This window comes from Phascolarctos cinereus, unplaced genomic scaffold (genome assembly GCF_003287225.1).
Source record: "Phascolarctos cinereus isolate Bilbo 61053 unplaced genomic scaffold, phaCin_HiC Scaffold_4;HRSCAF=312, whole genome shotgun sequence".
Taxonomy (NCBI): domain Eukaryota; kingdom Metazoa; phylum Chordata; class Mammalia; order Diprotodontia; family Phascolarctidae; genus Phascolarctos; species Phascolarctos cinereus.
Window position 1 is genome coordinate 723,574,123 of NW_027555847.1, and position 285,861 is coordinate 723,859,983.

Consider the following 285,861-nt stretch of genomic DNA (forward strand, 5'->3'; position numbering starts at 1 on the left):
ATACCTATGCAATCATATTAAACATATTTTCATATTAGTCATGTTGTGACAGAAGAATCGGAACAAAAGGGAAAAACCATGAGAAAGGGAAAAAAAAGAGAAAACAGTATGCTTCCATTTGCATTCAGACTCCATAGTTCTTTCTCTGGATATGGATCTTTTGGAATTGTCTTTGATCACTGTATCGCTAAAAAGAGCCAAATCTGTCAAAGTCAGTTATCGCACATGGTTGCTGTTACTGTGTACAACGTTCTGGTTCTGCTCATTTCACTCAGCATCAGACATATAAGTTTTCCAGGTTTTTCTGAAGTCTGCCCGCTCATCATTTCTTACAGCACAACAGTATTCCATTACATTCATGTACCACAGCTTGTTCAGCCATTCTCCTATTGATAGGCATCCTCTCAATTTCCAACTCTTGGCCACCACAAAAAGAGCTGCTATAAATATTTTTGTACATGTAGGTCCTTTTCCCTTTTTTATGATCTCTTTGGGGATACAGACCTAGTAGTGGTATTGCTGGATCAAAAGGTATACATAGTTTTATAGCCCTTTGGGCATAGTTCCAAATTGCTCTCCAGAACAGTTGGATCATTTCACAACTCCACCAACAGTGCATTAGTATTCCAATTTTCCCACATCTTCAACATTTATCATTTTTCTGTTTTGTCATGGTGGCCAGTCTGATAGGTGTGATGTGGTACCTCAGAGTAGTTTTGATTTGCATTTCTCTAATCATGATTTAGAGCATTTTTTCATATGACTATAGATGGCTTTAATTTCTTCATCTGAGAACTGTCTGTTCATATCCTTTGACCATTTATCAATTGGGGAATGGCTTGTGTTCTTATACATTTGTCATAATTCTCTATATATTTTAGAAATGAGGCCCTTATCAGAGAGACTGGTTGTACAAATTCTTTCCCAATTTTCTACCTTCCTCCTAATCTTAGTTGCATTGGCTTTGTTTGTGCAAAAACTTTTCAATTTAATGTAATCAAAATGATCCATTTTGCTTTTTAATGTTCTCTATCTCTTGTTTGGTCATAAATTCTTTCCTTCTCTGGAGAGCTGACAGGTAAACTATCACTTGCTCTCCTAATTTGCTTATAGTATCAGCCTTTATGTGTAAATTGTGTATGGATTTTGACTTTATCTTGGTATACGGTATAAGATGTTGGTCTATGCCTAGTTTCTGTCATACTATTTGCCAGTTTTCCCAGAAGTTTTTGCCAAATAGTGAGTTTTTACCCCAGAAACTGGAGCCTTTGAGTTTACCAAACAGTAGATTACTATAGTCATTGATTACTGTGTCTTGTGTACTTAACCTATTCCACTGATCCACCACATTAGCCAGCATTCAATAGTTTTGATGATTGCTGCTTTATAATTTTATATCTGATAGAGCTAGGCTACCTTTCTTTGCAAGTTTTTCATTAATTCCTTTGATATTCTAGACCTTTTGTTCTTCCAGGTTAATTTTATTATTATTTCTAGCTCTATAAAATATTTTTGGTAGTTTGATTGGTATGGTCCTGAATAAGTAAATTAATTTAGGTAGAATTGTCATTTTTATTACATTAGCCAATCCCACCCATGAGCAATTGATATTTTCCCCAATTATTCAGATGTGACTTTATTTGTGTGAAGTGTTTTATGATTGTGTTCATAGAGTTCCTGGGCTTGTTTTGGCAGGTAGACTCCCAAATATTTTATATAGTGTATAGTTATTCTAAATGGAATTTCTCTTTCTATCTCTTGCTGCTGGACTTTGTTGGCAATAGATAGAAATGCTGATTTATGTGAGTTTGTTAGGGAAAGCTGTTCATTATTTCAAGTAGTTTTTTAGTTGATTTTCTAGGATTCTCCAAGTGTACCATCATATCATCTGCAGAGAGTTACTGTGCTTCCTCACTGCCTATTCTAACTCCTTCAATTTTTTTCTTCTCTTATTGCTAAAGCTAATATTTCTAGTACAATATTAAATAATAACGGTGATAATAAGCATTCTTGTTCCACCCCTGATCTTATTGGGAAAGCTTCTAGGTTATCCCCATTGCATATAATGCTTGCTGATAAAGACCACTTATTTTAAGGAAAATTCCATCTGTTCCTGTGCTCTGTAGTGTTTGTTTTGTTTTGTTTTCTTCTCTTTGGTGAGGCATTCAGGGTTAAGTGACTTGCCCAGGGTCACACAGCTAGTAAGTGTCAAGTTTCTGAAACTGAATTTGAACTCAGGTCCTCCTAATTCCAAGGCCAGTGCTCTATCCATTGTGCCACCTAGCTGCCCCCCATCTCTCATGTTTTTTAAATAGGAATGGGTTCTGTATTTTGTCAAAAGCTTTTTCTGCATCTATTGAGATAATCATATATATATATATATATATATATATATATGTATACATATATATATACATATATATATGTATGTATATACATATATATATGTATGTATGTATATACATATATGGCTAATTATGCTGATAGTTTTCCTAGCATTGAACCAGCCCTGCATTCCTGGTACAAATCCCACCTGGTCATAGTGTATTATCCTCATGATAAATTGCTGTAATCTCTTTGCTAATATTTTCTTTGAAATTTTTGCATCAATATTTATTAAGGAAATTGGTCTGTAATTTTCTTTCTCTGTTTTGGCTCTTCCTGGTTTAGGTATCAGCACTATATAGCTGTCAGAAAAGGAATTTAGTAGAACTCTGCCTATTTTTCCAAATATTTTATATAATATTGTAATTAATTGTTCTATAAGTGTTTGGTAGATTTGACTTGTAAATTCATCTGGCCCTGGAGATTCTTTTCTTAGGGAGTTCAATTTCTTTTTCTAAAATGGGTATATTTAAGTATTTTATTTCCTCTTCTGTTAATCTGGGAAATTTACATTTTTGTAAATATTCATCCACTTCACTTAGATTGTCAGATTTACTGGCATACAGTTGGGCAAAATAGCTAATTATTGCTTGAATTTGCTCTTCATTGGTGGTGAATTCACCCTTTTCATTTTTGATAGTGGTAAATTAGCTTTCTTTTTTTGTTTTATTCTATTCTCTTTTGTTATTAATTTGTTTATTTTTAGTTTTCAACATCCACTTCCATAAGATTTTGAGCTTTAAATTTTCTTCCCTTCTGACTTCTTCCCCCACCCCCCCAAGACTGCATACAATCTGATATAGGCTCTACATATACATTTATGTTAAGCATATTTTCCCATTAGTCATGATATAAAGAACAATTAGAACTAATGGGAGAATCTTCTTTCTTTTTAAAAATCAAATTAACCAAAGGTTTACTTATTTGTTTTTCTCCCCATAAAACATCTCTTAGTTTTATTTATTAGTTCAATAGTTTTCTTACTTTCAATTTTATTAATCTCTCCACTGATTTTCAGAATTTCTATTTTGGCATTTAATTAGGGATTTTTAATTTGTTCTTTTTCTAGCTTTTTTTAGTTGCATGCCCAATTCATCAATCTGCTCTTTCTCTATTTTATTTATATAAGCATTCAGACATATAAAATTTCCCCTAAGAACTGCTTTGGCTGCATCCCATAAATTTTGGTATGTTGTCTCATTATTGTCATTCTCTTTGATGAAATTGATTGTTTCTACGATTTGTTGTTTGACCCACTGGCTGAGGAACTCTGTGCCTCCCCTATAACTGTGGGGTGAGTTTTGATATCAAAGGAAGAGGCCAAGGAGCTCTAGACTGATTATAGGAGCTTAATCAATCATTACAATTCTTTACAAAGCAGGGGCAATCTGGGGCGGCTGCCAGATATTTCAGTGGATTCTCACAGAAGAACCCCCCAAATCCCCATGGTAATTATAGAAAACAGACAAAAACAAGAGGAGCGGGAGTGCCTCACTACTGATGGTGGGTGTCTTTAGTTTTCCACTTAGTAATGAGCTTGGGTGTTAAGCCAACATTCTGCCCCAACATAAGTACAGGTCACATATGGGTCATGATATTCTTGTTATGGCTTTCATAGCCATAGTATCTAAATTATGATTCATTATCTAAGTTATGATTTTTAACAGGTCATCCTGTTTGGGCTTCCACCTTTCACAGTGTTTAAGTTTTTATGGCTTTTCCCCAACTGGGACCCCTACACCTACTCATTCTCTACGATATTATTTAGTTTCCAATGAATTTTTAATTTACCTTTCCATGTCCCCTTATTACACATACCTTTTTTTATTGCATCATGATCTGAAAAGAATGTATTTAACATTTCTGCCTTTCTGCATTTGATTGTGAGGTTTTTATGCCTTAATGCATGGTCAATTTTTTTTGTATATGCCATGTACTGCTGAAAAAAAGGTATACTCCTTTTTATCCCTATTCAATTTTCTCTAGGTCTGTATCTAACCTTTCTAAAATTCTATTCACTTCCTTAACTTCTTTATTTTGTGGTTAGACTTGTCTAGTTCTGAAAGAGGGGAGGCTGACACCCCCCCCAGTATAGTTTTACTATTTCTTCCCGTAACTCACTTAACTTCTCCTCTAAGAATCCAGATGCTATACCACTTGGTGCATGTTTAGTATTGATATTACTTCATTATCTATGGTATCTTTTAGCAAGATGTAGTTTCCTTGCTTGTTTCTTATAATTAGATCTATTTTTGCTTTTACTTTGTCTGAGATCAATAGCCCTGCTTTTTTTTTTTTTACTTCAGCTGAAAAGAAATATATTCTGCTCCAGCCTTTTCTCTTTACTCTGTGGTATCTTTTTGCTTCATGTGTGTTATAGGATTATGGTTTTCAATCCACTTCAGTTTTATGGGAGAGTTCAGATCACTATGTATTTCTCGCCATCCTATTTTTCCCCATTTATACTTTTCTCTCCTTTCGCCTTGTTTCTCTTCACCAGTGTTCTGCTTCTGACCACCACTTCTCTCAATCTGCCCTCCCTTCTACCAGCCACCCTCCTCCCTTTTCTTTCTCCTCCAACTTCCCCATAGGGTAAGATTTGTATACCCAACTGAGTGTGTATGTTATTCCCTCTTTGAGCCAAATCTGATGAGAGTAAGGTTCAATGTTCACCCCATCCCTTCTTTCCCTCTACTGTAATGGGTCTTTTGTGCCTCTTCACGTGATATGATTTACTCCATTCTGCCTCCTTCTTTGTTCTTCTCCCAGTACAATCCTTTTTTTTCACAACCCTTTCACCCCTTTGTATCATCACATCAAAGTCAACTTTTACCCTCACCCTCTGTCTACGTACATGCCTTCTAATGCCCTAATAGAGTTACAGTTCTCAAGAGTTACAAGTATCATCCCCCCATGTAGGGATGAAAACAGTTTAACCTTATTGAATAACATGGTTTTTCTTTTCCCTGTTTACCTTTTTATGCTTCTCTTGAGTCTTGTATTTGAAGATCAAATTTTCTATTCAGCTCTGGTCTTTTCATCAGTTAAATTTGAAATTCCTCTATTTCATTGAATGTCCATCTTTTCCCCTGAAAGATTATACTCAGTTTTGCTGGATAGTTGATTCTTGGTTGTAATTCAAGCTGTTTTGCCTTCCAGAATATTATATTCCAAATCCTCTGATCCTTCAATGTAGAAGCTGTATATAATCCTGACTGTGGCTCCTTGATATTTGGATTGTTTCCTTCTGGCTGTTTGCAGTATTTTCTCCTTGACCTGATTATCCTGGAATTTGGCTACAATATTCTTAGGAGTTTTTATTTTGGGATCTCTTTCAGGAGGTGATAGGGGGATTCTTTCAATGACTATTTTACCCTCTGGTTCTAGGCTGCCAGGGCAGTTTTCCTTCATAATTTCTTGAAAGATGCTGTCCAGAATCTTTTTTTTTTGATCATGGCTTTCAGGTAGTCCAATAATTCTTAAATTATCTCTCCAGGATCTATTTTCCAGGTCAGTTTTTCCAGTGAGATTTTACATTTTCTTCTAATTTTTCATTTTTAAAAAAATTTCGTTTGACTGATTCTTGACGTCTCAGTCATTAGCTTCCACTTGCCCAATTCCAATTTTTAAGGAATTATTTTCTTCAGTTAGCTTTTGTATCTCCTTTTCAATTTGGCCAATTCTACTTTTAAAGTTGTTTTCTTCAGTGGATTTTTTACCCCCCATTTGGCCAATTGTATTTTTCCAGGAATTGTTTTCTTCAATCAATTTTTGTTCTTCCTTTTCCAAGCTGTTGACTCTCTCTTGCATACCTCTCATTCATTCCCCCGATTTTTCTTTCACCTTGCTTTTTTGATTTTTAAAATCCTTTTCGAACTCTCCTAAGACTTTTTGGTCGAGACCAATTCATATTCCCCTTTGACACTTCACATGTAGGCATTTTGACATTGTCCTCTTCTGAGTTCGTGTTTGGATCTTCCCTGTTGTTATAGTAGCTTTCTATAATCAGGGCTCTTTTCTGGTTTTTTTTCTTTTATGCTCATTTTTTAGGCTATTTTGCAACTTTTAAAGTTGACCTCTGTTCCTTGGGCGCAGGGGCCACTGTCCCAAGCCTCTTGTGCTGAGGGCCAGGGGCCAGGTCATTGGTTTTCCGTGCTGGGGTCTCTGGGGACTGACAGTTTACCCACTGTGCTGGGGTATCCCAGCGTAGCCACACCTGTTGTGCTCTGGGTTCCAGGGCTGGCAGCTTGCCTGCTGTGCTGGGGCTGGAGGCCTCACAGCTGGCCTGTTGAGGCAGGACCGAAAAGGGCCCCAGTTGCTCATCTGTGCTGTGGCTAAGAGCCTCCCACTGGCTTGCCCAGACACTGCCTGCGCTGGGCTGGGCTCCCCTTTGACCCAAGTGAGACACATCTTTCCTGAAGTCCTTCTAAGTTATCTTGGGCTGGAAAATTGTTTCACTCCCATCTTTTTGTAGTTTCTGTCATTCCAGAATCTGTTCAGATTTAATGTTGTCTCTGAAGGAAACTGGGGAGAGCTGAGGTTATTTCCAGGCTTTTCTCCACCATCTTGGCTCTGCCTTATTAAAATAGAGACTTTCAATGAATCATAATTAAATGTCTTCTCGTGAACAAAACCAGGAAGTTAGTGACACAGTGGATAGAGTGATAGGTCTGGAATCAGGAAGACCTGTATTGAAGTCCAGCCTCAGACACTCACTGTGAGACCACGGGCAAATCATTTAACCTCTCCCTGCTTCCACTTCCTCAATTATAAAGGGATAATTAAAGGAGCTACCTTCTAGGGTTGTCATGGGGATCAAATGAGACATTTGGAAAGGGCTTAGCACAGTGCTGGCACATAGTAGGAGCTTCATAATTGCTTATATCCTTCCTCTTTTACCACCCTCCCCTTCAATGTTGCTAGGATAAGGGAATTATCGATTGGAAAAAAATTTTTCCCAGTAAACATCCTTAAGAAGGGAATTGATCTAGCCATACCAAATCTCAAACTATATTATAAAGTGGTAATTATGAAAACAATCTAGTACTGGCTAAGAAGTAGTGTAGCGAATCAGTAGATTAGGTACATGTTACTTTAGAGTAAAATGACCACAGTAATCTAAAGTGTGATAAATGCAAAGAGTGACAAATGCTTTTGGAATAAAAACTCGTTATTTGACAAAACTGTTAGGAAACGGAAAATCAGTATGGCAGAAACTAGGTATAGACCAACATCTCACACCCTACAACAAGATAAGATCAAAATAGGTACATGATTTACACATAAAGAGTGTGAGCATAAGCAAATTAGGAGACCACAGAGTTATCAGATGTATGAATAAGGAAAGAACTTAGGCCCAAGGAAAATATAGAAAGTATTGCAAAATATAGAACAAAATTTTGATTATATAAAATTAAAGTTTTTGCACAAACAAAACCAATGCAACCAAAATTAAAAGCAGAAAACTGAGGGGAAAAAATTGCAAATTGATAAAGGCCTCATTTCTCAACTGTATTTCTCAAACTTTAGTCAAATTTATAAAAACACAAGTCATTCTCCAATTGATAAATGGTCAAAGAATGTTTTCAGCCAAAGAAATCAAAGCTATCTATAGTCATACAAAAAAATGTTCTAAATCACTGATTTAAAAATGCAAATTAAAATAACTCTGAGCTACCACCTCACCTATCAAATTGGCTAATATGACAGAAAAGGAAAATGATAAATGTGGGAAAACTGGGACACTAATGCACTGTTGGTGGGGTTGTGAACTAATCCAACTATTCTAGAGAGCAATTTGGAATTAAGCCCAAAGAGCCGGTAGGCCTGTATGCCAAAGACTTAAAAAAAAAAAAGGTTGGTGGGGGAAAGGACTTATTTGTATAAAAATAATGATAGCAGCTCTTTTTGTGGGTGGCTAAGAACTGGAAATTGAGGGGATGCCCATTGACTGGGGAATGGCTGGACAAGCTGTGGTGTATGGTTGTGATGGAATATGATTGTGCTATCAGATATGACAGAGGATGACTTCAGAAAAACCTGCAAAGTCTTACATGAACTGATGCAAAATGAAGTGAGCAGAACCAGAACGCTGTACGTATCAACAGCAATATTGTATGATGATCAAATGTGAATGACTTAGCTGCTATTCTCAGCAGTCCAAGGATCCAAGAAAATCCCAAAGAATGAACAATAATGCATACTATCCACCTTCAGAGAAAGAACCGATAGTGTCTGAATACAAACGGAGGCAGGCTGTTTTTCACTTTTTTCTTTCTTTTTTAAAATTTGTCTTCTTGTAAATGTTTTACATGCTTACACACGTATAACCTATATCTGACTGCTTACTGTTTCAGGGAAGGGGGAAGAGAGGGATAGGAATTTGGAACTCAAAACTTTAAAAAATATAAATGTTAAAATTGTTTTAACATATAATTGGGAGGAAATAATATACATCTGCCTATATATATGTGTGTGTGTGTGTGTGTGTGTGTGTGTGTGTGTGTGTGTGTGTGTGTGTGTGTGTAAGTAGGAATGCATGCATGCATTTATATATGTACATATGTGGGAACTGATAAGTCTAGGTAAGAATAAGAGCCTTTCCCTAAAGTTGATCAAAAGAAATGAACAGGTAGTTTTCAAAATCACCGAGAAAAAAATGCAACCTGAAACACCCCTGAGGTTTTATCTCCTGCCCATGAGAAGACAAAAAAGTCAAAGGATGAAAGCAGTAACAGCTGCGGGAGGGAGTGCTTCTGGGAACATAAGCTCACAGGTGCAGGTCTGGGGGGGCTAGGAATTTTTCCAGCTGTTGTAGAAAATGATCTGGAATCACACCAGAAAAGGCAAAATTAAGCTGTTCACACCCTCTGCCCCAGAAGGGTCCCCAGCGTGCCCACCCTTGCCATGTCCCGTGTTCCTGCAGCCCTTGGAGGGCCCCGGGATCCCTAACCCTTTAGCTGTCTGGTGGGGCTTCCAGGCTTCATGGAGGTCCCTTGGCTCCAGGCACCCTCGTCCTGAATTAGCCCACTCTCAGTACCCTGGACCAGCGAGCTCTGTGACCCTCGGTAGATGGAGCATTAACTCCTTAAGGGTATCCCCAGGGAAGCCGAGGCCCCATGATGAAAGACCAGCTCAGTCCTGAGGAACAGAGGAAAGGGGGTGGCTGTGGAATGGTAAAGTGCAGGACAGGGAGGGGCCCTGGAAATGCCATGCAGGAGGAGCCAGGCAGCCAGAAACAAAAGGCAGAGCCACAGAGGCCCCCTCTTTGACCAGCAGCCCGGGGGCCAGCCTCCATGCAGAATTAGTGCTGCTGGCATCAGTCAAAGAGAGGACCGGGGAGACTGGCTGAGCAAGCAAAGAACCTGACTGGACCTCTGGACGATGGAGCTGGCGAAGGCAGAGGGGAGGCCCCACGAGCGCCCAATGCATCACCCTGCTGGCCTGAGGGCGAAGACTGGGAGCAACTCCAGAAGCCGACAGGCCAAGGCTCCCAATTAAAAAAGCCATCTCAATCAAGCAACAGAACGAGTATTCTGCGACAAAGGAAACAGTCAATCAAGCCGGCCAGGTGATATAGCGGATAGACCTTTGGAACTGCAGTCAGGCACACCTGAATTCAAATCCTGCCACAGGCACTTTTTAGGGGGTCACTCCTCTGTTTCCTCATCTGTAAAATGGGCGTGAGCACCAGCTCTCTCCCACAGCTGTGAGGATCCAGGGAGGTCTTGGCACCGCATGAGAGGGCACGTAAGGTATGAGTACTAGCAGTCATCCTTCTACCCCGAGGAAGGCAGCCTGACAGCAGGGCAGCGGGCTCCGCCCCCCCGGGCTCCAGCCGCAGTTTCTGAGAAGGAGCGCCACAACCCTGCAAGGCATTAACTCCCAAACCATTTATTTCAGCTGCTTTGTGGGGTGACTGCCCAGCCCCCACCCAGGACTGCCGCTTCCCTCCCCCCCACCCCCCGCCATGGCCATGGAGTCTGCCGGGTCCTGCTGCTCTCCTGTCCCACCAGCTCTGGGCTCTGGCCCCGTGTGATGGCTCCGCGGCCTTTCCTGGTCCGGGTGGGGGTGTGGGGGAGGGGTCCCCAATGGAGTTTGCTATGAATCAGAGGCTGCTGCAGGGAGGGGGCCTGGGCTTCCACGCTGGTCACTGGGAGAAGCCTCAGTGGTGTCTGGACAGTCCTTTGCCTGGGCCCCCCCAGCAACAGGGGGATGGGGGAGGGGAGGGGAGCTCTCTGGGGAAGAGCCCCCCATGGCAGCGGCTGAAGGGCCATTGGGATGATCCACCCTCTCGAACAAAATCAGCATCTCACAGTGCAGGGTCTGTGGGAACAGGTCCACGGCCACGGCCCGCACTGGGCGGAAGGGAGAGCCCTTCACCCTGTTGGAGGGAGCTCGACAAAGGCTAGGGGGGAGAAGAGGGGCATCAGTGTCCAGCTAGGCTTCCTCCCCTCCCTGCAACTGGCCCTGCTGCCCAGTGCAATGGCTCTGGAGGGGGCAGCCTCAGGACAAAGGGCCTAAGCACGTGGAATGGGCAGAGCGGCCAGGTAGGCTCCGGGAATCCAGCGGCCCTCAGCCCCCTTCTCACCAGACTCAGAGGCACTCCTACAGCCCCTCGCTTGACCGAGGAGGAGACGGAGACCCAGAGAGGACCCTGGCTGGTAAGAGGCTGGGTGGGGCTGCCTCCATCAGGCAGCTTGAATCATGGGACCCCAGCCTGTGAGTGCGAAGGGCTGAGCTTTAGCAAACTCCAAACCTGCTTTCGGTCACAAATTCTTGAGTCCTGGAGATCTTCCTGATCCGAGCCCCTTATGCAGAGGGGACGGAATGGCCAAAGTGCGGGGGACCGGAGGATTGCCCAGGCCCTGCTTCCCCATCCCTGAAGGCTCCACACTTTCCTCCCCACACCCAAGAGGGGCCCAAGCAGAACTCACTCCACAAAGTTTGTCATGGCTGCCCGGGGATTGCAGGAGACATAGAGTAGTTTTTTCAGGTGCTCAGCTCTCCGGATAGCCAGGATGACTTTGGAGTCTGAACGGAGGGGAGAGAGGTCAGTGAGGAGGAAGGGCAGCAGCAGGCCAGGTCGGGCCAGAGGCCACACTGCATTCCCAGGGTGGCCCTCCTTTCCGTCTCTGCCCCTCAGGCCCTCTCTGCTGGGCCCTGCCCAGTCTATGTGCCCACCCCAAGTCCTTGTCACTCACGCAGCCCTGCTCGGGGTGGATCCACAATGGCAGTCAGCTTCTGTGAGGCCAAGGAGCTCATCAGGGAGGGGACCAGGTTCTCAGCCTTGCCACAGTGAAACTCGATGTTGTCCAGGGCTGCATGGGGGAGAAAAACCCAAGAGCTAGGCCCCAGCATCCCCGGCTATGTGGGCAGCTCCAACAGCCGACCCCAGAACTGCTGGACCCCGAGGACAGCAAGGTCCCCTGAGTCACAGGCCACTCAAGGGGTCTCTTTTTCTTTCCCAGAAGCTTAGCCTAACCTGCCCTGTCCCCAGAGCTCCTGCTCCTGCTCTCCCAGGCCACCCCATGGTCTGATCTTGTTCCATATGACTAGAAGGGCACTTTGTTTCCCCTGCATATGTGTAGAGACAGACAGACACAGACAGACATAGACACACACACACACACACACACACACAGAGGAATGGCTGCTCCTCCAGCCCCATGCCCCTTCCCTCCCAGGCCAGGCTGTAAGACCAACCAACCATTAATCTTGGCATTCACTCGGGCATCTTCCACGGCTTCCTGGCACAGCTCGATGCCAATTACTTTCTTCACTTTCTAGAAAGGAGGAGAAATGGACTCAGGATCCACCTGTGAGCCTACTTGGGGACCTGAGATTCCGTTGGTGCGAGGACCCCTCCACTGAGGGAAGCCAGCCCCTCCTCTGTCACTCAAGGAAGGCCCTAAGATGAGCACAGACTGGCCTAGGGCCACACAGCCAGCAGGGGTCAGGAAGGGGCCCTCCTGCCTCTGAGGCTGCCAGGGCCAGTGCTCCTCCCATTTTGTAGGTGGGGAACATGAGGCTCAAGGCAGTGGAGGTGTCTGCCTCGGGTCCCAGAGCTCACGACTATCGGTCAGACATTCCCTGGCTCTTCACTCTCCGACAAGGGACGTCCCCCCTCTCCCGCTGTCGCAGCCCAGGCCCCGCCTCCTCAGGTCACCCAGGACCATCGAAGCCAGTCGAGCAGGGCCCTGAAAGAGGTGCCTTTCGGGATCCCCGAGGAGAGAGGCTCAAGCTCACCTGGGCCAGGGACAGGCTGATGGTGCCGGTCCCGCAGCAGACGTCCAGCACGGTGCTCTCCCCGTCCAGCTGCGCCCAATCCTGAATGGTTGTGTAGAGGACCTCAGCGGCCGGTGTGTTCACCTGGTGAACCACAGCTGGGATGACAGCCAGAACCCGAGCGCCCCCATTTCCTTCTCCTGCTGCCTCCACAGGCCCACCCGGAGAGCTGACAAGGACTCACTCAGGCTCACATCCACTCACAGAGACCCCAGGAACAAGCTGGGCAAAAACCACCCAGAACCAATGTGTCTGGGTGAGCCCCAGGACACCGAGATCTGGAGCTGCTCAGAAACGACCCCAACTGTCCACATCCAAAGAAAGAACTATGGAAGTCAAATCGCTATCACTTATTTTTACCTTCTGTTGAGTTTCGTTTCATCTTTCTGATGGTTCCTCCTATTGGTTTTAATTTGTACTTACAACTTCACTAATGTGAAAATATGTTTAACGGGTATGTAAATGTAAAGCCTATATCAGATTGTGTGCCGTCTTGGGGAGGGTAGGGGGGAGGAAGGGGGAGAAAAATTTTCAACTCAAAAGCGTATGAAAAAAAAAAAGACCCCAGTCCGTGGCCCCTCCTTACCCAGCAGAGGCAGAATCAAGACACTGACGAAGTGCCTACCATACACCAGGCACTCTGCTAAGCACTGCATGTACAAAGCAGGGCAGAGGTGGCCCGTCCCCAAGAAGCTCCTGCTCTAGTGGGGCAGACATGGGGAGATGAGCTGAAGGGGTGTGGCTGACTGATGAGCTTCTACAGGCAGTGCCATCTTAGACTCAACATGTGCACACTGGAGCAACCTCCCCTCCCCCACCTTCCCTTTCACTGTCTAGGGCAATCCCTCAGCCCCTAACCCAGGAGTCATCCTGGACTGCTCACTCTCATCCCCCACCCCCACATTCAATATGGCGCCAGGGCCTGTCGATTCCCCCTCTTGTGCAGACCCTCATCACCTCACCATGGACCCCTGCCACGGCCTGGGCGGGGAGGGGTCTGCTGCCTCCAGATCATCTGACCATGTCATCCCCCTTCTCCATAAACTGCTGTGACTCCCTAGCACAGCCTCCAGGCTTCATACAAAATGCTCTCGTTGGCCTTCCAAGCTGTCCACAAGCTGCCCCTCCTCCTTTTCCTGCCTCCGTACACCACTCCGTAAAACACACTCCGATCCAGCGACCCCGGCCTCCCGGCCAGTTCCATCTCTGTGCCTGTGTGGTCAGCTGACCCTCCTGACCAGAACACCCTTCCTCACATCCCACTCTTGGAGTTCCCTGGCTTTCTTCACAGCAGCCTCCCCCTGTAAGGTCCCTTTCCATTTACTCCATTTTAAAAACTAACTCTCCCCACCCCACCATCAGTAAGCACAGCCCCAGTCTCCCTCCCCAGGGGAAAGAAAGGAAATAAAACGATGCCACAACAAACAGCCTCCTCCAAAGCTGCCCGCCTGGAGCGTCCCCGCTCCACCTGCTTGCCACGCTTCTGAGAGGCCACCACAGTGCTCTCTCAAGATTCCTTGAAATGGCTAACCTGGCTCTTGGGCAGTCTGCTGATTCTCAGGTTCCCTCCTGGCTCTCTGCTCCAGGTGGGGCGCTTCTGATCGGCACGTGACAGGTTCTTTTGACTTTGTATTTTTGGTTTTTTATTTTCTCAGGGAGTCATTCATTTCTATTTGATCTATTTTAGTTTGGAGGGACGCAGTTTTTTGCCTGTTGCGTTAAACTCTTAATTAATTCTCTTTTTGAGTTTCTCCTCCACAGCTCACATCTTTCCCAGTGCTTTCCTTTAATATGCTCAATTCACTCAGGCCATTTAAAACTTCTTCCATGACTTTTCTAGGAATTCTACTGGATCTAGTGGGAAATCTGTCTTTTTTTTGAGGCTCTGCTCTGAAGTGTCGGAATTATTTTCCTCTTCTGAACTGGAGTCCCGGGCACCCCTGGCCTCGTGATAGCTAGGTGGTGCAGTGGGTACAGTACTGGGCATGAAGTCAGGACTCGAGTTCCTGTACAGCCCCAGACACTCACTAGCTGTGTGGGCTAGTGTGTCACTTGGGCAAGTCACTTAACCCTTATTTGCCTCAGTTTCCTCAACTGTAAAATGGGGATAATAACAGCATCTACATCTCCAGGTGGTTGTAAGGATGAAATGGGAAGATATTTGTAAAGCACTGGGACCAGCACCTGGCACACAGCAGGCGCTATCTATGCATTCCCTTCTCTTCCCTGTGCCCTCAGGCTCTTCTTTCTTCCTAAATTCTGCCCGTGCTCTTCTCCTCCATCTTAAAAATCCTCATTTAAACAGCAAACAAAACAAGGACTTCCACAGATGCAGCGGATGCAGCCCTCCCTGCTTTTCACAGTTGCCTCTCCTTCCGAGGACAGCTTAGCTCTGCCGCCTCTGGTGGGCAGCCAGCTCAGGCCCCTCCTTGGGTGAGGCCAAACGCTTCCCCTTAAACCTCCCGGAAAGCCCTGACGACTCCGGGTGAGCGTGCGAGAGCCGGCAGGGGCCTCGGTGGCTCCCTAGTCCAACCTGACAGAAGAGCCTCCTTTCCTACGTCCCCCCAAAGGCCCAGCCTGGCCTCCATCCTTGCCTCTCCCCCAGCTCTGCAGTACAAGGCCTTCACAAACCCTCCCATTTTCTTACCCAGCCCTTGCCATCCAGTCACATCTGGTGGACGTCAGGGGGAATGGTCAGCCCTGTCCCCAAACTCTCCTCCAAGGACAGCAGAGAGAGGGGGCAGGAGGCCTGGGCTCTGCTCCCAGCTCAGATGCTTCCCAGCTGAGCGGTTCCCTGCCAGTCCCTGCCACTCTCAAAGCTACACTTCCCTTACCCTAAAACCAGGAATAACACCACATGCACGACCTACCTCGCAGGTCTGTCATGAGGAAAGTGCTAAGGAATCAAGAGTCATTATTTTGGGGGTTCCAACCTGTGACAGCAGTGATGTTAAACTCAAACAGAAACGGGGACCGTGGGTGCTACGGACCCAGAAAACCACAGCCTGACAGGATCTACGTTGTGTGGCACCTTTGTCTCTCAGAGTGACTACACGACCATCACTGCTGCTCTAGTGACCGGCCCCGGGAGCGAGGCGCTTCGTGAAGCCGGCCTCAAGCCGGGGGCCTTAGACAAGCAGCACCTTCCTGTCTTCTGAACTGATTTCAAACTGAGGCAGAATGAGTGCAGGAAGGGCCTTGCCTCGGGTCACACTGCGATTAAGGCCTTTGATCTAATGTCTCTACGGAGTGGACACCTAATACAGACAGGGAAACCGAGGTACACTGCTTGGCCACGGGGACGCTGATGGATTTGCTCCCAGAGGACCAGGTGTGAAAGCCTGCAGCAGCTAAGGCTCAGCCTTGTCATTCTTGGGCCTGACCTTGTGGGACTCTGGCCACCAGCTGCAAGGTGGCTTTTGACACGTCCCTTCCCCTCTCAGGGCCTCAGTCCCTCACCAGGGACCCCAAAGCCTCACACACAACCCACCCCTCCCTCTGGAAGGGGGTGTCGACAAGCTGCCCTGTGGGCTCCCTCCCCCTCCTGAGGAGTCCCCAGAACTGCTCCACAGGTCTCTCTACAAGGCTCTCCAGGGTCCTTTCAGCTTGAAATATTCTGTGCCTTCTCACAGAAACCCTCATTCCACCTCCGACCCACCCACATTTGGTCCCTCTGGGTCCCTTCCGATCCAAAGACCTGGATCCCTGCCCCCCATGCCTGGAGTGTAGCCCTCTCCTCCTCTCCTGGCTTCAGACCTCCACAAGTCCTTCCCACTGGTTCACACTCCTGATGCCTTCCCTCTGCTGATTTCCTCCCATCGTACACACTTGTCTCTGTGCCCCCTCCCCCCTTATACAGGAAACTCCTTCTGGGCAGGGGCTTAGCACAGTGCCTGGGGCACAACACAGCAGGCATTAATAAATGCTAGCTGCCATACCTGGAAAAATGCATGAGGGGAAATCCGGAACTTGAGCCCCAGAAGCTCCTCATGTATATATTTCTCTCCCGCAATGTGCTCCAAGGGCAGGTCCTCTCTGTTGGGAGACTTTCTGAGGACAGAACACAGGAAGACGCCTCCAGCATGGGGCAAGACAGAGCGGACACACAGGGGTCCCTCTCTTCAGACTCTAAGTCACAGAACAGCCACCAATCGGCTCACGGAGGGACCCTGGGTCTGGGCCTCACCTTCTTCCCCAAGCCCTCTCCTGTTCTAACACCAGCGACTGTGCCACCCACTCAGCCAGGCCCCGCGGCTGCCCTCTTCCTCCTCCCCAGACCGTGGCCAGGCCAGGCGCGCCCAGGGATGCCTCACCTCTGCCCCTCCTCCACGAAGTAGAGAGAGGTCACCCCACTGAGCCGGCCGGGCTCCTCCATGAAGTGCTGACTGAGGGAGGCTTTCAGTCCCACCAGTTCTTCTTTACTGAGTTTCTGAAAGGCCAAGAGGAAAGGCCACACTCAGATGTGCTGGCCTGACTGACGGGGGAGCCTTCGGCCCAGGCTGGTGAGGTCAGTTAGCCTGGGACAGCACTCAGGGGGTCACTGCCCCAGGCAGAATCAGACAGGTGCTGAGCCAAGAGTGCAGCGTCCTGGCTGCTGGAGCAGCTCAGAGGCGTCAGGGAGACTAGGAATGCCACCTGGGCAGCAAGTTGCTTCCTTCGAGCCTGTTTCCTCATCTGTAAGTTCTCCTTGACTCCCCCCTCCCCCCGACCCTGGCTCCTTCTGCCTCCTTGGCTGGATCGTCCTCCAGGTCACGCCCTCTCACCATCTGTGACTCTCGGGGCTCAGTCCTGGGCCCTCTGCTCTGCTCCCATCTCTGTGCTGATGACTCTTAGACCTGCCTGTCCTGCCCCTGCCTCTCTGCTGACCTCCCAGCTCACATCTCCTATTGCCTCTCAGACATCTCCCCTGGAAGCCCAGGAGACACCTTACACTCAACACGTCCTTCTCTTTGCCCCTCCTCCCTTTCCTATTACTGTCGAGGGTACCGCCTTCCTCCCAGTCCTCCAGGCCCCAACCCAGGACTCCTCAACATCTCACTCCCCATAACCAAGCTGGTGCCAAGGCCCGTCGATGTCACCTCTGCAGCATCTCTTGAATTCACTCCCCACTCTCCTGGGATGCCACCTCCACCCTGGTGCAGGCCCTCATCCCCTCACACCTGGACCATCAGAATCACCTGTAGGTGGCTCTGCCTGGCTCCAGCCTCTCCCCACTCCAGACCACCCTCCATTCAGCCACCAAAGGGCAGGTAAGACTGAGTCACCCCGTCCTCAGTAAACCCCCGTGGCTCCCTATGGCCTCCGGGACGAAACATGAAACACTCTGGTTGGCCTTCAGAGCCCTCCATAACCTGCCCCACAGGCTCCTGGCTGGTCCACAAAATTGACCTTCGATCTCTCAGCTTCGGGCTGCCCCTCCCCTGTGCCTGGACAGCTCTCCCTCCTCCACTCTGACCTCTGACCTCCCTTCAAGTTCCACCTAAAACCCCGCCTTCTTCAGGAAGCCTTTCCCCAGCCCTCTTTGTTCTGTCCATTATTTCCTAGTTATCCCGCAGGCACAGGGCTTGCTTTGAACATATTTGTTTGCTGGTCACCCCTGTCGGACTGTAAGCTCCCTGAGGGGAGGGCCTGGCTTTGGCCTCCTTTTGTATCCCCAGGATCCCCAGGGCCTGGCACACAGTAGGAGCTTAATAAATGTTTATGGATTGATGGACAATCTCTGAAGCCCCAACTTCATGGGAGGTTTGAGAGATCACATCTGCAAAGCAACAATATTATTATTGACATAATAACAATAACGATAGCTAACATTTACATCCACTCCTACTATGTGCTAAGCGCTTTACCACCATTATCTCATTTGATCCTCACAACAACTCTAGGAGGGAGGGGATGTTATCATTCCCACTTTACAGATGAAGAAAAAGAGGCAGGCTGAGGCAAAGTGACTTGCTCAGTGTCACACAGCTATTAGCGTCTCAGGATGGATTTGAACCCAGGTCTTCTGGCCTCCACGCCCAGTGCCACCAAGCTGTGACTTCCACTGGTCTCTTAGCACCCTAAGGCCTTCCTGACTTGCCTCCAGAGCACCCCTGACCTTCTTGAGGGCCCCTGATTACTGCAGGGCCTCCCCAAAGCCTCTCCAGAGCCCCAGCCCGAGCCTCAGGTTTCCCGGCGGCAACGCGGCCAGTGCCTGAGGGGCACGAGCCAGACGCACAGGAGGGACATCCTGCACAGGACACGGAGTCCGGCTCAGCGAGGAGGGAAACCCTTCATGCTCCTTTCCAAGGCTTTGATTTTCAGTGATTCACCAAGGGTCCCTCCTTCTCCCAGGGGCTGAGAACCACTGCCAGGGATCTCCCCACTCCCAGCTTGGGCCTGGCCAAAAGCTTGTCTGGCCTGCAATAAAAGTGACCAATCTGAACCCTTTGTCCTCTGTCTCAACAGTACCACGAGGAGATGGGCCCCTTCTTTCTGTGCCTCAGTTTCCTCATCTGTAAAATGAGGGGCTTTGCCTCAGTCCTCCATGGTCTTCCTCCAGGCCCAGATCCAGAATCCTAGCCATGGTCCTGGCTCAGGTGACTTTATACCTTGTTGGACCTCTGCTCTTCCATCTGTAGGTGGAAGGGGGCACAGCAGGGGGCCTGAGCAGCCCCTTCCAGCTCTCTCTAGGACCTTCCTCCTCCTCCTCCTCCTCCTCTCCCACAGTAACAAGGACAGCTCCCTTTAAGGGTCACTCAGAACCCTGTGAGAAGGGCAGTCCAAAGACTGCCCCCATTTTATAGATTAAACAGGCACAGAGGGGGCACATGGCCGGGTCAGAGATGGGACGTGGGGGCCCATGCACCTGTAAACGAGAGCTGAACCCTCCTTTTCAAAGAGAGAGAACAAAACAGCCCATGGAGCTGCCAGGCCCAAGGAAGAACCAGGAACACAAGACCTGGGGCAGGTTCTCATGCTGGAGGACTCTGGGCATGTCCCTGTCTGTCTGAGCCTCTGTTTTTTCATCTGTAAAATGTGGCCAAGAATCTCAAAATGTGTCTTCTGGGCCTTCAAGTGCAGCAGGCCCAGAACCGTCGTTATCCCTCTTCTCTCCGAGGCCTCCGGGACGTTCCCGGGGAAGCGTTCCGAGGCCAAAAAAGGCCTCGCAGGCAGAGGCTCAAGAGCAAGTACCTGGGGGTGGAAGTAGACGATTGCCATGATCTCCCCACTGCGGCTGGTGCGCACCGTGAGCTGCCGCCAGTGCCCCTCGTATGTCTCCGGGCTGTACACAGAGTAGGGGGTCGACCTGCAAAGAGCCGCCCCCAACATCAGGGACAGCACAGACCCACCCAGCCCCCAGGGCTCCAGAGAGCACTCCTCTGATTTCACTCTGGGTGAAGCTGGCCAGCTCCTGGTAAAAGCGATCCAGCTAGGGACAGAGAGACCCAAGACACAGGGATGCCAAACGTCAGTATCCAGCCACAGGCTCTGGGAAAAGTCCGAGGGGTGGCAGCAAATCTGGACATGTCCAACTGTCCTCACCTGGCCTCAAAAGGACACCTTTCCGCTCGCTAAGCCTGGGGCTGGCTGCAAAGTGCCTCCCCATCTTCTCTCTGTGGGAGCCGCCAAGAGCTCTTCTTGTCCAGCCCCTCCCCCTCCCTCCTCAGCCACATCTACCACCCTAGGCTGTGAGCACGAGGCCACAGTCCAGGGCTGGCCTCCTCTCTCCAAGGGCCCCGTTCTGCTAACTGGGGGGAGAGGGGACAGGAAAGGCTCAGCTCCCACAGGCCTCACACACCGAATGTACTCCTGGAAAGCCCGGACCACACGCTTGGTGCCTGCGGGATGTGGACGGTGTCAAAGGGCTCCACCACCGCACACGTACCGCCCTTGTACTTGCCCAGGCGGCAGCCCACCGTCTTATCTGCCTGGTCCACGCCCATGCCAATCAGGAACTCACACTTGTTGCGGTATTCGGTCTGAGGAAAGAAAACGGACACGTTGGCCAAGCTCTGTTTCCCTTCACAAGAACGCACTGAAATCCTGGCTTGAGTCCAAAGCACCCAGTCCCAAGGGTCTGGTTCAGCGGGATCTTCACCCGAGCACGAGGACAGAGAGATGGCCTGGCACCCCTCTGTCAAGGTGCTGCAAGAAGCTCCAATTGTTAGCTTTTTGGTTTTAAGGACCCCCCCCCCCATGCTCATGTACATGTACCAACCCCCCCGAGAATCAGCCCTTGTAATGAAGGGTTAAAAAAAAGGGCACCTCAGTACAAGTGGACAGCCAATGTATGCAGGGCTCCACACCCACAGGCCCACATCTCCAAGGGGAAGGGTCTATTTTCTCCCTTTTCGTGACGTGGTTTAAAGTACAGATTCAGTACTCAGGAGGGAGGGAGGGGAAGTCAGGGTCTGCAGGCCAGCATCCTCCACAGCCTGGAATGATGAAGGCCATCAACAAGCCATCAAGGACATGAAGAGTGGAATGGACACCTTCTAGTCGAGGGGGCCCTGGACCGCCCTCTCTTCATGAGAAGAGTCCAAGCGAGGAGCAGGAAGGAGTGCAGGCCTCTGCCCTGGCTGGTCCTGGAAGTACATGGATCAGCAGAACGCCCAGGGTAGGTGCCGAGAACGGGGAAGGGCCAGAGCCAGGCCCCACAGAAGACTAATGGTGGCTGTCCTCAAGCCCTCTGAAGGGCTCCCAGGCAGACTGACCACTTGTCAGGGACACTCTGAAGGGGATTCCAGGTCTGCCCGCTGACACTCACTGGACCACAGATGATGAGGCAGAAGGGAGCCTGGAGCTCGGCCCCTCATTTTAGAGATGAGGACACTGGGGCCCAGAGAGAAGACGAGGACTCGCCTGCCCAGTCCAGCCTGTCCCGGGCTGCCTCTCCTAAATCACAGACTTCAAAATCCCCTTATGCCCTCTCCCCTTTACAGAGGAGTCCACGGGCTGAGGCAGGCCCTCACTGCTACTGCGTGATCGGCAGAACCAGGGTTCGGTCCTTCTGGAGATCTGTCGCTAGTTTTCATTTTTTTATCGCCAGCTCCCCTGCCCCCCAGGAGAAGCCAAGCAGAAGCCCCCTTCCCCACCTGCCCTGGCAGGTCTGTCCAGAAGGCAAATCTCAGTCCGCTTGACACCCCCTCCTCCCCGCCCCTGCCCCAAAGGCGGTAGCTAGCTCTCTGAGCCCTGGGGACACTCCGGCTCCAGGAAGGTGGGGCAGGAGACCTGGTCACCTCTGTGGGGGTCTCTGAAGGCTGACTCCAGTCCACAAAGATTCACCGGGTGCCCAGAGGTACTAGGACATAGCCAGGCTTGGTGGGGAGATCCCCGTGCCCTGATGAGGAGGGGCTCCACTGGGCACACAAGAGGGGACAGAGAAGCAGGGCTAATCTCACTGCTGGATCCACCTCTTGCTCCCCCAAGCCAGGAGTTGGGCGAGGACCTCACCCCTCCGCGGCCCACTGACTCTGCAAGACGCTGCTTAAACCCGGCCCCTCCCCACGCCCATCCAGCCGAAGGCATCACAGGCACTCTGGGCTTCGTGCCACCAGGGGGCTGGAGCACGGATCCCAGCTCTGTCGTGACAGCCACCTGCGTAGCCCTGGGCAAGGTCCTGCCTCTCTTTGGGTCTCAGTTTCTCACCCCCATAATTCAGGGGCAGCCATGGAAAGGAGGCAATGGCTTAGAGAGGCTACAGTGCCATGGTGGTTCACCTTGTCACAAGGGGAGACAAGGGAAAGTCACAGTGACGTTAACAAAGGAAACAGGAAAACACAGAGATGGCTCCAACCACAGAGCCGGCCCCGGCCACGGCTCTGGCCAGCGTGCGTGGTCGTAGGGAAGGCCGGGCAGGAGGCAGTGAGGACACCTATCAGTCCTGACAGACACAGATGTGGGGAACGAGAAAGTGGGCGGAGATGAATTTGTGAGTCACAAACAGACTGATGTGCAAAAGTGTCATATTTCACTGTCTAATCACTGCCGAGCTCATGCCATTTCTTTTGCAAAAAAGTGGGGTGTGAGCATTATGTGAAGTTTTTTAAAAAAACTTGTTTCAATATTAATTAAAAATCACTCCCTGCTAAACTGTATCGTTGGCAGGCAAACTGGACAATTTAGCCAGCGTGGGGAGATGCGAGTCTGACCACATCACATGACATATTCGTGGCAGCTCTTCACTGGGGTGAGTGACAATACTGTTAGCACAGCAGCACTCGGCTTTGGAAAGATGCTTGCAACGTGCCAGAGAGAAATGCACATCCACGTGCCTCAGGGAATACGCTGCTGCTCTGTTTACCTTTTGAGCAGCGTGGGGACAGAATGACAGCACAGCACTTCGTCATTACATGATGAAAAGAGAGACAAAAAACCAAAACCAGGATGCAACAATTAGGCCGTGGCGAAGATGCTGTGGTGAAATAAGGTAAGTTTCCAATAACACACTTAATTAAAAATCAAACAAAATGATAACACAGGGCTCCCGTTTGCTCTGAGGCCCCTCCTAAACCTACCACTCCAGGAGGCAAGGCAGGACCTGTGAGGAGGGAGGGAAGAGGTCAGTACTGGACAGCACCTCCTGGCAGACGTAGCACCATCAGAACACGCCAACCGGAGCCTCCGTGGACACAGACCAGGGAGCAGCAGAAGGCCCAGCCTGGAGAGGGCAGTGCCCTCACTTCCCAAGCCAGGAGCGGCCCCCGTGACCTCACCTGAAGTGGGGACGCCTTGACACCTTCCAGGGGGCAGCAGATCCCGTTGAATTTCTGTTTTTGCATAAACAGCCAGGGCAGCAGGGCACGGTTGTTGTTCCCAATCTCCCTGGAAGACAGCAGACGAGGGGATGCTCAGCCTGGTCGATACCGGACAGCTGCCTCCTGGCCTCCCACCCCAGGCCGCAGGGCAGCAAGTCGCAGTTCCTCCGCGCCAGGGTCTCCCGGGTGGACCAGCCCTACCTGAGGGAGCTAAGAGAGGGCCAGACCTGCCAAGGGTCCTGCGCTGTGCTGGTCACAGAAGGGTCCAGAGACCCCAGGGCAACGGGAGGGGCTGGTCCCCAAACTCAGGCCCTGGCAAGATCCTGATAAGGCAATATGGCACACCAGAGCTGCTAAGAACTGGGTTCAAATCCTGCTCCTGAAAGACACTGGCTCCACAACCACATGCCAGTCACTGGACCTCTCTGAGCCTCAGCGTCCTCATCTATAAAACAACACTAAGATTAGTCACGTGACCTCAAATGAGATCACATGTGTAAAATGGTTTATAAACCCCAAAGTGCTGCATGAGCGGGTCCTTTATCTGACAATTCATGGCCAGACTCCCTCACCTCCAATGAGCCAATCAGACCGGCGGGCAGGAGCGACCTCCCACAGAGCCTGTCCCTTTGGGGCACAGCTCAGACGCTCCATCCTGATCCCCAAAGCTGTTACAGCTCTCCCATCCTCCAACCAGGAAATAACTTAACAGACACTGAGAATGTCCTGCAGGTGGCTGTGGGGAGCTAACCACCTCTGGCCATTCCCAGGGCCTTCTTTTCTCTGGCAGTTGGCCTCAGATGAGGGACTAGGGTGGGGGCCCTGGAGCCTCCTCCTTCCAGTTACAGATACCACCAACTTGCTTTATTGATGGAGAAACTGAAGCTTAAAGAACGGCAGTGATCTCACACTCTCAGAGCTGTCTGACTATGAACGGGGCCCTGTGAATGGGCTGGACACACACACACACACACACACACACACACACACACACACACACACACACAGAGGATATGACCCGCAGGACTCCCTCCAGCCAAGGATGGGCGCAGAGCTGCAGCCATACCCCACAACAGGGCAGGCGGCCAACAGATGTTAGCTGAATGAATGCATGACTGTGAGTACGTGGGAGCAGAGGTAGTCCTCCAGCTTAGCAAGGAGTTAAGTGCTTAGCATCACAATAACAGAGGACACTTAGCTAGTGCTTGAAAGGTTGCAGACTTCTTTCCATCCAGTCTCCAGACTCCTTCCAACCCGAGGAGAACAACTCCCTACACTATTACACCCCCATTTTACAGATAAGAAAACTGAGGCTCAGATGAAGCAATCTGTCCAGGGTCCCAATCAGCCGGTGTCCCAGGCAGGTGGGTCCCCAGACCGCCCCTTCCAGTGTCACAGAATGGCCAAATCCAAGGGAGGCGGGGCTGACCAGGCTGCTCCTGGCCGTTCCCTATTCCCTGGGCCGGCTGCTCTGTGGGGGACAGGCACCACCTCTGCACCCTCCCACACACTGGGGGCGCTTCAGAAATCTGCTGCCTGAACATGGGGAGCAGCCAGGGCAGCTCATCGGGTCAAGGTGAGAAAGAACCAACTTTCCAAGACAGAACGGGCTGCTCTGGTAGATAGTGAGCCAGCCATCACCAGAGCTCTCCTAGCCTCTTGCGGAGGGAGGGCTCCGCCCGGGCAGCTGCCCCTTCCCCTTTCAGGGGCCAAGGGAGCACCCTCGTCCGGGGGCCCTCAGCCCACTCATTTCACGGAGGGGGAATCCGGCAGGGGGAGCTCACTGGTTCTCAGCCCTGGACATGAGGCCGCACACCCCCTCCCCGCCCAGGACTTACTTGGTCAGCTTCTGCAGGACCTGCTCACACTCCTGCTGCTTCTTTTCCAGCTGCTCCTCATAGGGGAGGGTCCAGAGGGGGGTGACCACGTCGGCGATCTGCTTGGCCACGGGCTCCTCGGCTGAGGAGGCCGCTGCAGCCACCGCGGCCCCCTGGACTGGCCGCTTGGCCTCGCCCTGCCCCCCATCCTCTCCCTCCCTCTTCCTCTTCTTGGCCATGGGGTCGGCTTTGGGCTTGGCCAGCCTGATGCTCAGGCAGCGGCCCTTCCACAGCGCCCCGTGGAGCACCTTCATGGCCTTGTCCCGCTCCTCCTCACTCTTGAAAGTCACGAAGGCGAAAGTCTGCTTCCCGAAGAGCTTGGTCTTGTGCGGGTGCAGGCCATACTTGGCCAGAAACTTCTTCACGTCATTGAAACCCACGTAGCGGGGCACGTTCTGGATCTCCACCTTGTAGATCTCGGAGGTGAACAGGTCATCCTTGATGTAGCGGTACATGCCTGGGCCGCCGGGGCCTCCTCGCAGTTCTCGGCACCGTCCGGGGGGTCCTCTGTCTCCCGCATCTCCTCCCTCACCTTCACAGGCTCGCGGGAGGGTCTCCCCTAGCTGCCCCCTCTTCCTCTGCCATCGTCCCCACCTCTGCAGGGAAAAAAGAAGAGGCATCAGCCCACTCTCCCAACCAGGGGCGGCCAACCCGCATCTGTGGCACTCCGGGCTGCTTCTGCTCCGACTGGGCTTCCATCGGGGGAAGAGTCACGGGATGGCAAAGCCTGTCAAACCCCAGGTGGCCATCTGTGGAACCACAGGCACTGAGCCCTCAGGCAAGGACCAGCCAAGATGCCCCGTTCTGGGAAGAGGTGACCAGGTGGACGTCTTGGGGGCCCTTGGAGAAATGGGTACAAGACGAGCCCCAGATCGGAGGCAGAGGACCCGGCTTCAAGACCCAGCTCTGCTCCTCCACACCTTTGGGCAAGTCCTCCTGAATCCCGGGGGCCTCCTCTTTGGAGGGACCCACCCTGCCACCCCCACTCACCCCTAGCGCACAAAGCAGGCTGGGCAGGAAGGCGGAGGGGACCACCGCAGTACCCAGACTAAGTCCCCCTAGTCTGCACGGCCTCTGCCAGTCCCAGACCTATGACCCCACAAGAAGCAGCTGGGGGCGGGGAGCACTGGAAGCCCCCCACCCTGGGGAGGAGCAGCTGTTGTGGGGAGGGGGCTGGAGGAATGGTCCTCAGTACTAGGGGTGTCAGAGACCCCGGAGGGGACCTGGGCCACCAAGAGATGCCTCGGCCCAGGGAAAGACTGGGGGCTTCTTGTGGATGGGGGGCGGGACGGACCCCTCCCCTTGGGTGGGATATGGGAAGCTCAGACCACGCACCCGCGCTGGCCTCGGGGGCGCCGACCTGCTCTGGACACCCGAGTGGGGCTCGAATCCGTGGCCCCAGGAAGGCTGCTCTCGACCCTCACCCTGAGATCGAGGACACGCAGACCCCGGTGCGTTCCGGCTACATCCCCACCGCGCAGGCGCACCACTGCCACTATCGCGCAGGCGCACCACGCCTCCACGCAGTCGCACCTCCCCGGCCTCCACCCCCCCACCCCGTCTGTGTCAGCCCGCCAGCCTCTCAAAGCCATCCCTTCCTCTGAGGCGGAGCCGCGCCATATACGTCATCACGTCCCGCCCTGAGGCACCAACCACCTCCCTCGGTGTTGGCCTCTTCCCGTCTCCTAGTGATTCTCCTCGAAAACCCGCCCCCTTCATTGGCCCTGCTCCCGCCCCCGCCGCTCTCAACCCATTAAAGCCTCCGGACTTGAAAACGGAAGTAGGCGGTCGCTTTCGGCGGGGCCGGAAGTGGACGAGGCCGTCGCAGTGGCCGTCGGGAAGGCGGGAGCTGCGGCCTGGTTGGGGCACAAAGCCCCCGGCGGGGCGGAGTGGGGCGTTTCTTGGAGTCGGGGGCGGCGCGCCCCCGAGGCCCGGCGCGCGGCGCTTTGGGCGGGAAGCCGGAGGGGGCGGAGAGAGCAGGCGGAAGGAGGGGCGGGGCAGGACAATGGCTTGTCCGCTGCCCGCGGCCCCGGCGCCTCAATAAAGTTGCATTGGTTTTGAATGCGCGGGGGCGGGGGCGTGTTTCCCGCCGCCGCCGGGGTCAAGGGGCCGGGGTCGCGCGCGCGCGCGCGGCGGCGGGGCTGAGCTGAGGTAAGCGCGGGGCGAGCAGGCGCCAGCGCCAGAGGAAGTACGGACCGGACCGAGCGCCGCCGCACCGCCGGGACCAACCACCGCCGCCGTCGCATCGCCTCCCGCTCCGATGGCGGCTGCCAAGGTGCGTGCTCGTGCGAGGGGCCCGCCGGGCCGGCACGGGGGGGGGGGGGGGAAGCGGCCCGGCCGCCGCGCTGGGGGCGCCCGGCGGGGCCCAGGCCGGCCGGCCGCGCGTGGCTCCTCCGGGCCTCCGTAGGCCTCGGCCGAGACTGGGGGGGGCCAGGCCGGGCCGGGCCCAGGCTCTCATGGGGGCCGAGCTCGGCGGGAGGCGGGCGGCGCAGCCCGAGGTCTAGGCCGGCTCGGCGGGGCCCCGGCGGCCACGTGGGCCGGGAGGCGGCGGGGCCTCGGCCCGGGCTCGGCCTGCGAGAGGGGCCGGGGCCTGGGGCCCCAAAGGAGCCTCGCGGTCCCTGCTGGGCCCCCTCCCCGCCAGGCCAAGGTCACGCGGGGAGCGGTTCGCCAACCCCCCCCCTTCCCACGTTGGTGCGAGAGGGGTCTGAGCGGGCAGAGCCAGGGCTGCTGCGCGCATTTATTGAGCGCCTATTGCGTGCGGGCGGGTCGTGTCGCTGTAGGCTGCGAGCCCGAGGTGACCCATGAGGCCTTGGTGCTGCAGCAGGAAGCGGGTGGAGGAGGGGGGCCTCTCACCCCCCCCACCCCGGCCCAGATGCACGTGGGCCCGGAGGGTTCCCGGCCCAGCCCTGCTCCTCAGGCCGAGGACTTTGGGCCGCGGTCACTCGTGGCCTCCCGGCCTGAAGCCTCCGCCTAAGGTGAGTCCCGAAGGTCAAGGCGCGCTCCTGAGAACGTTCTTCCTCCGGAACCGAAAATGACTCGGATCCTACTAACTGGAAACGTTGATGCCTTTTGGCAAACTTTAAAGCAACTACTGCAGAGAAGTCTGCTCCACAAAGCGGGACCTGGCCCAGAGCACGCCTGTGCTTATGCTGGACGTGCGGGTTCGATGGCCATTTGAACAAATCGGAGTACAAACCTGCCCGAAAATTCAGCTCTAAACTGAGACTTTCTTCCACACGTACGTCTGGAATTCTGATTCAATCAAGTCTGTCGGTTGCTCCTGTAAAGATATGCTAATCTGCTCCCGTGGCTTCACTTAGCATTCCTGCAACGTGAGGGATGAAGATGCTCTGGCGCCACTCCCTAACATGCTTGTCCGCCTTTATTGATGGAAGCTTCTTGAGGGTGGGGCTGTCTTCTTTATATTTGCATCCCCTACACTTATCCTCCACTCATTCGGTCCTGGGATTTCTTAGATACAATTGGGCGCCTGCTATGTTCAAATCCTTGTGCTGGAGTTTTTAGCAGTCTAGTAACAATCCCTGTTTGCCAGACAGGTGGTCGGGAGAAGGCGGTCTGACCGTGGAACAGAGCAAAGCTTAAACTGGCTTTCTCTTGAGTGATTTGTGGATTATTTATGGTAAATTTTTAATCCTGGGACTATTTTGCTGCCTTCTGTCCTGATTCTTCTACCACCATCACCTCCCCTGCTCAATCTACCTCCCACTTAATGTATGGCTTCTGTGGAAGGAATGCCAGCGATTTTGCGAAGTCTGAAAACTCACCGATTAAGTAAGGAAAGACCACCAGCCTGAATCCCTTAGGAAGGTGGCCATTATAAACAAAGTTCCGACAAGGGGTTTATCTTAAAGCAACCTTGGGAAATGCCAGCAGCATCGTAGAGCGGAGGGGAAGGGACCCACTCTCCTAAGGTCCTGCGGCTGTGCTCCCCACCCCATGCCTTTGAGTGTGGTTGTTTTTTTTTTAATGATGCAGCATCATCCCCCAAACCTCTTCGTAGGCTGCACAAGCTCTATAGAGTCCCAGGCTTGCCGTGTCCAGATCAATTTGGAGCTTACTGCTTCTATAAATTTGTTTTCCTGCAGTTTTTTTTAGTGGGGAATAGCCAGTGTCCGAAATGTTCATCTTTTTCCTTTCCCATCCATGTTATAATTATTGCCAGAAACATGAGTTGTAGATGGACGCTTGTGCCTTTCACGTGTTCATCCTTCTGGTGACAAGGTTGTGTGTATTTCTGAATGAAAAGTAACACATTTTCAGAAGAAATCCCGAGAGAGCCCCAGCACGAATGTTTTCTGCCGACTCCCAAGCTCGTGGCCTTGGCTTTTCTTCTTCCGCAGTCATCCTTTTAGGATGGTAACTCTTGTTCCTTGGCCAAGCGTCCATGGTCTGATGACCTGCTGAGACCAGTGCATGTAACCTGTGCAGGTTTTACAGTGTGTAAAGTGGAAATGGAGTAGAACTTGTTTCCTCCTTAGTACTTGGATCCCCACCGTGCCTGGCACAGAGAGAGCTTAACAAGTGCCCGTTCATTGTGGCTGCCAGGGGGCGCCACAGTGCACGAGTGCTGGGCCTCCAGTCAGGAAGGTCTGAGTTCAGATCTGCGCGTGGGTGCCTACCAGCTCTGTGATGCTGGACCACTCGCTGTACGTTTGTCTGCCTCTGTTTCCTCAGCTGTAAAATGGGGCCGATAACTTACCGTCCTCCCAGAGTTGTTGTGAGGATCAGATGAGATCCCATTTGTAAAGTGTTCTCTCTGAAGGGCAGCTGTGACTATTCTTGTTGGTTTGGGTTGCGTGCTGGGGGCTTGGTGGCGCTCACGTGCATCTGTCTCTGGTCCCTTCCCAGGAAGCTCACGAGGAGCACGACACCTCCACAGAGAACGTGGACGACTCCAACCACGATCCGCAGTTTGAGCCCATAGTGTCTCTTCCTGAGCAGGAGATCAAGACCCTTGAAGAAGATGAAGAAGAGCTCTTTAAGATGTAAGTGAGACGAGGGCGCGGGCTGCGCTCCCACAGCGGGATCTTAGATATTGAGCTAGAAACCTCGTGTACTCCGAGCCTTGTTTTACAGATGAGGAAACTGAGTCTCGAAAAGGAAAAGGGCCTTGCCCGAGTCACATGGGTAGGAATAGAGTCAGGATTTGAATCCGGCGCTCATCCCGTTGCCTGGCTGTGTAGACTCATATTTCGTGGTGGTGCTAGTCAGTTTTACAAGTGATGACGATTCTGGGAGTGCAGAGTTGATGCTTCTTAACCACCCACAGCCACATAGCTAGTATATCACGGAACCAGGATTTGAGCGGCCTCCTGGCCACTCTCTGGGCTGTCCGGAGCTGGGGGGGCCCTGTACGCTTTGCAGCTGGAGCAGGGCCAGAGCTGCTGCCTTTGGGTTGTCATGCTGGAGCCCTCCCTGTATCTGGTGAGCTGGATAGCCTGAATCAGAAAGGATGTGGAAAGGGACTTCACAGAGAGCACGAGATGGGATGGGAGCCGACTATGGGGGGGAGGGCCGTGGTCGACCTTAGGAGAGTTGGGGTGGAGGTGTCCCATCTGGCTGGCCCCGAGGGATGCTTTGAGACTTTTCGGGAGCCACGTGTGATGTATGACAGCCAGAACTGGATAAAGAAACTAGAGGTGAATGAGAAGGATGAGGGGAAAGGAAGTGGAGACTGGATGGGAAATGCCAGGGGTTGAGGGAAGAGAGAGCCTTGAGAGGTGGTGGGGTTCAAAGGGGAAGAAATGGAGCACGGCCGCCAGGGTGCAGGGGCTGGCCCAGGGGATTCTGCCCCGGCTCTCTCCCACCTTGCACTTGTGCCGCCTCTCCAGTGAGAGGGACGGCTCAGAGTCGTCCAGCCCAAACACGTGGCCGGGTGCATTTTGTCTGGAGAGGCGGCAGGTGGCTGTCCTCTCCTCAGCTTCCCTAGGTAGGCGTCTGCCTCTTCAGTCAGAGCCAGGAGCATTCTGTGGCCTGTGGCGTGCACCCAAAGCACGGCTCCTTGGCTCCTCCTCTGCTGCCCAATAGGCAGGACATACCCCACCCTCGGGGTCCTCATTGGTCAGCATCTCACTGCCAGACCGTGTCGTTTCTGCCCCCGCCCCCACCGTCTCACACTGGCCCTCGTCCCCCTGGGGGGGGTCACTTCTCGCCCAGTGATCCTGGTCTGGCCCAGTCATTGTTAGCTGTGGGATGCCCCTGCCCCCGAGCACCAGTGGGTCAGCCCCAAGGTTATTTGAAGTCACCTTTGTGTGTTTGTGTGCTCTGTGTAATGTTTGCTGATGCCTGTGTGTGTCACCTCCTAGCTCCCCTGGAGAATTTGAGTGGGGTGGGGGGCGCTGCTTGGCTCTGTATCTCCACTCCCCGTGCCTGGCACACAGTAGGCGCCTGCATGATTCCTACTGTGTTCTTGTCCCTACCCTTTGTTCTGTTCTCGGCATGCTCGGGATCCTCCCCTCGGTCTCCTGAGTTTGGGCTGCTACCAGCACGGTGTGTGAGACCTGGCTCGGCTCCTCTTCTGATCGCGTGCTGTGCAGCCTGCCCGCTCCTGCCATGCTTCTCTCTGTTGCCTTTTGGGGGTCCCGTGAACTTGGATTCTTAAGTGACTGTGGGATGGTTTCCACCCTTCCCTGATAGGATGAGCCGGAGAAGACCATTGTCCCAGAAAGTTAGGCCCCGGTCTCAGGGAGGAGCGCAGGGTATTCAGAGTGCTGCCTTTTAAGATGGGGTCCAGCCTCTTTCCCTCCCCCCTCTGTCCTGTTCTCTTCTGTGCGTGCTTTGTAGTGGTCATCCATCTGTGGACCGAGGGGCCCTTCCCTCCAGCTGCAGCTTCGTTCTGGACTAGGAGCGAGCACTCTGTGTGCTGGGCTTTTCCTGTGGATCCTCCTTCACTGAAAGGAGACGTCTCTGTCTGTATCTGGAGCATTTTTAACAGCTCGTTGCAGCATTCTGCATTTTCTGATGTCACATTTCATCAGCCTCTCTGATTTCACCCCATTCCTTTGATGCGGGGAGTTGGGGGCTGGGGTAGAAATCTGTGTTGTGGCCCTAGGTCTTCAGCCGCTCAGGGTGACGTGGTGTAGAGCATGGGAGGCTGGGCCTGGGGGCCTGGATGTGGCTGGGGACAGCCTCTCAGACGCGGTACCTCAGTCAGTAGTTGTAAAATGGGGAAACAACACTCACAAGGTTGGCATGAGCGTGACGATAGCCATTTTCCAGATGTATTTGTGTCTTCTGTATTAGCAGGATCGTTGTTGATTAACACAAGTAAATGAGCTGGCTTTGAACATGTTTATTGCCCAGCCACAAGAAATTGGATGTTAGCGAAGCAGAGCCTCTCCTTGGGCGACAAGATGGGAATAGTATCAGGGGTGAAAGCTCGCACCCAGTTCTGTGCACTTGGTAAACACGTTTTCCCATGAGCCCGTTTCTCTTGCCGAAGGAACGAGGCAAGAGCGATATTCGTCTGTCCCAGGAGGAGGGCGCGCGGCTCGTCCTGTCTCGGGTTGTCATGCCACAGTTCTAAGTTGTATCGTGTGGCGGCGTGTCCTGTGCTAACTCAGTGAGTCTCTCCAAAGGCGGGCCAAGCTGTTCCGATTTGCCTCTGAGAATGACCTTCCAGAATGGAAAGAGCGAGGGACAGGCGACGTGAAGCTGCTGAAACACAAGGAGAAAGGGACGATTCGCCTGCTCATGAGAAGGGACAAAACTCTGAAGATCTGTGCAAATCACTATAGTACGTACCCCCTCTTTGTTCTGCTTGTGGTAACGCAAAGGCAGCGCCAGCGGCCTGGTTTGCGTAAGCCTGAGAGTTAATGCCGGGAGTTTAAAATCTAGAGTTAAGATGTATTTTTAAGAACTCTTCTCTGGATTGGGAATGTCTCTGGATGAGTCAGAATTAAAGTGGAGAATGATGCGAGCTGGAATGGCAGGCTAAGGCAAGGAGAAATCCTGTGCCGAGGGGGATGGAGGGCAACAGCGGGGGCCCTATGTGAGCCCCCGGGGTGAAAGCGCTGCCTTCTGGACTTTGTTTTAAAAAAAGAAAGAAATCCGTCTTCCCTGGTAGAGAGAGGGAGACTTGCACAGTAGCTGGTCTGTGCCTTTAGACTAGCGGTGTGCCACAGGCTGGCAGATGGTGGAGTTAAAGGGACCCCAGTGGGGTGGCTTGGGAAGTGCGACTGTCAGCCGAGTACAGAAGCCAGGGCTGTCATAGACGTGTGGGATCGGCCCTCGCTGGACTAGGAGGTGAGGCTGACAGCAAGGGCTGCCCCCTCAAAGAAGTCTCCACTGGGAGCCCTAGTGCTGGTACTCCTTCCCCTTCCCCCTGCCCTTTTTGAAGGAGGAAAAAAATGGGCTCAGAGAGGGGAAGCTAGCTATTGGAGGTCACACAGCAACTTGGGTCTAGGACCCAGTTTGATGACGTGTCTAGCACACTGCCATTTTTAAAAAATCATTTATTTATTTATTTGTTTGTTTATTTCTTTGTTTTGCCTTTGTCCTGCCTAAGACGCCATCTTTATGCTTCTGGGCAAGTCACTTAACCTTCCTGGGTTTCAGTTTCCTCCTGTGAAAGGAAGAGGTTTGGGATTTGTCTCTTTCTAAAGCAAAAATGGAACTCAGTGATCAGGGATCACGGATTTCCTCTGGTCAGTGTAGTAGGTGCTGCTGGAGAGCCCATTCCCAGGGATGGTCAGCTGAGAAGGAATATCCTTTCTGAGGGTATTGATAGGTCTTTTTTTGTTTGTTTGTTTGTTTTGTTTTTAGGCAATTGGGGTTAAGTGACTTGCCCAGGGTCACACAGTAAGTGTGATGGGTATTCTTTAGACACTGCAAATTAATTCCCTAAGTAGTTTACGGACAGCAGGCTGTCTCCAACTTTGACCTCCTGGGAATGGTGTTGACTGGGGTGTGTCATCGTAGTTTAGTTCTGGGCATGCTATTATCAGAGCAGGGGATTCAGTGGGAGAAACGCAGGTATGGCAGTGGGGTTGGGACGCAGCCCTTGCTCTTTCCTGTTTCCTGCTTTAAAAAAATTTTTTTATGCCTTTGAAGTCGGTGTAAATGGTGTTTGGGATGTGCTGTGGGGTTTGTCCATAGTTGTTTTCCTGATCCAGTCTGTTTTAATTTCTGCTTGAAAAACAAACGTCTACTACAATAAAGATACTGTGCCAGGAGGCAGAGATACAGAGACGGACACAATAGTCCCTGCTTCAGACACAACTGAGCTCCCATAGCCCGGCCCAGGTCAGGGGTGGCCTCAGGGCCTTGTCTGCTGGGCCCCACTAGAGCCAGCCTGCTGCCACTGCACACCGAGGCTTTTCCCCAAGTTGAACAAGCTGTGTGTTTCTACTGAGCCTTTTTTTTTTCCAGTATAATTGAGGTGACAGGTAAAAATTGAAGTCTTCCTGTCCTGTCCCTACACTACAGGGTGTAAATAGAGAAGGCAGAATGCAGAGTGCAGGCATAGAAAGCCTGCTGCCTTCTTCAAAGAGCAGGGGAGCAGCCTTAGGGTTTCCATTGACTTTAGCCGGGCGATGGCCACATGAAGGATCGTGGGGGAACCTGTGCCTGGGAACGCTAACCTGTCTTTCCCCCTTTCTTCTCCCAGTAACACCATTGATGGAGCTGAAGCCCAACGCAGGCAGTGACAGGGCCTGGGTCTGGAACACACACGCTGACTTTGCTGATGAAAGTCCCAAGCCTGAACTGCTGGCGATTCGATTCCTAAATGCAGAAAGTAAGTGAGACGGTCCGAAGGAGGCTGAGGTTTGCAGAGACTCCAAAAGCAGCTCTCTCTGCCCCATACTGTGTGACTATCAGCTGATGACCCTGGCTCTCGGAATTGGAAGGGACCTTAGGGCTCATCTGATCCAGCCTTTGCGTTTTACGGCTAAGGAAACTGAGGCTCCGGAAAGGAAATGACTTGCCTGAGGTGTCACAGGTAGACTCCCAATCCAGTGCTTTTTGTCCCTAAGGAATGAGGAGTCTTGCTTGGCTTTAATTCTTCTCAAGTCCTGACTAGGGGCTTTGTGTTCACTCTGCTGATGGTTGGTGAATGAGGAAGACTCGTCCACCCAGTGCTCCTGATTAGGCTCAGGGGAAGGGAGAAGGCAGCCCAGAGAGGCCGTAGTCTGCCCTCACTCAGGGGGTAAGGAGTGAGGGTGGATTTTCCCCAGATTTGACTACCTTTCCTTGCCGCCACTTCCTTCCAGTGAAGGGTGGGCATGTCCCGGGAGCCCTGGGCCACGGGTTTTAGAGCACAGAAGTTTTGTTGGTAAAATGTTGGCATTCTGAGCACGACCTGGGGGCTTGGGAAGCACATTTCCTTATTCTTTGGTACAAACAGCCTTGATGGGCCGGTGAAAGATTCCAGTGTTTTGTGGCCGAGGAAGGCGCTCTGGAGGGGCAGTGTGTTGTGGAGGGCAGACACCCGTTGGAATCCTAGGACCTCAGTCAGACTGCCCATTAGTCGGGGGGCTGGTGCAGTCAAAATCAGGAAGACCTGACTTGAAGCCCTGTGGCCCTGGGTAGGTCACTTAACCTGTCTGCCATTTGTTGAGTGCCTCCTATGCGCCAGGCATGGTGCTAAGCTGAGGTGGAGATAATGATAGCACCTGCCCACCTTGCAGGACTGCTGGGAAGAGCCAATGAGATCACAGCTATGAAAGCACTTGAGCTCTATGCCTGGCACACAGTAGGTGCTCTATAAATGTTTATTCTCCCCACCTGTCGTCTCTGCTCCCTGGGTAACTTTGGGCAAGTTATTTCAGCTCTGGGCCTCAGTTTCCTCTAGGTAGTGTAGATAGTCTCTAAGGCCTCTTCCGACTCTGAGTCTGTGGCCCTAAATCTCAGCGCTAGGGTGTCCTGGGTAGGGTTGTTCTCAAGATTATAGTGGATGGGTCACTCCGCCATTGAGCTTCATTTTCCTCATCAATAAAATGGGCTTGGGTGTGAGAAGCTCCTTTTGAGGATTTAAGCACTGGGAAGCTATCGAGGTGAGCGAAACCCGTGAGGGTCCCGCCTCAGCCCTTCTTCACCTCCAGGCTGCAGGCATGGTGCTTTCATGGTGCCTCCCACTGAAATGGAGGGATGGAGGGGTGAAATCTCTTTTCCTCTTGTAACTAGATGCCCAGAAGTTTAAGGCAAAGTTTGAAGAATGCAGGAATGAGATAGAAGAACGAGAAAAGAGAGGTAAGAGTCCCTGTGTCTGTTTCTCGCTGTCCCCCGCAGACTCACTCTGTACATGACTGCCTTCCTCAGTCTTGCTGCTTTTCCAGTCTGCTAGAGAAGTGACCCATGCTACTGCAAACACCTTTCTCTGGTGAAAGGCCATTGCATCTGCTTGGGAAACATCCCGGAGCCTGGGTGAGGCTGTCAGGAGGGCTCTTTATGAGTCTCCCTGCAGGTTCCATAGACTTGCCATGGCTGCATCCTCTTTTCTTTTCCTTTGTAGATCAATCAGAGAAACGACGGTAATTAGGGAATTGAATGAATGGCCATGATTCTGGGGCTGCCAGGGCTGACTTCTCTGGAACCTCAGGTTTCTGTGCCTTTGGGTAGGGCTGACAAAAGTAGAGTGACGACATAGTAATAACTCCACCTACTTCCTTTTAGTGTGAACAAAAACGGGGGCAAGCTATAGAAGTTGGCTAAACAGCTTGATTTTGCCTCCAAATCTAGTATTTTAAATGATAAAGTCATTTGGAGAACAATTTTAAGCAATAAACATAGGGAATCAAGCTTCTCTGCTGGGCTTCAAGTGAGCCTCAGGGCCAGCCTCAAGTGTCAGGCCCCACTGGGGCACCTAAACTCTTCGGTTGGGCCAGCCTGTGAGTTCTGAGCCCGTTGGGTTCCTGGCGATCCAGGGCGAGGAGTGGCCCCTCTGAGAGGCCCAGCCAAGCTGCAGCTGAGCCAAAGACCCTGCGGCCCGGGGCGAGGTCTGAGTCCAGCTCTGGCGCCTGTGCCCACTGGTCCTTGCCACGTCGAGGCTGCAGCGGCTGCTGCTGACTCCCCCGGTTGGTGTGTTTTAGCAGGAGCAGGCAAAGAAAACACCGATAAAGTGGTGGAGAAGTTGTCGGAGCTGTCGGTGAAGGAGGAGGAGGAGAAGGAGAAAGAGAAGGAGGAGAAGGAGAAGGAAGGCAGCCAAGAGCCTGAGAGCCCCTCGGCGCCCGAGAAGGAGACCAAGGACCAGGACGTGTTACTGCAATAAATCATCTCGCGGGCCTCGCCTTCTTTCCTTTTATTTTCTTTATTTTTGTTTCATTTTGTTTGTTTTTTTTTTTTACAAGGGACTTTATAAAAAGAACTGAATTCCAGCCTCCAGGTTGTTTTCTAAGCTTTTACCCTTTCGAAGATGTCTTCAGCAAACCCATTCCCAGTCACATGTACTGCGCTCGTAACATTCTTTTCCATAGTGGAAACACTTATTTATAGTGCATCCAAAAGAGTGAATAAACCGTTTGAAAGCTGCCTCCCAGGACAGGCCTGAGTCCTATATGTTCACTCAGACACACTGACGGCTGTGACTCCTGGCATCGGTTGTCTTTGTGTCTCTGACTTAGGGTTCTGGGGGTGCATCGTTGAGTCTGACGGTGCCGTTGGGGATGGCCCGCCTGCCCCGGGCAGATGCTGCTTCGTTCGTGGTGTGCCAGTTAACACAGCACGGTTGCAGCAGCATTTCCTGGGGGGTGCAGTCGGCATGGCTTGACTTGTCTTCCCGTGGGCACTTGTCCCTGGGAAGTTGTGGAGGAGGGCGCTGTGTCGTGGCCTTGGCCAGCCTGGGAGTCAAAGGGAAGCTGGTGGAAGCGGCCCTTCTATGGCCTCGGCGTGTGGGTCACGGCTTTGGGCGTTCTCCTGGCAGGCACGTGGGCAGAGGGGTCCCGCTCTCGGTCCTTGTTCTCTGTAAACTGCACCTATGTGTTTCATTCTTCTGGCATAGGGCACTTCCCCCACGGGCATCCTCCCTGCACCTGGGACGCTCGTCCTTGGGCCGTGGAACACTCCTTGTGTGGCGGTTCAGTTCGAGAGTCTAGGTGTCGCAGGCGGCTGGCTGCCTGTCACATAGGGGAGCTCCTCGAGGGGGGGAAGGGCCTTGGTGACAGACGGGCGACACTGAGGCCTCTGGCCAAAGGGAGGATAGTGAAGAGCAGTGAGCGGGGCTGCCCGGGGCGGTTTCGAGTCCGAGTGGAAGGAAGGCATGGTCAGTGTCAGGCTCTGCCTCTCTTCTTGTTGTCTGGAAGGCAGGCAGCCCCTCCCAGAAGGAATTGCAGTCTGTCATTCCCCAGCACCCCCAGAAGTGAAGAATACCTCAGCTGCCTGCGTGCCCTCAGGGAAGTCATCGCTTGGGTGTGGCTGTGTGCTGTGTGTCCCTTCTCTCCATCTCTCTGGCTGCTCACCTGGGGTGCTTGTGTCATGTCTTAAGTTCTGCTCTTGTCCAAGTTTTAAGCCAAGAACTTTCAGCCTGCTTAAAATGAAAGGCCCTCCCATAGGGAGGATGGTTTTACCATTTAATTGCTGAAGGTTTTGGGTTTTTTTTAACATTTTATTCTGCCATAAGCTCGAGGAATGTTGACCAGCCGTGAAGCTCCCCCCAAGGCTGGAGTTTTATTTCCACTATTCACTGTGAGCTTTGGAAAGCAACATAAGCGATTGAAAAGCATATTAGCCTATAGTGTTTCTTAGTAGTAATAGTAAAAGGACTCACTTCAGTCAGATTTTTAATCTTGGCAGGTTCCCTTCAATTGTTTTCCTTCCCACCCACCAAAGGTGCTTTATTTAAAACAAAACAAAGAAAGCATGTCCGTCTCACTTGCTGAAGGTCCTTACTTAGCATCTCTACAAGTTCACCCGTGTTTATAATGTCCCCGCTATAGATGTTAACGTTATGACTTGGTGTTTTCCCTGTTCGGGTCTGTGTTTGTCCATTTAAAAATACCAGCCCCTGATCCCTTCTCAGTGGAGTGCCCTTCCAAAGGAAGAGTGTGATTGTTTTAAAGGGAAAAAAAATGCAAAGTGGCTAACGGAAAGCTTCCTTCTCCAACTGCTAAACTTGTATTCTCGTCCTGTTCGGTTTTGTAAAGCGCAGTGAGTCAAACTGTGCTCGGCCGAGTCGGTGAAGGAGGAGGAAAAAGACCACTTCAGACGTCAGATGTTAGCGCAATAAAGAGTGAAGCGATTGCACATGAAATCAAATGTTCTGTCATGCTCTCTGGCGTTGGTGCATCGGAAACCTGAAATGTACTCCGTGAATGTGCTGTCGGCTTTGATTTCCTCCTGTGCTGACCCTGCTGGAGTGAGTTCTTGGGGAACAGGAGGGTATGTTTTAAATGCTTTCATTGAAGTTATGTGTGTGAAAGGGGCTGTATGTCCCCAAGATGCTCTCCCCGTGACACGGGAAGCCAGGGAGGGGTGTGGGGTATAAGCATATCCCGGGCACTTGCCCTCCCCCTTCCAAAAAGAGATCTTGTCTCACTCTGTAATTGTTTTGTGTTCCAATAAAGTGCCACTTAACGTATTTCTCCAGGGAGCCTCAGCTTGGTTTTGTCAGAGTGGATCGAAACTGAGCTGGCTCCCTTGTCCAGCCTGGGGGCTTATAAGAAGCGTGTAGGCAAGGCTTGCGAGTTCTCTGCCACCATCCGTGGCTGTCAAGCCACAAGACAGCCCTGACGCAAGAATTCCCGTGGAATCCTTGGTTTGGAGCCTTGGTGAACAATTCCGAATGGGAGTGTTTGAAAGATACTCTGGCTGTTTTATTACTCCATTAAGGAGAGAGCAAACATAAGAAACCCGAGGCCCAGGGATATTGTAACTTGACCAAGCTCACACAGCCTAGTTAGAACCTGGGTCCCTTGACTCCATGACCCCTCGGTGAGAGACTGTCTGTTTGGAAGTCGGGGATACCTGGACATTTAGCCCTACCCTGACAGTTAACATCCGTATGACCCAAGGCCAGACGCTGAACCTTAGTAACCCTCAAGCAGCCTGTCCCTGTGAATTCTGCCCTCCTTTTGGGCAGCCCACCCAGTGGCTAATGCTTGGTTCTCATTTCTCAAGCACAGTGCAGCTGAGTGTTAACTGTGGCATGAAGGAAAGAGTAGGGACCATGAAGTGGGGAGGCTTGGGTTTGAGTGATTGCCATTTAATCACCACCTAATCTACCTATGTCCTCACCTCTCAGGTCTGAAGAGCACCATAGAAACAGGAGCTGGTGTCCCTGTTGGGGAGCAGAGACTCCCTGATCACGGCATTCCTGCCCCCTGGTTTTATAGGAAGGGAAGATTCTGGGCCAGGTCCCAGCATTGGGAGGGAATAAGAGGAGGGGTAAAATATCAGAAATTTTATAGCTGGGTTCAAAGTCACCCCCCGTTTCAGAATCTGTGAAAGAACCGATGGAAGAGACATTTTGAAAGAAGCAGCCATGAATCCAAGATCTTTCCAGGAAGATGCTGAATATTCTTTGGGAAGCAATTCTTTTGAACTTGACTCCGTAGTACGGAGGCCTGTCTGCTGTCCCCTGGATCTCAAATTACAAACCTGTGGGGTGGTACCCATGTTAGTGAAGCTGTCCGAGTGGAAGATGAAGCCTTCCATGTGTAGCTCTCCTCACCCTGCGCTTTGCCTCCACTGTGCATCGTACATTGATCAAACCCCTACGATGCGCAGGCTCCTGGGCGAGTAGGGATGAAGTGATGAGCAGCCCCTGCCCGGAAGGACTGTGGATGAGCTGGGATCCAGGGCTAGTGTACCCTTAGCTCAAGCAGCTTTAAGGGCAGAAGATCAGGCAGTGCAACATCCCGTGCAAAAAGCTTCCCAGCTTTCCGTTTGTAAGCTGCAGGGTTAAGAGACAGTTGTCTTCCTCCCTTGTGCGTTGGAAGGGATGAGTTCACGGGCTGCTCTCGGCTGCTCTCGGTACCTCGTGGCAGTGCGCCCTTCCCCAGGTCAGTAGGTAGGCACCACGTTCCCTGCAGTAACCCAGGGAGGGCAGACAGGCGCTTCCCCGTTTTCTGAGGAATCTGGGAGTGACTCATCCAGTGTCGTGGAATCAGAGCTGGAGTTTGAGCCCAGGTTATCTGGGCCATGGCTCTGTGATCCTTCCATGGGGATCCGTGGAGCATGCTCCGTGCGGGCAGGAAAGGGCTGCTTCCGCACCTTAGTCAGGCTTTTGGTGTGGCTCTTTACTTTGGTTTGTTGTTGTTGTTGTTGTTGTTGTTTGGGTTGTTTTGGTTTTTTGTTTGTTTTTTGGTTTTAGGCAGTTGGGGTTACATGACTTGCCCAGGGTCACACAGCTAGTAAGTGTCATGTGTCTGAGACTGGATTTGAACTCATGTCCCCCTGACTCCAAGGCCAGAACTCTATCTACTGCACCACCTAGCTGCCCCTTGGCTCTTTACTTTGAAATGGAATATTGCCAGTGGGACATTGGCTGCACACAAGGGTCACAAGGCCGCCTCCCCCCACTGCCTTAGAGAATCCTCAAGAGTTGTGGGGAAAGCTACTATTTGGTGGGCAGCCTGTGCACTGCAAGCCAATGTGGACCCTTACCTTGTCCAGCCTGGCAAGTCCTATGAGAGCTGAGATTTCCATGGCAGAACTTAGGGGAGTCAACCCAGGTCATCACCTCTCCCTGATGAAGCCGTGGACCAGAAGGTTAGTGGAGGCTTAACCTTGCCTATAATGGGCAGGTTCCCTATTATAGGAAGTGAACCAGAGACAGGTAAAATTATGGACATGAGTCAGTTGACCTTGGTTCAAATTCCAGTCCCATCGTTTACCAGGCATGTACATGATCTTGGCAAGGTCATTTCCTAGAGCTGATCCTCAATTTCTTCATTGATCAAATTCAGGATGGAGTAGGTGATTCCCTGAGGTTCTCTTGGAATCCTCTAGATCTGAGATCTGGCATACAGTGAGTGCCAAATAAATGTCCTACTACCCATTCATCCATCTGTTTCCCTCAGATTTGCCTGTCCAAGGACGTAGAGCTGGAATGAAATCTGTCTTTGAGACTGCCATGCCTTGAGGCGCAGTGTGTTGGACTTAGAGGGACTGGGTTCAGATCTCTCTGGCGTCTGGCCTCTGTTCATCTATAAAATGGCGGGATGGGATTGGATGGCTTCCTCAGTCCTCCTCCAGCTCTGAATCTGTGGTCCAGTCTTGTCCTCTCATTTTACCAGAGAGGAAACACGCTCAGAGTCATGTGGATGGTAAAATACTTAGCAGAGCTGGGCTAATCACAGCGTTTGGGTTCAAAGTGCAGTGGTCCATACACAAGGCCTGCTAGCAATGAGAGGATGGCCATTTTATACTGCTTTGTTAGGTCCTCCAGTTATGAACACAATAGCAGTGTTAAGACCGAGCCAAGCAGTTATAATCCTATTGGAAGGACCTCAACACCTAGTCGAACCCTTTCCTGGCCAAGACTCCACTCAAGGTCATGCCCAGTGAGTGGCCATCCAGTCACTGCCGTGGTGAGGCAGAAACTATGCCCTGAGGTAGCCCAGGCCCCTTTCAGATAGCTTCCCTCCTGCCCTTCTGCACCAACATTGTTCCTAGCTTTATTCTCTGGGGAGCCAGGCAGAACGTATCTAATCCTTCCACAAGGAGCTCTTCAAATATAGGAAACTGTTGCCGCCGCCACCACCACCACCACCACCACCAACTCCACCATCAGTAATTTTCTAAGCACTTACTCTGTGCCAGGCACAGTGCTTGGCACTGGAGTTCAGAGACAAAAATAAAAGCCCCTCCCTTCAAGGAGTCCAGATTCAAACCCAGGACCAGTATCCTTAACACTCCATCACCTCTAGGAATGTCTTCAGTAAATACACTTGGGGGTTGGGGGAGCTGTGCCTTCCAAAAGCCAATATCAGGGTCAGTGGAGGGAACCCCCACACTGAGAGCTCTCGGACCATTTTTAATCCAGTGAGCATTTATTAAGCACCTACTACAGGCTGGAGCTCTCTTGTCTTTGCGTGTAGCTATTCCAACAGGGGCTGTGTGAGCAGCCTACCTCTGCAAACCTATTTCGTCCCCTGTAAAAGAGAGATAAATGACCGATGTCCTACTGATCCCCCATGGTGAGGACTGGACCTTGTAAACCATAGAGCAGATGTGGATGATAGCTGACGACAGCAGGGATCCTTTACTTGAGGGGCCACTGAGGGAGGGCAGTTTCTGGACACAAAGCCAGATGACCAATTTTAGGAAGATCTTTGTGAGGTGGAGAGCTCCCAGAGGAGGGCACAAAGGATGATGAAGGGCCTTAAGTCTGGGCCTTGTGACTTTTGGAGCATCTGGCAGGACTGTCGTGTGTGTGTGTGTGTGTGTGTGTGTGTGTGTGTGTGTGTGTGTGTGTGTGTGTGTGTGTGTGTGGTGGGGAGGGTGGTATTAGCCTTTTCCTGCTTTGAAAAAGAATTTGAGTTCATTTGCCTATGGATTCTCCATGACCTCTCCTACTTATCTACCTATGGAGGAAGTCTCTAGGGTTCACCTGAGGCTATAATCCTATCTACTGGCCATTGCCCAATCTCTCAATTCTCCCTTACCCTTTACCTAGCCCAGCCCTCCATTGTTTGTTACCTCCCAGATGGCCCCCTGCTACTTCCCACCATTGAATCCTATCTAGACCCCATTCTCCACCTCCCAGTCACTCCCTTTAAGATCCTCCCCAGACCCTTTCTCCCAGACCCCTCCCACAGTCACCCCAAACCACTTGACCACTCCTAGGTCCCTCTCACAGCCTTTCTGTATGTAAGGTCCATCTGTCCTCCATTAAGATGCTCAGATTCCATAAGAGTCTGGCCAAGTACTCAGATTCTTAAAATCTAGCCAGGGGCTGAGACTTATTCAAGCCGGCTTGCGTCACAAATGTTTAGATTCCTTAAGTCTGGCCAATATGGCAGGTCTTTAATAAACCTCGTCTTTGGCTGGAAAAAAAAAAGTTCAAAGAAAAAAAGACAACCCAAGTGAGAGTGAGTCCCCTCGGGTTCCCACAAAGCTACGTATTTCAGACATAGTCTCAGCTGAGGCCGAACTAAAAAGAGAGGTTTCAGTTGCTCAAAGGGTCTTGATCTGGGTTCCTGAAAGGCAGCAGAAAGTGTTTGGCGCAACAGCATCAGAGAAAAATTGGGTCATGTCAAAAATAAAATGCTGAGGGCTCTGGCTGTAATTAGGTTGAATTCAAACCCATGAAAGGTGACTTGGAACTCACAGTCTCTGAAGGGAAGGTTTCAGGTTGTTGGAATCCTAGATGGCTGGTGCCAGGGAGAGCCCGGCTCAGACAGGCTGTGACTCAGCGCCTGGCATCATGAAAATAACTGCAGGGCATCTCGGCTAATAGGGCTGCAAGGTCGGTCAAGCCTTCCTTGCCACAGCCCTGTGAGCATTAAGTGTCATCCCCATTTTACAGAGGAGGAAACTGAGTCAAGGAGAAGTGAAGTCATTTGCCCAAGATCACCCCACTAATAAATAGCCAAGGCAGGATTTGAACCTAGGTTCCTTTGTCTCCAAGCAGTCTGTCCACTCTGTACTCCAGGGCATCTGGTCCAATTTGTATCAGAAGATTCCCTGGGAATGTCCACACGAGGCCATCTCATGGGGGAGGGATTAGCTTTGTTCTGGCTGGCCCTAGAGGCAGAACCAGGAGTGCCAGGGGAGGCAGACAGTATCTGGAGGCCATCCAGTTGCATTTAACACCCAAAGATTGAGCACTTGCCATCTTCCAAGAGGAAACAGGGCAGTCTCTGATCTCTGGGAGCCAGATCACCAGCAGAGGGACCTTTGCTTCCTCCCTCAGTTTCCTTCTCTGGTCAACAGGGATAATCATACTTAAAGCACACTTGAGATTAAGGCCAAGAGAGATCATGAATGTCGAGAAGGGTTTTCAGGAGCCAGTTCACTGCCTGAGATTGGAACCTTGTCAGGGCTGGTCCTGTGTGGTTGAGTGGAAGAGGTTTCGGGGGGCTGCAGAGAGGAAAGTCTGAGTTTGCGTCCTGCCCAGGCTGTTTACCACCTGGGTGACCTTGAGAAAGCCCCTTTTCCCATGAGCCTAAATTTCCTCCTCTGTGAAATGAGCAAATTCCACTGAGTTATCTCTGAGGACTCCCCAAAGCCCTTCTCTATTCTAAGACCCCTCCCAGCCCTGACATCCTTTGTTCTAAGGCCCTTCCCAGTTCTGACATCCCCTGTTCTAAGGGCCCTCCCAGCCCTGACATCCTTTGTTCTAAGGCTCTTCCCAGTTCTGACATCCCCTGTTCTAAGGGCCCTCCCAGTTCTGACATCCCCTGTTCTAAGGGCCCTCCCAGCTCTCACATTCTCAGTTCTAAGACCCCAGCTCTGACTTCTCCTATTTTAAACTCCCTCCCAGCTTTGACAGTTTATGTTCTAAGGTCTGACTCTATTAACTCACTATTGGTCTCAATCCAGACCCTTTCTTCCTGAGCCTCAGTTCAATTCTCTGTAAAAGAAGGGAGCTGATGGAGATGGCCTCTAGGTTGCCCTCCTATCCCAGGTCCTGTGCACGGAAGGCTCCCAGGGAGGGAAGGCTGTGGCCTCAGTCAGTTCCACCTTAAGCCCTTTGCCAGCCTGTGCTGAGGGGTGGGATTTCCTGCCTAGCTGGTGGGCTCTAGGGCTGATTTCCTCCAGCCCAGTCCCTAACTGCACAGCTGCCTTATAAATGGCCCCAGCAGCCAATGGCAGGCTGGGCCAGGGTCAGCCCAGTCCTTTGCTCCAAGCTAAATTGAGGTTGCTGCTGGTGGAGCCAGAAGTGTCCCCAAAGCTTCCCATCACCAGAGGGAGGGCAGCTCCCCAATTTTGCCTTCTCTGTGCCTCTACCTGGGGCTCAGGCTCACTGAGCTATGAGAGCCCATCTAATCCAACTCATTCATTTTACAGAGAAGGAAACTGAGGCCCAGAGAGAAGAAGAGATTTGCCCAAGGTCACTCAACTAATTAGTGTTAGTGCCAAGACTAGAAGCCAGGTGCCCTGATTTCCACCCAGGTCATTGCTTTTCCATTATTCCGAGCAATGTAGAAAGAGGGAGGGGCCCAGATAGGGTGCTGGAAAATCACTGAAAAGATTTCTCTTAGGCAAAGCAAGTCAGGAGATTAACACATAATTAATGAATATTAATGAATAATTAATTAAATTAGAGGCAGATCTGGTTCTACTCTGACCTCAGTTTCCTCTTCTGTGAAACATGGGCTATGTTCTGCATGGTCTTCAAGGTCCCTTGTTGTAGAAAAAGCCCCCGGCTCAGTCAGGAGAAATGGAACTAGAATCTACCTCCACCATTTACTAGCTGTGTGACCATAGCAAGCCACTCATTTTCAGCCTCAGTTTCTTCACTTGTAAAACAAAAGCAATAATCAGTATGCTCCCCTCCTCACACGGCTGCCGAGAAGAAATCCCTGAGCAAATTGAAAAGCTCCAGAATTATCGCAGGGATATTTTCATTCAACACAGTTCTGCAGCGCTCCTCTCTTCTGGAAGCTCCAGGGGCTCCCTATCATTGCCTCTAGAAGGAACAACAACATTTTCTTCTGACACTTTTGGTTTGTATTTTTTTTATTCACTTTTATTTTCCATTCTGACTCTTCTTCCCCAACCATCAAGCAGGCAAACAAACAAAAAATCCAAGTACACTTAGAAATATGTACAGTCACGGAAAATGACTTCCCCATAAAGGGCGCAATGCTCTGAAGGTCAATCCAGTGTGTAAGCGACAGCAGGGTGTGGAAGTGGAGGGCAGTTATAGAGGCAGAAATTTACTGGCCATAAAGGACATTCATTAGAAGCCATCTAGACCAAGCCCTTTCTGTTACAAATGAAGAAACTGATTTCCCAAGAAATTGTGAGTTGCTCAAGATCACCTGGGCACCAGAGCTAAGTCCTCCAATTCAACCCCAAATCCAAGGAGCGGTCCACTGTGGCATGGTGCCCGGGGCACTCCCTGGGAAAGCACTTGCAGGCTAAAGTGATGGCCCGACAACAGCAACAGTACTTGGAGATGATGAGGTCTACTGCTATTTTCAAAGGTCACCCAGGTTAAAAGGGAGTAGGGCTGAGATCCAACCCCGAGTCCCTGATGTTACATGCAGCTTCTCCCATGGTACCACCGGCTGCCTATTCAGTGGTGCAATGATTCTCAGAGCACTGGGAGCTCTCCTCACTGATGGTAAACCTTGTCGGTCAAAGCTCCATCAATCCCCTCATAGAATCATGGGATGTCAGAGTTTGAAGGTGCCAAGGGGTAGAGGTGGGGGTGAGCAGGTGGGGAAACCTCTGCACTGTGTGTAGAATCTATTAGAATCCAAGACTGATTAAAGCATTCGCTTTCAAGGAGATTTCCCAGGGCTACCTCATGCAGTCAGCGCTCTATGGATCAGACATAATTGGGTGGCTTTATACATTTTCAACACCAATCCGAGCAGCTGTCTCTGGCACAATATCTCTATGCAGAATTATAAATCAAGACGGAATGTGTCTCTTATAGAAATAGGAAAGCGATTCAAAGACCTGTTTGTGGTGCTGAAATACAGGGGCTATCTCATCACCTCTAGGAGTGTTTAACAGTTACAAAATCTCTAACTTTTCTTGTTTACAGGCTCAGGACAAACAACCTTAGGTTCATTTGGTCACCATTTCTACCTTCTGCAAACAAGTGCAATCTGTACTCACATCCAGACAAATAAAGTAGTTAAGTCCAAGTCTCTAGTCCCTGGAGAATTAAATCCAGTCCTTTTGGGAACTTCTGTCCTGGGCTACAGACAGCAGTGTGCTAGTAAATGTTTAACAACCATACCTCCAGAAAACAATGCACACAGGACACACTTTTAAGTTTAATCTGCATTATTGATATTTGGTCTGTCACTTTATTAAGTCTAGACAATTAACAACACAATAAAGCAAGCACTGATTTGTCCATTTCTGAAGTGAAACTGTTGGAGGTATCCCTGGTTCACCCCTGGGGCCAGCCCTTTTAGATGGTAACTGAGTCAGTGGGTGTGAGCTAGTCCACTTAACCCAATGTATTTGCTGGCTGTCTGCAGTCACTGCTTCACCTTCGCATCCTTGCCAGCCTTCCATGCGGGCCATCTTGCCATCTGCCTGCTCCTAGAAGCACGTCCCCTTCAGTAATAAATCAACACTCCCATCGCTTTGGGTACGGTAGTATGCCATGAAGGTGCTAGTGCCCTCTGGTTCCATTCACCGTCCCAGTGACTTCCTAAACCAAAACAGCTCTCCCAGGCCATCACTCCCGTGTATGTATTTCTTTCCCTATTAGAATATAAGCTCTTTGAAGGCAGGAACTGTCTTGCTTTTTGTATTTGTATTCTCGGTGCTTAGCACTGTGCCTGGCATACAGTATGGGCTTAATAAATGCATTTTCTTTTATTAACGACCTCAGGCACTCACATCATCTTAGGCATTTTCTTCTGGACTCTCTCCAGATGATCAGTGTCTTTCCTAAGATGTCGGAGGAGATGGAAATTCATCTTTGGTCCTGGGATGTTGCTCCCAGAAGGGACTCGGCCTTGCAATTCCTGGGTCTTTCTGGAGCCCATCAGGCACTGGGGTAGTGCCGCTGAGTCCCGGCCCTAGTGCTGACCTCACAGCTCTGTGCTCCTGCTAGGAGAATGCAGCAGACTATTTCCAGATGCTGCCAGAGCCTCCTCTGGAGCAGCTGGAGGGGAGTTCCTTGTGGGAGCCACTTTCCTGGGAAGATGCCAATGAACCCAGTGAGTCGGGCATCTGTCCCTCAGGCTCTGCTCCTCCCCTGCGCCTGTGCTGGTGATGGCGAGCACGCAGGGGCCCCTCAAGCAACGGGAGTAACAAAAACAGCCGGTCTTTCCATAGCACTTACATGTTTGTGGGGCTTTACATGTGCTGCTTATAGACCTACCCCCCCAAGTTCTGGCCTTACATGAATCAGGGGCAATCTCAGGGTCTTCTCAAAAATTATTTTCTTTAGCTTGTTTTGCCTGAACACCCAAGTTTCTTCTGCTCGCTGAAAGGAATAGCACATGTCTAGGTCTTCCATTTGAGGCACGAGCCTTCATTCTACAAGCTCCCAGCTCACTAAACAAATATATTTGCGTATAATAACTTATATATAAATATGACTATGAAATGTATAACTATATAAACATAAGGTCAGCCTTCCCTCTTCCTCAAAGTACCCAAACCACAGAAAGAAGTCACAATAAGTTCATACTCGGTTGATATAATTCTCACCTTCCCCTGCTGAGGGCAGGGGGCAGGGGATGGGGTGTCCATATGGTTCTCCAAACTCATAGTGCCACATTGGTAGTTTGGACTTCCCCCTGGGGAGGAGCAAACCCCAGGTCCCTGGGGTTCTAGGTCTATGATGCCATGAAATGCCACCTTCTACAGGAAGCCTTCCCCAACCCTTCATTCCAGTGCCTTTCCTCTTTGAATTGTTTCCTGTTTATTGTGTGTATATAGCTCACTTTGTATAGATTTCTCTGCATGTTGTCTCCCAAATTCAATTGTAAGCTCCTTGAGGGCAGGGACTATCTTTTACTTCTCTTTATATCCCAAGCACTTAGTATAGTGCCCGGTACATACATAGAAGGCACTTAATAAATGTTTGCTGATTGACTGATTGATTGCTTGAATTGGGGATTCAACTACAAAAGTGAGTAGGTGCTGCCCTCAAGAAGCTTACATCCTAATAGAAGACACATGTGTAAGAAGCAGTGGCCAGGGAGGAGAGTTTGCATTCTGGAGATCATAAGTGAAGCTATGTCAGTCAGTTGTCCCATCTTTCCGCTAGCAAAGATAGCAGCAATTAGATTACCATTCCAAGAGAAAGGAAGAAGGTAGGGAAGGCCGATGACAAGATGCCCAGCTTGGGTTGGCCAAGGTCCTCGCTCACCTCTGCTCCAGCTCTCTGTCTTTCTCTGCCACAGTCTGATCAGCCAGCTGCTTCTTTCACAGGTCTGTCTGTCTGTCTGTCCTCTCTTATAGGCCCAGCACCAAGGGATGGCTGAGATCCACCATAGCCTCTCCAACACTGGCACGTAATCACTGCTCCTCGATGAGGCATGCATGGGGGCTGGGGTTGCCTCAGTCTTACTGAATGTGGGGCTGTTCCTTGCACAAGATTCTCCATCTTTTGACTCGGGGCATGTTTAGTGGCTGTCCGCCACACCTGGAATGCTCTTCCTCCTCATCTCTGCCTCCTGACCTTCCCTGAGGCCCCAGATAAAAACCCACCACTTTCCACAAGAAGCCTTTCCTGGTGCCCTCAATGCTCACACCTTCCCTTTCTTAATTAGCTCCACAGTATTCTGTATTTAGCTTGTTTGGCCAGATGTGGTCTCCCTTGTTAGACTGTGAGTCCTAGAGAATTGGGGCTCTCCTGTGCCTTTCTTTGTATCCTCAGAGATTAGCATAATACTAGTCACACAGCATTCACTTAATAAATGTTTGTTTATGACTTGACTTACTCAGGCCTGGGCTGGGCTCTATTGCCTGTGAGGTCCCATCCCACCCTGACATTCTGTGATTCTGGGACTCCCAAGGTATGGTGAAGTCTCAAGATTGGGCTGAGTTCATTGATTCTGAGCCCCAGGATCTGCTGGAGCTATGAAAGCTGAAAGGATTGGGAGGAAGCCACAGACCTACCAAGGAGCCAGCTGGTCAACCATATACACAGCTAGCACGTGGCTGAATCCAGAACTCTTTCCACTTGCCCACACTTCCCTTTGTATGTACTAATGAGTGGCCAAGCAGAGTATAGACAGGCCTACGGACAGACAGTTTGGGGGGGGCAGTGTTGTACCAAGGTTTGAGCCAGAGGCCAGTATCCCCTTCCCCTCCCGTTTCCCCTCATCTGTTTCATGGCTGCAAGTCACTGTCATTTATTTGTTATTAGGATTCTGATAAAGAATACTTCTAAAGGTCCTTGGTTTCCTCAGTGTGGGGCCTCTTTCCACCAGCCACTCCACAGCCTTAATCAAGCCAGCATTTATTAAGTGCCAATACTGGTATGGGCCCAAGCCCAGACCTTGGGCCCTTACCCCAAAAAGAATGAGTCTCATTGCTCTATGGGATTCTCCTTGAATTCTCCCACTTGATCAAGGAATCTCTAGCTTTTGCCTGAGGCTATAACACCATCAACTGGCCTTTCATTATGGCCTATGCCCAATCTCCCAATTTTCTGTTACCCTTAACCTAGCCCAGCCCTCCACTGTCTACCTCTCAAAGGTCCTCCCTCCACTTCCCACCCTTGATCCTATCTAAATCCCATTCTACCTTCCAGTCACTCCCATAAAGATTCTTGAGACCCTTCCTCTAGTCACCCCAGCCTGCTGGCTACTCCTAGATCCTTCCCACAGTCTTTCTGTATATAAGGTCCATCTTGTCTCTACTAAGTGCTCAGATTCTTATAATCTAGCCCATAGCTCACTAATGTTCAGACTCCTTGAGAGTCTGGCCAATATGGCGGATCTTTAATAAACCTTGTCTTTGGCTGAAAGAAGGGTTGGGTTGAATTCATTTGGACAGGGCCCAAGTGTTGTGGTTTTGAGGTCCCAGAACCCTTAAAACTCTAAAGCTCAACAATACTACTGTACTGCCAGGCATGATGCTAAGCCCTGGAGATAAAAAGATAGAAAATGAAATAATAGCTGCCTTCAAGAAGCTCACAGCTTATTTTTTGAACACAATTGTTCATAGAATCATAGATCTAGAATAAAAAGGGACCACAGAGGCCATCTTGTCCAATCCCTTCCTTTTACAGATGAGAAAACTGAGGTCCAAGGAAATTAAGTGACTTTCTCAAGGTTGTGCAGGTAGTAAGCATCAAAGGCTTTTCAAACTGTGATAATTCCCTCCAGTGATACAAGCTGCAGTTCATCCAGGCCTGCCTTCCCTGTGGGGGTCTACCCAGTGTTCTGGGGGTCTAATGAGCATATGGGTTGGCCATTTGGGGAAAAAAAAAACCATTATGGGAGGGAGAAAAGGTAACTAAGTGTTTTCTCCTTGTCTAACAAGTGAGAGAGTGTGGGGTCCTGCTTCACCAAAAGAACTGGAGCTTTTTTATTTTTAGAGCCTTTGGGCTCTAAACTGAAAGCGAGATAACAGAGTCCACTGTTTTTTTTAAGGGGAAGAGGTCTCACCTCAGCTGAAGGTTACAGCTGCAGCCAGGAGCTGTATGCAGAGACGTTCCACAACCTTGTACTTCATGCCGCCATACCTGCTGGGTCTTTAAATGACTCCAAGTTTCTCCCTTACTCAAGGGCATGTCTTCATGCTGCCAATATTTTTCTTGTATTGATTCTATATATTTGAGTCATGGAACATTCTAGCTTCCAAAGGCCTGAGGTTGAGTATCAGCCAGAGGGCAACAGAGAGGCACATGGTGAACACAAACAGACTGCACCACTTTGCAGATGAAGAATTAAACAGGAGAAAGGGCATAAAGGACATCGTCAAAGAAATGTATGAATGAAAAAGAAAATGACCAGCTTTCTCTATAACCTTGAGTGGGATAGGAGTTTCCTCTCTAAAAGGAGATCATCTGGCCCCAGCAATCCAACTTGTTTTTGGAACACTGGACATCACCAAGACCTGAAGTCACTGAGTTTATTTTTGAAGCTCAACCTCCTGCATATCTAAGGCAAGGTCTCTGTTGCAAGACTCTATCTGACTTAGAATTGGAAAGTCTTTGCAACATCCAATTATCAAACTGCAGCCTTCCAGAAACATAGGAGGTGCTTCCTTTTCAACAAACCCCTAGGGGCTCTCTGGGTCTGGGTCTCCTAGGTGTTTTCAACTTCAAGACTCCTTTTGGACTCCTATAAAAATGGATGGGGGTGGGGTGAGTCAAAAGGAACAAACCATCCTAAATGGGGAATCTTTGCCTTAATTCTTTGTTTCACATTCCTGCCTTTATTATGTATATGTGACCACCCACAAACCATAGCACCTAGTTTACTCTTTATCTATTAAAACACTTCTCCAGTTTTTCTGAATTCCTCACATTCCTCATTCTTCCGGTACAATGATCATCAATTACATTCATTCCATGGCATATATAAATACATGTACCATGACACGTTCAGACATTATCCAACTGATGGGTACACCCACCCCCCCCATCTTAGCTGCCTATTTTTTAGTTCCACAAAAGTCCTGCTATGAATATTGCGGTATGATGGCCAATGAGATCCCAGTCCTTGGAGCATGTGCAAATTTACCCTTCCTGGTAGATTATAGAGACAACACACAATATTCTATGTCTGATGCTGACAAAACACATGGGCCAACTGCAAGTGGGTTTGGGCCATAGTGACTCAGAGGTAGTAGTGTATGATGACGAACAGTCTTGCGGTTGGTTGATGAACCAGAAGGACTGACACCCAAAGAGAAAACGGCCCAGAAGGGTGCACGCATACAAAAGGGGTTTCCTCTCTGTTTCTTGGCACTTCAAAAGTGAGGAAGGTTGCTGTGAACTCCTGGCTTGGTGAAGGGCTCTGGTAAGCTGTGTTCCCCAACCTGAGCACCGTGTGTATATGTGTACATGAATGCCATCTCTGTGTCTTTTGTCTCTTTTGTGTTTGTTTCCCGCTGGCTCTTAGATGAAGTTCAGGATTCCCCAAAGGCAGCAGAGTTATGTGGTGGGTGCAGGCAGGCTGCAACATACTACAGTTGAGAAGTTAGACAAGAGAAGGGAGATAAAGAAATGTACAAATGAAAAAGAAGATGAAGTGCCTTCCCTCAGAGCTTTGTGTATAATAAACTTTTCTTCTCTAAAAAAGAGATTCTGCATCCAAGAGCCAAGCTTTTTGGGAACACAGAACACCAGCCAGGTCAGCGTGAGTATTCAGAGAAGGAACTGACCAGTTTAGTGCCTTGTGGGCTTCGAAAGCTCAGAAGAGCCATATGAGGTCTTGTCAGCAACTGAGTCAGTAACAGGAGCCAGGAGCCACTGTAGTCAAGTAAGGTGAGGTGTAGCTGCCGAAAGGCCTGCTTGACTCAGCCCAGATTTACACTGATCCATCCGATGAGACCCATGTCTTCAAAGGATGTGGCCCATCACTGATACCTCACCCTAGTGTCAATTTTGGGGGGACTTTGTGTAGGAAGAAAAGGATTCCTCCAGGTAGGAGTGGTGAAGGATGCCTTGACCCCACATATTCCTCACTACCTCTTGGCTTCAAGTTGGACCCCTCTCCCCAAGGCCTGGGTGTAGGTAGAGGAGAGAATACATCTGCTTTGGAGGGGAGGCTGCTTTGTTAACTCCGGGCTTTTGCTATACCTTTTCAGCAGATACCTTTCTGTAAAAGCTAAACTCTGTCTACCCGCTAATCCACATCAGGGAGCATATCAGTTGAGGGATCATGAGTGATGATATCAGAAACCCTGCAGCCTTCAGAGTTATCAGACGATAGAAGCCTGGGGGAATAATAGTCAGCCATCCTCTGGAGACCCAACACCATAACCAGAGAGTGAGAGGAAGGGGTTTTGGTATTGGTAAATATGGGGCCCTACTTTGTGTGTTTGACCTCCTTGGGGTCTATGGCCAGAAGTGGCATCATTGGGTCAAAGGGTATAACAGTTTAATAACTTTTCTCATATAGTGCCAAGTTGTTTTCCAGAAAGCTGGAACCAATTCATCTCCCCACAGGCAGTTAATACACCTGTCTTCCTGAAGTCTCTCCATAATCGATTACTTCCGTCTTTTGTCATTTTTGCGTTCTTGTAAAGGTCTGGTTTAAGGGGCATGACAGTGTCTGACTGGGGAGTAATTAATCAGTCATTCTCAATTATGGGGTTAAAGGGCCCAGGGGCACCCTGGGTAAGGTGAACTCACACCTGAATTCCAGAACAAAGCCCTTACCTGTGCTAACCTTGTTACCAAGGGGTTAAACTTAACAAGGGAGGCAGTGTCATCATCTCAGGTCCCCAGGGAGGCCCTTGCCACTCTCTCCATGATGCACAATGTCCAAGCTGGAAGGGATCGGTCCCTGCGTGTTTGAAATCATACATGTGCCTGTGTCTGTGCCTAGGACACACACACACAGATACACACACACACACACACACACACACACACACACTCTACAGAATCACAGATTTGCAAGGTAGAGGAAACAGATCTTACTTTAGAGGAGGAAATGGAGGTCCAGGGAAGGGAAAGAACATGTCCAAAGTCACACAAAGAATCAATGGCAGAGACAGAACTCAAACCTGGATTCTTTGGTCTCCAGATCCACCCTCACTGATGACTGTGCTCCTTGCCTCACAGGACATCTAGTCCAACCGCTTCATTTTACAGAAAAGGAAACTGAGGCTCGGGGAAGTGAAGGTATTAGTCCAAGGCCCAATAGCTAGTACCTAGGGAAAGGAGGATCCGAATCCACCGCCTTTGGGGCCAAAGCTCCACTCCGAGGGTCTGGGGATGGACTTTGTGGGGTTGGGGGCGGAGGAAGAGGACCAGTGCAGCCACAGAAATCAAGCCCTAGGCTTTAAGGTCGGCAAGGGGCTTTTATAGACACGTTCTCCTTGGGGTCTCCCACAATCCTGGGAGGTGATCCTCGTCCTTTTACAGAGGAAGAAACTGAGGCTCAAAGAGGCTCTTCCAGCCAGGTGTCAGAGGCAGAATTGGAACCCAGTTCCCCACTGACTGAGCTGTCATTCTTACCACTCGAGTGCCCAGCCTGGGAGGAGGTGGGCTCGGAGGTAAGTGCCAGGGCGCCCAGTGTCCGGCGCCAGGGCACGTGCGGAGGGAGCCGACTGGCAGCGGCAGCCGCTGCCGCCGAGCGCTGGAGCCTCGGTGCTACCTTAAGGGGCGCTGACATCAGCCTGGGCCGGCCCGCCCCCCCGGCCCCCCCCGTGGGTGGGATTTCCTGCGCCGCCGCCGCCGCGGGTCAGCTGGTCCCAGTCCCTCCCCCAGCCCGCCCCCCACCCCTCCCGCCTCCCCCCAGCCGTCCCCTCCCGCTCCCGCTCCGGCTCCCCGAGCAGGTTCCGCGGCCACTCCGCTCTCTTGCATCCCGTCCCGTTCCGTTCCGTCCCGTCCCGGCCGCTCCTGCTCTGCCCTGGCCGGCCCACGTCCAGTCGCCGCCGCCGCCGCCGCCGCCGCCGCCGCCGCCGCCGGGGCCGCTGCCAACCCCACCGGCTCCGACTCCGGGTCCGAGGCCGCGTCTCAGGCCGAGCGGGCGGCCGGAGCGGGGCCGCGGCCCCCGGCCCTCGGCGCCCGGCCCTGCGTGGCCGCCCCTGCCGCCGCCCGCGCCCGCCGGGGCCCGGAGGGATGTGGAAGCCACAGGATGCCCGGCCTCGGCACCGGAAAGAGGTTTAAGCCCACCAAGTACATCCCGGTCTCCACGGCCGCCGCCCTCCTGGTGGGCGCCTCCACGCTCTTCTTCGTCTTCACGTGAGTACGCCCGGGGAGCTGGAGGCTGGGGGGCGCGGGCCGGGGGGGCCGGAGGCTGGGGGACCTGGACTAGGAGGCCGGAGGCGGGGGGCACCCCGGCCAGGGGGCTGGGGAGCTGGGAGCTGGGGCCAGGGACCGCAGCCAGGGGGCCGGAGGCAGGGGGAGACCCCGATCCGGGGGCCCAGGGATCCGGGAGGTGGGGGGGCCAGGGCACTCCGACTAGGGGGCCGGGGACCTGGGGAGCTGGAGGCCGGGGTCTCCTTCCCGCCCGCCTGCATCCCTGCAGCCGCCTGGCAGCCAGCCTCCACCAGTCGGCCCCTCTCGGGGTTTCCCCCATCCCTGGTCCGGCCCGGGTCTGTCTCTGGTGTGGGCTGCGGACGGGGACGGGGCTGTGCTCTGCTCCCTCCCAAAGAAAGGAGGGAAAGGGATACCGGGAGGACCGCGGGATGTAGCTCGGCTGGGCTGGGAGAGCGGGGCCCTGGGGAGTACCCCAGCTGGCCCTAGGCGCGCGGCTACCCGAGAACAGAGCCGGACAGGGCCGGGCTGAGAGCCTCCATCCTCTGCCTTGCCTTGACCCCTTGTTCTCTAGATGCCCCCTCCCCCCCTTCATCCTGCCTTCTCAGTGTGCACACGCTCCCCTCCCCCCTGAGCTTCCTCCTTCTGTGGCCCCCCCGCTGACCTCTTGCACATCACCCCTTTCTCCATACACACCTTCGGGTGCCCTTTCCGCCTTACTTGGGCTGACCACCCAGCTCGGTCTCTCCACCCCTCATTCCCCTTGACTAGTCCAGCCCACCCATCCCCTCTAACCCTGAGTCACCCCGGGTTTCCCCCTCCCCGGTGTCCCACCCCTCATCTCCAGGAGCAGTGCCCCTGCACTGGGTGGGAGTCCTGGGGTGAGGTGCTGCCCACTCCTGCCAGCCCGGGGCATAGTGGGTGGACTCTGCCGGTGGCTGCTGCTGGGAGGGGGCTGTGTCTGTCTGCGGGAGGCTGCGGCTTGTGGGTCTGTCTGCCGGTCTGTGCTGGCCTTGGTCTGGGGGAGGGGGGTTGTGCCCATGGGGGGTTCGGCTGCTGCCGGTTTCAGCTATGGGAAGGAAGGACTTGGGGAGGCTGGCAGGCTGGCAGGCTGAGGCTGACCCTCAGGCCTGCAGAGGGCAGCCCCTAGATTCTGGAGGGTCTGGGCTCCTCGAGTTTCTCCTGCCTGGCTTGCCTCCCCAGCCCCCCACTAGCTGGCCTGTTTGTGTTCCATAGGCAGTGTTTTGATTAAAACAAATTGCAGCGTTCAGATTTCCTGGGCAATACTTTCCCTCTGCCATTGGCTGCTGACGCCCCAAATGGGCTTGTCAGTCATAACTCAGAGTCTGATGAGGCTTGGGAGGCAGGGTTGGGAGATGGGGGCACAGGAGACATGGGAGCCCCAGATTTGGAGTTGAAAGACTTGGGGTTCTGTTCCTGGCTCTGTGACCTTGGGTGAGACGTCTCTTTTCCCAGGAACCTCAGTTAACCTAAAATGAGAGGGCACCACATATCTCTCTGGCCTTCCTAGCTCTGCCATCCTCTGCTCTAAGATTCTTTCCACGCTGTGTGTTCCAGGGCCTCTCCTGGCTCCAGCCCTCTCTGCTCTTTCCTGAGCCTCAGTCAAAGCATGGTCTTCCATTCAGAGCGAGGCCTACTTGAGTCCTGGATCTGGTCAGTTTGGGCCTGGAGCAGGGGGAGGTAGAAGAGAAGGAAGGAGGACAGGGAGAACCTTTCATTCTAGAGAAGGCATCTCCATCTTCCAATGGCTCAGAACAGCCCCTTGGTCACCTCAGACTTACCTGTGTGACTAAGCCTCCTTCTGCCTCCTTTGATGGCGTTGACTAGCCAGGGTTCAAATCTCAGCTCTGCCCCTAAGTGTATGACCTTGGGCAAGTCTGGGCTTCAGTTTCCTCACCTGTAGAATGGACAAGGGTTGGACAAAGGGGCCTCTTCGGGCCTTTCTACCTTAGTGTCTGGGCTCTCAAACATGCTTCCCTAGAGGTGGGGCAGTGCCACCCTGTCACCTGGCCCTGCCCAGCAGAACAAGCGCCAGCAGCATCTGGACGCCCGCTTTAGGAGAGTGCAAGATGTGGCATCAGGAAACCTAGGTTCGCAGACTCATTCTACCACCGACTCACTCTGTGATCCCTGGGCAAGTCACTTCCGTCTCCCTCTCGGCCTCACTTTTCCTTTCTGGAAAATGGCACTAAATAGTCCTCCCACTTCCGACCTCATCAGGCTGCTGTGTGGAAAGAGCTTCCCAACCTTTAGATACTAGAGAAATGGGCACTGTGGAATCCCTGCTCTCCTCGTGACCTTGGGCAAATTCCCCCCGGCCTCAGTTTCCTCATCTGTAACATGAAGGGATGGACTCCAGTTACCTCCAAATCTCATATTCTTTATGTTGTCACCTAGAGCAAGGAGCTTTTAAAGCATCAGTAGTAATTTAGAGATGCTGTTATGGAATATTCGGATTTCCAAAGAGTGAAAGTTGAGGGTCATCCAAAGGACGAGGGAGAGGCGCCTAGTGGGTGTGAGCAGGCTGTAGACCATTGCTATCCAAGAATTATGCAAGAGCAGCATTGCAAAGGCTTGTCAGCAGAAAGATGTGGGACTGGAGAAGGAGGTTGGGGGGGCTGGCCGTCGAACCGGCAGTGAGGATAACAGATACCCAGCTATCCGCCTCATCAGCCTGATGTCAACAGCACATTGGGCAACTGGGGAGATTTATTTGGGGGGGGGTGCAAGAGTTACCCAGGACAGGATGGGCAGGCACCAATTGAGGGAGGGCTTGTCCTCTTCTGGGAAAACCCTGCCTCTAAGAATGGTGCAGGCCATTGATTCCTAACCTTTGAGTCGGAGGACACATTTTTAAAATGTAAACATTTCTTGGCCTTCCCTCTGTGCAGAGTTTTACTATTAAGACCTACTGATTGAACAAATCCACAACCACAAAAAATTACTATGCATTCAAGAATAAATTTTTATCTTCCCAATCATGTCAAAACCTCAGAGCTAGAAGGGGCCTGGGAAGCGTCAGGCCAGCCAGCAGACCCCCAGCTGCTACCTGAAGGCCATCTACATGTATTTTGAAAAGAAAAATCTTTGTGAGTGATGATGATGATGGTGGTGGCTGACATTTATATGGCACCTTCTAGAGCTGGTCTCATCTGATCCTCACAACAGCCCTGGGAGCTAGGTGCCATTATGATCCTCACTTTACAGTTGAGGAAGCTGAGGCAGAGAGCAGTTAGTTGACTTGCCCAGCTAGTATTTGTGTGAAGACAGATTTGAACTCAGGGCTTCCTGACTCCAGGCCCAGTGTTCTACCCACTGCACCACTAACTTGCCTTGGGTACCAGAGGAGCTGGAGTTTAATCATAGCCCTGGCACCGATTTACTGTGTGACCTTAGAAAAGATCTTTCCTCTCCTCCCTCTGAACCTCGCCTTTAAGCTCGGGTCCCAATATCTGTCCTGTCTGTGGGGCCCAGTGGCTAGCAGAGGGTCCAGCCCATAGCTGGTGCTCAATCGCTGTGGGCCGATGGGTTTCTGTAGGGTACAGAGGCCAGACTCGGATGCCACTGGGCTCGGCTTAAAGGCCCGTCTCTAAGACTTCCTAGGTGTGTGTCCTTGGGGAGCTACCATTTCCTTTCCTACAAATTGAAGGGTTTTCTATAGATGGCCTCTGAGGTCCTTTCTAGAACTCGGAGTCGTTGTTTTAAAAGCGTTTAATTAAGCATAAAACTCTCTACAGATGTGAGAGCTATTAAGCCCCTTGGCAGATGACAGACTAAACCCTATTACAGATGTGAGGGGGCGCCAAGCTTCATTGCAGATGGGAGGGCCATTAAGCCTCATTATAATGGGAAATTTTAAACCCTATTATAGCAGGATATGAAGGGCATTAAGTCTCTTTAGTGGCAAGGGTGCCAGGCTGGTAATCAGAAGGCCTGGGCTTTCTGCCGCCCCACCAAAGGACTGTGGTGCCCTGGGCGAGGCCTTTGGGCCTCAGCTTCCCCATCTGTAGAATGAAGAAGGAAGGAGAGGGCAGAGTTTCTCCCAGAGGCGTGCATCTTCAGTTAGGGGCATTTGGGGGTGGGCTCTTTGCAGGTGATTTGGAAGGTGGGCAACTGAGGCTGATTTTGGCCCTCCTTAGATGCATCATCTTCTCTGAGCCTCAGGACAACTCTGTGCAGAAGGGACTGCTAGTGTTCTCATCCACATCTGACAGATTAGGAAACTGAGCCCCAGAGGGGTGTAGTGGAAAGAAAACTGGTTCTGAGTTCAAACCCCGCCTTTGACCTTACTCCTCATGTAACCTTGGGCAAGCCTTAATCTCTCTGGATGGCAGCTTTGGCCTGTGTAAAATGAGGGCATTGAAGTGAACCCCCTCAAAGTTGGCTTCCAAATATATGATCCCCTGGTCCTGCCAGAATCACAAAGCTATTACGCATCAGAGGTGAGATCTGAACCCAGGGCTTCCTCACTCCAGGTTCATGCCTCCATCTGATGACCTTACCTTGTTCCCAGGTCTCCCCATGGGCCTTGTTTCCTAGATGGGTCCTTGGTGGGCAGCCTGGGAGTTCCATTCCTAGCCAGCCAAAGCAGTGGGTGGGCTTGGCCACAAGCTAGGCCCCCCAGTCTAGAGGCAGAATATCTGGCCTAGGACCATATTCTTTGCTTGAGGCTAGCCTGGGAGCCATGGGGCTGGGGACCCTCACCACCTCTGCAATCCAAGGGCATTGGGGTCTTTACAATGGCTCCCTGAAATAGGGAAGCTGGCCAGTTGATGAATAATAATTGCGATAAGGGCGGATCTTTCACAAGGTCACACAGCTAGTAAGCAGTAATAGTAATTATTAGCATTTATGTATTTGCAAAGTGCTCTGTGCGTATTATTGAATCTTCCCCTCAAACCTAGCAGGTGGGGGCAATTCTGCTCCTTTCAAAGTTGAGGAAACTGAGACAGATGTTGTTTCTTGCCCAGGGTCACGTAACTAGTAAGGGACTCAGGCCGCATTTGAACTCAGATCCTCTTAACTCCCCCAGTCCTGGGCTCTGCCCACTGAACTGAGCTACCTTCAGTCCTGAACGTGGTTTCTTGGAGTCTGGGGGATTTCAGCTCCTCACATTTATTCCCTTCTCTTTGCCTCAGTTTCCCTACCTATAGAATTAGGGGGTTGGAGCAGAACCCATATGTCTCAGTCTCTTAGGGCTCTCTCTGATCATTGTTTATCTAATAAACATATGGATGAACTGTGTTTGGTCCCTGAGCTACAAGGTTTGGGTCAGATGTGGCCCTAGCCTTCCAGGAGGCTAGGAGCATATACCTGGCCAGGTCAGTACTTCTGAGTCTGTGAGTTTGGCCATGTGGAAATCTCAGCCCATCTCTAATGGAGCAGATGAGTCTGAAGGGATTCCCTCCCTGGGGCTTGAAGAGGTGAAATGACTGGGCCGGCCGCCTAGCTAAGTGTCTGAGTATATATACACACACTCTGAGTGTATAAGTATATATACTGAGTATATGTACTAAGAAGGTGTATATATACATACACATATACACACACACTAAGAAAGTATATATATATATACTAAGAAAGTGTGTATATATGTGTATGTGTATATAAATATATATATATATATATACATATATATATATATATATACCCACTAAGTGTTTATACTAAGAAAGGCAAAGAACCAGGTTCCCTGCCCTCTGGTGGAGGAGGTAACTTGAAAACATCCTGTGTGCACAAGACACATGCCTGGCACGGAGGCTGGACACCACTCTTAAGCTCTCGTGTCATGAGGTCCTCTTTTTAGACATGTTGTCTTCCTCATTAGAATGTAAGCTTCCAGAGGGCAGGGAGTTTTTTCCTTTTTGGGGGGGGCAGGGAGTTTTCCCCTTCTTTCTTTGTATTGCCAGCTCTTCAGCTCTTAGAGCAGGGGGGCAGTAGTAGGTGCTTAAGATGTGCTGGTTGGGTGGTTAATTGATTGGTGGAACCCAAGACTTGTGAGCTCTGAGTCTTTAACCCTCCTCTACTGCTCCCTGGTGCCCTCCCTGGGAAACTATGATATACAATAATTCAATTCAGCTTGGAAGGTAGAAATGGAAACAGATAACTCTGTGAGGTCCCAGGGAGGCAGGAAACACGTTTTCATTAAATGCCTACTATGTGACAGGCACTATGGGAAGTGCACTTAGGGGTAACGTTGTTACTGTTGAAGGGTGGAATCAGGTTGGGGGTGGGTGCTTCCCGGAGGAGGTGGCTCTCAATCATAACAAATGCACCAGGGAGAGAGGGACAGGGAGATCTGTGCTTTGTTTGAAGGTTGATGAAGTGTAGGGGGAAGGACTCTGCAGTTGGAACCTGGTTCGAATCCCAGCTCAGCCACTTGCTAATAGGATTGTGGGTAAGCCTCTTGCCTGCTCTGCCTCATTTACTCATCCGAGTTGACTGCCAAGGTTCTTTCTGGCTCTCAGTTTCTGGATTCTGGTACCAAGTCAGCTCTTACTTTCAAAGTGCTTCTGGTCAAAATGGGCAAAAAATAGTGGTCACAAGGAAGGTGGTGAGGAAGGGGAGAAAGGCCAAGCAGAAGCCCATGTCCTTTCTGGGCAAAGCCTTTCCCCTCTTGGGGCCTCATTTTCTCCATCTGTAAAATGAGAGGTTGGACTGGAGGCTCTTTGAGGTCCCTCTCACTTCTAAGTTCTATGAACCTCAAGCTGGAAAGCCCTTGCATTCAGGGCCCCTCGGGCCACGTGGATCAGGCTGGAGTTCTCAGTGTCCAGCTGATTTCCAAGTTGTGTGTGTGTGTGTGTGTATCTGTGTCTGTGTGAATCTCTGTGTATGCGCGCATCTGTGTATGTCAGAATCTCTGTATGTGTCTGTGGCTGGGCTTGGGGGGGTGGGATGGCTCCTCCTCATGCACCAGGATGCCGCCTTGGCCATGTCTCCAGGATGTCAAAGCTGAGGCTCACCTGTGCCCTTAGACCCATTTTATTTTTAGCTTCTGATGGAGAGTTGGGCAGGGCTGGGAGCCCCAGCAGGCAGCCTCAGCTTTGCTTCCTCATCAATACACCTTGAGTTAGTAGCACTCAGTTGCCTGCCCCATCCCAGCCCTGGGCCCCTGTGGATTCAGCACGAGGCTAGTGGCAAGAGAGGAAGCAGAACTTGGGTTCAAACCCTTGCCTTGTTACCTGTATGATCTCTGATGAGTCTTCCTCCCTGCAGGCCTCAGTTTCCACATCAGTAAACAGAGGGGGTTGGATTGGTGTTCGGTCATGTCTGACTCTCTGTGACCACATGGACACCAATGCTGTCTGTGGGGTTTTCTTGGAGTGGCTTGCCATTTCTTTTTCCAGTGGATTAAGGTTGTGCCTTGTCTAGAGTCACACAGCTCGTGAGTGTCTGAGTCTGGATCTGAAGTTAGGTCTTCCTAACTTAAGGCCCACCGAACCATCTAGCTGCTTATCCGGGGCTGGATGACCCCTCAGGCCCTCTCCAGCTTTGAAACAGCGATAAAGCATTTGTGAGAAAATAATAACAGCTTCAGCACCGACATCTGTGTTAGAGGAGGCTGTAGAGGTGTGCGAAAAGCTTGATAAGACCTTTTCAATCAACCAACAAATATTTAAGTGCCTACTGTTTGCCAGGCACTGGGGAAAGAAAGAAAGAGAAAGGAAGAAAGGGAGAAAGAGAAAGAGAAAGGAAGAAAAAAAGAAAAGGAGGAAGAAAAGAAAAGAGGAGGGAAGAGAGATAGAAAGAGAAACAAAGAAAGAGAAAGGAAGGAAGGAAAAGAAAGAGAGAGAAAGGAAGGAAGGAAGAAAAGGAAAGAGAGAAGGAGATAGAAAGAGATAGAGGGGGAGAGAGAGAGGAAGAATAGAAAAGGAAGGAAGAGAGAGGAAGAAGAGAAAAGGAGAGAGAAAGATAGAAAGGAAGAGAAAGAAAAAGGAAGAAAGGAAGGAAAAAAGAAAGGAAGGGAGACAGGGAGAAAGAGAAAGAAAGAAAGGAGGAAGAGAAAGAGAGAGAAAAGAAGGAAGAAAGGAAGAAATGGAAAGGGAGAAAAAGAGATAGAAAGAGACAGAGGGGGAGAGAGAAAGAAGGAAAGAAAAAGAAAAGGAAGAGAAAGCGAGAAAGAAAGAAGAAAGGAAGGAGAGGAAAGAGAGAAAGAAAAAGGAAGAGAAAGAGAAAGAAAAAGAAAGGAAGGAAAGAAGAAATAGAAAGAAAGAGAGAGATAGAAAGAGAGACAGGGAGAAGAAAGAGAGAAAGAAAGAAAGAAAGAGAAGCCCTGCCCTCCAAGAGCTTCCACTTTAACCCCTGGCACTTGACAGACCTTTGAGGTGGATATGTAGAGGCTGCTGCTTGATTGTGAGGGATTCTATCTGGAGAAACACATCCGTAGAACACATAATGGCAATACTATACATCACCACAATGCTGGCATTTCAGTAGTGCTTCAAGGTCTCCAAAACACTTTATAAATACTATCTCATTTGATCCTCACAACCACCCTGGGAGTGGGTGCCGTTATTGTCCCCATTTTACAGATGAGGAGATTGCCTTGCCCAAGGTCACATAGTAATGGGCAGAGTCTGGATTTGAACCTAGGTCCAGGACACCTCCAATCTAGGGCTCCATCTACGGTCCTCCAGCACTGCCGTTGTTATTTGATTATTCTCTGAGCTGCTGCTGTTGGGGAGGGATCCTGCTCTGGGAATGGGCCTCTGCCTCAGGAGGGAGGCAGCACAGGGGTAGACCCTTTGAGGATAGGTCTGTCCTGAGGAAACCTAGGACGGCAAAATGTGTTCCAATGATGGGCTCCACCCATCTAGGTCCTTCTCATGTCTTCTGTAGCAAATGACCCTGAAAATGGACTTTTAGGGTCCTCAGTTTCAAGCTGGACAGTAATTTAGAGAACATGTAGTCCAGCCTCCTCCCTTTAGTGATAGGGAAACTAAGGCTGAGGGGGAGAGCGAGTTGCTTAAGGTATTAAGCTAAAAAGCAAAGCCAACTTCGGATTTGGACCCGTATCGCTTGACTCTGCATTGACTACATTTCCCACTACATCCCACTGCCAACCATTCCGTCAGATTTGGAGTCATAGGCCCTGGGTTCGAATCTGTCTCTGTTGCTTGCTGTATGTTTGGTGATGGCCAGATCACTTCCCCTCTCCCAGGCCCTAGTCTCCTCCTTCTGTAAAAAGAGGGTGATGGAATAGAGGACCTCGAAAGTACCTTTTGGTGCTTAACCTGTGGTCCTATAATGGAAGGGTTACCGCCTCCTCCTTGAAGCCTTCCTGTCTGAGCTCAGGACTGGAAGTGAGCTCTTATCTTGAGGGTGCTCCCCCCCCCCAGTATTGTACTTGTCTGCACTTATTAGGCACCGTTAGGTACCAGGTGATGGACATACCAAGACTCAAAGAGACCTCCTTTGCTTAAGGACCTTACTCCAGTCTAGAGATGCCACTCAACCTTCTCTTTCTAACTAGAGTGTGGGTGCTGGTCCTCCTCATGGCACCCAACTGATCAGATGCTTAATAAGTCTTGAAACTGAGCTTTCCTGGGCGGGGCTTGCTGCATCCCTCAGGACTCCCCCTCAGCTTCCTGATCCCCATTTCCTAGGCTCTCTGAGCTGGGAGAGTCCTTTAAGTCCAGTACTCAATAAAGCCTCCTGTCTTGTAGGCTGTCAAGTGGATTCTGGCCAAGTCATTTCACTCTTGTGGGGGTTTTCTTGGCAAAGAGACTGGAAAGGTTTGCTATTTCCTCCTCCAGCTTATTTTACAGATGAGGAAACTGAGGCAAGCAGGGTTAAGTGACTTGCCCAGAGTCACCCAGCTAGGAAGTGTCTGAGGCTGGATTTGAACTCAGATCTCTGGAGTCCAAACCTGGTGCTCTATCCATTGCACCACCTAGCTTCTCAGGCCTGAATTGGACTCAGTAGCCACTGAAGTGCCCTCTGACTGACATTTTGTGGTTTTAAAGTATTCTAGGAATGAAAAACTCTACCCGCAGAGGCAGGTAGCCTCAGTTTCAATTCCATCTCCTGTGGGAAGGAGACTCTTCCTGGTGCTCTCCTTTGGTGACCCCCCACCCCCAACTCCTGCCCTCCCATCAACTCTAGTGCCTTCCTGCTGACATTACCTTTCATCTACTCTCGAGGAATGTACAGAATGAGGAGGCGTTCAAAACAAAGTCCTTACCCTGTAGAGCTGTCCCAAAGTGGAATGGGCTGCCTTTGTAGGGAAGTAGTGAGCTCCCCATCCCTGGGAGGTAGTGAGTTCCCCAGCGCTGAGGTCACCACACAAAGGCCCAATGACCAGTTGTTGGTTCTGAGGTAGCCCCCGTCCAGCTCCAACATTCCAGAATTTTGGGATTTGGTCCCATTGACACTTGAATTCGGAGCCCCACAAATCCCCTGGCACTAAGAACAGTCATGGATATCTTTAGGTAAGAATGCAGGTACTGTGGTGAGTGGACCCCAAACTGGGGAACATTTAAAAACCTGGCACGGTTGTGAATCCCTGGTGGGGCTGGGGAGGGATCAGCCTTACCTGTGAGGACAGATTTCGATTTTCATCGTTTTCTGGGGCCGCAGTCTAGTGAGTAGCAGAAGTGAGACTTTGGACCTCGGTCTCTTGACTGCAAACCCCGGACACTCGGGGTGAGGCCACCTCGGCAGCCGCCCCCCCCCCCTTACAGCCAGATCCCAGGACTCTCCAGGGTTAGCCAGATCTGTTCTCCCACATGGAGCTATGTGAGTATGCATTGGGAATCCCAGCCTGTGGCCTGGAGCAGAGGGAGGGGCACCATAGCGCTCTTCAGGTGTCTGAGGGGCTTCCTTGAAGAGGAAGGTTCAGCCCTAGAGGGCAGGGCCGGATCAGTGGACCAGAACTGGGGGGTGGGGAGAGTTATAGAGAGCAAGATTTAGGCTGGAGGTCGAGGAAAACTTCCTAAATGGAGCTGTCCCAAAATGGAATGGGCCGCCCACAAAGGGGTGTGCTTCCTTGCACCACATCGTGTAATCATGGGCTTACAAGTGGAAAGGACCTTGGAGGCCCGCCTCTTACAGGTGAGGACACTGAGTCCAGAAGGTTTCGGTGACTCGCCCACGTCCTGTACACGGTGCATGAAAGGAGCGGGATTTGAGCTTCACATAGAGGCTGGCTGCCCACTGGTCAGTGACCTCACTCAGATGCAGGCTGGACTAGCTGCCCTCTGAGGTCCCTCCCTAGGACTCTAGCCGCAGTCACTGATCACACAGCTTAGGTCTAGAAGTAGAAAGGACCTCTGGGGTCACCTGGTCCATCGCCCTCTTTCACAGAAGATACTGAGGGTTAGAGAATGAAGAAACTTGCCCAAGGTCACCCGGGTGAGGCAGGATTTGAACCCAGCTCCTCTGACTCCCCAGTCAGAGGTCTTTCCAGCGTGCTGCATGACCTCCCCCATGAGCCTGGAAGGACACAGGAGCTTAGACTCAGAGCTGATGGGGGTCTTAGAGGTCATCCATTCTGATTCCTGAAGTTTGCAGATGAGGAAGCCAAGGCTTGCCCAAGCTTGCATCATAGTGAGTGAGTGGCAGAGCTGGGATTTGAACTGGGGTTCTAGATGAAGTGTTGGCTCTTACCAACCATGTGTACCTTCTCTCCCTCTGTCCCCCCCCCCACCCCCCGCTAGTCTTGCCTGGCACAGAGCTCTTGGGACAGCAGCATCAGTGAGCCCCACTCTGACAGCTAGCTCCCCAGGGGTTTGGAGCCCCAAGATGAGGGAAACCAATGCTTGTTAACTTCTCCAGCCCCCACACAGGAGGGACTAGGTGGGAGAGCTTGTGCATGGTGTGGCTGGAGTCCAGCTTTGGGGAGCCCTCTTAAAGAGTAAGAGTGGGGGTTGAAATCTGCCAAGAAATTTACTCTTTTTTTCCCTTTTTTTTTTAGCTAGGCAATGGGGTTAAGTGACTTGCCCAGGGTCACACAGCTAGTAAGTGTTATGTGTCTAAGGCCGGATTTGAACTCAGGTCCTCCTGAATCCAGGGCTGGTGCTCTATCCACTGCACCACCTAGCTGCCCCAAATTTACTCTTTTTCATCCCACCTCTCTCTGTATGTGTCCTTCTCCCCCAATTCCATGTGCCCTCATCCTGCCCCGTTGTGTTATCACATTCGGGTTTGCCCCTTGGCCAGATACCACTCTGCAGATCTCTTCTCTCTTCCTCCCCCTTCTCTCTGTCTCTGTCTCTCGTCTTCTGCCTCCCACCCCTCCTGTCCCTTCCTCATCTCTCCCTTCTCCTTCCCCCTCAGCATAGGACAGTGTAGTGGAGACTGCCTCTGGAATCAGAGGATCTGGGTTCTCCCTTCCTGTGTGATGTTGGGAAAGTCACTTTGATTCCCTGGCCTCAGTTTCCCCACCTGTAAAATGAGAGGGTGAGACTAGATGGCCTCTGAACGCCTTTCTAGCTCTGTCTACGATCCTCTCCTCCTCCTCCTCCTCCTCCTTTCTTTTCTCCTTCCCCTTTTTTCTCTTCTTCACTCATCCCCCTTTCCTTTCTCTTCTCTTGATCCTCTCTTCTCTTCATTCTCTTTTTTCATTTTCTTCTCATTCTTCCTCTCCCTCTTTTCTCTGTCTCTCTTCCTTTTCCTTTTTTCTCTCCCTCCCTTTCTTTCATCTCTTCTATCTCCTTTCTCTTCTCTTCCTTCCTTTTCTTCTTTCTCCCTTTTTTCTCTTTCTTTCATCTCTTTTTTCTCTTCTCTTCTCTCCCTTCATTCTCTTCTCCTCTTTCTCCCTTTTCTTCTCTCTTCCTTTCTTTCATCTCCTCTTCTGTCTCTTCCTTTCTCTTCTCCTCTCTCTACATTCTCTTCTGCTCTTTGTCCTTTCCTTTCCTTCTCTCTCCCTTTTTCTCTCTCCCTTTCTTTCATCTCTTTTTTCTCTTCTTTTCTCCTCTCCCTTCATTCTCTTCTCTTTCTCCCTCTCCCTCATTGCTTCTTCGCTATCCTAGCCTTCCTTCCTCTTTTCTCTCTTCTTCCACTCCTTCCCCACTGCTCTCTGGAAGATCTCTCTCTCAGGTAACCCTTAGCAATTCCTGCTTGACTATTAGTGATTGAGCATGTTTCCATTTTCTAGACTGCTGGTGCCCTCTCCCCTCCCCCCAGGATAAGGAGGGCCTCATGGGCACTCAGGGCAAGGCGCCTTGATCCAAAGGAATGTGTTTCTAAGGCAGATGGCAGAGAGAAACGACCCACCGGCGCCCCAGGATGCTCCTCTAAGAATTGGAGCACCAGCTCCATAAACAAGTTGGCGAGTTAGCAGGGCATAACCACAAGATAAGCTATCACTTACTGGCTGTGGGCTGGCCCACTTCAAGCTGGGCATCCATCCCGCTGGGCGCGGAAGGTGGTGGAGTGTGAGGACACGGAGAGAAGCCAAGAAGAGGAGAGCCTAGGAATGTGGAAAAGCCGGCAGCCCTGGGAGGAATGAGAGTTGGGGTGTAGGCAAGGGGTCCAGAAGCTTGGGGATGCCCCCCCTCTGCCTTAGCCGGGAAGCCTCTTAGATGCTTCACTTGCTCCTGGGGTAGGACCCAGTCCCAGAGTAGCATCAGCCTAGGCCTCTCAGATGGCAAGCCTTCCTTAGCTAAAGAGTGAGGCACAGGGCAGAGTGAAGGGGAGCTCCTGCCAGGTCCCTAATGTGCTGTATGGACAACTGGTGAATGTAGACACCTTCTTCAATTGCCCCCCATGGCTCCTAGTTCTGCCCTCTCTAAGGCCAGTCAGAACAAGGCTAATAGACCTTGGCAAACACCTCACTCGGAATCCTTCTTTCCCCAATGGGGCCACTGTACTCAGTGGCCTTGGGGCCCTCACAGCTCGTGAGCCAGGATCCGGTACTCCGATGAGCCAGGGAACGTTTGTCCTGGCCGGCAGGGGCAGCAGCAATGCTTTCTACAGGTATTTGAAGGCAGGGGCCTTGGGGAAGAGTGACCAGATTTGTTCTGCAAGGCCCCTGTAGGTAGGAGGAGGGGGCAGGGCTGGGATTCACAAGGAGGCAGATTTGGCCTCCCTTTTTGTTAGGCCTGGCCCGAAGGCTTACAGGCTGCCTTAGAAGGTTGTGGGCTCCTTCCCTCGCTGGAGGTCAGATTGTAGGTTTTTAGGGCTAGAAAGGGCTTTAAAAGTCATTGAGTCTGACCCTCTGCCCTAATTTTACAGATAGGAAACTGAGGCACGTAGGTGGAGTGACTCCCAGAATCACTCAGCACAGAGCTAGCCAGTGTCTGAGGTGGGCTTCAGACCCCGATCTTCTAGGCCAGTGGTTAGAGCACCAGGCCTGGAGCCAGGAAGGTCCAGGTTCAAATCCAGCCTCGGATACCTGCTAGCTGTTTGACCCTGGGCAAGTCAGTTTACCTCTGTCTGCCTCAATTTCCCCAGCCCCAAAGTAGGGGTAATAATGGCGCTTACCTGGCCGGGTCGTTGTGAGGATCAAATGAGCCATTTGTAAAGCACTTAGTGTATGCTGTATTAATGCTGGCTGTTGTTGGTGTTATTATTATTCCTGGCTCTAAGCCTGGTGCTCTATCCCATGCCCCCCTGGGCTGGGCGTCCTTTTCTGCTCTGAGTCGCAGGCTTTATGTGCTGGGGGGGGGGGTGAGGTCCTGAAGGGTGCAGAAGAATAGGCCAAGCAGGGATGGGGGAAGCTGAGAGCCAGCTTTGGGATGGCACAGTGCTGCGGTGTGTGTTTATAAAAAGGCCTGTGTGGACGGGCTTATTTTTGGCGTCGTAGAGACAGAATGTGTCCTTGGCAGCAGCCCTGGTGGGGACTTTGGAGGCACTGAGGCTGGTGTGGGTGGGCTGGGGACTCGGTGGGGACAAGCCTGGGGGGAACTTGGCTCCACTGTCTGGGGACCTGGTCATTGGGAGTCCCTGGTGGTGGCAAAGCCACCTTCCAGGAGTCACCGATGTGATGCCTGATAGGAATTTCATTTATTGATACTCATCCAATGATTTTATCCTGCTGTCTCCCCCCCCCCAAAAAAAAAGTACCCAACCAGGTTTTTTGTTACAAAGAATTGTAGTTAAGCCAACAATTTGTCTGTGGTTAACAAAGTATGTCCCGTTATGTACCCGTGGTCCACCACCTCTCTGTGGAGAGGAGGAAGGTTGCCTTTACCACCCAATCACACTTTGGAGGTTTTCTCTTAATGGCCTGCCCTGAGGTCTTGTGGAAAGAGCTATGGTTTTGAAGTCAAAGGATCTGAATTTGAATCTTTTCCCTGCTGTGAACTTCTCATGTGGCCTGGATAAAGTCAGTTCCTCTTTCTATGCCTCCAATAAATGAGGCACTTGGAGGAGCTCTAAGGGCCCTCCCAGCTCAGACATTCTGTGTTTTAAGGCTCCCCTGGCCCCACTGGAATTCTCTGTTCTAAGGTCCTGTCCATCCCCCCCCCCCCAGTTACAGCTGTGTAACTTTCTGGGTTCTAAGACCCCTCCCAGCTCCGGCATTCTGTATTTCTGTGAAGTCACACTGAGCAGTAATGGGGTCACTCCCCTGCTCCACAGTCCCCAGTGACTCCCCATTGTCCACATGACAAGGTCCAGGCCATGGATAAGCAGGGGGTTTCCACTGATGTCGACTAGCCAGACTTGTTCAGTATCTGGCTGTCTCAGATTGTAACAGGCTCCGCTTTTATGGGCCGTGACACATTTCAGAGGCTGGATTACTGGAAGCTGCCCTCTCCCCCAAACCCCTCATTTTCCAGATTGAGTCTGGAGAGATTGAGTGCCACCAGCAAGGCCCCAGAGCAGGCCCAGAGCCCTTGCGTCTTCTGACTGGTTCTGTGCAGGCCCAGTCACAGCCCCGAGGCCCCTAATGAAGATTTCTGATGGTGGGTGGAGGGTGCGGTTGGGGGCGGGTTGGCCCAGCGTGAGTCATAGCCATGAGACTGGAGAGATGCCTGGCAGGCTCATGTTTAGAGAGTGGAGACAGCCCAGGAGAGGAAGAGGACTCTAGGCCACCAGGCAGTTTTTGGTCCTTACTTCAAGCCAAATCCCTTCCTCTCCCTGGGCCTTGGTTTCCCCATTCATAACATGAAGGGGCTGGGGCCTGGTAGAGCAGGACAGTGAGATAGATGATGGACCAGGCAAGGCATCATGGCAAAGTGTCGTGATATCTTCATGGACTGGGTGACAGAAGGTAATCAATCAGTAAACATTTATTAAGTACCTACTGTGTGCCAGGCCCTGTGCTAAGTGCTGGGCTTACTAGGACAGCTAGTAAGTGACAGAGCTGGGCTTTGGACCCCCCAATCTAGCACCTGCACACACGAGCTTCCTGCCAAGCAGGCTTCCTTCTAGCTCTGAGAGCCAGTGAGTTTGTGAGTCTGTGACGAGGGCAGGGGGGCAGGATGGGAGTTCAGGGATTTGTGCTGAGAAAACTCCATGGAGCTTGGAGAAGGGGCTTTGTCTTCCTTCCGGCAGGAGGGAATGTGGGCCCGGAGACTGACCAAAGACCCAAAACTCCCCATTGTAATAGAATCTGAAAGCTAAAAGGCAGATAAGAGAAGGAGAATCATTTCAGAGAGGAAGAAACGGAGCCCTTCTGGAGGGGGAGGGACTGACCCAGGGCACTCAGCTAATAAACCGTCACACTGGGAAACCCACGTCTGCAACATGCAAAGACAAAGCCTGAGGGAAGGCCGCAGAGGAAGTAGATGGTGTCAGGCACCTGGATGGGGCCGATTCCTACCAGTGGGTGCCAACTTTGGCTCAGAGTTTCCTGGCTCCGAGGACCCAGAGGAATAATATTAAGCTCTGCAGCTTTGCTTGTCAAACAAGAGAAAGTAGACAGACAGACCTACAGAGACAAACTTTTTTTTCCTGGAACTCAGCCCAGGCAGAATTTCTCATGTGGGTCCTCATGTGTGAGACTTTGGGTGCTTGAGAGGACAGGCTGCCCAATGGAGTCTCATGAACTCTGGGGAGAGATGCTGGAGGGCCCAAAGTGGGACATCTGGGCTGGGTTCCCTGACTGGGTTCCCCCCTGGTGTATCTTATCATCTGAAGGCGAGACGGCAGGGAGGAGCTTGGGACATTCTCACAACCCAGAGTAGTTACTTTGGCTTGAGAAGACACTCGGCCTTCTCCGGCTTTCAAAGGGGTCAGGCTCCAGAATCCCATCTTTGAGTGAATTGCTTGGAACTGGGAACTTGGTGTGTTTTCCTGGAGAGACTCTGGTGGGCAGGGCCCAGCCTGGGCTGCGTTAACCCCTGCTGTGCCTGAAATGCTGGTGTGTTTCTGATGAATGGAGCATGCTAGACAGAGAGCCAGCTGGATGGGACCTCACAGGCCATACAGAGAAGAAATCGCCAATTTCTCTGTGATTTAAGTTTGCCAAGGTCTTACTCGTGATCATCCTGGGAGGCAAGGGAGCACAAGTGTTACTATCCCATTGGACAGTTGGGGAAACTGAGGCTCAGAGATGTCAGCCCTAAAGCACATATCTAGTAAGTGGCAAAGTTGAAATTTGAATCCACATCCAACTTGAATCCAACCCATATCTGAACAGGCTTTGTGAGCAAAATAAAAAAAAAATAAAGAATGTTTGATATTGGATAAGGGAACACAGAGGTTGGTCAAGTATAAGGAGAAAGTGGGGGGGAGAGCTAGATTTTAGGCAAGGTAAGACAAAGACGGAAATATATGGGGGTGGACGTCTCTAGTACAGCACCACAGGGATCAGTGCTCCATCGCTTTTTATCAACAACTTGGATGAAGGGACAAATGGCATGTTTATTACTTTTGCCAAGGATGCAGAGCTGGGGGAACTAGGTAATGTGTTGGGTGGAGGCGTCAGAATCTGGGAAGGGCTAGAACACTGGGCGAAATAGAGTAAGATGTAGTTGAATAGGGGTAAAGGAGTCTTATGCTCTGGTTCATCAAAAAAAATTGACTTCATAGATATAGGGGTAGGTGTTCAACTAGTAGTTTGTCTGAAAAAGATCTGGAGGGCTTCGTGTCTCTCAAGTTCAAAGAGTGATGTGGCAGTGAAGAAAGTTAGTGAGCTCTCAGGCTGCATAGAGCAAAGCTTAGTATCCAGGGTGGGGAGGTGAGCATCCTGCCCTGCAGAGACCACCCCTGGAATATGAGGTCCAGGTTGGGGAAAGAGGAGATACCCACATTGTGAGGGGGGTGGCTTAGCTCATGAGGAACCCCCAAACCATATCATAGTTGAACTTGGGGTATTTAGCTTAAAGATGGGGGATAGGGGGTCAGGAGCCCAGGGGATGGCCATGAGAGCTAGCTTCTGATATCTGAAGGCCATCCCCCGGAAGCAGCATCAGAACACCTCCACTTGGTATCTGAGGGTGGCGTGTGGACCAATGGGGGTGGGCCTTGGGGGAGGGGAATTGTACAGTCTGATTTCCATAGGAACAGCTGTTCTCGAGGGAATGGGCTACTCTGGGAGGTGGGGGGTGCCCTCTCCTTGGAGGCCTCCCGACAGAGTCTGGCTGCCCACTCATCAGACATGCTGTCCGAAGGGCTCCCTGATTGTGGCACCGTTGCTCTCTGTGTCTCTGAAATCCCCTTGGGCTCAGAGCGTGTCTGGTTCTCACAGGGTTGGAGATGCTGGTCATTTCAGCAGGCAGATGGGTCTGTTCTGGGTGCTGGAAAACAGTCTTTGTCTTCATGGAGCTTGTGATCTGATGGGCTGGGGGTGGTGGTTACTCGTTGGGAGCTAGAGCCTTGTGCCTGGGCTGGCGCTCTGTGCTGGGTGGGAGGGGCTCCCCATCTCCACCTCCACCAGTGTTTCCATAACAACCCTCTGAGGCCTACAGGGGATGTGGGCACAGGCAGCTGGGTCTCCTCCCTAGCCTGGCGTTCTGGCCCGGTGTTTGCCCGAGGTCTGCCCTAGCTCACTGAAGCTTTGCGCGTCTGTCCTGTGGGAGCCCTGATTCCATGGAAGTGGGCTGGGAGACGGAGTCCCCAAAGCCAGCCAGGTTTGTGCCTGACGAAGACTCTTACCCGTCCTGCCATCGGCTTCAGCCTCTCAAAAATGACAGAGTTAGACCTCAGGCCTCGAGCTGGGGTGTAGGAAGAAAGAATTTTCCAGTTTGCATTGCTCTGAAATGAGGTGGGCCGCTGTTGTGTAGCAAGCTCCCTATCCCTGGTGGTATCCAAGCAGAAGGGGGTTACCTTGACTGCTTCCCACACATCTGTTTACATCCCCATTAGACTGTGAGCTCCTTGAGTGCAGAGACTGTCTTTGCCTTTCTATGTGTCCCCAATCGCTCAGCATAGGTGCTGGTGTTTAATATTGATCAACTGTTGGAGAAGCTGAAGAAGGGTTTATTTTAACAGCATCCAGGAGTCCTGAGAAGACCAGGTGCCATCCAGGGTCCTTTTGGCTCTGAGATTCTCTGGTTCAGTGTGCGTATTGTTTCATCTGATAGAAGACAGCCTCTCATTCATTTTTGTCTTCATATTCCTAGCACCTCCCATAGTAGGCAGTCAGTAAATACTTGGTGATGGATGGGCGGATGGATTGATTGGTGATCAGTCTTGCCTGCCTGCCAGGATACACAGGGACAGGGACAGTTATAAAGGGCAGGGTTAGGGAGTGGATAGGGCAACATTCGCTTGAGTAGTGCAGAGAAGGCCTCATTTTCCCTCTGGGGAGCCATCCATCCATCCAGTGATGGCCTGGCTGTTGTCTCCTGACATCTCCTGGTGCTGGTGAAGAGACTTTGCCCCTTGGACCACGGCTTTATAACTCTCAGCATCTCCTCTTCATTATAAATGATGGGCCTTCGTTTCAGGGCCTTCACGGTCGGAAGGAGCGAGAGAGGGAGGTACAGTAGTATGATTATCCCCATTTTATGAATGAGGACACTGAGGCTCAGAGAAATTCTGTTGACTGGTGCAATAGAAAGAGCAGAGAATTTGGGGAGCTCTTGTGTGACTTTGGGTAACTCCCTTCACTTTCTTCATCTGGAAAAAGTCAGGTCTGGATATGGTCCCTTCCACCTCTAAGCTTAGCGCGGGTGACTTGCTCAGGGTCACACAGCTAGTCAATGTCAGTTGGTCTGTAAGCATTTATTAAGCACCCACTATATGCCAGGCACCTGGCTAAGCACTGAGGGAGGATACAAAGCAAGGTAAAACCAGCCCCTGCCCTCAGGGAGCTCACCTTCTAATGGGGGAGGCAACATTCAAATAACTATGTGCATACAAAATAGAGACAGAGCAGGGAAGGTAGCCTGTGAGGGAAGTCAGGACATGAACCCAGTGCCCTTCCTGTCAGGGACAGACTGTGAGGCAGAATAGAGTGACCCCTGCACTCAGAGTCCAGGTTCAATTCCCTGCTCGGCCACTTGAACAAGTCCCCTCAAAGTGCTCCCCAGCAGAGCCGCCCAAGAGGGAAAGGGGGCTGTCCAGCGCGGAGAAGGGGTTTGCCAGCACGGGAGTCTTCACACAGAGGGGTTCAGCAAAATGGCCTCCAAGGTCCCTTCTACTTCCGAGACCCCACGTTCTATGGTAGGACGTCTTTCTTACTTAAGAGAGATTGGGAGCAGCTTCCTATAGAAGGTGGGATTGTAATCGGGACTTGAAGGTAGCCAGGGAAACCGGGAGGCAGAGGAGATAGCAAAGAACATTCCAGGCATGAGGGACAGCCAGAGAAAATGCAGAGAGCCCAGGTGGAATGTCTTGCACAAGAAACAGCAAGGGCACCATCACTGGGTTCGAGAGGCCAAGAGAAGGTGGAAGGTGGAAGAAGATGGGAAAAGTAGCAGGACTGGATCATCAAGGGCTTCTTGTCTCCTCCATTAGATTGTGAGCTCTGTGAGGGCAGGGACTGTCTTTTGCCTCTTTTTGTATCCCAGACACTTAGCCTGGCACACAGTAGGTACTTAATAATTGCAATTTCTTTTAAATACCCAGCCCTTGTTTGATCTTACCAGGCCCTCCAGCTGTTGTCCCATGCCTCCTCAGTCACCTCGCTTTCAAAGGCTTCCATTTCCTCTCTTCTCCCTCCCCTAAACTCTCTGCAGTCAGGCTCCTGATCTCCTCCCTCTGAAAGTGCTCTTTCCAAAGTCCCGATGACCTCTGCATTGCCCTATCTAACGGCCTTCTCTCAGTCCTCATCCTTCCCAGAGCGCTTACCCATCCCATCTACTCCTCCTCGTCTGACCTCTCCTTTGCTGGCTTCTGGTGCGGGTCCCACCCACTGCCCTCGGGCGTCCCGCACCTCTCTGTCCTTGAGCCCTCGCTGCCTTCCTTTCTGTGCTCCCTCAGTGACCTCATCAGCTCCTCTGGGTTCAGGTATCATCTCGAAGCAGACAGCTCCCAGATGTCTCTGCTGAGCCCGAGGCAGACATCTACAAGTGTTTGCTTATGGGACATCTCAAAGCCCACATCCATAGGCATCTCAGACTCGGGAGTTAATATATGTACACAGATGAGGTAATACTGCAGTGATTGATGGGTAGGAGGCACCTGGTAAGTGCTTGTCCCCGCCTTCCCTCCTCCCCCCAGCATGTCCAGAGCAGAATTCATTTCCTTTTCCCCCAGACCCCAATTCCTACCTTCCCTGCTACTGTCAAGGACACCCTTATCATCTTTGGGCTCATCTGTGACTCCCCTGCATCCATTCAGGTGCCTATCTAGTTTCTTCCCCCTCCATAGCATCTCTGTCTACACCCCCTTCTCTCTGCTGATTCAGCACCACCTTTCCCTGGACCATTGCGATAAGCTCCTAGTTGGGCTTCCTGCCCAATTTCACCCCTCTACTCCAACCCCCACACCCCAATCGCAAAGTGATTTTTCTAAAGCACGTCTGACAGATAAACTACTCAATATACATCAGTAGTTCCCTATTACCTCCAGGATCAAATTCAAACTCTTCTGTTTGTCATCCACAGACCTTCACCACCTGGTCCCTTCCTGCTTTTCTGGTCTTATATATCACTCATAGGATCATGGATTTAGAGCTGGAAGTGGCTTAGAAAGCCACTGAATTCTTTATTTGATGAGGAAAATATGAGGCTGAGAGAGTTTCAATGACTTGCCTGGTAAGAGCCTTAGGTAGAATTTGCACTCAAATCCTCCTGACTCCAAGTCCAGCACCCTGTGGGTTAGACCACCCGGCTCCTCCCCTTCGGGCCAGCTGCCCTGCCCTTCCTGCTGCCCCTCACGCTCTCCCCTCATCTCCTATCTCTTCCATACTTTTCCCCCAGTGGTCCCTCCTCACCTCTGCCTCTCTGAATGCCCAGCTTCCTTCCAGACTCAGTTCCAGCGTCTCCTGACGCAGGAACCCTTTCCTCATTCCTCCCATTTTTGGAGCCCGCCTGGCCAACGTGCTGGTTGCGTTTGTTTTACTTTGTTTTGTCCACATCCACTGGTCTCCCTGGTTTCCTCCATTCAGATGGAAGGCCCTCAGAAGCAGAGCCTGCTTCTTTCTGTCTGTATGCTCAGCATCTAGCAGACACTCAGTAGATGTATGCTGATTGATAGATTAGTTAACTCCTGCTCTGGGCCTTAGCTTCTCCTCTGTAAAATGGGCTCAATGGGACTAGAAAGAACAGCGGTATCAAACTCAAACAGAATTGGGTCCCTGCAGGCCACTTATTGACTTATGAGGCCTCAAATGAACATTACTTACGCTTTATTAAATTTTAGAATTTTTGTTGGCTATTTCCCAGTTATGTCTTAACCTGGTTACAAAGTGTGTTTGACATGTGGATCAGAAGGCTTTTCACTCCCTTCTAGCGCAAACATTCTCTGATCCTACAACTGGGTGAAGTTTCTCCCCCCAGTCCCCCAGCAGGCAGCCCGTTGGGGAGGTGGGGGAGCCCAGCAGGAAGAAGAAGGGGAAGCTGGGAGGCCCCCCTCCCCCATCCTGTCTCTGCTGTGATATTCTCAGTACCCCATGCAGAGCAGAGAGACAACAGTAATTGACACTGAGCACAGGAACACAATACATGCTGAGGATGTCAGAGCTGGGGTGGGGGGCATAGAACAGGGGATGTCAGAGCTGGGAGGGAGTGAGAACAGGGAATGTCAGAACTAGGGGGTAGGGGCTTAGAACCTAGAATGTCAGAGCAGGTGGGCCCTTTTTTGTTGTTCAGTTGTGTCCAACTCTTTGTGACCCTATTTGGGGTTTTCTTAGCAGAGACTCTGGAGTGGTTTGCCATTTTCTTCTTCAGCTAATTTAAAAGTTGAGGAAACTGAGGCAAACAGGGTAAAGTGACTTGCCCAGGGTCACACAGCTAGTAAGTGTCTGAGGCTGGATTGGAACTCAGGTCTTCCTGACTCTATGCACTGCACCACCCAGCTGTCCCAAGGGAGGAGCCTTAGAACATGGAATGACAGAATTGGAAAGCCATAGAACATAGTTTTCTTTTTGTTTTGTTTTTTTAGTTAGATAGAGACTTTGAGGTCATCTAGTCGAATCCCTTCAGTTTGGGGCTGACAGGCAGTGCGTAAGGCTGGCTCTCTTGGGGCTTAGCAGGAGAGCTGGGCCTTGAGCCCAGGCCCAGGCCCTGTCCCGTCACTCCTTAGATTACATCATATGTCCCTCCTTCGATCAGCTTGATCAGGAAGGTTTAAGAAGAGAAAACAAGAAAGCCTCCATCCTGGGCTCTCCCAGGTGCCAAAGTGAAATGCTCAGGCAGGGTCGATTTCGGGAAAAGGCAAAGTTCTCCAGATGTTTCCTCTCCCTGGTCAGCTTTGGGCCTCAAACAGGGCTGGGCTCCTCTTTCCGTACATCTTGGTCTGGGGCAGCTCCCAAACCTGGATCCCCTCCCCAGAACCCCACCCCTGCTCCCCAGCCAATTACTTCTCCCGGGCTCTTCCCCTCAGAGTCTCTCAGTGTAAATGTCAGCTAGCCTGTGGCTTTGGAGGCTGAGGGCCTGCCTTCAAATCCTCCTCCTTCCTTGACTGCCTTTGGGGAGCCTGGGCCAGTCCTTCCCACTTCCCTGCCTCAGTTCTCTCTTTTGTGAGAGGCTGAAGTTGAATTAAATGACATCTAGGGTCCCTTTCAGCTTTGTGTCTCCCCGTAGAATGTAAACTCACTGAGGGTAGGAATTGGCTTATTTTTCATTTTTGTATCTCTGGCATTTAGCAGTCAGTCAAAGTCAGCAAAGCGTTTATTAAGCGCTTAGTATGTGTCAGGCAGGTTGCTAAGCACTGGAGATATGTAGAAAGGCAAAAACAGGGTCCCTGCCCTCAAGGAGCTTCCAATCGAATGGGGGAGACAACTTTTTTTGTACATACGAGATGTAACCAATAGATAGATGTTAGATAGAATGATTGCTAAAGCATCTGCCAGGGGCTTCTTGTGTGCCAGGCATGGTGCTAAGGCTGCAAATACAAGAAAACAAGACAGTCCCTGTCCTCAGGAAGCTTACATTCTAGTGAGGGAAGACAATGCTCCAATTACAAGGAGTGGGAAAGTTGGGGGAAGCTATCCACTCTACTGAATAGTTTGCCTTGGAGAAGCCTGGACAGATAGCTGGAGGCCTGTAGCCAGGTAAGAGAAGGCCGAAACTCACCAGAGCCTAGCCAGGGTCGATCGAGGGCTGGGGTCCAAGTTACGGTGGGCCAAGGTGGGGACCTTGGGGGAGCAGATGGAAGGTGATCTCAGGAGGGAAGGCACTAGCAATTGGAGGAACTGGGAAAGGCTTCCTGCAGAAGGAGGGGTTTTGTTTGGGATGTAAAGGAAGCCGGGGTGGGAGGGGTCAGTGGTGGGAGTGGAGGAGGGAGTGTTCCCACAGCCAGAGACAAAGAGAGATCTTGACAAGAGAGGGTCTTGTTTGTGGACGAGCCAGGAGGCCCATGTCACTGGGTTGGATCGTTGAAGGGAAATGGATGGAGGGTAATATGGAAGAAATGAAGACTGTTGTAGAGAGTGGAAGGTGTAAGAAGACTGGACCGCGTGTACTGAGTGGGAGTGGCTTATGAAGGGCCTTGAATGCCAAACAGAAGGCTTTGGTTTTGATTCTGGAGACAGTAGGAAGCCCCTGGAGGTCAGTGAAGGGGGGAGTGCCTACACTTAGTAGGTGCTTAATAAACGTTTGCTGTTAAATGCGACACAGGCTACTCCCCAAGGAGCCCCAGCCTTCTGTCCCTGGGGTCTGTCGTCTACCTACTTGTCTTTCTACTTTCTTTGGCATTCGCATTCCTGCTCCTGAGAAGCCTGGAACATAGAACTGGCCAGCAAGGTTCCTCGTCACTTTGCGTGTGGCAGCCTCGTCGTGAAGGTGACAGCCTGGCCAAGCTCAGAGAGGCCCGTCTTGGGAAAGGCCTCCCCCACCTCCCTGTGGTTTGTTTTGGGGGCCGCAGCAACTCATGAAGACCATTTAATAAGGGATGAAACGGCTGGCTTCGCATCGGTAGTGGGAGCGTGAAAAGATACAGACGAGAACTTTATAGAACTGTGAAGTGTTGGAGCTGGGAGGGACCTTAGAAGGCGAGACACCTGTTAAAGCTAAAAAGGCTCCTGGATCATAGGTCTAGAGCTGGTCTGGACCTCAGAGGCCACCCCTCCCCTCATTTCAGGAGACTGAGGCCGGGTGAGTGAAGTGACTTGCCCAAGGTTACTCAGGGAGTAAATGGCAGAGCTGGGATTGGAACCCAGGTCCTCAGACTCCCAGCTGGGCACTCTTTTCACTAAAATACTCTGCCAGTCTCAACATGATGTGGTTTGCTAGAGGCAGCTAGGTGGTACAGTGGATAAAACATTGGGCCTGGGGTTCAAATCCAGACTCAGACTAGCTGTGTGACCTGGGGAGAATCATTGAACTTTTGTTTGCCTCAGTCTTCTCAACTGTAAAATAGGGATAATAGCACAACAACTAGCTGGAAGAGACCTCAGTAGCATCTGGTCTAACCCATATACTTCCCCCAAAGAATCCCTTCCACAATATCCCCAAGAGGTAGGCTTGAAGACTGCCAGTAATGGGGAGCTCACTACCTCCTGGCAGTAGCTCTGACTGTTGGCCTCTTTACAGCTTCCTCCATTGCCCTGCATTTACCCTTCAGACACTTACAGACAGTCATGTGTTCCACTGGGATCCTCAAAATCCCCAAGCCTGCTTGGTTTGTTTCAGTGCGTGCACAGGATGATAACAGACAAGAAGCTCAGCTGGCCCTGAGTTCAGGCTCCTGAGCTGCTGGGAGACCCAGGGGACAGAGAAGGCTTTCCTTATGGTCTCAGAAGAGGGGATGTCAGGGCTGAGAGGGGCCTGAGAACAAGGAATATCAGAGTTGGGAGGGGCCTGAGAACAGGGGATGTCAGGGCTGGGAGGGGCCTGAGGACAGGGGATGTCAGGGCTGGGAGGGGCCTGAGGACAGGGGATGTCAGGGCTGGGAGGGGCCTGAGGACAGGGGATGTCAGGGCTGGGAGGGGCCTGAGGACAGGGGATGTCAGGGCTGGGAGGGGCCTGAGGACAGGGGATGTCAGGGCTGGGAGGGCCTGAGGACAGGGGATGTCAGGGCTGGGAGGGGCCTGAGGACAGGGGATGTCAGGGCTGGGAGGGGCCTGAGGACAGGGGATGTCAGGGCTGGGAGGGGCCTGAGGACAGGGGATGTCAGGGCTGGGAGGGGCCTGAGGACAGGGGATGTCAGGGCTGGGAGGGGTCTTAGAATATCATAGCTAGGAAGGATTTAGAAAATAGAATGTAAAACTGAAGGTACCTTAGGGATTATCTCGTCTACTCTCCTCCCTCCTCTTATAGTTGGGAAAACTGAGGCCAGGATGACATGTAGCACTGTACTAAGACGCTGGTGCTGAATGAGAAGTGGGAGACTTCGGTCATCCTGAGCGTGGAGGTGTGCAAGTTATGTGCTGTGCCTCAGTTTCCCTGATAAAATAATGGCTCCCCGAGCTCATCAATGCACGTATTCCCACCAGGAGTGCAGATTTCATCCCGTCCCAGGTCTTCCTAGTTTGTGGGATCCCTATCTGGGTCTTCCCAACGAATGACCGGAGCTGAGCAACAGGGCAGTCTAGCATTGGCCCTGCCCTTCTCAAGGGGTTGTTTGAGGCCCATTCTGGAGGGGGTGGGGGATAGTCAGGCAGCTGATGAGGATGGGATGGGGAGGGCCCTGGGAGGAAGGGGAGCAAGGCTTCCTTTTGGAAATAAAAGCTGGGAGCCCGCCTCCCACCATCTCCAGAGGCTCCCAAAGGCTGGCTGCCCATTAATCTTCTGTTTCTGTCAATGGTCTCTATTCAGCTGCCTAGGAATGGAGTGGACAGTTGACAGAGTGTTAATCACAGAACAGCTGGCATTTTGGGGCTGCCAGAGCCTGGGGACCGAGGGAGTGTTAGGGGCACTGAATGTCTAGGTTTGAGTCCAGCATTTGCTGGCTAAGCTTGGCTAAGTCTTCTAACAGTTCTGGGCCTCAGTTTCCTCAGCTGTCAAATAAAGGGATTGTACTATCAGATCTCTAGGACCCTTCCAGCCTGGGCATCCTCTAATCTCTTGAGGGCTTTGCTTTCTAAGCTGCTCAGACTGACCTAGGAAGGAGAGGCCCTTCCCTTCTCAGTGCCTGGGGGCTGGGAAGGAAGGGCCACCCTCCCTCACCCGTTTTTCTTCACACAGGCCATCATGGGGACGCAAGAACAGGCCTGTTGGAGAAGGTTGCTCATCTCCTCATCCCTTCCTGATGGTGCCCCCTGGGAGAATAGTCACACTACCACAGATAAACTCCATAGGACCAACAGATCTGGAAGGGAACCCCGAGGCCATGTGGTCAAATTCCCCCCCCCCGCCCATTTTATGGAGGAGGAAATGAGGCCTAGACAAGTTAAGTGACTTGGCAAAGTTATACCAGTAATGACAAAGGTGAGATTTGAACCCAGATCCTTGACAGTGTGGCTTCTCCAACATGGCCCAGACAATAGAATGTGGATTCATAGATCCTTAGACTCTCCACTTTTAGATGGCTCAGACTGCAGGGAAGTTCTTCCCCTAGTCTGCCCCTATATGAATCCTTTCTGTTACTGTTGGCTCTGCTCTCTGGGGCTAAACAGAATGTGTCTAATCCTTCTCTATGACAAGCTATCAGAGAGGAAAAGAAGGATCATGGGATTTTCTCTCCTTCCTTCTCCATGTTCTGCTCTTTCGGGCTAAACATCTAGTCTCTCTTGCAGAGATTCTGAAAGTTTCTCGGGTCTGTTTACACGGGTGGTTGTATGCAGAATCCAATTGCTTTGGGGCTTAAATAGAAAACAGAGTGCTGTGAACATCCCTGACCTAGAGCTGTGGGCAAGTGTGGGCTTGCTTCATGGGGAAGGACTGGAGAGAGCCCAGCCTCCAGGCAGCTGGCACTCGGTGCCCCTGCCACTCCTGTACCTGGCACCTCACTCTGTTGCCTGCCAGGAACCTTGGCGCAGCAAGCCGTCCAGGATTCCCCATCTTTGGGGGGGGGAGGATGGGCTTACATCTGCAAGGTTCCAGTCGTTGTTTATTAACTGGACCATTGAAAAGGACCTTAGAGCAGAGAATGTCAGGGCTGGGAGGGGCCTTAGAACAGGGAAGGTCAGGACTGGGAAAGTCCTCAGAACAGGGCATGTCAGAGCTGGGAAGGGCCTTAGAACAGACAGACAGACCTGGGATGGTTCCCTGGAGACACTGATTCTGCCAATACACCTCTACCCACCTTCACCCTCAGACCTAGAAATAAGGGAGAGAAAGCCTACAATTAACTCTGACCTTTTATCACTAAGGTCAGCTGACCTGGAGAAACCAGCAGGACTGAAGTTGGGTGCTATGAAAGACCACGGACATGTAATGGAGGAGTCACTGGGAGGAGAAGAGGCAGGCAGGGTGTGCTAGGAAACATCCTTAAGTTCTAAGGCATCTCGCAGTGTCCCCAGTACAAGTGCCTTCCCTCTAAGGTTACCTTCTGTTCACACTGTACATCTATCTTGTTTATAAGTAATTATGTGCCTATTGTCTCCTCCGTTAGACTGGGAGCTCCTGGAGGGCAGGGGCTGGGTTTTTGCCTTTCTTGGTATCTCCAGTGCTGATAGCGCCTGGTATATAGTAAGTGCTAAATGAATGCTTGCCTGTTGGCTAGCTGATGGAGTATTGGGGTGTCAGTTCCTCCTCTATAGGCCCCCCGACAGCATCTTTGGGGATGACTGGATGTCATTCCCATGAGGTCTGGATTTCTTTGGTTAATTCTCTATGTTTTGAGAGCTTTTCATTGCACCAGTTTTGGAGGTTATGAGGATTTGGGGTGGTGACCTCTATTAGAAATGTTCTTAAATCTAGATGGGTTAGCATTATGTGTGGGCAGTTGTGTTGTTCGTGTTGATTTGTGTTGATTGATTCAGCCAATAACATTGTTCTTCTCCCTAAGAGAAGAGAATATGTACAGTCTTCCATTTGTTGGGTGCATAGGTGTGAGATGTTACACATGCTTTCATGTTCAGTTACTATGTTGCTAAACTGTTGTTCTTTGTTACAAGAGAAGGCTTAGTTTGGAGGTGGGGTGGGCAAGAGTGAGTATATCTGGAAATTAGTGTGATGAAAATAAAATACATTAATTAAACTTAATAAAATAAAATGGACTTGATAATGTGTGCCCGGCCTCTCTCTCAGGGCTGTTGTAAAGACCAAATGAGAAAATGGATGGGAAAGTGCCTTGGAAACAAAATGCTTGAGGGATTATTTTTATTACTCCAAGCCACAGTAGATTCCTTGGGGAGACAGTGTCTGCAGTCCAGACACCGCCAGGGTCCTGGGACCTCTGACCGAGGCATGCTGTGGGGAATAAGGGAGGGCTCACGGAGTCGGGATGCAGAATCATCTCTGCCCTTGGGATGCAGCTATAGCTGCTTTCAGCTACATGAGTGACATTCTCTAGCACCTCACCATTTAGCTAGGTTACTTCTGATTTGAGGGACTTAAGTTAATTATTAATAATAATGATAATAATAATAATAGCAAGCACTTATATATCACTTTAAGGTAAGCAAAGTGCTTTATAAATGTTATTTTATCCTCACAAAAATCCTGGGAGGTGGGTGCTATTATAGCGTCCATTTTACAGATGAGGAAACTGAGGCAGACAAAAATTAAGTACCTTGCCCAGGGTCATACAGCTAATAAGGGTCTGAATCCAGATTTGAACTCAGGTCTTCCTGATTCTGGCTCTAGCTTTTTCTTCACTGTGCCACCTAGTTGCTTTGTAAGCAAGAGATCCCAACTCTGCCACTCTATGACTTTGGGCAGGTCAGTTTGCCTCCACAAGCCTCTGTTTCCTCTTCTGCAAAGTGAGGGGAAGGGAGTAGATGACCTCTGACCAACTTTCTAGCCCTGGACCCCCTGTGTGCTCCTGAGCTAGATACCGGAGTCTTCCCTAGGGAAACACCCACTGCCCTGGGGAACGTAGAGGGGCACAGGAAGACATTCAGAGCAGGGGCATGTCCCCCACGACCTCCCAGAGACAAGTCTCCCTAGAGACTTACGGTGTCTCCTTTCAACAGAAAACATTCTTCAGCTGAACAGACAGCCCCAGAACATGAGAGAAGCTGGAGCCTTCCTGTCCTGTCCTTGCCATGATTACTGTAACACACATAGGATGCTTACCTGCACAAGTCCTGGGCCTTTGCGTAGCTTGAGTTGGGGCCGGGGGTTGGGGGCAGCTGGAAATCGTTCTATTGCCTGGGTCCCCTCACTGTCCACAGTGTGAGCTCCTCTGATGGGCTGAAGGAAGCAAGTGGCCAGTGTGGGCGAGGTTTCCCTTCACTTCCTCAGGACCCTCTCAGCTTTGGCATCTTATGTCTGATATTCTAAGGTTCTTCCCAACTCTGACATTCTATGTCTTACATTCCAAGGTTCTTTCTATCTTTGACATTCTCTGTTCTAAAGTTCCCTCCCAGCTCTGACATCTTATATCTGATGTTCTAAGGTCCCTCTCAGCTCTGATGTTCTATGACTGATGTTCTAAGCTTCCTCCCAGCTCTGACATTCTATGACTGATGTTCTAAGGTTCTTTCTGTCTCTGACATTCTCTGTTCTAGTGTTCTCTCCCAGCCCTGTCATTCTATGTCTTATATTCAAAGGTCCCTCCCAGTTCTTACATCTTACATCTGATGTTCTAAGTTCCTCTCAGCTCTGACATTCTATGACTGATGTTCTACGATCCCTACCAACTCTGACATCTTATATCTGATGTTCTAAGGTCCCTCTCAGCTCTGACGTTCTATGACTGATGTTCTAAGCTTCCTCCCAGCTCTGACGTTCTATGACTGATGTTCTAAGGTTTTTTCTGTCTCTGACATTCTCTGTTCTAGTGTTCTCTCCCAGCCCTGTCATTCTATGTCTTATATTCAAAGGTCCCTCCCAGTTCTGACATCTTACATCTGATGTTCTAAGGTTCCTCCCAGCTCTGACATTATGTGCCTGATGTTCTAAGTTCCCTCCCAGTTCTTTTTTTTTTTGGCTAGGCAGTGGGGTGAAGTGACTTTCCCAGGGTCACACAGCTAGTAAGTGTTATGTGTCTGAGGCCGCATTTGAACTCAGGTCCTCCTGAATCCAGGGCTGGTGCTCTGTCCACTGCACCACCTAGCTGCCCCCCTCCCAGTTCTTACATCTTACGTTGGATGTTCTAAGGTCTCGCCCAGTTCTGATCTTCCATGTCATGTGTTCTCAGGTCCATTCCACCTCAGACTGTGTCCTTCCATAATCCTAGAAAGACTGTGTAGATGCCAACTCCCCACTCTCCATCCCATGGCCAAGACCTCCCAGAACATTCTGTTGCCTGGGGCAGAGGTGGACTAGGAGAGCAGAGTCTGGAGGGCTGGAGCCTGAGCTATGCCAACTTCCCACCTCCCCTTGGCTGAAGTGCTGGGCTCTCCGCAGGGACCATCCCGCATTCCTTTGGCTACACAAACATCTGGAGTGGTGCTGATGGGCTCTGGAAGGGAGCCATTCTGGCTCAGTGGCCAGAAGGGCTGCCAAGAGCTATAAAGGGGAAGGAGGGGACTGAGAAGCAGGTAGGCAGTGGGGCTCAGTGGAAAGAGCACTGCTGTCAAGGTGGAGGACCTGGGTTCAAATCCTGCCTTTGGCCCTTGCTGCCTGTATGACTGTGGGCAAGTCACTTCCCCTCTGTGGGCCTCAGTTTGCTCCTCTGTAAAATGAGAGCCCTTCAATCTTTTTTTTTTTAGGCAGTTGGGGTTAAGTGACTTGCCCAGGGTCACACAGCTAGTAAGTGTCAAGTGTTTAGTCTGAGGCCGGATTTGAACTCAGGTCCTCCTGACTTCAGGGCTCTATCCACTGTGCTACCCAGCTGCCCCGCCCTTCAATCTTTAGATCAGGATTGTCCTCCTTCTTTCAAGATGGATCTGGGTTTGGGGTCAGTCCTTCCATAGTAGTGAGGTCACTGTTGTCTCATTGCCATCCCACAATGGAGGGAGCAGTGGCATGTTAGGACTTCTTGGGGCCACTGGGCAGCGTGCCAGCACTGGCTGCCTCACCCCAGCTGGCTCCCACTGCCCCCGCTCCCAGGCACTATGGGGTGCTTGAAAGAATGCTGGACATCAAGTCAGAAGACATGGGGTCTTGTCCTAACTGCCTTGTTTAACTTTGGGTAAGAACCTTTTCTTTCTTAGGGCCTCAATTTCCCTACTCATAAAGTAAGGGGGTTGGGTTAGGTGCTGTCTGTTTCAGCTCCAACAGTTTACGCTACTGCTTCTATTAAATGAGAGCAGCTGTACTAGGCTTTCTCAGCTCCAAATTCTTTGATCCTGTCCTGGGCGGGGGGGAGGGGTCTTGCCAACCAAGGGAAAATCTGCCACTGGGGAACATTTTCCATCCCACTCCCTAAGGCCTTCTGGAGCCAAGCCAAAGAAGTCCAATCCCTCTTGCAGATGACAGCAGCCCTTCTGATACTTGAAGACAGCCAGCCCGTACTTCCAAAGCCTTTTCTTCTCCAGAAGACAGCCTCAGATCCTTTAAGCTGATCTGAAGCCCCCTCCCCATCTTGGTCACCCTCTTCTGGATGTTCTCCAGTGAGGCCCCCAAGACTCCAAATGTCCCCAGGGTGGAGGACAGCTGGGCCATTTCCTCCTTATACCTCCCCAAATTTACAGTAACTGTGAGGACCTTCTGGCAATAGTTCTGACACCTATTGGCCACGTAGCTTTCTAAGACAATTTGATCTTTTTTCATGTACTTGCACTCACCCTTTTTGTACTTGTAAGGATGATTGTTTGAGCAATAGATGTCCACTCAATGTGTCCAGAACAGAACAAATTCTCTTTCTCCCTAAATTCTCCCCCCTCCTACCCTCCTGTTACTGTGGAGGGCACTGCCTCCACCCAGTAGTACCTCAGGCTCCCAACCCAGGACTCATTCTGGACTCCTCACTGTCTCTCAGCCCACCTTCAAGCTGGTCCCCACACTTGTTGATGTCATCTCTTGTCAATTTCACCTGGGCAGCATCTCTCATCAATTTCACCTCTGTAGCATCTCTCAAACACACCCCCTTCTCTTCTCTGACATTGCCCCCACCCTGTTGCAGACCCTCACCAACTCACACTTGGACTATTGGAGTAGTTGCTGGGAGGTGGGGTGGGTGATCCAGTCTCTCCCCATTCCAAGCCAGCCTCCATTTAGCCACTAAAGTGATTTTCCTAAAGCTCGGGTCTGACCATGTCACTAACCTACTCAGTGGTTTCCTATCCCCGCTAGGATGAAATACAAAATGCTCTGTTTGTCATTGAAAGCCTTTCAAAAACCTGCTCCCCTCCTACCTGTCCAGTTTCCTTACTCCCCATCAAGTACTCTTTGATCCAGTGACACCAGACACTCCATCTCTTGGCTCCAGGCATCCTCTCTGGCTGTCCCCTATGTCTGATGCTCTTCCTCCTCATCTTTACCTCCAGGCTTCCTTTAAGTTCGCACTAAAATCCCAGCTTCTACAGGAAGCCTTCTCCAATCTCTCTTAATTCCAGTGCCTTCCTTCTGTTAATTATTTCCTATTTATCCTGTAGATAGCTTTGTTGTTATTGTTCAATTATGTCTGACTCTTTTCGACCCCACTTGAGGTTTTCTTGGCAAAGATCCTGGAGCAGTTTGCCATTTCCTTCTCCAGCTCATTTCTTGGATGAGGAAACTGAGGCAAACAGGGTTAAATGACTTGCCCAGAGTCACAAAGCTAGTAAGTGTCTGAGTCTGGATTTGAACTTAGGTCTTCATGACTCCAGGCTCTGTACTCTATTCACTGTTCCACCTAGCTGCCCTGTCTATAGCTAGCTTTGTATATATTTGCATGTTGTCTCCCCTGTTAGATTGTAAGTTCCTTGAGGACAGGGTTTATATTTTGCCTCTTGTATCCCCAGCACTTAGCACAGTGCCTGGCATATAGTAGGTGCTTGATAAATGTTTATTGCTTGATGGACTGAAGTACAGATCTTTACATTTATTCCTCTCAAATTCCATTTTCTTAGATTGAGTCTAGCAGTCTAGCCTGTCAAGGTGTTTTTCAATCCTGGCTCATGAGGGTGTAAACCTTGTAAATCTTGGTGCCCTATAGATATAGGATTTGGTGTCATTATTTCCTTTCCCTCAGTATCCCTCTTTCCCTAACCCCTTCCCCAGGTCAAAGTTGGCTCTAACTTTGTCTGCCTCTCTCCAGGACCTCCTGGGTGACTGGCTACATGGTACTCTGGACAGAACTCTGGTGACCTGGTTCTGCAGCTCAGTGGGGAGGTTGGGGTCCTGGACAAGTCCCTTCTACTCTCTGAGCCTGTTTCCTTCTCTGTAAGACAGAGGATAATCTCTATCTTGCATCTTTCATGAGGTTGTTGTGAGAATTAGATGAGATGATGGATGGGAAACTGCTAAGAAGCACTCCTATTGTGAAGGAGAATAAGGAAGCCCATGCTACGCTGTGGGTCATGGCTGACTGTGTACTCTCTCCCTCTCAAGAAATATGCACCCAATGGCATGTGTGCTCCTCCAGTGCCTCAACCCAAAGGAAAAAGTTAGGAGGGAACTGGCATTCCCAAAACGACTTAGGTGTGATACTTGAGCAGGGTGCCTTTCTTCGATGTACACGCATCAGCTAATGTAGATGGCTGCCCATTCTACCAAGTCATAAAGCCAGCTTGCTGAGGAGGTATGTGTGGGTGGATGTGATAGGATTCCTCTGTCACTTTGACATCCTTAGTGCCAGGACAGCTTTTGAACCAGATGATGGTTCTCTGGATAAAAGGGAGAGGCTGGACTCTTAGGGGGACCATCCTCTGAATGCAAGAGAGGGCGAGGAAGCAGGATATATGACTGAGCAACAGGTCATATGGAAACATTTCTGAGGTCTTAGTGGCTTGAGACCTCCATAGGAGTGAACAGAGAGACACGGCAGCCCCAAGTCCCAGTTAGATCTGTGGTTCCATTAAGAGGGGCCTGGTGTTTAGGAATAAAGATGTGCCAGCCCCCTGTACTCTGCCCTGCTCAGATCCCCATCTGGAGTAGGGGGTCCAGAGAAAGGTACCTACCTTCCCAGCACTGAGATGCTGTCTGCCTACAAACAGTCACAGCCAGCGTTTTTATAGCATCATGGTGTTTGCGAGGCATGGCACCTACGAGTTCTCGTGTGGAGGCTGGCTGATGGTCCATGCCTGGGCTTCACTGACACTGTGTCAGTGGACAGCATCCAGATGAGACCAGTCAGAATGGGTGGGATCCCTTCCTTGTAAAGGGATCCATTGTAGGACCTGGAGAGGGGTTAGCCCTTGAAAAGAGACATGAGAGCCGGCTTCAGCTATTTAAAGGGCTGCCATGTGAAGGAAGGGTTGGCTTTGTTCTACTCGGCTCCCAGGCCAGAACCAGGAGTAGTAGTGGGGGGAGGGGCGTAGAGGCTGACTGAGGCTAGATAGTCAGAAAACCTTCCGAGCAATGGCAGCTGTTTCACAAGGGGAACGGGCTGCCCAGGGAGAAGGAGGGAGTTTCCTGTGGCTGCAGATCTTTAAGCAGAGACTGCGTGACCAACTTGGCGAGCTTGTTAGAGACGGCGTTTCTTTTCTGGGTTACCAGATTGTAAACTGCCCTGTCTGAATTCAGTATTCAATATTTTCCCCATCCCTGAGGCCAGTGCCCTGAATCCAGGAGGTACTTCACACCGTATTGGTGGGAGTATAGATCACATCCTTAAAATGCAAGGAGCACTTATTAAACACCTACTGAGTGCAGACTCCTGTGTTGGCATTAGGGAGCCCTGTCGTTCTGGGGGCTTAGGCTCTAGAAGAATAATAACCCCCAAAAGGCCACTAAAATGTAGGATCATGGTCTGGGAGCTGGAGAGGACCTTAAAAGTCACTGAGTCTACCCCCTTCAATTTATGGAGGAGGAAACAGGGGCTCATAAAAGGTGAGGTAACTTTCTAACCGTGTGAGAAAGTAGATGAGGCAGGATTTGAACCCAGGTCTTCCTGACTGCAGGTCTAGTGTTCTAGCCCTGGCACTCCCCTGCCTCTGTTACATTCAGTTCCAATCTTGCCTTCTGTAGAAGCCTTTTCGCAGTCCTCCTAGCTCTCCATGCCTTTCCTCTCTGATTATTACCCATTTACATTGGGGATGTCCTGTATCTACATTGTGGTTTACACATTGTGTCTCCCTGGGGTCAGCTGGAGAGGTAGGGCCTAGCACAGTGCCTAGTACACAGTCGTGGCTTAATAAATGCTTGTTGACTGATGAATTGACTACAGGAGGCCTTTCCTGATCCCTCTAGGTATGAGTGCCCTGCCTCCAAAATTATCTACTGGTCATTTTTATGTGCTGGTCTGCCTATAGCTTGTCTTGAAGAGAAAGTAGACTCCCTAAGGGACTGTCTTGTTTTTATCTCTGTTCTGAGTGCCTAGTAGGATGATTGACTCCTAGGAATGAATGAATGAATGAATGAATGAACAAATGAATGAATGAATGAGTTGGGACTCTGGCTTCCAAAATCTCCACATTGGCTTTCTTTCCAGGATGGCTTCTAGTGCCAGCTGAGGCTTGGAATTTCTGACGCTCTCAGGCCCTGAAAGCTCCTTCTCAGGATATCTGTTCTGCCCCCCACTCCCCACCCCCCCCACACACCCACATCCCATGGCTGGGTCAGAGTCTCCCCTGAACCCTCCCATGATTTCTGGGAGACAGGGAGCATGATGCAGTAGGCCAGGTGGGGGTGGAAGGGTACCTGTACGTGCCCTGCGTATCCACAAGGCCAGGATTCTTAATCCAGTATCGGTGGATCGGTGGAAATGGCAGTCTCTGCTGTCCTGGACTATTTGCAGAATGTTTTCTCCAACAAGTTTGTCAGCTCCAGAAGGCAAAGACTATGTGAGGTGCCTATGTATGGGTTTGTCGGGGTGGGGGGGACCCTGGATGTCTTCTGGTCCAGTGGTTCCATTTTGTGGAGGAAGAAGTCAAGGCCCCTGAGAGGGGGAAGGATTCCCAAGGTCACCCAGCTGCTTAGTAGCAGCATCAGGAATCCAACCCAGGCTTTAAAAAAAAAAATAGGATTCTAGAAGAGAACTCAGAGGCCAATAACCTTCTTATTTTACATCTGGGGAAACTGAGGCTCAGAGAGTTGAGATGGTGTCTTACCCAAGGTCACATAGGTAGTAAATGTCAGAGGTAGGATTTGAACCTAGATTTTCTTGACTCCAAATCCAGACATCTCTCTGCTGTTTTTTTTAAGACCCCTCCCACTTCTGACATTCTATGTTTTAACCCTACTCGCCAACCCTGACATCCCCTGTTCTAAGGCCTCTTAGCTCCAGTGTTGGGCTAGTGTGGGATTCTAGGAATAAGAGCCACCTCCCTGCTTCTGAAGTATGAATGGTCTGCCATTGGCTGAATCTGGAAGCTGGACAGCCGCATCCCCATCTGCAGCACTGGTCCAGGCTTGTCAGGCTCCTGCTGCCTCCTGGGCCCCAGCCAAGGCTCCAGCGTCCAGGCCCATCCTGTCCTTCGTGGGTGGCTTAGCTCGGAGGCCCTCCAGTTCTGCGGGGGCTGAGCTCTTGAGGTACCTGTCCAAGGCTATTGTTAGCTCCTCCAAAGCCTGCCCCCTCCCTGCCTCCCTCCCTCTGGGGCCTACTCCTGTTCCATGAGCAAGAAGGGGAGATTCAGAACTGGTTTTGAGATGCGAGAACGAGCCAGCCAGCCAGTGGTGCCCTCCGTTGGCACCTTAAAATAGCCTCTCACTTCCACCTAAAAATAACCAAATCCCAAAATGATGGAATCTTACTATTAATAGAGACATTCCCTCGCCCAGCCAGACTGGCTGATCCTGAATTCTCCTTTGTACCCGCTTTTCCATTTTGGATGGGCAGGAGGAAGGCTCAGGGAGCCAGAAGGCTTGGGTTGAAATCTAGGCTCTGCCACTGACTCACTGTGACTTTGAGCATCTGAGCCTCAGTTTCCTCATCTGTGAATTAGTCAACTCTTTAAGACTCTAAGAGACTCCAAAAGAGTCTCTGCTGTGTATCAGTGGAAGGAATTTCCACATCAGAAATTCCCTCATTGCAACGACTGCAGGCCCAGACCAAAAGATAATAATACTTATACAATACTTTAAGGTTTTCAAAGTGTTCTGCAAACCTTACTTCATTTAAGCTGCATAGCAACCTTTTGAGGTAAGCATTATCTCCTATTTTCAGAGGAGGAAACTGAGGCAAACTCAGATTTGTGACTTGCTGGGGCTCACCCAGCCAATGGTGCAGGTAGGAGTTGATCCCCAGTCTTCTTTATTTCTAAGAAATTATTTTCTTCAGTAAGCTTTTGGTCTTCCTTTTCCATTTGGCCAGTTCTGCTTTTTAAGGCATTCCCCCTGATTGGCTTTTTGGACCTCTTTTGCCATTTGGGTTAGGCTATTTTTTAAGGTGTTATTTTCTTTGGTATTTTTTGTATCTCCTTCACCAAGCTGTTGACTTTTTCTCATGATTTTCTTGCATCACTCTCATTTCTCTTCCCAATTTTTCCTCTACTTCTTTTACTTGCTTTTCAAAATCCTTTTTGGACTCTTCTATCACCTAGGACTGATTCGTATTTTTCTTGGAGGCTTTGGATGTAGGAGTTTTGACTTTGTTGTCTTCTTCTGGTTGTATGTTTTGATCTTCTTTGTTACCAAAGTAAGATTCTATGGTCTGACTTTTTTTGCGCTGTTTGCTCATGTTCCCAGCCAATTACTTGAATTTTTAACTCTTTGTTAAGGTAGGGCTCTGCTTCCTGTATGGAGAATGTACTGTCCTAAGCTTCAGGGGTTTTATGCAGCTATTTTCAGAGATACTTCTAGAGACCTGTAAGTTTTCAGTTCTTCCAAGGTGGTATGATCAAAGGAGAGGTGTTTACTCCTCTCCTGGCCTGTGCTCTGCTCTTTTGAGTGACCACAAGCACTCTTTTCTGCCTTGGAACTATGAGGAGGAGTCTCTCTGCACTACCACCACAAGCTCCACCATGCCAGCACTCCTTCTCACCCTGGGACCCAGATCCAAGCATGGGCAAAGCAAGAGAATCTTGCCTCAGCACCAGCAAAAGATCCTTGCAATCCCCCTCTGATAAGCAACTCAATTCCCCCTCAGTCTATGGGGCCAAGAGCTCTGGAAGCAACTGCTGTCTCAGGGCCGTGCCAGGATAGGGGCTGAGACTGAGCTTCTCTCTTACCATGGTCACAGACCTTTCCTACTGACCTTCTAAGTTGTCTTTGGTGTTTGTGGATTGAGAAGTTTGGAAACCACCACAGCTGCCCATGATTCAGTCCTCTTTGGCCTGCTCTGGGTTCACTGCGGCCCATTTTTGCTGTCTCAGCCCACACTGAACTGCGCTCCTCTCCCAGCCCTGGGCAACAAACCTTTCCCATCAACCATCCAGGCTGTCTTGGGCTGGAAATTTGTTTCACTCTGTCTTTTTGTGGATTCTGTTGCTCTAGAATTTGTTTAGAGTCATTTTTTACAGGTATTTGGAGGGGTTTGGGGGAGAGTTCAAGCAAGTCACTGCTTTCACTCCACAATCTTGGCTCTGCTCATCTGATCTTCTTTATTTCAAGGGAGGCTGCCTTGCTTGTGGGCTAGGCTGGCTTCCTAATTAGGTGGCCCTCTGTGGCAGACATGCACTGCAAAGAGGGGGCAGATTCTCCAGAACTGGGGCAAATCAGGCAGCTCAGGTCAGGCTCGTCCTATGTGCCAGGTTTGGTCTTAGGTAAAGACAAGCATTGATAGGGTGAGATTTCAGGGCGGCAGCAAAGGCTGTGCTCCCCAAAACCACCTCACCAAGTCACAGCATCTTAGACACAGCGATGCAAACCTTTCAAGGTCCGTTCTCTTCCCACCTTCACGAGGCTACCAACACCTTCTCGTCCTCCCTCTGCCCCCTGCCAGATTCATCTTCCTTCCACACCAAGATCTGATCTGGCCCCTCCTCTTCTTAAGAGCCTTCGATGGCCCCCTAGTGCCTGCCAGGTCCAAAGAGCTTGACCTGACCTTTATGGAATCATAGCATTCCAGAGCTGAAAACCATACCCCCTCCCAGTAACCTGCACAATGACATCCCCAGCCAGTGACCATCATCCAGGCTTAGCTTGGAGACTTTCAGTGATGGCGGAACCCACAGCCTCTATGCTACAATGAAATAGACCTCCCCAGCTAAGACTCTACCTTCCTTGGGAAGCCTGCCCCCATGATCCCCCTCAATGCTATGCTTTCCCTCCGCTGGTCATCCCCATTTATTTATCCCTTGTGCATCCATGGATGTTAGGATATTGTCTCCCCCATTAAACTGTAAGCTCCTCGAGGGCAGGGACTGTCTGTTGCCTTTCTTCGTATCATATTTCCAGTGTTTAGCATAGTGCCGGGCACATAGTAGGCACTCACTAAATGTTTATTGACTGACTGATTGATTTGCCTCTGCTGCTCCCTTTCCCCACCCCCATCCCCAAATAGAACAAAGCGAATCCTTCTTCCAGAAGGAAGAGCGGCTGATTCTAGGAATTGGGCATTGAGAGGGTGGGAAGCAAGAGGCCTATACTTGGAGGGGGAAGATGACTCTGGCAGGGTGGGGAGAATGGACTGGAGAAACTGGAGGCAGGAAGTCCAATTAGGAGTCCGGTCTGGGACGGAGGGATGAGGGGCTGGACAAGAGTGGTGGCCTTGGCTGAATCAGGCTTTGGGGGTGGTTAAGGGCATTGTCATCGGACTCACCCAGAGTTAGTGACTGAGCCCAGGGTAGGCCCCCAGGCCTCCTCCCGATGTCTTCCGAGACCAACTCCATGGCTTTTCCCATTGTCCTGGCTGTCTCCTGTGTTCTCTCTGACTGCTCCCTGGGTTGCCAGGCCTGTTGCTCCAGTTAGCCTGTGAATGAGTCCAGGCTTAGAGCAACTGACTCCTGTCCTCTCCACGGTGTGAGCCAGGGCAGGACCAGGAATTCAGCAAGCTTGGATGACTAAGGGTGCTTTGAGATCCCTGCCTTATAGTCTTCCCTTGGATTGTTTTGACTGTGAGAAATCTATCTGCATTTGGTACTCCAGTCACTGTGATCCTGGCAGGGCTACCATCTTGTGATGGGTGGGCTGGGGGAAAGAGGGAAGGAGAAAGGAATAAGCATTTCTTCTTTTTTTTTTTTGGTGAGAAAATCGGGGTTAAGTGACTTGCCCAGGGTCACACAGCTAGTAAGTATCTGAGGTCAGATTCAAACTCAGGTCCTCCTGGCTCCAGGTCCACTGCTCCCGATGTCTGCATTGATCAGAGTGGTTCTTTCCAATAGACCACAAGAAGGGTGGTTTTGGGGGTTTTAGACAGGATCTATGATTTCCTTGGCATGGAGAGCTCCCAATGGGGATCCTTCCTCTCCTAATGTGGAGTCCCACACTTAGTGCACCTTAGTCTTAGAGAGGTATCCTTGAGGGGAGGTAGCTTGTCAGGGTCACACGGTCAGTGGGCGGTAAAGGGCGGTTCCCAGGGCTTCCCGGCTGAGAACGCCAGCCTTCGATCTGCCAGGCACCTGGCCTCGGTAGTTGGTTTCGGTTTTTCTACATCGCTTTCATCTCCAAATGGATTCTTTTTCTACCCCAACGAACAACCAGTGGTGAGCAGCAAACTCGCCATGTCCTTATGTTTATAGCTGGCATTTCAAAGGGCAGTGGGCACTGACCTGGCTCCTCCAGCTCTCCTTTCTCCCACTGCTAAAGTTTCCCAAAGGAGGGGGGGCTCCTTCACTCAATCCACCACCAACATGTGTTAAGTGCTTACTGTATGCTGGGGATACAAAGACAAAAACACAGTCTAAGTCTTCAAGGACACGACATGTAAATAACTAGGTTCAATTAGTCAACAAGCATTTATTAAGCACTTGCTGTATGCTGGGGATACAAAGACAAAAACACAGTCCAGGTCCTTAAGGATACAACATGTAAATAACTAGGTTCAGTTAGTAAGCATTTATTAAGCAGTTACTGTATGCTGGGGATACAAAGACAAAAACACAGTCCAGGTCCTCAAGGACACAACATGTAAATAACTAGGTTCAGTTAGTCAGTAAGCATTTATTAAGCACTTACTCTGTTCCCAGTACTGTGCTAACTTGGGTACACAAAGAAAGGCCTTGCCCTCAGGGAGCTCATAGCCTAGTTGGGGAGACCACCTGGACATGGATAGGTAAACGTGGGGATGGTACAAAGTGAAAGCAGAGGCTTATGGAGGAAACACCAACAGCTGGGAGGTGGGGATCAAAAGAGCCCTTTTGAAGGAGGTGACCCCGAGCGGAGGATCCAGGCAAGCCAGGTAGGGCACAGACTGCCCCGAGAGGCTGCCCAGAAGTGGACACTAGAGCCAGGCCAGGCCTGTTTCCCCTCTGCGAGGACAGAGTCCAAGTCATGTTCCAGGGGAAACGAGCCTGAGGTTGGAACAGTGTCCCCTCCGAGACCTCCCATGTACGCTGGATAACTGCCCCTGAAACAGTCCCCGGGCTCACCTCCTCCTTTGCTGTGCTGCTCCAGGTGGGACTCCAATTCTAGTGCTTTGTCCACTAGGCCCAGCTGCCCTGGAGGCAACAAAGGCCAGAACACAGAGCGGGGCAGTGTAGGACAGGAGCAGAGCAGACGAGCGGCCCGGGGTTCTCCGTGGGGCAGGAGGCCCGAGCTCCCTGAGTCTACCTTTGCGTGGAGTCTCCCGCCTCCCTCAGTCCAAGGGCTCCCAGGAGCCCTCACCTCATTGTCTGCCCCCTCCTGAGGATCGTACGTGGCTCTTGGGTGCCCTGGGAGGTGACACAGAAGCCCACCAGACCCATTACCATGAGGGTGGCGGGCAGCGCCATCCTCTGTTAAGCCATTTTACTGGGGGCAGTGCAGGGTGATGGGAATCTTGGAAATGCCTTCTTTGATTCTGCTGGCTGACCAGGTGCTTCTAGCATCTAGCGCCTCGGGGGCACACACACACACACACACACACACGCACACACATGCACATGCACACGCATATGTGCGCACACACACGCATGCACGCACACGCATATGTGCGCACACACACGCATGCACGCACACATGCACACGCATACACACATGCACAGAGTGGGCCCTGATCTCCTGCTCTTTCCCATGACCCTCCCCTGTGGTTTAGACCCCAGGGAGAACCTCTGGTAATTATTCTCCTAGCATTCCTGCCTGCCCTGCCCTTCTGTTTGTCCTGGGCCTTTCTCCTCTCTAGGACAGCACCACCTAGTGGGTAGATAGAGTGTTGTATTTGGAGTCAGGAAGTCCTGGGTTCAAATCCCAACTCAAACTGTGGGTGTGTGACCCTGAGAAGAGATACTGGAGTGGTTTGCCATTTCTTCTTCCAGCTCATTTTACAGTTGAGGAAACTGAGGCAAGCAGAGTTAAGTGACTTGCCCAGGATCACCCAGCTAGTAAGTGTCTGAGGCCAGATTTGAACTCAGGTCTAACTGACCCCAGGCCTGGCACTTTATCCACTGTAGTGCCACCTAGCTGCCCCCAAGGGATTTACAAATAACTATTTTATTTCATACTCACAACAAGTGGTCAGGAAGTGCCTTGTAGTGATAGGGCTAGAATTTGAACTCAGGTCCTTTGACTCCCAGCCTAGTGTTTTCCACTGCTTCCTTTCCCATGTGATTCTGATTTCTGTGGCAAGTCTCTATGTTTCAAAGCTTTGTTGTTTCATGTTTTACCATTATCACGATTTCCACCTGGGCTTGGCAGGGTTCCTCAAGGCTGCTTGGTGACCCAGGGACTGGGAGCACCTTCAGCTCGGGGCTAGTGCCCCCACATCTTGGGGCCCAACTCTCTTGGCCAGGCTGGAGTCTTAGGGCCCGACATTTGGTAAAGGTTAATGCTCTTGGCCTCCCTCCCCTTGCCGGGACACAGGGGCCTTTGTGGGAGCCACAGCCTAGCCTGCCTCATTGCAAAGGGCACGGCCCGAGGGGCTGGGGTGGCTGCCTCCCACTCTCTGCCCTTTAGCCAGGGAGCCAGTTAGGAGGGGACGTAGGGGAAGGGACGAGTGGTCAGAGCAAAAGGGAGGCTGGGACAGCAGCGGGAGAGAGCCCAGAGCTGGCACCCTGCTGAGCCCAGGGAAGGAGTGACCACACTGCCAGGCTGGCTAGGAATGCCAACTGGCTGGGAAAGGAGACACAGAAAAAACCCTGTTGGCCAGAGGCAGCGCGGTAGAGTGGATAGCGTGCTGTACGTGGAGTCCAGAAGACCTGGATACAAATCCCTATGTGACCTCTGAGCAAGTCCCTCCCTGGGACTCAGTTTATTCATCTGTAAAATATAAAAATTGTGGCCTCTGAGGCCCCTTCCACCTCCAGACCTAGTGTCCTATGAGCTTCTCTCACCAAGTCTGGGAATTTTAAGGTCTAAGCTGCTTCCCTTCCCCCTCTCCCCCACAGCCAAGTCACCAAGGATTTTAAATTTTGACCTTTTGCTGTTATATCGACTTTATTTCCCAATATAGCCCTCCTTCCTTCAGCCAGCCTTCCCAGGGAGCAAAGAATGAAAAAGAAAGAGAAAAGAGTGACCAGTATATTAACCAAGTGTGGCAATATGGAATCATTATTCCACCGTCGAAGGCTGGGAATGGGAAGGAGGCCCATTGACTTATCTACTGATAAATGATTCGAGGTAGCCAGCAGTCAGGCCTCACACACTTCGCTGTGTGACCTTGGGCAAGTCACTTAACCTTTATCTGCCTCAGTTTCCTCAGCTGTAAAATGCAATAATAACACCAACCAGTGTTGTCATGAATATCAGCTGAGACCGTATTTGTAAAGTACTCTGCACAATCTAGCACACAGTAGGAGCTTAATAAATGCTTGTTCCCTTCTGCCTTGACTGAAGCAAGTTTTGGGGTTTTTTTATAATTACATAGCGTTTCAGTTTTGTTTGCTCTTCTGTTACGTGGCTGTGCCCCATCAGGTAGCTTGTTTTCCTGATTGGGTTTTCTTTCCCTCTGCCTCCGTTTATAAACGTCTCTACAAGCTTCTCGGAATCCTTCAATCAATCAGCTAGTTCTTGAGCATCTGCTAAGGGCTGTGCCAAGTCCTATAGACAAAAGGCAAAAACCACCCCCTGCTCTCGAACAGCTTACCATCTAGTTGGCGATAGGCAGCATAAAAAGGAGCTAAGGGAGGAAGGCCCTGGGATTAAGAAGGGTGGGCTCCAGGCGAAACTTCCCTGGTATCTCATAATCGCTTTCATTAGCTCTTTTGTGGTCCCAGCGGGCTTCTCGCACAGCCACCCTGGGAGGGAAGGTATACACTTGCTGTTATCATCATTTTACAGATGAGGAAACTGAGGCACAGAGAAGTGACTTCCTTCAGGTCCCAAAGGTCGAGGCGGGATTCCAAGCCTGGTCTCAGGTTCTGGGCTCCTGGCTTCTTCTTTCCAGCCCTTGGACCGAAGAAAATCTCTTTATTTGGTTAATGATTATGAGAGGAGGTGGGTGGAGGGCCCCTGGGCCTGATAGTAATCAGGAAGCCTCCTCATTGGCTGGGAGTGAACTTGGCATGGGAGCCTGGGTGATTGAGCTTAATACAGGGCACCAAGTATCAGGCATTGCACCTAGCACAAACAGAGCGCTTAAATGCTTGTCGACTGATTGATGGAGACAGGTGAATCTGAAATCTGGGGGTGGGGATGGAGAGAAGCCTGGCTCACTAGTTCTGGGGGCATTGTTGACTTAGCATAATGCAGACAGTCCTGCCCTGGGCATCAGAAGACTTGGCAATTCTGCCCCTGACCTGCTGTGTGACACTTCACTTTTCTGGGCCTCAGTTTCTCCATCTGTAAAGTGAAGGGCGTTAGGCTTGATGACTGTGAAGCAAGGACATTCTGAGTCTCTGGGCTCCTGAGCCTTAGAAAATCAGGATGAAAGCCATAACTAGCCAAAGGCCAATGCGGCTTTGTCCCAGGACACTCTATGAGGGGAGGGCATGCTTTTCCCCTACAGTGACCACCAGCCTTGTATCAATGCTCTCCTGTGGTGGGTGGCTGCCATCTCTAGGGTCCTGCCACTTTGGCTCCTCTATGAGACCTACCTTCCCCTTCTTGGGGGGAAGCTATATCCTGACAGCGGCAAGAGTGGACATCTCTCTTACTCAGTACAAAATGATTCTTAGCTGTGGCTCAGATCACGATGACTCACTCATCCTCAGAATCTTGGAGGAATCCAACCCATTGTTGACCAGGCATCCTTCTGCCAGGGCCCAACAGGTGGGCGTCCAGCCTTGGACTGAAGCACTCTAGGGAGGTGCCCCAACCAGCCCCTCACCTTTTAACATTTCTCAGTGTTAGGTTTTCCCTTGGGTCCGGATCTGCCTCCCAGATTCTCCACGCCTTTGTTGTCCAGCGAAACAAGGCAAATCTGTCTCGCCAAGGACAAGTGGATGACTACAGCTACTGTATGCCTCCCAGTCTTCCCTTTTCCAGCCTAAACATCCCCAGGGCCACGATCTCAAAGCCCACCTCCTCTGGACCTTTGACCGTGGCACCTATAACTGACGTGGTGCCAGATATGGGCTGACGTGAGCAAAGGATAGTGGGGTACAATTCAGCAAGCTGTGGTCCTCTGTCTCAGTGCATCCCAAGGTCCCACTCGCTGGGTATTTGGGCTGCTCAGTCACATCATTGACACATGGTGAACATGCAGTCCATGATTTTGAGAGGGAAGCTTGGTGTAGTGAGTAGGACCCTGGAGTCAGACCTGAGGTCAGATCTTGTCCATACTAGCTGTGCCTCCCTCTATGTGCCTCAGTTTCCTTGTCTGTAAAATGAGGGGGGTAGATTCAATGATCTCCTTGGCTCCTTCCAGCTCTCAATCTGTGTTCTTGTGGTTTTTGTGGACCAGGTGTGTGCCCCCTGTCCCAGGATGAAATGGCTTCTTCCAGACCACAGATCTGTGATCCTGCCACCCTATTCTTTATCAAGTCTTTCTCTTCTGTTTGACCAGACATACTTCTTTTAGGAGCTAATGCTTGCTTTCAAAGCTTTGTTAGCTAGGCTGTGCCCCAAATCATCCCTCTTTCTGATGGAAAAAGACTTTTTCTTTGCTCTCTCTCCTTTCCTCCCCCATCCCTTCTTGGCCACCAGCTCAAAAGGATGACTCATCTTTCTTGCACACACTTCCTGGCCTCCTTGGCTACTGTCTGCCCATCAGTCAGCACATGGGATGGGCACATGGAGTAGCTCGAAAGCCCTCACTCTTAAGGACTCCTGCAGGGAAATGGGCCATTTAGAAGCTGTGTGGCTCTGGCCACATCATCACCACTCACTACTTCAGTAACCCTATCTGGAAAATGGGGATAATAGCATCTACTTCTCAGGACTGTTGTGAGCATCCAGTGAGATGATGTATGAAAAACCTGGAGCTGGTGCTGTTTTTCTTTCTTACTGTAGGTTTTCATCGTGGATGGAAGATTGGGGTTGTGGGAAACGGGAAGTGTGAAGGTGATAGGTGGAGATGCTAGGACTTCATAGATGTAGAGCTACAAAGGAGCTCAGAGGTCATCTGGTCCAAGCCCCTTCAATTTACAGATGAGGAAACTGAGGCCTGTCCAAGTAAAATGACTTAGCCAAAGTCACTCAGGTAGCAAGCGGCGTCAAACCCAGTCCTTTGGCTCAAAGCCTGGTGTTCTTTCTACCATACCCTGGTACTTTTCTGATGCAGTGGGTAGATGCTGGATGGGGAAGGGTAGATGGTGACAAAGGTGGGGGGGCGGGTTGCCATTTTCCTAAAGCACAGGGCTGACTCTGCTACTCCCTTCCTCACTAAGCTCCCGTGACTCCTTGTTACCTGTGATATCAAATGCAGACGCATCTCTCTGGATTTTAAAGCCCTTCCAGCCTGGCTCCCGCCTACCTTTCCATCCTTATTACACCTGATTCCTCTTCACACACTCTATGGTCTGGGCAGGCTGCCTTTCTTGTTTCTTACACATAACACTCCACCTCTCATCCCTGTGTCTTCGCATTGGAAGGGCCAACCTCTGTGCCTCTTTGCCTCGGAGAATCCCTCGTTTGCTTCTAAGCTCAGTCAAGCATTACCTTCTACATGAGGCCCTTCCTGTTCCTTCCAGCTGCTAGAGCTCTTCCCTCCAAAAACAGAAACAGGAATTTACCTGGAGTAGCTTTGGCACATATCTCTATATGTGCATGCTGTTTCCCCTGGAAGACTGTAAGCTTCTTGAGGGCAGGGAACTATTTATGTCTATGTACAGTCCCTGGCGCAGACCTGGTATATGTTAAACGCTTATTGCTTGATGGCAATCCTAGAGGCAGTTGGTGGAGGTGGCCGTGCTGGTCACGTTGGTGATCAGAGCTGGAGGATGGGGAGAATGGAGATAGAGAAATGAGGAAGCAGACAGGGCATGATGTGTGATAGGAAGGTTAGGGAGGATGCTGAAGGTGGCGGCAGTGACGGGGCCTCCAGGATGGTCATGCCAGCGTCTGGTAGCACAAAGAAGACCCTTCCAACCTGTGATGTGGGCATTGGTGGGGGGGGAGGGGGGAGGGCAGAGAAGGGCTGGGGTCTTGGTGGGCAAGACTGATCTTGGGAAAAAGAAGAAGATAATAGAATCCAGATGAGTGTTCTACCTCGGGGCATGGAGAGGCTGTTTGTATGGGGAAGAAAGCCCTTGACTTTGGTTCCAATGCAGGCCCTCTTATCTACTACCTCATGACATCAGGCCATTTACGTAGCCTCTTGGACCTCACTTTCCTCCTTTGTAAAAGGAAAGGGTTAGCCTCTGAGGTTCCTTCCTGCTCTACTCGGGATCCTCTGCTGCTGCCTAGCCCTGGGGCGGGTTCTCTCCCGCTGTTTTTCTCCCCTTTCTCCCGCCCACCTTCTGTGGACAGCCCTGCCCCATCGGTTCTTTGTAATGGGGCATGTGATGGCTGAGGCTGGCTCTGGGAGGAGAGGGGAATGGGTGGGGCAGGGCCAGGGGGTGGGGGGTGGGGGTGGGGTCTTTGGGCAGTGGTGGAGCTCCAAGAAAAAGGGAGGGGATCCCTCTCCCATCTCTCTCCTGGTCTGGCAGAATGGAAGCCAGAATTCTGTTCATTGTCCTCTCCTGGGGCACGCTGACCCTGTTACTCTGTCCCAGAAGGAAGCGCTGTCTTTCTGACCGCCCCACTCTTAATTGAATGACGTTATAGTTTCCTGTGTTTCTTGAGTCAAGGGGCCAGTGATTCTGCTTTGGGTTTCTCATCTCAGGCCTCATTCTCTGAGTTGGAAGAGACCCGGAGACCCTCAAGTCCAACCCCCTTGTTTCAAGAGAAGAAAAGGAAGTTCAGAGAGGCTGAGTGCCTTTTTGAGGGTCACACAGATGTCCATTTTACAGATAAAAAAGCTGAGGCTCAGAGAGATGAAGAGATAACTGTCTTCCTAACTCCCAGAGCCCTTCATTTTGAGTCAGAGGTCCTCCATTCGAATCCTGCACCCCCTGGGTCACCTTGTTTAACCTCTCCAGTTCTCTGCTCTGTAAAATAGAGGGGGAGCTTTGGGGTGCTTGTGCCGGGTGGTCACTGAGGTCCCTGCTGGTTCTTGGTCTGACAGCGCTCATCCTCTCATGCAGCCTGGAGTTGAGCAAGACTGCCTTCCAAGAATCCCTGACCAGTGGGTACCCACTTTGGCTGCAACATGGACCTCCTGAGGTGGCCCCCTTTACTTTGGGACAGTTCTGATTTGGGGGAAGATTTCCTGATTTATCTTCTTCCTCTCCCCAACTTTTGATCGCTGTGCATGGAGCTAATCACACAAATACTGGTAAAGCCAGGATCTGAACCCAGTTCAGAGATCTGAGATCATTCAGTCCAATCTCCTCATTTTACAGAGAAGGAAATTGAGGACCAGGGAGACCTCAAGAGAGAGGGTCTAGGGGCAGGTTTTTGCTACGGGCAAGGGAATACTTCCCACCGAGGAGTTCAGGATGGAACGGGCTGCCTTGGGAATGGTGGAGGTTCTCTCTGGAGGTCCTTTAAGGGAGGCTGGGTGACCAAGTTGGGGATGCCCAGTGTAGCAGCTGGAGTCAGAAAAAACTGGATTCAAACCCTGCTGCTGTCACATAGTAGCTGCGTGACCCTGGATGAGTCATTTAATCTCTGTCTGCTCAGTTTCCTCATCTGTAAAATGGGGATAGTAACAGCACCTACCCCGAGGGTGGTTGTGAGGATCAAAGGAGGTCATAATTGTTAAGTGGTTAGCACAGGGCTCAGCACATAGTAGGTGCTGTATCAATGTCAGCTGTTGTTATTATTATTACCAGCCACTGTGCTAAGTGCCACAGCCAGACAGTCCTGCCTTCAAGGGACTTACATTCTGATCTACTCTAACGCATCGAAGGGAGCAGTGACTAGGGAGGGTGTTTTGATTTGGGAAGTCGCAAGGATGGTGAGAAAAGCCACGTGGCAGTCCACGGGTGTATCCTTCCTTACCAGAAATGATGATCCAGTGATCCAATTATATTTCCCAGAGAAAGTGGTAGGAAGAGGGGGAGGAAGGGAGGCATAGCAACGGGAAAGTGGCCGTGCCTGGGTCTTAGGCTAGCTGAGCATGAGGTCTCCCCAATCTAGACAGCAGGCGTTCCCAAGATCCTGCAGGGCTGTCGAGGGGGCGGCTGCTCAGATACAGATGAGGCCAGATGTCGTCAGAGGCCCTGTCTCTGTCACCTTTGATGCCTGGCCTGAGTTGTGAAAGATGAAAACAAACAGCCAGATCCTTGCCTTGGGGAACATAGTCAACCACAAAGTCACCCACTGAGAAGTGGGGTCCAAAGACTCAGGTTCTAGTCCCAGCTTTGACACCCACCAGCTCTGGGCCTTTGAGGAAGCTCCATCATCTCTGAACCTGTTTCCTCCTCGGTGAAATGAGTACTTTGGCCCAGATGCCTTCTGTGTCCGCCATTACACACTCCTGCTACCTCGGAGTCAGTGCCTTTGGTGGGGCTCCCTTTCCCTGTTCTTCTCTCTAGGCATGGCCAGCCAGCTTTGGAAGCGCCATGGATCTTGACATTTCTGGGCTCTCTCTGCAGGTGCCCCTGGCTGACCAGAGCCATCTCCCCAGCTGTCCCCATCTACAATGGGATCGTTTTCCTCTTTGTGTTGGCCAACTTCAGCATGGCTACCTTCATGGACCCTGGTGTCTTCCCTCGAGGTAACAGGGAAGGGCGGGGTGGTGGGATGGGGCTCCAGAGTGGTGGGAGCTCAGCACATCTAGGGTGCTGCTGTAGGCTGGGATCCAGGGTGGCTCAGTCACCTGTGCGGGGGTAATGGGAGGGTGCCCCATCGCCAGCTATAGGTGAGGAGCAGAGCTGGTGATGGGGACCCCAGGGAGAGCCGAGCTCAGTGATACAAAACCTTCAGAGCTAGGGCTTGAACCCAGGTCCTCTGACTCCATAGTTAAGGTTCTTCCTACTAACCCGAGGAAGAGGATTGATTGTGTAAAGAGGTCTAATGGCTCGGAGCGAGGCAGAGCCTGGGATGGAGCCCACGGCTACCAGGGAAAGGGAGGAAGGCGGAGGAGCTTGTCTGGGGCATCTCCACTCCAGTGGGCACAAGGTGTCTTCGTGCCTGGGACCTTCATGCTGCCCCGGGCTCTCAGGCTGGCCCTCCCCATCTCTCCCATCCCCCTTCTCTCTGGACCTTAGCATCCCCTCGGGGGCTAGATGATGTGACAGTGAGCTTTAGATGTGGAGTCGGGGCTTGAATTCGAATTCTATCTCTGTTCCTTCCTAAGTGGTACTGAGCAAGTCTCTTCTCTTCTCTAGTCCTCAGTTTCCTTCTCTGTAAAATGAGGGAACTAGACTGAATGATCTTGGATCTCTGACCTGGGTTCAAATCCTGGCTCTGCCACTGTTTATTTGACCTTCCCCCCCCCTTTGGGACTCGCTGTTGTCCTTGGACAAATGAACGAGAGTGTTGCCCTTGATGCTGTCCAGAATCCCTCCTGGACTCTGGGCCGGCTCAGGCTCCAAGGCTGGTGCCAGGATCGTGAGCGGACCCAGGGCGTCCTCGCCCGCCGAGGCGCGACCCGGGTGGCTGGAGCATGCCCTGGCCTTCTGGATGGGCAGTAACTCTCCCCCTTGGCTCTGCCTCTTGGGCTGCGAGCAGCGGATGAGGACGAGGACAAGGAAGACGACTTCCGGGCGCCACTCTACAAGAACGTGGAGATCAAGGGAATTCAAGTACGGATGAAATGGTGCGGCACCTGCCACTTCTACCGGCCCCCACGCTGCTCTCACTGCAGCGTCTGCGACAACTGCGTGGAGGTAACCGCCGGCAGCCAGCAGGCTGGGGCCCGGGGAGGCCACAGCCGGGAGGCCTGGGGCTGGGCTGAGGACCTGGGGCCCGGGGAGGCCACAGCCGGGGGCCTGGGGCCAGGGGAGGTCACAACCAGGGGCCTGGGGGTGGGCTGAGGACCTGGGGCCCGGGGAGGCCACAGCCAAGGGCCTGGGGCTGGGCTGGGGACCTGGGGCCTGGGGCTGGGCTGGGGACCTGGGGCCAGGGGAGGCCACAACCTGGGGCCTGGGGGTGGGCTGAGGACCTGGGGCCCGGGGAGGCCACAGCCGGGGGCCTGGGGCTGGGCTGAGTACCTGGGGCTAGGGGAGGCCACAGCCGGGAGGCCTGGGGCTGGGCTGAGGACCTGGGGCCAGGGGAGGCCACAACCTGGGAACCTGGGGCCAGGGGAGGCCACAACCAGGAGGCGTGGTGCTGGGCTGAGGACCTGGGGCCCAGGGAGGCCACAGCCAAGGGCCTGGGGGTGGGCTGGGGACCTGGGGCCAGGCTGAGGACCTGGGGCCAGGGGAGGCCACAACCGCGGGCCTGGGGCTGGGCTTGAGCTATAAAGACTGATGTCAGAGCTGGGGCGAGTGTGGGAACATGGCAGGTGGGGTGTCAGCTGGTGGGAGGAGATGAAAGGAGCCCCAGTGTTAGGCTGCACATTAAGACAACTGAATTTTGAGTTAAAGGACCTGGCTTCAGATCCAACCCGGTCCTCTTGGGCACTTCTTCCCTGGGCCTCAGTTTCCTCCTCCATTAGATGAAGCCATTGGACAAAATGAACATGAAGGTTCCTGTCAGCTCCAAGTCTGTCTTCTCTGACCCCAAGACCATATAGTCTTACTTTATAGAGAAGGGAATTTAGACTCATTCAAAGAGAGGGACCTGTATTTAGTAGCCTGGCTCACTTGGAATGCACTCCTTATTCCAAAGGCCTTTTTTCTTCATTTATTCAACAAAAAACATCCATTAAGTGCCTACTTTGCAAATGTCTTTGGTGATGGACACCAGGGTGGTCACTGGTGGGTGCCCTAGGAAGTCTTGAGTTGGAAGGTAATTTCTCCGGACACCATCAAGTCCAACCTTTTATCCATTGTGGGAATCAATTCTCTCGACAACACACCACCTTTTCCTTCCCCCATTAGATTGTAAGCTCCTTGAGGGCAGGCACTGGTTCTGCCTTTTTTTGTGTCTCCAGAGGTTAGCACAGTGCCAGGCACATAGTAGGTACTTCAGTGCTCATTGATTGACTGACTGATGAAACCTCCCTTTGAAAACCTCCAGTGACACCCCTATTGCCATGTTTCAAGCCACCTCACTCCTTTGGGAATAGCCCTTTTATATTGCAGGAGACCTGAACTGTCTCCCTGTAACTTGCATGAATTGGTCCCAGCGTTGTCCCTGTGGAGCTGTCTAATCCCTCTCAGATGATATTTCAACCTCTAAAGGAGATCTTACATTCTTCCTGAAGCTTTTCTTAGACAAAACCTCTTCGGTTCCTCCAGCCTTTCCTCAACACCGCTGGTGGCTCTCTAGTTTGCCAGCATCTGTCCTAAAGTACGGAGCCCACAGCTGAGCATCGCTCTTGATGCCGCTGGACAGCCCCCTTGGGTATTCCAGCCCCTGGGCTGCTGTAGCTTGTTCATTCATTATTTCAGTGACCACAGTTTGCTCAGAGATGGCAACTCTTCTGCAGATGCAATCTGAAGTGCATCTCAAATCAGCAGATCTCCGTTCACATCTCATGGCTTCTACCTTATGTAGCCTTGGGCAGGGCCCTTTCCCTCCCTGGGTCCCAGTTTCCTCCTCTGTAAAAAAAAAAAAAAACCGGGAGAGCTGGATTAAATCACCTCTTAAGTATCCCTTCCAGCTCTGGAATTCTCTGTCCTTTGTTCTAAGACCACCCTCTCTCCCCTTGCTCTCACTATCTCTGTTCTAAGGCCCCTCCCAGCTCTGACATCCCCTGTTCTTTTTGTTTGTTGTTTTGGTTTTTTGGATGAGGCAGTGGGGTGAAGCGACTTGCCCAGGGTCACGCAGCTAGTAAGTGTCAAGTGTACGAGGCCAAATTTGAACTCAGGTCTTCCTGAATCCAGGGCCAGTGCTCTATCCACTGCGCCATCTAGCTGCCCCCGGACATCCCCAGTTGCAGTATCCTATGATTCTAGGTGTTAGCGCTCTATATCAGCTGACTTGAGCCCTCTCATGGCAGGGTACTAGGTTCAGTAACCTGCCTCCTGGTGCTGAGGCCAGAGGAGTCTGAGCCAGCAGGGAGTCCTGTGCCCAGGGGCCGGGGTGAGCCCAGCTGGCTCTCCCAGGGAACGCTGGGCAATGAGAGGGGCTTTACCCCGTCCTGTGCTCTTCTCTCGATCTGCTGATCTGGCACTAAGTTCCTCAAGGCAGGGAGGGTGTGGGCCCCCGGAGTAGGGTGATGTCCGGATCTCACTGCCCATGGGACGTTTCTGCTCACTGTTCCTTGGCTGTCTCTAACTCAACGTGTCCCAACATTATTGTTCCCTAAACCCTTCCAAACTTCGCTTTTACTGTTGAAGGCACCACCATCCTCCTCCTCACTGAGGCTGGGAACCTTAGGGCTGTCCTTGGCTCCTATCTTTTCATTTCTGCCTTCATGACATGTCTCATACATGCCCCCCCCATTCACAGAGCTGCCACCTGATGGTGGCCCTCATCACTTCTTGCCCAGTCTATTGTCATTGTCCAGTCGTGTCTGACTCTTCGTGACCCCATGGACTGCAGCACACCAGGACTTTCTGTCTGAGTTCATATTCGTTGCTTCCATGACACTATCCATCCATCTCCTCCTCTGCCGTCCCCTTCTCCTTTTGCCTTCAGTCTTTCCCAACATCAGGGTCTTTTCCAATGAGTCTGGTCTGCTCATTATGTAGTCAAAGTATTTAAGCTTCAGCCTCAGTATTTGATGTTTCAGTGAAGAGCCTGAATCAGTTTCTTTAAATATTAACTGATTTGACCTCCTTGTTGTCCAAGGGACTCTCACACGTCTTCTGTAGCACCACAGTTCAAAAGTGTCGATTCTGGGGTGCTCAGCCTTCCTTCTGCTCCAGCTCTCATGGCTATGCATTGCTACTGGAAAAACCGTAGCTTTGACTATACAGATCTTCATTGGCGAGGTGAGGTGTCTGCGTTTTAGTAGGCTGTCCACATTTGCCAGTTTTCCTTCCAAGGAGCAATTTCATGGCTGCAGTCGCCATCTACAGTGATCTTTGAGCCCAAGACCATAAAATCTGACACTGCTTCCATTTCTTCTCCCTCTATTTTCCAGGAAGTAATGGGGCCAGTTGCCAAGATCTTAGTGTTTTTGATGGTAAGCTTCAAGCCAGCTTTTACACTCTGCTCTTTCCCCTTCATCAAGAAGCTTCTTCATTCCTCTCCACTTTCTGCCAGTAGAGTGGTATCATCTGCACATCTCAGATTGTTGGTATTTCTCCCGGTGGCCTTAATTCCAGCTTTTGATTCATGTAGCCTGGCATTTCACATGATGTGCTCTGCTTATAACTTAAATCAATAAGGTGACAATAGACAGCCTTGCTGTACTCCTTCCCCAATCCTAAACCAATCAGCTGTTCCATGTGTGGTCCTAATTGTTGCTTCTTGGCCCACATACAGTTTCCTCAGCACACAGGCAAGGTGATCTGGTCCCCTCGTCTCTGTGAGGACTTGCTACATTTTCTTATGATTCAGACAGTCAAAGGCTTAGTGTAGTCAGTGAAGCAGAGGTGGATGTTCTTCTGGAGCTCCCCTGCTTCCTCTGTAATCCAGGGAATGCTGGCAATTTGGTCTCTGGTTCCTCTGCCTCTTTGAAAACCAGCCTGCTCTTGTGGTGATTCTCAGCTCACCTATTGCTGAAGCCCAACGTGCAGAATCTTAAGCATAACCTTGCAGGCATGTGAAATGAGGGCAGCCGTTCAGTGATTTGAACATTCCTTGACGTTGCCCTTCTTTAGGATTGGGACGTAAACTGATCTTTTCCAATCCAGTGGCCGCTGTTGTGTTTTCCAAATTTGCTGGCGTATTGAGTGCGGCACTTTAACGGCCTCACATTTCAGGATTTTAAATAGCTCCGCTGGAATTCTGTCACTTCCACTAGCCGTATTGTTAGCAATGCTTCCTAAGGCCCACTTGACTTCGTTCTCCAGGCTGTCTAGCTCTAGATCAGTAACCGCAGCATCAGTGGTCCTTAGTGATGTTAGGATCTTTCTTTCTTGGTTCTTCTGTGTATTCTTGCCACATCTTCTTAGGCTTTTCTGCTTCTGTCAAGTCACTGCCATTGTTGTCTTTTATTATGACCATTTTTGCATGAAACATTCCCTTTATCTCTAATTTTCTTGAAGAGATCTCTCGTCTTTCCCATTCTATTGTTTTCTTCTCTTTCTTTGCATTGCTCATTTAAGAAAACCTTCTCATCTCTCCTTGCTGTTCTCTGGAATTCTGCATTCAGCTGGGCAGATCACCTTTCCCCCTTACCTCTCCCTTTCCTTCTTTCCTCAGCTATTTGTAAAGCCTCATCAGATGCCATTTTGCTTTCTTGCTCTTTTTTTTTCTTTGGGATGTTTTTTGTAGCTGCCTCCTATACAATATTGCGAATCTCTGTATGGTTCTTCAGGTACTTTCGTGACCCCATTTGGGGTTTTCTTGGCAAAGATACTTGAGTGGTTTGCCATTTCCTTCTCCAGCTCATTTTACAGATAAGGAAACTGAGGCAGACAGTATTAAGTGACTTGCCCAGAGTCATGCAGCTGGTAAATATCTGAGGCTAGATTTGAACTCAGGAAGACATAACTCCAAGCTCGGCGCTCTGTGCACTATGGCGCCACCTAGCTGCCCATCAGACTGCTGTAGTAAGCTCCTAATTGGTTTCTGGTCTCCCCTTTCTCTCGTCTCTTTTCCATATAGCTACTAACATGCTATTCCTAAAGTACAAGTCTCAGTGTGCTCCTCCCTTCTTCAAGAAACTTCGCTGGCTCCCTGTCCCCTCTAGGTCCTAAATGAAATCCGATTCATTCATCGAATGAAAGGCAAACTCCTGTTTGGCATTTAAGGCCCATTGACATCTGGCCTTGGCCTACCTTTTCAATCTTACTGTACGTTCCTCTTCTCCACAGCTAGCCCTCTTACTGTTCCTCATACATGACACTCCATCTCCATGCCTTTGCCCGGGCTATCGTCCATGCCTGAAATGCTCTTTCTTCTCCACCTCTGCCTCTTAGAATCTCTGGCTTCCTTCAGAGCTTGGCTTAAGCTCCTCCTCTTATGTGAGACCTTTATTGAACTCTCCCTCTCATCTGTTAGTGACCCCCTTGATTAATTACCTTGTATTTGTTTTTGAATTGAGTTTCATGGGCGTGCATGTATTCCCTGGCAGGATGTGAGCCGATTGGAATGTGAAGAGAGTGTTTTCTACCCATGTTTCTATTCCCCTCTGCCTAGCACATTTCTTGATAAAGGCTTGTTGATCAATTACCTCAGAGTTGGAAGGGACCTTTGAGGCCATCTGGTCTGACCTATTCCCCTACAAAATCTCTCACCAAATCATCGTGCCCCCGCATCTTCGAGACCTCCAGGCATGAGTAGTTCTCAGAAAAGAGCACTGCATCTCAAAGGAACCTCTCCTGCTTTTGGACAGCTCCCAATATTAGGGGCTTTCCCCTTATCTACAGCCCAGATCTGCCTCTTCTCCCCATTCCTCCTAGTTCTGTCCTCTGGGGTCAAACAGAATGACGCTAATCCCTTTTCCATATGACTGCCTTCCAGATACTTCAGGCCAGCTAGCACAGCCATCCCTCCCTCCAACTTGCCCCTAGCCATCTCTCTTGGTCCAAAGGAAGGAGTCTTGGAAATCATTGAGCGGGAGAATGGGTATCCACAGACTAACTCTTCCTTTGCTGGGCCACCTGACAAAGCAGAAAGAGACCCAGCTCTGGGGTCAGGAGATATGGCTTTGAGTTCCCACTCTGAGCCTTACTGCTCTTTGACTGGCCGGTCACTTAAATTCTACGGCCCTCAGTTTCCATGTTCTGGAAACAAAGTGGGTGGACTAATCTTAGAAGGTAAAGGACCTGAGAACAGGGACCTTCTCCCTTTTTTATACCCAGTGCCTGAGATACAGTAAGTACTCTCAGCTCTATTACTGATGAATATTCAGGGCTTAACCTCCACTTACCTCCCTCCCCACCTGCTCAGGGCCAGGGTCCTGGACTCAATGAGCACTTTAAGTCCTTTCCAGCTCTGGGTCTGGGGTCTTCACTGCTAGTCACATCACTATTGCCACCATCAGGCACTGGTGTGGTGCCTCAGTGCACCATCTACACCATCTCATTGGAGCCTCTGGTAGGTAGATACTACCTACCTACCGTGGGGGTAAGATGAGGAAGCTGAGGCTGAGAGAATCACAGCCTGCTGGGTGCCCAGCTGATAAGCAGAAGAGGCAGGATTTGAGCCCAGGCCTTCCTGATTCCAAATTATGGGCTCCAGCCCTTCCCTGGGCTGCCTTTCAAACAGAGGGCCCTTCAGCCCCCCCAGAGGCCTGAGGCCTGAGAGAGACCTGGTGGGCTAATGGAGGAGTCGTGGCCCCCATGGTCAGCCATGCCTGACTGGATTCTCTCTTTCTCTCTCTCTCTCTGTACCTCTTTCTCTCTCTATCTCTCTCCCTCTTTTTTTCTCTCTCTTTTCTGTTCTCTATTCTTCTCTCTCGCTCTTTCCTTCTCTCCTTTTCTCTCTTCCTCTTCTCTCTCTCATCTTTCTGTCTCCTCTCTTTCTGTCCTTCTCTTTCTTCTTCTTCCTCCTCTTCCTCTCTCTCATTCTCTTCCCCCTTTCTCTATTCTTCTCTCTCTTTCCTTCTCTCCTTTTCTCTCTTCCTCTTCTCTCTCTCATCTTTCTGTCTCCTCTCTTTCTCTCTGTCCTTCACTTTCTTCTTCTTCCTCCTCTTCCTCTCATTCTCTTCCCTCTTTCTCTGTTCTTCTCTCTTCTCTCTCTCTTCTTTCTTTCTCTCTTTCCCCTGCAGGACTTTGACCATCACTGCCCCTGGGTCAACAACTGCATTGGGAGACGCAACTACAGATACTTTTTCCTCTTCTTGCTGTCCCTCAGTGCACACATGGTCGGTGTGTTTGCCTTTGGGATGGTTTTTGTCCTCCACCACCCTGACCAGCTTGGGGCAGCCCACACAGCCATCACGTATCCTGCCTGCCTTCCCAGCCCTGCCTGCCTCACTTCTTTCTCTTCTCCCTCCCTTCTTTTCCCCTTCCCTTTCCTCCTTCTCTTTCCTTTGCCATCCCTCCCTTCCTCCTCCTCCTTACTTCTCTCCTTCCCTTCCCTTTCTCCTTTTCTCAATCTTCCTGTCCTCCTTCCCATCCTCATTTTCTTTACCTCTTTCCTTCCCCCTCCTTTTGCCCTCTTCTTCCTCCTCCAGTTCCATTCTTCCTTTCTCCCATTCATCCCCACTCCTTCCTTCTCTTCCCCAGGAGGGTGGGGGAGTTGGTCAAGGATAACTATGAGACATTGGCCTCTAAGCACTCTGGGGAAGGCAACTCCTCTTCACAGGTCGTTGCATCTGGGTAATGGGTTTGGGAACCTGACTTCCCTCCCTGGCCCCAGTGGGTGCTAGGAGGGGCAGGCTCCCAGCCCAGGGACAGCATGGGGAGCTGCCTGTCCTGGCTCCTGGTTTTTGGTGTTTCCTAAGGGTTTCCCACCTGTTGGGCTCCCCCTCCCCCACCGGCATTTACCTTAACACCTCCCAGAATGGCCGTCATGTGTGTGGCTGGCCTCTTCTTCATTCCGGTCATCGGCCTCACTGGCTTCCACATTGTCCTAGTGGCCCGGGGGCCGTACCACCAATGAGCAGGTAGGGACTCAGCCTTGCAAGAACCAGGGAAGAGGAGGGGGTCCTAAAGGCAGGAGGAGGGAGGTGTATGGACCTAGGTAAGGTTAAGGGGGTGGCTTGTAAAGCAGCCTGGTTTGGTGGAAATGACCCTGGATTTGGAGGTTCTCAGGAGCTGGGTGATCGTGGGCAAGTTTCCCCCACCCCCACCCTCATCCGTTAGCCTATTTTGTAAAATGGGGGTAGTCATCTTTACACATTTTTCCTCACGTGGAAAGCACTTTACAGACCTTTCTGTGGCCCCAAAGTGTTAGATAAATGGGCTCTATGCTTTGGGGATTATCTGGTAAGAGAAGCCTGCTTGGATCCTCATGCTATGGGCTCTCCTCTCTGCGTCTCAGCTGCCCCATCTGTAAAATGGGTATAAATCATCCCAGTTTGCCACAGGTTTCCTTGAGGAGCAGCCCCCCTTCCAGTTTGCAAACTTGTGGGGGATCCCCAAAGAGGCCTCTGCTCCCCCATGTCATTCTTCATCATCAGAAAGACCCCTGGCTCTGGAGTCAGAGGAACAGGGTTCGAATCTCCCCTCTGGCGCTCACTTCACTGGTGACCCTGAGGGGCACGTTAGCGCATCACCATGCATATGCCTCCTCTTGTTTCTTCCTCTGTAAAACAAGGAGTCAGACCAGTTAAGCTCTGGGCTCTTCTCCCTCTCGAGCTCTGGCCTCCCTCTGATGGCGATCAGGATCAGCTTTGCATTTCCTGTTGCCAGAAGCTTTGCATGCTTTCACTCATTTGATCTTCCCAAAAGCCCCGGGAGGGAGTTGCCATTATTATTCCCATTCTACAGATGAGGAAACAAGCGGCATCTCTGAGGAATGAAGTGACACAGACTCAGGGCTAACGGTTTGGGGGTGTGCGGCAAATCTTTTTACAGGTGACGGGCAAGTTCCGTGGAGGCGTTAATCCGTTCACTCGAGGATGCTATGGGAATGTCGAGCACGTGCTGTGTAGCCCGCTGGCGCCCAGGTAAGGTAGAGCTCTGTGTGTGTTGGGGGATGGGAGAGGCGGGGCACCCTGTAGGTGAAGGAAATTTCAGTCTGTGCCCTCTGGACCCTCACTGTTGGTGACTGGCACTTCTAAAGAACGCTGGATTGAATATCTGAGGACTCAGTTTCAAATTCTGGTTTTGCCACTTATTAATTGATCTAGAGGGAAAAACATTGGTTCTGGAACCAGGGACCTAGGTTCAAATCCCATATGTGGTGCATACTACTCGTGTGACCCGAGGCAAGTCACTTCATCCCTCTTGGCCTCACTTTTCTCATCTGTACAGTGGAGAGGTTGAGCTCAGGGGGCTCTGAGTCCCTTTAGCAGTAGCGCCATAATCCCATAAACTGTAACTCTGGCCTGATCCCTTCCCCGTGCTGGGTCTTAGTTTCCCACATCTATAAAATGGGGGTTTTGGATTAGCTGCTCCCAGAATCACAACATTTTCAAGCTAGAAGGGACCTCAGTGTCCAGCTTGTTCCAACCTGGACTGAAACAATGATCCCCACTACAATACAGCCAGCAGGTGGTTCTCCCACCACTGGTAGATGGCCCTCAGGGAGGGCACGCTTGCCTCCCTCTTGGGGTGGCCCGTGGCCTCACTCTTGAACACCTCTGATTTTTAGGAAGGCGTGCTGAGGTTCTTTCCAGCTCAGAGTCCTAGGACGATGCCTTGCTGTCATCTCTGACTGTGGTCAGTGGTCAGCGTCAGGTGCCCTCGGTCAGTGACTGGCCAATCTGTAGTCCAAGAGCGCTGTCCGTGGTCAGTGGCCAGCTCGCCTTGGGGCTTCTGTGGTCACAGACAGGTGCAGAGATAGACAGACCACAACCACGTGGAAATGTAGCACACATTTTAATCACCTATGTGCACAAGTGCAGTTGTATTGCATGTAGGCCCATACACACAGGCTCATGTCCTGTTGCACAAACACTCTTGCACATGTGGAATCCTAGACCCTCATGTGCTCACACTGTCCACTCACATCTTTCTGCACGGGCCTGTCTTGGTAATGAGCTCTTGGACTTCCTTCCTGTCTTTGGCCTTGGCCTGGCTGTTGATCCCCACATGGAAAGACCTTATCAGATAAGCCAGTGAGGACTAGTGATGGGGTCCCTGTGCCTGTGGGTGCAGTGAGAGCTTGGGCTGTTGCTGGGCCTGAATTCTCTCTCCCACCCCCCAACTCCCCATCACATCTCTCTCCCAGGCCCCCCACTCCCCTCTTCTACCTGCTCTGCCCTGGCCTGAGTCATCTCTCAGAGATCAGCCTTGGCCTTCAGGCACCACTCTTCTCCCCCTTTAGGCTGGGCTGCAGTGGAGCTGCTGGGGAGGCAGATCTCCAGAGCCCCTCAGCTCCATCCTCCTGGGACATGTGGAAGGTTTCCTTCCTCTCCGTGAGGCCCATTCTCACAGAGACTTATCAGAAAATCTCAGCTGGCCCAGGGCTCTGCCTGCCCACCCCCTCTCTTTTCTCTTGGTTTTCCCTTCCTGTTTCCTTCTTTCTCATTCCTCCCTTCTCTCCCTCCCTTTTCTTACTCTTCCCTCCCTCAGCCTCTTTCTTCTTTCTCCTCTCTGCTTCTTCGTCCCTCTTTTTCCTCACTTCTCCCCTACTTCTCTCCTCTCCATCTTTTCATTCTTCCTTTATCTTCTGATTTCCTACCTTTCTTCTCAAAGTAGAAAAAGCCCTAGAAGTAGAATTATACAACATATGTTTGTGTCCCAGCTCTGCCTTCATGGCTTTGGATAAGTCTGGGCCTACAGTTCCCACCTTTGCAAAGGGAAAGGGAAGAAGATGAGAACCTGAAAAGGACCCCAAAGACCACCCAAGACCAATCCCTTCACTTGTTAGATAAGAGTAATGGAAGCAGCCTGCTGGAGTGGAAAGATCATAGAACTCTCAGGTTATGAGATCTCAGTTCAGATCCTGGCTCTGCTACTTACTACCTGTTTGACCCTGGGCAAGACCTTGGGCTCTCCCTGTAAAGTGATCAGCTTGCACTAGAAGAGGTCCACTCCAGCTCTGATATTAGGATTCTAGGTTCCTGAAGCTTCTTTCAGCTGTGAATGCTATGAACCCTTCCCTGGGCACAGCTGTCTTTGGCCCATCCCCACTGAAGATGGGGGCAGGTGAGCGCCATTCCAATCAGTTCATTATCTGACCCCTCCAGGTATGTGGCAGAGCCCAAGTTGAAGCTGGCTGTGAGTGTGAAGCCCCCATTTCTGCGACCTGATCTCTCCGATAGGCAGGTGTCTGTGAAGGTCAGTGACAATGGAATCCAGGCCACCTTGAGCCGCAGCAAGGTGAGGCAGGGTCCAGGCCTATCCCCCTGGGCCTATATGTGGGAGCTCTGGGGCAGAAACTCACTAGCTGGTGTGGAAAAGGAACTGACTTGAGAGCCCAGGACCTGGGTTTCAGTCTTGTGTGACCCTGGGCAGGGAGCTTTCCCTTCTGTGAAGTTCAGTTGTCTCATATGTAAAATAGGTGCAAGTAATCACAGCTTACTTTCCTCAAGGGGCTGCTGTGAGCACTCCTTGGGGTAAGAGTGTACACATATTCCTCTTCTTTTGAGACCGGGAGGTGGAGTGGAGGCCAAGAAGCTGAGGGAGGAGGACAATTCAAGCAAGCCCATCTTGGGGAGGGGAGAGGGTGGAGGATGGCAACACTTACACCCAAAGCCCAGGGGATGTCAGATGAGGCTGGGGGGAAGAAAAGAATGCCCCGGGGGAGGGCAAAGGGCTGAGCAGTCTGGCTGGGGCCTCTGACCACTAACTCTCTGATTTAGTCCAAGATTAGCCTGGGAGGGCTGGATGAAAAGTCCCTGGACCTGCAGCCTCCCCTGCCCCCCAAGGGAGAGCCTGGCAAGTACACTGAGCTTCAGGGGAGCAGTGATGGTGAGTAAGGCTGGGCCGCCCCTGTCTGGGCCAGAGCAGCTAGGCAACTCTTCGGGGAGATGTGATAAGCACCAAGGAAGGGAAAGGGGGCAAAACAAGGGAAAAGGAAGGAAGAGGAAGGAAGAGAGAAGGAAAGGAAAAGAAGGGAGGGAGAAGGAAAGGAGGAGAAGAAGGGAGAAGAAGAAAAAGGAAGAGGTGATGGGAGACATGAGGCTAGAGAAAGGGAGAAGAGGGAAAGAGGGAAGGTGAAGAAGGATGAGGGACATGGGGCAGCTAGGTGATGCAGTGGATAGAACACCAGCCCTGAAGTCAGGAGGACCTGAGTTCAAATCTGGCTTCAGAACAAACACTTGACACTTACTAGCTGTGTGACCCTGGGCAAGTCACTTTACCCCAATTGCCTTGAAGAAGAAGAAGAAGAAAAAGAAGAAGAAGAAGAAGAAGAAGAAGAAGAAGAAGAAGAAGAAGAAGAAGAAGAAGAAGAAGAAGAAGAAGAGGGACAAAGGAAGGAGAGAAAGATATGGAGAGAGACAGAAAGAGCAAAGGGAGAAAGGGAGAAGTAGAGAGGGAGAAAGGGAGACTAAAGGGTGAGGGAAGAAGGGAGCCAGTTTTCCAGAGAGAGCCTGCAGGGCAATGAGAAGCTGGGGGCGAGGGCACGCTTGGTCTGTGCCCAGTCCGGAAGTCCCCTACGAGCAATGCCAACCTCAAGGCTGGCTCACCCAATTACCAGCCTTCTCTCCTGGAGGCCCGTGAGGACTCCTGACCTTAGTGGGTGAGTTTGTCTGTCTTTCTCCTCAGAGGGTGGCCTGTCCCCTAAGCTGACCAGCCCCCCAACTCCTGCTATGTACAAGTATCGGCCTGGCTTCACCAATAATTCCAAGATTCACTACCATGCCACAGCTGACCAGGTGAGAAATTGCTCAGACTTTTCTGGACTCATCACCTTGGATGAATGTGTGTGTTAGGCTGGGGAAGGTGGGATCATCTCTGCAATCTTCTCACAGTACTTCTGAATCTTTCACAATCATAGAGCATGAGAGCTGAGAAGGGGCCTTAGAACAGGGAATGTCAGAGCTGGGAGGGATCTTGGAACAGGGATGTCAGAGCTGGGAAGGGCCTTAGAACAGGGAATGTCAGAGCTGGGAAGGGCCTTAGAACAGGGAATGTCAGAGCTGGGAGGGATCTTGGAACAGGGATGTCAGAGTTGGGAAGGGCCTTAGAACAGGGAATGTCAGAGCTGAGAGGGATCTTGGAACAGGGATGTCAGAGCTGGGAGGAGTCTTGGAACAGAATATGTAATAGCAGAATTGGGAGTCTCCTCCAAGGTTCACTTCCTCTTATGGAGGGGAGCTGAGGCCACCAGAGTGAAGAGGTGAGCTGCCCAGGGGTTACACATCTTTGCAGTGGCAGAGATGAGATCTCAGCCCTTTCCACTGGCTGTGCCCTCTCTCGTTGAGGACGCCAGCAGTCACTTTCTGAGCCATCCTGTGGGAGTGGGGAGGCGGGCTGGGCTCTGAGCCCCTCTTGCTGTCTTGTAGATCACCCTTCAGGATGGCAGCTTGGGGGAGGATGACGGTGGGACCCTCGACTACCAGTCGGAGCCCAACCTGGACCTTCCTGACTACCACCGGAGCGCCCTTCACAAGACCTATCAGTCGTCGCCACTCCACATGGATTCCTACACTGCCAATTCGCGGTCCCTGAGCCTGAAGTCCGCCAGCAGGCAGGGGACGGACCAAGTCGCCCTCCATTCTCTGAAATCAGAAGGAGCCCCCCCAACCCCCTACAAGACCATATTTTCTCCCAACTCCCTGTCTAACCGCAACAGCAGCCTATCATACGACAGCCTGTTGAACCCCATGTCGCCAGCAGGTCGCAAGTGCCCGGCCCACTCAGTGGTCGGCTCAGCGGGCTACCACTCGCCCTACCTGTCAGCCAAGGTGTGCCACCTGCGCGGGGGGGAGCTGCAGCGGCCGGGGCCCCGCAGCTTCAGCCCAGTTCTGGGTGGGGGCGCCCCCAGCTCGCACCCCCGGGACCCTTCACCAGTGCGCTATGACAACCTCTCCAAGACCATCATGGCCTCCATCCAGGAGCGCAAAGAGATGGAGGAGCGAGAGAAGCTTCTGCACTCACACCCGGACTCGGTGTTTGGTGACTCTGGCGTCTACGACACCCCCAGCTCCTACAGCCTCCAGCAGGTCAGCACGTTGTCGTCGGATGACCCCCGCAGCCTGGCCCTGCCCTGCGGCTCCCGGGAGAACCTGACGTTGGCCAGTGGCGGCTTCGGCACCAGGAGCCCCTTGCTCCAGTCATCTCTGTCCTCCCTCTCGGGGGTCATGGCACGTGCCCCGAGGACTTCCACCACCTCCCTCCAGGCTGACTTGGCCAATAATAACATTCAGAGCCACCAGACGCTGCAGGGCCGGGGGACCGCTGGCCCCTACATGTCCCCGGGCCACCAAGTCCCACCTTCCCCCTCTGGGATGCCGAGGTCGCCTTCCTATGGAGGCCCCAAGGCAGTCTCATTTATTAATACTATGGAAATCACAGAGCCTCCCCCTCTAGGAGTTCAAAGGTAAGTGCTGCCTGGGGTTCTCACTGAGGGCTCACCTCTTCTCTGCTGCCTTGTCCGGTGGCCCCTAGCCCCCCCGGACCTGGCTTTAGCTTTGTAGTGGACTTCACAGTAGGACCCTCAGCTCCCTGGAGTAGGGGGACAGGCAGTGCTGAGGATCCAGGTCCTCTGTGATACTGTCCTGGGGAACCCTGGCCCTCTGGCCACCAGCTACCCAGTGCCTTGGCAAGCCCCAGGCCCTGCCTGCCTCAGGGCCCTGAGGATCTGGTCCTTCTGGGCCTGGAGCCTCGTGCCTCCCTGGGGCATAGCTGAGCCCTGTCCATCTGTGCCCCCTCTTCTGCTGCTGCTTCTGCTGCTGCCCTCCCTGGGGCTCACTGCTTCTCCTCCTTTTCTTTACCCCCTCTGCCACCCCCTCCAGACCACATCAGTGCTGCGTCTGGGATCTCTTCATGAGGGAAGGGGAAACTCTAAACTGAGAAACAATACCCAAGAATGAGACCAGGAGGGTCGGTAAAAGATCCCCCAGGCCAGGCTGGGTAGCTCCTCAAACTCACCTCTCTATCCCACGATGCTCCGAGTCTCTGGTCCCCTTCCCAGACACTGCCATGATCATCCAAACCTTGGCCACGCCGGGCACAACCAGAAAGGAAAACCCTTCTCTTGGCCTTGGCTGCTCCTTCTCTTTAGGGAAACCTTTCAGGGAGAAGAAGCCAGGTAGTCAGGAAGACTTGGGTTCCAGTCCTGCTCTGATACCCACTGACTGTGAGACCCTGGGCAAGTAACATCACACCTTAGTGTCGTAGGACACTCCCTAAGATGGGCAGCAGCAGAGCAGGTGCCCACCTGCATTGGGAGAGGGAGTTTCCCCAAGTACAGGGCCCCCTAAGTATCCTTATAGATAGTAGAGTCCTGGGAAGGAGATTTCTTTTCCTGATGAAGTCCTAAGTTGGCTCCCTCCCTGCCTCCCCAAATAATCGTGATGGAACCACAATGGAATCATCCCTCCTGATCTGATCACTCATACACATGCACACTCTCTCACAACACTCACACACACACTCTCACACACACACACTCACACTCTCTCACACACTCTTACACAGAGTCTCTCACACACATACTCTATCACACACATACTGTCACACACACTCTCTCACACACACACACACACTCTCTCTCACACACACATACACACACACTCACACACTCTTACACACACTCTGTCACACACATTTTCTCACACACACTCACTCTGTCACACACACACACTCTACACACACACATGCACACACTCACACACTCATTCACTCATACATACACGTCTTTTTTTTCCAGGACAGAACTTCCCACCCCTTTCTGTCTTGCCCCTTTCCAGACCCAAGATCAATCTTGGAAAGACACAAAGTGTGTTTAGATTCTGAGAGTTGGTCCTTTAGATGAGCCCCAGAGGGTGAGCATGCCACTGTGCTTAAATTTTCACCCCTCTTCCCACCCATCTATTTCAGTAAACATTTATGAAGCATTTACAATGTGCCAGGTACTATGCTAAACGCTGGGCATACAAGAGGCAAAATGTAGTTCCTGCCCTCCAGGAGCCTACAGTCTAACGGAGGAGCCGACAGGCAAACCAATATTTGCAAAGCAAATTACAGACAGGATATGTAGGAAATTATGAACCGAGGGAAGGCACTGGAATTCAGAGGGTTTGGGGAAGGCTTCCTGTGAGACCTGGGATTTTAGCTGGGACTTAGGGAAGCCAGAGAGGTCAGTAGTTGGAGCGAAGGAGGGAGAGCCTTCCAGAACATGCCCAGAGCCGAGGGATGGAGCGTCTTGTGTGTGGAACAGGCTGGAGAAGGTAGAAAGAGTGAAGAGACTGGAAAGGTAGGGGAGCTGGGCTGTCAGAGGCTCTGAAGGCCAATCAGAGCATTTTGCATTTGCTCCTGGAGGCCATAAGAAGTTGCTGGAGTTTACTGAGTAGGGGGTGACACAGTCAGGTCTTTGCTTTAGAGAGATCATTTTGGAGGCTGGATAGAGGCTGGACTAGAGTGGGGGGAAACTGGAGGCAGGCAGACCCTCCCCCACCCCCCAGAGGCTATGGCAGTAGTCTAGGGGAGAGGTGATGAGGGCCTGCACCAGGATGGGGGCAGGGTCAGAAAACAAAAGGGGACATATTTGAGAGGCGTAGTATCTGCTGTAAAGGTGAAATCAAAAGGCCTTGGTAGCACTTGGATGTGGGGGCTGAGAGAAAGTTCAGAGTCCAGGGTGACTCCTGAGGGAGCCTGCAGGTGCCCTCGACAGTAATGGGGAAGGTAGGAAGAAGAGGGAGGTTCTGCTTTGGACGCATTGAGCGTAAGGTGTCTCCTGGACATCCAGTCGGAGATGTGAAATTGGAGGTTGGGGCAGGACAGGTAGATTTGAGAATCATCGGCAAAGACACGGCCGTTAAATCGAGGGAAGCTGACGAGATCACCCAGTGAAGTGGAACAGAGGAAGAAGAGCAGGCCTGGGCCGGAATCCTGAGGGACACCTTCAGTCAGAGGGTATCATCAGGAGAAGGATCAGAAGAAGACAGAGAAGGAGCCGTCAGAGAGGAAGGAGGAGAACCAGGAGAGAGGGATGTCCTGCAAACCTAGAGAGAAGAGAGGATCCAGGAGGAGAGAGTGATGGACGGTGTCCAAGGCTGCAGAGAGGCCGAGGAGAAGGAGGATGGAGGAGAGGCCACGAGATTTGGCAGCTAGATCATTGGAGCTTTGGTGGAATGCTAAGATCAGAAGTTGGATTATAAGGGGTTAATGAGAGAGGAGAGAAAATGGAGGCACCTGTTGTAGAGGGCCTTTTTGAATTTAGCTGTGGTGGGCAAGGGATCAGGATGATAGTGGGAATGGAAGGACCAAGTGAATTTTGTTTTCCAGATGGTGGAGACATGGGCATGTTTGTAGGCAGTAGGAGATGAGCCAGTAGTGACAGAGGGGAGGCAGTCTGATGGGATGTGATGGATGGGATGGCTTTGACAGGCTAACCAAGGGTTTGCCATTTCATCATGGGAAACAGGGTAAAGGAGGAGGGAGTGGCAGAAGCCATCTGAATATCAGGGGATGAGGAGGAAGGTGCTAAAAATGATTGAAGGATATGGGAAAGTCCCAGAAGCCCAGAGCTAGAGACCCGAAAGTCCGACCTATTCCTAGAGGGGAGTTTTCTCTGCAATATCCCTGACAAGAAGTCATCCTGCCTCTGCTTGGAGACCTCCAGTGATGGGGAGCTCACTACCTCTTGAGGTAGCCAGATTCATTTTGGGACAAATCTCCTTATCAGGCAGTTTTTGTGTAGCATTAATCTGTCCCCCTGAAATCTCCTCCTCCCCGCCCCACGCCCCACATTGCTCTTAATTCTGTCCTCTGGGGCCAAACAGAACAAAGCTGTTCTTCATCTCACCAGAAGTTCTTGAAGACTAGAATCACGTCCCCACCTCAGTCTTCCTTCATGGGGGACCATTTATCCTCTCCAGAGCCTCAGTTTCCTCAACAGTATAATAAGAGGGGATGGACTGCGTGACCGCCATAAAAGATGAATCTCTTCTTGAGACTCACCATTCTTCAAGCTGGTGTTGATGTGATTTATCTACCCTTCCCTGTCCTGGTCATCCTCCTCTGGACAGTGCTTAGGTCAGCGCCCAGCATGTAGTAGGCACTTAATGAGTGCCAGCTGACTGACTGACTTTGGGCATGTCCACCTCACCCGTGAATGGCCCAGATAATGAGGAGACTCCTCATTCGGTGGTCAGTTGGAGGAGTGGGGAGGGTGATGCCTCATGGGGGGTCTGTAGCATCAGAAGGGAAAGATGGTTGTAGAGAAGAGAGGTCCAACTCATTCTACTTGGCTCTGGAGGCCAAGACCATTAGCCATGGGGGGAGGGGCAGGGAAGAAATTCTGGGCTCCATCGAAAGAAAACTTCCTAACAACTGGAGCCGTCCTGTCAGAAAATGGGCTGCTAGGTCATGCTGGGAGGCAAGGAAGCTTTGAGTTCAAATCCTGCCACAGACAATTGCTAGCTTCGTGGAATTCCAATGGCAAGCCACTCAACTCTTTCAGCCTCAGTTTCCTTTATTTGTCAAATGGGGTTAATAACAGCATCTGCCTTCTGCCACGGTTGTGTCAAGTGCTAGACAGAGGGTGGCTAGTATAATTATTAGTCATTTTTTCCTCACTAGAGTGAAATTAGTTCTGGTCTAGGATTATAGTCTTAGATCTGGAAGTGACCTCAGAGATTTTTCATTGTTTTTCAGTCATATCTGACCCTTCATGACCCCATTTGGGGTTTTCTTGGCAGAGATACTTTCCTTCTCCAGCTCATTTTACAGATGGGGAAACTGAGGCAAACAGGGTGAAGTGACTTGCCCAGGGTCACACAGCTAATAAATATCTGAGGTCAGATTTGAACTCAGGAAGATGAGCCTGGCACTCTATGCACTGCCCCACCTAGCTGCTCTAGAGATTTTTTTTTAAAGGCAATTGGGGTTAAGTGACTTGCCCAAGGTCACACAGCTAGTAAGTGTCAAGTGTTTCCTCTGAGGCTGGATTTGAACTCGGGTCCTCCTGACTTCAGGGCCGGGGCTCTATCCACTGTGCCACCCAGCTGCCCCTGGTCTAGAGATTCTTAACCCCTAGACCTAATCCATCCTCCTCATTCTGAAGATGAGGATCTGAGGCCAAGGGGAGTTAAGAGGCTTTCCCCAAATTGCAAAGACAGGGGCAGCTAGGTGGTGCAGTGTATAGAGCTCCAGCCTTGGAGTCAGGAGAACCTGAGTTCAAATTCAACCTCAGACACTTGACGCCAGCTGTGTGACCCTGGGCAAGTCACTTAACCCTGATTGCCTCACCCAAAAAACAAAACAAAACCAAAAAGATTCCAAATAGCAAAGGCAGTAAGTGTCTGAGGCAGGATTTGCACTCAGGTCCTCTGACTCCCAGGCCAGCTGATCTGGTCATTCATTATAGAGGAGCGTCTTGCCCTGGACAGGGACACAGGGCCCTCAGAGTCTCTCCTTGGGGCTGGAGAGGTAACAGGAGGGAACGCGGCTCTGATATCCCCGAGGAGTATGGGGGGTGTTCTGTCCTTGGCCGAGTGATTAGGCGCTCCTGGACCACCTTGTGGCAGTTTCCTTGTGTGCCCATAGCGCCCTCTAGTGTGTGAGAGAAGGAGAGCGCTTCTAGGCTTGAGCAGGAGGGATGGGACATGGAGGTGATAGGGGTCCTCGCCCCAGGGGCCGGGAGGGACCTGCTCCGACCCCTGCTTTGCAGACACTCCATTGTGTGAACTGCTCCCAGCAGCCCCAAGCTGCTCGGGGAGTCAGTATCCCAGGTGAGAGCGGAGGCAGGGCGTCCCCCAGAGTCCATGTTCTCTCCTCTGTATCACCCTCCCCTTTCATTCTGCCAGGAGAGACCTGATCTAGGTCCCAGAGAAAATCAGTAGCAAAGACATTGGAACGATGAGATTTAGCATAAGAGAGAGTCTTGGAGATCCTCTGGTTTTATAGGCCCAGAGAGAGGAAGGCATTTACTCAAGATCACCAGCTTTTAGGTGGCCAAGCCAGAATTGCAACCCAGGTCCCCACACTTCCAACCCAGGGCTCTTTCCCCAACATCCAGGTCCCCAGGCTTCCGTTCCTTTCATTTCATGACATCTTTTCCACTAAGGTTCAACCAAACTCTTCTTCTTCCATTGCTGGCTTCCCTTGGAACTTTGAAAGGCAGAGGGCACTGGGGCTGACCAGGGAACGGTCGGTGGGCATGATGACGGCTTCTCCCCCCACCCACCTTTCTCCCTATTCTGGGATTCCGTCCTGGGAAGAAAAGTGCTTCCCATGAACTCCCCAGGATTCTGGCCCGAGGGGGAGGGTTGAGATGTTCATGGTGCAGGAGAGCTCAACTTCTCCGAGGGAAATGGGAGCCTGGGGTTGGGGGCGGGGAGGAGTCGGCCGGCCTTCCCACTGGTGTTTGGATCTGAGCCCTGGTAGCATGTGGTCCTTGTCAGTGTCCTCCCCTCTGCCCCGTCTCGTCCCCTTAGACGTCCTTGTGGCTCCCGATCCTGGCAGCAGAGGGGTCCCATCCCAGAGCCCTAGGGGAGAGGAGTGGGAAGGAGGGGGAGTAGGCTTTTGGCCAGGATGGGTCTTTCCCTGTGGCCTTGGCTGCTAAAATGTTGTGTCAAGCCTCTGTGTGTTCACGTGTATGTGTGTGTGTGTGTGTGTGTGTGTGTGTGTGTGTGTGTATGTGTATGTGCTTTTCCCACAGGGAGCATGTGCTGCTGAAGACCCCTCAGAGTATTCTAAACGGACAGTCTAAAGGCCTTCCCAGATTGGGGCCTGTGGCCAGCACCCAGGGGGTCCCTGGAAGCCCTACCAGGCACACAAATGTTAAGAAGGTGTCTGGAGTAGGTGGGACCACGTATGAAATTTCAGTGTGAAGAGGGAGCCTCACCCTATCCTGGCCTTGTGACCTATGGCACCCTGAAGATGGAAAACCAAGGAGATGCCACCTGGGGGGGTGCCTGTTTTTCCTGTCTCTCTCTCCCTTCTTCCCTACAAGCCCACCTTCTTCAACCTCTTCCCCCTGCCAGCACCCCCAAGGGAATGGAATGAACCACCTTGAGAACTGACTGGCTTGGGAGTGTCAGGAGAGTGGGTGCACCCGTGTGGCATGTGCATCGGTCCATTCTAGAAGATGCTCGGATTGGGGTGCCATTTTGAGATCCTGGGGCACATCTATCTAGTTTCCCAGGGTGCACAGCAGGCCTGACCATCACACATCTGTCTCTGGGAGAGCTGGCAGGCCTCTCAGCCTACATGAGCTTGTAGTAGCGAGCAGAGGCCTGCATTTACTATGCTGTTCGGAAGACGGGTCCAAACTAAAACCTTTCTCATCCAATAAGGGTGTGTCTGTGTCCCTGGCTTCTGCGGGCTTCTCTGTAACAGCCTCTTGGGATGACTGTGGCTATGGGTAGGTGTGGATAAGAGAAGGACGGACCACAGGAAGACCCCCAGTCTAAGAAGTCAGCTTGTCCCAGAAGGAGTGGCTTCCACTGAAGGCCCTGTGTCTCTCCTTGTTCCCCAGCCCAGCCTCCATCGAAGCCCTGCCCCAACACCACTGCTTGGTCTGAGGAGTGTGAAGCAGAGGGGCTCAGCGCCCTGCCCTATGGCATCCCCTGACTGGGTAGTGTGGGTGGCCTGGATTCCATCACATCTGAAGAGCCGACCTTCCTACCTGGCTAATAGTCCCCTCTTTCTTTCCCTGTCCACACAAGACTTTTTCCCACTTTGGACTGAGCTCATCAACTCTACTTTGAATTTTTCCAGGCAGAGCACACATACCTCATTAGGCTTGACCACAAAGATGGGGGCGGGTTGGTTCCATTGAGGATCCAGAGGAAATCTCTTTTGTTCTCATCGGGCGTTCTTGGAGGGGGAGGGGCAAGCATGAAAGGTTGCTGCGCTCAGTTGACCAACGCGGGCAAGATAAGGCACGTCCCTCACTGAAACTATGCAGAAACTGCTTGCCGAGTATGTGCCCAAGATCCCAGCTGAGCATGTGCCCCCCAGTCCTGCTGGCCCCCCTTTGCGCCAGGTCATCACAGGAGCCAGAGTAGACAGCGGAGGGGACAGAAGCACTTTTCCGATGATGATAATACGACACCCACCCATCCTCTGCTGAAGACCCATCCTGTACTTTCCTAAGGACTCTGTCCCCTTGCCTTGACAATGAGAAGTGAAGAGCTAAGGATGCGAAGGAGACTGCTGTGTGTCTCCTACTCTTGGCTCTGGGGTAAATGGTGGTCTGAAGAGTGGAGGCTGGTTCGGCTTGAATGAAATCCCACTGGGGTCATGCCTCAGCCCACGAGGTCACTAGAATTCTCTGTGGTCTGACTGGCATGAAGATGCTGGTCTCAATCTTCCTGGAGCTGATAGCCTTGGTGGACACATGCCTGATGCCAACAAAGTTGCAGTATCTAGAACCTTTGGCCACAAACCATTGGCAAGCACCCAGAACCTCCTGGGAATCCTCCTGGGTTTGGCACATGAGACACCCCCAACTTCCTGTCGCTATTAACGAGTTGCCTTTTCCCCAGCCTTGCTCATTATTATATTTAGCTTCACAAGCTTTCCCTCCTTGCTCCCCTCCCCTCCCTCTCTCTTTCTCCCCCCAGGACTTCCAAATGTCTCCATTTCTCAGCTTTGAGAAGGGGGAGAATAATGTTGCCCTCTGTATTTGCTGAATCCTTCTGTGCCATGTGTGACAAGAGGGGTGTGTGTGGATTTTTCCAGGATGAGTAGCAATAGTTTGGGTCTCCAATCCCTCTGTGCGTGGGTTCCCCATCCATCCCCCCCACCAAGCAAATGATTCTGTTGTCTCTGGTCTCTGGTCTTCTAGAATCCGTCATTTGTCCATACCTTGTATTAACTGTATAATGTGGTGGGGGGACAACTGTGCTTATGGCTGTGGGGACATGTTGTTACTTGAAGCCTTAATTCTCTGTGTTTCTATTCCTGGGTGGTTTGATGTAAATGGAAACCATTAGTTAATTAACTTTGGGAATCATAGATCTGTGTGGATAAAGTAGGTTGGGTTCACCCTCTTCTCTCCACCCTGACCTCTCTAGGCCCCCATCAGAAATGACAACCCCAGGGCCCACTTTCTGCCATTAGAGACCGTTAGGTGATGGATTGGTCAGATCAGGAGTTTGGGCCGAGGAGGTGCTCAGATTTACCCCAGTAAGAAGCGCGTTTTCATCATTTGCTTCTGTATGGGTTACTTTATTTTTGTTTTATTTTTTTTGTTTTATATAATTTTATTAAAAAAGAGAGAATCCATTGTCTGAGTGAACCTTTGGGGTGCCCCCATCGAGGCTGGAGGACCAATGTCCTCTTTTACCTAACCAAAGGATCCAGAGTTGCAGTATCTAGAACCCGTGGCCAGATGGTCCAGTGAATCCCCCTGGGCGTGGCACATGAAACACCCCAGCTTCCTGTTGCTATTAATGAGTTGCTTTTTCCCCAGCCTTGTTCTTCATTATATTTAGCTTTACAAGTTTTCCTTCTTTCTCTTCTCTCTCTCTCTCTCTCTCTTTCTCTCTCTCCCTCTCCCTCTCCCTCCCTCCCTCCCTCCCTCTCTCCCTCAGACCCCAGTTGACCAGTGTATGAAACACCACCCAGTTGTGTTTCTATAATGGGGACTGATAACAGGGAAAATCATCCCTATCCAAGATGGCAGCCAGTTCTCTAGACTGCCCCTTTGCCCACCCTTGGAACAGACGTGTTTGGGGGTTCCTCAGATGGGTCTCAGTCCAGTATGTTGTAGATGCCAAGGAAGCCCAGTTGTCAGAATTTGAAGGGCCAGACCTTTGAGACCAGCTAATCTAACCCTATAGACATTTAGCTATTTTTTTGTATATTTCCCCTCTGGGCCTCAGTTTCCTCTTCTGTCAAATAAGGGTTTGAATTAGATTATCTCAGAAGTCTCTTTAAATGCTCAATCTTATAATCCTTTTAAACCCTTCTCTTTTCTTACAAATAAAGAAACTGAGGCCTAGAGAGGGCTGGGTCCAAGGCCCCACAGGTAGTATGTAGCTAAGAACCAGAGGGCCACTGCTGAAGTGGATATCAGTGGAGTTGTCTAAAGTCACCCCTGGGGCTCCAGGCAGCCAGGAGTGTGCTCTGTCCCCATGGGGTCTGTGAATGCTGGAAGGGCATCTCACTGGGAAGCCTGAGGGTCCCTGTGGCCTCTTTGCTGTGGAGTTACTGAGCCTTTGGCTGACCTCTCTCTGGCCCCCTGGCTGCTGCCAGAGTGGACCTGGCATCTGGAGAGGTTGAAGAGAAGCCTGCAGGATTCCCAGGGCTAAGCAGTCATCTGTGGATAGAGCCTAAGAGCTCTCCAGCCTGGGCACCTGCAAACCAGAGTGTTGGCTCTCCTGCCTTGCCGGGCTCTGGAGGAGTGCTGGGGTCCCAGGAATGGTCCGTCCAGAGCCCAAGGCTCACAGGTGGCAGGAGGGAGGTGGTGGCAGGAGCCCTGACTTTGTAGCCAGGAGGCCAGCTACTGGTAGACCAGGTGACTTTGGCCAGATCCCTCCCCCTTGGTGAGCCTCAGTTCCCCTATCTGTAAAATGAGGGGATTGGGCCAGATAGTCATGGAGGTCTCTGTTAGTTCTTAGATTTCATTATTCTTGAGCTGTTCAGCTCATCTCTTTGTCTTCCTCCAGCCCATAACGTTTAAGAAAGAAATGTTTTCATGGCTGGATCTCCCAGTCACAGAGATACTTGGACCTATGCCACACTCCACCAAGACAGACCCGACTTTTTTGCAGGACTTCTTGAGTACTGGGTGATCCCTGAGAAAAGGCTACCTGGAGGCAGTGGGGGAGGCAGGTGGAAACATTTGCAAAACACGTTCAGATCATAGGCCACAGAGGTCAGAGTGGACCATAGAGGTTTTATACTCCTCTGTTTTTACAAATGGGGAAAGTGAGGCCCAGAGACATGATTTGCCCAAGGTCACGACCTAGTAAGCAGCAGAACTAGAATTGAACTCAGGTCCTGTGGCTCCTGATGCAGAAACATTCTTTGCACTCCATTGGCCACTTCAACCCTATGGGAAGGCTGCTGGGGAGGGAGATCTGAATGGAGGCACCAGTAACAAAATAAGACTGTGGGAGGGCCTCATAGTATAAGGGAGGGTCAGGACTAAAGGAGGCCTGAAGGGGTGTGTGTGTGTGTGTGTGTGTGTGTGTGTGTGTGTGTGTGTGAGAGAGAGAGAGAGAGAGAGAGAGAGAGACAGGCAGACAGACAGGAGGATGTGGATGGAGATGGAGAGAGAGAGAGTCCCCTGTGCCCCTAATAGTCCTCCAAATACCAGAGATCACTGACCTCTAAAGACCACTGATCATTGCCAGTTAGGGTTTCATGGGTGGGTGGTCCCCATCCTGCTGGCATTTGGTCCTTGGGAAGAGCCAGGGCAGGGAGATGAATGACCCCATGGAAAGGATTAGCTAGAGGCTCTGGGAGATTCAGAAGAGCAAAGGTGGAGGTGGGGAGGTAGCCAAGGAAATGGAGACCCTTGGCCCTGACTAAAGATTCTGCCTAGGGCTTGCAATCCTCCCACATCCTGGGGATGGGGTCTGCTTGGCAGGCTGATCTCCTCAGTCAGCTTCATGGAGGAGGTCACAGGACTCAAAAAGAAGACCCCGGGTTTAGGGCTGGAAGGGACCTTAGACAGCGTCTGCTGTGATAGAGGAGGGGAAGCGAGGGCCTGAGAGGGGAAGGGATTCCCCAGCAAAGTCGGGATTAGAAGGTGGATGGAATTGTCTTTCTCAATAATGAGATCTCAAAGCACCGAGGGTGGAGTTGCTACACAGACATCTTATAGTAATGGTGGCCAAAACCATTACTGGTGAATGAGATGAGAGATGTCCTTTCCTGCCAGGTTCCAGCGTTCTGTGAGGGTGGTCCAGCCTGCTGTCTGAGGGCCAAGCCTATGATGAGGGATTGCACAGACAGACTGTGCAATCATAGCTTATACTACGTTGGGGTCTAGATATATTAGGACCAAATGTCATCACTGGAGGGAACTTAGAACATAGGATGTCAGGGCTAGAAGGAACTTTAGAACAGAAGGTGTCAGAGCTGGAAGGACCTTAGATCATAGACCATGAGAAATGGAAAGGACCTTAGAAAAGAGGATGTCAGAGCTGGAGGAACCTTAGAACATAGACCAGGAGAACTGAAAAGAACCTTAGAACAGAGCATGTCAGAGCTAGAGATGGGTAGGTGGGTCTTAGATTAGAAAGAATGCCAGAGCATGGAAAAACCCTGGAACAGGGTTCTTTAATTTTTTTTGTATCATGGACCCCTTTGGCAGTCAGCTGAAGCCTATCTGTTTTGTTAAATATTTCCCAATTACATGTAAAATTTTTTAACAATGATTTTTTAAAAAAATTTGAATTCCAAGTTTTCTTCCTCCCTTCCCCCTCCCCTCCTTGAGAAGGCAATTTGTTTCCAATTATATATGCGAGATCATGCAAAACCTGTTTACACATTAGCCATGCCTACATTCATAATTGAGGGAAACACTAAATTTCAGTTAGAGATTAATGAAAGTGAAGATGTAAATTTTTTTGGTTATCCAAGTTCACCCCCCTGAAATCTATCCATATCTATGGGAGTTCATGGACCCAGACTTAGAACCCTTAACTTAGAACAGGGAATGTTAGGACTGGAAAGGCCTCAGAACAGGGGATGTCAGGGCTGGGAGGGGCCTTAGAGATTGTCTAGTCCAATACTTCCATTTTACAGAAAGCCTAAAAGATCTAAGACCTAGGAAATGAAGTGAGTTGTCCAGGGCGGCAATAGTTGTGCCAGCGGGCATTCGAAGCCCAGCCTTTGCCTCCCAGTCCAGGGCCTTCCGTGCTGCCTTCGGGCAGTGACGGCCAGCCACATGATGGCGTGGTCCCTTGCCTGACTTGCCTCTCCTCCGTTTCTGTCTCCGTTTCTCTTCCTGCTGCGGCCCCCCCCAGGGGGCGGATCGGAGCCTGCAGCCGAGGATGCGGAAACAGCGGGCGGCTGAACCCCAGGACCAGCCTCCACCTTTGCCGGTACCACTGCGCTAGCTCGGCCCTCCGCCCCCCATGGAGCCCCACGGCCTCTGGCTACTGCCCCCCTGTTGGGGTGCCCCAGCTGGCTGCCGTGTGCCGCTTGCACTCAGCCGCATCCACCCTTTTCCCAAGCCTCTCTTGGCCAGAGCGAGATGCCAAGTAGGGAGAGACAGTCGGTGCCCCTGGTCCAGAAGGCCAAGCTCCTCACTCAGGATGAGGCCCCCTGAGGACTTTGGGGGCCAGGGAGAAAAGATGCAGGGGGCATCTGCCTCTCACTAGGCCCTGTGTGGAAGGGGTGAGGTGGGGGATGGCAATACTGGCAGGTGATGATTGGGAAAATGTGGCCCTAGCTCATGCTGTGATGGCAATGTGTTTTCTTCTTTGAGACCCTCCATGCTAAGGAGAGCTAAGTGTTAGTCTGCACCTCTTGGCAAAGAAGCCCAGATCCCCAGCAGAGGGTGGGGTGGTGCCTGAGGTACCTGCCCTACTGTTAGAATGGGACCAAACCTCCTGTCTAGAGGAGAAGCCAAGACAGGCACAGTGCCCCCCACCAGAAGTCTGTGTCATCCTGATTCGAATCAGAGCACCAAGTGATTCCTCCTGTGTCTTGAGAATCCCCTTTTTTCAGGGTTGTCAGAAGCACTAGGGGGTGGGATGGGGGTGGAAGATGGCAGAGAGTTGTGAGAGAGAAGGTTTGTGAATCACCTCTCGGGAATGATGCCAAGGAGCTGCTTGTAGTAGCTGTGGATAACCCCAGGGCCTGAGTCCTTCCTCTGGAACAGACCTGACCCAGTTCTGACTTGGAAGAAGTGCCTGACTTGGAAACAATGGAAGAGCCAAGGAGAAAGGTGGCCATTAGGAAGCTGTGCCCTCATTCCTCTCTGCCTGGTTCCCAGATCTGCTTCCCCAAATGGTGTTTGTCCGTAGATGCCACGGTGCTCAGAAGAGACAGCCTGAGAGTTTCCCCAATTCCCTCCATCAGTGGGGGGTCACTCAATCCATAGCTCCTGCCACCTGGGTAAGGAGTATGCCCTCTCCTTTCACTCGCCACATATATCGAACCACAGCACTTTAAATATCCATTCCTTTATGCTAGGTTTTTGGCTTCAGGTAATTTAAGAGGTTTCAGGTTGCATGGGGTTGGGGGGTGGGGAAAGGGGTTGATCCTGAGCAGGGATTGCACTGAGGGTCCACCAGCCTGAAATCCAAGAGGCCCTGCTTGCCAATGGCTGTTCCCTCACTCCCAGCCCCCAGCCCATGGCTGCCCCCATCTTCCCTCTCCACCAGGGCGTGCACGCATGTTGCCTTAACCCCCCACCATCCCCGCTGCCTACTTACCCCTCCAGAGCCTGGCTGTTCATTTGGCCCACTGTCCTGTCTTGTGTCTGTACGGAGCCAGACCCCAGCAGTCCTTGTAACTATGATAAGCCAACATCTCAGGCCCAGACACCAATCTGGGCCTGAGGGTGGGGAGGCTAGAGGTCCTCCCCAGAGCCAGACTCAGCCAGGCTGGGGCTCTCCAATCCTTCTTTACAGAGAGCACCACCACACCTCCCCCCCACCCACATACCCCACGCTGCTATGTTTCCGCTAAAGAAACAACCCTGACTTTCTTCCTTTCTCATGCTAATTTCAATGTTGTACAAACCATACCCTATAGATGCCTAGAGAAATAAATGTATTTATCTGCTTCCCAGGATCATGGGCACATCAGGGAGGAAAATTTGACCTCCTTCTTGGTTAAGATATTCTCTCCTGAACCATTGAGTCCTGGAGGGCATCCTGGACCAAGTTCGATGGAGAGGGGATGCGGGTCCCAGGTGTCCCAGAGGGATTGGAGGGAGGCTCAACCTTGGGAGCTTTCGATGGTCTGGATGCCCTTTGCCAAGCCTGGGGGTAGGATGTTCTAGGTTTGGGCTGTTCCCAGAATGCCGAGCAAGGGGCCAACCTCAGGAGCGCCAGCAAGCAGGGGCACATTGGGTTTGCATGAGTATTTAACTGCCTTGAGGAAGAATGAGCAACAAATCTATTTATTTTCGATTGTACTGAAGCACAGAATGACATTTTCAGACCCTGTAACCCCCAACTATGGAATATAAAGTATATATTATGGTCGCCTAACTGTATTTCTTCGAGTTTTTGAGAAACAAAACAAAATTACAATAGATTGTTCTACAAGGGTATTTTTTCCATTTAATTCCCTGAATAAATTTTTGGTGTTTTATCTCCATGGCTCCTGTTTTTATACTTGACCTAAACCCCCTAGTCACTGACTGGCCCTGAAGGAGAGAAATCATGGGATCTAAGAATTTAGGCAGAATTTATCAGCTTGTCATCTTGTGTGCTTGGAGATGATAGCAGCAATACCAAGTGGATAATGAGAGGCCTGAAACACTAATCTTCTTTGGGTTGTTTGTCTGTCAGTTTTGTTTTTGGTGAGGCAATTGGGGTTAAGCGACTTGCCCAGGGTCACACAGCTAGTGAGTCTTATGTGTCTGAGGCTGGATTTGAACTCAGATCCTGCTGACTCCAGGGCCAGTGCTGTATCCACTGCACCACCTAGCTGCCTCATCACTAATCTTCTTTGGAGGAAGGAAGGAAGAAAGAAAACAAGTATTAAGTACCTACTATGTGCCAGGCACATAGTATTCTACCAATGCACCATTTAATCCTTACAGCAACCCTGGAAGGTAGGTGAGATTATGTTCCCTTTTTATGGTTGAAGAAACTGAGGCAGACAGTAGATAAGTGACTTGCCCAGAGTCACATAGCTAATAAATCTCTGAGGCTGGATTTGAATTCAGATCTTCCTGATGCCAAGCCTAGCACTTTTAATATGGGATCGGGCTCTAAAACAGATAGGGATTGATACCCCTTTCTTAAGTGGACCAGGTAAGTCTCTCTTCTGGGCTGGTAATTTGGGGGTAGAGAGAATCAAGTGTTTTTGTGGCCCCCTTGAATAAATAGGTCAGCCCAGGCCCATGACCAACACTCTCCCCACCTTATAGGCCCCAATTCACACCTGTAGTAGACTGCAAACTTAATAATTATAATTCCAGTTTCCTCCTCCATCAACTGGGGATAATAATTATTAATAATAGCTCCTTAAAAGCCTAATGAATGGTATGTGACATGAGAAGGGGGAGGTTTGGACTCCGTTAGAAAGTGAGGGATGTTAGCTGGGCTGATTTTCTGCAGAGACTGTGTGTCCTGAGACCACTGTGGTAGTTGAGAAGGTTTGGCAGGAGCCCTGAAACATCAGCCAGCTGGGCTCTAGCAATTCCACGAATTAGGTGCAACTCCATCTAGTGTGACATGACTACTGCCCTGAATCTAAGAAGTAAACCTAGTGGCATCAGGTTTCAGGTTAACCTTGCTCAGAATCCTTAGGATATTCAGCTTGATATGGAGCAGAGTGAGGCAAAGGATGCTCCTCTGTCCCAATATGTTCTTGTTCAATCATTTCAGTGGTTTCCAACTCTTCAGGACCCCATTTGGGGTTTTCTTGGCCAAGATACTGGAATGGTTTGCCATTTCCTTCTCCAGCTCATTTTACAGATGAGGAAATGGAGGAAAACAGAGTTAAGTGACTTGCCTAAGGTCACACAGCTAGTAAGAGTCTGAGATCAGAACTCCAGGCCCGGTGTTCTGTGCACTGTACCATTCAGCTGCCCCAGCCAAGATACCTTGAAACAATCAGAAATACCACCTCCCCACCTCCTAGAAATGCTTTGGTGTTGAGTAAACCATTAATGTGGACCAACCACAGGCATGAAATGGATCAAAGACGTAGATGCTTTAATTATACACCAGAGCTACAAAATAAACAAACTCAAAGGAGATCTTGCCAATTACAGGCGAGGACCTGAGGATGTTTTTTTTGTCAATGATAACCTCCCTCCTAGTCACATAACGACATGTTGGGATTGATGTAGGGCAATCGTAAGAAATATCTTCATTCCTAAGTCCAGATTAGAGGAAATAGAAGTAAAAATTGAGCAGTGACTTAAGTCTGAAAAGGTGGAAACTGGAGGACTTGAAAGTTTTCTAATCTACACTTGAAACTCCAGAAGTTCCACTTTATGATGAGACAGATGGCAATAGCAATACCAACATTTCCAGTGATTTTGAAAAAGAGATAGGCATACTTAGAAAGGAATTCTGTAAAGCCCTTTTTTATTTTGATGGAACAAAGCCAACTATTAGACCAAATATCCCCAAACAGAGTGATTTTTATAATTTTAAAATAATTTTTATCTGCTCTGAGAGGCAGTGCAGCCTAGTGGGTAGGGAACCAACTTTGAAGCCAGGAAAACCTAGGTTTAAGTTTGCCTTCTACACATACTGGCTGTGGGGCCCTAGGCAAGTCACTTACCCTCTTGGTGTTCCGGGTAACTATAACTATAAATTGCAGAGCAAGTGCCAACCTACAAGGGCAGAGAGAGTTTCGTCACTAGACAGTTCTCTATACCAGTGAAATCACAGGTCCATTCCCTATCTGTGATATATCCATCATGAATGAATATATTCTCCAACAGTATTAGAGATTATAAAAAACATTCCTGGACTTGCACACAACAATATATGGTGCAGCTGTTGCACCATGGTAGGGATCATAAGAGGTAAGGCAGAGCTATCTAGGAATCCTCCTAAAAGTGTTGTACATCAAACATTACCATGGCAGGAGAGGCTTGAGAAAACTATGGAAAATCCATGTCTAATTAGTATGGGCAGTAGAAAACTTGAGCACCATACCTGCTGATTAAAGACAATGAAGAAGAAAAATGTTATGGAATCTGGAAAATAAATTATATCAAAAATTTTGATATTTTTAATTAATAACAGCAAAAGTAAAATAGTTAAGGGGATACAAGGATTTGGTAATTATTGAACAAGTTACCTGAAAGCATGGCAATGTTTACACTTCACCTTTGACGTCGTTTGACACTCATGACTTTGTTGTGTATTGTGAATAACATATAGACAATATGCAGGCATTGGTTGTGTTTGTGCAAAGGCTTTCAGTTTTGTATAATCAAGCTTATCTATTTTGTCTCGTAATTGCCTATATTTCTTGGTTGGTTAAAATACATTTCCTTGCTGTGGAAAAGTATATGATCTCCCCCTCTTCTCATTTTTTTTTTTTGGTGAAGCATTTGGGGTTAAGTGACTTGCCCAGAGTCATACAGCCAGTGAGTGTTATGTGTCTGAATCCAGATTTGAACTCAGGTCCTCTTGACTCCAGGGCTGGTACTCTATCCCCTGCTCCACCTAGTTGCCCCTACTCTTCTCATTTTTTTATGGTATGACCTTTATTATTAAGACTACACATCAATTTAGAATATACTGTGGACCATGGTCTAAAAAAAATAAAAATATGCAAGAATAGTGAGAAAGTTAGAGTGTTAGGTATCCACATGGAAAAATCTTCTCTTCTTCAAATATGCCATGAGCACAATACTGTGAAAAACAATTGATATAAAACACAACATCTTCCAGGAAAAAGCCTGCTACAGTTCTACCTTGCCTTAAATCCATCATCACTCCTGAAAAGAACTAAGTTTGACTTTAAATTAAGGAAAGGTACTCTACCAAAGCATCATGTTAATTGTTTGATGTACAGGGATGACACAAGTTATACGTCTCCACTGGGGAAAGAAAAAACCCCCACTCTAAACAGCATCTCCATCGCGTGGAACTTTTCTCTCGTGATATCAGAATGTCTTTTGGGCTCAAAAAGTGTAAAACTCTTAATGCATGCCAAGGAAAGACAGAAGATGAAAGCTATGAGCTTGGATTTAAAGGTTGAATTGTACCAGTGGGCAAAGGTGATATTTACAAATACTTTGGCTTCTTCCAGAAAAGACATAGTAAAACATAAATCTATCAAGGATCCATGTGTGTAAAGACACTGGCATCCTAAAATCACAGCTTAAGGGAAAGAATACATTTAAAGCAATTAACACCTATTCAAAACCCACCTCAAAACACATTTTCAGAACAGTAAAATGCTCCATAACAGATTTGAAAAAGAGCCAAACAAAAACCCCATACAATGTTAACAAAATAAAGGACTCTTCACCTAAAGCAATTATGAAAAGACTAATACTTCTTCAGCAAGAGGGAGGAAGAGGATGGATAGACATTAGCAAAGAACATGAAAATGGGCTAGAAACTTATAGACAGAGATCAGATCACATGTGGCAGTGGGTGACTCATAGTCCTTGGTTGCTGGAAGTACATTTCTCACCCATTCATGGGGACCTCATGAGGCTCCCCTATGGAAAGGGGTGGCTTCCTTCCAGGCACCTTAGAAAGTCCCAAGATTGACTTTCTCCAGTGTGTCTGGGATACTGGTTAGATGTTGATGAAAAGTCCAAACTCTTTCACTCTCAAAAACTACAAGGTTGTCCCCTGGTTGGGGGTGGAAAGGAGACAGAAGCTCAGTTCTGCCTCTCTCCTAAAGCAATTACCTCTCTCGCCTTGGCTAGACCTTCTCCCCCCTCTAAATTGCCAAATACTTGAATGCTGATTTCCAAACTAGCTTGGGACTTTATGGGAGGGTACAACAGGGCTTTAATTGATTGATTAATTAATTCAATTAAGATGTTCTCACCTGATAGAAGTAACAGAGCTAGATTTTTAAAATTTTGCTTTACTGTGGAATGGGGAGGGTAGATAGAGCCTAGATCGTATCCTTTTCTCTCTGTCCTAGTAGAATAGGGCATCTTTGGTTCTCTCTGGTGCAGAGGCCTGTCTATGCTTCCTACCCATCCTCACTAACAATTTCCCAGGTCACCCAGGCACCTAGCCCTTTGCCATGACCAGCCACAAGCCCTTTCATTCCCATGGGCTTGGATCCTCACATCGCCCAGAAAGGCAGAGAGGCAGAAGACACCAGCCAGAACCACTCTGGTGATACTGGGATGCATGAGAGCCCAGCAGTTCATAGGATCATGGGATTTAAAGCTGGAAGGAGCCTTGAAGATTCTTTAGCCCAACCCTTTCATTTCACAGATGAGAAAACTGAGGTCAGTATTAGTACAAAGTCATACAGTTTGCAAGTACAAAAGTTGACATTTAAACTCAGGTCATTGAACTCCAAATCCAGAGCTGTTTCCTCTAACAACAACCATAATAATGAAGAATGATCCCCAACTTCCAGTGTCAGGATGGCAGAGTGAGGCAGGAACTCCCTGATGCCCTCCAAGATTTCCCTGCAGACAACCTCACAATAATGCCTCACAACACATTTTGGAGTGGTGCATCAGCTTAGCATCACGGGACAGCTCAGAGGCTCAGCAGGAAAGGTGTGTCTCCCTGGGGTGGGAAGGGAGCTTGGTTGGCAAGCAGCAGCAGCAGGCTGCACCTCATGGGGCCAGCAGCAAGGCCTTACTCCAGGGGCAAGCCAGCAGCAAAACCTCACTCCTAGCACAAGCCAACAGGGAGGTCCTGAACCCACTACAACCCAGCAAGTAGGCCCCTTCCAGTGCAAGCCTGTAGCAAACCCCAAGCCCTGGCACAAGAAGCTAGGGACAATGCAGGAGCAGAGCCCAACTCTTATGTAAAAGCAGAAGGTCATAAAATAGGCAGGAAAAAATGAGCAAACAAACAAACAAAAAACAACAGAAAAAGAACCTGACTGCAGAAAGTTACTAATGTGGCAGGGGGGATCAAGGCACCAACTTAGAAGAGAACAACAATGTCAAAATGGTTACGTGTAAAGCTTCAAGGAAAAATGTAAATTGGTCTCAGGCCTCCCAGAAAAGAACTCTTGGAAGAGCTCAAAAATGATTTTAAAAAGCAAATAAGAGAAGTAGAAGAAAAATTGGGAAAAGAAATGAGAGCAATGCAAGAGAATCATGAAAAAAGAGTCAACAACTTGCTAAAGAAAGCACAAAAATGGAAAAAGATATACAAAAATTCACTAAAGAAAATGACTCTTTGAAAAATAGAATTGGCCAAATGGAAAAGGAAGTATAAAAATTCACTGAAGAAAACTTCATAAAAAGTAGAACTGGCCAGATGGAAAAGCAAGTATAAAAGCTCACTGAAGAAAATAATTCCTTAAAGAGCACAATTGGGCAAGGAGAAGCTGATGACTCCATGAGACATCAAAAAATGATAAAACAAAATCAAAAGAATGAAAAAATAGAAGAAAACCTGAAATTTCTCATTGGAAAAACAAGTAACCTGGAAAATAGATCCAGGAGAGATCATTTAAGAATTATTAGAAAGTCATGATGGAAAAAAAAAAGAGCCTATATATCATTTTTTTAAATTACGAAGGAAAACTGCCCTGATATCCTAGAACCAGAGGGCAAAATAGAAATTGAAAGAATCCACCAATTATCACCTGAAAGAGATCCCAAAACGAAAACTCCTAAGAGTATTGTAGCCAAATTCCAGAGCTCCCAGGCCAAGGAGAAAACATTGCAAGCAGCCAGAAAGAAACAATTCAAATATTGTGGAGCCATAGTCAGGATTTAGCAGCTCCTATGTTAAAGAACTGGAGGGTTTGAAATATAATATTCTTGGAGGCAAAAAACCAAACAAACAACCAAAAACACCCTAGGATTACAAGCAAGAATCACCTAAGCAGCAAAAATGAGTATAATCCTTCAGGGGGAACATAGATATTTAATGAAATAGAGAAATTTCAAGCATTCCTAATTAAAAGACCAGAGCTGAATAAAAATTTTGATCTTCAAATACAGGACTCCAGAGAAGCATAAAAAGGTAAACAGGAAAGAGAAAACACAAGAGATTCAATAAGGTTAAACTGTTTGTATTCCTACATGGCAAGATGATATTTGTAACTGTTAAGAACTTTATCACTATTAGGGCAATTAGGAGTATACATAGACAGAAGGTATGGGTATGAGTTGACTATAATGGGATGATATCCAAAACAAAAAATAAAAAACAAACAAAAAAAAACAATTAAGGGGTGAGAAAGAAGATTGTACTGGGAGAAGAGGGAATGGGAAGATAGAATGGAGTAAGTTAAGTTATCTCACATAAAAGAGATTCAAGAAAGAGCTATTACAGTGGAGGGGAAGGTGGGGGTGCGGTGGTAGGCAACGCTTGAACCTTAACTCTCATCAGCATTGGCTCAAAGAGAGACTAACACACATATTTAGTTGGATTTAGAAATCTATCTCACCCTATTGGGAAATAAAAAGGGATGGGGATAGAAGGGAAGGGGGGTGGGGACTGATAGAAGGGAGGGTAGATTGGGGGAGGCAGTGCTCAGAAGTAAAACACTTGTGAGGAGGAAAAGGATAAAAGGTAAGAGAGAGAGAGAAGGACAGACAAGGGAAAAATAGGATGGAGGGAAATAACACAACTAGTTACGGTAACTATAAATGTGAATGGAATGAACTCACTTATAAAATGGAAGCAGATGGCAGAATGAATTAAAAACCAGAATCCTACAATATGCTGTTTACAAGAAACTCATTTGAAATACAAGACACACAGAGTTGAGATAAGGAGCTAGAGCAGAATCTATTATACTTCAGTTCAAGCAAAAAAAATACTCGGGGATAGTGATCATAATCAGACAAAGCAAAAATAGATCTAACTAAGAGAGATAAAGTTTACTTTTTTTTTCCCCTTTTTTGGCTAGGCAATGGGGTCAAGTGACTTGCCCAGGGTCTCACAGATAGTAAGTGTTATGTGTCTGAGGTTGGATTTGAACTGAGGTCCTCCTGAATCCAGGGCTGGTGCTTTATCCACTGTACCACCTAGCTGCCTCTTGATTAAGAGAAATAATGAAGGAAACTGTATCTTGCTAAAGTTATCATAGACAATAAAGTAATATCAATACTAGATATATATGCACCAAATATTATAACATTCAAATTTTTCAAGAAGTTACATGAGTTACAGGAGAAAATAGACAGTAACACTATACTAGTGGGGCACTTCAATTTTCCCCTCAGAACTAGATAAATCTACAAAAGACAAAAGCAAGAAGGTAGTTAAGGAGATGAAGAGAATTTTAGAAAAGTTAGAAAAGACTTCTGGAGAGAAATTGAATAGGAATAGAAAGTAATGCCTTTTTCTTAGTGGTACATGGCACCTCCACAAAAAATTGAGCACGTGTTAGGGCATAAAAACCTCACAATCGAATGCAGAAAAGCAAAAATATTAAATGTATCTTTCCCAGATCACAGTGCAATAGAAATTACATTTAATAAAGGGCAGTGGAAAGGCAGAATAAAAATTAATTAGAAACTAAATAATCTAATCTGAAGAATAAGTGCATCAAAGAACAAATCATAGAAACAATCAATAATTTTATTAAAGAGAATGACGACGATGAAACAACATAACAATATTTATGGGATTCAGCCAAAGCAATGCTTAGGGGAAATTTTATATCTCTAAATGCTTACATCAATAAACTAGAGAAAGAGCAGATCAATAAACTGGGCATACAAAAAAAAAACCTAGAAAAAGAAAAATTCAAAAACCCCAATTAAACACCAAATTGGAAATCCTGAAAAATCAAAAGACAGATTAAAAAAGTGAAAGTAAGAAAACCATTGAACTAATAAAACTAAAAGCTGGTTTTATGGGGGGCAAAACAATAAAATAGATTTGATTTTTATAAAAGAAAGAAGGGACATCTAGTGGCACAGTGGATAGAGCACTGGCCCTGGATTCAGGAGGACCTGAGTTCAAATCCAGTCTCAGAGTAGACAGTTGACACTTACTAGCTGTGTGACTCTGGGCAAGACACTTAATCCTGTTGCCTAGCCAAAAAAAAGAAAAAAAAGGAGAAAACCAAATTACCAGTATCAAAAATGAAAGGGATGAATTTACCACCAATGAAGAGGAAATTGAAGCAATTACTAGGGGCTATTTTGCCCAATTATATGGCAATGAATCTGACAATTCAAGAAAAATGGATGAATATTTACAAAAATATAAAATGCCCAGATTAACAAAGAAATATTAAGGAGGACTCCAGCAAAAATCTTGCTGGCAATAATGACTAAGAGAAAGAGACAGACCCCTGTGATTGTGGTGGGACAACCTATTTCCTTTTTCTTTAGAGACATGGACCATGGAGGCACCCTTGAACTCCTGGAGGATAACCTCTTCGCCACGTAACCGAGAAAATTTCCACCAGCTTTTATATGAGCATTGGACCCTCAGCCTTGTAAATCTCAGCTGGAATAGAATAAGCTCCTGGCACTTTGCCACAACAGAGGAGCCTAATGGCATTCGAAACCTCTTCTTCAGTTGGGAGTTCAGCTAGAGAGGGACTGACTTCCATCTGAGGTATAAGATCAGTGGCTTTACCATTGTTGACTGTCTGTTCAGAACACCATGGAAGTGTTCAGCCCATTTCTCCAGGATCATGTTCTTATCACTAATCAATGTGACTCAATCAACACTGAGTAGTTGAGATGCACCTTAGGTCTTTGACCCATACACAGCCTTCGGGGCACCATAAAAGTGCTTTGGATTGGTACCACCAGCATAAAACCTAATTTCATCTGCCTTCCTACTGAGCCAAGAATCCTGTATCTCTCTGAGCTTCACTAGTACTTTACTTTTGATGGAATTAAGTGCTGCCTTCTTGGAGACAGATGAACTATCCTGCTGGTACACCCTGCGGAGTTCTCATTTTTCATTTAGCAGCTTCTGAGTTTCGCCATCATTTTTGTCAAACCAAGCTTGATGTTTACAACCAGATGAGTAATGCAGTGCTGTACACCAGATCTCTGAAAACCACCCACTCCTTTTCTGCTCCACTGCTGCCAGCTGTGGGCTAGCTCAGCTTTCCCTCCAAGGCAGCAACAACCTGTTCCCACTCAGAGAAGAGCTTGAGTCTGTTGATTTAACTCTTCTGGTAGTCATCTTGCATCGAAGCTGCTGCCTATGTTCAGCAGGAATGTTTAGCCTAGAGAAGGTAAGTCTACGATCAGTCCAGCACTCTGTGCCACACATTGCCTTCATCACTCTCACACCCTGTCTCTTCTCCTTACAATGACATAGTCTATTAAATGCCAATGTTTGTTGTGAGGGTGCATCCACAAAGTTTTATTTTGTTCAGGTGAACAGAAAACAGTGTTGGTGATGAGAAGGTCATGAGATGTGCAAGTCTTCAGTAGTAAGTGACCACTGCCATTGCTGTTTCCAACTCCATTTCTCCCAAGGACTCCCTGCCATGTCTGGTAGTCTGTGCCTACTCTGGCATTAAAGTCACCTGGAATTATAATATATATACATTATATATGTAATATATATCATAATATATACTAATATTATAAAATATACTATACTATACTATACTATAAAGTACTATAATATATAATAAATATATATAATATATAGTCCTCTTTTGGCACATTGATGATGAGGGTCTCCAGGTCTTCATAAAATTTTTCTTTGGCCTCATCAGGGTTCATCATGTGGGAGCATAGGCACTGATGATGGTGGCGTGACATTTTCTTATAAGTGACAATCGCATTGTCATGAGCCTGTCATTCATTCCTTTTGGGAGGCATACAAGCTTACCATCAGCATAAAACTGAAGTTCATCTGCCTTCTTACTGAGCCAAGAATCCTGCATTTCTCTAAGCTTTTCTTGTCCTTTACTTTTGATGGAGTTAAATAAGTTAGACTTAGATAAGTTTTGACTGCAAAACCTACATCAGCTTCACAGCTCACCCCTTCACTGTGGCCCCTCCAGAAAAACATGTACCCAGCTCCAACTTCAGTAAGCTGGCCTTCATTTGCCAGCCTTGCTTCACTCAGGGCTGCTGTTTGGACTCAATACCTGCTGAGTTCTCTCACAACAAGAGCTGCTCATCTTTCAGATGTACTGGATTTCTTGTTGTCCATAAGTGTGTGCACATTTCACGTACCCACGGTGAATGGAATCATCTTTGCAAGAATATTTGTACATTTTCTTACTGTGGTAATCAGGGTCCAGTAAAGTAGACGATTTTCAGGATACCTTTTCTAGCCCCTTCCTCACATCAGGAGCAGTGCAGTCCTTAAAAAAGGCGACTGAGACAAGGGGCTGCCAAATCGCACTGCTTCAGTCCAGTGAGAGAACAGTCCTATATCCTGGCCTTCTGTGTGCAGGGTCATGACTACAGCTCTCAGTGTACCCACACCTGCTGTTTTGTTCTTGCCTGTTGCCATAGGACTTTGAAGTAGGTAGAAATGGTGAAATGGTATGGGTGATGTCTTTTGACTTGCACAGAAATTGGATTGAAGTGAGGCAGAGTTGTGAGAAGTCATCGGCCTCACTTTCTCCTCCAGAGTCATTGGAGTTCCGTGGCAGGACAGAGTCAAGAGGACTGGTCATGGCTCAAGAGTCAGTGGAGGACCTTGAAGTCTTTTGTGTCTAGCCAAGCTCTAAGCCCTCCACAGCACCTGCTTCGGTTACCTTTGTCGCCATTGGAACGCATTGTTCCATCCATTCCACTGTCTTCACATGCTTGGGGTAGACACCCTTCCTAACTCACGGATGGGTTTGAGACCCCTTGATTACTCTTAGCCTCGTTTAGCCCGTCTGCCAAAATGGTTTAGTGAAGCGTAGCCCCGGTGTTCGCTACAGCTTCTTGGAGCCGCAGGTGAACCAGGTGGACACCAAAGGTGGAAAAGGACCCTAAAAAGGTCTTGGCAGCCCTCATACCAGAAGCACTAGTCCACCACTGCAGTGGTTGGCAAACTACTTCAGTATCTTTGCCAAGAAAACCTCAAATGGGGTCATGAAGAGTCGGACACAACTGAAATTTCACTTCTACCCTGAGGATAGGGAGAAAGTCTGAATTTGCTGGCCAATGGCTAGAGCGAAGAGGCCTTCAAAGGGTTTGGGGTTCATGACATAGAAATAGAAGAGGACGTTGCAAATGGCCAAGCCCAGGATCACATGGGTAAAGGACACCTGGATTCACCCGATCCGTGAGACAAGGTGGGGTGGGTTCACCCCTTCACATAGCTCCCAGAATCTAGGTACCTCAGGATGCTTTGAAGCCAAGCTGTGCCTGATCAGAAGCCTCACTGCAACTTCCCTGACAAGTAGGAACTAAAATGTGATGTCCATAATTGAATACAATAGGGGCAGCTAGATGGCACGGTGGATAGAGCACCGGCCCTGGATTCAGGAGGACCTGAGTTCAAATCCAGCCTCAGACACATACTAGCTGTGTGACCCTGGGCAAGTCACTTAACCCCACTGCCTAGCCAAAAGAAAAAAAAAAACAACCCGTCATTGAATACAATACGGCAGACCTAGGCAGAGTTGGATCAAAACTATCACCTCACTAGAGGGAGAGACCATGTTTCTCATAATGCAACCTAAGATCATACTTCCTTTTTTGGTTACTACATCCAAAATTCACTCACATTGGGTTTGGAGCTTATTAACATGCCCAGATCTTTTTCACATATAGCACTGGGCTCTCCCTTACATACATGGGACCCCAGCATAGCTATTCCAGGTTCAAAACATTCAAGGTGAGACTTCTGGGAGCCAAGATGATGGAGTAAGCAGTAATCACCATAACTCTCCTATATTTTCTTCCAAACAACCATAAAATAGCACCCCAAAATAAATCTTGGAGCGACAAAAAGATGGAGTTAAACCATCTTTTAGCTCAAGAAACTTGGAAGATCAGCAGGAAAGGTCTGTCTCACTCATGCAAAAAGGGAGTGTAGTACAGGGCAGGAAGCATCCCAGCAGCCAGCAGCAATCCCCGCCTCAGCAAGCCAGTGGGAGATCCTGAGCCCCAATGTGGCGGAGCAGGCTAACACCAATGCCAGGATCCCCCCATGTACCTCAGCATAGCCAGGGGAATGGGCAGACTGCAGTTCTGAGAACCGCAAGGTGCTTAGTGTAGCCCAGGTCAAACAGGCAACCTCCGGTGGCCAGACTGCAGAGTGCTTCCGTTTAGTTCTGGGGGTATGCAGAAACACCCCAGCAGCCTCAGCACATGCCAGACACCAGCGCCAGCATCCCAGGTCAGTGCCAGGTAGGCTGCCAGCCACCCCCATCCCACCCTCTCAGTGCAGCACCAGACACAACAGTCCCCCCCGGGCCTCAAGGCAACATCAGTGCATACCAGGTAAACAGCCAGGGCCTGCAGCCCCTGGCACAGGATGCCCGAGCCACTGCCTCTTCCCCCGCCGTGAGCAGAGTTCAAATTTAAGAGAAAAGGAAAAGGCCAAAAGAGGTGATCAAACAACCACAACCACAAAAGAATCTGACCACAGAAAGTTATTACAGTGACAGGGAAGATCAAGACACAAACTCAGAAGAGGGTGACAATGTCGAAACAGCTATGGGCAAAGCACCAGACAAAAATGGGGAGTGGTCTCAGGCCCAGAAAGAACTCAAAAAGGAATTTAAAAATCATGTAAGAAAAGTAGAAGAAAAACTGGGGAAAGAAATGAGAGTGATGCCAGAGAATTATGAAAAAGGAGTCAACAGCTTGGAAAAAAAGAAAACAACTGCTTAAAAAGTAGAACTGGCAAAATGGAAAAGGATACATAAAAATCCACTGAAGAAAATAACTCCTTAGGGGCAGCTAGGTAGCACAGTGGATAGTGGACCAGCCCTGGAGTCAAAAGAATTCACTGATCACATCAGAAAAGAGATCCCAAAATAAAAACTCCAAGGAATGTTATGGTCAATTTTTCAGAACTAACAGGTCAAGGAAAAAAATACTGCAAGTGGCTAGAAAGAAATAATTCAAATACCAGTGGGCCACAGTCAGGATTACACAGGACTTAGCAGCTGCAACATTAAAGGATCAGAAGTCATGGAACACGATATTCCAGAAGGCAAAGGAGCTAGGACTACAATCAGGAATCACCTGCCTGGTGAAATTTTTCTTTTCCATTTCATTTATTTATTTATTTGTTTGTTTTTTGGTGAGGCGATTGGGGTTAAGTGACTTGCCCAGAGTCACACAGCTAGTGTTATGTTTCTGAAGTCAGATTTGAACTCAGGTCCTTCTGACTCCAGGGCCAGTGCTCTATCCACCGTGCCACCTCGCTGCCCCTACCTGGTGAAATGAAGCATAATACTTCAAGTGGAAAAAATATCATTAAATTAAATAGAAGAATTTCAAGCTTTCATAAGGAGAACACCAGAATTGAACAAAAAAAATTATCTCCATTATCAAGAACCAAGAGAAGCCTAAAAAGGGAAAAAGGGAACATGGGAAAACATAAGGGATTCGATGGAACTCAATTGTTTACATCCTACGTGGGAAGACGATACTGGTCGTTCTTAAAAACTACCACTAATCATACAGCTAGAAGGAATATACATAGATAGAGTATAAGGTGAATTTGAGAGAATGATTTAAAAAATAATTAAAATATGAGAAAAAGGAGTACGCTGGGTGCAGAAGGAAGGGAGAGGTAGAATGAGGTAGATTATTTCACATGAAGAGGCACAGAAGACCTATTACAGTGGAGGGAAAGGTGGGAGGGTGGGCCATGGGCAGTGCCTGCACCTTATTCTCATCAGTATTGGCTCGAAGAGGGAATAATGTACATGATCAATTGAACATAGAAAACTGTCTTACTGACAGAAGAGAGGGCATATTGGAGGAGGCAGAAGACAGAAGCAAACACTGTCAAGGAGAGAAAAGGTGAAAGGAGAGAGAGGACAAACAGGAGGAAAAACAGGATGGAGGGAAATACACAGTTAGTAATCATAACTGTGAGTGTGAATGGGATGAACTCTCCCATAAAACGGAAGCAGATAGCAGAGTGGATCAAAAACTAAAATCCTACCATATGTTGTTTACAAGAAACACACTTCAAGTAGAGAGACACACACAGAGCAAAGGTAAGGGGGTGGAGCAAAACCTAATTAAAAGAGATAAAGAAAGAAACTACATCTTGCTAAAAGGCACCATAGACAATGAAGTAATAGCAATACTGAACATATGTACAGCATCCAAATTCTTAAAGGAGAAGTTAAGTGAGTCACGGGAAGAAAAGGTTCAACGTACTCTGTGGCCCCCCATGTCCATTCAAAATAATAGTTCACATGCCCCCAGTGACATCATTACTTCTTCTTTAATCACCTAAATGACATGATTAGTGTAAAGAATTTAATAAAATAATCAGAAAAATCACAATAGAACCTTTTCCCTCATAAAACTTGAGCATCCTTTTGCACAAATATTTACACCATCAGTAGGAAGAGTGAACACTACACATGAAGGAAAGAAAGAAGGAAGGAAGGAAGGAAGGAAGGAAGGAAGGAAGAAAGAAAGAAAGGAAGAAAGGAAGAAAGGAAGAAAGAAAGGAAGAAAGGAAGAAAGAAAGAAAGAAAGAAAGAAAGAAAGAAAGAAAGAAAGAAAGAAAGAAAGAAAGAAAGAAAGAAAGAAAGGAAGGAAGGAAGGAAGGAAGGAAGGAAGGAAGGAAGGAAGGAAAAGAGGAAGGGAGGAAGGGAGGAAGGAAGGAAGGAAGGAAGGAAGAAAGAAAGAAAGAAAGAAAGAAAGAAAGAAAGAAAGAAAGAAAGAAAGAAAGAAAGAAAGAGAAAAAGTTGCCAATTGGAAGTTTGGTCCTAGTGGGCAGCTCCTTCTCTACTCACAGAAATTGCTGTTTATCCTTTGTTCTCCAAGAGAACCATGACATTTTTTCTCCCTTTCTTTCTTTCTTTCTTTCTTTCTTTCTTTCTTTCTTTCTTTCTTTCTTTCTTTCTTTCTTTCTTTCTCTCTCTCTCTCTCTCTCTCTCTCTCTCTTTCTTTCTTTCTTTCTTTCTTTCTTCTCTCTCCTCTCTCTCTCCTCTCTCTCTCTGTCTCTCTCTCTCTTTCCACATAAGGTATCACATTCCTACCTGCAGGTGCTCTGCTCAAAGGGAATATAAATTTGCATCCCTGAAACTTTTTTTTCTTGTTTTCATTTTTTTCTCTTAAAGACCAGCCTTAACCCCACATCACTCTGGTTCCAGACAAAATCCTGCTTGGTTACTGTTTGGACCCTGATTGGCTCAGAATGAATCTAAATAAAAATTTTTTCTGTTTTTGCCAGAAAACCTGAGGTTCTTCCCCTCCCAGATTGATTTTTTTTTTAAAGAGGCCATTTTTGGCCTTATTTTTATTAAGTCTTAATCACTGAATGGGTGCTGCTTCAAATCAAGACATGTTAAAGCCCTTAGTTGAAAAAGGCCAAGGTCCCTCACTGCATCCTGGGCCATCTCCAGTCATCCTAATCTATATCTGGCCACTGCACCCAGACGGCTCTGGAGGAGAAAGTGAGGCTGGTGACTTTGCACAGTCCTCCCTCACAGACCATAGCATGGCCAGGCCCTTCTCTCCTGTACTATTTCTTGAAGTCTGTCCAGGTTCATGTTTGTTGTTTCCATGATACTATCTATCCATCTCATCCTCGGTTTCTAACTGCTTTGTATTTTGACCAATGAAAAACTTGGCTCCCAACACTGACAAATTACTATCTTATCTAATCTTGCCTCTCTCATCTCACAGTTCTGAAATTGATTTTTTTTGAACCTAGAGAGGGGAATTTTATATCTATCTCTATCACATTTCATCTTATTAGACTCATCCCAATATTCTAGGCAGCTGATGAGGGAGTGCAGCTGCAGGCAGGCAGTGCCATGATGGGCACCCAAGGCCCCTTGATTGATGTGAAGGACTTGAATCTGAGCTCCTCTGTTTCTTCCCGTCTTCCCTCCTCTCTTTAGCTGATAAGACACACACTGGAGGCTTGCCCAGATCCAAGCTCTGCCCTTTGACTGGATGTCCCACTTTGAGCCCTCCAGCACCTCTCCCATCTCCAGAGTCTCTCATGAAGCTCCATTGACCACCCTGTCCTCTCAGTCATCCAGTCTTGCACGTAAGGACCTACACAAGAAATTCTTGCCTGGGCTGAGTTCCAGGAAAAAAAGTCTGTCTCTGCAGGTCTGTCTGTTTGCTTTCTCTTGTTAGACAAGCAAAGCTGCAGAGCTACCACACTTCCCTTTGGCTTCTGCTTCCAGGAATCTTGGGGCCAAACCCAGTGCCTAGTGGTGGGAAGCAGCTCCCTCCAGGTGCCTGACAACCTCTCCTCCTCCTTGTTCCTTTATTTGGGTTATGCCCTGACATTCATTCATTCATTCATTCATTCATTCATTCATTCATTCATCTATTTATTTATTTATTTTGGTAGGCAGGTCAGTGCTAGATTTGGAGTCAGGAAGGCTGGGTTCAAATCCTGCCTCTGACACTAGCTATGTGACTCTGAGGGATTCACTTCATAAGTTTTCCTTATCTCCGTATCATATTATCTCCTGTATCTCAGTTTCCTTATCTGTAAAATGGGGATAAGAATGGCACCTTCCTCACAGGATTGTGGCAGTAGGAGGATCAAATGAGATATAAAGTGTTCTATAAACCTCAAGGAATTGTGTGAATTCTAGCTATTGTTGTTATTATTACTCTCCCTAGCATGTTCTGTATGTTGAATTGGTGTGTTGGACTGACCTACAGGGGCCACAAGAGGGCCATACACCTGCAGATGCCCTGGAAAAGTCTGGGACTCCAGGCACACGTGTGACTCAACATTTGGTCACATCAGAGGTGACAAGCTGCCTGGCTGCTTCCAGCCATGTGGTGATCCAGCAATGAAAGAACAGTAAGTTGCAAACTCTGGGTGCTCCCTTGGGCCTCCTCCATCCCAGGACCCCAGCAGAAGTACAGGGGGCCATACCAGTTAAAAGAGGCAACTTCTGTCTGGCTCCTTCTTCCTTCAGTCCTAAAGTTGGCACCATGTAATGCCAAAACGTCCAGTGAGGGATGGAGGACGGCTGGTCTTTCTTCACTCTGGCATCATGGAGACCCCACCCTCATGGCAGCTAATGTAGAAGGATTCAACCAGATAAGCTTTTGCCAGAGTCAGTCCTTGGCTGGCTTTCCCATTTTTATGTTTGCTCTTTAGGTAAATTGTCTTAGGTAAATGGGTAATGATCTTGAGATGAATGTGTCCAGGCTTGGAGGGGAATTTGTGAATTTGAGAGTCCTAGGCTAATTTAGTGCAGGGGAAATTTCTCCATTGGAGAAAATGACCATCATAAAGAAGAGGATTGACCTGAACCTGGCCTATTTTACTAGAAGATATGTTTTGGGAGTTAGGTGGATAGTACAGAGATAAGGTGAAACACAAAACAAGGAATTAGCAATCTCACCAACTGCTTTATCTTCTGATAATGGTTAAGCATCTGCCTTCTAGCAGATTGTAACAATGGTTCTAAGTTGTTACTAAATCCTGTTTTAAATTTGTTTTTGGCAAATGCAAACTTGTGAGTGTTTTGTAATTATCATTCCTTTTGTGTGTAAGAATAAAATAACTGTCCTATCAGAGTCATATTATATACCAGGTACCTTTTTATTGCCTACTTTGTCAAAGGCACATACATGAGTCTAAATATAAGCTTTAAAAAATTAATATAAGCTTTAAAAAATTTGTCTTCAGGGCACCAGCGTTGTAGTTTAAGTAGACAATGAATGTTGAAAGAAAGAAAGAAAGAAAGAAAGAAAGAAAGAAAGAAAGAAAGAAAGAAAGAAAGAAAGAAAGAAAGAAAGAAAGAAAGAAAGAAAGAAGTAACGCTAGTCCACTCACCTTTCAAAATGTCTCAGGACTCAGATCAGTCCAAACAGTATGCCTGGATCCAAAACAGTTATGACCCTGGTTAGAAAAGGGACTTGGTACAGTGTCCCAACTCTTTTGGACCCAGCCATGGTACCTTAGTATTAGAGTGAAAAGAACATGGGATTTGACATTTGAAGACTTCAATTCAGTACAGGTTCTGGTACTCAGGAGGTGTGTGACATTGGACAAATGACTTCCCTTCTCTGCAGCTCAGGGTTTGGACTCAATGAATTCTAAGATCCCTTTCCATTTTAATTCATTTTAAAATTGTATTATTTTATTGATTTTTTTGTTTTTTAATATTCTACTTATTTCTGAATGTATTCTTCCCCTCTCCTCTAGTCATTGAGCCAACCCTTGTAACATTTTGAAAGATGAGGGATAAGCAATGCAGCAAAACTAGCCAACTTATTAATAGCATCTGACAGCGTATTCAATATTCTACTCTCATAGTCTCCACTCCTGCAATGAAGGGGAGGAGGTTCAGTAAGCATTAAATTTTATGAAAACAGGGAGCTCTGTGACTTCAATATATTCCTGAGAACCTATGTAGAGAGTACTGGGCCTGGAGTCAGGAAGACCTGAGTTCAAATTCAGCCTCAGACGTTGAGTAGCTGTGTGACTCTGGGCAAGTCCCTTAACCTCCCTGTTTGCCTCAGTTTCCTCAACTGTAAAATGAGGATCATAATAGCATAATAGTATCACAGAGTTGTTGCCCTATCTCACAGGTTTTTGACGAGGATCAAATGAGATGATATCAATAAAGGGCTTAGCACAGTGCCTGGCACATAGTAGCTATTTAATACGTATTTTCCTGCTCTCTCCCTCTTCCTTCCTGCTGAGAGGAAAGACAACCTATGCAGTTTCCTCAGGATGGGTGCCTCCACTCCAGCCTTTGTGAATGACCAGTTAGTGCCTGTGTAAATATTCTCAATGACCAGGGGCTCCTGATGATCCCAGGCAGACCATTCCACTTGGGGATTGCTGTACTTCTTCAGGAATTCTTTCTTATGTTAAACAAAAATCTCTTTCCCTAATACTCCTACCCATTTCTCCTGGTTTTACTGTCTAGGGCCAAAGAGAACAATTTTTACCCTCTCTTTGACAGTCCTTCAGATTCTTAAACTTGGCATTCACCCATCCCCCAGCCTCCCCACCCAGCCTTCTGTCCTCCAGGCTAAACAGTCCTAGTTCCTTCTCATGTGCAACAAGGAGGGTCATCAAAGCCTTGGCCACCACATGGAGCTGGCCCAGATTGCTTCTAAAATATGTGTATTTTAACATTGATATCTTTTGTTTTACTATCACATTCAAATCCCAATTTCCTGTTCCCCACCCAGAGGATTATACCTCACGTAAGCTACGTGTGTGCTTGCTGGCTAAATCTAAAGACAGCTTGGCAGGCCTACGTGGCATGAGAAGATATTTGATCTGGAGTCTGGCCCACTCTTCTCTGAGAAAGGCTGACTTCTGTCTTTAAAGCGAACAATAGGACAGCTTACTTCTTCCCTCACCTGCCTCCGAGAGGAGTACTGGCCTAGAATTCTGTACTACGTCTTGGACACTGATGGTCTAGGGATACAGTTTGTTGTTTGATCATTTTTCACTCATATCCAACTCTTTGTGGCCCCATTTGGGGTTTCTTGGCAAAGATCATTTTATAGATGAAGAAACCAAGGGAAATAGGGTTTAAGTGACTTGCCCAAGGTCACCCAGCTAGTAAGTATCAGAGGCCAGATTTGAACTCAGGAAGAGGAGGCTCCTTGACTCTAAGCCCAGCACTCTGTGCACTATGGCACCCCCTAGCTGCCCTAGGGATACAGTAAATTCAGAAAAAAATGTACTATTCCTGATTGCTCTCAGGAGGATCCCAGCTAGTCTAACTAGCTAACTCGATTAGCTCCCTTGAAATAAATTCCCAAAAGACCATCATGAAAAATAAAAAGCAAATAAACCCATTTTTCAAAGTAAAACAGTTAACAGAAGCCTGAGAGAGTGTTCACGTTAGAATAGATTCAGGAATATCCAATAATAAAAGAATTTTAGTCAGCAAACAGCTATTTATTAAGCCCCTTAATATGTGCCAGGGGAAATCCTGCCCTCGAGGAGCTTACCTTCTAATGGGGGGGGATGGGAGGCAACACATGAGAGGACGCTAAAAAGGAGGGTGAGGAAAAGGTGCCTTCACTGGGGCCTGATGGAGGGGGTCCAATGAGTCAGGATTGGAGCCCAGAGAGGACTCTGATGAGATGAACCAGCTGAGGGTGAGGCAAAGCCCCACAGCTCACCTAAAGAGAGAGGGAATGATCTTACCCAGGGGAGGCCACCATCAGCAGACTCTGGAGCTGTAAGCAGTGGTAGAGCAGGACCACATTGAGAGGGGGGCAGCTTCTCCGGCAATTCAAGCAGCTCCATCAGTGTTGATGGTCAGGCATTTCAGTAGCGTCTGACTCTTTGTGGCCCCATTTGGGGTTTTCTTGGCAAAGATACTGGAGTGGTTTGTCATTTCCTTCTCCAGTTCATTTCACAGATAAGGAAACTGAGGCAGACAGGGTTAAGTGACTTGCCCAGGGGCACACAGCTAGTAAGTGTCTGAGGCCACATTTGAGCTCAGGAAGGTGAGTCTTCCTGACTCCAGGACTGGCGCTCTATATCCACTGCACCACCTGGAGGTAGCCCTTCTAAAGTTCACACCTGGGTTGTCAGGCAGCTTTGCTTAAGGTTGAAAATCTGCCCAGGTGCAAGGGTGGAAGAAGAGGCTGAAGGCCAGGAAGGCTACCTACCACAGAGGATCTAAAACAAGAAGATGAAGAAGTCGGGGGCAGCCAGGTGGCACAGTGGATAGAGCACCGGCCCTGGAGATAACTCACCATCAGAATCCTGGGAGTCCAGGACGGAGAGAAAGTGTGCATTACAATTGTTCTCTTTGGGGAGTCTTGGGATTTTGGTTTTGTTTTTTTCACACATTCCACATCCCTGTAAAAATGGTCAGCATTGTGAGTCATAGGAAGAAGCAGGTTTTGTTTGTCATTGTTTGGGTTTTTATTTTAGTCGCATTAAAAAAAAACCCACTTCTCATAAACATAAGTGTGTATTATTTAACTATTTGGTGTAAAAAATTGTCATATATACAAAATTTTTTTTAAAAAATTCCCTCTTCCTAAAATTATATGCCTGCCTTCTTTGAACCCTCTGCCCCATGCAAGACCCAGTTTCATGGAGCTGTCCCTCAGAAAACCGCCCCGGGCTTGGGCAAAAGCAGCATTACATTTATAAGAAAGAATTCAAAAGAGAAAAAAAACCGGTTTGGAAAAAACTAATCGATTCAGCAAGCAAAGCCTAGTGCTCTAGTCAGAGCTCCACACGCACAGCCCCCAGCCTCTGCAAACAAGGAAGGGAAGTACATCTTCAAATCTCTTCGTGGGGGGTGGGGTGGGGGGGCTTGCAGACCAAACTTTTAGCTCTCCTTGCCCCCAGGCACCAGGGAGGAAGCTATGCTAAGCACTCACCGGTTTCTTCTTGGAAACTTTCTTAGGGCAAACAAAACAAAACAAAGAAAATACTGTCTGGTTTGGGGAGAACTCTGAGATCCACGAGGCTCATGGGTGACCAGATGCCTCTTTTTTCTTCTTTTCAGGAGCCTCCATCTCTGGATTTTTCCATGCCCGTGACATAGCAGGAACCTCCTGATTTGTGCTTGGAGCCTCTGTTTATGGTCTCAGAGATGGCTACACCACCTGACATGGCTGGACAACCGCCTGCCCCTCCCTGTAAAACCCAGGGGCCTCCTCTATGCTACTGAACTGCCCTGGCACCTGAAGAGGAAACAGACCCAACAATCCCACTCTTCTGAGAAGAGTCGTAAAGAGCTTGGCGTGAACAGGATGTGTCCAGAGGGCAACATCTGACAAGACCATCCTTGAACCACTTTCCTCCTGGTGACTAAGGCCCAGGGCTACCCTTTACCATGAACTTCTCTTCCCTTGCTCCATCCAGGTCCAGGATTTCTATTGGGTAGGATAAACTCCTTTGTGTAAGCTCCTATAATGAAGACCTGCTGCTTTAGGAAATATTATTAACATAGAATTGTATTTATTAGTTGTAAAAGAGTATATTTAAAACATTAATTTTATAAAAAGTAACCAATTTGCTTTCTATTTTAGTTTCTATTTTATATAACATTAAAACATTAATTTTATTAATATCATTAACATATAAACCAATCTTAACCATAAAATAAAATAATGTAGTATACACATATGTATATTTATAACATTAAATAACATTAATGTATTGGATGAACTTTTTTATCAGTGAAGTTTCTCAGAATGTTTTATCTTCCATGACACTACAACCCATTACATTGTAAGCTCTGTGAGAGCAGGACTCTTTTTGCTTCTTTTTATATCCCCAGCACAGTGTCGGGCACTTAGCAGGCACTTAAATGATTCGTGATTGATTTTTGATGACTTACTTCTTTTTCCTTTATTAATCTGGCCCTCCCACCAAGCTACTGCTGCTTATCCTTTGTTCTCCAAGAGGACTGTGACATCAGGGAGGTGATGCCATAACTCAAAAGGGAATTGGATTGAAGTGAGGGAGGGCTGTGTAAAGTTCCCAGCCTCACTTTCTCTGCCGGAGCCATGTGGGCCCAGTGGCCAGATATAGATCAGGACTCCTGGAGACGGCTCTCCTCCGTGGAGCAAATTAAAAAACAACAGTAGCAACATAAATCCCTCAATGCATACATGCAATCCGGCAAAACAAATTCCCACTTTGGCCATATCGGAGAATGTCTGTCTCTGCATTTTCGGTTCATGATCCTTCTGGCAGGAGGTGAGTGTCCTGTTTCATCGTCATCCTTTTGGACTCATGGGTTTTTCATTGCATTGATCAGAGTCTGACGTCTTTCCAAGTTCTCCTGTAGTGTTGCTGTCATCGGTTCTCAGGCCTGCTGCTTTTTGGGCCAGCCTGGCCCCTTTGCCAAAGCCTCCAAGCCCCAAAGCAGCTGCAACGGACCCTGATTAACAGTTTTCAGAAATCTGATGGCCAAAGACTCAGACAATAATACATCCTATAGATGTGTTTTGCAAATAGTAATGCATTTGATTCTCACAACAGTCCTGGAAGGTAGGTGTTATTATGATCTCCAATTTACAAATGAGGAAAGTGAGGCAGACAGAGGTTAAATGCCTGCGGTTACAGCTAGTGAATGAGGCCGGATTTGAACTCAGGCCTTTCTGACTCCTACTCCAGGCTGCTCCTCATGAGGCCACTTAGATGCTTACTGGAAAGGGCTTCACACCGCCAAGCTTAAATATTTACTACACTCATACAGCCTTCTTCTTAGAAGCTTATTCTCTGAGTTTCCCTCCCTTCCTCCACCTAGAAATGTATACAAGTGGCAGGGGTCACCATCTGGCAAATTTGAAGGTTTTAAGATGGAAAGGGAAAGTAAAAGAAACTTGTGTTCTCCTCTTGTCTCTCCACTTAAGAATGAGGGCAGGGCAGATTCTTTCCAGATCACCTCTCCAGCCTCCAACTGGCCAGCCCAAGAGGTGCAACCTTCTCTTGGTCTACGCCTCCATCCACTGCCCACCCTCAGAGCAGAAGCCTCACTGAGCTGCTGCCAGCCTTGGTCACTTGAATTTGGCTCACCAATGACTGTTCATTCATGGCCTAAGTCACTTAACTCATCTGCCTCTGCTACTTGGATCAGACTCTTAGAACTGAGATGACTAAAGTCTTAAAATCCTGTCTTAGAATCCTTTTCAGTTATTTTTAGCCTGACTCTTCATGACTCTATTTGGGGTTTTCTTGGCAGAGATACTGGAGTAGTTTTCCACTTCCTTCTGCAGCTCATTTTACAGATGAAGAAACTAAGGCAAGCAGGGTTAAGTGACTTGTCCAGGGTCACAAGACTAGTAATTGTCTGGGACCACATTTGAACTCATGAAGGTGAGGCCCTGGACTCTGTGCACTGTGGCACCACCTAGCTGCCCCATCTTAGAATTCTAGAAACAATATTTTAGACAAAAAGCATTTGAGCATCTTAGAGACAAAGTATCAGAGCATCTTAGAGACAAGGTTTGGGATTCTTAGTGACTAAAGCTCTCAGATTGTTACAAAGTAGCTAGAAATAGCAATTTTTTTAAAAAAGGAAACAATGTTTCATACTCTTAGACATACTGAATCAGAGCCTGGCAAGCCTCCAATTTCTCTAAATCTCAGCGTCTTTATCTTCAAGTCGGGGATAATAATCCTTATAATAATCTCAGATAATTCCTCATAGGAATTTAAATTGAGAAAATGCCTTAGTACATAATCCAACTGTCTTATTTTAAAGAGTAGGAAGCAGAGGCCCAGACCTGAAGTTATATAGTTAGGTAGAGACAGGGGCTATCAGACTGGGATTTCTTTCCAGATCACCCACTGTCTCACACAGTTGGAAGGAAAAAGCCCTGAGAGGCAGGTACTGTAGGGTATAGAGAATGAATGAGGATGTGAGTTGAAGTCCTGCCTTTGACACATCCTGGCTGTATGACCCTGCCTAAGTCACTTATCCTCTTCTATTCATTGGTATCTGTCCACATCAGGCTTTCCAGCCCTGGAGGATCCCTGCCCCCAAGATTCCAGCCCTGGCATTGCCTCCCCCCATCTCATTGGAGAGACCCTTCAGGAGCATAGTATGTAGCACTGGAAGGGACCTTGGTCATCTCCTAGTCTGTCTCCTCGGCCTAGGGAGGGGAAATGATTTGTCCAAGGTCACAGGGATGAGAATTCAAGCTTCCCAGGCTAGGGCTCTTTCTCTGCAGCCTCTTGGGGCTTCCCTGAAGAGGTTAATAGATTAGCTATGTAGCTATGGGTCTCTAGCAGGAACTTTCTAAGGGAAAGGGCTTATATCTCAACACCCATACTTAGCTCTTCTAACCTCTGGGGACAATCCTTGTCTTGGAAAACCCCAAATCATAGGTTTCATGTCCCTCTTGCTCTGTCTGCCATGCCACCTTCATAGAGTGTTTGGGTTTTGTTTTAGAGTGGGGAAGGAAAGATGTAAAAGGGAGCAGCTTGACTTGGTGGAGGGAAAGAGGTGTCTCAGTCTAAAGGCCTCAAGGTGAGAGAGACAGGGGACATGAGGGTGGGCTGATAACACAGTCCCTTTGCCAGAGTAGGGTCCCAGCCTCTGGTGCAATAGATGCCTCATCCTGAGGGTTAAAATCAACATTCCTTTTTAGAAAAACATCTTCAAACATCCCAGGTAAAAGCAATCTCCAGGGTAATTATAATAAGTCCAGGAAAATAAAATCTAGTGGTGAGACAATTAAAAATAAGAATGTTCCCTGTTGTCTCAGGAGTTCTCTGACATGGCATGGTGCACACCTGGGTTCCAGATCAACATTCATGGTTGCTCAGTTGTGTCCAACTCTTCTCGGTCCCATGGACCATAGCACATCTGGCTCTTTTGTCCTCCATTGTCTCCTCAAGTCTGTCTGAGCTCATGTTCGTAGCTTCCATGACACTTTCTACCCATCTCATCCTCTGCTGTCTTCTCCTTTTGCCTTCAATCTTTCCCAACATCAGGGTCTTTTCCAATGAGACCAGTCTTCTCATTATGTGACCAGAGTATTTTATTTTTAGTTTTGCTTTTTGGCTGAGCAATGGGGTTAAGTGACTTGCCCTGGGTCACACAGCTAGTAAGTGTCAAGTGTTTGGTCTGAGGCCAAATTTGAACTCAGGTCCTCCTGACTCCAGGGCCAGTGCTCTATCTGCCACCTAGCTGCCCCGGCCAGAGTATTTTAGCTTCAGCTTCTGTATTTGACCTCCTGGTGAATAGCCTGAATTCATTTCCTTAAGTATTGGCTGACTTGATCTCCTTGCTGTCCAAGGGACTCTCACAAGTTTTCTCTAGCTCCCGGGAGCAAAATTAGCTGGTATGTTTTATAACTTCTTTGTTCATAACAGTCGCTGATGGCATTGTGGGAGACTGGGCATGGGGATGGGGTAGAACTGAGGCCTCCCCAGTCACCAGTATCCTGGCCCCTAACATGCAGGTTGCTGACTCTATCCCTGCTGTTCCTAAATGAGCAGGCTATATTCAGGAGCAGTTAGAAGTACCCTCCCCTGGTGAGACACCAAAGGGAAAAACAGTGCTTTCAAGTCTTCCAGTTCTTAGCAGATCCTGAGTCTGGGCTCAGGGCTTCCAGAGGCCTTGTGGCCTAAGTTTCTGAGTCTTCATCTAAAATCTGGCCCTGATAGATCCATGAATTGGACCCTAGTTGGTGGTTTCCTATGTTTAATTGCATTTTTCTTTGTTTTGTTGTCTACCTAGGCCCATGACAGAACTAGATTAATATGTGATTGGGAAATAATTAACAAAACAAACAAAAATGCAATAAAACATAGGAAACCATATATTAACATTATCTATATTAACATGATGTAAGTCAGTCTGCAGCCCACTGGTACCCTTATGTATAGTTTACTGTCCCGTTTCTATTTGTGTTTGCCACCATTGGTCTGAAGCAGCTGGGTGGCTCAGTGGATAGCGCACTGGGCCTGGAGTCAGGAGGACCTGAGTTCAAATCTGTCCTCAGATACTCACCAGCTGTGTGACCCTGGGCAAGTCACTTAACCTCTGTTTGCCTTACTCCACTGGAGAAGGAAATGGCAAACCATTCCAGTAGGCCAAGAAAACCCCATGGACAGCATTGACATGCTGTGGTCCATGAGGTCACAAAGAGTAAGACGTGACTGAACCACCACCACTGGTCTATGTGCCTTAATGCATTCCCAAGCTAAGTGGCTATGTGGCTACCCCATGCTGAGCTCTGACTTTCTGTATAGCCTGGGCTCAGAGCAGCCTATGTTCTGCCTGAAAACTGCCCAGGTCTGGGGGAGAGTGCAAGGGCTGTGGTCCAGCTGTAAAAGTTGGATTATAAACTGTCTGTTGCTTTGATTGGTACAGTACCAGGAGTAGAGCACCGCCTCCAGCTAAGGGTTCTCATCAGTTCCCTAGGAGGAGGTGACGCCTTCAGGCCATCATATGACTAGACAGTGGGTGGGGGTAGAATGGAGGCTTATAGAAGATTCTGGTTTGAATCCCGTCACCCAGGCAGCGAGCTACTGTGGACACAACATCGAGAGAGACGCAGAGGGCATGGAGGCGGGCAGAGGCGGTTCAGGGCACAGAAGGGCATCCACTCTTGGAGGGGCCCCTTTGGTTGGGGAGTGTCCCGCCATGGCCATAAGCAGTCACTCTGAATAGGACCAGGTTCTGGGCTGCAGTGCCCCCTGGTGGTACCACATAAATTTCTCAGCCCAGCTCCAAAAACTGTCTTCAGTCTGGTTCCATCTATGTTTCCAGGCTCATTGCACACTCTGTCTCTTCATACAGTCTCCATCCCAGTCAAACCAGACTACTAGCAGTTTCCATATCTCACATGCCAATGCCCGTCTCTGGGGCTTTGCACCAAATGGCACACCTGAAGGGTATTCCTAGATTTAGCATCAGAAGGGACCTTGGAGGTCATCAGACTAATCCCAGCCACTCAGTTGACAGATGGGGAGACTGTGGCCCTGCACAGTATGAGGTATAGCACAGGGGTGTTACTGCGTGTGGGTTAGAGGAAGGTAGAATAGACATCTCTAGCCCCTTCTCCCCCAAGCCTTCCTCAAAGGGGGAATAAGAAGCCAGGGTCAGAGGCCATGCTGCTCTCCTCAAAGAGAGGGGCACCAGGCTAGAATTGAATCTCTCTCCTCACTTAAATATTATTGGTCTAGGGGGTTTGATCAGGTTCAATCTAACTTCTGATCACTGTTGCACTAAATGGGAGGAAAGAGGAGGTCAAGCTTTATATTCAAGGCTTGACCTCTTTCTCATCAAATACCAGTTCCACAATGAACACAGGTAGCAAATAGCAAAGAAACCCATCTAGCCAAATCACAGCAAAGCGGGAATCAGAGAAAGCATCTGCAGGAGGTTATGTGCCCAAACAATACAGAGTGAAAGAGCTCTCTCATCAGAAGTGAGATGGCTCAGCTCAAAGGAGAGATAATCCTCAATCTCACCCAAAGGTGAGTTCCCTAAAGGCTGTAGAGCAGCAAGCTGGGGGCAGGGACATGATGGAGACTGAGAGCCCCTGTCATGATGCCTCAGAATCTCAGAGTGCCAGATTTGAATTCAGGTCCTCCTGAATCCAGGCCCAATGCTCTATCCACTGTGCCATCTAGCTGCCTCATCAGAATCTCTTTCTTCAGCAGCCTGAAGTGGGATTGGCCTTTTCTGTCTTCTCTCTCAAAACTGGAAGCCAATAGCACCTGAAAAAAAGCCTGGATGAAAATGAGATCTGAAACTGTCTTGCTCTCACCCACCCTACCCTACCCCTCCTGCAGGGCAGGGCATTCATCTCTACCAACAAAGAGTGAGTTCCAGGCCAATGGGCAGCTAGATGGTGCAGTGAATAGAGCACTGGACTTGAAATCAGGAAGACTCGTCTTCATGAGTTCAAATCTAGCCTCAGACACTGACTATCTATATGGCCCTGGGAAAGTCGCTTCACCCTGTTTGCCTCAGTTTTCTCATCTGCGAAGCGTGCTGGACTAGGAAATGGCGAAACCACGCCAGCATCTCTGCCAAGAAAACCCCAAATGGGGTCCCGAAGAGTCAGACACAGCTGAACAATAATAACTCATACTAATGACTCACCTGTGGAATGCAGGGGAGGGAAGGACAATGGGAAATTCACAATCCAAAATATAAAGGCTTTTCAAAAACAAAATCAATTTATTTAGAATCAAAAGATGAAAAGCTGGGATTTTGAATGAATGAATGAAAAAGCATTCATTAAGCACCAATTATGCTAAATGCCATGAATACAAATGGAAAAAGCCAAAGAGTGCCTGCTCTCAAAGACCACCCACTCTATTTGGGGGAGATAGCAGAGCTGAGTTCAGCTGCAGGTGAGACAGAAAGATCTAGAAGTCCTAAGGATCTGGCTGAGGGACAAATGGCAGGGCCCTAGGGCTTTAGGATACATTGGTAGGTCAGATGACAGTGTCCAGGGGTCTGCAGGGCCAAGCAGCCAGGCATATGGTAAGACTCAGAGGGCCTTAGGATGCCATTGCATGGCAAGGACTTGTGATCCTTCATCTTAAAGTTTACAGTTGATGGCTATCAGCTCATCTAAGAGGTGTGAGCAGCCATGCCTTTCTTTAGGGCAGGGGGCTTGGCCTACCACTGTTGGGAAGTAGGGAGCAGAGGAACTGATCTCAGGGACTGAGTGGTGTGTGGATTCTGCATTCCCTCCCACACAGGCAGGGATTTGGGTGGGCCATCTAGAAGGGAGGGAGAGGGGATTGGAAGGAAAGCTGGAGAAGAAGGGGTCACACTGTTCTTGCCTTGACACCCAGGTGAGATCTGGATGGCCTGAGCCAAGGATGCTGGAAGGGGACAGAGAAATGGATAGAATGCTTCTGTTGACACCCTGAATAGGGTTAGATAGCTTTAGTACTGGGGGATGGAGTGGGAAGGAATGAAGAAAAGGAGAAAGATTTTTGCATTCCATTTCCAGGTAAAAGTCTGACACTCACATTTACAGGGAACTGACATAAATATCTAAAATTAAGAACCAATCCCAAGTGGACAAGTGGTCAAAAACCATGACAAAAATTTTTCAAAAGAAGACATACAAAGGATCAATAACCACCTGAAAAAATATTCAAAATTACCAGTAAGAAGAGAAATACAAAATTTTAATCTCTGAGGCATCACCTTGTAGGCATCTAGCAAGCAAAAGATGCCAGACACCTCATACCTGTCAAAAATAACAAATGCTGGAGGGGATGAGGGAAAATAGGTACATTAATGAATTGTTGATGGAGTAGTGAACTGCTTAACCATTCTCAAGAACAGTCAGGAACTAGGCTCACAGGGCTCTAAAACTGTGCATCCTCTTTGATCCAGCAATATCACCTTTAGGTCTATAGCCCAAAAAGATTAAAGGAAAAGGAAAAGGACATATATGTACAAAAATATACAAAAATTAATAATGCAAAATATAAAGGCTTTTCAAAAATAAAGACAATGTATTCAGAATCAAAGGATGAAAGACTGGGATTTTGAATGAATGAGAAAGCATTTGTTATTTATAGCAGCTCTTTTTGTGGTGGCAAAGAATTGGAAATTGAGGAGAACATAATATTCTTTGTGAACATAATAAATATGTATGTGAAGGCCTTCTATTGGGGTCCTTGTCTTATAGAATATCAGAGATTTCATACTGGAGAGAAATTTATAAAAAGAATGAATCTAGTGGGGCTTTGTGCAGACAGAAACAATTTCTTGTACAAAGGAGAATTCATACTAGCCGAAGAAATTACTAATCGTTCAAACATGGGAAGGCCTTCCTCAAAAGAAAGAACCTTACTCAATAGTAGGAGTGGAGAAGGAACTTACCACCCACATCCAGGGCAGGCACTTTTCAGGAGAATGAGTCCTGTGGGCGCCCAGTCCCACTGCTGTCTGGGGGAGGGGGTCCAATTTCTAATACTGCCCTGTCCAAGCAAATGACACCATAACTGTCAACCTTTACCAAGTTCATTCTTAGGAAGACAAATAAAATTAGGCTGTATGTGAAGGTTTATTTCTCTCGAAGCTTGTGGAACATAACATAGAGATGTGTATGGGAGTTCATTGTAGAAAATGAGCCCAAGGATGGACAAAGGGGACTTCATATCTTCAGAGCAAGTCCCTCTCACCCCTCTCTCCCTTCCTGGTTCAGGATGCCTATCCTATGTCAGCCAGAATTACAGTCTGCATATGTGTTAGCCATAATATGAGAAAGGAATTTCTTAAATGGATATGATGGGGGCGGGGCCCAAGCCAAGATCTTCGCCCTTTGCCCCAAAGGGAATCTGACTCACAGGCCCCAGACCCTCATCTCCCTTTGAAAGCCTCAGGCTCCCTTTTGTCTACAGGCCCCAGAAAGGCCTTCTCTGGTCTCAAACTGTTCCTCATCGACTTCCTTTATCTCCTTTTGAAAGTCCTAGCCCCACCTTGATTTTGTGCAGATGCCTTTCAAACTTCTGCCTTCTGGTTCCCTCCATTATCTATTCCCATTGTCTATTCAATCTCTCTGACCTCCCCAATTCGAATTCTTACCTAGACCCTCTTCCCAACCCCCTTCTCTGGCCACCCAAAGTTACTTTAGTATTTAAGATCCACCTTGGCCCTCATTCAGATGCTGAGAATCTCATGCTCAAAAGGCTGAGAACCTCTCATGCCCCAAAAGCTGAGCCTTTCTCATGCCTGCCTGTCCTTATGGGTGTCACCTGGCCTCTGTGATTTATCACTAATAAACTTTTCCTCTGGCTGAAGAAGATTTGAGTTGAATTCATTCAGCAGGGCCCGGTACCGCGATCTTGAGGTCCCAGCACCCCCAAAACCCCTAGACCTCTTCAACACCATAAAAAATTATAGCAGAATGAGATCAGCTACTATTGTAACTATGGCAGGAGGGAATGTCCTTAACCAGGCAGAGATGGAGAGGATTACCAAAGCTCAATCACTATTGATTAAGTGCTTACTATGTGCCGGGCACTCTGCTAAGAGCTGGGGATGCACATGGCAGCCAAAGAAAGAGCCTGGCCCTCGAGGAACTAACAGTCTAAGGGGGGAGATGACATACAAACAAAAAGATAGAAAGCCAGCTGTATACAAGACAATAGGAGATCATTTTCAGAGGGAAGGCGCTGGAAATAAGAGAGGTTGGGAAAGACTTCTGTAGAAGATTGGATTCCAGTTGGGACTTAAAGGAAGCCAGTAGGTGAAGATGAGGAGGGACTGTGCTCCAGGCCTGGGGGACAGCCAGGGGAAATGCCTGGAGCCGAGAGACGGAACATTTGAGAAGCAGCCAGGAGGCCAGTCTCACCGGACTGAAGAGTGCCCGCAGAGAGTGGGATGTGAGAAGACTGGAAAGATAGTAGGGGGCTGGATTATTGAAGGCTTCCAATGCTAAACAGGATTGTGCATTTGCTCCTAGAGCCATAGGGAGCCACTGGAGCTTGGTGGGTAGGGAGGTGACGTGGTCAGATGTGCACTTTGAGGAAATCACTTTGATAGCTGAACTGAGGATGGATTGGAGCAGGGAGAGACTTGAGGCAGGCAGACCCCCCAGTAGCTATTGCAATAATCCAGGTGTGAGGTGATGGGGGTCTACACCAGAGTGGGGGCAGTCAGAGAAGGGGGGGTACTAGAAGGGTTGATAAAAAGGTAAAAATAGATTGTTCCAATTACACAAAAATAAATACCTTCTACAAAAACAAAATCAATGCAGCTAGAAAAACTATAGATTTAGGGATGGAAGAGATCTTTGGCCTTTTTTTTTTGTATCTTCAATGCTTAGCACAGTGCCTGTAACAAAGTATGAGCTTATCTGGGCCGACTCCCTCACTCTACAGATGAGGAAACTGAGTCCTGGAGAGGATAAGTGATTTGCCCAAGCTCAGGCAGATATGATGAGGCAAAGTCAAAATTTAAACTGTAAAATGGAGGTAATAACACCATCGACCTTCCAGGGCTGTTGGGAGGATCGAGCAAGCGCCTGGCACATACAGATGCAGCGTTTGCCATTCAAAGCTCTTTACAGCCTGGCCTCTTTCTGTCTTTCTAGACCAGACACACGGAGCCAGCTTGCTGTTCCTCACGTACAAGTCACCCTGCCTTTACATTGAGGGATCCCCAGTGCTCTCTGCCTCATCGCCACCTTTTTGACTCCTGGACTTCCATTAAGACCCGGTTCAAGCACCCGCTCATCTAGAAACCTTTGCTGGCCTCCAGAGTTACCACTAGGTAAGTATATGAGTTGGAATTTGAATTCAGGTCCTCCTGACTTCAGGGCAGCTGTTCTATCTACTGAACCACCTCGCTATCCCCTGATGCCTTCCCTTCTAAGCCTGTTTTCTCTCGACTGTAGATCTGTTTAGGCAAGTTGTCCTTCCCCCTAGGCTGCAGACTCCTCTTCTTGAAGCCCCAAAACTCAATGCCTAGGACATAAGTGCTTAATAATAAAATGCTCGATGATGGCTATTTCTGAAGCTCACGTATGCCATGTTGGCTCCTCTGCTCAGTAGACTCCAATGACTCCCTATTCCCTCTAGGATCAATTATAACTGCCTCTGTTTGTCATCCCAGCTCTTCATAAGCTGGAATCTTCCCATTGGTCCAGTCTTCTCACACATTACTCCCTTCCACACACTCCATGGTCTAGCTATATTTGCCTACTTAGGCTTCCTCAGTACATCTCTGACCTCCGTGCTTTTGCATGGGCCATACCCCATGCCTGGGATACTCTCCCTCTCCACCTCAAGCTCTTAGAATCCCTGGATTCCAGGGCAGCTAGGTGGCACAGTGGATAGAGCACTGGCCCTGGAGTCAGGAGGACCTGAGTTCAAATTCAGACACTTGACATTTACTAGCTGTGTGACTCTGGGCAAGTCACTTAACCCCATTGCCTAGCCAAAAAAAAAAAAATCCCCAGATTCCTTCAAAACTCAGCTGAAATATACCTTTCTGCAGGAGGCCTTTCCACATCACCTGACCATTATTGTTTTTTTCCTTTCAATCTGGCTACTTCTCATCTATTCAGCTTTTATTTTGTATACAGTATATTCTCTTCCATTAGAACATAAGTTCCCTGAGGGCAGGGACTGATTTTGCACTTTAAAAATATCCCTAGCACTTAGCACAGTTCATGGCACTTAGTGGGCACCTATTAAATTGATAGCTGATTTTAGACCAGTCTGACTGTCAGAATATCCTATCTTGGCATTGAGCTGAAAATTGTTTTCTTGCAGTTCCTGGCAAACAGTCCTAATTCTTCCCTTTAAAATCAGTTAGAATAAATATGGCACAATGGATAGAGCACTGGACTTGGAGTCAGGAATAATCCTCTTCCTGAATTCAAATCCTGCCCCAGATACTTACCAGCTGTGTGACCTTGGGCAAGTCACTTAACCCAGTTTACCTCACTTTCCTCATCTGTAAAATAAGCTGGAGAAGGAAATGACAAACAACTCCAGTATCTTTGTCAAGAAGACCTCAAATGGGATCATGAAGAGTTGGACACAATGAAGCAACTGAACAACAAAAAATTATTATTAGCTACCATTATCATTCTGAGCCTCTTTTGGAAAATGTAATAACTGCCCTTCTCACTATACAAGGTTGTTTTGAGGATCAATTTCAAACCTTTTTTTTTATTTAAACAAACTCTGGATAGGGTGGTATAAACATAAGGCTCTGTTATGATTTCTCCTACCTTTTAAAGTCTGACAGTCATTTCTTCTTTATGAAGGATACAGGATACAGGACTAAAAATCATGCTGGGGAGAAAGGGAGGTTTTTATTTTTTTGCTTTGCATGTTGGAAGAAATCTTTTGAAAACCAGGGAGTCAGCCCCAAAGCTGTGTGTTTTTATGGACCAATCTTCCCAGGAAACACTGATAAGGATGGTTTCTATGTGTCCAGGTTGTGAGAAACCTAGAGATGCAGTGCCAGCGTAGAGAGAGAGAGCAGCTGATCAATGAGGAGGAACATTTCAGGCAAATAAAAATCACTGAAAGGAACTCTCCCAGTCAAGTGAGAGGCCATAAGCATGACAAATATGGGAGAAGATGCAGTCCAGGGCCAGTGTTCTTTCCTGCATGGATAAGGTCAGTAGTCTGCAAAATTGTCAAACACGTAGAAATTGGTTTAGACTGGATTCAGAACCAAGTTAATGAGATATCTATGCAAAGAAGATATTGGCAGAAATAGGGTATAAATCAGTATTTTATGCTATTTACCAAGATAAAGTCAAAAAGGACACATGACCTAGACATAAAGGGAGATAGCATAAGAAAACTAGAAGATCACGGAACACATTACCTATCAGACTTATGGATAAGAGAAGAATTTATGAAGAAACAAGGGATAGAGAGCATTGTGAGATGTAATAATTTTGATTACATTAAATTAAAAAGGTTTTGGGCTCAGATTTTTACAATCTAGCCAATAACTCAGATTCCTTAAGAGTCTGGCTAATATGGTGGATCTTTAATAAATCTTGTTTTTGGCCGAAAAAAAAAAAGGTTTTGTACAAATAAAATCAATCTAGCCAAGATTAGAAAGAAAGCAGAAAATTGGGTGAAAAATTTTATAGACAGTTTCTCCAATAAAGGTCTTATATGTCAAATATATAAGAACTTTGTCAAATTTGTAAGAATATGAATGATTCTCCAACTGATAAATGATCAAAGGATATGAATGGGCAGTTTCTTAATGAAGAAATTTAAACTATATGTAGTCACATGAAAAAATGCTTTAAATTGTTGATTAGAGAAATGCAAATTAAAGCAACTTTGAGATATCATCTCACACCTATCAGATTGGCTAAAATGATAGAAAAGGAGAATAACAAATGTTGGAGGGATGTGGAAAAAGTGGGACATTAATATGTGTTGGTGGAATTGTGAATTGATCCAGCAAATCTGAAATCATGCCCAAAGAGTTATAATTCTATGTATACCCTTTGACCCAGCAATGTCGTTATTAGGTGTGTTTCCCAAAGTGATCAGGCAAAGAACGTATATGTTCTAAAATATTTACAGCAGCTCTCTTTGTGGTGGCAAAGAACTGGAAATTGTGGGAATACCTATCAACTGGGGAATGGCTGAATAAGTTGTGGTAGATGATTGTGATAGAATACTACTGTGCTGTAAGAAATGATGAGCAGGTTGATTTTAGAAAAACATGGAGGGGGCAGCAAGGTGGTGCAGTGAATAGAGCATTGGCCTTGGAGTCAGGAGGACCTGAGTTCAAATTTGACCTCAGACACCTGATACTAGTTAGCTGTGTGACCCTCGGCAAGTAATTTAACCCTGATTGCCTAGCCCTCCCCCACAAAAAAGAAAGAAAAACATGGAAAGATTTGCATGAAATAACGAAGAGTAAAGTGAGCAGAACCAAGAGAACATTGTACACAGTAGCAGCAATATTGTTTGAAGAATAATTGTGAACCCATTCTGAATACTATAAATACTCAAATCAACTACAAGGGATCTATGAAGGAAGATGTTCTCCACCCCCAGAGAAAGAACTGGTAAATAGAAGTACATATATTTATAAATCTGCAACAAATGGTGGCCATCTCTAGTGTGGGATGGGGAGAGAAGGAGGAAGACAGTTTGGAAAAAATAAAATTTTTAAAAAATTCGTTCTTAGGATCAATCTTGTGAGTGTGAAGCCTTTTGCCATCAACAAATATGAGAAAGATTTCACACTTTACTGAAAATCGGAGGTTTCAAACTAAAGGGGAAATCTCTATAAATGAAGACAATCCATGCCTAATTTCCCTGCGGGAGGTGGGGAGAGGAGGTACCAATCCTCAGCTACCTCTCTAGTCCAGCCACCAGACTGATGCAGAGTGAAGGGGGCAAAACCAGAAGAATAATTTTTAAGACTCGATTACCAAAGAAAACCATTAGTGGAAGACTTTAGAACTCTGAGACACAGATGACCAATCATGATTCTGGAAGACTGTTCATGAGGTTGGCTACCCTCCCCCTGACACAGATGGATAGTGTAGAATGAGACAAACCTTTCCAAACACAGCCAATGCGGGAACTTGTTTTGCAGGACTATGTTTATTTGTTACCAAAGAAGGCTTTGGGGACATGGGGTGGGACTTGAGGAAGGAAAAGGAGGCTAGTGGTGAATAACAGAAAGAAAAGAAAAAGATCATCAATTAAAATGTATTTTTTATGCACAAAAGATAGTAGAAGCAAGAACAGAAAACAGCCAAGCAGGGCTGCTCTGCACCTAAGATGTGAAATTTGTTCTGTACTCAAAACTACAAGTTAATACAATAGAAACTAGTCATTTCAAAATTTTTAAAAATGAAAATCTCAGGGGTGTCCTAGAAAATGTTTAACAACCGGCTCTCAGTGTGTGGGAGGGAGTACGCAAAGCATGCTTTTAAGTTGAACCTGCAATAGTAACATTTTCTCCATCATTTTCTTAAGCCTAGACAATCAACAAAACAATAAATCTAATCTTGAGTTGTAGCATTTGCTGACTTCTGAGGTGTAAATGCTCTCATTGAAAATTTAACAATCAGCTCTCTTGGCTCCAGCATACTCCAGAAAATCACCTAAAAGCAAATAAACAAAAGAATAGATAGACAGAGTGATAGATAGAGCAACAGATAGATAGATAGATAGATAGATAGATAGATAGATAGATAGATGGATAGATAAGCGCTACTCCTTGCAAATTCTCAGAACCCCCCTCCACTAATCCTCACTCATAATGCTTGTTTGATTACTTAACTGACACTGGTATGCCTTAATCAGAGGTTCCCAAACTTATTGGGCCTACTGCCCCTTTAAAAAAAATTACTCAGTGAACCCCCCCCATCTACTTTCTTTAACCCTTTAATGGTTTTTTGAAAATTTGCACAATTTCAAAAAAAAGGTTTTTTAAAATCATGCCTCTTAAATTTAATAATTTATTGTAAATTTGTGTGGTTTTTCCTGCATTGAATTTTGATGCTGCAATATTGCATCATGTAACCCACATAGTATTTTATTGTAAACAAGTCATGACAAGCACATTAACACAATTAACACAGTGGGATCCCATACACGCTATGTCTTTCAATCAACACTAGGATGGTAAAGCTCTGGACCATTAGTCAAATGGAAAGATCGAGGCTCAATCCCCCAGTTTTTAGTGCTTCTAACACCATGTAGTCACTGGGTGTTAATTCTGTATTTACTTATCCATCGATAAGGGCAGCTAAACCATAGTGCACAAAGCACTGGGCCTGCAGTCAGGAGGACTCATCTTCCTGAGTTCAAATCTGGCCTCAGACCATACTAGCTGGGCAAGTCACTTAATCCTGTTTGCCTCAGTTTCCTCATCTGTAAAAGAAAATGGCAGTATTTTTGCCAAGAAAATCCCAGAATACTACTTCTAGGGCTGTATCCCAAAGAGATCATACAAATGGGAAAAGGATCCACACATACAAAAACATTTATAGCAGCTCTTTCTGTGGTGGCAAAGAATTGGAAATTGAGGGGATCCCCATCAGTAGGGGAATGGCTGAACAAGTTGTGGTATATGTTTGTGATGGGATATTACTGTGCTATAAGAAATGATGAGCAAGCCGACTTCAGAAAAACCTGGAAAGACTCGTATGGACTGACGCTGAGTGAAGTGAGCAGAACCAGGAGAACATTGTATGTAGTAACAGCACCTTGCGCAATGACTGACTGTGATAGACTTGGCTCTTCTAAGACAACTCCAAAAGACTCACGATAGAAAACGCTCTCCACATCCAGAGAAAGAACTCCGGAGTCTGATTGCAGATCAAAACATATTATTTGCTCTTTTTTGTTTGTTTGTTTTATTGCTTCATTCTCGTGGTTCCTCCCATTGGTTCTAATTCTTCTTTACAATATGACTAATGTGAAAATATGTTTAATATGAAAGTATATGTAGAGCCTATATCAGATTGCATGCTGTCTTGGGGAGGGGAGAGTGGAGGGAGAGAAAATTTAGCACTCAAAATCTTATGGAAGTGAATATTGAAAACTAAAAATAAATAAGTTAAAATTTTAAAAATTCCAGAATGGGTCACAAAGAGTTGGCCACGGCTGAAAAATGACTGAGCAACAGTAATACCCATTGACATGCTGTTCCTACCTGTAGAATGTGAGCTCCTTGAAGGTCTATGGGATGTTCAGGGAGGACTAGCTGAGCCCTTTTCAGGGCCGCTCATCCACCTTTGGTGTCTACCTTCACCCAACTCTCATTTGCTGTTTTTTTCCCCCACGCTGGGCAATGGGGTTAAGTGGCTTGCCCAGGGTCACATAGCTAGTAAGTGTCAAGTGTCAGATTGGACGGATTTGTCAAGGCCAGATTTGAACTCAGGTCCTCCTGACTCCAGGGCCAGTACTCTATCCACTACATTACCTAGCTGTCCCCCAACTCTCATTTGTGGCTCCAAGAAGCTGTAGCATGCGCAGCAGCCACACCCCAGTAAAACCATCTCCGCAGACAGACTAAACCAGGTTGAGGGTAACTGACCGGCCTCCAACCCACTGATGAGTTAGGGGGATGTCTACCCCCAAGCATGTGAAGACCTTCCCCAGCAGAATGGGCAGATGAGAACAATTTGTTCCAATGGCCATGAAGGCAGCTGAAGCAGGTACTATGGAGTGCTTAGAGCTTGGTCACGATTTGCATCTGCTGCAAACTGGGCCATCACCAGCCATGTTGATTTTTGTCCTGCTGCTGGACGTGGATGAGATGGGAGGACCAGATCACCTTACTTGTCTCCTGAGGACCCTGAATGGGGGCCAAGAAGCATCAATTAGAACAGAACATGAAACAGCTGATTGGTTTAAGTTGGAAAAGAAGTACGACAAGGTTGTATATTGCCACCTTATTTATTTAACTTACCTGCAGAGTACACCATGTGAAATGCCAAGCTACATGAATCAAAAGCCAGAATTAAGGCTTATGGGAACAATGTCAATGGTCTCGGATGTGTAGATGATACCACTCTGAAGGCAGAAAGTGAAAAGGAATTAAGAAACCTCTTGAGGAGGGTGAAAGAGGAGAGTATAAAAGCTGGCTTGAAGCATAATATAAAAAAAAAACTAAGATCTTGGCAATGGGTCCCATCACTTCCTGGCAAACAGAGGGAGAGGAAATGGAAGCAGAGTCAGATTTTATATTCTTGGGCTCAAAGATCCCTGCTGATGGTGACTGCAGTCATAAAATGAAAAGATGCCTGCTCCTTGGAAGCAAAGCCACAGTGATCTGGACAGCACATGAAAAAGCAGAGGCTTCACCTCGCCCACAAAGGTTGGTATAGTCAGAGCTACGGTTTTCCAAATAGCAATGTACGGCTGTGAGCACTGGATTACAGGGAAAACTGAGCACCACAGAATCCACACTTTCAAACCGTGGGCTGGAGAAGGATTTTGAGAGTCCCTTAGGCAGCAAGAAGGTCAAATTAGTCAATACTTACAGACATTCATTCAGAAATAATTGGAGAAATTAATTTAAACTGAATCTTAAATATTTTGGCCACATAATGAGAAGACTAGACTTGTTGGGAAAGCCCCCAATGTTGGTAAAGATTGAAGGCAAAAGGAAAAGGGGAAGGCAACGGATTAGATGGGTAGCGTCATGGAAGCAACATGCGCTCGGACCAACTTTGGGAGATAGAAGAGATAGGAGGGCCTGGCCTAGTACAATCCAAAGGGTCACAAAGAGCTGGACATGGCTGAACAAGTGCTCAATGACAAGAACTTCGATTACTCTGGAAAGAGAGTGAGGCCGAGAACTTTGGCCAACTCTGCCTCACTTCTATCCAATTTACTCCCAAGTCAAGATATTACCCCGATGTCATTGGTCCTCTTTGAAAACGAAGGTACCCCAGCAAGCTCCTTGCGGGCAGGAAGTTTAAAATTTTTATCTTTGAATCCCCAGCCCCAGGCTTTTATCAAATAGAACTGATCCCAGCTGACTGACATGGAAATACACTCCATTCTTCTGTGAAGAGGTGGTGGAGTAAGGGTGCAGAACGTAAGATACTAGTTTTTTCCCCCACATGGGGTTCAGGTCGGGGGGGACACACGGATTAAGCTCAGTTGTTACCCATAGACATCTGAGGCCAACCGAGGTTTTTATTGCAAGCTCTAATTTGGGATTTTGCCTCCTGCGCATCTCCACTCCAGCATCTCTGTACGGGGTCTAGGACCAGCTGCCATCGTGCTGTCTACACCGCGCTCTCCACAGCCCCAGTTAAGTCCAAAGATTTTCACTAAGGCTCAGAGAGTCTGGGGTTCGTCTGGGACAGAAAGAGCAAGGGAAAGCCCCTGAGCTCACAGCCCAGCGGAGGCGGCCAACACGCACCTATGCCTCTGCCGTGCCAGCGAATCAAAGAAGGGCACAAACAGTCCCTGCCCTCAAGGAGCTTCCAGTCTAACAGGGAGAGACACCGACTCAACAGGTACGTCGTATCTACACATGGGGTGGATAGACAGTATCCGATAAGGGAAGTGACGAGCACGGGGCTCCGTGCCCGATCTTCAACGAGACAGCGAACACTTCCACACCAGAGGACCGTACGGGACCTCTCCGGAGCATGCGCACAAGTCGCCCGCGCCTGAGAACTACTTTCCCAGAAGCCCTTGCAGTCAAAAAGGCAGGAGGGTGCTAGTGCCCACGTGACTTCTCCCTTCTCTCTTCCCCGTTCGGTCAGGAACTTCCACATCTCGCAGGCCCTCGGCCTGCTATTCCCCACCCTGTGCGGGCTCCCAGATCCCACCAGCAGGCAGCGAGGTAGGCGGGACCTCGGATGGGGTGAGGCGTCCGGCGCCATGTTCCCCAGACTCCCTTCCCACTAGGGGGCGGGGGGCGGGGCCCATCGCACGTGCGTACTCGGGCTCTGACGCTGCTGCAGATGATGCCACGCCCCCTCGATGAGCTCGAGTGCCCATTGGACCGTGGGAGGGCGGGGATAATAATGTGGCCCAATCAGAAGGGTCGCTCCCGCCTAGCCTCCTCGGCTTCTTTTCTCCCAGTTTCCCAGCGCTAGAGCTCCTTCTGTTCCCTGACGGCCCCCCAGTACCTGACCAGGATCTCCCCTCACCTACCTAGTCTCCCCTCCACCTCCTCTGACCAGTTGTCCTTCTCCTCTAACCTGAGTTCCTCCCCTCCCCCGCCTCCCTTTCCTCTTACCTCATCTCTTCCTTCTCCCCCTCCTCATCTGCTCCCCTTCCCCTTGAAGCCGTCTTCCTCCATCCTCCCGAACTCCTAGGTGTTGATGATCGTCCTAGGATCCTGGTGCCAGAGCTAGTTTGAGACCATCTAGTCTCACCCCCTCATTTTACAAATGGGGGAAGGGGGAGGTAGCTTGCCCAAGATCCCCTGGATAATAAATAACAAAGCTGAGATTTGAACCCAGGACTTTAGACTCCAATCCAGTGCTTATTGCACTCTAGGGCACTGAGTTCCCAGAAGGGCTTGCTGCCCTATCAAGGTGTGTTGTAGTTATTTGTCTATGGCCTTAGTAGAATGAGGGCTCTTTAAAGGGAGGTACTGCGTGTGTGTGTGTGTGTGTGTGTGTGTGTGTGTGTGTGTGTGTGTGTGTACTCTTGCGGAGTGTGTGTTCACGTACACTTATCATTTACTGGATTGAACTCGGGCAGCTGACCCGAGTTCAATCCCTCTGACATCCACCTCAGCAGGGAAGGGAGCCTATGAGGTAGGGCTGCTCCCTGTCATCGTTCCCTTTTCTTCAGTTCTCCAGTTCTATTTTTGGAGAACCATGCCTCTCCCTAATACTGGGGAACCCTGAAGATGAGAGAATGGCCCCTGTACTCCTGGCTGGTAAGGCTCCCCACCAGATGAGCGGGAGTTTCCTTTTTTTTTTTGACAAATCACTTCACTGTGGATGAATTTGCTTTCCATGTCCTGACCTAGTGAATAGGATCATTAGCAGGTCATAGATGGGGCACAGGAGGAGAGCTTAGGAAGCATTTTTAGCCTGCCCCCTCCCCCCAGAGGGGAAGCCACTTCTTCAAAGCTGTACAAGTTGTAAATGGTAGAGCTGGTTCCAGAGCTCACCCCCTCACCCTCACCAGACTGCCTCCCTAGAGCATGCCCCCCATAGGGAATTCTTCCTAGTCACCTCATGCCCATCACTTCTATACCCAGCGCTCATTCCTTTGTTTCTCATGGCTTCCAGGGCGGCTATGTGCTTAATACTGACCTTGATGTAGGAGAGGAGCAAAAGGAGCATAAGAATTAACAGAGCAATAATAAATACTTCTGGCATGAGAGGCAGCATGGTGTCATGGTTCCAGGGCCCGAGTTCAGGTCCTGCCTCTGACACATGCAGGGAACTTTCTAGCATCATATGTTGCATGTGAGTTACTGATCTGCACTGCTGGAAGAAAGTTCATACCAGGAGTTCCCTACAGTCTAAAAGTGGACAAAAGTATCATATCAATACTTTAAGATTTGAAGTGTAAGTCACAAAAAATGCCTGGTAGTCCATGTAATATCCACTTTGCAGAGGAGGAAATTTCAGAGGGGAAAATGTCTTGTTGGATAATATTGCTAGTAAGTGACTTCTAATGGCCCTTATTAGTTTCTCCCCTGTTCAATCCAAGACCACCCTTTCTTCCACCTTTCTGTACTAGTGTATTCACTTCTCTTTCCCCTTGATTCGAATGAAAAGCCCAGAGACAGAGTTTCGGGGTAATTAATAATCAGTTTATTAATTAGGCTAGCAAATAATCGATGACTTGATGGTCAGTGGTCTCTCTGGGTAAGGAGATCATCAGTGCTTAAATAACTTTGGAAGAGTGAGTGCCCTTGACAGGCAGAGGTCAACCCTGATTGGTGAACCATTAATGAGGGGGTATACATATTAATGAGGAGACAGGCCAAAAGCCTTCAGCTCTTCCGGCTGAAAACTGACTTGATCTTGGGACTCAGCTGCCTCCAGCAATTTGGAGTCCCAATATCTTTACCCAGAGCACTTAAGTTGAACTATGGAGGTTTCAGGGACATGAGCCTAATGCTTTAGGATTTTGGATTTCAACTAGATTCGATTCTCATTACACTTCAATCAAAAATCAGCTCTCCCTGCTAGGTAGGGTCCCACCCAAGATTGAGGAGAGTGTTCTTGGAGGGTTAGGCTAATCTCATCACCAACCCTGTCCTTCAGAGAGCTTCCCTGAATGAGGAAGTAAAGGGAAAAAAATAAAAGGAAAAACTTTCATCCTGATTTAATAATTGGTTATTAATAATAGAAAAAAAATCATCTCTCACCCTCTTGAGGTGTATGGAGTGATCAAGGAGGTGTGAGGGCTTGCCAAGCCCTTTTCAGGGCTGCTCATCTACCTTTGGTGTCTGCCTTTCACCCAGCTCTCACTTGTGGCTCCAAGAAGCTGTAGCATGCACAGTGGCCATACCCAGTAAAACCATCTTGGCAGATGGGCTAACCCAGGTTGAGGGTAACTGACAGGCCTCAGACTTGTCAGTGAGCAGGGGGATGTCCATCCAAGCATGTGAACACTGCCCCAGTGGAATGAGTGGAGGAGAACAATTTGTTCAAACAACCATAAAGGTGGCTAAAGCGGGCGTCTAGAGTGTTTTAGAGGTTGGTCAGACATCAGAGTTCATCCAGGGTCATTCACTGCCTCCGGGCCATTACCAGTCATCTTGATTTTTGTCTTGATGCTGGATTTCAACAACTTTGTGCGACTCTGCTTCACTTAAATCCAGCTCATCATCCCGTGATGTCATTGGTCCTCTTCAAAAAAAAGGACAAACAGTAACAGCGTTCCCTTTTCCCTCTTAAAACCTTTTTAATGGAATGTAATCACCAGATCCTCTGCTTTTCTCATTTAGCTCCCTTACTACCCTTTGAAGACGTCAAGGATCTGAAGGGACACTTGCTCCCCTCACCCCATTAAAATGTAGACTATTAGCAGTACATCACATAGCCCCTTCCAATTACTCAAATTCATCTTTCTAGGTTTCTTTTTACTCTTTGTATTTCAAGATTCCTACTTCGCTTTAGTGTTTTTCATCAGAAATACTTGAAAGTCTTCTTTTCATTAAGGATCTATGATTATACTTAGCTTTTCAGGGTAAGTCTTGGTTATGTCTCTGTCTTTTGCCTTTTAGAACATTGTGTTCCAAGATCTCCTCTCATCTCTGCTAGAAGTTGTCAACTCTTGTGTTTTCCTTGGTACTTGTACCACTTCTTTTTGAATGCTTGCAGTATTTTTTTTCCTTTGAAGTAGGACCCCTGGATTTTGGCTTGGACATTCCAAAGACTTTTCCTTTTTGGGACTTTAGGAAGTGACCAGTGGATCCTTCCTGTCATTATTTTGCTTTCCTGTTCTAATATATCAGGGTAGTTTTCACTTATGACTTTTTAAATGATCTCTCCTTCACCCGTTTTCTAGGTGAATTTTTAAAAAATGATATCTTACATTTTCTTTTATTCTTTCAATTTTTTGCTGTGGTTCAAATGTTTCTTGCTGTCTCATGGAGTTATTGAGTTCTGTTTAGTCTATTCTGTTTTTCAGAGAATCTGTTACCTGGGTGAAGTTTACTTCTTTCTCTTCACATTTGGTAATTTCAACATCTTCCATACTCTAAGTACATGGTGATACAATTTAACAAACTGTTATCATTTCACAAAATTCAAATAGGTTACTGGTCTTGTTTCTTGCAAAAAGGGCCTTCCTCATCCCAAAACAAAGAAAAGAGAATCAAGCCTTCCTTTGCAAAGGGAAAGCCTGCTCTCATACAGTATTCCCTGAGCATGTGGGCTTCTCCCCACAGGGATTAGGGACCAGGCGTCCCCTCACCTTCAGGTCGGAAAGAAAACTGTCCTGTTGAAAACTCTTCTGATTCCCTCAGTGCACAGGGCCATCCTAACTGTGGTCAGGACATAATTTCTAGGTGTCCCTTTATACACAAAGCACGCTAACATTGTTCTAGAGAATCCTGTACCGTAGGTAATTCTCTTGAAGGTCCAGGAAGACTTCCTCTGGGTCTTTCTATCAAGGGGCACCTGAAATTTCCCTCAGAATCCTTGCCACTGTAAGGGCACTTGTATTGGAATTCCAACAACGGGACAACCAACTGCTGTTGGAGAGTAAAGAAAATAAGATGAGAGAAGCCCCGAACAAGTGTGAGACTCCCAAGAAAATGAATTAAGCCCATGGGGTTGGTTATTTAGGGTTTCTAGGCCAACGGGCAAACCTTATCCATTGGACCTATGATGCTGGAGTATCTGAAAATAAAGCAAGAAATCTTGGTCTGTCTAAATACAAAAGAATGACAATATGAACCTTTATGAGCATTTAGTAATGCAAAGTCCATACATAGCCCTAATATCCATACTTCTGTGGAAGTCAGCCTAGCAGTATTTAAACATTCAACAAATCAACAGTGTCAAAGTCTGCAAAAATAATCTCAGCTCTGACTTGTAAAGAAACATACTGGGAAAACTGGCTGCTGTGTAATTATAATTTAAATGAGTGTAATAGGGCAGTGATGTCAAACTCAGATAGAAATGGGGCCACTAAGCTGTACATAAAGATCCCTCTGGGCAACATACTGACTTAGGTAGCCACATGTTAACATTGTCTTTGTTCTGTTGAATTTGTCATTTATTTTGTTAAATATTTCCCAGTTACATTTTAATGTGACTTAGGAGTGTTTACGGGCCACATTGCTGTGTGCTTGACCCCTCTGATCTACCTAAAAACAAAATTCCTTGGTGGAGAATCTCTCCATTTAGCCCTTGAACACATGAAGGGCCCGTTATTTCTCCTGGATGTGTTCCTACATGCAGTCTGGGTAAACTCTGTGGCATTTTTATCCCAATTCCCATGCTCAAGGGTGAATCTTGGGTCCCAGAGGAAGAGCAATGGTGTAGCTTTTTCTGCTTCCATGCTCGAGCCTCCCCAAGTACTTCTTCCCCAAGATTAAAAATTGAAAATCGATTTATTCAGTCTTACGTAGTTGTTGGAGAGGGACTTTTCCTGAAGTCATATAGTGAGACCAGTTAGTAGGAAATATCCCCATCAAAGTCTGTGTCACTCGCCCTTCTGTATGTAGAGTCCAGGGGAAAGTGGCCTTAAGCTTAGAGAGCTCATGTGGTAAAGAAGGGACCCATAGCTCTCGGCTGCTTTTCTTCCATTTATCGGGTTCTCAAATAGAAGAACGGTAAATTCTGAATTCACTGAGTGAATCCAGTATGTGTGTGTCTGAGAACATACATCCAGCTGCTAAGATCCTAGGGATGTGAGACTAGGATGTGGATGAGAAAACAGGAAGTTCCCAATCCTCCAGAGCCTTTGAAACTTAAATGGCCCCTTGGCCAAATCTGGGTGGGGCAGGAAGGAGATCCAAGGCTCAACTTGAAGGGGGTGGGGAGGAAGGGAGGGGGCCTCTTCTTCCTCTTCCCTCCCCCAACCAGGTCATGCCTTTTGGGTGGTTTTAGCTTGTTTCAATTTCTGGATCCCCTCCATTCTAGCTAACTCAGTGCTTTCATGTAGGATCCTTGGGCCACCTGGCACAGATTTCCTGTATGGTGTCATTTTACTTAGTCTAAAGCCTATGACTGATTGGCTGAGAGATGTTCTCATGTAGCCATCAAGGATGTTGATTAGGGTGGTTTTGATGCCGTCTTTACACTGTCCACACTTCTTGCCTTCATTTCTTCAGCTGCTCAGCCTCTTTCAAGCTGGCTTCGAGTCCCCGGCTTGCCTGAAAATGCTTTTTCCACCATTGTTTACAATCACTTAATTGTAAATCCAGCCCCCTTTTCCGAGCCCTCATCATTCTCCAGCTCCCTGCAGTGTTTGACAGAGTTGAGTGCCCCCTTTCTTCCCTTGTTGTGGTGAGGCTGTCTTACCTAGCTTCCCACCTCTTCTTTGACCTGTCCCCTTTGTGTGGGGGTGCCTGAGGACTCTGTCATGGGCCCTTTTGATCTTGTCAGTTCCATGGCTTCAGTTATCCTCTCTTCCTGCACATCCTGCCCCCTCTCTCCAGCATCACTAATTGCCGATTGGAAATCTTCACCTGGATGTTGGATGGCTAACTCAAGCTCAGCATGTCTGGAACAGAACTCACTGTTTTCCTCTCTAAACTCTCTCCTGCCCCTCCTGCTCACTTTCCTCAGGTTTATAAACTCAGTCAGCCCCGATTCTTCCCTAGGTTTCCTTCCTGCTGGACCCATTCTTCTCTCCTCTCCACTCTTACCACCCCACCTTAGCTCGGCCCTTATCGCCTCTCTCCTGGGCTATTTCAGGGCCCCCTCATTGGTCTCTATGCATTCAGTCTCTCCCTGGCCACCCTGGCCTCCTCCCAGCTTCCAAACTGGGATTCCTAAGGTATGGGTTTGACGTGTCACTCCCCTGCTCCATAAATCCCAGTACAAATCTCTCCCAGTCTGACTGCAGCCGGCCTTCCGGGTGATTCCCTCTCACATGCTCCAAGCTCCGGCCAACTTCCCCCGTCCTCCCAGGCGCATATGGAGGAGATCTGGGTAGGCAGAGACATGTTGGTTATTTCAGGAGTCGCTGACATTCGAAGAGGTGGCTGTGGACTTCACCCCAGCGGAGTGGGGGCAGCTGGTCCCTTCTCAGAAGGCGCTGTACAGGGATGTGATGCTGGAGCACTTGTGGAACCTGGCCTCCTTGGGTAAGGAGGACGACCCTAGGCCTCGGAGTCTGTCTGGTAGAGGCTCTCTGCTTCCCTCCTTTGTACGTGCTGTGGAGTTTCTCAAGCTTTGTTAGTGATCAGTCACGCTTTGGAACAGCCGAGATGGCTACTCCCTTTGTAGCTACAGGACAAAGTACTTCTGCCTGTTCCCAGAAAAAAAAAAGCCCTTGGTCTGTAGAATGGGAGAGCATCTGCTTGATTACAGGTCTCCTGAGGTGGTCCCTCCCTTACTCTGTTCCTTCAAGTTAGAGGTTCTCCCCTAAAGCCCCAGGTACCAGTGTCTTAGCAGGCCCTTGGTCAAATGAAATCATTTTCTGTCTTAGCTCAAGTTGACTCTGTGACCCATTGTCCCAAATCCCTAGGAACACAGTACTGTGTCCTTCGGGACCCATTGTCCTGCTCTCTGGGTCTTCCTAGCACGGCTACTTGTTCCTAGAGAGAGAAGGGACTGGGCTTGGATTCTGAGGAGTCTCTCTAAGAGCCCTTTCCCATTTTCAGGACTTTGAGTTGCCAAACCAGATGTGATCCACCAGCTGGAGCTTGGCCAGGTACTTTGGATACCAGAGAGAGATGGCCCAAGAAGCACCTATCCAGGTGAGTGAATAGAGCCAAATTAATAGGTCTTAACCAATAATGTCCTGGCTTGTTGTCCCCTCCAAGCTGCTTAGGCCTGTGGTGAAGAGCTGGAGCTGTCTGGGATGAGCCCCTTCATAGGCCTGATCTTCATACCAATGAAGGGCTTTCCCCTAGGGCTGCAGGCCCTCTGGGCCCTCCAGAGTGGATGGGGCTCTCTTCTACCTTCCTTCGACATTCCTGATACTTTATATATAAACTGATCCCATCCACTTAGTTTATATTTAGCAGTCTTTCTCCTGCTTAACCTCCTTGACCTTATTCTTTTGTGGTTTTTAAGTCACTTTTTTCCAAGTTAATATTAGCCATCAATTCAACTTATTAAACCTACATTACAATTATTTATTAGTCACCAGGCTTTTATTAGGAATTGACTGTGTGCCAGGCACCATGCCAAGCACTGCAGATACAAAGAGAAGCAAAGACAGGAGGAGCTCACAGTCTAATGAGAAAGACAACATGCAAACATCGACATACACACAAACTAGATACAAGAATGAATAGAAAATAATCAACAGAGGGAAGGCCCTAGTTGAGAAAGGCCTCGTCTAGAAGGTAGCATTTGAGCTGAGACTTGAAGAGAGGCAGAGATGAGGAGGGAAGGCATTCCTGGCATGGGGGACAGCCAGTGCAAATTCCAGGTGTCTGGAGATGGTGAGTCTTATTGGGGGAACAGCCAGGAAGGCAAAAAACCAGCCCTGCCCTCAAGTAGCTCACATTTTAACTGGGGAGATAATATGCCAGTAAAGGCATATCTACAGTGCACGCCATAAAGATGTCATCTCAGAGGGAAGGTGCCAGCCTTGATGGGTCATTGGGGTGGGGCAGGAAACGGCCTTCTGCCGAAGCTACATCAGAGACAACCAGGCGATGTCAGGGCCCCTCTTCGGTCAGGCCCGCCAAGCCCTCCTCAGGACTTTTTGTACTTTAATTCTCACTCAGTTTTTGAGTGACATGGTCATTGTGTGTGCCTGATTCTCCTGGTTCCCCTTCTTTCACTTGGCATTCTTATCCGTTGCAGATTTCTCTGTAGTACCCATGGCTGATCCATTTTAATTTCACTTTAGCGTTCCATGACATTAATGCCACAATCTCCCTTCTCATTACACATTTAGATCACTTCTAGTTCTTTCCACTTATGAATAAAGTTGTCATGAAAATCATTGTATAGATAGCTTTTTCATGTGCTTTGTTTTGGGATGTAAGAGTAAAGATTTCCCTTTTATCCTTCAGCACCCAGCACAGTGCCGGGCACCTAGTAGACCTTTAACAGATGCAGGTGCATTGACTGATCATTCTCTCAGCACGTATGCCCATCATAGAATTACTGAGTCAAAGGCTATCCAGGGGCAGTTCTGGAGGAAGGCAGCTGGGAGTGCAAAGGGTCTTGGGTCTGTGATGTGTGACAACTGCTTGAAGGAATTGGGGATATTTAGCCTGGAAAGGAGACTAGAGCTTGAGGCGGGGATGGGGAATGTGGAGGATCGCTGTCTTCAAGGCTGTGAAGGGCTGTCCTCTGGAGGTTGGTTCTGTTTGGCCTCAGAGGACTGGGCCAAGAGCAGTGGACAGCGAGTGGTGTGGGCTACCCTGTGAGTGGCGGCTTCTCCCACCGTGGAGATCTTCATGCAGTGGCTGGATCATTACTCACCACGGACAGAAAAGGGAAGATTCCTTCATGTTTAGTTAAACAAGGTGGCCACTGATGTCCCTCTCCCTGTGAATCCTGTCAATCTGATCCTATAGGATCTTATAACTTCAAACTACACACTTCCAGATTGCTCTTCAAAAGGATTTTACAAAATTGTAATTCCCCCATCAGTGAATGAATATGCCTGTTTCTCCTGTAGTTATTCCTTCCTATTTGGTGGAGTGAGGCAGTACCCCCAAGCTTTTTATTTAGCAACCTTTTAACTAATAGTGTTTTTAAGCAGGTTATCAAATGATTCTTAGCATCTTTTGAGAATTATCTGTTCATATCCGTGGTGGCGCCATCATGGATGGCACGCCTGGCCTAGATTCAGGAATAGTTCATATCTAGTGTCAGACATTTACTAGCTGTGTGACCCATCCTGACTGCAGGCCTGGCATGCTATCCACAGCACCACTGAACCACCCCATACCTAAAGGTACTGTTAGAGTACCTTTGTCACAAAGAAAACAAGAAAGTGGAGCCAAGATGACAGAGTAAAAGCAATGACTTGCTTGAGCTCTCCCCCAAACCCCTCCAAACACCTGTAAAAAAATGGCTCTAAACAAATTCTAAAGCAGCAGACCCACAAAAAGACAGAGTGAAGCAAATTTCCAGCCCAAGACTACCTAGATGGTTGATCAGAAAGGTATATCACACCAGGCAGGTAGAGGAGCATGGTGTGACCTGGACATGCAGGCCGCAGTGAACCTGGAGCAGGCCTCAGAGGACTGAATCACAGGAAGCTGTGGCGGTTTCTAGACTTCTTAACACACGAACGCCAAAGACAACTTAGAAGATCAGTGGGAGAAGTCTGTTTCTGCGGTGCTCAGAGAGGAGCTAGGTCTCAGCCTCAGTTCCCCAGCGAGCATGGCCCCGGGGTGATGGCTGCATCCTGAGCTTCCAGCACACAGACTGAGGGGGAATTGGGTGGCTGATCAGAGGGGAACTGCAGGGATCTCTTTACCAGTGCTGAGGCAGAAATCTCTTGCTTTGCCCGTTCTTGGATCTAGGTCAGTTCTGGGTGGTGGTCCTGGGGAGAAGAGGAGTGCTGGCCTGGTGGAGCTTATAGTGACTGGGGAGAGGAAATTCTCCTTACAGTTCCAAGACAGAAAAGACTGCTTCTGATCACTCACAGACCAGAGCACAGGCGAGGAAAGGAGTGAACACCTCGCTCCTTATCATACCACCTTGGAAGAACTGAAAATTTACAGGTCCCTACAAGTATCTCTGAAAACAGCTGTACAAACCCCCAAAGCTTGGGACAGTACATTCTCCACATTGGAAGCAGACTCTTACCTTAACAAAGAGTTTAAAACTCAAATAATTGGCTGGGATCATGAGCAAACCTCACAAAAAGAGTCAAACTATATTATATTACTTTGGTGACAAAGAAGATCAAAACATACAACCAGAAGAAGACAACAAAGTCAAAGTTCCTACATCCAAAGCCTCCAAGAAAAATTTGAATCAGTCCCAGGCCTTGGAAGAGCTCAAAAGGGATTTTGAGAAGCAAGTAAGGGAAGTAGAGGAAAAACTGGGAAGAGAAATGAGAGTGAAAATCATGAAAAACAAGTCAACAGCTTGCTAAAGGAGACCCCAAAAAATACTGAAGAAAATAACACCTTAAAAAATAGCCTAACCCAAATGGCAAAAGAGGTCCAAAAAGCCAATGAGGAGAAGAATGCCCTAAAAAGCAAAATTGGCCAAATGGAAAAGGAAGTCCAAAAGATTACTGAAGAAAATACTTCCTTAAAAATTAGAATAGAGCAATTGGAAGCTAGTGACTTTATGAGAAATCAAGACACTGTAAAACAAATCCAAAAGAATGAAAAATTAGAAAACAATGTGAAATATCTCATTGGAAAAACAACTGACCTGGAAAATAGATCCAGGAGAGATAATTTAAAAATTATTGGACTATCTGAAAGCCATGATCAAAAAAAGAGCCTAGACATCATCTTTCAAGAAATTATCAAGGAAAACTGCCCTGATATTTTAGAACCAGAGGGCAAAATAGAAATTGAAAGAATCCACAGATCTCCTCCTGAAAGAGATCCCCAAAGGAAAACTCCTAGGAATATTGTAGCCAAATTCCAGAGTTCCCAGGTCAAGGAGAAAATATTACAAGCTGCCAGAAGAAACAATTCAAGTACTGTGGAAACACAATCAGGATAACACAAGATTTAGCAGCTTCTACATTAAAGGACCACAGGGCATGGAATATAAAATTGCAGAGGGCAAAGGAGATAGGATTACAGCAAAGAATCACCTACCCAGCAAAACTGAGTATAATCCTTCAGGGGAAAAAATGGTCATTCAGTGAAATAGAGGACTTTCAAGCATTCTTGATGAAAAGACTGGAGCTGAATAGAAAATCTGACTTTCAAATACAATTGGAACACGATGAAGTAAACAGGAAAGAGAAATCGTAAGAGATTTATTAAGGTTGAACTGTTTACATTCCTGCATAGAAAGATGATATTTATAACTCATGAGACCTTTGTCAGTATTAGGGTAGTTGGAGGAAAAAATATATATGTATGATAGAGATAGATAGAGGGCACAGGGTGAGTTGAAGATTAAGGGGTCATATCTGGAGAATAAAATTAAGGGATGAGAGAGGATTATACTAGAAGAAGAAAGGGAGAGGTAGAACGGGGTAAATTATCTCACAAAAAAAACAGAAAAGTCTCTTACAGTGGAGGGGAAACGGAGGAAGGTGAGAGGGAATGAGTGAATCTTATTCTCATAGGATTTGGCTTAAGGAGGGAATAACATACACATTCAATTGGGTATGGAAATCTGTCTTACCCTACAGGAAAATAGGGGGAAGGGGACAAGAGAGCAGGGGATGATAAGAGGAGGGCAGATTGGGAAAGGGGTAATCAGAAGCAAATACTTCTGAGGAGGGACAGGGTCAAAAGAAAGAATAGAATAAATGGGGGGCAGGATAGTATTAAGGGAAATAGAGGTAGTATTTCACAACATGTCTACTATGGAAGTGTTTTGCATAACTGCACATGTATAACCGATATTGAGTTGCTTGCCTTTTCAATGAGGGTGGGTGGGGAGGAGGAAGGAGAAAATTTGGAACCAAAGTTTTAAAACATGTTTAAAAAAATGTTTTCACATGCAACTGGGAAATAAGAAATACAGGAAATGGGGTACAGAAGTCTATCCTGCCTACAGGAAAATAGAAGGGGAAGGGGATAAGAGAAGGGGGGAGAGATAGAAGAGAGGGCAGACTAGGGGAAGGGGTATTCAGATGCATGCCATCTTGGGTGTGGGGAGGGGCGAGATGGGGTGAAAATTTGGAACTCAAAGTCTTGTGGAAGTAAATATTGAAAACTAAAAATAAATAAATTTATATTAAAAAAATGCCAAAGAAAATGAGAGTCTAGTCCAACATGTCGTATTTTTGGTAAAGCCATGAAATCACTCCTTTTTTTCTCTAGCTGCTCACTAACCATCCCTTAAAATAAGCGCTTCTCAAAGTGTGGTATGTGGGCCTCCTGAAAGGGGGATCACAAGGTCAAAACTATTCTCATTAACAATACTAAGACATCATTAGCGTATTAAAATTTTCCTCCACTTGACACTCACTAGCTGTGTGACCCTGCGCATGTCACTTAACCCCAACTGCCTAAAAAAAAAAATTTCTCCTCCCCTTTCCAGCTACATATCTGTGTGAGGCCAGATTTTCATCAGGTGGAACTTCAGCCAAAACATCAATATCACGACACATTGAATGCAGAAGGGGAGAGGAGAATCCAGATGTCTTCTATTGAGCCAGACATTAAAGAGACTGGCAAAAATATGTAAAATAATGCCATTCTTCTCACAATTTTTTTGTTTGTTTTGGAACACATAGTTATTATTATTATTTTTTGGCTTGGCAATTGGGGTGAAATGACTTGCCCAGGGTCACACAGCTAATAAGTGTCAAGTATCTGAGGCCAGATTTGAACTCAGGTCCTCCTGACTCCAGGACCAGTGCTCTATCTAGTGTGCCACCTAGCTGCCCCCACATAGTTATTTTTCATAAAAAACATTATTTATGTTGTAATGGGTTTATTATTTTAAGTGAATAAATATTTAAATTTTTTTGCTCAGTTTTAATTTCAAATATGGTAAATATTGATAGGCATAAGCCACGTGAACAAAAGCTCCTCAGAGTTCTCAATAACTTATGAATATAAAGGGATCCTGAGACTAAAAAAAGTTTAAGAATTGTCTGTAAAAATAAGTTATAAAAAAAGTCCTAACTGACTTGTATCTCTTTTCTTTTTAAGTCAATTGGGGTTAAGTGACTTGCCCAGGGTCACACAGCCAGTATTCAAGTGTTTTGTGTGAGGCTAGATTTGAACTCAAGTCCTCCTGACTTCAGGGCCGGTGCTCTATCCACTGCACCACCTAGCTGCCCCTGACCTGTACATCTCACAACCTTGTTTTGAGGATCAAAGTGAGAGCTTTTATAAGCTCTAACTGTACATATGTGTATATAACTATACATATATAGGGGCAGGTAGGTGGTGCAATTGGTAGAGCAGTGGGCCTGGAGTCAGGAAGATCTGAGTTCAAATCTGGCCTCAGACGCTAACTAGCTCTGTGACTTTGTGATCCTGGGCAAGTCATTTGACCCCTATTTGCTTCAGTTCCTCATTGGCAAAGTGGGGGTACCCTGGAAGAGGAAATGGCAAACCACTCCAGTATCTTTGCCAAAAAAGGTCCACGGACATAGTCCAAGGGGGTCACATAGAATAGGACACAACTGAATGACAACAACAAACATAGGGAAGGTGGGAGTATTAGTCTCGCTATATTCTAAAGCTTGATATTTTTCTTGATGGAGGAAACAGGAGATAGGTGTCAGTGAAATGCAGTCCCGGAGACTTATGTATTTTTTTTCCTTTCAGATTGGGAGCTTAGCCTCCAACCCAAGCAGTCAGCTGCCAAGGTGGGCATTTCTGCGGAAGAAGCATCCCAGGAAAGATTCACAAGACATGCTGCCTTTGTCACCAAGCTGGGAGAAACCTGGGAAGCCCGTGACACTTTAGATACACCAAACTGTGAAGAGAAACCTTATGAATGTAATCACTGTGGGAAGGCCTTCCATCAGAGGACAGGCCCAACTAATCATCAAAAAATCCATACAGGAGCTTAACCTTTTGAATGTAATGTCTGCGGGAAGGCCTTTCGTCGGAGCACACCCCTTACTCGACACCAGAGAATTCACACTGGTGAGAAGCCTTATGAATGTAACAAGTGTAGAAAGGCCTTCCATAGGAGGACAGGACTTAATGAACATCAAAAAATTCACACCGGGGAGAAACCTTATGCATGTAATGCTTGTGGAATGGCCTTTCGCTGGAGCACAGGACTTCTTTGACATCAGGAAGTTCATACTGGGGAGAAATCTTATGAATGTAACATATGTGGGTTGGCTTTCTTTGAGAGAAAGTCACTCGCTCAACATCAAAGGATTCATACTGGAGAGAAACATTATAAATGTAACGCGTGTGGGATGACTTTCTTCAAGAGGAAATCCCTTACTCAGCATCAGCGAATTCACCCTGGAAAGAAACCCTATGAATGTAACGAATGTGGGGAGGCCTTCTTCTGGAAGACAGGTCTTGTTTGCCACTGAATAGTTCATTCTGGAGAGAAACCTCATAAAGGTAATGGATGTGGGAAGGCTTTCTCTTGCAAGGCAGGACTTACTCAACATGGGACAATTCATATGGGAGAGAAGCCCTACAAATGTAACAAATGTGGAAGGCCTTCCGGCAGAGCACACATCTTGCTCAGCATCCGTGTTCACACTGGACAGAAACCTTGTGAGTGTCACAGATGTGGAAGACGGGACTTATTCAACATGAGAGAATTCACACTTGAGAGAAATGTCAGGAATGAGGTGTGTACGGGAAGGTCTGCTGCGGGCTGCGTCACCTTTTCAACATCATAAAATTCATGTGGCAGAGAAGCCTTTTGGTTTTGGTATGGTTTTCAAGAGCAAAGAAGCTCAGGTGATATCAGAGGATTTACACCAGAGTGAAACCTTGTGAGGGTAAAGTCTCATTACGGTCATGTATGTCAAAAGTGTTTGAGCCAAAGTCCATACTTATTTTACTCAAAAATGTAGAATTTAAGTTAAAAGAAAATCTTATAGATGAAGCCATCTCGGACTTCTGTCTATTGTAAACTTTCTCACTCTCCTTCAGCCCCCAGTTTTCTCCCCTCCCATGGTTACAGAAGCTGACTTCCATGATTCAGTGAGAACATTGTTGATCTCACAAATGCCCTTCCCTCCATCCCTTGACTCCTGAGAATTGTCCCCAATTTGCTCTTTCTTCTTTCTGGTCAGAAAGGCAGAAGCATAAGACTGAAATCTCTGTGTGATCCCGTTCCCTCTTGCGTACTCCAGGCCCTTCCTCTAGCACACATCTCTTGTCCCATGGATGTTTCATCTGTCACTCTCTATTGGCTCTTTATCATCTGATTACAAACGTGGGCTAGTCTCTTTTTATGTTTTTGGTTCCCCCCCCCCAACCGTGGTAATATAGTGAATGCTTCATAGCCTCATTACCCTCTAGCTGAATAAGAAGGGAGAGTAGAATATCCTGCCTCTCCCTCACTCTTTGCAGGGCTGTCCTGCAATGTGTCAGAGGAATATGAGGCGGCTTTCCATTATTCCACAGAGCAAGACCATCTTGATTCAGTGACGCCCTTGAGTGGTCATATGGATCGGACCAAAGAACATGGCATTCGATTCATTTTATTAGGACAGACTCTTCTTGTTCAAAACTGACTCCTTAACTGAGAAAGCTCCCAAGAGGTCATTGTGCTGTGCTAGGGGATGAGCCTGAGGCAGAGATTTAAGCCCTAGTGAGAGAGCAGAGGACGGTGACAATAGGACCTGGTTTGAGAAGAAGGCAGTTTCTGGAATTTTACTCTTCTGCTTTGTTCCCCCTAGTTCAGTCTCACTGCAACTTTCAGGTTTTCCTGCCGACACCTCCAGTTACTGGCCCTTCCCCTTTCTCTTCCCTTCCTCACAGTAGCAAGGTCTTAGAGAACGTAGTGAGCAAAGAGACCTTCATTGACCTTCTGATGTGGCAGAACCTGGAATACAGAAGATGGGGATTGCCTCCTGCCCTCAGGGTCAGAGATGAGGAGCAGGCCTGGGCTGTAGCACATAACCCAGCCTGATGAGAGACGCATCTTGTGGAATCACTTTAGCTCCTTCCACTTTCTGTTTGAGCGGCAGAACAAAGGCGTGGCTCATTCCCCTGAATGGCCAGAGGAGCAGAGTTCTCTCTCTCTCTCCTCTTCTCCTTGCTTCCTGACGGGCTAGGGAGGACTTGTATGGCAAACCCAGTGTGTCTGGGGTAGTTAGCCATCACTTTGGAACCTCTTCCAAATAATCTGCATCATGTATTTCAGATTGCTGTTAATGATTTTAATCTCATCACGTAGAGGTCATTTTGATAAGTAGGTTTTTTCTGAGCTAGAAAGTTTGCCTCCTGGTCCCCATTAAATACCTCCCTAGGGCAAAATGGTGTCTTTGATGAGTTTCAACTGAGACTAGGCTATACCAGAAGTCTCTGAGAATGCTGGCCCTCAGCAATCCTGCAACGTGGCTGGCTTATTAATGGTGCTAACACAAATGAAACGTGGAGATAATCACAGTAACAATTAGCTTAGCTCTAGCTTTTGCAAAGCGCTTCACAAATAATGGCTCCTCTGATCTCACAACAACCTTCTGAGGTGGGTTCTAGATCAGAGAGAGCTGGAGGACCCCACAGCAGTACTAAGTGCTTGAGCTAAGGCCTTTCTGCTTCATCCAGTGCTCTGTCTTCTAGGCCTGTGCAATACTGTTTAACCTGAGCTGTGGGCCTGGGCCACCTAAGGATAAACACATCTCTTCATCAGGTTATGTCCTCATTACTTTGTAAGCTCCTTTGAGGACAGTGACAGTTGCAAAAGAAAGCAGCAGAGCACCTAGATGTCATAGAAGAGTTCAAGCATCTGGATCTGATGAACTCTAGCAGGGATTGTTAACCCTTTTATGTCCTGTAACCCTTTGGCAGTCTGATAAAGCCTATGGACCACTTTTCAGAATAATTAGCCCCGGACATAGAGTCAGGAAGATCTGAGTTCAAATCCCACCTCATACATATACAGGCTGTGTGACCCTGGGTAACCCATTTAACCTCTGTCTGCCTCAGTTTCTTCAGCTGTAAAATGGGAATAATAATAGCACCTATTTCCCAGGGTTACTGTGAAGATAAAATAACATAATATACATACAGTGCTTTGTATACCTTACAGCATTAGATAAATGTTAGCTACTTAAGAATACAACCTCCAGGACCAAAAGAACCTTCAAATGTAATTGGGAGACACAGTCCTTGATCTTTGCAAGGTCACTGAGAAAGGGAACTGTATATACCACCACAGGATTAGGAACGGGCAAGTGTCCCAGGTTTCAAAGCAAGGAATATAATGGATTCTGAAAATCCGTTGGTCAGTGAGCTTGACTTCCCATCCAAATTCTAGAATGTAGGTGATTAATATGAACACCTAGGAGTAGAAGTGGGGATTCCCAATCAGTATGGCTTTGTCAAGAACAGGTCTTTAAAATGGTACATCAAGATTGCTTCTCAATTCTTTTTTTAGGCAGTTGGGGTTAAGTAAGTGACTTGCACAGGGCCACACTGCCAGTAAGTGTCAAGTGTTTGGGCTGAGGCCAGATTTGAACTCAGGTCCTCCTGACTTCAGGGCCGGTGCTGTAACCACTGCACCACCTACCTGCCCTCTGCTTCTCAATTCTTGAAGGAGGCCAGTAGACTCATACCTAAGGGAACGTCATGAGGATTCCACAAAGGGCCCCAAGAAGCTACGGATCACCCCTTTGCCACACAGGATCTTTAAGCCTGAGCCTACTATGAGGAGCTACTATTACATCATGCATTTAAAAGCATTCCGAGGCTTCACCAGACTGCCTAGGAGGTCCCTAACTCAAGAACCCCTGCTCTAGAGAGAGGTCTCAGGCTCTCTCACACCAGCTCTTTATGGCCAATTAGAATCTCTGGGAAAACCCCTTAAATTTTGGGTTTCTCCCAAAAGGGTTACTGGTCTTCCCATCTGCCTCGCCACTGCCTCGAAGGTCCTGGACACCTGGCATCTGCTCTGTCCCTATGTTCCAAGGACTGGTGGTCCTGGGACCTGGCCTGCTGACGTAACCTAAGGATCCCAGGGGCACTGACCCCTTGGTTTCCAGCCCTTTCTGTCTGGCTCCCAGCTGGACTTTCTTTTGTGTGGTCTCCCCCGCTTATTGTGCGAGGTCCTTGAAAGCAGAGCTGATCTCGATTTTGCTATCTGCATTCCCAGCGCTTGGCACACAGCTGGCACTTAATAAATGCTCATTCCTTCATAAGTCCGCGTATACACAAAGGCACTCGTGGCTGGCGGCGTTCGACAGAGGCAGGCAGACACGGGATGGAGTCAGGGGGAAAGCCCTCGAAGCCCAAGTGAAGGACGGAACCCCGGGCGGCCTTGGTCTCTCCATCCCTCTGGACTTTAGCAATCTGGGAACCAAAGGTCCAGAAGAGTTCAACGCCTCCAGCAACCTGAACCCACGTTCTATGAGCGCAGGGCGCATGTTCACAAATCTGGAGTCGTGGAACTAGGCTTCCCAGAAGGCTTTGCCGCCCAGAAGGAAGTGATCTTTATTGGCCACGCCCCCTATGATCACGTAACTTCCTTCGCTAGCCTCCTTGTTGGCACCGGAAGTCAGCCACTTCCGGATCTCGCATCGCTTTCTACTACCTGAACTCTTCTCCAACCTTTATGTGGTGTGGGCTCCGGGACGGACCAAGGGCTGACCCCGCTGGAGAGCGAGGTAGGTCCCGGCACGGCCTCGGGCGCCATATTTCCCGATCTTCCTCCCGTTATGTGGGATGGCGTGGGGGGTGGGGGGGAAGGCGGGCGGCGTGCCTGCGGCCGTCCGGCTGATGGCCGCTCCCATTGGACAGCGTGGGGGGCGGGCTAAACGCCTTATCCAATCAGAAGTGGCCGCTGCACTTCCACACTCTCAGTTCTCCGCCTGTGACAGTTTCACTGACGTCACAGCTACCGGGGCTCCTTTGTAACTGATGCCTGGGCATCCCGAGTCTGCTTTTTGGGCCAAGCGACCCTGGGGCGGCGAGGCAGTTCTTCAGGAACCCGAAGACTCCTGCGGTGATGCCGCCTCCCTCTTCCCCCATTTTTCTTCTCCAGTCAGTCACAAAATCCTTACTAAGCGCCTACTGTGTACTGGGCACTGGGCTAAGCGCTAGGGATACAAAAAAAGGCTAGAGTCAGTTCCTACCGTCAAGGAGCTCACAGTGTAATGGGAGAGACAGCAGGCAAATACCTGTGTACAAGCAAGATACAGAGTGAATGAAACATTTATTAAGTGCCTGCTGCGTGCAAAGCAATGTTTTGAGTGCCGGAGAAAGAGAGTCAATTCCTGCCCCCCAGGAGCTTACAATCCAGTGGGAAAGACAGCAGGCAAACCCTTATGTACAAACAAGATATGGACAGGGTAAATTGGAGGTAATCCCCAAAGGAAGGGACTGGCTGTGAGGGGAACCTGGAAGGCTTCCTTAGGTGGTCCTTGAGGGAAGCCAGAAGGGAAAGCGTGCCAGGCCTGGAGGGTGGCCAGTGCAGATACCTGGAGTCAGGAGGCCAGTGTCACCGGGTTGGAGAGGGCACAAGCGAGTTAGATGTAGGGAAAGTGGAAAGGGGGAGCCAGGTTAGTCTGGCAGCTTTTTCCACTAATGCTGTTGACTCACACCGATTGTGCAGTTAAATAAAAACCTGTGTGGAAGATGTTAAAAACTAGGGTTTACTAGGTGTCCCCACCCCACCTTCTTGTACTTTTGATTCATTCATTGTACTTCAATTTATGAATCTGAGTGAAAAAATTTATGTTTATTCTAGTTGCATTCCCTTAGTAGATGCAGCTCAGTGCTCTGGTCTTTTGAGATCCCATCTTCCAGTATCCTTTCTTCTCCTACTTTGTCCTCCCCTTGTCTTCCTTTTCTCCTCTCCTCCCCTTTCTTTCTTGTCCCCCTCTCTCTGACTCTGCCTAATTCATTTCCTCTTCCACTTATGCTTTTTGCCCCCTTCTTTTGTGTGTGTCCACTCCTGTCTTCCCACCATCCTTCTTTGTCCTATTCCTTTTCCAGCCTCATCTCCTCCCTTGTCCTCTCCAGTCTTATCCACCTCTCTCTCCACCTGCTTCTCCTCCTCTAGTCTTCCTCCTCTCCGTAATGTCTTTGCTCTAAGCTAGTCTTTCCCTTTTATCATCCCCTTCACCTGAGCCCCTTGGTCAGCTGTCTCCTCCCCTTTGCCCCATCATGTTCTTACCGGCCTGTCCTCATCCTCCTCTCTGCCCTCCCTTTCCTCCTTTTTCTGTACTCTCCAGAGACCCCCTGGAGCCCTTTCCATCTCTTAGATTCTGTGTTTCCATCTCTCTTACTCTTTTTTCTCTTCACCCTCTTTTCTCTTAGGCATTCCCCCTTCCCTTTCCTAACCTAAAGTCATTCTCTTCTCTCCTATAAACTCTTTTTTGACAAACATGTCTATTTCTGCTGAGCGCACCACCATCTTCCCATTCACATAGGTTCCCAATCTTAAAATCATGTCTGGCTCTTTCCTGTTCCTTTCCCTCTGTGGCCAATCAATAACCATAGGCGCATAGATTTAGAATCAGTCTTCTTTCCACTGTGCCAGAAATAATATCAGTCATATGTGAAACACCTACTAAGCATGGCCAATATGCTTAAAGCAAAAGACAAAAACAGTCCCTGTCATCAAGTTTACGTTCTATCAACGGAAGCCACATGTAGACGTAGCAGTAAACTCAAAATTGTTTGTTGTTCAGTTGCGTCTGACTCTTTGTGTGCCAATTTGAGGTTTTCTTGGCAAAGATACTGGAGTGTTTGCCATTTCTTTCAATAGCTCAATTTACAGATGAGGAAACTGAGGCCAACAGGGTAAAGTGACTTGCCCAGGGTCACACAGCTAGTAAGTGTCTAGGCTGAACTCAAGTCTTTTTGACTTCCTGACTCTGGCCACTGCACTACCTATCTCCTAGCTGCCCAAACTCAAGAGTTTGTAAGTAAATACACTGGACATGGTGGTCCCTGTACTTGGGGAGGTTGAAGCTGGTGGGCCCCTTGAGTTTGGGAGTTTTGGGCTGCAGGAGTGCTATAGCAGATGGGGGTGTCCACATGAATCAGTATGGTGAGCCCCTAGGTGTGGAGGGCCGCCGAACTGCCCCAGGAGGGGTGAGCCTGCCCAGCCAGAAAAATGGAGCATGTTAAAGCTTCTGTGTTAGTCAGTTTGGGGATGGGACCGGGGAGTGGCCACCGTACTTTCAGACTGGGCAAGCTAGGAAGACCTCATCTCAAAATTAAATACCTTAAATTTTTATTTTAAAAGTAAATATGAGCTATTTGGAGGAGGGAATGGGGAAGGGGTCACTAAAGACCCCTTGTACGTGGTGTAGGGGAAGGGCCTCTATGGCATCTCTCCTTTCCATCCCTCCATGTTGCTCTGTGTTGAGCCTTTCTTCCTGTGCTGTTCTACAAAGCTCCCACCTGGTCCTCTGCTCCTCTTCCAAACAGCTGCAGAAATCCCCTCCCAGAGGGCCGAATGAGAGTGCCCCTCCTGCTCACCTGTATTCTGAGCCCCAGTGACTCAGCCCGGTGCCGTGGCCGCCCCAGTGCAGACGTGATTCCCATCCTCACTCGTTACCAATCTAAGCCACAGGCAGGTGTCGTCGTAGTGGGGGTTTTCCTTCCATAAATATGACATACACAGAGAGAGCTTCCCATGGATTTCCTCGCCTTCTGTCTCCAGACATTCCCGCAGGTGCCCCCACCCCAGGGCCTGGAATGCACTTTGACCTTCGCCTCTCAAGCGCCCCCGAGGCGCCCCCTCCCCCTGTGCGGCCGTTCCTGACTCCCACCCCCAGTGGTCAGCCCTCTCTCCCTCTCCCTTGGCCAACGTGAGCTTCTCGAAACCAGGAACTGGTTCATTTCTGTCCTTAGTTCCCCAGTGCCCAGAAGAGTGCCTCGCACATAGCACATAGCAGGTGCTTATTAACTCAGTGGTGATTGAATTGGATTCTGGGACGAGCTCACAGCTCCATCCGATCTGAACCTCAGCAGGCTGGCGGCATGGGGGCACTCCTGAGTCCGGGCTGTGGACATCGCAAGGAAGGGCCAGTCCCACTGATGGTCACCTTTTTCTCCTTAGCTCCAGCCTCTGACAAGTCTGCCCAGGTGAACACAATGGCTCCGGTGCTCCTGCCCTCCAGGGACCACCAAGTAAGTGAGACTTTCCTGTTTCCTGAAATAATGCCTTGGGTCTTTTCCATCTCCTGTAACCCGATCAACTTAGTCTTTCAAAGAATCATAGATTCAGTCCAACCCCTCATATTTTATTGTATTTCCTTTTTAAAAAATCATTTTAAAACATGTGTTGGGGTTTTTGAACATTCGGTCAATTCCTAGCATCCCCTTCCCCCTCCCTCGCTTTGTTCTAACGGGAGATCCAGTTAAGCCCCAGCAGTCAGAGCCTCAGGCGAGCCTGTTGGTGTGTGGCGTCCACTCCACCCTCTGGAGTCTGAATGCAGAAGTCTTTGCTCAGTGTTGTTTTCCTTTATATTTTTAGAGTGTATTGTTATCACGCGTGTTAATTCTGCTTTCTTCACTCTTCACAATAGAATTCTGTCCTCATTTTTTCTCCATTCCTGTCATTCACAGATCAAAGAATGACATTCATTAAACATACTGTGTGCCAGGCCCTGTGCTAAGCACTGAAGACAAATGCAAACCAGATAGTCCCTGCCCTCCGGGAGCTTGTATTCAAATAGGGAAAGACAGCTTGTGAGGGGGGAGGGCAAAAGGGGAGAAGGAGGGAGGTAGGATGTTTGCAGATAGCTCAGGGATGATGGAGGCCTGGTTGTGGGCAAGATAAAGTCCTGTGGTGCAGAGCCCCGGATTCCAGTCGGAAGGAGACAGGGGAGATAGCAAGAGGCCAGGTGGCATGGTTTAGAAATGGTGGGGAAGTGGATGGGACCTGAGCAGCTGCAGCTGAAAAAGAACCCCAGCTGCAGGGCTCTGGATGAGTAACGATTAGGCCTTTGCTTGAAGACACAGAATTCCTGTTTGGGGAGTCCTTTCTTCATGTCCTTCCCCCACCTTGTCTTTTTGTGACTTCTGCCTCTCCATAGGGCAAGTTCCCCCCTGTGGAGCCTGCTTTTAGGAGAGTAAGAGAGGGAAGCACTCTAGCAAACGGCCCAGTAGGGGAAGCCACTGTTGGTGCCCAGCTTGTCATCTCTTTCCCAACTCCACCTCTGCCCTTTGTGCTGATTTCCTGGAAGAGGCGTCTACACTGGGGCCTCCACTTCCTCTCCTCTCACTGTCCTCTCCACCCCTTACAGTCCGGCTTCTGGCCCTGTTATCTGCCCCAGACTGCTCTCTTCAGAGCGACCAGTGATCACTTAGTTGCCCAGTGCATTGACCTTTTCTCCATCCTCATTCTCCCCAACCTGTGCTGCCTTTGGCCCTGGTGATCACTCTCTCCTCTTTCATACCCTCTTCTCTCCAGGTTTCCAGGACACCCTCTTTCTCTCCTGGCCTTCCTCCTCCTTCTCTGACCACTCCTCTGCTTCTTTTGCTGGGTCCTCCTCCAGGTCTAACTATAGGCGTCCCTCCTGGTTCTGCCCTAGGTCCTCTTCTCTCCCCATGTCGAACTTCACTGGGTGGTCTCATCAGCTCCCATGGATTTCATTGCCATCTCTCTGCTGATGGTTCTCAGATCTACCTTTCCTGTCCCCGCGTCTCTACTCACCTCCAATTTCATCCCTTCAGCTGCCGGATGTCCAGGAGACATCTCAAACTCCGTATGTTCAAGGTGGAATTCGTTGTAGTTCCCCTAGACCCTTTTCCCTTCCTGTCTTCCCTGTTACTGCTGAGGGCAATGCCATCCTCCCATCCCCTTAGGTTTCCAACCTGAGGTCATTCTCAGCTCTAGCACTACCTTTCACGCCCCCTCTCATATCCAAGCTCTTGCCAAGGCCCATCAATTTCATCTCTGCAGCATTTCTCATCTGTACCCCTCTTCTCCTCCAACCCTGCCCCTCTCCTGGTGCAGCCCCTCATCTCCTCATACCTGGACTGTCACAATAGCTGCTGGTGGTCTACCTGCCTCCAGTCTCTCCTCAGACACCAAAGGGATTTCTCTAAAACTCAGTCAGGTCTGACCGTAAATGCTGGCGGCTGCCTGTCGCCTCCAGGAGCAAATACAGAATGCTCTGCTTGGCATTCAGAGCCCTTCATACTTCACAGCCTCCTATCTTTCCAGAGTGACACTGGCCTCCTGGCTGTTCTGTGGACAAGGTTCTCCATCTCTCAGCTCTGGGCATTATCTCTGGCTGTCCCCATGCCTGGACACTCTTCCTCCTCCACTCTGACTGCTGACCTCCCTGGCTTCCTTTCAGTTCAAGCTAAAATCCCACCTTCTACAGGAAGATCTTCTTCTCCTTCTCCTTCTCCTTCTCCTTCTCCTTCTCCTTCTCCTTCTCCTTCTCCTTCTCCTTCTCCTTCTCCTTCTCCTTCTCCTTCTCCTCCTTCTCCTTCTCCTTCTCCTTCTCCTTCTCCTTCTCCTTCTCCTTCTCCTTCTCCTCTCCTTCTCCTTCTCCTTCTCCTTCCTTCTCCTTCTCCTTCTCCTTCTCCTTCTCCTTCTCCTTCTCCTTCTCCTTCTCCTTCTCCTTCTCCTTCTTCTTCTTCCCCAGAGTCACACAGCTAGTAAGTGTCAAGTGTTTGGTCTGAGGCCATATTTGAACTCAGGTCCTCCTGAATCCAGGGCTGATGCTCTATCCACTGCTCCACCTAGCCTCCCCTGATATAGCTCACTTTGTATGTGTTTGTTTGCATGTTGTCTTCTCCATTAGACTGTGAGCTCCTGGAAGCCAGGGATGAAAGACCCACTGCTTAGCACAATACCAGGCACGTGGTAGGTGCTTGATAAATGTTTATTGATAGAGCCAAGATTCTTTGTTTACAAAGAATTTTCCCCCAGTTAACTGTTTACCTTCTAATCCTAATTACATTTATTTTGCTTATTCAAAACTTCAAAAATTATTCATTTCTACTTCTGTGATCATCTCTCTTCCGTGTTTAGTTAATAATTGTCTCCCACCCGTAATCATGAGAATTACCTCTCTTTTTCTCTACTTTATGTATGACGTGACTTTCTATATTTAGGTCTTGGATTCATTTGGAGCCCAGGTGGTGTGAGGTGTTGATCTAAACCTAATTTCTGCCAAATTACTTTACAGTTTTGCCAACTGTGTTTGTCAGTTACAGAATCCTACCCCAGTCAGTCATTGGCATCCTTGGGTTTATTAAACACTTTACCACTCTATTCTGTTGATCAAATGTTCTGTTTTTTAACCAGTACAAAATAGTTTTGCTGATTAAATGAAGGGAAGGAGGGAAACATTTATTATGCATTTACTGTTTGCTAAACACTGGATATACAAATAGCAAAGCAAAGATTATCCGTGTTCTCAAGGAGCTCACATCTTGACCACACCTATAGAGAGGATGAAAGGATCCCCTGGTCTTAAGAGTGAAGCTAAGGGTGGGTAAGATTTGCCATTTCCTTCTCCAGCTCTTTTTACGGATGAGGAAACTGAGGCAAACGGTATATTGCCAGGTGAGGGGACAGTCCTGGTGGTGCAGAGGGCCTAGTGGGAGGATGGCTAGGCTCCCCTCATTCCTACTTTTTCCATTATTTCCCTTGGGATGTTTGACCTTTTTTCTCCTGATGAATTTTGTTGTTTTCTCTAGATCAGCAGATCTGGATGATGATAAAGTTCTACACTTAGCTTCCAAAAGCTACCTTCATTAGGATAGGTTAGAGAAGCCATCGTGAGACAACAAATCCTAAGGAAATAGGAGTCTCAGGGGACTTAAAAATGAATAGGAGGAAAGTGTGTGAGGTTAAGGTCTGCTGCCTTCTGAGAGGCCTCCCGTCTGGAAGGAGAGACAGGATTTCACCACCTTCTGCTCACGCCACGTCTGAGAAGTACGTAGTCCTCACATAGAGTTATTGAAGTGAAACATGCCCGGAAGAAGGAGCCAGAGCAGCGTGAGATTAAAAGATCATTCTGAGGAGCTGGGGTCCTGGGGAAGGGGAGATAGCAATCTCCAGGTATTTAAATGGCTGTCCTAAGGAAGGGGCAGCGGGGTGGTGCAGTAAATAGAGCCCTGGGCTTGGAGTCAGGAGGACTCATCTCCCTTTACTAGCTGCGTGACCCTGGGCAAGTCACTTCACCCAGTTTGCCTCCATTTCCTTATGTTTAAACTGAGCTGGAGAAGAAAGTGGCAAACCACTCCAGTAACTTTGCCAAGAAAACCCCAGATGGGGCCATGAAGAGCCGAACCTGCCTGAGAAGCAACAGCGTGTGGAAGAAGGATTAGGCGCGGGGTATTTGTCCCTAGAGACGAAACTAGGAACAACGGGGGGAGGTTGCCAGGAGCGAGATCTAGGTTCAGTGCACGAGCAAAATCCCTGAAAAGCCGAGCTTTCTGAAAGCAGAGAGGGCAGCGCTGTGTACGCCCTCCTCGGAGGAGGGCCTCCTGGGAAGTCTTTGGCTTGGGCTGGACTCGTGGCTCTGAGGGCCCTTCTGCAGAGGAGATTGAGTGATTCTGCTAAAAACCCACCGAGCCCATCCTCCCGTGTTCATAAAAACAGGAGCCTGAAGATGCAGAAATGTGTCTGCTGTTTCAGGAGTCGGTGACCTTCGAGGACGTGGCTGTGGAATTCACCCCGGAGGAGTGGGAGCACCTGCGCTCTTTTCAGAAAGCGCTGTACAGGGACGTGATGCTGGAGAACTACAGGAACCTGGTCTGCCTGGGTAAGCACGGCGTCCCCCTGCTTCCTCCACTAATACCTGGCATTCATAGAGCACCGTCTGTATAGGTTCTCGAAGCACTTTACAAATATTATCTCATTTAACCCTGGGAGACAGGAGCTGCTGTCCCCATTTTTACAGATGAGGGAACTGAGGCAGGCAGATGTGCAGTAACTTCTCCAGGCTCACACAGGTAGGAAGTGTCTGAGGCCGGATCTAAACTCAGGTTTCCCTGACTCCAGGCCCAGTGCTTTATGCACTCTGGCACCCCATTACGTGCTGTGGGGTTCTCTAGTCAATGGTACAAATGTGATTCATTCTTTTGTGGACTCGGGATAGGAAACTTGTGAAAGTGCTTTGGTCTGTACCAATGGAGGGTGGCAGCTTGGGCTCCTGCCTCTCACTCTGTGAGCTGGAGCTCCAAGATTCCTCCCTTCAGACTCTGAAGATATGAAATGTCCCTTTCATCTGAGCCTACCTCCTTTCCCTCCTACTTCCTAGGAAGTTAAGGGTGTCCTACCTGCAGAGGTCCTTGTGTCATTCTCTAGGCCTTCCTAACCTGACCATTTGTCTCCAAAGAGATGCTGGTCACATCCCGAGCAGAACCCAACGCATTTCCTTTTTCCACTGATAGGGCTAGCAGTTTCCAAACCACGTGTGATTTACCAGTTGGAGCAAGGGAAAGTCCCTTGGATGCCAGAGGGTGATATCCCAAGAACCCCCTATCCAGGTGAGTGAATAAGACCCCCCACAAGTCATTACCACAGCTAATCACTGAGGGGGAAAGAATTTTGAAAATGTTGGGCAGGGAGGTCTTCCACACTCCCTCCACCTCGGAAGGTCAGTGGAGGCTGTCCCTGATGATCTGGTTTGGCTTATCTGCTCTGAAATGAAAGACTTCCTGACACTCTCCCCTCCCCCCAGTACAGACCTCTGTTCTCAGAGATGAAGAGTGTTTTTAGGAAGCATTAGCTTGCTCTTTTCCAACTTATATTGTTTGCTCTTTCTCAAGAACCATTCTGCTTCCCATCCTTATTCATTCATTATCCTTTTTTTAATGTATGCCTTAACACAATATACACATTTTGTGTGTATTATTTGTGACCAAGCTATCCTGTTGGCTTACCATGCCCCCTTCTGGTCAGTTTCTTAGTGAATATTTTAAAAGGATTATGTCGCTGTAATAACGTGTGAAATGTGAAGGGCTTTAAGTGCCAAACAGAGCAACTTGGATGTGATTCTAGAGAATTAAAGGGAATTCTGGGAATTTTTTTGAGCAGGGGAGTGAAATGGTCTGACTTGTGCTTAAGAAATATTACTTTGATAGCATGGGGTGTACACGAAGAAGACAAGAGGAACTGGTGGACTTAAGCCCAGTTAAGAGGCCATCTCCAGGTAGTCCTGCTGAGAAGTGATGAGACCCTAAACTAGAGTAGTAGCCATATGAGTGGAGAGACATATTATGGAGGTAGAATCAACAAGACTTCACAAGTGATTAGAGGGAGCGTGAGGGGTCTCGATGACACTCAGGTTGGGCACCTTGGTAATTTGAAGGATGGAAGAAGTACCCTTGACAGGAACAGGGGAGTTAGGAAGAAAAATCGATTATGGGATTCACTTTCCCTCATGTGGAAAATATGTGCCTAACTATTTCACAAGGTTGTTTTAAGAATAATTATTTTTATAAACTCTAATTGACTAAACAAACATAAAGCAGAATATGTTTGACAGCAGTTTTGTTTAATGGAGGAAAGAGAACACAGGCCCAAGTGTTAGGCAGAAAAAACAGAAGATATTTATGTGGTGGTTTTTTTTGTTTGTTTTTTTAAATTTTCTTTTAGATTGGGATACTGGACCTGAAACCATGGAGTCAGCTCCAAAGATGGACATCTCTATGGAAAAATCATTCCAAGAAAAATTTGAAAGGAGTAGTCTCTTTCTTTCCAAGTTTGAAGAAGCCTGGGAATGTAATGCCAACTTAGAAAAGGAGCAGGGAGGTGAGGAGAAACAGTCAAGGCAAATTAAAAACACCCCAAAGAAAGCTCCCCAAAAAGGGACAAGACATGTGTATAATAAATATAATAGAGGCTCCTATCTAGGACCAATCCTTTTCCCCCAACATAGAGGATCTGTTGAAAAGAACCTCCATCAGTGTGATGTTCACAAAAAGAATTGTAGATTCTATTCACACCTGAATAAATGTAATAGCATCTGCTCAAAGAAGATGTTTTCTAAGTTTAATGAATGTGAGAAATTCTTTAGTTATAATTCAGACCTTAATGACAACCACAGAATACATCTTGGAGTGAAACCAGTTGGAGATGATGAATGTAAGAAGGCTGTCCCCAATAGCATGAACCTTACTCAACAGCAAAGAATTTCTACTGCAAAGAAGCCTAATGAATGTAATGTATGTGGAAAGGTCTTTAGTCAGAAGACAGGACTTACTCGACATCAGAGAATTCACACTGGAGAGAAACCATATGAATGTAATGAATGTGGGAAGGCATTCAGCCGGAAGACAGGACTTACTGAACATCAAAAAATTCATAATGGAGAGAAACCTTATAAATGTAATGAATGTGGAAAGGCTTTCCGGCAGAGAATACGCCTTATTGAACATCAGAGAATCCATACAGGAGAGAAACCTTATGAATGTAAGTCATGTGGAAAAGCCTTCCGATGGAGCTCAGAACTTACTCGTCATCAGAGAGTTCACACAGGAGTGAAACCTTATAAGTGCAATGAATGTGGGAAGACCTTTTGCCGGAGAACAGGGCTCACTCAACACCAGAGAATTCATACTGGAGAGAAACCTTACATGTGTAAAGAATGTGGGAATGCCTTCCGTCAGAGAATACGCCTTATTGAACACCAGAGAATTCATACTGGAGAAAAACCTTATGAATGTAAGGAATGTGGGAAGGCCTTCCCCAGGAGCACAGAACTTACTCAACATCAGAAAATTCATACTGGAGAAAAACCTTATGAATGCAATCTATGTGGAAAGGCCTTCCGGTGGATCACAGAACTTAATGAACATGAGAGAGTTCATACTGGAGAGAAACCTTTTCAGTGTAAAGAATGTGGGAAGACCTTCCGCCAGAGAAGAAGTCTTATTCAACACCAGAGAATTCACACCGGAGAGAAACCTTATAATTGTAGTGAATGTGGGAAGGCCTTTCGGTGGAGCACAGACCTTACTGAACATCAGAGGATTCATACTGGAGAGAAACCTTATACATGTAAAGAATGTGGGAAAGCCTTCCGTCAGAGAGCACCACTTGCTCAACATCAGAGAATTCATACTGGAGAGAAGCCTTATAACTGTATTGAATGTGGGCAGGCTTTCCGATGGAGAACAGGACTTACTGAACATCAGAGAATTCATAGTGGAGAGAAATCTTATAATTGTAAAGAGTGTGGAAGGGTTTTCCATCAGAGAACACGTCTTGCTCAACATCAAAGAATTCATACTGGAGAGAAACCATATAAATGTAATGAATGTGGGAAAGCCTTCCACCGAGGCACACATCTTACTCAACATCAGAGAATTCACACTGGAGAGAAACCTTATAAATGTAAAGAATGTGGGAAGGCCTTCCGCCATAGAACACCTCTTGCCAAACATCAGAAAAGTCATACTGGAGAGAAACCTTATGAATGTGATGAATGTGGAGAATCCTTTTGCCAGAACAGAGAGCTTAGAAAACATCAGATAATTCATACTGGAGAAAAAACTCAGGCATGAGGAAAGGGCTTCCTAGACTAGCTGATTGCTTAATCAACATGAGTGAGTTCATAACAAAGGAAACTAAATGTAATGAATATGGGAAGTTCTTCCTTGAGAAGAAACATGATAGGAATCATACTGGAGAGAAACTTTGTGAATGCAATGATTTTGCATTTAAGTAGCATGAGCAAAATTTCAGCCAAAGCACATATCCATTTAATATTAAAGAATATAAAAGGAAATCCCTATAAATGAAGCAAATTTCTGTCTCATTTCTCAGTGGCTATTCCAAACCTTTTTTTCCTGAAGACCACAGGTGTCTCCTTAAATCTTATGAAGATAATAAATAACATATTTTTTTTAGCTCAGAGCAAAGGTATTTATTAAGATGAATGGTAAGAACAATAGCTATAAAACCCTCCCAGCAACCTGGGTTACACTCACAGAACTACCGAAGGTGTGTGGGAAGAGTGACCACCAACTTGGAGTGTAATAGGAGTGAGGCATACGTAGAAAGAAACGCACATGGGCAAGGCTGTTCCTGCCCCTTTTATGGCAAGGACTAGAGGTCCTTCTCTTTTAGAGCCCTTTCCATAGCTCAAATCTTGATTGCTAAGACCACTATAAATATATTTACTGAGAAAATGATGGCAGTCTCATAGTTGTTCACTCCCTTATCTCCCAATCCTCCAAATCTGCACAGCTATGCCTCCAAACTGTCTTGCAGTCGTAGAAGAATATGTACACTTTGCTAAGGCTAAATCCTTGGCCTGTGCCCTTGATATTATCCTTTCCTTACTGTTCCAGAACTTTATTCTAGTACACATGCGCGCTCTCTCTCTCTCTCTCTCTCTCTCTCTCTCTCTCTCTCTCTCTCTCTCTCTCTCTCTCTCTCTCTTCCCACCCCCTCTCTCTCCAGTCTTTACTCTTGACTGGCTTATTTCTAGTTATGCACAAACATACCCCAATTCTCCCAATACCAAAACAGAACAAATCCATCATTCTCATGCAGCTGTACTTTTTCTGCAGGCACCAACCCATTTATCTTCTGCTCTTTACTTCCAAGCTTCTTTTAAAATGTTCTTATATACATTGTCCGTAATTCATCATAACCATCACCACCATCTCTACAATGCCTTGCAATCTGATTTCTTCCAACCACTCACCTGAAACTGCTCTTTTGAAAATCATCATCGTCTTCCTAGTTACAATATTCAATAGTCGTGTTTCCATCTCTTTCCCTCTGAAGTCTTAGACACTATTGATTGCTAACCTCCTTTTGCATATTGTCCCCTTGTCTTCAGAGACATTGCACTTACTTGATTCTCATATGATTTTGTGTACTATTTTTTTCCCCCTAACTGCTTATTTTTATGTTCCTAGTCTTTTAAGGGGAATGTTTTACCCTTGGCCTTACTTCATTTTGCCTCTCTTCCCATTGGGGATCTCACTGAACTTCTTTTTCTGGGAAGGGCCCAGACCAGCCATTCCTCATTTGCTAGACTTCACAATTCCCCTAAGTTGGCATCTCCTTCCCCTCCCCCCACATTTCAGCTTTTTTTTTTCACCTTCCCTTTTACATATTATCTTCCTACATTAGAATGTAAGCTCCTTGTGGCCAGGGACCTTTTCTTTTTGCTTATGTTTGTATCCTCAGGACTTAGCACTAGTAATAAATGCTTGTTGGCTGACTGAGAAAAGATTGTCAAAAGTGTGTCAGAGGCCAAAGTGGGAAAAGTACAGCAGAGAGAAGGAATGACTTAAACAAAAACTTTTTCACCCCAACTGTAGTTTTACAGAAAACCTCACCAGCTTCAGCTTTATTTGGACTTTAGAAAAGAGAAGCAAACACTTCAAAGAGGCAAATTTAGGCTTGATGTTCAGAAAGCCTCCCTAACAATTCAAGCCCTCCAGAATGGGTTCCTTAACAAGTAGTGAGCTTCCTGTCATTGGAGGTCTCCAAAAGCACATAGACTCCAGATGACACACTTGTCAAGGGTGTAGTAGCAGGAGTTCCTCTTTGCCTATGGGTGGGATTAGATGGCTGCTGAAACCCCTTTCTATCTAGTTCATATCAAATTCAGGAATGGTTTCTACATTAGTAATAAGCAATTCTATAAAAGTGTAATCAATATTTTTTGGTCATGTAATTCAGTGGTTGCCATGTCCAGCGCCTCCCTGTTCCAAACCTGAAGAAGGTACTTACTTTGTATAGACATGCAGCTCCTATATAGGGTACAAATCCTGACCTCAACTGTTATTCTTGATCTGGGTTTACCACCTTTTCCCCTTTTTTTTCTTGACTTCCATATATGGTACGTTATTTTTGTTAATATAAACATTTTAATGAAAGCAATATGATTTTTTTGGTAAATTTTTTTATGTTAAACTTTATTACAAAATGAGAAAAGAAAAAAAAACATTGCCATGTACACAGCAGACCATAAGAGAGGATTTGATGTAAAAAAATAAATTTCCATTTCAAGAAAACCTATATAATAAATACTACATGTTGTTTTCAAAGCTGCCCAGCTTTTCTTTGCTTCCTTGTTGGTTTTCTTTTCTCTGCTGTGCACTTTTTACTTTATTTTTCCCAATCCTAAAGAAGGCTAAAATTAAGCATGGGTATATATACATACATATATATGTATACATGTGCATATGTATATACACACATACATATGTACATATATATAATGGATATATAGATAGATAGATAGATAGATAGATATCTATTAACATACACATATATACACTCATACACATATATGCTTTATTTTCTCCAGAATCTTTCTGAAGGTGGATAGCATCTTCATAAGTCCAAGTCTTTCCATGTTTTTCTAAATCAACTGGCTCATCATTTCCTATGCAACAGCAATATTCCAACCCAATCACATCCTATCTAAGAGATTGTCCTTGGAAGTTTTTACCCCCAATTTTCTGTATTCCTTCTGTTCTTGGCTACATAGGTTTCATTTATACAAGGTAATTTTAATTTAAAATAATAAAAATCCTTTTTACACTTAATGCTCTTGCCTTATAATATAGTTTAAGGTCTGATCCTGCTGAATCTACTTCCTTTACATCTTTTCCCCCTGGTTTCTTTGAAGTTCATGACTTTTTCTTCTTCCAAACAAAATTAACTTTATTGTTGTTTTTTTCTAACTCAGTAAGTTGGGGTTTTTTTTAGTGCTTTAGTTGGGATGACCCTGAGTAGATATTTAAAACTGTCATTTAGAAAATGATATTGGCATTACCTACCCATGAACAGTAAGTATTACTTCAGTTATTTAGATCTGAGTTTATTTGTATAAAAAGTGTTTTATGTTTATGTTCATATAATACCTATGTCTGTTTTGGCACTTATACGCTCAGGTATTTTATACTGTCTAGGTATTTTAAATGGTAAAACAATATTGAATAATATTGCTGACACTGTGTAGTTTCTCTGTTTTTCACTTTTGATTAAATCTATTTTAAGTTTAACTTTGAGATCATGATTACTATCCCTGCTTTTTTTACCTACTAAATTCTACTCCTGTCCTTTATTTTATCTTTGTGTGTATCTCTCATTTAAGCAACATATTGTTGAATTCAGATTTTTTTATCTGCTTTCCATTTCCATTTTATGGGTAAATTTGTCCCATTCACATTCTAAGTTACAATTGCTTGTGTATTTTCCTCCTTCCTATTTTTCCTCACTATCCTCACCCTGTTTACTCTATTCCTCCTCTCTCCTCTGCTTTACTTCTACCGGCTACCTTGACCTCCTATTCCTTAACCTACCCACCCACCCTCTTAAGAGTCCCTCCCGTATCCTCTTTCCCCACCTTATCCCCTTGTTCTCTTATTTCTTTCTGAATTTAGAAGACTTTTATACCCTTCTAGATGTATATGTTGTTCCCTCTTTAATCCATTCCCAATGAGAATAAGGTTCCAACACTACTCCCTTTCCCCCCTCCTAGCTTCTTGTATCTATTTTTCCTTATGCCTTATTTGTATGAGATAATTACTCCTTTTTATCTTTCCCTACACAGTTTTATTTTTTTAGAATCACCCCATCATAATCAGGTCAGCTCACACCTTTTTTTCAAACTACCCAAATTGTGATGACAATTGTAAGAGTACTGTTAATATTTTCACTACAAAGTAAACAATTTGACCTTACTGAATCCCTTATCATTGGTCTTCAATGTTTTATCTTATATTTCTCCTGGATGTTTTATGTTGAATTTTCCCTTAAGTTCTGGGGGTTTTGTCAGAAAAACCTGAAAGTCTTTGAGTTTGTTAAATGTCCATTTTTTTTCCCATTCAGGGTTATACCTAACTTTGCTGGGTAAGTTACCCTCAGTTGTAACCACAGTTCTTTTGCTCTATGGAATATAGTATTCCAAGACCTATTGTTCTTCAAGGTAGTAGCTTCTAGGTTTTGTGTAATCTTTATTGTAGCTCCATGATGTTTAAATTGTTTTTTTCTTGTTGCTTCCAATATTTTCTCCTCAACCTGGGAACTTTGAAACTTGGCTATGCTGTTCCTGTAAGTTTTCCTCCTGGGATCTCTTTTAGGTGGTGATCCATGGATTTTTTTCTTTTTTTACTTTGCCTTCTTGTTCTAGAACTTCAGAGAAATTTTCCTTGATAATTTCTTGTAATATTGTATCAAGATTCTTTTTTTAATATAGTAATTTTCCAGGTAGTTTGACTATTCTTATATTGTTTCTCTTTGATCTGTTCTCCAGATCAGTTGTTTTTCTGATGAGATGTTTCACATCCTCTTCTATTTTTTTCATTCTTTTGATTTAGTTTTATCATTTCTTAGTGTCTTAGAATGTCATTAGACCTCTTCATTATAAAGATGAGGACATCTTAGAAAGGTTCTTGCTATACAAAATTCACAGTGAAAACATTATTATTTTCTATTGCATTGCCAACTAAAGTTTCAAACACTTTACATCAGTCTTTCAACAAGTGAATCCACAACAATTTAACTTATAACTTAAAAGGATCCAGATTTAAAAAGAACTTACTACTTAACCAATATTTCTAATAGAATGAATTATCAAATTAATGTTAAGTACTCTCATTATCTACATTACCGATAGGTAAACTGAGGTAACTTAAGATCACACAATTAACAAATTTTCACATCTGTGCATTTTCCCAACACTTTGGCTTAATCCCAAAAAGAATAAGTTCTGACTTATCATAAGCATCTTATTAGGAGAGACACGTTTCATTTAAAATGATACCAGAATAAATTCAATTATACCTGGATCTATTTTCCCAATGGTATTACACAGAATCTCCATTTATAATCTCAATCATTTAGCATTATGTTTTTCACAAGTGCCATTTATTCCAGACATTTCATACTATGGGGCCCACCATTTCCAGCTGACGCACTGCCAAAGATTTTTGTTTTTTGTGAATGTGTGTGAGGCAGTTGGAGTTAAGTGACTTGCCCAGAGTCACACAGCTAGTGAGTGTTATGTGTCTGAGGCTGGATCTGAACTCAGGTCTTCCTGACTCCAGGGCCAGTGCTCTATCCACTGCGCCACCTAGCTGCCCCCCAAAGATTTTTAAAAGTGCCAGTCTGATATTAATTTCTAATCTGCCCCAATTATCCCAACAGGCAAGCACACTCAAGAACACACTCTAATTTAGTTCGAATCTGGATTTCCTAATTACCGATTGCTTAAAATCTCAGAAAGAACCCACAGCTTCTCAATGTGTTTCCAGCTCCCTATCACTTTCCCATATTTATTTCCAAATCAATCTGCAATTTTTTATTACTATTTTTTCCCAATAAAATACATGCAGTTTCACACAGTCTTCCCACCTAAGCAAAGACAAAATTTTCCTCAAACCTTTCTTTCAACATAATTAAACCTTCTTCTTCTTGTTATACACCTCTCCCGTGGTCTGAAAACCCACACCTTTCTTATTACATTCATATTGTTTTTCTCATTCCCTAAATTCTCCTATTTATTCTGATAGTATTTTGGGCTACTATTCTCTAATCTTTACTTCACTGAGTTTCTCTTTGATAATTTTAGTCTGCGTAGTTGTTTACACAAAACCAGTGACTCACTAAGAACATTCACTCACTACAGTTATAGTTGTACTTTGTCAGGACTTTACTTCAGACAGTCAAACTCTGTTGAATTATTGCCAATTCTATTACTCTCTAAGCGATGGACGCACCAGAGATCCTTAAAGATGCTTCTGGAAATTAGAAAAATCTTTAACAGCTTACAAAAACCTGATCTATTGAAATGACATTTAAGTTCTGCTGTATTATTCACAGACGGAACGCAAAAAATTAATCCCGATAAAATTTTACTCCCAGCCCATGTTTTCTTAAATAAATGTATATCTTATGGGCAAGAAGCAAGACAATTCTTAAGATACACATACATAATCTGTCACACAACTGGGTAGGAGGCTCATATAATTTACAGCAGAATTTCTAATTTCTTTTTTTTAAAGGCAATTGGGGTTAAGTGACTTGCCTAGGGTCACACAGCTAGTGTCTTAGGCCAGATTTGAACTCAGGTCCTCCTGACTCTAGGGCTGGTGCTCTATCCACTGTGCCATCTAGCTGCCCCTCAAAATTTCTAATTTCAAAAGACACTAATTCAAAAAGTCATTTCTGAATTGATTTCTACTTCACTTTAATTTGTACTCCAATTAGATTTTCTAATCAAATCCTATCTACTTTTTGATTCTTCCCAGATCTCTGTCAGAAACCAGGAAAGAGCTAACATTTAAAAAGTGAGTTTAAGCTTTTTTTTTTTTTTAAACCTCACTCTTATTCCTTACATGCTTCTCTCTAATCAGAAAAATGACCTTCCTTTCTTGGCTGTAAAACAACTTTCCCTTTGCACTTCCAGAGCTTCCTTAGAGTTCAGGAATATAAAGAGAGACTTGTTCTGAAGACTTAAAGAACTAAAATAAGATCTCGAGACACAGATAGGTTTTTCCTTCTACATTTCTTGCACACAGTATTCTAAAAGCCATCCTAATAAAATGGCACAGACAGACCCTGTACAGACATAGTTGTAGATACATGGAAACAGACAGACCGCCATGAGAAATAGTCCCAGTACTTCTTCACTGGCCAGGTTGTAGTTACCAGCCTTGATTACCTCTTCTGCTCAAAGAAATCTTTTACTGGTTCAATTTAATTAAATGTAAGTGACAGTCTTTGCATATTGTCTTACTCGCTTTGGTTGCTGGAGACTGTGCGGTCACACGCACAAATCAGATTTGTTCTATGATTTCACAGCCACCCAAAGACCTTGCCTACTAAGGACCCACATGGTGGCATGTCACTACGCCCCTCAATACCCTGAAGGGGGATCTATCTATCTACCTATCAATCAGTCAAACAGGTGAACACGCATGCATAGAAAGGTCGCAGTGACCTTGCAGAGGCTCTCCTGACCTACAGCATGCCTGTCTTCTAAACATCTTTCTTAACCTGGGAAGATCTGTATGGACTGATGCTGAGTGAAGTGAGCAGAAGCAGGAGAACGTTGTACACAGAAACCGCCAGGTTGTGCGATGACTGACGTTGATAGCCTTAGCCCTTCTCGGCAATGCGAGGATCTAAGACATCTCCAAAGATCTCGTGATGGAGAATGCCATCCTCAAAATCTTATAAAGCAATTGTTGAAAACTAAAAATAGATACATATCACTTAATCCCAATTGGGGGGGGGAGAGAAGAAGAGAGGGATAGGGAGAGAGGCAGAGAGACGGAGGGAGACTTTCTTGAACAGGTGCACGCATCCTCTTCCTTCTGAACTACATTTCCCAGAAAGCGCTGCGACCGCAGTGGAAGGCCCCATTGCCCCACGTGACTACGGTTCCTCCCAGAAGTCAAGCTTTTTCTGGCGGTCTCCACGCTTCCGTAGTCCGCTACCGCCTTGGCTGAGGGCACTTGGGGGTGTGGAACCCTCCTCCCTCAGGCAACCTGGTGGAGATTGAGGTAGAGCGTTTCCCTCTCCCTCCTCCTCTTTGACTTCTGCCCTTCCTCTTAGCTCCTCCACTCCACAGTCCTCCCTTCCTCCTCCTCCTCTTGCTCCCTGCCCCTCCCCCTCCTGAGCTTCCTCTTCCCCATTCCCCCTCCTTATGCCCCTTCCCCTCCTGCGCTTCCCCTGCTCCTCCCCCAGACCGGTCCTCTGCGTCTCTCGGGCTCTCTTCTCCCCCTCCCTTCCCGCCTCCCACTTCCCCTTCTGGCCTGTTTCTACGTGCTTCCTCGCTCTCCTCCAGCCTCGCCTTCTCCCTCCTCTGCTGTAACTTTCCCGTTCCTTTCCTCCTCCGTCTTCCCCTTTCACTCCTCCCTGGCCGCTCGCTCCTCTCCGGGCCGGCGCTGCCCGCGCTCCGCTGCCCGGTGTCTGCCCATTCCGCCCTGCCTCCCTTTCCAGCCGCATCCCCGGGCGCTGTCCGAGGCCGCCCCGCCCCGCCGCGTGGATCCCGCTGGTGCCCCCCCTTCTCTCCCCTCCCCCGCTTTTGTCCTCGATCCTCACTTCCCAGCGGAATCATTCCTCCGCCTCCACCCCTCCGTCTGGGAGCACGGCACCTGCTTCCACCCGGGCACCCGAGCCCCCGATCTCGCAATGTCAGCGTCCTTTCTTCTCCTGGAGTCCTTCACCCCATCCCCCATCCCGTGGATGGGGTCTTCTCCGTGCTCTTCTGTCCAACAGACCATTCTCTAATGAAAGGTTTCCCCCGTGCTAGACTTAAGGTCAGGCACACGGTAGACAAAGACGCAAGTCAAACGGTCTGTGCCCCGAGGGCGCGAGGGGTCTGTCCCGGCACACGTATATAAGTCACTAGAAAAGTAAAAATGAAGACCAAGTAATCTTCAGCGTGGAGAGGGCAGGCACGGGGCTTGGGTTTGGGAGGGATCCTGCAGGGCTTCACGGAGGAAGCGTGCTGACACTGAGCCCTACAGGAAGCGAGATATTCCCTGAGGGGCGGGGGAAGGAAGATGGGAGGTAGAGCGCTACAGGTGAGAGAGGCAAGCAGGCAGACCCAGCTGGCATCTGGGCTGGGGAATAGGCCTGCAAAGGTGGCCTGGAGCAAGGTGGCGGAGACGGGCCCAAAGCACCTCTGTTCCTGCTCCCAAGGAGCTTCCAGGCTCATGAGGGAAAGGAGCTGCAAGCAGCTGAGTGCCGTGCCTGGCACACTGTAGATGCCTAGTACCTGTCATTCGATTGAGACAGACGAGGTGTGCAGGATGCAGTCTGTAAGTCAGCTGGTGGAAGGCTGGAAGCCTTGAGGAGGACGGAGAAAGGCTTCTTGTCAGAGGGGGCGTTTTAGCTGCACCGGGAGGAAGCCAGATAAGCCGGGAGGCAGGGATGAGGAAGGAAGCTATTCCAGGCCTGGGGAGCAGCCCCTAAAAATGCTCAGGGTTGGTCCGCCCATGGAGCACTGGGTGGGAGGCATAGCACATGGAAAGGTGGGTTGGGTCACATTGTAAGGATATTTATTATATGTTGTACCGAGAAATCAGCGAGTGAAACCCAGGAGTAATTTAAAACATGGATTTAGCGGCTGCAAGGGGTATGCACATCCAAATCAAGCAGCCCTGATCAGGGTTTGAGCTAGGGTTTATTTGGAAAAGAGCATGGGAAAGAAATGCCAGGAACACTGATGAGATAATCCAAAGGTGCAGGTGTCTTTGGGGGCTATGGATGGGAAAGTACAGGGAGTATACTGAACAGGGAGGGAGATGACAGAGGTATGGATCTTTGGAGTCTGGCAGGAGGAAGAGTCCTTGGGCTGGCCAAGGACACCCCTCTCCCTCTGTCTTGATGAGAGAATGCTCTGCAACAAGGGAAAGCTTTCTCACAACACAGGAACTTACTGAGGAATTGGGAGGCTTCCAGAGACATGATCTGGGGGCTGGGGCCTGAGCAGCCCAGCTCTGTGTAGCTGTACCAGGGAGAGAGATAAGGGTCCTGCTGAGGCCCATGCATGGATGACTGCTAGGCACAGGGTCCTTGGGCTGGGGAGTGGTTGTTAGAGATGGTGTTTCTGAGACTAGGGAGGCATTTTGGGGCAAAAGTATAAGCACAAGCATCCGAGCACCCCATCATTACAGGTCAGGGATCACACAAACCAGACCAGGTGTCCTGGTCTCTGGTATAAACGTAATTATCTAAAGCCATTATATCGCAAGCTTTCTCATCCATTTGCGTTGGAGGTACGGGCTGTGCTGAGCTATGCAAGAGAACATTTCACTATTGTTTACATTTAGGAGGAAAGAGGTCTGGGGCAAGATTAAGCACCAACTTTTGCTTTCCATGGCTTAAAGGGCCTTACTACCTAAATGGCAAAATAATGTTCTGCATTACAGTGTGATATTAGAGGCAGTAAGGAACTGTTTGGGCATCCGGGTGGCACAGTGAGTAGAGTGCTGGGCGTGGAATCGGGAAGACTCGTCTTCTGAGTCCAGTCTGACCTTAGCTGTGTGACCCTGGGCAAGTCTTTTAACTATTTGCCTCCATTTTCCTCATCTGTAAAATGAGCTGGAGAAGGCAATGACAAACCACTTCAGTATCTCTGCCAAGAGAACCCCAAATGGGGTCAGGGAGAGGCAGACACAACTGAAACAATTGAACAACAATAAGGAACCACTGGAGTTTACTGTATAGGGTGGTGGCATGGTCAGGCCTCGTCTTTACAGAGTATTCTTAATGGAAACCGTTAAAGGCTGTTGCAAGGGTAGATGAAGGTGAGATGCGATGAGGGTATAAACCTGGGTGCTGGCTCTGAGGGTGGACACAAAAGGGTGGACAAGGTGGTGGAATCAGGAGCTTGATTAGACTTGAATGAAAGGGCAAGGATGACAGAGGTGGTGAACTCCCATGACTGGAAGCCTGGGGGGCCTAGACGAAAGCTCCTGTCTTCCATCTCTTCCACCCTCCCCTCCCTTTACTTCATCTGCACATGCAGGACTCTGGCTGAGGCCATTGCCCTGTGTCATTCCTACAGCCATCCTTGCTTCCTAACTGATCTACCTGCTTCTGGCTTCTTCCCGCCCAGTTTTCAGAGGATCTGTGAGATGTCCTTCCCAAGGCCTGGGAATGAATCTGTAATTGTGCTCCTAGATATTGAGCAGCTCCCTGGCACAAAGTACAGGCTCCTTAGCCTGGTGTTCAAGTCCTATTTCTCTCCGGCTCGCTTCAGTTTATCCGGATTAATTCCCTTCATTGGGCCCCAATCTGTTCACCAGCCCAGGAATGTTGTTCAGAGGTTCTTTCATCAACATATTTCCAGAAAGAGCTTTAGACTGTATACAGACCTAATCGACTAGCTCTCTCGTAACGGAGGCATTTCATCTCCTGCTTGCATGTATTTCTATAGGCCATCTTCGTCCCCATCATCAACAGCCCCCTTCTGATATATCCTCATTACCCTGGGCTCTCAGAGTTCTTGTTTTCCTTCAAGGCCCTTCTCAGAACCAACTCCTCTGGGTAGTTTTTCCTGATACTGTTTCCCCACCCCACCAGGACATAGTTCTCTTTCCTTAACTTTTCTCGTATTTACTTATATGCGTATGTTTCATATCAGGCGTATAATTTTCTTTGTGAGTGTTTACAGTTTGGAAAACTCAAAGTCCACAGGTCAGGGTTTGATTCATCGATTGCCTGGTCTTAAAGGACTGAGAAAATGTTAAAAATGCAGATTAAACTTCAAAGTGAGTGTGTTTGTAAATACTGGAAGACTATTCAGCCTTTAGCAGCAGACTCTGGAATATCAGCCCCACCAGAAGGAAAGGTCCCTGAGAGCAGGAAAGAACGTAGGCCTTTCTTTGCTCATTACCTCTGTGCCTGGAACAGAGCCTGGCCCGTAGCAGGCATTCAGATTAGATGGCCTGATTGGGTATGATCAGAAGGAACAGCCCAGAGCTCCCTGGAGATCTCGAGCTCAGCAGGGTGTTGGAGGGGCATCTCTTGGACGGGGTGTGGAGGCTACAAGAGAGGGCCAGACATGCACCTGCTTATGGTTCTCTTCTCCTGCTCTGATTCCTGAGGACTCTGTGCTTTCCCTGGAAGCGGGAGCATCCAGAAGGGAGAATGGCCCCTGTCCTCCTGCCCAGTGAGGATTACCAGGTATGTGAGAGTTTGTTGATGAGATCATTACCTCCTCCCTCCGCCCCCTATCCCAGCTCCCACTCAGTTCACTCATAGGTGAACTATGTTGTGTGGTTATTTCAGTCACGTCCGACTCTTCATGACCCCATTTGGAGTTTTCCTGGCAAAGATCCTGAAGTGGCTTGCCATTTCCTTCTCTGGCTCATTTTACAAAGGAGGAAACTGAGGCAAATGGGGTTAAGTGACTTGCCCAGGGTCACACAGCTAGTAAGCGGTTGAGGCCAAATTTGAACAGGCAGGACTTAGTGATCTATCCACTGGACCTAGCTGTCCTTATAAGTTAGCTATGCTGTTTGTGAATGAGTGAGAAGTAGACACTCATTGTAAGCAGCCAGAAACCATGTTTCACATTGCTGCTAGTTATCTACAGGGATCTAGGGTGTATGCTAGCATCTTACTTGTCACTGTGCCTGAATAATCCCCCAAAGCTCCCTTGCCCAGCCACCTCTCCCCTTGTGTGGTCTCTTCTTATGAAAGGGTCAGCTCCTTGAGGGCAGAGCCTGTGTTGGGGAAGGCCCTTTTGTGCTCTTTCATCCCTTATATCCTCTGGCATCCTTCAAGGCTCAGGTCAGCTACTACCTCCTCTTCCAAGGTATTCCACATTCCTTTGACCAATGGTGCATGCTGTCCTCAAACAAGCTTTCATTTACTCACCTATGTACGCATTGTACTTCTTTTTATCCCACGTAAAACTTAGGCCCCTGAAGGAAAAGCTCATTGGTCATTTCATTTTCATGTCCTTTGCCTTGAAATTAAGAGTCCCCAAATAAAGGTCTGTGGTATTGAGTTAATAGGAGCAATGTAAAGTTCTGATTTGGGGGGTCGCTGTGTTGGTGCTCTGGTTGGAAGAGCCGCCTGATTGACTTTGCTCCTAGGGTAGCTCAGAACTCCTGAGCTCAAGCATTCCGTCTTGGACTGCTCTCCCCACCTGCTGAGGAAGTGGTACCTCCGGTGCTTGTTCAGGTGTGGGTTGCACTAGATGGCCTCTGAGGGGCCTTCTCCCTTGTTGCATTCTGTGAAAACCAGCCTTGACCTCTTGAATCCCTCAAGGGGCCCTGAAGATGCAGAAATAGAATTGGTATTTCAGGAATCAGTGACCTTCAAGGACGTGGCTGTGGACTTCACCCTGGAGGAGTGGGAATGCCTGCGCCCTGCCCAGAAGCAGCTGTACAGGGACGTGATGCTGGAGAACTATAGGAACCTGGTCTGGCTGGGTAAGGATGGCTTCCCAGGGACTCAGACTCTCTGTAATGGGGAACTTTTGCTTCCTTCCATACTGAATGCTGTGGCTTCTCTCCTGTGTTTAACAGTTCTTGTTTCTTTTTTTTTAAATTTTTATTTTTAGGCAATTGGGGTTAAGTGACTTGCCCAGGGTCATACAGCTAGTAAGTGTCAAGTGTTTGGTCTGAGGCCGGATTTGAACTCAGGTCCTCCTGACTTCAGGGCCAGTGCTTTATCCACTGCGCCACCTAGCTGCCCCCAGTTCTTGTTTCTTTTGCAGAAACTCTAGGTTGCCCATCCTTCTGTGGCCACGTCACAGGCTGCTTCTGCCTGTGTCCAGGTGAAAGACATTGGCAGGTTCATTGTGTGGTCCTGAGGTTCTTCCTGTGTTGTTCCTTTTCCCCTCAAGTCCGAGATCCTTCCCTAAAGTTCCTGTGTAGATATTGGAGACATGGAAGGTTCCCATGGTCTTGGGGGGGTCCTTTCTGGGGCCAGGTTCACTCCTTAATGCATTCTCCTGTACGTCCTAGGAGCCCAGGTCAGTGGTCCTTTGTCCCTCTCTTTAGGCCTTCCTGGCATTCCCATTTTTCCCTGTGAGAGATGGTCCAAATTCTGAGCCAGCATCTTTGCATTCCCATGTGCAGGACTAGCAGTTTCTAAACCAGCTGTGATTGGTCATTTGGAGCGAGGGGAAGTGGTTTGGGTGTCCGAGGGAGAGGGCCCAAGAAGCACCTGTGCAGGTGAGTGAGTGCAAAGCAGGTGAGTCGCTATCAGCAACATCCCAGCTGGTTGTTTGGAGAAGGGCCTCTGACAGGCTTGGTCAGGGATTTCTCACAGCTCCTGAGACTACTGTGGAGCAGAGCTGAGGCCGTCTGGGATGGGCTGCTTCCCAGAGCCTCATCTTCTGCTGCTTTCTCCCTCCAGTCTCGGGGGGGACGTCGAGAAAGGAGAGAGTTTTCTCTTTCACCATTTTAGTGCCTGACCTGCTCCTCAGGAGCCCTTCTGCTTCTCCTCTCATGAACGTTGTGTGTCTCTGTTGTTTTGTGACTGCTAACTGATGAAGTCAGGACTGGACACGGCCCATGTGTTGTCATGTCCCCTTTGGATTGCTTTTTATTGTTGTTCCATCGTGTCTGACTCTTTGTGACCCTGTTTGGAGTTTTTTTTGGCAGAGATACTGGAGTGGTTTGCCATTTCTTTCTCCAGCTCATTTTACAGATGAGGAAACTGAGGCAGACAGGATGAAGTGACTTGCCCAGAGTCACCCAGCTAGTCAGTGTCTGAGACTGGATTTGAACTCAGAAAGATGAATCTTCCTGACTCTGGGTCCAGTGCTCTATCCACTGAGCCATTTGCTTTTTATTACAAGTTTTTTAGGCTCATCTTTCCCCTTTCACTTTAATTTAAAAAAATTTTTAAAAACATTTTTTATTAATTTATTTTGATTATCAACAAGCACTTCCATAAGCTTTTGAGTTGTAAATTTTTAATCCCTTTCCCTAAGAAAGCATGCAATTTGATATAGGCTATACATATACATTCCTATTAAACATATTTTCACATTAGTCATGTTGTAAGGAAGAATTAGAACCAGTAGGAGGAACCACAAGAAAGAGGAAACAAAGCAAAACAGGAGAAAAAAATTAGCAAATAGTATGCTTTGATCTGCATTCAAACTCCACAGTTCTTACTTTGGATGTGGCTAGCATTTTCCATCACGAGACTTTTGAAGATGTCTTAAATCGTTGCATTGCTGAGAAGGGCTAAGTCTATCAAAGTTAGTCATCGCACAGCATGGCTGTTACTGTACACAATGTTCTCCTGGTTTGGCTCACTTCTCTCGGTATCAGTCCATACAAGTCTTTCCAGGTTTTTCTGAAGTCTGTGTGCTCATCATTTCTTATAACACAGTCGTATTCCATCACAACCACATACCACAGCTTGTTCAGCCATTCCCCAATGGATGGGCATCCTCTCAATTTCCAATCTTTGCCACCACAAAAAGAGCTGCTATGAATATTTTTGTACATGTGGGTCCTTTTCCCATTTGTATGATCTCTTTGGGATGCAGCCCTAGAAGTTCTATTGCTGGGTCAAAGGATATGCACGTTTTTATGGCCCTTTGGGCAGAGTTCCAAATTGCTCTACAGACGTGATCCCATTTCTTCCCACCTTTGCGGCAGGTGGCTCTCCTCCAATCCCTCCTTTCTCACTGATCTCCGCTTTGTCCCTGTCTGCTGATGTCTGCTGCTGCCTACAACGAAACAACATTCTCCTGTCTCAGACGTCTTCAGAGCGCCCTCACTTGAGTCTTCTGTCTCTGCTAACTGTCTTCCCTTATCTGGTCTGCCCTTTGTGGTAAAACTCCCTGGAAGGCCTGCTGTAGTGCGTTCCTCCACTCCTCATCCTCTTCTTATTTCTCTATCATCTGACCTCCCTCTTTGTCATTCAGCCAGAAGTCTTCGCCAGTGTTTGCAGTGATCTCCTAATTGCCCAGTCCTTCCGGTGCCCTTTGATGCTGTTGATCGGTCTTCTCCTTCAGACTCTTCTTGCCTTTTGTTTTTAAGGCTCTGCCCTCTCCTAGTTGTCCCCCTACACGTCTGACCGCTCATTCTCAGTGTCCTTTGCTGGGTCTTCACGTAGACGTTGCCCACTGACCATGGTTGGCCCACTGGGCATTGTCCTGCACCTTCCTCTCTTCTTCCACTATGCTAGTCCTCTTGTTGATCTCATCGGCTTCCTTGGATTTAATTGTCATCTCTGTGCCTACGATTCTCAAATCTGTTTACCCGGTCTTCTGTTTTCATATCACCAACTACCTAGCAGCCGTTTCAGAATGGATATGCAGTATACATTTTAACTCAGCATATCTTTTTTAATTAAAAAAAAATTTTTTTGAGCCAAAGACAAGGTTTGTTAAAGATCCGCCATATTAGCTAGACCCTTAAGGAGCCTGAATGTTTGTGAGCTGTTGGCTAGATTGTAAAAATCTGAGCAGTGACTAGATTTTAAGAATCTGAGCACCTTAACAGAGACAAGATGGACCTTATATACAGAGAGACTGTGGGAGGGATCTGGGAGTGGCCAAGTCGTTTGGGGTACACAGAAAGCAGGGCCCTGAATCATGTGGCCAAGGGACGATGGAGTCTAGATAGGATAAAGGGGGGGAAGTGGCCAGGGGCGATCAGGAGGGAACAGAATGGAATTGGGAGATTGGGTGTAGCCACTGTGAAAGGCCACTTGTAACTGAGCATAGCATGAACTGACCTCATTAACTTTTTCCTCTTAACTTCTGCCCTTACGACTTTCTTTATTATTGTTGATACCATCATCTTCATAGTCCTCCTAATTCACAATCCAGATGTTATCCTTGTCTCCTCCCATCCCCCATATCCAGTCTTTTGTCATGACCTATTAATTTCACCTTTGCCACATCTCTCAAATACACCCCCCTTTTCTCTTCTGACACTGTCACCCCCTGGTGTAGGCCCTCGTCACCTGGATTATTGCAATAGCTTCTGGGGGACTCTGCCTGCCACAAACCTCTCCACACTCCAGTCCATTCAGTCGCTAGTGCAGGTCTGAGTGTGTCACTCCTGTACTCAATAAACCCCAGTGGCTCCCCGTCACCTCTATCGCAAATACAAAGTCATCTGTGTGGCAGTCAGAGTGCTTCTTAGCCCAGCCATCTTTCCCCGCCTTTTCAGTCTTTTTATATTTACACACCCCCAGTTGCTCTTTGATGTCATGCCAGTGGCCTCCGTGTCGTTCCAAGGAGAAGACACTCTATCGCTCAGATCCAGGCACTTTCTGTGGCTCTTTCATGCCTGGAATGTTCTCTCCCCATCTCTGCCTCTTGGCTTCTCAGCTTCCTTCACATCCCAGATAACATCCCATGTTCTACAAGAATCCGTTCCCAGCCCCTCTTAATTGTAGCACCTTTCCTCTTTTGATCATTTCCTGTCTATCCTGTATGTGGCTTGTACACATTTACCTGCCTGTTGACTGTCCCATGGTGACTGTGCGCTCCTCAAGAGCAGTGTCTGCCTTTTGCGCTTCTCCTCCTTCTCCTTGGCACAGTGATTATTAGTGCATAGTGCATGGTTAGCAAATGCTCAGTGGCTCACTGTAAGCAGCCCAGTTTCTATGAATGCCTTAGCGACAAAGGTGTTTCTTCTTTTGATCGCTGTCCTTAGAATCTGTTCTTGGTCGTGAGACCCTGGGGAGAGTGGCAATGAGCACCTCTAGATCGTTCACTGTGTATATTTCCATGTTCCTTTAAACAATATCTAGCTCACTCACAGTTTCTTCAGCAGAATAACAGCCTCTTATTTCACCACAGCTATGTCAGCATAGAGATTTTATCTTCTGTGATTCAGTAAGCGTAAGATAGTGGCACGGGCTTGATTTCTTTTTTGATTGGCTTTTACTAGAGAGTGTCAACAGTTATTGTTTCTTTTATCTTTTTATTCATAGCTTTTCTTTTTTATCACCTGAATTTCCTAAGAAGGTCTTCCTATTTCCCTGAGACAGCCTTCCGCTTTTAACAAAGAAAAAGAAAAAGAAACAGTTCAGCCAAGCTGATCAGCACATCAGCTAAGTCTGATGTATTATGCAGGATTCCACAACTGTAGTCCTTAACTTCTGCAAAGAAAGGATAGCAGTGGATCCAATTTAGAGATGAAATGGGCCCTAGAGGTCATCTGTGCCAAGCCTCTCATTGTACAGATGAGGAAACTGAGGTTCAGAAAGTCTGTGACCAATTCAAAGTGACCTGCATCTTATATGACTGAGGCAGGGATTGAAATCAGGTGCAGGAATGGTAGGTGTTCCCAGGCCAGGAGGTCCCATATGTTTAATACATATATTAATTGATTTCTGGCAGTATTGTCGTTTTTACTGTATCATTTCCACCTAGGCATGGAACATACATCAATTTAGTTCTTCCTTGATTTCTGCTAAAAGTGTTTTACACTTGCTTTTAGTTCTGTCAGTTTCTACCAGCCTCTTTTTCTAGTATATAGAAACAGGATCTGTGGTTGGGAGGATTGGGGATGGGGGGAGAAGGGATGTATCCTATAGCCTGTTCACTCCATCTGGGAGATGAGCATATTTAGGTTTGGGTTCAAATTAAGAGGCGAGAAAAGCACTTCACTACACTGGCTGGGAATTGTATCAGTGACTTCAGCCATAGTTTGAACCTCTTTGGGACACAGTTGCCTAATAAGTGAGGTCGTTACAGCTTTTAAGGCAGATCCTCTGACTTGGGACAACTGTGGAAATACTTTGTGTACATGTTCAAAGTGGTTTCCTATAGCTTCTGCTCATTGCTCCTAGGTCTGCCATTTACTGATATGTAGAAGGGGTCTATCCACTAGTATGCAAAACAGAAAGAGGCCAAGATGTGAATTCAGAAGACCTGGGTTTGAATCTTGGAGTGGATTTGACTTTTACAGATTGACCATGAGAAAATAGCCTACAGACTCAAGTATTAGTTAAGCATCTCCTCCGTACCTGTCACTGTGCCTAGCACTGTATCAGGGACTAGCAGATGGGACACTAAGAGCAACTCTTGGCTTGAAGCAACCTCTGTCTCCCAAGAGCTTACATTCGTTAAGATGAAACAACATATACACATAACAGTAATTAAAAATATATATAAAGCCAGTGTGTGGTCTTTCCTGAGGTAGAGATGCTAATCACTGAGGCACTGGGAAAGGCCTCAGGTAGGAAGTCACCCTTGAGCTGAATTTCAGATGAAATCAGAATTTTGAAGAGGCAGAGGTGAGGAAGAACTACAATTGAGATGTGGGGGATAGTCTTTGGAGGCCAGTTTACCTAGGCTGCAGTGTCTCTGAAGGGGAGCAATGTGTAATTGGCCTGCAAAAGTAGATGAGAATGATCTATTTGATGGAAGAGAGGAACTTGGGCTAAGTGTTATACACAGGCAGCAAGGAATGTTTACATTTTTAAAAATGTCTTTCAGATTGGAACAGTACGCCTGAAAAAAACAGGGAGTCTCCTCCAACATGTGGCTTCTCCATGGAAGAACCATTCCAAGGAAGAGTTCATGTGGGTAGTCTCTGTGTCTCCAAGTTTGGCAAAGCCAGGGAATGTTGTGCTTTATTAGAAAAACAGCAGAGCAGTGAAGAGGAACTTTTTGGACATATGCAAATATTTGAAATAAAGACTCTCAATCAAGTTAGAGAACATGCATATAAAAGACATGATGGAGGCTTCTACCAAGGAACAATCCTTTTCCCACAACGTAACATGTCTCTTGGAAGGAATCTTCTTCATCCATGTGTTACAGAGCAAAGGGGAGTCCCATTGCATTCATACCTGAATAAACAGAAGAGAATTTCCTTAAAGAAGATGTTTTCTAGGTATAATGAAGGTGAGAAATTGTTTAGTTATGACTCAGACCTCAGTGAACATCACAGTCAACAGAATGGAGAGAGAGCACATTTAGGGAGTGAATGTGATCAGACTTTGTCAAGTAGCATAAACATTTCTCAGAATCACAGAATTCCTGTTGTAGAAAAATATTTTGAATGTAACAAATGTAGAAAAGCTTTTAATCAGAAGATAGAACTTATAGAACATCAGAGAATTCATGCTAGAGAAAAAGCTTATGTAAGTAATGAGTATAAAAAGGCCTACTCACAGAAAGCTGACATTACTATGCATAATAGAATTCATACTGGAGAAGAAGCTTATGAAAGTAATGAATGTGAAAAGGCCTTCAGGCTGCAGAGAACATTTGCTGACAACCAGAATATTCATAAGATCAAGAAACCATGTGAATGCAACGAATGTGGGAAAGCCTTCAGTCAGAAGGCGGGACTGAATGGACATCAGAACATTCATACTGGGAAGAACAATTATAAATGTAATGAATGTGGGAAAGTCTTCCATAAAACGATAGGACTTAGGAGTCATCAGAAAATTCATTCTGGAGAGAAACCATATCAATGTAATGAATGTGGGAAGGCCTTTAGTCACAAGGCAGGACTTACCTGTCATGAGAAAATTCATACCGGAGAGAAACCATATGAATGTAATAAGTGTGGTAAGGCTTTTAGCAGGAAATCTGCTCTTACTGACCATCAGAAAAGTCACACTGGAGAGAAACCTTATCAGTGTAATGAATGTGGGAAAGCCTTCACCAGGAAGTCAAGCCTTACTCAACATCAAAAAATTCATACTGGAGAGAAACCTTACAAATGTAAGGAATGTGGGAAAGCCTTCAGTCGGAAAGTAACACTTACCTGCCACCAGAATATTCATACTGGTGAGAAACCTTATGAATGTAACAATTGTGGTAAAACCTTCAGTCGGAAGACAGGACTTACAAGACATCAGAAAATTCATACTGGAGAGAAACCCTATAAATGCAATGAATGTGGGACAGCCTTCAGTCAGAAGAGAACACTAACTGAACATCAAAATATTCATACTGGAGAGAAACCTTATGAATGTAATGAATGTGGGAAGGCTTTCAAGCAAAAGAACACACTTACTGAGCATCAGAATATTCATGCTAGAGAGAAATCCTATGAATGTAATGAATGTGGGAAAGCCTTCAGTCAGAAGAAGAAACTTACTAAACATCAGTATATTCATACTGGAGAGAAACCTTATGAATGCAAGGAATGTGGGAAAGCCTTCAGTCAGAAAAGAACACTTATTGAACATCACAATATTCATACTGGACAGAAACCTTATGAATGTAATGAATGTGGGAAAGTCTTTGGTGAGAAGACAGGACTAAGTAAACATCAGAAATGTCATTCTGGAGAGAAACCATATCAATGTAATCAATGTGGGAAAGCCTTCACCAGGAAGACAAGACTTACTCGACATCACAAAATTCATACTGGAGGGAAACCTTATGAATGTAATGAATGTGGGAAAGCTTTTAGAGAGAAGACAAGTCTTAGTGAACATCTGAAAATTCATATTGGAGAAAAACCATATTCATTGTAATCAATGTGGAAAGGCTTTTAGCAGGAAGACAATTCTTACAGAAACATCAGAAAACCCACAGGAAAAACATTTCATCAGAATGTCAGAAGGCCTTAAGTTGGAAAATGACACTTGAACATTAGAAATTTGACATAGGAGAGAAACTTTTGGAATATGATTAACTTGTGGCAGAGAAGACATATTATTAAATCTTATGTCATTAAATTATTATTGAATTATTAAATTGTGTTCTGTTGAATCTTAACAATGGGGGAAAAAACAATGAATTTGGGAAAGCCATCCAAGGGAGCTTAGAACTTGCTCAGAATCACAATCCATGCTGGAAAGAAACATAATTGTAGGAAAACCTTCAGTTGGAAGAAATACTTATTGAAATTAGAAACTGGAGAGGAACCTTAATACTGTGATGAGATGCTTTGGTAGTAAAGTGTCTAAGAATACCAGGTTTGGAATCAGGAAGACCTGAGTTCAGATTCCGCCGTAGGAGCTATGTGCCTCTTGGCAGGTCAGTTAACCTCTCTTGGCTTTAGTTTCTCCATCTGCAAGTGAGGGATGATATCAGGGTTCCTTTGAAAATCCAATGAGGTAAGATACATACATGGTTGAAGTAGTATCAATGCTAGCTTTACAGAAATGATCATAGGAGGGGCTTTGTGAAGGAGATATGACTTCCATAAAATAAGTCATTTGAGAGGAAACCTTTATGAATGTAATGTATTTTGGGTTGTCAACCATTGGAACTAAGAACTTAGTAAATGTTACAGATTTTATATTAAAGATAAAACTAATGAACATCATTTTGAAAGACCTTCCAATAGGGCATCATACTCTCTTGACTTCAGAAATTTCATACTGGACAGAAAGCATACAAATATAATTGTTGCAAAGCCTTTCCCTGCAGAGAATTTATAGAAGTTCATCATTTAAGTCAGCCTTCATAGAAAAATTAGAAATGAGGCAGAGCTTTTCTAAATAGCAGATTGCTTATTCTGTATGAGTAGATTCAAACTGGAGAAAATTGTATGAATGTTATTAACTTGAGAGAGTATTTCTTGAGAACAAACAGGATACACGCTGGAGAATAATATACTTGATATCATGGTTTCAGAGTGAAGGAACAATAAACACCCACTGAAAATTAAGAAAACTAAAAGGAACTCTCTTTGTGCTGCCCAAGTAGCATCTCATACAGTCCATTTCTGGTAAGTGTGGTTAAGAGGAGAAATTTGATGTGTCAAACCACGAGTAGGAAAAACTCAGGATAGAGGAACCTTATGTTGGGCAACAAGTGTATAACTGTATCCACTCCCCCATGATAGCTTACTAAAACTTTACACAAAATTTTATCTTTATTTGATTGCAGAGGGTAGAAAGAAGAGCAAGTTGCAAAGAGGTAAATTAAAAGTTTGAGGTGTCTTTGATCCTTGTATTGCTGGGGAGGGTTAAGTTTATCAATATTAGTCATCACACTGTGTGGCTGTTATTTTGTACAATGTTCCCTTGGTTCTGCTCACTTCACTCAGCATCAGACCATACAAGTCTTTCCAGGTTTTTCTGAAATCAGCCTGTTCATCATTTCTTATAGCACAATACTGCTTGTCATTTCTTACAGCAGAATAATATTCCATTACAATCATATCCCACAGCTTGATTAGCCATTTCCCAATTGATGGGCATCCCTTCAATTTCCGCCACCACAAAAAGAGCTCTTACAAATACTTTTGTACAGCGAGGTCCTTTTCGCTTTTCATAGATGTCTTTGGGATATAGACCTAGCAGTGGTATTGTTTGATCAAAGGGTATGCAGTTTTAAAGCCCTTGGGCATGGTTCCAAATTGTTCTTCAGAGTGGTTGGAACAATTCACAGCTCCACCAACAATGTATTAGTGTCCCAGTTTTCCCACATCCTCTCCAACATCCAACATTTTCTTTTTTTTGTCTATTAGCCAATCTCATAGGTGTGAGGTGGAACCTCAAAAGTTGTTTTAATTTGCATTTCTCTAATCAAGTGATTTAGAGCATTGTTTCATATAACGAGATAGCTTTGATTTCTTTGTGTCTAGTATTATTAAGAAAATTTATTTTTTATAAATGAGAAAGTAGGTATATAAATCAGTAGTTGTCATTGTTCTTTTTTTCACCTTTCGAGACGTTGAAACGAGATCTAAGGTTTTCCCTCTTTGCTCTCTTTCTCTTCACCTACCTTATGAATCATTAACCCAGCATGCTTATAAACTTCAGCAGCGTCTCCTCTGTGTATGCTTGTTCCAATCCCCTCCCTCATCCTTTTCTGCTTTTTCTGTCAGCATTTCCAGAAAAGCAATTTCAAATCAATATATTGTTGCACCACTGTCCTTATTGGTGAGAAAAGGTTTTATAAAAATTTTTGCAAGGCTTTTCTGTTTTCCTTTCCTTTTTTGGCCTTCCATTGTCATTCTTTAAACTCATTGAGGATGACTTAGCTTAGCTATGTCTCTCACTAAGCTTTAATGCTACATTTCAAAATGCCAAGATGATACTAGTAATTGGGATCTATCAACAAGAATTTCTGGGGAAACTGAACAGTAGTCTTGAAAAAAATAAGTTTAAGGGACAGCTAGGTGACACAGTGGATAGACCACCGACCTTGGAGTCAGGAGGACCTGACTTGAAATCCAGCCTCAGACACTTGACACTTACTAGCTGTATGACCCTAGGTCAGTCACATAACCCCATTATGTGACTAGCAAAAAAAAAGTTTAGAACCCCATTTTATACTATGTACAACAATAAACAAAATGAATATGGTTCCTGAAAAATAATTGGAATAATTGGAAGAGAGCTAGAATAAGAGATGACTGTGGTGTGAATTATTAATCAAATGTGGGATACAGGTGATGACAAAAAAAAATAGGCCTTTTCAGTCTGATGAGATTGCAAAGCCTTTTCATTAATAAAATTAATGCAACTAAGGTAAGAAGGGGAGAGATCAAAACTTTTTATCAAAAGTCTCTAAGGACCTGATATTCAATACATATGGTGTCCAAAAATACTTACTGCAGTTTTAAACTTCAAATTTAAAGCTCCATGAAAGTTTTTGGAACACTGTCTGTAGACAAATTACAAAACATACAATATCAAATGATTCTCCCAGTGATTAACACTTAAAACATAGTGAAGGAGTGGTTCTTCAAAGAAAAATTGCAAACCCAACCATATAAAATCAATTAGTAATAAGATAAATGCAAATCAATATAATCCTGAAATTTTACCTCTTATCCTGCAAAAGAGGAAAAACCATGGGAATAGTCTGTGTTCAAAAGGATGTGGAAAGATAAACACAGTAATGTTCTGTTGGGACTGTGAATTAGTCCAACTATTTTGCAAGGCAGTTTGGAATTATCTAACTAAAGTGACTTGAATGTTCATACAAATGGTGGAGAACCTGCAGCCTCAAAGCCATATGTGGCCCTCTAGGTCCTCAAGTGCAGCCCTTTGACTGAATCCAAACTTCACAGAACAAATCCCCTTAATAAAAGGATTTGTTCTGTAAAACTTGGACTCAGTCAAAAGACTGTACCCAAGGACTTGGAAGGCCACGTGTGGCCTACATGTTCCCCACCCCTGGTTCATACCCATTATTTTCTCTCTCTCTTTTTTTTGGAGTGCAGCAGTTGGGGTAAAGTGACTTGCCCAGGTCACACAGCTAGTAAATGTCAAGTGTCTGAGGCCAGATTTGAACTCAGGTACTCCTGCCTGCTAGGCCAGACCTCTATCCACTTTGCCATTTAGCTACCCCATTCATACCCTTTTGAACCAAAGATGTTACTGCTGGGTATATGCCCTGAGGAAGTCACTAACAAAAAGAAATCCCTTTATAGAACAAGCTTCATCTTTCAAAGGACAGGAAGTAGGTGCTGATTGATGAGGAATGGCCACACCAATGGTGGTACCAAATGCCATGAAATGTTACTGTGTTATGAGAAAACAGCAAATAGGATGAATACCGATGCTTGGGGAGACAGACATGAACTGCTGTCTAGTGAAGTTGGCTGTTCAGTGCTCACGAGAGGAGAAAATGACATCACCATGTTGGGGTTAAGGTCCAGTGTGTCTGACTGTGGCTCATCAGACCATAGGAGCTGAGAAGGCTCTAGCACAGTTCAGGCACTGATAGTCCATCTGAAGATTAGCAGCGGAGATGTCCACATGTTAGCATTTCACGTGTAGTAAAGTTAGAACCAAGACAACAAACTTCTTTCATGCCAAAGTGTAAATGGGAAGAACAGCCCCAAAGAAAATGTCAATGAATTCAATAGAACCCGAAGAAGCATCATCTTCAAGACTGGTATGAAAAGACACCTCTCCCTGCTCCTTTGCATGGGTCTCTGCTGTATGACTTGGGAGCACTGAATGTATTTTCCGAGTTGTTTTCCCTGATGTGTTGATCACTTGTGCAGGGCTTTTTTCCTTACTATCTTCTTTGTTATATGTGATGGCTTTCTGGGAATATTCAAGGGAGAAATTATGTAGGAAACAAATTTTGATGAAATGACAAACTATGGAAGCACTTTTTTTCAACAATTAACTGGAAACAAAAGAGCTACTCAGTAATTGGGAGTGGGTGAACAAAGTATAGGGTGGTTTCAGGGAAATGTGGGAAAGCTTTTAGGAACTGATACAGAAGAAAATCTCCAAGAGCAGAACAACCTTTACAGTAACTATTATATTGTGAACTAAAGTAACTTTAAAAACTTACCACTGAGTTCACTGATATTCAAGAATTCTAGGGGCAAGGGGTTGAGCCAAGATGGCGGAGTGAAAGCAGTGACTTGCTTGAGCTCTCCTCCAAATCCCTCCAAATACTCATAAAAAATGGCTCTAAACAAATTCTGAATCAGCAGAACCCACAAAAAGACAGAGTGAAACAAATTTCCAGCCCAAGAGAACCTGGATGATTGATCAGAAAGGTGTATTGCGCCGGGCTGGGAGTGCAGCGCAGCGCACCGTGGGTGCGCAGGCCGCAGTGAACCTGGAGCAGGCCTCAGAGGACTAAAGCATGGGCAGCTGTGGAGGTTTCCAGACTCCTCAATCCACAAATGCCAAAGACAACTTAGAAGGTCAGTGGGAAAAGTCTGTTTCTGTCGGTGCTGAGACAGGAAGGTGGGGTTACAGCTCCATTCCCCAAAAGCATGGCCCTGGCGGGGAGCAGCTGCTTCCCAAGCTTCTGGCCCACAGACTGAGGGGGAATCCAGTGGCTGATCAGAGAGGGACTGCAGGGATCTCTTTGCCAGTGCTGAGGCAGTAATCTCTTGCTTTGTCCCTGTTTTGGATCTGGGTCACAGTTCTGGGCAGCGGTGCTGGGGTGAGGAGGAATGCTGGCGTGGTAGAGCTTGGAGTGACTGTGGAGAGGAACCCTTCCTCACAGTTACAGGACAGAAAGGAATACTTGTGGTCACAGGCCAGGGAAGGAGTAAATACCTTGCCCCTTATCATACCACCTTGGAAGAATTGAAAATTTACAGGTCCCTACAAGTATCTCTGAGAACAGCTATCAAACCCCTGAAGCTTGGGACAATACATTCTCCACATTGGAAGCAGACTCTTACCTTAACAAAAGTTTAAAACTCAAGTAATTGGCTGGGATCATGAGCAAGGAGCACAAAAAGAGTCAGATCATAGAATCTTACTTTGGTGACAAAGAAGATCAAAATATACAACCAGAAGAAGACAACAAAGTCAAAGCTCCTACATCCAAAGCCTCCAAGAAAAATATGAATCAGTCCCAGGCCTTGGAAGAGCTCAAAAGGGATTTTGAGAAGCAGGTAAGGGAAGTAGAGGAAAAACTGAGAGTGATGCAAGAAAATCACAAAAAACAAGTCAACAGCCTGCTAAAGGAGACCCAAAAAAATACTGAAAAAAATAACACCTTAAAAAATAGCCTAACCCAAATGGCCAAAGAGGTCCAAAAAGCCAGTGAGGAGAAGAAGGCCCTAAAATGCAAAATTGGCCAAATGGAAAAGGAAATCCAAAAGCTTACTGAAGAAAATACTTCCTTAAAAATTAGAATAGAGCAATTGGAAGATAGTGACTTCATGGAGAAATCACGACACAGTAGAACAAATCCAAAAGAATGAAAAATTAGAAAACAATGTGAAATATCTCATTGGAAAAACAACTGACCTGGAAAATAGATCCAGGAGAGAGAATTTAAAAATTATTGGACTATCTGAAAGCCATGATCAAAAAAAGAGCCTAGACATCATCTTTCAAGAAATTATCAAGGAAAACTGCCCTGATATATTAGAACCAGAGGGCAAAATAGAAATTGAAAGAATCCACAGATCTCCTCCTGAAAGAGATCCCCAAAGGAAAACTCCTAGGAATATTGTAGCCAAATTCCAGAGTTCCCAGGTCAAGGAGAAAATATTACAAGCTGCCAGAAGGAAACAGTTCAAGTACTGTGGAAACACAATCAGGATAACACAAGATTTAGCAGCTTCTACATTAAAGGACCGCAGGGCATGGAATATAATATTCGGAGGGCAAAGGAGATAGGATTACAACCAAGAATCACCTACCCAGCAAAACTGAGTATAATCCTTCAGGGGAAAAAATGGTCATTCAGTGAAATAGAGGACTTTCAAGCATTCTGATGAAAAGACCAGAGCTGAATAGAAAATTTGACTTTCAAATACAGGACTCAAGTGGAACATGAAGAGGTAAACAGGAAAGAGAAATCATAAGAGACTTATTAAGATTGAACTGTTTACATTCCTGCATGGAAAGATGATATAACTCATGAGACTTTGTCAGTATTAGGGTAGTTGGAGGAAAAAAATTATATGTATGTATATGTAGATAGATAGAGGGCAGGGTGAGTTGAAGATTAAGGGGTCATATCTGGAGAATAAAATTAAGGGATGAGAGAGGATTATACTCAGAGAAGAAAGGGAGAGGTAGAATGGGGTAAATTATCTCACAAAAAAAACAGAAAAGAAAAGTCTCTTACAGTGGAGGGGAAACAGGGGAAGGTGAGAGGGAATGAGTGAATCTTATTCTCATAGGATTTGGCTTAAGGAGGGAATAACATACACATTCAATTGGGTATGGAAATCTGTCTTACACAGGAAAATAGGGGGAGCAGGGGGATGATAAAGAGGAGGGCAGATTGGGAAAGGGAGTAATCAGAAGTAAATACTTCTGAGGAGGGACAGGGTCAAAAGAAAGAATAGAATAAATGGGAGGGCAGGATAGGATTAAGGGAAATAGAGTTAGTTTTTCACAACATGTCTACTATGGACGTGTTTTGCATAACTGCACATGTACAACCTATATTGAGTTGCTTGCCTTTTCAATGAGGGTGGGTGGGGAGGGAGGAAGAGAGAAAATTTGAAACCTAAAGTTTTAAAAACATATGTTTAAAAAAATGTTTTCACATGCTACTGGGAAATAAGAAATACAGGAAATGGGGTACAGAAGTCTATGCTGCCCTATAGGAAAATAGAAGGGGAAGGGGATAAGAGAAGGGGAGAGAGATAGAAAAGAGGACAGACTAGGGGAAGGGATATTCAGAATGCATGCCATCTTGGGGTGGGGGAGGGGGGAGATGGGGTATAAATTTGGAATTCAAAAACTTGTGGGAGTGAATGTTGAAAGCTAAAAATAAATAAATTTATGTTAAAAAAAATTTAAAAAAAGAATTCTAAGGGTAGCTAAGTACCACAGTGGATAGAGCCCTGGGCCTAGAGTCAGGAGGACCTGAGTTCAAATGCAGTCTCAGACACATAACACTCATTAGCTCCATGACTCTGGGCAAGTCACGTCCCCTCATTGACTAGCAAAAAACAAATGAAGAAAGAAACAATTCTAGAGAATCGATTATATAACCTGCTATTTCCATGTGCTGGTGTGTACCAATAAAGCTGATCAGCTGACTTCTTGAAAAGAAAATATATTCACAGCACACTTTTAAGACAAGCATAATTCCTGTACATCAAATATTCTTACTAGAGACAAACCTTATGAATATAATAAATAGGGCAAAGACTTCAGTCAGTAGACAGGACTGACCTGCCATCAGAAAATCCATACTAAAGAAAAATAGCAATGTAATGAACAGGAATGGCCTTCCATAGGAGGATAATTCTTATCAAACACCATAATGGATTATGTACGTAGAGCTTTGCAAACATTAAAGCATTACCTAAAACACACACACACACACACACACACACACATAGTATGAAGGCCTTTGGGAAGGGGATATACCTTATGGAATATCTGGGAAGTCAGAAGAGAGAGAAATTTGTAAATTTAGAGGGAAAATTTGTAAATGTAATAAATTTGGAATGGCTAAGCAATGGCAGTCAGAACTTAACATTACAGAATTCATATTAGAGAAATGACTAATGAATATAATACATGTTGAAAGGACTTGGAGTGAATGATCAGACTTTGAATGTCAGAAAATTCATATTGGAGAGAAACCCTATGAATGTAGTGAATGTAGCCTTCCATCATAGAGAATGTAAAGGTCATTTAACCTTGCTTTATAGAAACCTCAAAAATGAAGGAAGACCTTCCTGGAAGGTAAAATGATTGCTCAATTATCAGTGGATTCAACGTGGAGAAAAATTATATGAATGTAATGAATTTGAGAAAGAATGCCTTGAGAGCAGAAGTGGGATTCCCACTAGAAAAAACAACAATGGTGGACATAAAACCTAAAGACTAAAAACAATGGACAAGATTCTTGTTTCTTATTATTTATTATTAAAAAAATTTTTTCCAATTACATGTAAAAACAATCTTAACCTTAATTTTTAAAAATTTTGAGTTCTCAGCTCTTTCCCTCTTTCCCCTCCCTCATCATTGTGAAGGCACGCAGTTTGATATTTCTCTCATAGGAATAACCAATTACTATGGAGGATTTGGGTTTTTTTTTTAACTTTGTTATTTCTCTCATTCTCTACAAGATCAAATTAGCCTCTTGAGACCAGGGCTGATGATGAAATTGAATTTAACATTCTCCTCAATCTTGTTTAGAGCCCACCCAACTGGAGAAACTTAGTTCCGATTAAAAAGTAAAAAGAATGTAATCTAGGCAAATCCAGCCCTTCTGTTCAGAAAAGCTTGGTTGGGTGTAGATCCTTTTTCTGGATTGTCTTAGGCTAGAGGTGGTCTGGGAGTAAGAATAACATATTCATAGTCAAGTCCCCTAGCCTGTCATTTGATTAGGTCCACCTCATTATAATATTCATTCTCTCATTAATTGTTAACCAATCACAGTTGATTATCACCTGTTGGAAACAGCCACTCTACCAAGGATATATAAACATCCAGAGGCCTTCAGGAGGGGTCTTTGATTGAAAATCCTTTTATTAATTATTTGCTAGCCATAACTGATAAAATGATTAATTACCCAGAAGTTGTGTCTCTCAACTTTTCATTCATCACAATAGATTATTATACATAAGCAGTCATGCAAAACATATTTCCACATTTATCATGTTGTAAAAGAAAAGAGATGACCCCCCAAAAAAAAGCCCCCCAAGTAAAACAATGTTTAAAAATTAGTATGCTTTGATGTAAATTGAGACTTCATCAGTTCTGTTTCTGGGGGTGGATAGTATTTTTCATCATTAGTCCTTCAGAATTGTCTCGGATCTCTGTATTGCTGAGAATAGCTAACACACTCACAGCTGATCATTGTACAATATTTGCTGTTACGGTGTACAGTGTTCTGGTCCTGTTCACTTCACTTTGCATCAGTTCATGGAAGTCTTTCCAGGTTTTTTTGAAGTCTGTCTGCTCATCATTTCTTATGGCACAATAGTATTCTATCACAATCTTATACTACAACTTATTCAGCCATTCCCCAATTGATAGGCATCCCTTCAATTTCCAATTTTTTTCCAACACAAAAAGAGCTGCTGTGAATATTTTTGTATATATAGGTCCCTTTCCTTTTTTCTTTGGTCTCTTTGGGATACAGACTTAGTAGTCGTATTGCTGGGTCAGAGGGTATGTACAGTGTGTTTGGCCTTTGGACATAGCTCCAAATTGTTCTACAGAATGGTTGGATCAGTTCAGAACTCCACCAACAGTGCATTAGTGTCCAAAATTTCCCACACTCCCTCCTGCATTTGTCATTTTCCTTTTCTGTTTTATTAGGCTATCTGATAGGTGTGAAGTGGTACCTCAAAGTTGTTTTAATCTGAATTTCTCTAATCAATAGTGATTTAGAAGATTTTTCTATGACTTGATAGCTTTGATTTCCTAGTCTGGAAACTGACTTCATATCCCTTGACCATTTATCAAGTGGGGAATAACTTATATTCTTATAAATTTAATTAAGCTTTCTATATATTTGAGAAATGAGGCCCTTACCAGAGAAATTTGCTGTAAAATTTCCCCCAGTTTTCTGCTTTCCTTCTAATCTTGGGTGCATTGATTTTGTTTGTGCACACCCTTTTTAATTTAATGTAATCAAAATAATCCATTTTATATCCTGTAATGTTGTCTACTCTCATGCCTGATCATACATTGTTCCCTTATTTATAGATCTGACAGATAAGCTATTTCATGCTCCCCTAATTTGTGATGTATTGCTGTAATCTTCCCAGCATTTTATGTAAAAATTTTTAAATCAATATTTGTTAAGGAAATTGTTTTAGACTTTTCTTTCTCTGTTATTGCTCTTTCTGGTTTAGGTATCAGCACCATGTTTGTGTTGTAAAAGGAATTTGGTAGGACTGCTTTGGCTGTTTTATCAAATAGTTTATATAGCATTAACATTTATTGTTATTTAAATGTTTGGTAGAATTCACTTGTGAATTCAGCTGGTCCTGGGGATGTTTTTTTCTTAGGGAACTCATTGAGAACTTGTTTGATTTCTTTTTCTAAGATATAGTGGTTTAAGTATTCAATTTCCTTTTCTGTTAATCTGGGAAATTGGTATTTTTGTTTGTATTCATCCATTTCACTTAGACTCTTAGATCTATTGACATAGAATTTGGGAACTATAGCTCCTAATGATTGCTTTAATTTCCTCTTCATTGATGTTGAATTCACACTTTTCATTTTTGATACTAGTAATTTGTTTTTTTTTCTTTTTTAAATCAAATTAATCAACAGTTTGTCTATCTTATTGGTCCTCCTCCCCCCCAAAAAAACCCATCTCCTAGTGTTACTTATTAATTCACTGGTTTTCTTTCCATCTTATTAATCTCTCATTTTCAGGATTTCCAATTTGGTGTTTAATTGGAAATTTTGAATTTGTTCTTTTTTAGGTTTTTTTTAGTTGTATGCCCAATCCATTGCTCCGCTTTCTCTGTTTTATTGATGTAACTTCTCTCTAAGTTCTGCTTTGGCTACATTCCATAAATTTTGCTATGTTGTCTCATTGTTGTCATTCACTTTAATGAAACTATTGTTTCTATGATTCTTTCTTTAACCCACTCATTCTTTTTTCTTTTTTTCTTTTTGGTGAGCCAGTCAGGATTAAGTGACTTGCCCTGGGTCACAAAGGAGTAAGTGTCTGAGGCCAGATTTGAACTCAGGAAGAGTCTTCCTGATTCCAAGCCCAGTGCTCTGTGCACTATGGCGCCACATAGCTGCCCATCTGGCACAAAACAGGTGCTTAATGAATGGTAACTGACCAGCCCTCCTCTTTTCCCTTGCTGCCAAAACACCTTGGACATGTTGCCTGTGCTTTCAAGGACTGAGAAGTTGGAAACATCGCCCTTTTTGGAGAGGTTCTAGACTGGTAGATCCTGGGAATGCTCTTGTCTAAACCTGTTTGTGACACGGAACCCTTTGGGAGTCTGCTGAAGCCTATGGATGGACCTTTCTTCAGAATCCTGGTTTTAAATTCAAACGAGAACGAAAATACGAAACCAAATACATAGGATTCCAAGGGAAACCGATTGTAAAGAACCAGCTATATGTGCATACGTATGTCATATACCTGTATATGGACTTATGTGATACGTGTGTATATGTGCACATATGTATACGTGTGTGTGTGTGTGTGTCTGCAGACGTGTTCATAAAGGTCAGGAACACCTTGGGGAGGTTTTCCTCCCCTAGAGAGAGCTCTGGACTTTGGGCAAGCAAAGGGCTTTCTTGAGCATGCGCAGAATCCGCGGGGTGCCGAACTACGTTTCCCAGAAGGCTGAGCAGACCCAGAAGGCGAGTTGGATTCGTGCCACGTGACTCGTTCGCCCCGGAACTCGAGCCTCTCCCTGGCCGGACAGTCCTTGCTTCTTCACAGTTGGCTGAAATCTGCTTAGGCGAGGAGACATGAGGCTGGGGAATGCGTAGTCCCGCAGCTGGAAACCGAGGTACGGCTAACGGGCACCGGGGGTGGGGACGAAGGCTTAGGCGCCATGTTCCTCAGCCTGCTTCCCTCCTGAGGGGGCCTAAGAAGGACCAATTCAGCCTTACCTCTGCGCAGGCGCAGCCCTTCCCTTACTCTTCTCCCACCTTTTTTTGCACGCCAGTACTTTTACGCAGGCGCACTCTTGTGTAATCACTCTTGGACCAGCGTTGGCGCAGGCGCAGTCTGCTGTGCCCTCTTCTGACCAGCCCGCCCCTTTCCTTTGGTGGTGAATTTTCTTTTTGGGCCCTCTCCATAGGACCTTTACATTTATCTCTGCCCCATGGTTCCCCCATGTACATTTTATCTTCTTGGAATGAGTCTGATGTTGTCATTGCTCAGGATGCCTCCTCCATTCTGATTTCCTCTCCCTCCCCTTCCTCTACCACCAGGATGGGTGGTAGATTGTCATAAATGCGGAACAGCAAGCAGGCCCATTCAGCTGGCCGATAGAGCTTTTGTGAAGGGAAAAGTTGTGTAATAAGTCTGGAAAGGTGACCTGGAGCAAGATGGTGAAGGGCTTTAGGTGCCAGACAAAGGAATTTACCGAATCCTGGAGGTAATAGGGAGCTACAGGAGCTTTAGAATTAGGAGTGTGGCAGCCTTGAAGAAGACAGGTTAGAGAGAGGAGAGATTCGCAGGAAGCCAAGTCAGCAAGCATTTATTAAATGCCTACTGTGTGCCAGGCAGTGTGCTAAGTGTTGGGGATACAAAGAAGGGCCAAAGTATGCCCAGGTCCTGCTCTTATTAGTCTGTGGGGGAAAAACAACATGCAAACAACTATGAAACATACAAGATAATTCCAAAATCACCAACTGAGGGAGGCCCTGGCATTAAGGGGGATTGAGAAAGGCTTCTTGTAGGAGGTGGGGTTTGAACTAAGCCTTCAAGTAAGGCAGGGAAGCCAGGAGGCAGACGGGAGGAGAGAGAATAATGTGGGCATGGAGCCCAGCTGGTGAAAATATTTGCTCAGGTGGCAGATGAAGTGTTGGGTTTGAGGACCAGCATGGAGGCCAGCATCCCTAGAGGGCAGAGTATGGGGGAGGCTGCAAGGGGGTGGGGCTAGGTATGAAAGGGTGGAATGCCAAGCAGAGGATTCTGCTTCCTGCTGGAGGCAGCAGGGAGTGAGTGGAGTTTACTCAGTAGGCGAATCAGACCTGGCCTTTTCTGTAGACAGAGGCCAGCTAGGCTGTTGCAAGGTTAAATGCAGGTGAGAGGTGAGGAGGGCTTAAACTGTAGGGGTGATTTGGAGGGTCATGAAAGGTGCTTTGGCATTAGGATCTGTGAGACTTGGCATCTGAAGGGGTGTGTTTGATGAGGGGAATAAAAGAGCAAGGATGACGGAGGTGTGAACCTCCATGACTGGGAGCTGGGGGGCCCAGATGGAAGCAGAGAAGCTCTTGTCTTCCATCTCTTTTACTTCATCGACACAGCCAGGACTCTGAAGGCCAAAAGAGGGGCCGAGGCTGTGCCTGCTCATGGTTTCCTCTCTTTCCTCCAGCTCTGATTTCTGAGGACTTTGCCCTTCCCCAGTGGGTGTGGACATCGAGTAGAAGACAATGGTCCCAGTGGTCCTGCCCACCAGCAGTCACCAGGTATGTGAGGGGAACATCTTCCTTAGATTATCAACCTGTTTCTTTTTGATATTGGGTGATCCCAGATGCAGTCTTACTGCCTTTCATTTCTTGCACAAAAAACCTTTCCATTCCATTGACTTCTGAGAAACATTATCCAAAATGAGCATTACTCTCTGCCAACAAGACCAGAAAACAATGAAGTGGTGCCTACAGTGCTTGTTCAGGTGGGTTGGACTAGATGGCTTCTGAGCACCCTTTTCCTTCTTAAATTTCATGATTCTGTGAAAACCAGCCTTGACCTCTTGAGTCCCTGTTGGGAAGGGGCCCTGAAGATGCAGAAATAGAATTGGTATTTCAGGAATCAGTGACCTTCAAGGACGTGGCTGTGGACTTCACCTGGGAGGAGTGGGGACGCCTGCGCCCTGCCCAGAAGCAGCTGTATAGGGACGTGATGCTGGAGAACTACAGGAACCTGGTCTGGCTGGGTAAGGATGGCTCCCCAGGGACTCAGACTCTTTGTAGTGGGGAACTTTTGCTTCCTTCCATACTGAATGCTGTGGCTTCTGTCCTGTGTTTATCAGTTCTTGTTTCTTATGCAGAAATTCTAGGTTGCCCATCATTTTGTGGCCACGTCACAGGCTGCTTCTGCCTGTGTCCAGGTGAAAGACATTGGCAGGTTCATTGTGTGGTCCTGAGGTTCTTCCTGTGTTGTTCCTTTTCCCCTCAAGTCCGAGATCCTTCCTTAAATTTCCTGTGTAGATATTGGAGACATGGAAGGTTCCCATGGTCTTGGGGGGTCCTTTCTGGGGCCAGGTTCACTCCTTAATGCATTCTCCTGTACGTCCTGGGAGCCCAGGTCAGTGGTCCTTTGTCCCTCTCTTTAGGCCTTCCTGGCATTCCCATTTTTCCCTGTGAGAGATGGTCCAAATTCTGAGCCAGCTTTCTGAACCAGCATCTTTGCATTCCCATGTGCAGGACTAGCAGTTTCTAAACCAGCTGTGATTGGTCATTTGGAGCGAGGGGAAGTGGTTTGGGTGTCCGAGGGAGAGGGCCCAAGAAGCACCTGTGCAGGTGAGTGAGTGCAAAGCAGGTGAGTCGCTATCAGCAACATCCCAGCTGGTTGTTTGGAGAAGGGCCTCTGACAGGCTTGGTCAGGGATTTCTCACAGCTCCTGAGGTCGCTGTGGAGCAGAGCTGAGGCCGTCTGGGATGGGCTGCTTCCCAGAGCCTCATCTTCTGCTGGTTTGTCCCTCCAGTCTCAGGGGAGGGCGTCGAGAAAGGAGAGGAGTTTTCTCTTTCACCATTTTAGTGCCTGACCTGCTCCTCAGGAGCCCTTCTGCTTCTCCATTCATGAACGTTGTGTGTGTCTCTGTTGTTCTGTGAATACTAACTAATGAAAATAAAGAGTTCAGCCATGCTGATCAGCACATCAGCTAAGTCTGATGTGTCATGCAGGATTCCACACCTGTAGTCCCCCACCTCTGCAAAGAAAGGATATCACTGGATCCAAGATTAGAGGTGACAGGAGCCCTCAAAGTCATCTGTTCTAAGCCTCTCATTGTACAGATGAGGAAACTGAGGTTAGAAAGTCTGTGACCAATTCAAAGTGACCTGCCCTCTATGACCAAGGCAGGGGTTAAACTCAGGTGCTCTGACTCCTAATTCTTGTTCATTTTTGGAACGCAACTTGGTTATGATAATTTCCCAATTTCCATTTTGATTACTTTGTTGTTGTTCTGCCTCCCATTAATTAACATTGTTCTCATTGATGTTTTCCTTGATTGGCAAATGTCTTTCAGATTGGGACAGTAGGCCTGAAACCAGGGAGTCCCCTCCAACATGTGGCTTCTCCATGGAAGAGCCATTCCAAGGAAGAGTTCATGTGGGTGGTCTCTGTGTCTCCAAGTTTGGCAAAGCCAGGGAATGTTATGCTTTATTAGAAAAACAGCAGAGCAGTGAAGAGGAACTTTTTGGACATAAGCAAATATTTGAAATGAAGACTCTCAATCAAGTTAGAGGCGATGCATATAAAGAACATAAAGGAGGCTTCTGCCAAGGAGCAATCCTTTTCCCCCAACGTAAAATGTTTCTTGCAAGGAATCTTCTTCATCCGTGTGTTACAGAGCAAAGGAGAGTCCCATTGCATTCATACCTGAATAAACAGAAGAGAATTTCCTTAAAGAAGATGTTTTCTAGGTATAATGAAGGTGAGAAATTGTTTAGTTATGACTCAGACCTCAGTGAACATCACAGTCAACAGAATGGAGAGAGAGCACATTTAGGGAGTGAATGTGATCAGACTTTGTCAAGTAGCATAAACATTTCTCAGAATCACAGAATTCCTGTTGTAGAAAAATATTTTGAATGTAACAAATATAGAAAAGCTTTTAGTAAGAAGACAGGACTTATAGAATATCAGAGAATTCATGCTAGAGAAAAAGCGTATGTAAGTAATGAGTATAAAAAGGCCTACTCACAGAAAGCTGACATTACTATGCATAATAGAATTCATACTGGAGAAGAAGCTTATGAAAGTAACGAATGTGAAAAGGCCTTCAGGCTGCAGAGAACATTTGCTGACAACCAGAATATTCATAAGATCAAGAAACCATATGAATGCAACGAATGTGGGAAAGCCTTCAGTCAGAAGGCGGGACTGAATGGACATCAGAACATTCATACTGGGAAGAACAATTATAAATGTAATGAATGTGGGAAAAACTTTAGTCAAAAGTCAGGACTTGTCTACCATCTGAGAATTCATACTGGGGAGAAGCTTTTTGAATGTAATGAATGTGGGAAAGTCTTCCATAAAAAGATAGGACTTAGGAGTCATCAGAAAATTCATTCTGGAGAGAAACCATATCAATGTAATGAATGTGGGAAGGCCTTTAGTCACAAGGCAGGACTTACTTGTCATGAGAAAATTCATACTGGAGAGAAACCATATGAATGTAATACTTGTGGAAAGGCTTTTAGCAGGAAATCTATTCTCACTGACCATCAGAAAAGTCACACTGGAGAGAAACCTTATCAGTGTAATGAATGTGGGAAAGCCTTCACCAGGAGCACAATCCTTACTCAACATCAAAAAATTCATACTGGAGAGAAACCTTACAAATGTAAGGAATGTGGGAAAGCCTTCAGTCAGAAAATAGGACTTACTTGTCATCAGAATATTCATACTGGAGAGAAACCTTATGAATGTAGTAATTGTGGTAAAGCCTTCAGTCAGAAGACAGGACTTACAAGACATCAGAAAATTCATACTGGAGAGAAACCCTACAAATGCACTGAATGTGGGAAGGCCTTCAATCAGAAGAGAACACTTACTGAACATCAAAATATTCATACTGGAGAGAAACCTTATGAATGTAATGAATGTGGGAAGGCTTTCAATCAAAAGAACACACTTACTGAACATCAGAATATTCATACTGGAGAGAAACCTTATCAGTGTAATGAATGTGGGAAAGCCTTCAATCAGAAGAAGAGACTTACTAAACATCAGATTATCCATACTGGAGAGAAACCTTATGAATGCAAGGAATGTGGGAAAGCCTTCAGTCAGAAGAGGACACTTATTGAACATCACAATATTCATACTGGACAGAAACCTTATGAATGTAATGAATGTGGGAAAGCCTTTGGTCAGAAGACAGGACTAAGTAAACATCAGAAATGTCATTCTGGAGAGAAACCATATCAGTGTAATCAGTGTGGGAAAGCTTTCACCAGGAGGACAAGACTTACTCGACATCAGAAAATTCATACTGGAGAGAAACCTTATGAATGTAATGAATGTGGGAAAGCTTTTAGAGAGAAGACAAGTCTTAGTCAACATCAGAAAATTCATACTGGAGAAAAACCGTTTCAGTGTAATCAGTGCGGGAAGGCTTTTGGCAGGAAGACAATTCTTACAGAACATCAGAAAACCCACAGGAGAAAGATTTCATCAGAATGTCAGAAGGCCTTAAGTTGGAAAATGACTCTTGAACATCAGAAATTTAACATAGGAGAGAAACTTTTGGAATATGATAGACTTTTGGCAGAGAAGACATATTGTTAAATCTTATTCCATTAAATTATTATTGAATTATTAACTTGTGTTCTTTTGAATCTTAACAATGAGGGGAAAAACAATGAATTTGGGAAAGCCATCCAAGGGAGCTTAGAACTTGCTCAGAATCACAATTCATACTGGAGAGAAACTTAATTGTAGGAAAGCCTTCAGTTGGAAGAAAACATTATTAAATATTAGAAAATACTGGAGAGGAACCTTAACAATGTGATGAAATGCTTTGGTAGTAAAGTGTCTAAGAATACCAGGTTTGGAATCAGGAAGACCTGAGTTCAGATTCTGCCGTAGGAGCTATGTGCGTCTTGACAGGTCAGTTAACCTCTCTTGGCTTTAGTTTCTCCATCTGCAAGTGAGGGATGATATCAGGGTTCCTTTGAAAATCCAATGAAGTAAAATATGTACACAATTTTGCAAGCCTTGAAGCATTGTCAATGGTAGCTTTACAGAAATGATCATAGGAGGGGCTTTGTGAAGGAGATATGACTTCCATCAAATACGTCATTTCAGAGGAACCTTTATGAATGTAATATATTTTAGATTGTCAACCATTGGAACTGGGAACTTAGTAATGTTACAGATTTTATATCAAAGATAAAACTAATGACCATAATGCATGTTAAAAGACCTTCCAATGGGGCATCATACTCTCTTGACTTCAGAAATTTCGTACTGGACAGAAAGTATGCAAATACAATCATTGCAAAGCCTTTCCCTACAGAGAATTTATAGAAGTTCATCATTTAAGTCTTGCTTTATAGGAAAATTAGAAATGAGGGTGGGCTTTCCTAAATGGCAGAATGCTTATTCTGTATCAATAGATGAGAACTGGAGAAAATTGTATGAATGTTATTAACTTGAGAGAGTATTTCTTGAGAACAAACAGGATACACGCTGGAGAATAATATACTTGATATCATGGCTTTAGAATGAAGGAACATGGGTGGTATTTTATCCAGTGAACACCCACTGAAAATTTAGAAAACTAAAAGGAAATCTCTTTGTGCTGCCCAAGTAGTGTGTCACTACAGTCCATTTCTGGTAAGTGTGGTTAAGAGGAGAAATTTGATGTGTCAAACCATGAGCAGGAAAAACTCAGGATAGAGGAACCTTATGTTGGGCAGCAAGTGTATAACTCCACTGCCTCCCCCATGATAGCTTACTAAAAGTTTGCACAAAATTTTATCTTTATTTGATTGTAGAGGGTAGAAAGAGGAGCAAGTTGCAAAGAGGTAAATAAAAGTTTGAAGTTAGGAAAACCCCCGTGACAGTAGAGCTGTCCAGAAGTAAAATAGATGGCCTTGAGGGAAGTAATCAATTCTTCCTAACTGGACATTTTTGCCAAGATGAAGGTAGATGACTACTGGTCAGATTGGTGGTGGTGGAGGGGGTACTGAGTTTTGCATTTGATCTGGATTCAGTGGTTTCTGAAATCCCTTTTTCTGTGATTGCTAGGATTATATTGTTTCCTCAGTGATACCTTCATCAAGAATGTTTTTTCATTTGTCTAGTATTCTTTTTAAAAATTTCTGAAATATTTTTATTTAAAATTTTGAGTTCCAAGTCCCTCCCTCCCCCATCCCCATGAGACAACAAACGATCAGATTTAGGTTATACATGTATGATTTTCTGAAACATTGCCGTATTAGTCATTTTGTATGAGAAGACTCGAAGAAAACAGGAAAAAAAATAAAAGTGTGAAAAATAGCATTCTTCAGTCTGTTTGCAAACAATATCAGTTCTTTCTCTGGAGGTGGAGAGTGTGCTTCATCATTACTCCTTTGGGATCGTCTTAGATGATGGTATTGCTGAGAATAGCTAAGCCATTCATAGTTCTTCATTGAACAGTATTGCTGTTACTTTGTACAATATACTCCTGGCTCTGTTCACTTCACTATGCATCAGTTCGTGGAAGTCTTTCCAGATTTTTCTGAAATCATCATGCCTGTCATTTCTTTTTCTTTTTTTCTTTTTTCTTTCTTTTGATTCATCAGCAATCACTTTTGTATGCTTTTTGAGTTTAAAATTTTTCTTCCCCTTTCTCCTCATCATCCTTCCCAAGATGGTGCACAATATAAGCTATACATCTACATTCCTATTAAACATATTTTCACATTAGTGATGTTGTAAGTAAGAATTAGAAGCAATAGGAGGAACCACCAGAAAGAGGAAACAAAATGCAACAAAAGAGAAAAAAAAATAGCAAATAGTATACTTCAATCTGCATTCAAATTCCATAGTTCTTTCTTTGGATATGGATAGCATTTTCCATCATGTGGCCTTTGGATATGTTTTTGATCCTTGTATTGCTGGGTAGGGTTAAGTTTATCAATATTAGTCATTACGCAATGTGGCTGTTATTTTGTACAACGTTCTCTTGGTTCTACTCATTTCACTCAGCATCAGACCATACAAGTCTTTCCAGGTTTTTCTGAAATCAGCCTGTTCATCATTTCTTGTAGTACAATACTGCTTGTCATTTCTTACAGCAGAATAATATTCCGTTACAATTGTATCCTACAGCTTGATTAGCCATTTCCCAATTGATGGGCATCCCTTTGATTTCCAATTGTTGGCCCCCACAAAAAGAGCTGTTATAAATACTTTTGTACAATGAGGTCCTTTTCCCTTTTCATGGACGTCTTTGGGATATAGACCTAGCAGTGGTATTGCTGGATGAAAGGGTATGCAGTTTTAAAGCCCTTGGACATAGTTCCAAATTGTTCTCCAGAATGGTTGGATCAGTTCACAGCTCCACCAACAATGTATTAGTGTCCCAGTTTTCCCACATCCTCTCCAACATCCAACATTTTCTTTTTTTTTGTCTATTAGCCAATCTCATAGGTGTGAGGTGGAACCTCAAAAGTTGTTTTAATTTGCATTTCTCTAATCAAGTGATTTAGAGCATTGTTTCATATAACGAGATAGCTTTGATTTCTTTGTGTCTAGTATTATTGAGAAAATTTATTTTTTATAAATGAGAAAGTAGGTATATAAATCAGTAGTTGTCATTGTTCTCTTTTTCACCTTTTGAGACGTTGAAATGAGGTCTAAGGTTTTTCCTAACTCTTTGCTCTCTTTCTCTTCACCTACCTTATGAATCATTAACCCAGCATGCTCATAACTTCAGCAGCATCTCCTCTGTGTGAGCTTGTTCCAATCCCCTCCCTCATCCTTTTCGGCCTTTTCTGTCTGCATTTCCAGAAATGCAATTTCAAATCAATATATTGTTGCACCACTGTCCTTATTGGTGAGAAAAGGTTTTATAAAAATTTTTGCAAGGCTTTTCTGTTTTCCTTTCCTTTTTTGGCCTTCCATTGTCATTCTTTAACTCATTGAGGATGACTTAGCTTAGCTATGTCTCTCACTAAGCTTTAATGCTACATTTCAAAATGCCAAGATGATACTAGTAATTGGGATCTATCAACAAGAATTTCTGGGGAAACTGAAAAGTAGTCTTGAAAAAAATAAGTTTAAGGGACAGCTAGGTGACACAGTGGATAGACCACCGACCTTGGAGTCAGGAGGACCTGACTTGAAATCCAGCCTCAGACACTTGACACTTACTAGCTGTATGACCCTAGGTAAGTCACATAACCCCATTATCTAGCAAAAAAAAAAGCTTAGAACCCCATTTTATACTATGTACAACAATAAACAAAATGAATATGGTTCCTGAAAAATAATTGGAATAATTGGAAGAGAGCTAGAATAAGAGATGACTGTGGTGTAAATTATTAATCAAATGTGGGATACAGGTGATGACAAAAAAAATAGGCCTTTTCAGTCTGATGAGATTGCAAAGCCTTTTCATTAATAAAATTAATGCAACTAAGGTAAGAAGGGAGAGATCAAAACTTTTTATCAAAAGTCTCTAAGGACCTGATATTCAATACATATGGTGTCCAAAAATACTTACTGCAGTTTTAAACTTCAAATTTAAAGCTCCATGAAAGTTTTTGGAACACTGTCTGTAGACAAATTACAAAACATACAATATCAAATGATTCTCCCAGTGATTAACACTTAAAACATAGTGAAGGAGTGGTTCTTCAAAGAAAAATTGCAAACCCAACCATATAAAATCAATTAGTAATAAGATAAATGCAAATCAATATAATCCTGAAATTTTACCTCTTATCCTGCAAAAGAGGAAAAACCATGGGAATAGTCTGTGTTCAAAAGGATGTGGAAAGATAAACACAGTAATGTTCTGTTGGGACTGTGAATTAGTCCAACTATTTTGCAAGGCAGTTTGGAATTATCTAACTAAAGTGACTTGAATGTTCATACAAATGGTGGAGAACCTGCAGCCTCAAAGCCATATGTGGCCCTCTAGGTCCTCAAGTGCAGCCCTTTGACTGAATCCAAACTTCACAGAACAAATCCCCTTAATAAAAGGATTTGTTCTGTAAAACTTGGACTCAGTCAAAAGACTGTACCCAAGGACTTGGAAGGCCATGTGTGGCCTACATGTTCCCCACCCCTGGTTCATACCCATTTTTTTCTCTCTCTCTTTTTTTTGGAGTGCAGCAGTTGGGGTAAAGTGACTTGCCCAGGTCACACAGCTAGTAAATGTCAAGTGTCTGAGGCCAGATTTGAACTCAGGTACTCCTGCCTGCTAGGCCAGAGCTCTATCCACTTTGCCATTTAGCTACCCCATTCATACCCTTTTGAACCAAAGATGTTACTGCTGGGTATATGCCCTGAGGAAGTCACTAACAAAAAGAAAGCCCTTTATAGAACAAGCTTCATCTTTCAAAGGACAGGAAGTAGGTGCTGATTGATGAGGAATGGCCACACCAATGGTGGTACCAAATGCCATGAAATGTTACTGTGTTATGAGAAAACAGCAAATAGGATGAATACCGATGCTTGGGGAGACAGACATGAACTGCTGTCTAGTAAAGTTGGCTATTCAGTGCTCACGAGAGGAGAAAATGACATCACCATGTTGGGGTTAAGGTCTAGTGTGTCTGACTGTGGCTCATCAGACCATAGGAGCTGAGAAGGCTCTAGCACAGTTCAGGCACTGATAGTCCATCTGAAGATTGGCAGCGGAGATGTCCACATGTTAGCATTTCACGTGTAGTAAAGTTAGAACCAAGACAACAAACTTCTTTCATGCCAAAGTGTAAATGGGAAGAACAGCCCCAAAGAAAATGTCAATGAATTCAATAGAACCCGAAGAAGAAGCATCATCTTCAAGACTGGTATGAAAAGACACCTCTCCCTGCTCCTTTGCATGGGTCTCTGCTGTATGACTTGGGAGCACTGAATGTATTTTCCGAGTTGTTTTCCCTGATGTGTTGATCACTTGTGCAGGGCTTTTTTCCTTACTATCTTCTTTGTTATATGTGATGGCTTTCTGGGAATATTCAAGGGAGAAATTATGTAGGAAACAAATTTTGATGAAATGACAAACTATGTAAGCACTTTTTTTCAACAATTAACTGGAAACAAAAGAGCTACTCAATAATTGGGAGTGCAGAATAAAATCTCAAGGAGCAGAACAGCTTTTACAGTAACTATTACATTGTAAATTAAAGTAACTTAAAAAACTTAACCTTCTATCGAACATTATGAAAAGCAAAATGGTTGACTTTGATTATGTTAAATTGAAAAGTTTTTGCACAAACAAAGCCAATGCAACTAAGATTAGAAGGAAGGTAGAAAATTGGGAAAGAATTTTTACAACCAGTCTCTCTGATAAGGGCCTCATTTCTAAAATTTATAGAGAATTAAGTCAAATTTATAAGAATAGAAGTCATTCCCTAAATGATAAATGGTCAAAGGGTATGAACAGGCAGTTCTCAGATGAAGAAATTAAAACCATTTATAGTCCTATGGAAAAATGCTCTAAATCACTATTGATTAGAGAAATGCAAATCAAAACAACTTTGAGGTACCACATCACACCTATCAGATTGGCCAACATGACAAAACAGGAAAATGATAAATGTTGGAGAAGATGTGGGAAAATTGAAACACTAATACATTGTTGGTGTAGTTGTGAAATGATCCAACCATTTTGGAGAACAATTTGGATCTGTGCCCAAAGGGTTACAAAAATGTGCACACCCTTTGACTCAGCAATAGCACTTCTAGGGCTATATCCCAAAGAGATCGTAAAAATGGAAAAAGGACCCACATGTACAAAAATATTCATAGCAGTTCTCTTTGTGATGGCAAAGAACTTGAAATGGAGAGGATGCCCATCAGTTGGGGAATGGTTGAATAAGTTGTGGTATGTGAATGTGATGGAATACCATTGTGCTATAAAAAATGATGAGCAGGCAGACATCAAAAAACCTGGACAGACTTGTATGGACTGATGCTGAATGAAGTGAGCAGAACCAAGAGAACGTTGTACGCAATAACAGCCACATTTTGCGATGACTAATATTGATAAACTTAATCTTTCCCAGCAATAGAAGGATCTAAGACATCTCCAAAGGCCTTGTGATGGAAAATGCTATCCACATCCAAAGAAAAAACTATGGAATTTGAATGCAGATTGAAGCATACTGTTTGTTATTTTTTTTCTCTTTTGTTGCATTTTGTTTCCTCTTTCTGGTGGTTCCTCCTATTGGTTCTAATTTTTACTTACAACACACTAATGTGAAAATATGTTCAATGGGAATGTATATGTATAGCCTATATCAGATTGTGTGCCGTCTTGTAGGGAGGAAGGGGGAGAAAAATTTTAAACTCAAAAAGCATATGGAAGAGATTGTTGATAAACGAAAATAAATTAATAAAAAAAAAACCTTATCCCTCAGTTCACTGATCCACAAGAATTCTAGGGGCAGCTAGGTGGCGCAGTGGCTACAGCCCTGGCCCTGGAGTCAGGAGGACCTGATTTCAAACACAGCCTCAAACAGGTAACACTCATTAACAGTGTGACTCTGGACAAGTCACATAACCCCATTGCCTAATTAAAAAAAAAAAGAATTCTAGAGAATTGATTATATAACCTGCTATTTCCATTTGCTGGGGTGTACCAATAAAGATGATCAGCTGACTTCTTGAAAATCAAATATATTCACAGCACACTTTTAAGACAAGCATACTTCCTGTACATCAAGTATTCTTACCAGAGAGAAATCTTATGAATGTAATAAATAAGGGAAAGCCTTCAGTCAGAAGACAGGACTGACCTGCCATCAGAAAATTCATACTAGAGAAAAATAGCAATGTAATGAACAGGAATGGCCTTCAACAGGAGGATAATTCTTATCAAACACCATAATGGATATATGTACCTAGAGCTTTGCAAACATTAAAATATTACTTAAAATACACACACACACACACACACACACACACACACACACACACAGTATTAGAGAGAAAAATTTGTAAATGTAATGAATTTGGAATGGCTAAGCAATGGGATTCAGAACTTACTCAACATTACAGAATTCATATTAGAGAAACGACTAATGAATGTAATACATGTTGAAAGGACTTGCAGTGAATGATCAGACTTTGAATATCAGAAAATTCGTATTGGAGAGAAATCCTATGAATGTAGTGAATGTAGCATTCCATCATAGAGATTGTAAAGGTCATTTAACCTTGCTTTATAGAAACCTCAAAAATGAAGGAAGACCTTCCTGGAAGGTAAAATGCTTGTTAAAATACCAGTGGATTCAAAGTGGAGAAAAATTATATGAATGTAATGAATTTGAGAAAGAATGCCTTGAGAGCAGAAGTGGGATTCACACTGGATAAAACAACAATGGTGGACATAAAACCTAAAGACTAAAAAATCATGGACAAGATTCCTGTTTCTTATTGTCTTATTATTAAAAAATATTTTTTTCCAATTACATGTAAAAACAGTCTTAACCTTAATTAAAAAAAAATTGAGTTCTCAGCTCACTCCCTCTTACCCCTCCCCTGGTTGTTGGGAAAGCACAGAGTTTGATATAATGAGAGAAACGATTATTTCTCTCATATGAATAACCAATTATTATTGAGGATTTTTTTTAACTTTCCTATTTCCTCATTCTCTACAAGTCAAATTAGCCTCTTGAGAACAGGGCTGATGATGAAATTGGATTTAAAGTTCTCCTCAATCTTGTTCAGAGCCCACCCAACTGGAGAAGTTTAGTTCTGAGTAAAAAGTAAAAAGAATGTAATCTAGGCAAATCCAGCCCTTCTGTTCTGTTCAGAAAAGCTTGGGTGGGTGTAGATCCTTTTTCTAGATTGCCTTAGGCTAGAGGTAGTCTGGGAGTAAGAATAACATATTCATAATCAAGTCCTCAAGCCTGTCATTTGATTAGGTCCACCTCATTATAATATTCATTCTCTCATTAATTGTTAATCAATGGGAGTTGATTGCCATCTGTTGGGAACAGCCACTCTACCAAGAGTATATAAACATCCAGAGGCCTTCAGGGGGGTCTTTGATTGAGAGATAGCCAAATGACCATCCTTTTATTAATTATTTGCTAGCCATAACTGATAAAATGATTAATTACCCAGAAGTTGTGTCTCTTAACTTTTCATTCGTCACAATAGGTTATCATACATGAGCAGTCATGCAGAACATATTTCCACATTTATTATGTTGTGAAAGAAAAGAGATGACCCCCCAAACACCCCCCCCAAGAAAAATAATGTTTAAAAATTAGTATGCTTTTGATGTAAATTCAGACTTAATCAGTTCTTTTTCTGGGGGTGGATAGTATTTTTCACTATTATTCCTTCAGAATTGTCTTGTGAATGGGATGCCCCAGTGAAGACTCCTCAGTGTAATCAAGGTCTGGGATAAGGCTGAGCGGGATGAGGGGTCCTGTGAAAACTTCTTAGAAGCAAGGCAGGCATAGCAGCCTGACAGGCCTAAGTTTCGGTTTACTAGACATCATCTGATTTATGGGAATTCAACCCCCAGTACCCCCCCCCATGCCATTGTTAAGTAGTTAAAGTTTGCTAAGCCTGAAACCCCTGAAGAAGCCCCCCCCCCCATATTTTGTTGATGTACCTGTTGCTATATTTCTGTCATGGTGACCTGGCTGTACAGTACAGTGTCTAGCTTGACTGCACATCTTTAACTGCTTCTTTGCTATTACTTCAGCAAACTAAGAAATATAGGTATGTATATTGTGTTCATTGTTTTGTTTTCAGTTTCTATGGTACATTGAGAATGTGAGCCAAATAGTGGACGGTTGGTGGGAGGGGGGAATTTGCCCATTAGGGCTACTTAATCAGGTTCTTTGTTCCTGTACTTTGTCTCCTCTCATCAGACATCCTGGTGGAGGGACACCCAAATCTCAAGATTTGAAATAATAATAATGATAATGATAATAAATGAACTTTCTGTTTCTCCTTGGATACCTCTGTGTGTTTTTTAATTTGAGTGGCATCCCACATATCTTGGATCTCTGTATTGCTGAGAATAGCTAACCCACTCACAGTTGATCATTGTACAATATTTGCTGTTACTCTACAGTCTTCTGGTCCTGTTCACTTCACTTTGTATCAGTTCATGTAAGTCTTTCCAGGTTTTTTTTGAAGTCTGTCTGCTCATCATTTCCTCTAGCAAAATAGTATTCTATCACAATCTTCTATTACAACTTGTTCAGCCATTCCCCAATTGATAGGTGTCACTTCAATTTCTAATTTTTGGCCAACACAAAAAGAGCCACTATGAATATTTATATATATATATATATAGGTCCTTTTACTTTTTTCTTTGGTCTCTTTGGGATACAAATCTAGTAGTGGTATTGCTGGGTGAAAGGATTTTAAAGCTTTTTGGGCATAGTTCCAAATTGTTCTACAGAATGGTTGGATCAGTTCAGAACTCCACCAACAGTGCATTAGTGTGCCAAATTTCCCATATTCCCTCCAGCATTTGACATTTTCCTTTTCTGTCATATTAGCCCATCTGATAGGTGTGAAATGGTACCTCAAAGTTGTTTTAATCTGAATTTCTCTAATCAATAGTGATTTAGAACATTTTTCTAAGATTGTAGATAGCTTTGATTTTTCTTAGTCTGAAAACTGACTTCATATCCCTGATCATTTATCAAGTGGGGAATGACTTGTATTCTTATAAATTTAATTAAGCTTTCTATATATTTGAGAAATGAGGCCTTTACCAGAGAAATTTGCTGTAAAATTTCCCCCAGTTTTCTGCTTTCCTTCTAATCTTGGCTGCATTGATTTTGTTTGTGCACACCCCTTTTAATTTAATGTAATCAAAATAATTCATTTTATGTCCTGTAATGCTATCTATTCTCATGCTTGGTCATACATTGTTCCCTTATCTATAGATCTGACAGATAAGCTATTCCATGCTCCCCTAATTTGTGATGTATTGCTGTAATCTCCTTGCCAGCATTTTAAAAAAATTTTTAAAATTAATATTCATTAAGGAAATTGTTTTAGACTTTTCTTTCTCTGTTATTGCTCTTTCTGGTTTAGGTATCAGCACCATGTTTGTGTTGTTAAAGGAATTTGGTAGGACTTCTTTGGCTATTTCATCAAAAAGTTTATATAGCATTAAAATTTATTATTATTTAAATGTTTGGTAGAATTCACTTGTGAATTTATTTAGTGCTTAGGATTTTTTTTTTCCCTTAGGGAACTCATTGAGAACTTGTTTGATTTTTTTCCCTAAGATATACTGGTTTAAGTATTCAATTTCCTTTTCTGTTAATCTGGGAACTTGATATTTTTGTTTGTATTCGTCCATTTCACTTAGACTCTTAGATCTATTGACATAGAATTTGGGAACTATAGCTCCTAATGATTGCTTTAATTTCCTCTTCATTGATGGTGAATTCATGCTTTTCATTTTTGATACTAGTAATGTGGCTTTTTTTCTTTTTTAAATCAAATTAATCAACAGTTTGTGTATTTTATTGGTTCCCCCCAAAAAAAAACCTAAACCAGTTCCTAGTGTTATTAATTAATTCACTGGCTTTCTTTCCATGTTATTGATCTCTCATTTTCAGGATTTCCAATTTGGTGTTTAATTGGAGATTTTGAATTTGTTCTTTTTTTAACTTTTTTTTAAAGTTACATGTCCAAGTCATTGCTCTGGATTCTCTGTTTTATTGATATAAGCATTGATGTAAATTTTCCCTAAGTTCTGCTTTGACTGCATGCTATAAATTTTGCTATGTTGTCTCATTGTTGTCATTTTTTTTGTTTGTTTGTTTTTGGTGAGCCAATCAGGATTAAGTGACTTGCCCTGGATCACACAGGGAGTAAGTGTCTGAGGCCAGATTTGAACTCAAGAAGAGTCTTCCTGATTCCAAGCCCAGTGCTCTGTGCACTATGGCGCCACATAGCTGCCCATCTGGCACAAAACAGGTGCTTAGTGAATGGTAACTGACCAGCCCTCCTTTCCCTTGCTGCCAAAACACCTTGGACATGTTGCCTGTGCTTTCAAGGATTGAGAAGCTGGAAACATCGCCCTTTTTGGAGAGGTTCTAGACTGGTAGATCCTGGAAATGCTCTTGTCTAAACCTGTTTGTGACACGGAACCCTTTGGGAGTCTGCTGAAGCCTATGGATGGACCTTTCTTCAGAATCCTGGTTTTAAATTCAAACGAGAACGAAAATACGAAACCAAATACATAGGATTCCAAGGGAAACCGATTGTAAAGAACCAGCTATATATGCATACGTATGTCATATACCTGTATATGGACTTATATGATACGTGTGTATATGTGCACATATGTATACGTGTGTGTGTGTCTGCAGACGTGTTCATAAAGGTCAGGAACACCTTGGGGAGGTTTTCCTCCCCTAGAGAGAGCTCTGGACTTTGGGCAAGCAAAGGGCTTTCTTGAGCATGCGCAGAATCCGCGGGCTGCCGAACTACGTTTCCCAGAAGGCTGTGCAGACCCAGAAGGCGAGTTGGATTCGTGCCACGTGACTCGTTCGCCCCGGAAATCAAACTCCCCCCCCCCCCCCCGGCTGAACAGTCCTCGCCCGTTCGTAGGTGGCTGGAATCTGCTCCGGCGCGGAGGAGTCTGGGGAATGCGTTGTCCCGCAGCTGGAAACCGAGGTACGGCTGACGGGCAGCGGGGGTGGGGACGAAGCCTTAAGCGCCATGTTTCTCAGCCCGCTTCTCTCTTGAGGGGGCCAAAGGAGGGCTACGTCGGCCTTAATTCTGCGCAGGCGCAGCCCCTCCCTTACTCTTCCCCCTCCTTCCTTTGCAACCTGCACTGTTGCGCAGGCGCGTTCTTATGCAAGCACCAGCGTTGGCGCACGCGCAGTCTGGCTGTGCTCTCCTGGCCAGCCCCCCCTCTTACTTTGGTGGTGAATTTTCTTTTTGGGCCCTCTCCATAGACCTTTACATTTATCTCTGCCCCATGGTTCCCCCATGTACATTTTATCTTCTTGGAATGAGTCTGATGTTGTCATTGCTCAGGATGCCTCCTCCATTCTGATTTCCTCTCCCTCCCCTTCCTTTCCCTTTAATCTGCCAGTTTCTGTTCTTCTCTCCCCTCTCTGCTCAAGTTCCTGGCTTTCCCCACCTCACTTCCTGTGTCCCAGTTAGCCTTCTGGCCTCTTTCTACATATTTGCTATTCCTCTTCTTAGCCTCATCCTCCCCCCCTCTTTTTTGTTTTTAGGCAATTGGGGTTAAGTGACTTGCCCAGGGTCACACAGCTAGTAAGTATCAAGTATTTGGTCTGAGGCCAGATTTGAACTCAGGTCCTCCTGATTTGAAGGCCGGTGCTCTATCTACTGCGCCACCTAGCTGCCCCTTATCCTCTTCCCCTTTTAAAGGATTTCTCTTCCCTCTCCTCTCCTGTCATTTTCTTATTCTTTCCACTTTCCCTTTGTCTCTTTCCATCTTCTTCCAGGCTCTTTCATCCTCCAGGTTCCTTTTTGTCCTCGGTGTCATTTCCCTCTTCATTGGTCTCCCCCTTCTTTCCCCTCCCTCATCTTCCCTCTTGTTTTCATTAACCTTTTCCTTCCTCTTGTCTGCCCAGTGATCTCTTACTCTGCTGTCCCACATCTGCTCTCTTCTTCTTTACTCCTCCTCAGCCTTTATCTCTCATGTTGCCTCTGCAGTCTCCTCTAGCTCTTAGACCCTGCTTTAGCATTGCTTTCCCCTCCTTTCCTGTTGTTCCTTCCTTATTTCCTAACTGAAGTCATCTCTCCCCCAGACACATTCTTTTCCCTCTGTGAACACTGCTCCTGCTGTTGAGCACACCACCGTCTATTCAGTCTCATATCTTCCTATTTCCACATTGTCATTGTCTTTTCCTTTCCTTCAGTTCTTTCCCCCAAGTCCCCTTAAAGCCAACACAATTATTTATTCAATACCTACATTGTGCTAGATATTATACCGCGTATTTAGTGTACAAAGAGAAAAATGAAACAGCTTAGCCCTCAAAGAAACTTATGTTTCACCACTAGAAATTTCAGGTATATACATATGTCACTAAAAAACTAAAAATGAGTGTAATGTTTTATGTTGAGAGGGTAGGTACTAGGCCCTTAGTTTTAGGGGGGATCAGGAATGTTTCAAGTGGATAGAGACATTGGACTCTAACCTTATAGGAAGTTAGGGATCCTCTGAAAGAGAAGGGCTGGACAGCCTCAGTGAATGACCTTGTACAGAGACAGGACAATGGCTGGTGGATTGTCATAAATTAGGGACAGCAAGCAGGCCCATTGGGCTGGTCCATAGAATGTTTGTGAAGGGAAATGTTGAGTAATAAGTCTGGAAAGGTGGCCTGGAGCAAGATGGTGAAGGGCTTTAGGTGCCAGACAAAGGAATTTACTGAATCCTGGAGGTAATAGGGAGCTACAGGAGCTTTAGAATTAGGAGTGTGGCAGCCTTGAAGAAGACAGGTTAGAGAGAGGAGAGATTCGCAGGAAGCCAAGTCAGCAAGCATTTATTAAATGCCTACTGTGTGCCAGGCACTGTGCTAGGTGTTGGGGATACAAAGAAAGGCCAAAGTATGCCCAGGTCCTGCTCTTATTAGTCTATGGGGGAAAAACAACATGCAAACAACTATGAAACATACAAGATAATTCCAAAATCACCAACTGAGGGAGGCCCTGGCATTAAGGGGGATTGAGAAAGGCTTCTTGTAGGAGGTGGGGTTTGAACTAAGCCTTCAAGTAAGGCAGGGAAGCCAGGAGGCAGACGGGAGGAGAGAGAATAATGTGGGCATGGAGCCCAGCTGGTGAAAATGCTCAGGTGGCAGATGAAGTGTTGGGTTTGAGGACCAGCATGGAGGCCAGCATCCCTAGAGGGCAGAGTATGGGGGAGGCTGCAAGGGGGTGGGGCTAGGTATGAAAGGGTGGAATGCCAAGCAGAGGATTCTGCTTCCTGCTGGAGGCAGCAGGGAGTGAATGGAGTTTACTCAGTAGGCGAATCAGACCTGGCCTTTTCTGTAGACAGAGGCCAGCTAGGCTGTTGCAAGGTTAAATGCAGGTGAGAGGTGAGGAGGGCTTAAACTGCAGGGGTGATTTGGAGGGTCATGAAAGGTGCTTTGGCATTAGGATCTGTGAGACTTGGCATCTGAAGGGGTGTGTTTGATGAGGGGAATAAAAGAGCAAGGATGACAGAGGTGTGAACCTCCATGACTGGGAGCCGGGGGGCCCAGATGGAAGCAGAGAAGCTCTTGTCTTCCATCTCTTTTACTTCATCGACACAGCCAGGACTCTGAAGGCCAAAAGAGGGGCCGAGGCTGTGCCTGCTCATGGTTTCCTCTCTTTCCTCCAGCTCTGATTTCTGAGGACTCTGCCCTTCCCCAGTGGGTGTGGACATCGAGTAGAAGACAATGGTCCCAGTGGTCCTGCCCACCAGCAGTCACCAGGTATGTGAGGGGAACATCTTCCTTAGATTATCAACCTGTTTCTTTTTGATATTGGGTGATCCCAGATGCAGTCTTACTGCCTTTCATTTCTTGCACAAAAAACCTTTCCATTCCATTGACTTCTGAGAAACATTATCCAAAATGAGCATTACTCTCTGCCAACAAGACCAGAAAACAATGAAGTGGTGCCTACAGTGCTTGTTCAGGTGGGTTGGACTAGATGGCTTCTGAGCACCCTTTTCCTTCTTAAATTTCATGATTCTGTGAAAACCAGCCTTGACCTCTTGAGTCCCTGTTGGGAAGGGGCCCTGAAGATGCAGAAATAGAATTGGTATTTCAGGAATCAGTGACCTTCAAGGACGTGGCTGTGGACTTCACCTGGGAGGAGTGGGGACGCCTGCGCCCTGCCCAGAAGCAGCTGTATAGGGATGTGATGCTGGAGAACTACAGGAACCTGGTCTGGCTGGGTAAGGATGCTCCCCAGGGACTCAGACTCTTTGTAGTGGGGAACTTTTGCTTCCTTCCATACTGAATGCTGTGGCTTCTCTCCTGTGTTTATCAGTTCTTGTTTCTTATGCAGAAATTCTAGGTTGCCCATCATTTTGTGGCCACGTCACAGGCTGCTTCTGCCTGTGTCCAGGTGAAAGACATTGGCAGGTTCATTGTGTGGTCCTGAGGTTCTTCCTGTGTTGTTCCTTTTCCCCTCAAGTCCGAGATCCTTCCTTAAATTTCCTGTGTAGATATTGGAGACATGGAAGGTTCCCATGGTCTTGGGGGGTCCTTTCTGGGGCCAGGTTCACTCCTTAATGCATTCTCCTGTACGTCCTAGGAGCCCAGGTCAGTGGTCCTTTGTCCCTCTCTTTAGGCCTTCCTGGCATTCCCATTTTTCCCTGTGAGAGATGGTCCAAATTCTGAGCCAGCTTTCTGAACCAGCATCTTTGCATTCCCATGTGCAGGACTAGCAGTTTCTAAACCAGCTGTGATTGGTCATTTGGAGCGAGGGGAAGTGGTTTGGGTGTCCGAGGGAGAGGGCCCAAGAAGCACCTGTGCAGGTGAGTGAGTGCAAAGCAGGTGAGTCGCTATCAGCAACATCCCAGCTGGTTGTTTGGAGAAGGGCCTCTGACAGGCTTGGTCAGGGATTTCTCACAGCTCCTGAGGTCGCTGTGGAGCAGAGCTGAGGCCGTCTGGGATGGGCTGCTTCCCAGAGCCTCATCTTCTGCTGGTTTGTCCCTCCAGTCTCAGGGGAGGGTGTCGAGAAAGGAGAGAGTTTTCTCTTTCACCATTTTAGTGCCTGACCTGCTCCTCAGGAGCCCTTCTGCTTCTCCATTCATGAACGTTGCGTGTGTCTCTGTTGTTCTGTGAATACTAACTAATGAAAATAAAGAGTTCAGCCATGCTGATCAGCACATCAGCTAAGTCTGATGTGTCATGCAGGATTCCACACCTGTAGTCCCCCACCTCTGCAAAGAAAGGATATCACTGGATCCAAGATTAGAGGTGACAGGAACCCTCAAAGTCATCTGTTCTAAGCCTCTCATTGTACAGATGAGGAAACTGAGGTTAGAAAGTCTGTGACCAATTCAAAGTGACCTGCCCTCTATGACCAAGGCAGGGGTTAAACTCAGGTGCTCTGACTCCTAATTCTTGTTCATTTTTGGAACGCAACTTGGTTATGATAATTTCCCAATTTCCATTTTGATTACTTTGTTGTTGTTCTGCCTCCCATTAATTAACATTGTTCTCATTGATGTTTTCCTTGATTGGCAAATGTCTTTCAGATTGGGACAGTAGGCCTGAAACCAGGGAGTCCCCTCCAACATGTGGCTTCTCCATGGAAGAACCATTCCAAGGAAGAGTTCATGTGGGTGGTCTCTGTGTCTCCAAGTTTGGCAAAGCCAGGGAATGTTATGCTTTATTAGAAAAACAGCAGAGCAGTGAAGAGGAACTTTTTGGACATAAGCAAATATTTGAAATGAAGACTCTCAATCAAGTTAGAGGCGATGCATATAAAGAACATAAAGGAGGCTTCTGCCAAGGAGCAATCCTTTTCCCCCAACGTAAGATATTTCTTGCAAGGAATCTTCTTCATCCATGTGTTACAGAGCAAAGGAGAGTCCGATTGCATTCATACCTGAATAAACAGAAGAGAATTTCCTTAAAGAAGATGTTTTCTAGGTATAATGAAGGTGAGAAATTGTTTAGTTATGACTCAGACCTCAGTGAACATCACAGTCAACAGAATGGAGAGAGAGCACATTTAGGGAGTGAATGTGATCAGACTTTGTCAAGTAGCATAAACATTTCTCAGAATCACAGAATTCCTGTTGTAGAAAAATATTATGAATGTAACAAATATAGAAAAGCTTTTAGTAAGAAGACAGGACTTATAGAATATCAGAGAATTCATGCTAGAGAAAAAGCGTATGTAAGTAATGAGTATAAAAAGGCCTACTCACAGAAAGCTGACATTACTATGCATAATAGAATTCATACTGGAGAAGAAGCTTATGAAAGTAACGAATGTGAAAAGGCCTTCAGGCTGCAGAGAACATTTGCTGACAACCAGAATATTCATAAGATCAAGAAACCATATGAATGCAACGAATGTGGGAAAGCCTTCAGTCAGAAGGCGGGACTGAATGGACATCAGAACATTCATACTGGGAAGAACAATTATAAATGTAATGAATGTGGGAAGAGCTTTAGTCAAAAGTCAGGACTTGTCTACCATCTGAGAATTCATACTGGGGAGAAGCTTTTTGAATGTAATGAATGTGGGAAGGTTTTCCATAAGAAGAGAACACTTAGCGAACATCAAAATATTCATACTGGAAAGAAACCATATCAGTGTAATAATTGTGGGAAGACCTTCAGTCACAAGGCAGGACTTACCTGTCATGAGAAAATTCATACTGGAGAGAAACCGTATACATGTAATACTTGTGGAAAGGCTTTTAGCAGGAAATCTGTTTTTACTGACCATCAGAAAAGTCACACTGGAGAGAAACCTTATCAGTGTAATGAATGTGGGAAGGCCTTCACCAGGAGCACAATCCTTACTCAACATCAAAAAATTCATACTGGAGAGAAACCTTACAAATGTAATGAATGTGGGAAAGCCTTCAGTCAGAAAATAGGACTTATCTACCATCAGAATATTCATACTGGAGAGAAACCTTATGAATGTAGTAATTGTGGTAAAGCCTTCAGTCAGAAGACAGGACTTACAAGACATCAGAAAATTCATACTGGAGAGAAACCCTACAAATGCACTGAATGTGGGAAGGCCTTCAATCAGAAGAGAACACTTACTGAACATCAAAATATTCATACTGGAGAGAAACCTTATGAATGTAATGAATGTGGGAAGGCTTTCAATCAAAGGAACGCACTTACTGAACATCAGATTATCCATACTGGAGAGAAACCTTATGAATGTAATGAATGTGGGAAAGCCTTCAGTCAGAAGAGAACCCTTACTGAACATCGGAATATTCATACTGGAGAGAAACCTTATGAATGCAAAGAATGTGGGAAAGCCTTCAGTCAGAAGACAGGACTTAATAAACATCAGAAATGCCATTCTGGAGAGAAACCATATCAATGTAATCAATGTGGGAAAGCCTTCACTAGGAGGACAAGACTCAATCAACATCAGAAAATTCATACTGGAGAGAAACCTTATGAATGTATTGAATGTGGCAAAGCTTTCAGAGGGAAGGCAAGCCTTACTCACCATCAGAAAATTCATGTTGGAGAAAAACCATATCAGTATAATCAGTGTGGGAAGACTTTTAGCAGGAAGATGATTGTTACTGAACATCAGAAAATCCACAGAGGAAAGATTTCATCAGAATGTCAGAAGGCCTTCAGTTGGAAGACTACACTTGAACATCAGAAATTTAACATAGGAGAGAAACTTTTGGAATATGATGGACTTTTGGCAGAGAAGACATATTATTAAATCTCATTCTATTAAATTATTAAGTTGTGTCTGTTTAACTTTAGAAATAGGAAAAAAAAACTTTATGAATTTGGGAAAGCCATCCAAGGGTGCTTAGAACTTGTTCAGAATCATGATCCATATGGAGAGATACTTGATAATTGCTGGAAAGCCTTCAGTTGGAAGACGATACTGAACATTAGAAAATACTAGAGAGGAACCTTAATATTGTGATGAGTCACTTAGGTAGTTAAGTGTGTGAGAATACTGGATTTGGAGTCAGGAAGACCTGAATTCAAATTCTGCCTTAGTAGCTATGTGACTCTTGGCAAGTCACTTAACCTCTCTTGGCTTTTGTTTCTCCATCTACAATTGAGGGATGATATCAGGATTCATTTGAAAATCCAATGAGGTAAAATATGGTTGTGGTTCTGCAAGCCTTGAAGCACTCTCAATGGCAGCTTTACAGAAATGATCATAGGAGGGGCTCTGTGAAGGAGATATGACTTCCATCAAATAAGTCATTTGAGAAGAAACCTTTGCAAATATAATATATTTTGGGTTGTCAACCATTGGAACTCAGCACTTAGTAAATGTTACAGATTTTATATGAAAGATAAAACTGATGAGTATAATGCATGTTGAAAGACCTTCCAATAGGACATCATACTCTCTTGACATCAGAAATTTCATACTGAACAGAAAGTGTACAAATATAATTGGGTTTTTTTGTTTTTTGGTGAGGCAATTGGGGTTAAGTGACTTGCTCAGGGTCACACAGCTAACAAGTGTCAAGTGTTTGGTCTGAGGCCGGATTTGAACTCAGGTCCTCCTGACTGCAGGGCTGGTGCTTTATCCACTGCACCACCTAGCTGCCCCCTACAAATATAATTGTTGCAAAGCCTTTCCCTACAGAGAATTTATAAAAGTTCATCATTGAAGTCTTTCTTAATAGAAAAATTAGAAATGAGGGCGAGCTTTTCTAAATGGCAGATTGCTTATTTTGTATCAGTAGATTCAAACTGGAGAAAATTGTATGAATATTATTAACTAACAAACGTAGGATACACACTGGAGAATAATATACTAGGTATCATGGCTTCAAAATGAAGGAGCATGAGTGTTATTTTATCCAATGAACACTCACTGAAAATTAAAAAAAACTAAAGGGAAATCTTTGTGCTGCCCAAGTAGCGTCTCATACAGTCCATTTCTGGTAAGTGTGGTTAAGAGGAGAAGTTTGATGTGTCAAACCAGGAGTAGGAAAAACTCAGGGTCAAGGAACATCATGTGGGTTAGCGAGTGTATATAGCCCCGCCCTTCCCTTCGGCATGGTAGTGTAGTAAGACTTCGCACAAATGCTCATTTTTATTTGATTGGAGAGGGTAGGACGAGGAACAGGTTGTCAAGGGATAACTACAAACTTGAGGTTAAGAAACCCCCGTGGCACCAGAGCTGTCCAAAGTAAAATGGGTGGCCTTGAGGGAAGTGATCACGTCTTCCTAGCTGGACATGTTCACCAAGGTGGAGCTAGATGACTACTGGTCAGATTTGTGGTGGTGGAAGGGGCACTAAGTTTTGCATGTGATCTGGATTACATGGTTTCTCAAGTCCCTTTTTCTATGATTGCTAGGATTTATTTATTTCCTCATTAATACCTTCATCAAAAATGTTTTCCCTGTGTCTAGTATTCTTTTAAAAAATGTTTTTAAACATTTTTATTTAAAATTTTGAGTTCCAAATTCTATCTCTCCTCCCTTCCTTCCCATCCCTGAGATCATAAGCAATGAGACACAGGTTATACATGTGCAATTATGTAAAATATATCCATTTTAGTTGTTTTGTACAAGAAGACTAATAAAACAAGAAATTGAAAGTTGCATGCTTCAGTCCAATCAATATCAGTCCTTCCTTTCGAGGCGGATCATATGCTCATGATTAGTCCTTTGGGATTGTCTAGGATCATTGTATTGCTGAGCATAGCTGAAGTCATTCAGAGTTCTTCATTGAGCGATATTGTTGTTTCTCTGTATGATGTTCTGATTCTGTTCACTACACTATGCATCAGTTTATGTGCATCTAGGTTTTTCTGAAATCATCCTGCCTGCCATTTCTTACAGCACAGTAGTGTTCCATTACATTCATATACCACAGCTTGTTTAGCCGTTATCAAACTGATGGGCATCCCCTCAATTTCCAATTCTTTGCCACCACGAAAAGAGCTGCTATAAATATTTTTGTATGTGTGGGTCCTTTTCCTATTTTTATGATCTCTTTCGGATACAGACCTAGACGTGCTATTGCTCCATCAAGGGGTATGCACAGTTTTATAACCCTTTAGGCATAGTTCTGAGTTGTTCTCCAGAATGGTTGTTATCAGTTCACGTATATCTAGTATTCTTAGGAAAGTGTATTTTTATAGATGAGAAAGTAGGCATATAAATCAGTAGTTGTCATTGTTCTCTTTTTCACCCTTTTGAGAAATTGGAATAAGGCCATAGGCTTTTCCTAACTCCTTGCTCTCTTTATCTTCACATACCTTATGAATCATTAACCCAACAGCTCATAACTTCAGCAGTGTCTCCTCTGTGTGTGCTTGTTCCAATCCCCTCCCTCACCCTTTTCTGCTTTTTCTGTCAGCATTTCCAGAAAAGCAATTTCAAATCAATATGTCCTTGCACTACTGTCTTTGTCGGTGAGAAGTTATTATTATAAAAATTTTGCAGATTTTCTGTTTTCGTTTCCTTTTTGTCCTTCCATTGTCATTCTTTAAACTCATGTTGAATAACTTAGCTACATCTCTTACCAAGATTTAATGCAACATTTCAAAATGCCAAGATGATATAAGCAATCAGTACACGACGCCCTATTCAGCAGAAATTGCCGGGGAAACTGGAAAACAGTCGTGAAAAAATCGAGTTTAGAACCACTACTTTATACTGTGTACTACAATAAATAAGATGAGTATGGGGCCTCAATGTTAAAGGTTCCATGAAAATAATTGGAAGAGAGCTAGAACAACAGATGACTATGGGGGAAGTATTAACCCAATGAGGGCTACAGGTGATTACAAAAGAAAAAGGGGGCTTTTTCAGTTTTATGAGGTTGCAAAGATTTTTCATTGATAAAATTAATGCAACTGGTATAAGAAGGGGAGAGGTCAAAACTTTTTTTTGTCAAAAGTCTCTAAGGACGTGATATTCAATACATATGGTGTCCCAGAAGACTTCCTGCAATTTTTAATTTAAAATTTAAAGCTGCATGAAAGGTTTTGGAACACTGTCTGTAGACAAATAACAGAAACATAGAGTATCAAACGATTCCCCAAGAGATTAACACTCAAAAGGTAATGAAAGAATGATTTTTATGTTGTTTAGGCAATTGGGGTTAAGTGACTTGCCCAGGGTCACACAGCTATTAAATGTCAAATGTTTGGTCTCAGGCTGGATTTGAAGTCAGATCCTCCTGACTTCAGGGTCGGTGCTCTATCCACTGCGCCACCTAGCTGCCCCAGAATAATTTTTCAAAGAAAAATTGCAAGCCCAACCATATAAAAGAATGCTTGAAATCAGTTAGTAATAAGATAAATGCAAATTAAAACAACCCTGAAATTTCAGCTCTCACCTTGCAAATTGGCAAAGAGGACAAACCATGGGAATAGTTTGTGTTCAAAAGGATGTGCAAAGATAAAACACAGTAATGTTCTGTTGGGACTGTGAATTAGTCCAACTATTTTACAAGGCATTTTGGAATTATCTAAAGTGACTTGAATGTTCATACAAAGGATGGAGAACCTGCAGCCTCAAGGCCATATGTGGCCCTCTAGGTCCTCAAGTGCAGCCCTTTGACTGAATCCAAACTTCACAGAACAAATCCTTAATAAAAGGATTTGTTTTGTAAAACTTGGACTCAATTGAATGACTGTACCCAAGGACTTGGAAGACTGCATGTGGCCTCAAGGCCACAGATTCCCCACCCCTGGTTCATACCCTTTTCAACCAAAGATGTTACTGCTGGGTATATGCCCTGAGGAAGTCACTAACAAAAAGAAAGCCCTTTATAGAACAAGCTTCATCTTTCAAAGGACAGGAAGTAGATGCTGATTGATAAGGAATGGCCACACCAATGGTGGTACCAAATGCCATGAAATGTTACTGTGTTATGAGAAAACAGCAAATAGGATGAATACCGATGCTTGGGGAGACAGACATGAACTGCTGTCTAGTGAAGTTGGCTGTTCAGTGCTCACGAGAAGACCAAAAATGACATCACCATGTTGGGGTTAAGGTCCAGTGTGTCTGACTGTGGCTCATCAGACCATAGGAGCTGAGAAGGCTCTAGCACAGTTCAGGCACTGATAGTCCATCTGAAGATTAGCAGCGGAGATGTCCACATGTTAGCATTTCACGGGTAGTGAAGTTAGAACCAAGACAACAAACTTCTTTCATGCCAAAGTGTAAATGGGAAGAACAGCCCCAAAGAAAATGTCAATGAATTCAATAGAACCCGAAGAAGAAGCATCATCTTCAAGACTGGTATGAAAAGACACCTCTCCCTGCTCCTTTGCATGGGTCTCTGCTGTATGACTTGGGAGCACCGAATGTATTTTCCGAGTTGTTTTCCCTGATGTGTTGATCACTTGTGCAGGGCTTTTTTCCTTACTATCTTCTTTGTTATATGGGATGGCTTTCTGGGAATATTCAAGGGAGAAATTATGTAGGAAACAAATTTTGATGAAATGACAAACTGTGGAAGGACTTTTTTTCAACAATTAACTGGAAACAAAAGAGCTACTCAGTAATTGGGAGTGGGTGAACAAAGTATAGGGTGGTTTCAGGGAAATGTGGGAAAGCTTTTAGGAACTGATACAGAAGAAAATCTCCAAGAGCAGAACAACCTTTACAGTAACTATTATATTGTAAACTAAAGCAACTTTAAAAACTTAACCACTGAGTGCATCAATATATAACAATACTAGAGGATTGCTTATATAACCTACTATCTCCATCTGCTGGGGTGTACCAGTAAAGCTTATCAGCTGACTTTCTTGAAAAGAAAATGTATTCATAGCACACTTTTAAGAGAAGCATATTTCTTGTACATCAAATATTCTTACCAAGAGAAACCTTATGAATGTAGTAAATAAGAGAAAGCTTTCAGTCAGAAGACAGGACTTACCTGCCGTCAGAAAATTCATACTAGAGAAAAATCATAGAGATGTAATGAATATGGAATGGCCTTCAAAAGGAAGATAATTCTTATCAAATACCATAATAGATATAAAGCATTACTTTAAAACACATATACATATATACACATGTGTGTATATATATATATATACACACACACACACATGTATATATATAATACACACACATCTATATCTATCTATCTATCTATCTATCTATCTATCTATCTATCTATCTATCTATCTATCTATCTATCTATAGTATGAAGGCCTTTGGGAAGGGGATATACCTTATGGAACATGTGGGAAGTCAGAAGGGAGAGAAATTTGTAAATATAGGGAGAGAAAATTTGTAAATGTAATGAATATGAGATGGCTAATGAGTGGGACTCAGAACTTACTAAACATCACAGAATTCATAGAATTCATAATGGAGAAGCAACTAATGAATATAATATATGTTGGAGCCACTTGCAGTGAATGATCAGACTCTGAATATCAGAAAATATCCAGGGTTGGCTTTTTTTAAATTTCCTATTTCCTCATTCTCCAATAGGTCAAATCAGTCTCTGAATATAGGCCTGATGATGAAATTGGAATTATCATTCTACTCAGTCTTGTTCAGAGCCCACCCAACTGGCAAAGTTTAGTTCTGATTAAAACATAAAAAGAATCTAATTTAGGTAAATCTAGCCCTTGTGTTCTATTCTGAAAAGTTTGGGCAGGTGTACATCCTTTTTCTAGATTGCCTGGGGCAGTAAGAGTGACATAGTCATGGTCAAGTCCCTGAGCCCCTCATTAGAATAGGTCTACCTCTCATTATAATATTAATTCTCATTAATTATTAACCAATCAGAGTTGATTGCCACCTGTTGGGAACACCCACTCTACCAAGGGTATATAAACATCGAGAGGCCTCCAGGAGTAGTTTTTGGTTTACAGGAGATAGCCAAATGACCACCTTTTATTAATTATTTGCTAGCCATAATTAATAAAATTATTACCCGGAAGTGATATCTCTGAAACTTTCCATTCATCACAATAGGTTATTATACATGTGCATTCATGCAAAACCTTTCCACATTAGTCATGTTGTGAAAGAAAACAAACACATTAAAGAAAAAAAACCAAGAAAAATAAAGTTTAAAAAATAGTATGCTTTGGTCTGCATTCAGTCTTCATCACTTCTTTTTCTGGTGGTGGATAGTTTTTTTCATTAAAAGTCCTTCAGAATTGTCTTGGATCTCTGTATTGCTGAGAATAGCTAACTAATTTACAGTTAGCCATTGTACAATATTTGCTGTTACTGTGTGCAATGTTCTGGTTCTCTTCACTTCACTTTGCATCAGTTCATGTAAGTCTTTCTGAAAGTTTTCCTGAAAGTATCCTGCTCATCATATCTTAAAGCAAAATTGTATTCTACCACAATCATATACCACAGTTTGTTCAGCCATTCCACAATTAATAGGCATCCCCTCAATTTCCAATTCTTTGCCAACATAAAAAGAGCTGCTATAAATATTTTTGTACATATAAATCCTTTTCCTTTTTTCTTTGGTTTCTTTGGAATACAGACCTAGTAGGGGTATTGATGGGTCAAAGGAGTTTAAAGCTCTTTGGGCACAGTTCCAAATTGTTCTACAGAATGGTCGGATCAGTTCACAACTTCACCAATAGTGCATTAGTGTCCCAATTTTCCCACATCCCCTCCAGCATTTGTCATTTTTTCCTTTTGTGTCATATTAGCCAATCAGATAGGTGTAAAGTTATATCTTAAAGTTGTTTTAGTCTGAAATCTGACTTCATACCTTTTGACCATTTATCAATTGGGACTTACTTGTATTTGAGAAATGAGGCCTTTATCAGAGAAATTTGCTGTGAAATTTCCCTCAGTTTTCTGCTTTCCTTCTAATCTTGTCTGCATTGGTTTTGTTTGTACAATGCCTCCCCCCCCCCTTTTTGTGTGTGTGAGGCAATTGGGGTTAAGTGACTTGCCCAGAGTCACACAGCTAGTGAGTTTTATGTTTCTGAGGACGGATTTGAACTCAGGTCCTCTTTGCAAACCCTTTTTAATTTAATGTAGTCAAAACAATCCATTTTATATCCTGTAATGCTGTCTATTTTCTTGCTTGGACATACATTCTTCCCTTCGTAGATCTGACAGATAAGCTCTTCCATGTTCCTCTAATTTGTGATGTATTGCTGTAATCTCCTTCCCAGCATTTTATTTAAAAATTTTTGCATCAATATTCATTAGGGAAATTGTTTGATAGTTTTCTTTCTCTGTTATTGCTCTTCCTGGTTTAGGTATAGGCACCATATTTGTGTTGTAAAAAGAATTTGGTGGGTCTCCTTTGCCTATTTTTTCGAACAGTTTATATAGTATTACAATTCATTGTTCTTTAAATGTTTAGTAGAATTCACTTGTGAATCCATCAGGTCCTGGTGATTTTTTCTTAGGGAACTCACTGAGGGTTTGTTCAATTTCTCTTTCTAAGTTATAGTGGTTTAAGTATTCTATTTCCTTTTCTATTAATCTGGAAAATTTATATTTTTGTATGTATTCATCCATTTCACTTAGATTCTTAGGTTTATGGATGTGTAATTTGGGCAAAATAGCTTCTAATAATTGCTTTAATTTTCTCTTCATTGATGTGAATTCACGCTTTTCATTTTTGATACTAGTAATTTATTTTTTCTTTTAATCAAATTAATCAGTGGTTTGTTTATTTTATTGGTGTCCCCCCCCATAAAACCAGCTCCTAGTGTTATTTATTAGTTCAGTGGTTTTCTTTACATTTTTATTAATCTCTCATTTTCAGGATTTTACATTTCTTTCCATTCTCATTCAGTTTTCTCCAGAGGCCTATCATATATAACTTTTCTAAAATTCTGTTCATCTCCTTAACTTCTTTCTTCTTCATTTTTTTGGTTAGATTTATCTAGTTCTAAGAAGAAAAAGTTGAGGTCCCCCACCAGTATAGTTTTATTGTCTGTTTCTTCCTATAACTCATTTAACTTCTTTAGAAATTTGGATGCTGTACCATTTGGTGCATACATGTTTAGTATTGATATGACTTCATTGTCTACGGTGCCTTTTAGCAAAATGTAGTTTGCCTGCTTATCCCTTTTAATTAAATCTGTTTTTGCTTTTGTTTTTTTTTCTGAGATCAAGTTTGCTACTGCTCCTTTTTTTTTTTACTTCAGCTGAAGCATAATCAATTCTGCTTCAGCCCACTACCTTTACTCTGTGTGTGTCTCCCTGCTTCAAGTGTGTTCTTGTAAACAATATTTTAGAATTCTTGTTCTAACATTCTGTGAGTCTATGATTGCCAGGACTGTTTGATTTTCCTACAAATACCCTTCTCAAGTGCGCCTCTGAGGCAAGCACACGTGAAAATTTTTATAGATAAGAAAGTATGCCTATAAATGAGCAGTTGGTAATGTTCTTTTGTTCCCCTTCTGTGGAAATGCTATGTTTAAAATCTGAGGTTTTCCCCCAAGTCTTTGATTTCTTCATTTTTAGATATCTTATGAATCATTTCTTCAACATACAATTGCGATCCTTCCATAAGGGATGTCTTCTATTTACCCTTGTTCCAATCTAGCTTTTTCCTCTTTCTTTTCCTTTCCTTCTCTATAGTCTATTCAAAGCTGTTATTTTAATGGGCTTGTTCCACTTTCCTTATTGGTGAAAAAAGTTATTATGAAAATTTTTGCAGAACTTTTCTGTTTTCCTTTTATTTTCTTCTATTATCATCTTTAAACTTATTTTGGATGACTTAGTTTACCTGCATCTCCCACCAAGCATTAACACTACCTTTCAAACTACCAAGATGATACACGTGCTCAGAACACAATTCCCTATGTGACAAATGAAAAACCCCAAGAGACAGAGTTTCTGAGTAATAAATAATCAATTCATCAATTAGGCTAGCCAACAATCAATAAATTGATGGTCGTTGGTTTCTCTCAGGAACCAAAGATGCCTAGTGGAGACCTGAAAGCCTTAAATAACCTTTCTGAAAGGAATTTCCCTTGACAAATGAAAAATCAACTCTGATTGGTGGGTATTTAATAAGAGGTGAGCTACACATCTTCAGCTCTTTCTGCTGAGAATGTGGCTTGATCATGAGACTCAGTTGCCTCCAGTAATCTGGACAGAGGAATCCATCTCTACCATGACCTCTCTGGTTGTTTTTCTCCTTCATGAGCTGGGTCACCTTAAACTCTAATGGAGGGGTACAAGAACAGGGGCTCCTTTTCCCAGGGGAAGGACTGGCCCAGACTGGATTCTGTTTATACTCTACACAGAAGTTAGGTCTTCTAGTTGATTGGGGTCCCACTGAAGATTGAAGAGCCTGTTCTTTGAGGGCTTGTCAGCTGGACAATGAAAGGGCAAACCACTCCAGTCTCTTTGCCTTGAAAACCCCAAATGGAATCATGAAGAATCAGACATGACTGAAAAACAACTGAACAACAAAAAATAAGAAATGATGAGAGGGATGGTTTCAGAGAAACTTGAGAAGACTCACAAACTGTTGAAAAGTGAAGTGAACAGCACCATTGTTATACAATGATGACAATATTTTAAAGACACTCTTGAACAGCTTGGGAATTCTGATCAACACAATGACCAATTGCCATTCCAGAGGACTCTTGATGAAACTTGCTGCCCACCTATAGCTCCCTAGGGAGTTGATGGCCTCAGTGCAATTAGAGACATTTTTAAAGAAATGTGGCCCATGTGGGGAATTTGTTTTATTCTATCATCCATGTTTATAATGGATTTTATTTTTCTTTCTTTGTGAATGGGGGAGGTGGGAAGGAGAGAATGTTGAACTGAAAATAAAATAAAATTAATTTTTAAAAATCTTTCATAGGAGATGAGAGAAGAGATCAAGGTTTCAAGTAGTGAGGTTGATCCTGGTAAGGAAAAGAGCCACCTCTTCAACAGAGACTTGTAAAGGAGAAAATGGGGGACAGCTGTCAAAAGGTTTTGAGATACAGTATAGGGGGAAAGAGTGAATTCACAGTGAATTGCCTTTATTTTATTATCAAAGTATGAGAAGTCTTCGTATAAATGGCTCAGGAAAGGAAAGGATTCCTTTGGTTAAAAAATAGCAAACATTTCCTTTAAAATACATCTTTGTCAGATGAGGACTTGGGCTTTTGTTTGTTTGTTTTAGGTCAAACTTGGGTGTGTTTGTTTGTCTTGATCTGCGGTACATTAACAAGGTCTCAGAGGTCTATGAATTTGAATGGGCAAAAAAGTACACCTTTATTTTTACTATCCTGTTTCTTTCATTTATGAATGAATAGCACACAACACCCATTCCAGTTTAAAACATTGGAAAACAGGAATCAATGGAGCTTTCCTTAAAACAGTAAATACTATCTATCTAAAATCAAGAACAAACATCTGTAATGGGGATAAGGTAGAGGCCTTTCCATTAAGATCAGGGGGTAAAAAGTAAGGATGTCCATTATCACTGTTACTATACAGTGTTGTGCTGGACTGAGCAGAGGTCCATAAACTTCTATGTTGGTCTGTGACGTTGAGGTGAAAGGAACAAGCATTTATTAAGCACCTGCAGTGTGCCAGGCACTGTGCTAAGCACTTTACAAATATTTACCTGATAACACAAAAAAGATTAAGAGTGGGTTTAATTGGAGGACTCATTCAGAGAAAAGCCATTTTCTAACAATTTGGGAAATAGCCCGGATGAGGTATGGGAATATAAATTCAAAGCCCCTTGTCAGGGCCCATGTATGACTTGATTTGATTGGGACTTTTCAGCTCAGGACTCTTGTCACTCGAGCAACTTATAACTTGTTCTTTAATGACCTCAGGTACTAGATTTGGCACCAATCTGAAATAAGAACTTTCCAGTGAGTTTCCTGGGAATCTCTCCTGCTTCAGAGAAGGCTTCTTCAGTTCCACGGAGGGAGAAGGATAGGTATCTCAACCCATGCCTTGAAATGCCTTTCTTTGGGGGGCAGAACCAAGATGGCTGAGTAGCAGGAAGATGTGCAGGTGCTTGCCCCCCCCCCCTCCTCCAAACAGACCTAGAAAATGCACTGGATTAAAACTAATGGTAAATCCAAGGAAAAGTCAGTGAATCATTTTTCCACTTCAGGTCCACCTAGAGAGAGACAAAAGTCTATGTGCACTGAGGACAGAGGCAATAGGGAGAACCCAGATAGAGGCTGTGCCCCAGAGCAAAAGAAGGTCCCACCCTCATACCAAGACACTGGAATCTCCTGTAGTTTGCAGGACTAGATGCCAACTGGCAGCTTTATTGGCCACTACCCAGACAACAGGTCACACGTCCAGGGTGAGAGCAGGCTGGTTAAGGCTACAGGCCCGAGGCAGTATTCAGAGGAGGAAGTTCAAAAGCAAGGAGCAGAAGGTGGCTCAGACCCAGGAGTAGAGCAAGACCTCAATTACAGCTTCCAAACCCAGTTTGCAGCCTTCAGAGGAAGAGCCAGCACAAGAATCCCAGACCAAAGCTGCGCCCCAGTTGTGTCATGCTGAACTAGCAGAGCTCCCGAGCTGGCTGATGGTGGCCAGTCTACCATCAGTCTACTGCTCACACCCAGCTCAGGAATGTTTAGAGCTCAGAACAAGGGTCAGTCATTTGATTTTGCTCCCAATCAGAACACTGTGGGAGCGCTGCAAACTTGCAGGGCCTTGAGATGTCTCTGAGACCTTGCAATAATACAGCACTCAATATTCACCGAGATAGGAGAAACAAGACTAGCAGACCTCCCGGGGGTCATGACCTCCAGAAACTCATCGTCACACAAGATGAAGTCAGCTCAGCTCTCTAACGCACCTCCTCAGATTGTCCACCCCCGCTTTGGGGCCTCACCACGCCCCTGTGCTGGGCACTCCCCTCTCCGATTGCTTTACAGTTTCTTCTTATGTGTCCAGTCTTCCCCTATTAAATTGTGAGCTCCTTGAGGGCAGGAACTGTCATACCCCCCCATTTTTTTGTATCCCCAGTGCTTAGCAAGGTGCCTGGCACATAGTGGCCACTTAATAAATGTTTATTGACTCTGACTTATTGAATTGACCATATTCAAAACAAAACAAAACAAAAAAACAAACCGCAATTCATGGGATCCTTTCAGTAGATGCAGAATAAACTTTTGACAAAATGCAACACCCATTCCTGTTTAAAACACTAGAAAACATGAATAAATGGAGCCTTCCATTATCTATTTAAAACCAAGAGCAAGCATTATCTGTAATGGGGATAAGCCAGAAGCTTTTCCAGTAAGATCAGAGGTGAAGTGAGAATGTCCATTACCACAATTACTATTCAATGTTGTATTAGAAATGTTCACTATAGCAATGAAACGAGAAAAAGAAATTGAAAAAATAAACATAGACAAGGAAACAAAATGATCACTTTTTGCAGATGATATGACGGTTTACTTAGAAAATCCCAGAGTCACCTAAAAAAAACCCCAATTTAAAACTTCAGCAAAGATGCAGGATTTTTTAAAAAGCATTTCTGCATATTACCAACAGAATCCAGCAGGAAGAGATAAAAAGAGAAATTCCATTTAAAATAATTATGGGTAGCATGAAATACTTGGGAGGCTTCTTGCTGTTTGTCCTTTGATCCTCAGAGAGGACCATGACATCATGGAAGTGATGCCATGCTTGCAAGTGAATGGGATTTAAGTGAGGGAGGGCTGTGCAAAGTTACCAGCCTCACTTTCTACTCTGGAGTCTACCTGCCAAGACACACACACAGAGTAACTGCATAAACACAATTTAAAAAATACTTCACACGAAAAGATAGATTTAAATAATTGGAGAAATATGAGTTGCTTATATGTAGGCCAAGCCAATATAACATAAATAACAATATTACCTAAATTACTTATTCACTTCTATACCAAACTACCAAATTCTTGGCAGCTGAGGGATGATGCAACCGTGGGGAGAGGCTTGAAGCAGGGAGACCAATGAGAGGTCTGTTATAATATTAAGGAGTAAGAGGGGATGAGAGCCTGAACTGGGGTGGTGGTTGTGTGAATGAATAAAGAGAAGGCAGTGCATATGCGCAATGTGAACGTACAAACACGAAGACTGATATTGGACTGGATGGTTGATGGGTGAAATGATAACTTGAGGATGACTCTGAGGCTGCACGTTTGGTTGACTTGGGGAATGTTGGTGGCCTCCACCATAAAGAAGTATAGAAGAAAGGAGTATTTGGGGAGAGAGATAATGAATTCTGTTTTGGACATGTTGAGTTTGAGATGGCTACAAGACATGTACAGAGCAGTGGGAAACACATGACTCTACCTCAGTTGAGAGTATGGGGCTGGATATATAGATCTGGGAGTTATCTGCTGGACTTGATGACTGAACCCATGGGAGCAGTGAAGATCCCCGAATGGGACAGTAAAAAGGGAAAAGGGCCCAGGGCCAGGTGTTGCAGGGTTGCAGTGCTTAGTGGGATGATGATCCAGCAAAGAAGAATGAGGAGATGAGTGGTGGGGACAGAGGAGGGATAGAAGTCAGAGACAGTAGAACCAGGAAATGGCAGTGTCATAAAAATCCAGAATATACATGAATAGATGGAGATCCATAGCATTAAAGGCTGCACAGAGGTCAAGGAGGAGTATTAAGAATGGGCCATTGGATTAAGGAGGAAGAGATTTGCTATGGGAGTCTTTGGGAGAGTGTATTTCTGTGGATCTGAGGGAGATTTTCTTATTCTATTATGCTATCAATGAAGTATCTATTGACAAGTTAGAAGTCAATCAGGTCCACTCGGGTAAAAGATCACTGGTGAGGCCTTAGAACAATGGATGTTGACCTTGGAGGTAGTCCATGAACCTGAAATTGGCTTTAAGGTGAGACTAAATTTGCCTTCACCTGCCCTCACCCTCTGCATCTGATAGGGAATGTCAAGTATCTGCAAGGACAAAGGGTTTAGTCGCTCCTCTCCATGCCTCAGAAATTTTGGCAGGACACAATCCAGGGACAGAAGGAGTAATGAGATTCCTCAATGATTTTTCACTACAGTGGCTGTGGCTATTCTTATCCATTAAAGAATTCTATTTTCATGTCTTCTGCTTTACCTAACATATCTCAAATTTCCTTAAAATCTGAAATCCAGAACAGAGAAGAAAGCATTGATTCTTTTCCTTCTTTCCCTCCCCAACTTGCTCTTCTTGTCCCTACTGCCCCTACAATACCTGCTCCCTAATGCCCTCTACCAGCTGTTCCCTACCTTTCCCACCTCTGTTGCAGTGTCTTCTGCCATCGTTCTGTTCCCCATCCTTCCTCTGTCTATCGCCACAGCTCAGAATATCGGAGTTGGGAGAGACCTCAGGAACACCTGGTACCTAGCAGGTGATGAATAAATGCTGAGTGACTGGTTGACTGAGCCGTTTGGCCAGGAGGGGGAGAACTCCTATCACAATAAGCCCAACGAGTACTGACGAAGCTCCAGGCGGGGTGGCCCAGCTGCCTCCCGATGCAGTCGGTCTTCTCTAGGATGGCCTTAATTATGAGGAAGTTTTTCTTGACATCAACCTCAAATCGGCCTCTTTGCAGTTTTTATCCATTGCTTCCAATCTACACTTTGTGTACGAAAGGAACAACTGCGATGTCTCTCCACAAACTAACCCTTCAAATATCTGTAAGCAGAGATCTCATCCCCTCAGAATCCTCTCCAGGTGAAACGTCTCCAGGTTCTTGGACTGATCATGGTACTTGTTACTTCTGTCTCTCTGACACATTGATTAAATAACGTATTATTTTAAGTGACCGCTGGTGATAAGCACAGGGTTTATGTTTGGAAATACAAAGACAAAAATGAACGTTCTTGACAGCAAGGGACTTCTTTTATATTGGGGGATCTGTTGTGTATACAGAAACACATGTAGCTTATGCCATCCCTTCACTCTCCCAACTCCCACTTGAACTGGCAGGTTGCACCCAAGAGGGCAGTTCATTGGTTCTCCCCTCAAGATTCTCTCATCAGGTAGAAGGTAGAAGTGTATTGAAAGGAACAGGTTCACGAGCAAGCAGCTGTGGTGTGGCTCAGATCCCAGGACTAGAGCAGAATTTTAGTTTCAGCTTCTAGGACGGTCTGCAGCTTTCAGAGGAATAGTCAGGGCAAGAATCGCAGACCAAAGGCAAGCCTGTAGTTCTGTCACTCTGAACCAGTTGAGATTCCCAGGTGGCTAATAGTGGCAGAGGCCACCAGCCATCTGCTGTTGCTCATGTTCAGACTTACAGAGCTCAGACCAGAAGGGCAGCAGTCAGACTCTGCCCTGAACGAGATGACTTTGGGGAGCATCGAAAACTTGCACGTTGCCAGTCTGAGCTGTCTGTGACATTCTAAAACAATATAACACCCTCAATACTCTAAGAAAGTAGCAAAAGCACCAGCCCAGATTTTGTTTCCAGAAGTGCACAGAGCCTGGCTTTAATATTAAGTCCAAAGTAGTAAGAAGAATGAGTAAACAAACAGCAACAAAGAATCCTACTATAAAAGGCCATTATTGTGCCAGAAAAGCTCAAGACAAAAAACCCAAAAGAAGAGAACACCCCAAACATCTACAAACAAAGCCTCAGAGAGAAACACAGCTTGGGAAAAATTCAGTCAGAATTCCTAGAAGACATGGAGAGAGGAGGAGGGAGGTGGGTGGGAGGGTGGAAGAATATTTTTATAGGTGAAATGGGAGTTCTAGAGGAAAAAACAGAAGAGAAATGAGAACTATGGAAGAAAAAATAGGAAAGGGAATCAACAACTTGGTGCAAGAGGCACAAAATCTTAATCAAGAAATAAACTGCCTCCCCCCAAAAAAGAAACTCCCTGAAAATTCAGAAGGATCAAAGAGAAGCTAATGACTCCTTGAGACAACAAGAAATACTGAAACAAAGTCAAAAGACTGAAGATATAAGGGAAAAAATGTAAGGGATCTCATAGTAAAAACGATCTGGAAAACAGATTGAGGAGAAAAATCTAAGAATCATTGTACTGCCTAAACACCATGACCAAAAAAGAATCTCAAAAGCATATTTCAA

At 46.7% G+C, this 285,861-nt stretch overlaps 6 protein-coding genes, 1 non-coding gene and 1 pseudogene across 12 annotated transcripts; 7 read left to right on the top strand and 1 right to left on the bottom strand.

Annotated features, from left to right (window-relative positions):
* Positions 1-7,511: 7,511 nt before the first annotated feature.
* On the bottom strand, positions 7,512-26,895 carry TRMT2A (tRNA methyltransferase 2A). The gene is given in 13 exon segments (XM_078154471.1): positions 7,512-10,792; positions 11,322-11,418; positions 11,589-11,705; positions 12,095-12,170; positions 12,634-12,756; positions 16,611-16,722; positions 16,986-17,101; positions 19,846-19,960; positions 20,453-20,492; positions 20,495-20,633; positions 23,370-23,478; positions 25,250-25,884; positions 26,713-26,895. Coding segments are annotated over 13 exon segments (2,154 nt in total). The 5' UTR covers positions 26,881-26,895; the 3' UTR covers positions 7,512-10,485.
* A 416-nt stretch (positions 26,896-27,311) lies between these two features.
* Positions 27,312-39,821, top strand: RANBP1 (RAN binding protein 1). 2 transcript variants are annotated; one of them, XM_020996318.2, is made up of 6 exons: positions 27,312-27,563; positions 30,158-30,294; positions 32,887-33,044; positions 34,917-35,045; positions 36,434-36,499; positions 37,342-39,821. In XM_020996318.2, the coding sequence occupies exons 1-6, from the start codon at positions 27,549-27,551 to the stop codon at positions 37,515-37,517; spliced, it is 681 nt and encodes a 226-aa protein (XP_020851977.1). In that variant the 5' UTR covers positions 27,312-27,548; the 3' UTR covers positions 37,518-39,821. The 2 variants fall into 2 exon arrangements, with proteins under 2 accessions (XP_020851977.1, XP_020851976.1); XM_020996317.2 differs by having other exon boundaries at positions 27,317-27,563; positions 37,339-39,821.
* LOC144457339 (small nucleolar RNA SNORA77) lies at positions 36,535-36,663 on the top strand. The gene has a single exon (XR_013486652.1). It is a non-coding gene; the product is annotated as a small nucleolar RNA SNORA77 (small nucleolar RNA).
* A 16,431-nt stretch (positions 39,822-56,252) lies between the features above and the next one.
* On the top strand, positions 56,253-132,702 carry ZDHHC8 (zDHHC palmitoyltransferase 8). The gene is given in 12 exon segments (XM_078154472.1): positions 56,253-56,708; positions 108,232-108,353; positions 109,310-109,467; positions 116,514-116,686; positions 117,250-117,331; positions 117,333-117,353; positions 118,267-118,358; positions 120,546-120,678; positions 121,161-121,269; positions 122,068-122,177; positions 122,808-123,844; positions 130,130-132,702. Coding segments are annotated over 12 exon segments (2,316 nt in total). The 5' UTR covers positions 56,253-56,601; the 3' UTR covers positions 130,302-132,702.
* A 46,689-nt stretch (positions 132,703-179,391) lies between these two features.
* LOC110215128 (uncharacterized) lies at positions 179,392-195,928 on the top strand (annotated as a pseudogene). The gene is made up of 4 exons (XR_002326435.2): positions 179,392-180,513; positions 187,284-187,410; positions 187,930-188,025; positions 194,671-195,928. The product of XR_002326435.2 is annotated as an uncharacterized LOC110215128 (transcript).
* A 3,502-nt stretch (positions 195,929-199,430) lies between these two features.
* LOC110215127 (uncharacterized) lies at positions 199,431-214,956 on the top strand. Of its 3 annotated transcripts, XM_020996322.2 has the most exons (6): positions 199,639-199,655; positions 203,063-203,133; positions 206,665-206,902; positions 207,608-207,734; positions 208,366-208,461; positions 209,573-214,956. In XM_020996322.2, the coding sequence occupies exons 4-6, from the start codon at positions 207,701-207,703 to the stop codon at positions 211,480-211,482; spliced, it is 2,040 nt and encodes a 679-aa protein (XP_020851981.1). In that variant the 5' UTR covers positions 199,639-199,655; positions 203,063-203,133; positions 206,665-206,902; positions 207,608-207,700; the 3' UTR covers positions 211,483-214,956. The 3 variants fall into 3 exon arrangements, with proteins under 3 accessions (XP_020851982.2, XP_020851981.1, XP_078010600.1); XM_020996323.2 differs by lacking the exon at positions 206,665-206,902 and having other exon boundaries at positions 199,431-199,655; XM_078154474.1 differs by having other exon boundaries at positions 206,665-207,734.
* A 4,363-nt stretch (positions 214,957-219,319) lies between these two features.
* Positions 219,320-250,883, top strand: LOC110215126 (uncharacterized). The gene is given in 9 exon segments (XM_078151850.1): positions 219,320-223,591; positions 224,721-224,847; positions 225,499-225,594; positions 230,841-232,834; positions 232,836-232,957; positions 246,738-246,799; positions 247,081-247,266; positions 247,757-247,852; positions 248,580-250,883. Coding segments are annotated over 9 exon segments (4,989 nt in total). The 5' UTR covers positions 219,320-223,555; the 3' UTR covers positions 250,850-250,883.
* LOC110215293 (uncharacterized) lies at positions 244,825-271,484 on the top strand. 2 transcript variants are annotated; one of them, XM_078154473.1, is made up of 5 exons: positions 244,825-245,169; positions 265,572-265,665; positions 266,006-266,132; positions 266,622-266,717; positions 267,444-271,484. In XM_078154473.1, exons 2-5 carry the CDS (start codon positions 265,630-265,632, stop codon positions 269,627-269,629), a joined length of 2,445 nt encoding a protein of 814 aa, XP_078010599.1. In that variant the 5' UTR covers positions 244,825-245,169; positions 265,572-265,629; the 3' UTR covers positions 269,630-271,484. The 2 variants fall into 2 exon arrangements, with proteins under 2 accessions (XP_078010599.1, XP_020852317.1); XM_020996658.2 differs by lacking the exon at positions 244,825-245,169 and adding an exon at positions 262,804-262,891.
* The last annotated feature ends 14,377 nt before the right edge of the window (positions 271,485-285,861 follow it).

Coding starts and splice junctions, on each gene's coding strand:
- LOC110215127 (XM_020996323.2), top strand. CDS start 199,604: ATGTGGTGTGGGCTCCGGGACGGACCAAGGGCTGACCCCGCTGGAGAG. Junction 199,656..203,062: donor TGACCCCGCTGGAGAGCGAG/GTAGGTCCCGGC, acceptor TTTTCTCCTTAG/CTCCAGCCTCTGACAAGTCT. Junction 203,134..207,607: donor TGCCCTCCAGGGACCACCAA/GTAAGTGAGACT, acceptor CTGCTGTTTCAG/GAGTCGGTGACCTTCGAGGA.
- LOC110215293 (XM_078154473.1), top strand. CDS start 265,630: ATGGTCCCAGTGGTCCTGCCCACCAGCAGTCACCAG. Junction 266,133..266,621: donor CAGGAACCTGGTCTGGCTGG/GTAAGGATGCTC, acceptor TCCCATGTGCAG/GACTAGCAGTTTCTAAACCA. Junction 266,718..267,443: donor CCCAAGAAGCACCTGTGCAG/GTGAGTGAGTGC, acceptor AATGTCTTTCAG/ATTGGGACAGTAGGCCTGAA.
- RANBP1 (XM_020996317.2), top strand. Junction 35,046..36,433: donor TCGATTCCTAAATGCAGAAA/GTAAGTGAGACG, acceptor TCTTGTAACTAG/ATGCCCAGAAGTTTAAGGCA. Junction 36,500..37,338: donor AGAAGAACGAGAAAAGAGAG/GTAAGAGTCCCT, acceptor GGTGTGTTTTAG/CAGGAGCAGGCAAAGAAAAC.